At 42.7% G+C, this 288,358-nt stretch overlaps 2 protein-coding genes across 2 annotated transcripts; one reads left to right on the plus strand and one right to left on the minus strand.

Annotated features, from left to right (window-relative positions):
• Positions 1 to 4,618: 4,618 nt before the first annotated feature.
• Positions 4,619 to 178,081, minus strand: sec24d (SEC24 homolog D, COPII coat complex component). The gene is made up of 23 exons (XM_078213821.1): positions 177,952 to 178,081; positions 155,942 to 156,142; positions 154,123 to 154,225; positions 153,527 to 153,675; positions 149,706 to 149,990; positions 147,270 to 147,403; positions 135,944 to 136,055; positions 133,152 to 133,279; positions 91,485 to 91,623; positions 83,159 to 83,274; positions 75,015 to 75,139; positions 72,980 to 73,171; positions 70,681 to 70,774; positions 66,462 to 66,578; positions 64,858 to 65,028; positions 63,496 to 63,592; positions 47,189 to 47,334; positions 44,324 to 44,462; positions 36,737 to 36,855; positions 18,167 to 18,346; positions 16,547 to 16,738; positions 14,977 to 15,066; positions 4,619 to 8,405 (listed from the first exon to the last, which is right to left on the minus strand). The coding sequence occupies exons 2-23, from the start codon at positions 156,090 to 156,092 to the stop codon at positions 8,265 to 8,267; spliced, it is 3,120 nt and encodes a 1,039-aa protein (XP_078069947.1). The 5' UTR covers positions 156,093 to 156,142; positions 177,952 to 178,081; the 3' UTR covers positions 4,619 to 8,264.
• Positions 178,082 to 206,661: 28,580 nt separating this feature from the next.
• LOC144494304 (synaptopodin-2-like) lies at positions 206,662 to 279,247 on the plus strand. The gene is made up of 4 exons (XM_078213818.1): positions 206,662 to 206,815; positions 260,490 to 260,641; positions 272,540 to 273,369; positions 275,184 to 279,247. Exons 1-4 carry the CDS (start codon positions 206,711 to 206,713, stop codon positions 277,394 to 277,396), a joined length of 3,300 nt encoding a protein of 1,099 aa, XP_078069944.1. The 5' UTR covers positions 206,662 to 206,710; the 3' UTR covers positions 277,397 to 279,247.
• The last annotated feature ends 9,111 nt before the right edge of the window (positions 279,248 to 288,358 follow it).

Raw genomic sequence — 288,358 nt, forward strand, 5'->3', positions numbered from 1 at the left:
AGTCCACAGATCCTTGAAGGTGATGTCACAGGTGGAGAAGGTGGTGAAGAAGGCATATGGCATGCTTGTCTTTATAGGACGGGGCATAGAGTATAAAAGTTGGGGTCTGATGTTGCAGATGTATAGAACGTTGGTTCGGCCGCATTTGGAATACTGCGTCCAGTTCTGGTCGCCACACTACCAGAATGACGTGGAGGCTTTGGAGAGAGTACAGAGGAGGTTTACCAGGATGTTGCCTGGTATGGAGGGGCTTAGTTATGAGGAGAGATTGGGTAAACTGGGGTTGTTCTCCCTGGAAAGACGGAGGATGAGGGGAGACTTAATAGAGGAGTATAAAATTATGAAAGGCATAGATAGGGTGAACGGTGGGAAGCTTTTCCCCAGGTCGGTGGTGACGTTCACGAGGGGTCATAGGTTCAAGGTGAAGTGGGGGGGAGGTTTAACACAGATATCAGAAGGACATATTTTACACAGAGGGTGGTGGGGGCCTGGAATGCGCTGCCAGGCAAGGTGGTGGAGGCGGACACACTGGGAACGTTTAAGACTTATCTAGACAGCCATATGAACGGAGTGAGAATGGAGGGATACAAAAGAATGGTCTAGTTTGGACCAGGGAGCGGCACGGGCTTGGAAGGCCGAAGGGCCTGTTCCTGTGCTGTACTGTTCTTTGTTTTGTTCTTTGTTTTTGTTTTGTTTATGAGTCTGGTGGCAGCAGTAAGTTTTCCAGGTTCTTCTTTAGATTCCAATATGGTTAACACAGTGGTTAGCACTGCTGCCTCACAGCACCAGGGTTCGATTCCTAGCTTGGGTAACGGTCTATGTGGAGTTTGCATGTTCTCCACATGTCTGTGTGGGTTTCCTCCGGGTTCCTCCCACAGTCCGAAAGAGGTGCTGGTTAGGTGCATTGGCTATGTTAAATTCTCCCTCAGTGTACCCGAACAGGCGCTGGAGTGTGGCGACTAGGGGGTTTTCACAGTAACTTCATTGCAGTGTTAATGTAAGCCTACTTGTGACACCAATAAAAAAAAATCAGAGCTTGAACTTCGGTGTTGTGTTGAAGTTCAAGTAAAACACTTACAATTACCAGAGATAATTTCATTTTGAAAATGTAATCAATTTTTTTCAAAAGAGAACGGAGCTCTTTACTGCTCCATTGGCAGCTTTTCCACACAACTTCACTTAACAGCTTTCCTGCTGTGTTCAAGCAATCCCAAAATGGTTACTCCAGTTACATGACCTCTCTCTCCCCCCATTATGTTTTCAGAAGGGGTTTGTTTATCAGATGCCCAAACCAACGGTTTGTTTCAGGGTCAGAGATTATTAGATTATGCAATTTCTCAGTCGTTAATCCCTGAATGGTCATTATAGACCTTGATGAGTTAGGAAGATATATTTCCATGCAAGCACTGCCCTTGTAGACATTCTAGCCAGGATTTTACCATCGCGTTGCACCCATTCGATGCAGTCATAAACTGGGGAATAAAGCGATTGGCGGCATTTTATTTCCGGCGCGGTCAGCCTCTTGCTGGAAATGGGTGAGAAGCAGGTTAATTTATTGAAATGTATTTAAGTAAGCATTTACATGTCATTAGCGAATCCAGCACTCAATCGTCCCGGGCTCGCCTGCCTTTATGACCTCGCCGGGAAATGTTCTCGCTGGCAAGGAATAGACATTCTCCTCATGAATGGGGAGCAGTCGACTTGGCTTCACCAGTGGAACCGGAGGCCATTGAGGCCCCTCAAGGAGGCCTAGGGCAAGGGGGGGGGGGTGCCCCTTGGGCAGTGCCAGACTCTGAGCCACACTGGCACCTGGGCAATGCCCACTGGGCAGTGCCAGGGGGTGGGGCTAATTGGGAGGGGCCAGTAGGAGGAGGGGGCCCACTGCCCCTCTGCAGCAATTGGAGGGGGGAAGGAGGGAGAGGAGGCCCGCTGCCACTCTGCAGTGATCAGTGGAGGGAGGGCAGTAGGGCCATGATCAATGGGGGAGGGAGGGCATCTGCAATCGATCAGCGATGGCTGCATTTATGGCCGCAGGCCCCCACAGTTGCAGTGGAGGGGGAGCTGCTTCAGGCTGCCCGCCCTAGCAGAGGCCTGACAGCTCTCTCTTTGTCTGTCAGGCTCTTGCTACTGTTAAAGACATATGCAGCATCAGAGGCCTGCATATGCGCACTACCTCCTTCTGCAGGCTTTCAGGCATGTTAAGCCCCGCCCACAGACTTCTGCAGCGACCAACAGGCAGAATTTTGCAGCCAGAGTGTGTACGGGCGGGGGCCTGAAAACACGCCCAAAAGACAGATCCGAAACTCTCCCAGTTTCAAGTCCGCCCAGCACTTAGACAAAAAAATGATAAAATACTGCCCTCTGTATCTGCCAGAGGTAGCCTTACAGGAATACAAACGTAAATCCAGAACATTTTTCAGTAAATCCTTTTGAAGTAGTTCATGACATTCTGAGGTGTGAAATACCAGAGAAGGACCTGCTGTGACCCACCTCCTGAATTGTATGCCAAATCAGAACCTTCCAGAAAAGTGGTCAACTGCAATACTGTTATGGTCCTGGACCAGAATCCCAAATAATATTATGAAGCCAGACTAGACCCTAACAATTTTTCTATTTTGACATAAAGGTGAGGGTATGATGGTTCACTCCAGGAGTAATTCTGCTGACAAATTAGGGATCTCTTATAGTCAGCCAAACTTTATTTAATAACACATTTTAAGTAGAACTCTAACAAAATGAAACGGCTTAACTCTTAACAGTTGAACAATAGTTAAAATAAATGAAAGGAAACAACTATAATTTCTAACTTATCACTGTTTCAGTTCCACATCGGCAACATTCTCTGACATACTTAAAATTTCATTTTAAATACAGTTGGCAACCATTAATATACTTGCTCTAAGGGGTGCAGATAGTCTTGAAGCCTCGAGAGATTTTGGGAGCAATCTTACCAAAAAGTTCCAAGTGGCGAACAAGCGTGAAAACGGAAGAGAATTATACCCATTTTTTTGGCAAGCTTTCAGATACGATGCCACTGAGCGCAAAAAGAGAGGCAAAGTGTGATTCATGCCAGTAGGGGATTGGACAGAGTGTATCAAGCTGAAAAGCTGGCTGCTCTGCACATGCGCCAATCTCTCAGTATTCTATATAAAGCACACATAGAACACTGAAGATCTGTCAGTCCCCCACCCCCCTGGATATCACCCCCCCCCCCCCCAGTTATTACCCCCCCGATTGCTGACCTCCCCAGCCAATTGCCACCCGATACCCCCCTGCCCCAACCGATTGTACCCTGGCCAATCCCTGATGTAGAGTGTACAGCCCCCTGCCTCCCCATAGGCTAAACCATTGCAGGTGCTTTTTTCAGATGAGATGTTAAACTAAAGGCCTATGCACCCACTTGGGTACACAGAAAAGACCCCTGCTACTAGTCAGGGAAACATGGGCGTTCTCCTGTTATTCTTCCTGATATTTAGCACTCCCCTAACAGATGAACCTTTAATTCATCACATTGTTGCTTCTGGGATCTTTCTGTGTGAAAATTGACTTATGGTTATCTAAACTTCAACTATGATCATACGCCAAGGTAATTCATTAGTCCTAATTTTAACAACCCTTTGGGGAAGTGGGAAAGTGTCATAGGAGGGCCACCTGCCACCTTCCTGTCGCCAAGCCACTTTACCAGCGGCAGGTAAGTTGACAAGATTTGCCACTGCTGGGAGCACAACTGAGCCACTTAAATGGCTAATTAATAGAAACATGGTCACAATCCACCTTTATGGGCATTCTGTCCAAGTCAGGGTAGCCCACTGCCATGTGGGGAGACCGCTTGGTGAAAACTAGCAGATTCCCGAAGTGTTCTGGTGCTGGTGTTAGTGATGGGAGAGAGGTGGTAGTTGTGTAGGGTGGTGGCCATCCTTTTTGGGCACTCCATAGCACTGCTGAGACTGCCGGCCCTCACATTGGGTCAACAGCTCCTGAGGGGGAATTGCCATCCTTTGTTGGACAGCATCCCAGATCACTTAATAGGCCCCTGCCAGGTATGTCAGGTATATGTGGTAGGTAGGGGAGGCAATGGCCTAGTGGTATTATCGCTAGACTATTAATCTAGAAAATCAGTTAATGCTCTAGGGACCCGGGTTCAAATCCTGCCATGGCAAACGGTGGAATTTGAATTCAGTGAAAATATCTGGAATTAAGTCTACTGTTGACCATGAAGCAATTGTCGATTGTTGGAAAAACCCATCTGGTTCACTGATATCCTTTAGTGGAGGAAATCTGAAGTCCTTACCTGGTCTGGCCTACATGTGACTCCAGAGCCACAGCAATGTGGTTGACTCTCAACTGCCCTTGGCAACTAGGGATGGGCAACAAATGCTGGTCAGCCAGCGATGCCCATGTCCCACGAATGAATAAAAAAGTCATTCTCCAGGGGGTCCCACTGCCAGTTGAACTGGAGTTGTTTCCCACTTATGGCCTAGCAGTGAGAATTCTGTCCCAATAAAATTCAACCCACTATCCATAAACTGCTTTGGGTCATCTGAGGAAGGCATTGCATTAATACAAAATATTTTGTTATTGCGTTTATGACAAAACCAGGTGAACACTGTTTCAGTACAAGGCACTCACTTTTATTTGCAATTTTTCTATTAACAATTAAGAACAGGGTAAAAAATTGCATAATAAAAAACATGACAGAAAAGTCACGTTATTGTTTGAATTACAAGTACTTTATTGTTTCACGCATACCTCATTTTGCTCCTGGTTGTAAAAATACCGTTATCTTCAGGGCTTCTTTAATGATGGACATTTGCAGGACACTGAAGAGTAAACACTATTTATTAAATAGATTAACAAAGCTAAAAATTGATTTTATTTAGATTGTATAATTTGTCTTGTGTGTGTAAATGGGAAATGTAACCCTTATGATTCTAGATGACTGCAACTAAATCAGCAAAATAAAAGCTGACATCTCCCTATCTAAGGATTTCATAACTGAATGTATATGCATATGATAACTCAAAATGACACAAGTTGAATATATTAAATGTATTAAAGGCTTCCACTGTCATTTTATATAACAATATTTTAAATCATTGGCCACTTTAATGGTGGTTGTGAAATGAATATGTGCTGGTCGCTAAGAATTAGAAGCATGATATTTCATTTGAGTGCCTAACCTTTTCACAAATTACATGAAAAATGACTAAGCGTCCATATTAATCCACATGTTTTCTGTGCTGTGTACCATCATAGGGCAAATTGCCTTTAACAGCATAAACCTGATTGAAACAATCACTCAGATAAATAAAAGTATTGGTCAGTGAATTAGATGAACCATTTGCCTTCATTTCCCTCTCTGCCAACTACACACCATCAAAGGTTGTTTAACCTGGTGACAGATTTTCAAAGTTGCAGGCTTGGCATCCATTTTTGTACTTGCTTGCTCTAATCCAACACTCCCCAAAATAAATGTAATTATTACATTGCTTTTTACGTACTAAACATGAAAAATAGAGCATCCTTAATTTAGCTATTCAACGTTCCTGTCCAGGCGTGTCTTGAGGCTTGGTTAGCTTTGTTGGCTGGGCAGTTGGCTTGTGATACAGCGTGACACCAATAACGTGGGTTCAATTCCCATACCGGCTGAGGTTATTCATGAAGGCCCTGCCTTCTCGACCTTGTTCCTCGCCCGAGGTGTGGTGATCCACATTTTAAATCATCACCAGCCAGCTCTCTCTCTTGCAAAAAAGGGAGAGAGCAGGCTCTGGGACTTTGGTGACTTTCATGTTTCAACCTTTCATTGTAGTTTGCATTTGTTACATATATTTAACTAAGTTAATGTTTCCCGATGTATTGAGAGAAATGTACAGGTTTAAGTGTGCAAAATTCTTACGGCAAAAATGAGAAGGTTCTCTGTTCATTAAAACCAAGCATGGGCGGGAGATAAGGCTGCACAAGAGTGTCAATGCTGAACTCTGCACTTGCGAGGTTCCTCTGTCCTACTTGTTTTTACAAAACATTTTTAACAATTTGTTTAAATCTGTGAGTAGCTATTTTCATGTATTATGTTAGTTGGCGATGAAATTCCTTGGGGATTCCATTGATCTCCTGTTGTAACTCCAGTGAGAGACTGGTGGAACTCCCACATAAATGATGGAGACTGCTGGAGCCGATTCTCTGACTTTTCTGTTTGCTCCTTGGGCAGAGCAAATTTTAGAAGGGGTGGGGGAGGGTGGGGTGTACTGAGACAAAAGCCTTGAAATTGGATCAGGCAGTATTGGTTTTGGGTGACAAATGCGAGCTGAAGCATCCAATATGTGCATGCTATTTGCTTTCATTTCATATTACCATGCACAGCACATCACATTTGCTAAGGTGCAATGGAGTGATTCAGGGTGCCAACTTGAAATGGGCGTTGAATCTACTGCCTAAACAATCAGACCCGTTTCAAGCACCGTCCCAAAATTAGATCAAGACTGGCCACAACATGCATCCAAACAAATGTGGCATGCAATCAGATTTTAAGCAAACAGCCAAGTAGGCAGGTACTAGACCTTTTTTCTGCACTGGGATAGAGGTGTGCCTTTATTAGCAGAGGTACCTGCCAGTCCCACATAGATTAGGTTCCTTCCTGCTGACCCCACATACTCCAGAGAACACAAACCTAAAGCAAGTGTTAGGATCATGACCACTCCTTTCACCCTTTCTTTCAACTGTATTGTAATTGAGCCCTCATGACACACTTCTTGCTAATGATTAGTTCTAAGCTAATCGCTTTTCACCACAAACCCCACCATCAACATTGACCCCCCCCCCAACACAGTTGACCGCCCCTTTGATTATACTTTGAAAGTTGCAATGATTGTAGATTTTGAAAGTCATCTGTGCAGTACTATCATCCCTGCAAGCAGATGATGTTGTCATAACAAATGCTAATTTTATACTTTGATGAGAGATTATTTGGAATGTTGTTCCTTATCACTTAATACTGTGCTTAGGAAAGGTCAAACACTGTGCCACATGACAAGATAGTGTTGTCCCGTAAGAAAAGCAGCAATGACAATTAGGAATGGAAACACAATGTATAAAACGAGTGTGACTGCGAATAACAACAGCACACAATGCTGTGAAGTAAACTCAGTACACTCTGCATTATCGATGCTTAAGAAATGCAGCATAAGGATCCTGTAAAGAGAAAAATGCACAAGGAGAAGAGGACTAAGACTTTTGGCCTTTGCACAAAAAATACAAGATCATTTTAGTTGAATTACTCAATAATATGAAAGAAAGGAATAGGTTATAGCTTTGCACATTGTTCTAACTCTACTCGGATAAACATATTATTAAAAAAAATACAGAAAATCATTTTAGCGAATGATACATAATAGAAAAAGTGTGTGTACCCTGACATGACAAGGTTTTTCAGTACTCTATCCTATTAATGTTCTATTGCAGCAACAACCTCAGGGGATTTGATATTAGGGATCAACGACTAGAAGAATGCAACTTAATTATTTCTTAATCGCTTGTAGGAATGGCTAGAGAGGTGATGGATTTGACCCATTATTTTCAAAAATAACCCACCTGAAATTAAGACTTGCAGCTAATGCTCAGTTCTAGGTTAGTTTCCTTTAGTTGCCCTTAACTTCACCACCTTGCAATTGCAGGTTTCATACATCATGAAGAACATCTGCAACAACTGCTGGCAACTGGCATCATATAAAAACTTTGTCCTATTTCACTGTAGTTTTGCTTTGGTGTGCAAATGACCAAACTGCTCCTCTTTCTCTTCCCCGAACATCCAGCTGATCAGAACCAAACACTCAGCTACAGGGTGGACTGTTTAAAATAAAAATTACCTGACAGATTGATCACCATGTGGCAAACTTGTTACTGCCAATTGTTCTGACAACGCAATGAAGGAGTCACAGTTTTAAATCAACCAAGGCATAACTACATACACAGATGAGAGTACTGATACCGTCAATTGTACACGTGTGCATATATATCTCATATATATGTATTAACATCAACTATGTTTTTATAGTGAATTTTGATTCTGACAATTGATTTGTTATAAAATAGTAAATACTAGGTTGCTGGCAAGTTCAAAACAGGTTTCTCCTTAAGAAAAGTCAAGACCTGACAACAAAAGTCATGAAAAAAATACAATGGTGTAAATTTTAAACGGGTGTAGTTTGCACTGTCCCTTTTTCCTGCGAGGCTGAATAAAAAGATGTTCTTGTAACGGATTGAGGGCTTTAGGTGAGGAGTTGGCGGATCTCTTTGTGTACATGGCAGAGGAAATCCACATAAGAAGCTCCTCCATGCAAGCCTTTGTCTTCCACCAGGAACTGCCTGAAGATTCCCTCTGATTTATCTTTTTGCTTTAATATTATCAGCTGCAGATAGAAAGAAAAGATAGTCAGGGTTAAACTCCAGGTCACACAATTTGTTGCAAACACTCCTTCAGTTTGAAAGAATTCCTGGTGATCGTGCTTGAATACTTCATTCTAACAGCATTTTCCTGGTTTAAACAGCACATTTTTCCCCTTACAATGAAGGATTATGTGTCGTTGGGTTTACAAACTCAAAATAAATTTAATTTTCAACATATAACTCAGAATCGCCAGAAACGGAAAAGAAATTTCAATAGATGTTGATCCTCAAAGTGGGCAGCAGGAGTTAGGAAAATGCTCTTAAGCGTGTGAACTTCAACATGGGGTGTTGCGGTGGGGAACGCGGGGATGAGTCTGAGCTGCAGTTGGACCAGCTGACACAGGAAAAAAATTGGAGGCAGCCCTAGGGATTGCAGGTGTCAAGGCAAGCTGTTTAAAAAGCGCACCTTGGTGCTGTGGGACCTGCACGCAATTAAACCAGAACTGGAAAGGACTTCCAGCCCTCATCCACTCATACCCCCCCCACCCACCCTCTATGGTCCCTCATTGAAGCTATGTCGCCTCTCAAACAACCCATATGGCTGCTCATGCCTCCCCCAATCTCCACAATCCCCATGCCAAGATATAGTCCCATGCCTATTCGCCCACTGTACGAACCCTATGAACCCTACAGTGACATTGGGATCTGTAAGAAACAAAGCTTTAAATTATGTTATTCATTAAAATAGCTATTACTACAGGCCAATATATGTGTCAATCATCCAGACCCTTTAAAGTTTTAATAGCACAAACTGCAAGCACTTGAAACCACTTTATCTTGTGTAAATAAATACGCGAAATTCACAAAGTGATCAGAGAGACAAAGATGTCAATCAAGCAATGTTTCTCTGTTGCCTGGGCTGGAGCATTTCAGCTATGATTTAAGATACAATCTAAGGAGGTCCATCAAAGATGCCAAAAGACAATACCGGATCAAGCTAGCCACACTGACCCCCACCGACTATGGCAAGGTCCGCAAGACATAACAGGTTACAAGATGAAGGAATGTAAAATCGCCGGCTCCAACGCACCCCTCGCTGATGAGCTCAATGCATTCTACGTCCGTTTTGAGCAAGAGGTCAGCGAGAGCATGCCCTCCACCTTGGAAAAACCTGTATCTGGGGTCACCATTCCAGATGTCAGAGCAGCTTTCTTGAAGGTCAACCCACAGAAAGCAACTGGCCTGGATGGGGTACTCGGACGTGCACTCAGATCCTGCGCGGATCAGCTGGCGGAGGTATTCACAGACATCTTCAACCTCTCTTTACAACTATCTGAGGTCCCTATCTGCTTCAAGAAGATGACCATCATCCCAATACCAAAGAAAAACCAAGCAGCGTGCCTTAATGATTATCGGCCGGTGGCTCTGACATCCATCATTACGAAGTGCTTCGAAACGTTAGTCATGGCACGAATCAATTCCAGCCTCCCGGGCTATCTGAATCCACTACAGTTTGCCTACCGTCGCAACAAGTCCACAGTAGACGCCATTTCCCTGGCCCTGCACTCAACCCTGGAACACCTAGATAACAAGGACACCTTATGTCAGACTCCTATTTATTGACTACAGTTCAGCCTTCAACACTATTATTCTCACGAAACTCATCTCCAAACTCCGTGGCCTGGGCCTCGGCACCTCCCTCTGTGACTGGATCCTGAACTTCCTAACTCACAGATCACAATCAGTAAGGATAGGCAAAAACACCTCCTCCACGATCATCCTCAACACCAGTGCCCCACAAGGCTGTGTTCTCAGCCCCCTACTATACTCCTTATACATTTATGACTGCGTGGCCAAATTCCCCTTCAATTCAATTTTCAGGTTTGCTGATGACACCACCATAGTGGGTTGGATCTCAAACAATGACGAGACAGAGTACAGGAATGAGATAGAGAATCCGGTAAACTGGTGCGGCAACAATAATCTCTCCCTCAATGTCAACAAAACGAAGGAGATTGTCATCGACTTCAGGAAGTCGAAAGGAGAACATGCCTCTGTCTACATCAATGGGGACGAAGTAGAAAGGGTCGAGAGCTTCAAGATTTTAGGCGTCCAAATCACCAACAACCTGTCCTGGTCCCTCCATGCTGACACTATAGTTAAGAAAGCCCACCAACGCCTCTACTTTCTCAGGAGACTAAGGAAATTTGGCATGTCAGCTACGACTCTCACCAACCTTTACAGATGCACCATAGAAAGCATTCTTTCTGGTTGTATCACAGCTTGGTATGGCTCCTGCTCTGCCCAAGACTGCAAGGAACTACAAAAGGTCGTGAATGTAGCCCAATCCATCACACAAACCAGCCTCCCATCCATTGACTCTGTCTACACTTCCCGCTGCCACGGCAAAGCAGCCAGCATAATTAAGGACCCCACGCACCCTGGACATTCTCTCTTCCATCTTCTTTCTTCGGGAAAAAGATGGAAAAGTCTGAGGTCACGTACCAATCGACTCAAGAACAGCTTCTTCCCTGCTGTTGTCAGACCTTTGAATGGACTTACCTTGAATTAAGTTGATCTTTCTCTACACCCTAGCTATGACTGTAACACTACATTCTGCACTGTCTCGTTTCCTTCTCTATGAACGGTATGTTTTGTCTGTATAGCGTGCAAGAAACAATACTTTTCACTGTATGTTAATACATGTGACAATAATAAATCAAATCATATCAAAATGAAGACAGGTAGGTTAGGTTGGGGTTGTTTAGTTTAGAGCAGAGAAGGCTGAGGGGGGCCCTGATCAAAGTGTCCAAAATTACGAGTGACATAGATACGGTATATAGGAAGGAACATTTATTTTTAGTACAGGGATCAATAACCAGGGGGCATAGATTTAAGGGGCAGGAAATTTAGAGGGGATTTGAGGAAAAGCTTTTTCACTCAAAGGATGGTGGGAATCTGGAATTCACTGCTTGAAAGTGTGATAGAAGCAGGAACCCTCACAACATTTAAGAGACATTTAGATGCGCACTTGAAATCCATAGCATACAAGGCTTCAGACAAAGTACTGGAAATGGGATTAGAATAGAGAGATTGGTGCTTGATAACTGACACAGACACGATGGGCCAAAGGGCCTCTTTTATGTGATGTAAATTTCTATGACACTAGGACTCAGGTGTTTTAGTACTCTAATGGATTTCTGGGCTCTCAAATAAGAATACATAATGAAGCATGGCAGAGAGCCCAGAAATCCATTAGCCTGTTTTATGGGGCAGCAGTAAAAGCTATTTTAGAATAATGACCTATTTCTTTAAAGCTTTTCTTACTGCTCTGCAGTCACTATACTCTTCATTGGTTCTATATAGTTTATCGTGGCTGAATAGGGATGGAAGTACCATAGCTTGGCATGAGTGGAGGCGGGGGGGGGGGGCTTAGGTGTTGTTTTGGAGAGTAACAGCTTGGTATGGGGGAGCCATACGAGTTATTTTGGGGGCATGGCTTGGCATTGGGTACATGAGGAGGACCTTACCTTCCAAACATGTCTTTCAAAAAAGGTCCCTCATGCAGACTATAGTTCATAGAACCTCTGAAGTGCCATGAAACATGACTCCTAGAAATGCTGGCTAGACTGCATGAAAATTGTGGAGGACTAAGACATGTCTATCCCCGCGATGGAACCGAATTGGGAGTGCAGTCTACGGGCTTTTGACCCAAACCAGCCCTCACCCTTAAAAGGCATTCCTCAATATCAGAAACCCTGGTAATGGGATTAGGGAATCCGAAATCGGGACCTGCCCACCATTTTTAAAGGGCTCGCAAATCATCCTGAATCTGTAAAAATTCAGGTCAGCATTTCAGCAAGATTTTGAAATATGCAACATTTGAGCCAGATATGGACAATTTTGAATGCTGACCAATTCAAATTCAACTTAATTGTGACCACAGGCTCCCATCAAAGATGCTCAAGCAGGCTGCTCGGAACTGTATAAAAAGTCCATATGACATTCCTGCCAATTTTTCCTCCTCTGCTATGGGAAAGTGCCAAGTGTTGTCTCAGCGTCTCTCCAACAGTGTGCAGCTGAAATCAATAACCCAGCAGTGGAGGCAAGGCGTGGGGGTGGGGGCTGAGGGGGGGGGATAGGGGTCACAAGTAGAAAGAATGTCCACAACCCAGCAGCTGTAAATATTCAGTTACAGCATTCATGCTTTACTTTGAGTACGAAAATATCCTTCACTTTATTGGAACTCCTTTCTCACGCCATTTCTCTTCTATTATCGTACAAATGATTCAACGGGACATGCGCTGTTCTCTGCTCAATTCATATGCTGTGATACCATCTTCCAGCCTTGGGGACATTTTCTGCACATTGTAAAATGAGTTTATAAACTGGGTGAATGTAACTGGAGTTTTCTTTCAACATTTCCATGATGTCCTTTACTTACCAAGCTTAGCACCAGGTTTTGAATTAATCAGTGAAACAGTGATGATCACAATTTAACACATTAGGTGGAATATGAGCCTCTTGACTTACTGAAGCACTTTTAAAAAATTCATTTGTGGGACATAGGCAGTGCTGGCTGGCCAGCATTTATTGCTCATTCCTAGTTGCACTTGGAAGGTAGTTGAGAGTCAACCACATTGCTGTGGCTCTGGAGTCACATGTGGGCCAGACCAGGAAAGGACGGCAGATTTCCTTCCCTAAAGGACATTAGTGAACCAGATGGATTTTTCTGACAATCACTAATGGTTTCATGGTCATCAGTAGATTCTTAATTCCAGATATTTTTTATTAAAATCAAATTCCAACATCTGGTAGAATTTGAACCTGGGTCCCCAGAACATTAGCTGAGTTTCTGGATTAATAGTCTAGTGATGATACCACAAGGCCATTGCCAGTGACTTTCATGTTTTCAGTGCAGAGGCGGCCACACTTTCTGAGATCCTTACATTTACATATGGCTGACGTGCTCCTAATGTGATTTATGTTATCTGTTAGGAAGAGTTATGTGGAAATTACCCCTCAAATTCTACAGTTATATAAAGTCACTTTCCACCAATAGTCCAGATAGCAAAATAAAAGGGCACAAGGGTATATTACCAAAGGCACATACTCACCATTAGAGAATAAATATAAAGCTGAATGGGGGGCAAGAAATATCTGAGCCCAGAAATTAATAGGGACCTGGGGAGCATGGTATAATGCAGGGAAAACCTATGAAAGCTAGGGATATTGGGGAAGCATTAAATATCCTACTGTAGTCTTCCTGCCCGATAACCAGTCAGACTGACAGCTTAGCTTGTGGGTGGGAATACAAATATGCAGCAGGGGACTCATGGTAGTTAGTGGGAAGGAAGGCTCAATGCCACACATGGAAGGTGAGTGGCGTAACAGGTTGCGAGATAAGGACTGTGATTGAGTGGGGGGATGTCTGACCACAATTAGCCCGTGCAAGGGAGGTACAACTCTTCCTTGTATGGTCAGGAGGAGCATGCCTGCTCCTCCCAGCTCACAAGGCAATCTGAAAAGTTAATTTAACACTTTTGGGTCTCTTTTGGCCCAGGAATCAGCTCCCCTCAGATTTTACCAGAGAAGCAAACACTGATCTCTGTTAAGGCCTAAGGTAAACAGAATCTGATCTGCATATTTAAAACAGGATGCTGTCCTGTGGGTATAACTGTTCAAAGGAAGAGGTTAATATGGGGACATTGCAGAAAGAGACAGCCATTCAGTGGAGGCAAATAATGCTCCGCATTTCTGGGCATGTTTCACTCATGGAAAGTAGGCTGAAAATTTGTTGCTATTGGGAAAACCCGTCGATGGTGGCAGGATCTCCCAATGGCAAACCGCCTCCACTGCCACAAAACATGCCGTGAGGGAGTGGCGGAAAATCCTGCCCATAACTTTTGTGGGCCTGATTTTAACTCTCAGCAGGTTTCCAGCAAGGGAAACCAAGGGAAAACAGTTAATTTCCCACCCCTGCAACCCCAGCAATTTACTCACCTTATTAGAATGCTCCTGATTGAATTGCAGAGGTTATTGGGGGGCAGGGGAGGGTTGCTGCTGGTTTGTGGAAAATCAGGCAGCCCTTTGTTGCCTGCGGACAATTAAGTGGGCTAGTGCAGAGACGATCTAAACTATATTCCTGTTTCTCAAGGCCCCAAAAAAGAACGCAAAAAACATATCTTGAGCAGCCTCTCCTGCATCCAATCCTCTAATAACAGATGTTAACCTGGTGGGAAAGACACAGCAGCTTCCCTACTCAGGGATGATTTAAAATTGCAATTGGGGCCCAGTCGGATCCAAGTTCCTTGGTTAAAGTAGGACTCCGCTGGTTTTGGAGGGGAAGTTTCACCACCTGGTATTGCAAACTGTAATTGTGATCCTATATCTTACTATCTTATGTTTCTAGGACAGAGTGCAGACATAAACTAAGAGATCATCAAGTAGGCTCATGTTTAATACAGCCAATTAATAAATCTCAAATGACATCTGTTGTTACGACACGGCAACTAAATCCGCAATTAAATAAAGAACGTAATAGGACAAGACCTCTCAAAATGAAACCTGATAATTGTTAACACTTCTGCTTACCTTCATGGAATAAGGGCTCTGGTTTCTTACGTTGGCAATGATGGACCGAATCTTCTTTGAATACGGGTTGTCCAGTTCAGGTAATGATGTCTGTAACAGTGTGAAATAACAGTGCCTTATTCAAAGGTCAAAGTGTTGAGTCGTATTCTCTAGTGATTACCTCCCACTTGTTTGTCATATTAGGCTTAAGTCCAGTGTATAATTTTATCAGGTGCACCTGTCACCTCTCAAAAGTGCTAATGTAATTTATGTACGTTTTACATAAATAATGAGAGGACTGGCAATAATCATAATCTGATTCCAATTTTCCAATTTGAAAAAAAAAGCAATGTTAAGGGCAACTCGTAGCTTCTTCTTACACCTCTCCAGAATCTCAAATACCTGGACTTCTGTTTTCAGATACGGACAGTACTTTGAACGTTTGTATTTTTTCAAAGAACTGTCCTCAAGTTTCAGTATTAGGATGGGTTCCCCACTGTGTCTCTGTGACAGAAAAATGGTATAAATTTGTCACTTGCACAGATTTCCTAGCACACTGGCATTGCTTTAAGTGCTAAATATCTGAATACTGGGGCCGGAATTTTAGGCCCCAATGGGGATGTGTGCGCAGATGGGCTGGTGCGGAATGTTACACTACTTGCAGACCTGTTAGTTTGTTGGCACCATCTTGGCCTAGGCCATTTTTCCAGAGATATGAGGGTTGGGTGGCAGGACTATCCACTGAATTAAGGACAGTTAAAGGCCTAATAAGGCCGATTGTCAGAGGCCAATCAGAATTGGCCAACTTGAAATTAAAGCCTCTCTCTACCCATTTCAGAATGCATTCATCTCTCAATATTTTAGCAATAATCCATAATGCAATAATCCACCTCTCTTACCCCTACCCCTTCAAAAAAATATTCTTAAAACTCAGCTTTCCTCCCAAGCTTTCAATCACTTTCCCTAACTCTGTGTTTCCATTCCTCATCGTTCATATTCTGTCAAGTACTTTGGAACATTCTGCATGTTAAAATCACTATATTCAAGTTGTGAATCATCAGCAATGCTGCATTCCACTGCAGGAATAGTTGAGGGGAGAGGTTTCACACACAGTGATTAGCGGGAGCTCTACTTCTCAGCAATGATCTCTGGAGATTCCCACACAATATCAAACTGCGGGTCAGATGAACAATAAAATCAGCAAAGGAACTTGTTCTTTAGAACGCAATTTTCTCAGAACTGCTCCTACTCTCTCACCATAAGGCTACTGGAAATGCATCAGAAAATCATGTTTACGCAGGTAAATGGAGTTTCCATACATTTCTTGATGAGGATTTGGCAGTGGGGAAAAAGCAGCTCTGAGGAAATTCTGAGCTATCTTGTTCGATGTGAATAAAATTATAAATTAGGTAGTGAATACAAACATTTTGGTCAATTGCTACAAATAATTTATTGCACTTTGCATATCAATACTCTTGTAACCCCCCTTGCCCCAAGAATATAATTTAAGTTAGTTTATGGGGGAGGGGAGCAAGATTACTTATAGCAATTTCAAATTTGAATGATTAAAAAGTTTTCACACTTGACTCACCAGGTCTGTGTTGATATGTGCAAAGGAGGGGACATTAAAGATGCCTTGAATTAGCTCAGGCTGAGAGTTCAGTCCAAGCCACAGGAACATATTTATTCCATTCTCCAACAAAAATATTCCTCCGTCAGCTAAACGTTCCTCTGAGCAACGGACAGCAGCAGGAAGTTCCTCGCTGTTTACATCCATCTTGTGCTGTTGTAAAACAGATAAGTGTTCAGCTGTGTCAGTAGTTGAAGGGTACGTATTATCCAAGAAATGTGGGAACAGGAACAGGTGTTTTACCCTCTCGAGGCTGTTCCACGGTTCAATTAGATAATAGTTGATCTGTACCTATACCCATGTTGTTTCGATATTCCATAATGCTATCGTCTAACAAACAAAATCTATCAATCTCATCTTTGAAATTTTTACTTGACCTAGCAACATTGATGCAATTCGTATATTCAAATATTAACTGATGATTAACAACATCGCCAACAGCATGTGATTCCTCTAGGAGTCGCACAGATTTAATCTTTGGACACATTAATGAATCAACCATAATGCAGGAACTTGGATGTAATAGAATTGAAACAGAAATAATGGGGAGGATTTTGAGCCCACACTCTCTGTCTGCGGGAATGGCAGCGCACAGTCGAAATCCAGAAAGCGAGATTCGCGCTGGCAAGTTTCTGAGTTCCGATCTTCCCGGTCCTCCCCAGCAGAGTGGCGTGAAACACACCATGGGACCACAGAAAACTAATTTGATTACATTAGCAAGCACTCTCTCCAGGACTTCTCCACTCATTGGATATTCAGCGAGCACCAGCGTGACGTCTCGCCAGCGCCATTTATAACAGATTCACCTTGACATGAACCGGTCATGGGGATCTCCCCGGGGAGGCAATAAGGTTAGTATAGCCCCCAGGGGAGAGGGACATGCCCATGCGGGTGTGTAGCTGGGATTTGCCAGTTTTTTGAGGCCCCGCACCCATATTTCACGACAGCATGAAATGTGCCCCCTTGATTTTTTTCTAGGCAGTGCGTTGTAAGATCTGGAGAGGAAAACCGCCATGTTTCTCTGGAGCAAAACACTAGTTTTCCCGTCAGAAACAGCACCCTGCCATTCTTTTTAGTAAGATCCTCCTAGCGCTATTATTGGATGACTTAATGTGAGAACTAGTGTATTTTGACAGGGCTTCTGCCTTACTTCAAATCCTTCAAGAATTAAAAAATGACAACTGCAGTTTAACCGGTTTCAACCTTGTTATGTGCAGTCAGAAAACAAAAGCTGAGGAAACGGAGACATAATTTAATAAGAAAGAGCATTTCTTTAGCAGCTGAAATAATTTGATATAGTAAGGAAATAGTCTTATTTTATCCCTGTCGATCTAATTAAAAGTGCCTAACATCACAAAAATGATGGAAGATTTCTCTGGCCTCCATGGACACCAATATCATAATTGCTATTTTAAAGCTCTCTTGATGGGCAATGTTCCACAGATTTACATCTAGGGAACTCTCAGCTCTCAGTGGAAGGCAGAGAAAAAAGATCTAGAAATTTAACACAGCCTCTATGTTGTTCAGAAACTTCCCGGAAAACCCCCAAATGGAAGACCGAAAGGCACCTCTTTCACTTACGATGGGTAAAAGCCGTGGGTAGAAGAAGGATTGTGTGCCAACCACATCCATAAATGTGACCAGGAGCCGTTGGAAAGCTCTCTCATCCGTAGGAAGGTCAGGGCTCCCCAGTAAAACGTAACTCTTCAAGAGACAGTTCATGTAGACTGGCAGCAACTTCATGGCCTCCGGCAGGATGAGCTGGCGGACAAAGCAAAAACATGCTTCACTAATAACAAGCATCCTATACACACAACAGGACAGGCTTTTATTTCTGCTTAATCAAGTGAAAATTGCCTCACAGTGTGAGATTAATGTATCTGTACATTCTATATGAGAAATAACATGATCTCTGCTTGCCAATTGTGTTTTTAAATGTTCTGCATTAGTAATGATAGTGTTTTGAAGTCTGTCCAACACAATCCAGTACATGATTTCAAAGCAGTCAGCTGACATACTGTGGATCAAGGGCAGGAAATCTGAAAAGCGCCTTCATGTCTGGCTATCCCCATTTAAGGTTTCAATCTATCTGTCCATTAGGGGAGATGATAGATTGTTTTAATGAAGCTGAACAAAATCCAATGTTCATTTTGGGCTACCAAAGTATAGATATATTTTCTCAAATGCAGAGGTGTCAGCCAGAATACAACATAAACGCTCAACAATACCATACTGTTTACGGATGCCGTTTTTCAATATAAAATTTCAACATTCTGTTGTGTTGTATAACTAGACAAACAGCGCTTCTAACAATAAAATGCACAAAGGTTAAGACCCTACATGTGTTGCATGCAATAAAACATAGGCATAAACAAACGTATTACATTTGTATAACACTGGGCCTAAGAAAATTAACTACAGTAGCCGAGTGGTCATGTGACTGAACTAGTGCTCCGGAGGCCAGAGACATCGGTCTGATTTTAACTCTCTGCAACTGGGTGGGTTTTGACAGAATTAAAATCTTGCCCATGAATTCAAATTTCACCTGGGCAGCTGGAATCAATCTGGAATAAAAGCTGGTATCAGTAATAGTGATTATGAAACTACCCACCAATTGGAAAAACCCATCCTGTTCACTAATGCCTCTTAGAAGGAAACTTGCTGATCTTATCCCTACAGGTGACATCAGATGCACAACAATGTAGTTGACCGTTAGCTGCTCTCTGAAATTGCCGAGTAAACCACTAAGTTGTGTCAAACCACAAGAAGAATAAAACCAGTGGACATGAGACACCGCAGACATGGCACGGCGACACAGTGGTTAGCACTACTGCCTCACAGCGCCAGGGACACGGGTTCAATTCCAGCCTCGAGTGACTGTCTGTGTGGAGTTTGCACATTCTCACCGTGCCTGCATGGGTTTCCTCCAGGTACTCCGGTTTCCTCCCACAGTCCAAAGATGTTGATTGACCATGGTAAATTGCCCCTTGGTGTTAGGGGGACTAGCAGGATAAATATGTAGGGCTACGTGGGATTGTGGTCGGTGCAGACTCAATGGGCCAAATGGCCTCCTTCTGCACTGTAGGGATTATCTGATTCTATGTCAAAGGAACACACACTCCTAGTCAAATCTGCAAAGTCCTCCTCACTAACATGTGGGGATTTGTGCCAAAATTGGGGGAGTCGTCCCTCAGACAAATCAAGCAACAGTCTGACTCAGTCGCACTCTCAGAACTACATGTTACAGCCAATGTCCCAAACTCTGTCACAACCATCCTTGGAAATGTCCTGTTTTACCAGTAGGTCAGAACCATTAGAGGTGCCGGCATGGTGGGGTATAAACAAAGGGAGAGGCCCGAGAGTCCACAGCTCTGACTTCAGAGTCCATGAAACTCATGGTATCAGGCCAACCATGGGCAAGGAACCTGCTACTGATTATCACCCACGGCCTTCCCTCAACTGATGTTTTGGTACACTATCACGTTAAATACTACTTGAGAGAAACATTGAAGGTAGTAAGGACACAGAATTACTTTGGGTGTCCATTATTAGGTGTGGTTCAGTAGCACCACTACGGACAGATCTGGCTAAATCCTGGAGGATCTGCCAGACTGGGGTGGGTAGTGAGAGAACCAACAAGAAGGAAAACTCGACTTGACCTCGCCCTCACCAATCTACCTGTCACAAATGGATCTGTCCATGGCAGTTATGAGACAGTCCTGGTGGAGACAATCTTCAAATTGAGGAGACAGGTTTCAATCTATCTGTCCAATAATGGAGATGATAAGTTATTTCAATGAAACTGGACAAAAACCATTGCCAGCAACCATCAAAATATAGATTTATTTTCTCAGTTATCAGGGGGCAGCCAGAATACTATGTAAACACTTAAAATGGAATAAATTCAGAACAGATCTGACAGCTCAAAACTGGGCATTCATGAGGCACTTTGGGTCAAAGCAGCAGCAGAATTGTATTCTACCACACTATGTAATGTCATGGTCTGGCACTTCACTCACCCTACCATTACCATCAAGCCAGAGACAAACTCTGGCTCAATGAGGAGTGCCTAAGGGCATAATACTAGGAATAGGGGTGTGAGGCATATCTAAAAAAATGAGCTGGCAGGCTGCAGAAACTAAAACATGCATGCTGAACAGCAAAAGCAGCAATTAAATCGTCACAACTAAGCAATTCCACAATAAACATATCACAATCAATCATTGTTGTCTCTTCACATCCAGTCATGTATGATAGTGGGCAATTTACTAACTTAAAGGATGAGGAGGAAGCTCCATGAACATTTCCATCCTCAATGACAGCCAAGTGCAGCATGTGAACGCAAAATGCAAGACTGAAGCGTTTTCAATCACCTCCGACCAGATGTGCCAAGTGGATGATCTACTTAAATCTCCTTCCGAGGTCCTCACCATCACAAATGCCAATATAGCTGACTCAATTCACTCCACATCATATCAAGAAACTCCAGAGTGCACTTGATACAGCAAAGGCTATGGGCCCAGACAACATCCTGAATGTAACTCTGAAGACTTGTGCTCCAGAACTTGCTGTTGCTCTGTCCAAGCCATTTAAATACAGTGACAACACTGGCATGTAGCCTGAAAATAGAAAATGATCCAGATATGCCCTGATCACAAAGAACAAATCGAGTCAAGCCAGTTGCCCGGTCATACTCCCATCAGGAAACTGATGGAAGGGGGTCATTGGTAGTGCTTTCAAACAGCATTTATCAATAATTTGGTCACTGATGTCCAGTTTTGTTTCAGCCAGAACCATTTCTAACAGCTTTTGTTCAAAGATAGGAATTGCAGCTGGATTTCAGGGGTGAAGTGAGAGTGACTGCCCTTACTGGCAAGGTACAATTTGACTGAGCGTGACATCAAGCAGCCATGGTACAATTGAAGGCAGTGGTAAGCAGGAGTAAAATTCATCACATAGAGTCATGTCTAGCACAAAAGAAGAAAGCTGTGGTTGTTGGAGGCCAATCATCTCAGCTCTAGGACATCACTACTGGAATTCTTTTAAAATGCCCTAGGCCCAATCATTTTCATTTGCTTTGTCAGGGGAATTTCACAGCAACGTCATTGAAGTGTTAATGTAAGCCTTACTTGTGACACTAATAAATAAAGTCTAACTTTAAAACTTTAACTTTAAACTTTGACTTTCCTTCCAGCATAAGATAAGATGCAGGGATGTTTGATGATTGCACAGTATTCAGTATCATTTGCAACTCCTCAGATAATGAAGCAGTCTGTGCCTGTATGTAGCAAGGCCTGGACAACCATTAGGCTAGGACTGATAGGTGGCAAGTAACCTTAGTGCCACTGAAGTACAAGGTAATTAGCATCTCCACCAATCTAACCACCTAATCTCGACATTCAATAGTATTACCATCAACTGGTAACTGGGTCCATATCCCAAGGCTCCCTAGCTAACAGTGTTGCGAGAGCACCTACAGCACACAGACTACAGTGACTCTGGAAGGCAGCTCATCACCAGCTTCTCAAGGGCAGTTAGGAAAGGGCAATGAATGTTGGCAATGCCAACAACACTCACATTCTGTGAATGATTGAAATTACATTATGAAATAGATGAAGGAAATTCTGAAATAAAGTCAATCGCTACACTAATGCTAATGAATTACAGTTGTAAATGCACTTCTTATGGAATCATGGAATCTGACACTGCAGAAGGAGGCCATTCAGCCCATCAAGTCTCCACTGACCACAATCCTGCCCACGCCCTACCCCCATAACCCCATGCGGTTACCTTAGCTAGTACCCCTGACACTAAGGGGTAATTTAGCATGGACAATCCACCTAACCCACACATCTTTGGACTGTGGGAGGGAACCGGAGCACCCAGAGGAAACCACGCAGACACAGGGAGAAGGTGCAAATTCCACACTGACAGTGACCCAAACCGAGAATAGAACCCGGGTCCCTGGCACTGTAAGGCGACAGTGCTAACCACTGTGCCACCGTGCCATTTGGTGGTACAAAATATCTGGTGAAATGCAACCTGGTCAATCAGTTAAGCAGCAGCATAATCTGTCAGCACTTGTGAAGACTTTAACTTGTGATGTGACACTAAGATGTATCGGCTGTGCTCAGCTCAATAGAATGTAATTAACTGGCAGCAATTCTGCTCCATTTGAAATGGTGCACTTCAAATAGACTCAGCGAACCATCATAAACAGTGTACACTTTATTGCAAATAATAATGCATGTCAAAAGGAATTGAATCCGAGCTGGGTGTTCCAAAAACATTTCCAAACTTTCTGAGCTTCTTGGCTGAGTTTGCAAAGTTGGAATCCAAACGAGATGTTTGAAAAATGTTTCTAAGCCACTTGAGTTTCTTTCACGATTTAGGACATTAAATGAAACCACTTGACTGGATTATAGTCTTAAAACTCTTCATGGTTGTTTTACCATCTACCATGGTGGGATTCGAGCTGGAGATCCCAGAGCATTACTGTAGGCTTGTGGCTTACCCGCTCAGTGGCCTAGCCCAGTAGGCCGCAGGAGGAGCCTATGAAACATTTTTTTTTAAAACTACCACTAATTTTAGTAGCTGATGTGCTAATAATTCAGTAAACATTCATTAAAAACCTTCCTCATCACAACTGAAATTTGAGTGAGTTTTGACATTTTACAGCCAGTTCAGTAGATAGGAAACTTTCCCTGGCATTTGATACTGTTCAATTTGTCCATGAGCCACACATCCTATGTATTAGACAAAATTGGCACTGCTGCTGGTAACGGGAATGTTGAGTTCACAGATTCCTCCTCCCAGCTGCAGAACATTTTGCTGTATGATCCTTTCCCCCCCCACTGGTCATCAATAATTCAGTTGGAGTGAATTGTTGGCTGTAGAGAAGTTTTAGATTTAAGAGTGCTGCGGGGCTACACACTTGTTGGATACAGTATTTTGTTACTCATTTTCAAATGCCTCAATGTTGGTCTGCTGTAATGTTTAAGTTACAGAACCACTTCTAATAGAATAAATAATCCTGTTTCCATACTTTGGTTCTGACTGTTCTACACTGCAAAATAAAGCAAAAAGGCTCCGCTGGTCTTTATCTTATTAGGGCTGAAATACAAAGGGAATGAAGCGATGCCTCATTTGTAAAAGCCTTTATCAGACCCCATGTGGAGTACTGCATTCAGTTTTGGGTGCTGCACCTCAGGAAAAATGTATTAGCCTTCCAAGGGGTGCAGTGCAGATTCACTGGAATGATTCCCTGGGTTTAGAGGGTTAAATTATGGGAACAGGTTTCATAAACATGGCTTGCACTGCCATCAGAGAACTAGAGAATAATACAACACAGGCTGTCTCTTGGCCCATTATACCTGTGCTCATTCTTTGGGAGACTAAGTATTAGACTAGTTCCACCTTCCCTGCTCTTTGCCGATCACCTTTATTATTTTTTCTCTCTGCTTCAGGTTTTTAGCTAGGCACCTAGCTAGTCAGTGTCAGGATCCTGCATGGCAGGTGTCCTAGCCCCAAGAACTGCCAGCTCTTCAATGTCAGCAGTACCACTGATAAACTAAATGATACAATTTTAAGGTGGGTTCAGGAAGAGAGAGACTTGGGGGTACAAATACACAAATCTTTCAAAGTGGTAGCACAGATTGGGAAGGCTGTTATGAGGTGATATGCAATCCCTTGCTTTAATAATGGATGCATAAAGTACATGAGTGAGGAAGTTAAACTAAACATTTATGAACATTGTTTTGGCCTCAGCAGAATTGTCAGCCTGGACTTTTTTTGCTCCCAAGTTGGGTAGCAGATGCCGGAAAATTACCTGGCTTGTGTACTCACCTCAGGAAAAAGTACCCCGAATGACAGGATCATCATTCCTGGGGGTGAGTGCGGAGTGGTGGAGCTGGAAACAGATTGGAGGCACCCACAGTGGCTGTCGAATGCTGAGGCAGGCAATTTAAAAGGCCTGCCTCAATTGCCTGGGACTTCATTCTAGTTGTTTTCTTAAACATGGACCCTTCTGGCCCTCACACCTCCAACCCAATTCCCAAGCCCAAATATCCCAATGCATGTCCCGCACCCACCCCCAATAGCTCCTCATAGCCTTCATGCAAATCCATAACCACAATTCATTTAATAAGATCATAGCTGATCTGATTGTGGCCTCAACTCCACTTTCCTTCCTACCTCTATACCATTCGACTCTTTTGTCAATTAAGAACTTATCTACCCTCGCCTTAAAAAATATTCAATGACCCTGCCTCCACCACTCTCCAGCGAAAATAATTTTATAAACTCACGATCTTCCTCAGACAAAAAAAAATTTCCTCATCTCTGTTATACATGGGAGATCCCTTATTTCTAAACTATGTCCCCTTGTTCAAGACTCTACTACAAGAGGAAATATCTCCTCAGCATCCACCCTGTTGAGTTCGGGATTTTATATGTTTCAATAAGATAACACTCGTTCTTCTGAACTCCAATAGATACAAATCCAACCTTTCCTCATAAGATAACTCCCTCCTCCCAGGAATCAGTCAAGTCAACCTTCTCTGAACTGCTTCAATTTCAATTTTGTCCTTTTAAGGAGACCAACTTCTACACCGTATTCTACATGTGGTCTCACCAATTCCATATATAACTGTAGCAAAATATCCCAACTTTTATATTCCATTCCCCTTTCAGTAAACAACCACATTCCGGATCAATTGCTGTACCTGCATGCTAACTGTTGGTGCTAATCTATTCTCATTCTCTCTTTTTGTCCTTCCTTCAACCTACTCTCTACTTTCTCTATTCAGCTTGGTTCTTTCCTCCATTAGGTACCTTACATTGACATTAACCTCCTTTTCCTGTCTCATTTTGATTTCTGAATTATTTGATATTCAGGGAACTGTAGCTTTGCAAGACCTTCCTTTCCTCCAGGTGGAAAAGTATATGAAGTTTATTTATTAGTCACAAGTAGGCTTACATTAACACTGCAATGAAGTTACTGTAAAAATGCCCTAGTCGCCACACTTCAGCGCCTGTTCGGGTATACTGAGAGAATTTAGCATGGCCAATGCACCTAACCAACACATCTTTCGGACTGTGGGAGGAAACTGGAGCACCCGGAGGAAACCCACACAGATACGGGGAGAACTTACTGACTCCGCACAGACAGTGACCCAAGCTGGGTATCGAATCTGGGTCCCTGGCGCTGTGAGGCAGCAGTGCTAACCACAGTGCCACTATGTCACCCTGTAGTATATACTCTATAGCTGAACCACCCCTTCTTTAAAGACCATTGATTTAATTTTTTGCCTACCAATTTCTGATTCCAATCTGCCTAGTTCACATGCCCACATGTTTGTCCTAGGCCTGCTGCAATGCTCCAGTGATACCCAACGCAAACTGGAAGAACAATATCTCATATTCCGATTAGGTATGTTACAACCTTCTGGTTTCAACATAGAGTTCAACAATTCTAGATAGTAAATATTCCCTTCCATCTTAACCCGACCCCACCACGCTTTTTGTAGCTTGCTGTCAGTTGTTATTCAGCTCCCTGGCCTGCCCCAAAACAGTCCCACTCCCCTCCCTCTTACTTGGTCACCTGCCCTGGCTGTTCAGTTGCTCCCATTAAAACATTCTGCTATCGTACTGTTTACCACTATTAGCATGCTTCATCCCTCAATGGCACTATTAACACTCTCCTTTGTCTCATGTCCGTGACAAATCTGTCAATATCTCCTTTTTCCCCAAGCTATCTGTTGAGTCTGTGTGTGGTTTGCTTCATTTGCGCAAAGACTTCATTTCAAGATATTTCTGCCTATGTGATTACATTTATATGCTATATTGTAGGGGTTAACCAACTCTACTTGACTACATTTTAAAACTCAGAAGGCGTGCTGGGTTAGCTAGAAATTGACTGCATTTTTGAAAAGTACAATGCAAGCAAAACAGGCTTTTCATAAGCCAAACAAAGTTTTTCATAAACTACATCTGCGAGGCTGGTTTCTCCAAGTCAGAGACAGCATGTGCCAAACAATTTCGATAACAAGATAACAAATCACATATATTGTAGTTTCAGCTCTATGTTTTCAGTTCAACATTGTTTTTGAGTTCTGTTTTGATCAGTACAGGACTGGCAGAAGTGATCTCTCGCTCTAGCTTTTCGCTTTCATAATGATTGCATTTTATGTTCTGTTCAATGAAAGAAATTCATTTAAACTCCATAATAGTGCTGTCTTCATCTATTCTAATGAATGAATAGACTCTGGTCTTATATTTTGTCCCATCTTCTCTGTTCCCTTTCCAAATATATAATTTTGGAATTTCTGCTTTTCTTCAATCAAGGATCACTTGGATCCAAATGTTAATTCTGTTTCTCTCCACTGATGCTGCCAGACCTGCTGAGTTTATCCAGCATTTTCTGTTTTTAGGCCAGATCCCTTTTCAACATACTGGAGTTAGCCCTCCTCTATTTAGGTATTTTTATGTGTGACTGTTCCTTGTCCTTACTGTTCTAAACCTTCTGTGGTAGACGGAGAAACTATTTCCTTTGGTGGGGACATCAAGAGCGATATCAGAGCTAGTTCACAGAAGTAAACTCAGGAAGCACTCCTTCACAAAAAAGGCAGTGTGTAGAATGCTCTCCCCCATATAAAGCTTGGACGTTAGGACAACTGCAGCTTTTAAGACTGTGAAAGCGAGGTTCTTTGTTAGATAAGGGTATCAAAGGATACTGAGCAGATCAGCCATGATCTAACTGGATGATGGAGCTGGCTTGAAGTGCTGAATACCATATTTCTGTTCTTAAAACTCCAATGTTGATTTCAGTAACAATGGATAACTACATATGTGTCAGATTGACGAATTCAGTTAGTGTACAGCTGCATTCATGACTTTGCCTATTTGGCTAGGATCTTCTCGGATATTAGAAGATGATTTCTGGAGGTCAACAAAGCCAAATTCACCAGCAAAGTCAGCTGATAAAAAACAAGAGTTATAACAATTGCCACTGCTGTCCAAAAAGAAATACTGGTCTCATTTTAATAAATTTACTAAAACTATCTGCAATGGTGTTCTGAGTTGCTGGAGACACTCTGCAAAGTAGATGAAGTATTAATTAGCATGTTTGCAATTGGCAAAAAATTCTGTTACTCTTGTTGAGGTGCATTAATATTTGCTAATCAGCCTGTTGTTTAAGCTAACAAGCCATCTATGGGTAGATGCTAATTACTAATTCATTCTGCTCTGCTTGAGCTACAGAAAAATTAGCAGGTTCATTATGAGGATTCAGTTATACTCTGTTTCAAGTGAAAAATGAGCTTTGGATTTTGGCTGCTGGCTCTGTTGAATCAGGCACGAGCTTGGAACATTCTGAACTCAACCATTCCCAGAACATTTAATTGGCCCAGATCCAGTTCAAGCTGAAGACTGCAGTTCAGATGAATTTGGATTCCTGGTGGCTACTTTTGTTTGTGATTTCAACTATCCCTCTTACACACCTAAAAAATGGCGACTGATTCCCTGAAACACTTTTGTAACAGTACAGCTGGCAAAACACCCAGCGCGTCATTCCCTTCTTAAAAACAGTAAGCTAAGTGGAATTGGTTCTTTGGTCCTCTCTACCTGCTAGCTCTAAAAATCATCTCTCAGTTAAGGTGGGAACTTCTTCAAATTGATAAAAACAGATTCTAGAATATAGTACATGCAAATTCCTCTAAAGCTGATTTTCACTAAGCGTACTGAATGATGTGCGTGTGTGTACTTGCATTTTTGAGCTACACATTTAAGAACATTGTTGTGACTGGTGTTGCAATTTGAGTCATCACTACCAATTACAAAATATCCTTATCTATGGACAGCCACATTACAGAGTGGTACCAAGAAACTTATTAGATGTCCAAGCTTAACTTTTTCTGGTTTTGGCATTTTTGCCCTGAGATTAAAGCTGCAGTAGATTAACTTGGCAAATGTTTGCAGTGCCTGCTACTCTATCATTTTACTTTATGCAAAAATACATCATTTTGAAATGTCAAGGGTGCGTTCACATGGTGATTAGCATGTTTCAGCTTTAAATTAGTTAACTGAAACTACTATAAATTCCAAATGAATTGAATTCTCTAGAAAAATTGGAGAAGTAACTCAGCTCAATAACATACTTGGAAGTTTACAGGTAATTGACAAAAAACAATTAAATTGCATACAGTAATTATTGGTTAGTAGTGCTTTTGTGTTAAAAGAGTCTTAAGTAGAAAATGTAATTTCTTGTTGCAAGATTTTAATGAGTACTTCAGTGTAATTGTGAAACACTGACTGGATTTATGTGGTTTGCAAGAATGGGATCGAAGATGGTGGGGTGTGTCAGGGGGTGGTGGGAGTGTGAAAAATAGGGAGGTAGGACAGGTCTGTCACCTTCTTGCTGCCATGGCGTTTTACCAACAGTGAAGGTGGCCATAATCGGCACTCCAGCCCAAAGGTCAATTGATTCACTTAAGCAGCTAAGTAAAAGCCTCTCCCCACAGTGGCTTGTGGGCCTTTCGGTCTTTCTGCAGGCTCGGACTTGGTGGGGAGGAGTGGGGTTGCCCCTGATCGGGCTCTCTGTAGGCCACAGAGGGTTCCCCAGCTACCCCCCCACCCCCACCCCCCAGTGCCCCCAGTGGCATTGCTGGGACTGATTTAGTGATTTATATAAATGATCTGGAAGAAGGAGTAACTGGGGTGATCAGTAAGTTTGCGGACGACACAAAACTGGCAGGACTTGCAGATAGTGAGGAACATTGTCAGAGGCTACAGAAGGATATAGATAGGCTGGAAATTTGGGCAAAGAAATGGCAGATGGAGTTCAATCCTGATAAATGCGAAGTGATGCATTTTGGTGGGAATAATGTAGGGAGGAGCTACACGATAAATGGAAGAACCATAAAGGGTGTAGAGACGCAGAGGGACCTGGGTGTGCAAGTCCACAGATCTTTGAAGGTGACGTCACAGGTGGAGAAGGTGGTGAAGAAGGCATATGGCATGCTTGCCTTTATAGGACGGGGCATAGAGTATAAAAGTTGGGGTCTGATGTTGCAGATGTATAGAACGTTGGTTCGGCCGCATTTGGAATACTGCGTCCAGTTCTGGTCGCCACACTACCAGAAGGACGTGGAGGCTTTGGAGAGAGTACAGAAGAGGTTTACCAGGATGTTGCCTGGTATGGAGGGGCTTGGTTATGAGGAGAGATTGGGGAAACTGGGGTTGTTCTCCTTGGAAAGATGGAGGATGAGGGGAGACTTAATAGAGGTGTATAAAATTATGAAAGGCATAGATAGGGTGAACAGTGGGAAGCTTTTCCCCGGGTCGGTGGTGACGTTCACGAGGGGTCATAGGTTCAAGGTGAAGGGGGGGGAGGTTTAACACAGATATCAGAAGGACATATTTTACACAGAGGGTGGTGGGGGCCTGGAATGTGTTGCCGGGCAAGGTGGTGGAGGCGGACACACTGGGAACGTTTAAGACTTATCTAGACAGCTATATGAACGGAGTGGGAATGGAGGGATACAAAAGAGTGGTCTAGTTTGGACCAGGGAGCGGCGCGGGCTAATTGTTCTTTGTTTCTCGTTTCAAGGCTTCATTCTATGATCATCTTGCTGGTGCCAGTACAGAGCGAGACTGCGGATAGTTGGGAACCTGTCTCGGGGGCAGGGAATTCAGATGGTGTTCGTAAAGCAGAAGTGGAAATGACTAGGGTTGGGAAGCATTTTCTGATCAGGGCCAGTGTGATCTCCTGGACTCGTTTCGATCGCCTCAGGGGGTCGGAGAGGAATTTCCCAGATTTTCTTTTTCCCCATATTGGCCCTGGGGTTTTCACTCTGGGTTTTCGCCTCTCCCTGGAGATCACATGGTCTGGAATGGGGGGGTGGGGGTGAGTTAATAGGTTGTGATGAACAAAGCATCGTAGCTGTGAGGGACAGCTCGGTGGATAGGATATTAGGATGTAGATAGGCTGGAAAATTGGGCGGGGATCCTGGATTCAGGATTCAATCCTGGACCGGGGAGCGGCGCGGGCTTGGAGGGCCGAAGGGCCTGTTCCTGTGCTGTATTGTTCTTTGTTCTTTGAAGAGCTGCCAGTCCTCTGATAGGCTGGCAGTTCTTGGAGGAGGACCTCAATATCACTTACAGGGATGGGAGCCCCAAAGCAGCTCAAGAAGGACTTAACATCTAGTCATGGATGCCTTAAATGGCTGAAGTGGGGTTACTCCCAGTTTTTTGGTCTGTCATTGGGACCACTGCTGTCCTTGACAAAATCCCAGCCATTGCTTTTGATAGCCTATGTAGAATCTGTTGATTTGTTAAGTGTATATAAATGCTAAAAACTGGGCTTGGATTTTCAACGGGCACATGGTCAAGGTGCAGGCGGGCTTTGAAAATTGTGCTCCCTGAGGTCTTGCTTGGCCTCTAGGACAGTTCTAAATTTTCAATAGGCAACCAGTGAGGAAAGAGCATGGAAGCCCCTTGCTTCCAATTAACAACCCTTTAAGCTCCAAGAGGAGCTGGTTAAGGAATCTGCCCAAAATGGAATTAAATTTTGACAATTTTTCCTGGTGAGCCCAAACTGGCTTGTGCACATCACTGCACAGCTGTCGTGCTTTGGAGATGGTTTTGAGAGGAATCCATGGATCCTACAAGTGCCAGAAAAGCACTGGCTCTTATGTTGTCGTGCAGGACCACTGTTCACCTCATTCTTCACCTCTGAGCAGATGCCTGGTCAAATCAGAAAGGCAGCGGAAGCCCCCAGAATGTCTCCCACCTGCCTTTTCCACTGGCACCAGGCAGACAAGTCCCGCCTCCTGCTTGCTTCCTGGACAATTAGGCCATCTGCATTTAAAGATGCAGCACGGGGTCAAGATCTGAAATTCACCCAGGTGCCGGGGTTCTGAATGAAAATACAGCCCTGGGTTTATTTATAATATCCTATGGATTATCTTATCTGCTGATTAAAATCAGTTATATTACACATTACTTTAGCAAGTAAATATGTTGGCAGCAAGCCAACTCCCAAGATGACATTTATTCTGCCTTGTTCAATAGGATTTAAAACATTATTTTGTAAAGCTTTGTTCTTATAAACTCCTTAAGCAATCAGTAAAGATTAATCCAATGTAATATAACATTTCAATCAAAGCTCATCAATAGTGGAATGCGCAAGGTTGTCCCTTTTGATTATTTCAGCTGACGTAAGCATGTTAGTTTTAAGATCATATTTCTACGGTCCATATTCATCTTCCTTCCAATGTTAAACTAATCATTCTGTATATGGAACAGGACAACTGCAGTTCCAACACCCTGCATAAGTTACCAATTATGTGCCCTTATAAGGATAGAGCTTTGCAAGGGTTCACCTAAAATCATCACAGCATTTTTTTTGCAGATGAAAAACAAGACAAATGAGTTAAGTTTACTTTGGTAGACTACAAGATTATTTTACAAACAAAAATAATTAAATCCATTTGCTGCAGTTACAGTTTCTCAGCTGTTTCTCATCTTCACATTTGCCATTACCATAATTTTGCATGAACCACATTTGTTTGCAAGTTGATGCAACAGGGTGAGTACAACCAAAGAAAATCTTATTCCAAGATCCAAGATAAAAACATTTGGTATGTGGATCATTCCTTAAAAATTCTGTAACCTCCGTCTATTTAAGTGCTAAAATAATACAGGTAGAAATTCTTAGAAAACCTCAGCAGGCCTGGCAGCATCTGTGGAGGGAGGAACAGAGTTAAAGTTTTGAGTTCAATATGATTCTTCTTCGGAACAGGATTGAGTTGCATAGGGAAAGACCTGCCTGTCATTGACAACTCTTCTGTTTTATGTACGCTATCAAAGTCCCATGAGCATTGTGTGCATAAGGATAACCAAAAGCAAAATCTGAAATAAAAAACAGAAGATGTTGCAAATATTAAAGTTGGGCAGTATCGAGAGTTGGGCAAGTTGGGCAGTATCGAGAGAGAGTGAGAGAGAAACAGAGTTAACAGGCTGCATTTTAGATGATGGAGGTGAGGGGGGTTTAAGTTTGGAGAGCAAGCAGGTAGGAAGGAAGGAATGTATATCTTTGGGCATTGCCCCGATGCAAAAAGAGCACCTCCCAAAGGTAGTCCCCATTTCCTTCCTGCCATTTTAAAAATCTCTGAAAAAAAAAGATCTGCTTACTCCCACCCACTTGCCCATGCAGACTGTATTATGGTGTGGGCAACCTATTATTGGGGTCAATGGGCAAGCTCAATTGACCTTTATTATTTTTTGTAAACATGGCGGGCAGGCTGCTAATTTGGGCACCTGCCCACATATCACGATATGGAGGTGAGCATTTGGTTGAATGCCAACTTGGTGGTGTAGGAACCCAATCTATTTTACTGCAATGCTTCACCCACCCCATCTCCAACACCAAAAACATACCTTACAGGGGTATGTAAAATCCAGCCCAACGTTTTATGTCTGCAGTGACTGCCAGACCTGCTGAATATTTTCAGCATTGTCTGCTTTTATGCTTAATAAGGAAGTTGAATTCATAATGTTTCCCCCGTCAAATAAGTTACATGAAAACTTCTGTGCTAAATGCAAGTGGTTAAGTGTTTTAAGCAGTTGGAATAGCTGCTAGAGGAAGTTCCAATTACCATCCCAACCAAAAGGTGGACATCATCCAGGGCAAGTTTTAAAAATTGTTGACAATTTCTCATGTGATAATTACATGCTGTTTGACCAGTTATGCTTTTATTTCAGATTTTATGGGTGGCACAGTGGTTAGCATTACTGCCTCACAGTGCCAGGGATCCAGGTTAATTCTGGCCTTGGGTCACTGTGTGTGTGGAGTTTGCACGTCCTCCCTATGTCTGTGTGGGTTTCCTCTGGGTGCTCCGGTTTCCTCCCACAGTCCAAAGATGTGCAGGTTAGGTAGGTTGGCCATGCTAAATTGCCTCTTAGTGTCCCAATATGTGTATGTTAGGGGGATTAGCCATGGTAAATGTGTGGGGTTATGGGGATAGGACCTGGGTAAGAGTCAGTGCAAACCTGATTGACCAAACGGCCTCCTTCTGCACTGTAGGGATTCTATGATTTTCAGCATCTGCAGTATTTTGTTTTTGGTTATTGGGCATCCTTACGCACACACTGCTTAAGGTATGACATTTGCACTTTGATAGACTACATAAATCAGAAATGCAGAGATTGATGATCTGGCTTTGATATTAAATCATAGGTAACGATTAACTTGATCAGCATTGTGAAAGTATTCAAATGCATTAGAGTAATTTATCTCATGGACAAAATGCTTTTCTGCATTGAATAGCATTGAGATTCAATTTTATGGGTCAATTCAACCTTGTGCCTGGATTTTTATCTTTGATTGACAGGTCAGCCACGTTTTCAGCTTTTGAAAAAGGGGAAAAGATGGCAGTCTGTTCCATTCTTTTAAAGGCTTATATGTATTCAGCTCTGGGGTTTTGTTGACATGGTTATGCAATGCAAACACATTTGGCGGAATTTTCCCCCAAAAATTCTAAGTGTCACAAAAGTCTGAAAACCGGAGTGTTTCACTTTGGTTTTTCCAGTGAGTTACCACAGGCAATTTTCCCACACTCAGTCAAATCTTTTGGCAGTCAAGAGTTTCACACCAGTAAAGGGGTGGGGGGGCTGAGCCTAAGCTTGCTGGGGAAGCCAGCTGCAGATGGTTAGGCACATGTCCTGATCTCCTATATACCACGTACAAAGTATATGGGAGATCGGTCAATTCCATCCCTGTCCCCCGGACATTGCCCCCATCAACTCCACCCTATGGACTCCCCTTCCCCAATCGCCACCCGCCCCACAGGCCCCCCCTCAGTCGCCACGTTCCCCACAAAACCCTCTCCCAACCAGCGGCCTCAACCCCCGATCGACGGCCCCACCACCAGCCCCCACCCCCAATGCAGGGTTCCCTCCTAGCCTTCCCTCCTACTGACCTCCCCCCTCCTCCTTGTCTGGCTCCACCTCCATCTGGCTCTGCCCCCATCAGATCCCTCCAACGTGAGGCCCTGCCCCCTCAGGCACTACCTGGTGGGCAGTACAAGGGTGCCTGCTGGGCACTGCCAGAGTGCAAGGCTGGCAGTACCAGGATGCCAGGCTGGCAGTGCCAGGTTATCACTGCCCACCCGGGGGGTTTCAATGGCCTCCGGTCCCACTGGCAAGGCCATTACATCCAGTCCGCGTTGGTGGGGACCAACTGTGATCCTCACTGGTGAGGACCTCCACCGGCGAGGTCGGAAAGGTAAGTGAGCCCAGACTATTACGTCCCAGGCTCACCAATGATATTAAAATTAACTAATGCATATTTAAATCAGCCTCGTGCTCTTCCCAGGCAAAAAGTTGATTATGTCGTCAAATGTTGGCTGGGAGGATTGCAAATGGCCCAACACTGGGCACAATGAGAGTTTTTGGCCTCCCGTTTAAATTTCCCGCCCCGCTACTCTAATTGACCAGCACAGCAGGGTGGAATAATCGTGCTCATTAGGAATGCTTGTTGAGCTCCAAACACAAATAATGGACTGAGGTCAGCAGTATTTGTAGATATAACTACCAAGGGGACTGTGGGCTTTGTTTTGGTTGACAGTTATGAGCTTCTAAGAGGATTATATTTTTCTGAAGACGTTTTTGAGTGCCCATTTATTTATTTTGATAGTCTTATAAAAAAATTAATGCTTTTTAAAGTGGAGTTTGAAATGCTGTGTGTTTCATTAATTGTTCATGAATAAAGGTTTTTTGAAGTAATTGTTGAATGGTCGTTCATTTATTTTGACAGTTTCATGCGCATCTAAAAGGTTTTCTAGTGTTATTATAGGGCTCATAAGTTTTGTACACAGTGTATACTCAAGTGAATGGATGGGGGGCTTTGAAGGGCCAAGGAGATTATGGAGGAAAGCATGGGGGTCTTGATGAGGCATGCAGGTTGATGGGGGTGGCTGGATTTTTGGGGGAGGGGGGCAGTGGTGTGCAAGGGAAATGGGCTAAGGTCTCTAACATTTATGTATGGCACTGGGCCATTGCTCCAGTAAATGGAGGTGGGTCTTTTAACCTGCCTACCTTAGCATCTGTCCAACTCCTACTGACATCAGGGCTGCTTTGGGTGGTGATAGTCTGGAGTTTGGGCTGTCTCCAATATCCTGTGATGAAAATAGTGTGGGCTTGACAACTCTACAGGAGGTATGATTGCAACATTGGAAAACCTCCCAACGTGTGATTCCCAGCTCAAAGAGGAAGATCTGGCTCTAAGCTTCAACAAAAATTAAGTTTGGCGTTCAACATCAGTCAGAAGCCCGTTGATCTACTTGTGTAAGAATGGAATATTTTAGATTTCAGATCAGATGGAGATAAGCAAGCTTCATTCTGACAGCAAAGTTTGTGCTTCCTCAAAAATCAAAGAGACATGTGGATGTTGATTTAAAGCCAGCAGGCAAAATTGCAAGTCACACGTGTTACTCCAGATTTCACGACTGGTATATTTTAACTCCCAGACTAGATTTAAATTTGACTAGCTTCTTTCCTCTCTGCTCCCTGATCATGTCAAGAACCGGACGCTCACCCACTTCTTGGGCATCATTTCCAGCAGACTTCCAGAAACCTAAATAAAAGGAGGTTGCATTCACTTTGTTGACATTGGCTTTAACTGTTGCAAGATGTAAGGTTATCAAAAGGAAGGTCCCAGACTCTCTATAACCATTCCGGAAGTGATGAAGTGGAGTTGTTATCCGTGGAGGTTCAGGTCCATGATATTTAGGTTTTCCAAGTAATTAAACTGAACAAAACATGGTTTGAATTTCTAGGATGAAATCAAATCTTCCCTTGAAAAAAATACTCAGGTTTCAGACAAAGCTAATCTGATGGCCACATTGGGTTGCAATATTTATATTCACACTGTTTGTTAATGTTTTTGTGACAAATTGCAATCATAATTTACACTGCAACCAAAGTAAACCAGAGAAAAAAGTAATAATGGCATTGTTTAATTTAAATTTAGGAAAGGTACCACTATAATTGGCAAAAAATTAAAAATAAAACTATCCATCATTTCTTAGATAATAGATAAATGTATTGTATTATACACTTCTGATTTGGTTTGAGGATGGTTAATGTACTCACCTGGCCAGCTGATGAGGGGCTGGCACAATTCTTCCTGTAACAAGCCAATATGTGGGCAGTTTGGTTAACCAGTATCTCTCTAACAGTCTTCAGTGGCTGGTTTAGAATGGCTCTGTATGCTGTATAGAATAAGCAAAATAAAAAATTTAAGACCTGCTCCCTATGCAAGGAAATCCTGGCCTAATGTGGCCAAGTAAAATAACCAGCATCATTATGGAAAACATTAATTATATTTAAATAGATTGAGAATAACTTAAGTAAATTTTAAAAGATTGCTGAAGGGAAGTTCAGAAAAATTGTATTTTTCAATCTGCCTATGAAGTGCTGCAATTGGGAAACAGCAGAGGACTTTTAAAGTGATTGTTCACAGTGCTCAGCAAAAGTATATACCAGTGATAAGGAAGGACTGTAGAAAAAGGGATAACCATGGATATCTAAGGAACTAAAGAAGGGTACCAAATTGAAAGAAAATGCATACAAAGTGGCAAAGATTAGTAGGAATCTAGAAAATTGGGAAATCTTTAAAGGTTAACAGAAAGCCACGAGAAAAGCTATAAATAAAAGAAAGATGGATTATGAGAGTAAACTAACTCAGAATATAAAAACAGATAGCAAAAGTTTCTTCAAATATATAAAATGAAAAAGATTGGCTAAAGTAAACATTGGTCCTTTAGAGGATGAGAAGGGGATGTAATAACTGGAAATGAGAAAATAGCTGAAGCATTGAACAGGTATTTTGTGTCGGTCTTCACAGTGGAAGACACAAATAACATGCCAAAAATTGACAGGAAGGCTATGGCAGGTGAGGACCTAGAAACTATCATTATCACGGAAGAAGTAATGTTGGGCAAGCTAATGGGACTAAAGGTAGACAAGTCTCCTGGCCCTGATGAAATGTATCCCAGGGTACTAAAAGAGTTGGCGGGGGAAATAGCAAACGCACTAGTGGTAATTTACGAAAATTCACTGGACTCTGGGGTGGTTCCCGAAGATTGGAAAATAGCAAATGTGACGCCACTGTTTCAAAAAGGAGGTAGACAAAAAGGCGGGTAACTATAGGCTGGTTAGCTTAACTTCTGTAGTAGGGAAAATGCTTGAATCTATCATCAAGGAAGAAATAGCGAGACACCTGGATATAAATTGTCCCATTGGTAAGACGCAGCATAGGTTCATGAAGAGCAGGTCAGGTTTGACGAATTTGGTGGAATTCTTTGAGAACATTACATGCGCAGTGGACAATGGGGAACCTGTGGATGTGGTGTATCTGGATTTTCAGAAGGCATTTGACAAGGTGCCGCACCAAACACTGCTACATAAGATAAAGGTGCACGATGTTACAGAAATGTATTAGCATGGATAGAGGATTTGTTAACTAACAGAAAGCAAAGAGTGGGGGTAAGTGGGTGTTTTTCTGGTTGGCGATCAGTGACTAGTGATGTGCCTCAGAGATCAGTGTTGGGACCACAATTGTTTACGATTTACATAGATGATTTGGAGTTGGGGACCAAGTGTACACATGACACTAAGAAGAGTGGCATAGCAAAGTGTGCAGAGGATGCTGAAAGTCTGCAAAGGGATATAGATAGTCTAAGTAAGTGGGCAAGGGTCTGGCAGATGGAGTACAATGTTGGTAAATGTGAGGTCATCCATTTTGGTAGGAATAACAGCAAAATGGACCATTATTTAAATGGTAAAAAATTGCAGCATGCTGCCGTACAGAGGAACCTGGGTGTCCTTGTGCAAGAATCACAAGGAGTTGGTTTTCAGGTGCAGCAGGTAATTAAGAAGGCAAATGGAATGTTGTCCTTTGTTGATAGAGGGATGGAATTTAAAAACAGCGAGGTTATGTTGCAGCTGTATAATGTGCTGGTGAAGCCACACCTGGAGTATTGTGTACAGTTTTGGTCTCCTTACTTGAAAAAGGATATACTGGCACTGGAGGGGGTGCAGAGAAGATTCACTAGGTGATTCCGGAGTTGAGAGGGTTGGCTTATGTGGAGAGACTGAGTAGGCTGGAGCTATACTCATTGGAATTCAGAAGAATGAGGGGAGATCTGATAGAAACATAAAAGATTATGAAGGGAATAGATAAGATCAAAGCAGGGAAGTTGTTTCCACTGGCAGGTGAAACCAGAGTTGAGGAGGAACTTCTTCTCCCAGAGGGTAGTGAATCTTTGGAATTCTCTGCCCAATGAAGCAGTAGAGGCTACCTCGTTAAATGTGTTTAAGTCACAGATAGATAGATTTTTAACCATTAAGGGAATTAAGGGTTATGGCGAGCGGGCGGGTAAGTGGAACTGAACCCACTGTCAGATCAGCCATGATCTTATTGAATGGCGGAGTAGGCTTGAGGGGCTAGATGGCCTACTCCTGCTCCTATTTCTTATGTTCTTATGTTTTTATGAACTAGGGGGAGCAGATTTAGGACTGAGTTGAGGAGGAACTTCTTCACACAAAGGGCTGTGAATCCGTGGAATTCCAGTGAAGCAGTTGAGGTTACCTCATTGAGTGTTTTTGAGGCAGGGATAGATACATTTTTGAACAGTAAAGAATTAAGGGTTATGGTGAGTGGACAGGTAAGTGGCGCTGAGTCCACAAAAAGATCAGCCATGATCTTATTGAATGGAGGAGCAGGCTCAAGGGACCAGATGGCCTACTCCTGCTCCTAGTTCTTATCTTCTTAATTCTTGGATCCTCTGACGAGCACTTGTTAATCAAAATGTTTGCACTCCTCAAGTAAGGAATGTACTTATTGTCATAAGGTTATGGATAATTGCAAATGAAGTGTGATGCTTAAGGAATACTTGATGCCAAGTACAGAACTCTTTCACTTTAACAGAGAATTTAATATGTCACAATAATTTGGTGCACACTGTCCTTCCATTTTGTATTTTTTATGAGGTGTAACATCAGAAGTGAAGAAATGTTTCCAGCCCCAGCAGTCCCTGCATCTTGATAAGAGCATGTTTTGACCCATGCAGGGAAATAAAGAAGTTAATTTCTAAAAAAACTGTTTGGCAATTGAACATGTTTTGTACCCATAAGCTTCTGACTCAGACAAAAATGCTACCAGCAGAACCAAATTTACACTGACCAATGCAATTAATTTTGCCAGATTTCAATAATCAATATTAAGAATATGAAAAATAGTGGAATGAAGTAGTCATTATGCCATCTATGATAACTGGATTGTTGTTAGAAAATGTTATTAGGAATGAGCATCTGTAGTTGCTGCTTCCACTAAAAATCCCCCATCAACATAGGTAATTTCACCTTGGATTGTTTTAATGTTCCTGACCTCCCAATTTCATCTTCTGCTGTGCCATATAAAGCTTAGAATGATGAAAGAATGTGTGCACAATACTTCAGATGGCAGTTCCCAGATACTGAGGTAATTCCCAACTGAGATTTATGCCATGTGTGATGTTAGTGTACCTTTAAGAGTTTTTTAAAAATTCATGCTCACAGTGTTAAGTGATGTCATTGTTGGGAAAGAAAAAAGCCTGTGTTCAGGTGACAGGGATTTCATTTTCAGTTTCAGTTTGGAGCTGCAGGTTGGAGTTGAGTTTTAGAAGGGACAGCAAGCTCCCTCCCTCCCTGTTGTTTTGAAAATTCTGTTGGCTGAAGGGTGAAAATCTGTTGTTGTTGGGGGCTGGACCGGAGCCTCTCTGGTGCTTTGGGAAGCTGTCTTGTCTTCAAACCATTGAGAGAATCCAGAGAACTGCAGACTTCAACCAACAGACTCAAATTCCATTAGTCATTGGAGCATTAGTCTGAGCATTAAACCTGTGAAAAGGGTCTATTGTCTATGGGAGGTTTTGGTTTTGATTGGGACAACTTATGTATATTCATTAAGGGCTATAAATTATAGTGGTTGTTTTGTTTCTTGTTTGTATTGATAAAAGTTCTTGCTAATTTTCTTTCCATACCTGTTAACTTTATTCTTAAATAAACTTTGTTTGATAAAAGCTCCATAGTGGATGTTTTGAATCATTCCTGAAGTGAAACATTTCATGCTTATCCTAGCCAAATTCAAAATGCAAATCTTATGATTCAGGCAGGCTTTATAAAACACTTTGGAGTTTCTAACCTGAACCATAACACATGTCTCATCAGAAATTGAAAAATAAGTGGTATTTAGCACCCATCTTCAGCTTTCTCCTAATACCAGCAAAGCACTTCTTCAACTGGATTCAGATACAAGGGAATTTTCTGACTACATTGACTGGTTGGTGACTTCAACTGTTCCATTGTGCTTTTACTGGGGGATGGCCTTCAGCCCCAGGGATCATCGTCCTGGCTTGCTAAGCAGGGCCTTCAATCCCTCTGAGTCAATCTTAGCCAAAATACCCACATGCCTCCATAGGATAGCCACTGCCAGAGGCCATTAATGCTAGACTCTGTTGTGATGCACAGGAATGATGCCTTCACGTACAGAGAATCATCTGGTTTGAGATGGAAAATGTCCAATTGCAACTAGGTGAGAGAGTAAAGATAATACTGGGGTTTGGGGTGGGGGGGGGGGCGGGGGGGGAAGGTGGTGTGTGTGTTTGTGTGCGTGTGGTGGGGGGGAGGGGGCTGACTGTTGGCATGTTCCAAGTTAGCACTGGAGCAAACTTGTTTCACCTTTATACCAATACTAAAATCATGGATTGAGATTCTATTATTGCTGCCCTAATACAACAGTTAGAAATATAATCTTAAATGAACAAATATAGTATTCACAAAGGAACATGCTGATGTAATGTACCATTTTGAGATTATGGTGATATAGTGCCATAATTACAGCCGTTTGCAAAGAAAACAACTGCTTTGACTGCCTGATGACATGTGATATCAATATGACTAGAATTCTATTTGGATTAATCATTGGGAAATGAGTCACTTATATTTATTAAGGCACACATTTTACACTGAACGAAAAAGGGTTTCTTTTTGTAGGTAGATAAAAATCAGGCCAGCTAATACAAGACTAACTTAACGGAGTTGCAGTTCACCTACAGTGCAAAGGCTTCTCTGTATATTCACAAACACAAACATTCGAACTGTAATAATCCTTCATAATGTCAGCTGTGGCACTTAAAAAAGTGTTCCCAAGCTGATAATGTACTTTGCGTATTTATAGCAGCAGAACAAAGCTCAGTCAAGCAGGCACATTCCAATGCTATTGAATGAGTGCAGACCTTGCTCCAAGTTTGGGAGAGCTTTGCTATACTGTATAAATTCACTGCTATAAAGCAGTTTAAAGTTTGTTGATCTAAAAAATCAAAACACGTTAAAATAAGAACTGTTAATTATTCAACGTTAAAGTTTTATATTGCTGTCTTTATCAAATGGGGTATCCAATTTATTCGTGATATAGAATGTTGTTGATTTTTCAAATAAAATATTGGCGATGATAGAAATTCATTGGACATATGTGGCAAGTCAGGAGCAGTGTTAATACCTGTATATCCAAACACTAACTCAGTAGAGGGAGGACGTCATGTGTACCAAATGAATAGGACACACTGGACTGTCAGAGAAATTATAAATGCTGCTGTGGGCTGCATGTTAGAGCACAAGGTGGGTAAATTCAACTAGTGCCCAAAACAGGCAGCAATTCAGTCAGCATTTGCTATATATACTATTCCATGTCAGGCTGAAGCCAAAGCCAAGTTCTCTTATTACAAACAGATTAATTATGTGGAAGGAGGAACATTTGTCTGGACGGTCCCGTTGCATATTCTCGCAGTCTATCCCTAGATGGTCAACTGAGGCAAGATAGCGCAAGGTAATCTATGTGCGGATCCACAAGAGATGGGTGAGATCCCAAATGAATATTTCTCATCAGTATTTACTGTTGAGAAAAGCATGGATGTTAGGGAACTTGGGGAATTAAATATTGATGTCTTGAGGAGTGTACATATTACAGAGAAGGAGGTGCTGGAAGTCTTAAAGCGCATCAAGGTAGATAAATCTGCGGGACCTGATGAGGTATATCCCAGGACGTTGTGGGAGGCTAGGGAGGAAATTGCGGGTCCCCGAGCCGAGATATTTGAATCATCGATAGTCACGGGTGAGGTGCCTGAAGATTGGAGAGTGGCAAATGTTGTGCCTTTGTTTAAAAAGGGCTGCAGGGAAAAGCCTGGGAACTACAGGCCAGTTAGCCTCACATCTGTGATGGGTAAATTGTTGGAAGGTATTTTGAGAGACAGGATCTACAGGCATTTAGTGATGCAAGGACTGATTAGGGACAGTCAGCATGGCTTTGTGTGTGGAAAATCATGTCTCACAAATTTGATTGAGTTTTTTGAAGGGGTAACCAAGAAAGTAGAGGAGGGCAGTGCAGTTGATGTTGTCTACATGGATTTTAGCAAGGTCTTTGACAAGGTACCGCATGGTAGGTTGCTGCATAAAGTTAAATCTCTCAGGATCCAGGTTGAGGTATCTAAATGGATACAAAATTGGCTTCTTGACAGAAGCCAGAGGGTTTTTCAAACTGGAGGCCTGTGACCAGCGGTGTGCCTCAGGGATCAGTGCTGGGCCCACTGTTATTTGTCATTTATATTAATGATTTGGATGAGAATATAGGGGGCATGGTTAGTAAGTTTGCAGATGACACCAAGATTGGTGGCATGGTGGACAGTGAGGAAGGTTATCTCCAATTGCAGCGGGATCTTGATCAATTGGACCAGTGGGCTGACGAATGGCAGATGGAGTTTAATTTAGACAAATGTGAGGTAATGCATTTTGATAGATTGAACCAGGGCAGGACTTACTCAGTTAATGGTAGGGCACTGGGGAGAGTTACAGAACAAAGAGATCTGGAGGTACAAGTTCATAGCTCCTTGAAAGTGGAGTCACAGGTGAACAGAGTGGTGAAGAAGGCATTCGGCATGCTTGGTTTCATCGGTCAGAACATTGAATACAGGAGTTGGGATGTCTTGTTGAAGTTGTACAAGACATTGGTAAGGCCACACTTGGAATACTGTGTGCAATTCTGGTCACCCTATTATAGAAAAGATATCATTAAACTTGAAAGAGTGCAGAAGTGATTCACTAGGATGCTACCGGGACCTGATGGATTGAGTTATAAGGAGAGGCTGAATAGACTGGGACTTTTTTCTCTGGAGCGTAGGAGACTGAGGGGTGATCTTATAGAGGTCTATAAAATAATGAGGGGCACAGATCAGCTAGATAGTCAATATCTTTTCCCAAAGGTAGGGGAGTCTAAAACTAGAGGGCATAGGTTTAAGGTGAGAGGGGAGAGATACAAAAGTGTCCAGAGGGGCAATTTTTTCACACAGAGGGTGGTGAGTGTCTGGAACAAGCTGCCAGAGGTAGCAGTAGAGGCGGGTACAATTTTATCTTTTAAAAAGCATTTAGATAGTTACATGGGTACGATGGGTATAGAGGGATATGGGCCAAATGCGGGCAACTGAGATTAGTTTAGGGGTTTAAAAAAAAACGCGGCATGGACAAGTTGGGCCGAAGGGCCTGTTTCCATGCTGTAAACCTCTATGACTCTAAGTGGGATGGAGGGAGGGAAAAACCAAGGGAAGAACTGAGGGGAATTAAAACCATTTTAAATGACAAATTACTTACCTGACTTGGCAAAGAAATTGATAAGTGCATCTGTCTCACAGCTCTTGTACAAATCAGCATGCTGGGAACTGCAGTTCAGAGCCAGATTGTGGATGCGCAGACGCCTGTGACCAGCAACATTAGTATACAGCAAGGCACACTGGGGGAAAAAAAAACAAAGCACATGATATGTATTCCTTGTGCTTCTAGTTCATAAGCTATAGCTTTTAATCCATTTCAACCACCTACTTAGTTAAATATGAAAAATATACTGCATTAATGCAAGAAACGAATAACAATCAAGAAAGACGAACAATGATTAGAAAATTTTGGCACGGTAATACTTGTGAATAGAGTGACCTGGTGACGTCTTTAGGATAAAGATTATGAACTTGCACCTGATATGGAGTTTCATGTGCAGACCATGCAAATTGGGAACTTAAAGAATTTTGCCCTGCAAAATTTTCACCTGTTATGGATACAGTTAGAAATTCCTGCTTCCCACGGCATCTTCAATTCCTGCCATGTGCAGCCAAGTACGAGGAGTACAAACTTGAACCACTTCGACTTTAGGAGCTACACCTGCATCTTGAATTGCCTTCTTTCCAATAAAGCTGGGGTAAAATTTTTCACTGCAACACTATGGATTGCACTCCCTATCAGCATCAAACAATCCATCGCAGCAACATGACAATCCATATATGGTCACCTACTGTCAAAGTATTCCTGTAACTCTAAGTAGTGCAGCATCATTCACTGTGATGTTCTTTTGACGTTGTTCCCTGTTAAGAACATAAGAAATAGGAGCAGGAGTAGGCCATCTAGCCCCTCGAGCCTGCCCCACCATTCAATAAGATCATGGCTGATCTCAACACTACTTTACTGCAACTTGTTTTGTTTAGGAGTTGCTTACAAAATTATCAGTTTCATCGTGAGCTGGTTAATTGATTCTTAGGTAAATTGGATGGTTTCAGTTATGTTAAGAAAGAAATAACTATAAATCTGAAAGAAAAATGTAATACAAACATGCTCTAAATCTTGTTCTGCTTTTGTTTAATAAGTGCTAAATTTAGTCCAAAAGAGAATTTTACTTTCCGTTTTCCATTGCATCGTTTGTCCTGAAGTCTTCAAACTTTCCACACTTCTATTAGTTTAAAAGTTAAGGTGGAATCTGAGTGTAATATTATAAGATTGAAATGTTTCAGTTTATACAGAAGTGATGTGTTCACTTATACAGAAACTGCAGCACCATTGGGTAGCTTGTTTGCACACTTTTGGTATTGTGTAACTTTATCTGTAATACTCCAGTGGAATATGATTAAGTACTTTGCCTTAACATTTAAAATATTATTTATTATTATTAAGGTGTCAGCCTTGCCTCAGTGTTAACACTGTCACCTCCGAGTCAGAACATTGTGGATTCAAGTCCCACACCAGAGGTTCAAAGCATAATCTAGGCTGACACTTCAATGGTGACTGCACTTCAAAAGGTACTTAATTGGCTGTTTACGTACTTTATGAAGTCCTGAAGTCATGATAAATGCCAAATAAGTGCAAGTACCTTTTAAAAAACTCATTATTTTCTTCTCCTCCATTCCTTTGGCTCCAAGCCAACCAAATAAGATTATGAGAAAGCTATTTGCTCTGAAGTTTCTACCATTAATGCTATTTTAGTATTTATTGCTAATTCTTAATTACCCTTGAGCACTGATCATAAGCCACTTCTTGAACCGCTGCAGTTCATCTGATGTGGGTAGACCCACAGTGGTGTTAGTGAGGACTTTCCAAGATTTTGACCCAGTGACATTGAAAAAATAACAATATACTTCCAAGTCAGGGTGGTGCATGACTTAGAAATGGATGTATTCCCATGTGTCTGCTGCTCTTGTCCTTCTAGAGGGCTGAGACCATGGGTTTGGAAAGTGCTGTCAAAGGAGCCTTGGCAATTTGTTGCAGTGCATCTTGTAGATGGTACAGACTGCTGATCTACACTGGTAGTGGATGGGATGCCAAGCAAGCAGGCTGCTTTGCCCTAGAAGCTATTGAGCTTTTTCAACGTTGTTGGAGCTGACCACATCTAAGCAAGTGGAGAGTATTCCATCACACTCCTGACTTGTGGCTTGTGAACAGCTTTAGTGAGACAGGAGGTGAGTTGACATATTAGAGGGTTAAAGATGGCATTTTTCTGTAGCTTATTGCATTCTTCATTTGAGCAGCATCTTGATCACACTCAATGACAGAATGGTTAATATTGAAAGCCTACCATCCTGAACCAAGGGGAAAAAGGAGCGAAAGAAAGACAAATAGAAAGAAAGAGGAAAGAAAGAACTAGCATGTATCCATTCCCCATCCCCAGGCGTGTTTTATAGTGGCCTTAGCAGTCTGCCATTGACTAGCGATGGGATCTTCTGACCCTGTTGCTGTCAATCGGTTTTTCCATTGTTCTGATGCTCCGTGTTGGGGAACCCGTGGTAGGAGGTTGCCATCAGCAAAACCAGGAGAGTCCGCTGGCGGGAATGGCCGGAAAACTGACTATTTTGTAGTGTCTCTCTTGACCTTTATCAAATTATTATTTTTGAAGTGTAGTTGTTATGCACAATCAATTTATACAGTAAGGTGCTGCATATGACAGCAAGATGCATGACTAATTAAACTGTTATTGGCAATGCTGGTTGAAGGACTCAGGGGGTATTCTTTTGCTCATTGTGTCCTACCATTCCATGCCACTGCCTCTTTTACCACTGCATTCCTGGCCGCTATCAACTTTTAACCTAAATGTAACTTCGCAGAGTTGACTGCCATTTTGTAAAACAATCCGACAAGTGTTGTGTTTTGGAAACTCTTTTTGTATTTTGTGGAGAGTTCAGTTGTATTGATGCACTATACCTGGATTAAGGCTCCATTCTCTTCATTGAGTTTATCATCATGCTTGAATTCTACGGTGATTGCCTTATCACAGTCAATGGCAGCCACTTCCACATCTGTTGTGTTGTTCATATACATGGAACCCAAGAAGTCAGTTGCTCTGAAACCTTGATAGATAAAATATTTTTTAAAATAATATACAGAATGTACAGAGAACACAAAAAAGATGCTAAGAAACAGTTGCATGCATCACTGGTTCCCTCATCTGTAAAGGGCAGCTGTTCAACACTTGTAAACATTAGTGCCGAAACCTCCGAACTCGTCCGAGGCTGGGATTCTCCGGTACCAGTGCAGCGAATGGAGTCTTGGCTGAGCACCAAATTCTCCATTGTCGTTGGCAATGGGACAGCAATGGATGAGATCTTGCCCTGGGCATTTAATGAGAGATTATAATCCTTTATCATTATAAAAAGTAATACAAATACATAATTTTGCCATTTTTGTCTTGTATCGATCATTCATAATGCATCAAAACAATAGCCGATATCTCCGGTTCCCCAGGAGGTTGTACCCCATAAAATACACTGGGGGAACCCACTGGTAATCTCTACGCAAGGACGACATGGAAATCGCCCGGGAAGTTTTAGTTTCTGTTGGGCAATTAGCCTACATCTGGAACATTTCAAAAGTACTTTTTAAATCGGAGACTTTGGATGGTTCCTACATTCTCATCAGAATAGTAACCCAGAAAACGTTAGAAAGGCTAAAACCACTTCCAATTACTGGATAACTGTACTACTGTTCATCCCACCCACTCCCCCAGCCCCCTCTGGGCCACCCATTTCCACACAATCCCCCCCACCATACACCCGACTATTCCCAACTTTTTCAAAACCCGGCTACCCCTCACACCTCAAACCCTGACTAGCATCCACACTTCAAACTCTGATTACATAGAACATAGAACATAGAACATTACAGCGCAGAACAGGCCCTTCGGCCCACGATGTTGCACCGACCAGTTAAAAAAAAAACTGTGACCCTCCAACCTAAACCAATTTCTTTTCGTCCATGAACCTATCTACGGATCTCTTAAACGCCCCCAAACTAGGCGCATTTACTACTGATGCTGGCAGGGCATTCCAATCCCTCACCACCCTCTGGGTAAAGAACCTACCCCTGACATCGGTTCTATAACTACCCCCCCTCAATTTAAAGCCATGCCCCCTCGTGCTGGATTTCTCCATCAGAGGAAAAAGGCTAACACTATCCACCCTATCTAAACCTCTAATCATCTTATATGTTTCAATAAGATCCCCTCTTAGCCGCCGCCTTTCCAGCGAAAACAATCCCAAATCCCTCAGCCTCTCCTCATAGGATCTCCCCTCCATACCAGGCAACATCCTGGTAAACCTCCTCTGCACCCTCTCCAAAGCCTCCACATCCTTCCTGTAATGTGGGGACCAGAACTGCACACAGTACTCCAAGTGCGGCCGCACCAGAGTTGTGTACAGTTGCAACATAACGCTACGACTCCTAAATTCAATCCCCCTACCAATAAACGCCAAGACACCATATGCCTTCTTAACAACCTTATCTACTTGATTCCCAACTTTCAGGGATCTATGCACACATACACCTAGATCCCTCTGCTCCTCCACACTATTCAAAGTCCTCCCGTTAGCCCTATACTCAACACATCTGTTATTCCTACCAAAGTGAATTACCTCACACTTCTCCGCATTAAACTCCATCCGCCACCTCTCGGCCCAACTTTGCAACCTGTCTAAGTCTTCCTGCAAACTACGACACCCTTCCTCACTGTCTACCACACCACCGACTTTGGTGTCATCAGCAAATTTGCTAATCCACCCAACTATACCCTCATCCAGATCATTAATAAATATTACAAATATTACCCAACATTCCAACCCCTGACTCTTCCTCATCCCTTCCTGACGATTCATGCCCCTACATCCCTGATTAACCCCATCTTCCACCTCCAAACTACCCCCACCCCCTTTTCACCAAAACCTCTCAACACCCAACTCGATCACCCCCCGACTTCCTGACTACTCTCCCAAGCCCCTAATCCCACAACACTCGACTACCCTCCTGAACTCTTGACTAAACCCCACCATCCCTCACGCCGACTACCCCCACTACCTCAGCCACTAACTACCCACATCCTCCGTGATCTCTCCTGATCCCCCATACCTGCAGCTAACTTCCACCACCCCCACCCCATGATTCCCCATCCAACTCTCCCAGCCCCGACTACCCTCCACCCCGAATAAACCCCCATTCTCTGACTAAACTTCCTTCACCCCCCCAAACTAACCCACTTACCCCCCCACTAACCACACAATACCACCGTTTACTGATTTATAGCAGCATATCCCCTACCCCCCCCCCCCCCCAAGTACCCTCTCCACTCCCACCCCCCACTACCCTCTTCATCCCACTGCCTACATCCTACTCACACTAAACACCCGATAGCCCCACTTACTGGTTTATGGTAGCTGGTGTTGTTAAAAGGGTAGTAAAGGGGCATAGCTTCATTTCTCTAACTCTGCTGCACTACACAGAAAGGACTCCAGAAGTAGCTCTGCTGGACATTCCTCAGTAGGCCCGGATCAGAAGTCCAGAGAGTTTTGTGCAACTTCAGACTTGGTTAAGTAAAAATGAGTGGAATGGCAATGCGACCACTCCATGGAAGATTCTGCTCAACGTCATGGGCAAATTTTCTGTCCTCATTATTGTTTACTTCACATAAATTAAAGCACACCAATTTTAATCCAAAATTGTTGTGTTATCTATAAAACTTCTGAAAACCGCGTAACCATTTTAACCACTGTTGTGGAATAATAATGTTATTTAAATTTAGGTTAATCAATGTACAATATAATCCTGTACAATATAATCAAATCAGTGAACTTCTGCACCGCTAAGGCCTTTTTTTGCGACAATAAGTCTCCACTGTGCATTTTTCAAATATAATTTATGTTTTTTGGATTATCTTGTTTTTAATTGCAAGAGTTTTTAATGCAATATTTTGCTAAATATTTAAAATAATAAATGACATCACAGGAAGAAAGGATTGTGCCCATTGCACCCAATTCTAGCTCTTTGTCTGAAGCTGCCTATTTTACGAATATTTTAGATTTTTCTGATCTTTTCTGTGTACTTTTACATTTTTCCTTGTCAAATAATTATTCCGTCCCCTTTAGTGCAGCAAAATGTGGAGCTGACAGACTCTTTATTTTAAATGCTGCTCGTTATGGCCTAAACTTAATAAAATATTTTTGGCTTCTTAATGACATTCTTTGACAAGTACTAAGCAGTGTAATGAAATCCATTTGTAAGCCATGCAAATATAATCAAGTTGATGTGCAATACATGAGTGATGCAAGAATGTGGAGTGCTTTGTGCTTGCTGTGGAATTGAGGAACAATGGGACATTTTCACTGATGATTATGAAACCACGAGCTAGAAATTACTTCTGACACACATTTGGAGTTAATTGTGGATTACGGAAGGTTTCTGGGAAAATTCCTGCCTTCTCATTAATCCTTTTAATTCTTTATTTCAGCAGCACATGGATGCTGTGTTATTATAGCAGGCTTGCAAATGGAGCACAGAGGCCAATTAGACACTTGAGCAGCATTTAAATTGACTCAGCTAAGGATAAAAAAGAACGTTGGAGACAGAAGGCCGAGGGATATTTACTGCAACATTTCTGTGAAATGGAGGTCAAACTGAGTGAGAACCCTCACCGGTTGATGACCATGTGCAGGAAGTCCTCGTCCACAAAATCTGGGCAACAATGGACATTTCTCTTTTTCAGCCTTCCTCATTGCTCTCCTAGTTTTGTATCATCTACAAATCCAACAGTTTTGTACTGAGATTTGAAATCAAGGCAATTTACAAACAGTCATGATCCCAAGATCAAGCCCCGAAATGCTCTATTCCACTTCTTCCCACGCTGACATAATTCAAGAATAACTTGCAGTTCCATAGTGCTGAAAAACATTTTGTTTCTGGACGCTGGTCAAACAAGCAATGTGCCAATTGAGAAACAGTGGAGGAGTCAAGAAAGGTGGTGGTGAAGTAGAGTGGGTGTTGTCCACAGGTGTGGGAAAACTGACAAAGATTGCTTGGGTAATTTTGCTAAGGGGGATGAAGTAGATAAGAAACAAAAAAGAGAGGCAAGGATAGATCCTTGGGGGATACCACAGGTAAGAGTGCCAGGTCAGAAAAAAAAAATGCGGATGATTCCTCCACTTAGATGGCACCACTAAAATGCTATACTACGTTAATACTGCATTGGAGTGACCTTAAGTGATTTTTGTCCTCAAGTCCAGTAGTGGGACCTGAACCAACAACTTAATGATTCAGAGACAAGAGTGCTCAATTGAACCATTCAATTACTTTGGAGAGAAGGAGGAGGTTGGAAATGGAGTGGTATTTTGCAAAGTCACTAGCGGCGAGGGTGGTCAAGGGTGGTTTTATGAGGATGGTTAATGACTGGAGATTTGAAGGAGAGTGGAAAAGATCTGAGGAAAGGAAACCATTAACAATATCAACATACACGGAGACCAGGAAAGAAAGTTGGGTGGTTAGCAGATTGGTGGGAAATAGGATCCAGGGAGATGGGGATGGATCTCATAAACAAGATGAGCTTGAAGAACATGACAGGAAATAGAAGAGAAATGAGAGAACAATGCGAGTTCTGCCCAGGGGATACCTTAGGAGGAATCTGGTGTGATGGGCAGTGGCAGAGCTGAATGCTCCACCCTGACTCTGTAATCTTCTCCAAAACTACAACCCCCTAAGATAGCTGTGCTCTTCCAATTCTACCCTCTTGAGCATCTTTGATTTTAACTGAAGCACCAGACATACCAAAAAAATGAGGTGCCAACCTGTTGAGGCTACAACCCAGAAATACTTGGGTGCCAAACAGTTGTAGCAGCACGTGGTAGATATTTAAACAAAACACTGCAGATGTTGGAGATCAGAAATAAGAACAGAAAATGTTAGAAAAATTCAGATGGTCAGGTAGTGTCGTTGGAGAGAGAAACACAGTTAACATTTTGAACCCTGTATGACTTATTGGCGCAGGATAGCTAGGTGATCCCGCAACCAACAGATCATCAGATCTGAGCTCTGCAGACCTGCCACATCCAGTCGTGAATGGTGGTGGACAATCAAACAATGAACAGGAGCAGATGCCTCCACAAAAATCACCATCCTCAATGATGGAAAGCCCAGCACCCAAGCGTGAAAGATAAGGCTGAAGCATTTGCAACCATCTTCAGCCAGAAGCACAAAATGGATGATCCATCCCGGCCCCCTCTTGAGGTCCTCAGCATCACAGATGGCAGCCTTCAGACAATTTAACTAATTCCATGTGATATCAAAAAACAGCTGAAGACACTAGATACTGCAAAAGCTATGGGCCCAGACAATATTCTGGCAATATTACTGCTCAGAACTAGCTTCATCCCTAGCCAAGCTGTTCCAGCAAAGCTACAACACTGGCAACGTGGAAAATGTGTCTCCGCAGTTATGCTGAAGCTATCTTGCTGAATTCCTACCTTACCTGTAATGATCCCAGTAAGCCTCTTTTGCTCTCCTTTCATGATTAGTACAAGAATGTTTTCTTTTAATCTCACTTTTAATTTGTTAATTATTTTTGGTTCATATTTTCTTAATCTGAGACTATTAGATGTATATTTGTTCAGTATCTTTAGTATTCTTAAGTGTTGTTTAACATTCCCCTTCAATCCAATTGCTTTAGATCCCTTAATTTAGTGTTTTCAAGTTATATGCCTTGCTCCTACCTTGGTTACATCTGAATCACAGATCATTCTAAAAATAATCACCCTGTGGCTGCTGATCTTCGGGCTACGATGACTTCTACTTCCTCGATATTATCTCAGTCATTGATAGATATTAGGTGAGCATTACCTCTCAATGATCCTGATGCACTTGGGTTATGAGGCCAATTGCACTTATCAATTTGGGCTTTAAAGTGCTTTATATTTATTTGGTTGAGGGCTACTATTCCAATTACTTTCCCAATGTTACACAACATTCTTGTTTTCTGTTAGATCTTTTCTGGTTGACTTGTTGATCTTTAATGTATCCTAATGATAGTTTGGATTTTTTAAAAATCAGATGTAACGAACTAGAGTAATTTATTTCCATTTTCTTTCTGTTAATCGTGGTGTTTTTAAATGCTCTATACATTCAAATGTTACATTCCTTCCCATCTTACAATTTGCTACAATAACTTCCAGTATATCATTTCTGATATTTTCAATATTCATGAATATATAGTTTATTGTAGATTTACTGCATTTCATGATTCCTCAAGTCTGCGTTTATCTAATCTCTTGTGTCTTCTGTGTCCCTGTGGCTATCTTAAGCTGAATATTTATCTAATCTGGGGTTTCGCTTATAAGTTTTAAATGAATTTGATTGCTATTCAATGTTCCATCAAAACATAGAAGTTCACACAGGATAGGACATTTGGCCTATTGTGTCTGTGCTGGCTCTTTGCAATCTTAAATGAATGCTCAAGCCTTCCTCCCTTCCCAATATCTTGTATTTTCTTCTATTTACATACTTATGCAATTTCCCTTGGATATATTCAAAGTTCTCAGTTTCAATCATGCCTGTGGTGAAGAATTCCATGCTTAAACAACCCTTCCTATGAAGAAATTTCACCTAAACATCTCTCCAACTTTCTTATGCGGTAACTTAATGGTTGCACTTGCTGTCACTGCAATAACAGAGGGTGCACTCATCACACATTCAAGCCGGAATTCTCCAATCTTGCCCACGACTGGGATTCTCCGATCCCGCTGCTGTGAACGGAAATTTGGCTGAGCGCCATATACTCCGTTCTCACTGGCAGCAGTAGTGGGTCATGCAAGACTGGAGAATTCCGGCCATAGTTGCAGTGCCCGTGACGTCACGGCCAGTGACACCGGCATTAAAGAACAGTTAGGGATGCCTCCTGATCAATGTCCGCCTCCTTGCCACCTCACCTGCTGCCTCTCCCCTAACCTCACAGACATGCTTGCCGCACAGTTTCCACTTTTGCTGGCTGTTTAGCTCTTGGAGCATGGCAGTGAGCAGGTGGTGTGGATGCAAAGTGGCAGCCAGAGAGCCGACAAGAGGCAGCAAGTAGCAGCAGCGGTGGGGTGTGCAGTGAGCTGGGCAGCGAGGGGACAGTGAGTTGTGCAGCAAGGGGGTAGTGAAACATTGGTAGCACTTACTTCCTGTTCCAGTGTGGTGACAGGAAATACAGTGTAATTTGACAACGATGATTCCTACTCACTGACTCTTGATAAATAGCCTTTCTTGATAAAATAGTCTTTCTATGTCCATTCTCACAAAATCTTATAAACTTTTACTAAATCACAGTAGTCTCTTCAGCTCCAGTGGAAACTGCAGATAATTGATGTGATTTCACCATTTCCTGTTTTTATTTCTGATGCTGCAATCAGGAAGGGAAACAAAAAAAAATGCTTGAAGCTATTAAACATAACGGCTCAGATTTTGCTGTAAAAATTATGGCTAAAGAGTGAACGGACTGCAAATTCTGATGACCGCACGCAAACACAAAAATCAGGAGGCTGCTGCCCAAGTTAACCGATTCCTCTGGAAACGTTGCTATACCAGAATCTCAATATTCACATTAAATTAGGATGTGAGGTTGTGGTAGACTCACCAGAAAAAGTTCTGGGTTTGTCCAATTTAAATGGTGTGTTAGGTTTTAACTGCTGCCAAAAATCTCTCTAGAATTTAAATTTTACTTTTCTAAATGTGAAGTCTTATTCCTTCAGATTTTAATTAATCAATTTTTAAAACATTTTCTTCTTGGCTCCTTTATCCCTCTCTTTCTCTCAATCTTGTGTTTCTTTCCCTTGATATTTTGCTTTCTCTACTTGATTCAACGTTAAATATTTTAACTTAAGTTTCCGGTTCAGACTCGGCATGCCACCGCAAGGGTTCTTTAATCTGTATAGATATGCAGTTGCTGGTCCTGTTCACATGGGTTCTCGATTCTCTGAGATGGGCAGTGCACTGAAATAGATTTCTAATCATTGCAAGTTCCAGTGCAAAAGCCTATGAAAGGTTTGTGGACAAATGTATGCGTATCAAATGGTTGCTGCTGGTCTTTTGCTGTTGGCCACTGAATCCAGGCCAATCCCATTTCTGTTTGAATCACATGATGACCTGGGACCCGCTGCTCACGAGGTTGGGGGTACCAGCAGATATGATGGACGATTTCAAAAGGAAATTGGATTGGCACTTGATGGAAATAAACTTCCAGCACTACTGGAATACAACAGGAAAATTGGAGTGATTGGATTGCTCTACAGAATGTCAGGAGAGATTCAATGAACCAGATGGCCTCCTTCTCTGCAATAATGACTATGACTGATTCTCTCATTCTGTCACAGGCTTACTTCCACAAAATAGTGATTTCAATTGCACTATTTTGTGAAAAAATTAACATTGAAAAAAAAACAGTTGTTTTATGCCCATTACATTTTAATGTTCTGTTTATGTTCACAAAAAAATGAGGAAAGACTTGCATTTATTTAGCACTTTTCATGACCACTGGATCTCTCAAAGTGCTTCCAGCCAACGAGGTAATTTGGAAGCGTAGCTATGATTGTAAAGTAGGATATGCAGCAAACAATTTACACAAAGCAAAGTCCCACCAACCGACATGTGATAATGACCAGATAATCTGTTTCTGTGGTATTGACTGGGGGTTAAATATTGGCCAGGACAATGGAAAAACTCCCCAGCTGCATAATTGAAATAGTGCCATGGGATTGTTTACATCCACTTCAGTAGGCAGAATGGGCCTTGGTTTAAAACCTCATGCAAATACAGTACCTCTGGCGTTGCAGCACTCCTTCAGGACTGCACTGGACTTTCAGCTTAGAATTGTATGCTCAAGCCCTGGGAATGGGACTTGCACAAGGAATCTTGTGACTCAAGAGGCAAAAGTGCTACCAACTGAGCCATGGCTGACATCTTCACTTCACTGTCATAGATCCAAATTTTTGTGCAGGTGAGAGCCTCTCCATCTTAACAAAAATGGTGATGGAGGCCCAGATCCAGAAGTCCTGACCCCAAACCCAGCCTCTGCCATGTTCAAGGTGTGAAGGGTGGGGGCAGGTTCTATATGCATGTTGCATAGAAACTACTGCACATATTAAACTGCAGCTGCCACAGTCAGATCTGATTTTGGCAATTGATATATCGCTCACGTCCTGCTGCTGCTGTAAACGAGGATGGAGAACTTGGCGCTCAGCCAAATCTCTGGAACACAGATGCTCATTTTCAAAAGGGGGTTAAGGGAAGTTAAATGTACTTATTTTTTTTAAATCAATGAGTGTGTGGTTTTCGAATTAATTCATCAATAGACACTTAAGAGCTATATTTAATCTCAGCATGGGTCCTGAGGTCTGGCCATGGTAGATACTAAGTGAGCTGGCATGGGTGAAGTAAGGGCAAAGACTAATGGGCACGAGTTGGCATGAATTGGTACTAAGAGCTATAATGGGCCATGGGACGCGGGGGCACAAGTTGGCACGGGGTTATGAGGGGAGTGCGGGAGGGTGTGTGTGGGAGTGTGTGTGTGTGTGTGTGTGGGAGTGGTGTGTGTGTGTGTGTGTGTGTGTGTGTGTGTGTGTGTGTGTGTGTGTGTGAGAGTGTGTGTGTGTGTGTGTGGGAGAGTGTGTGTGTGTGTGGGAGAGTGAGTGTGGGAGAGTGAGTGTGGGAGAGTGAGTGTGTGTGGGAGAGTGTGTGTGTGTGGGAGAGTGTGTGTGTGTGGGAGAGTGTGTGTGTGTGGGAGAGTGTGTGTGTGTGGGAGAGTGTGTGTGTGTGGGAGAGTGTGTGTGTGTGGGAGAGTGTGTGTGTGTGTGGGAGAGTGTGTGTGTGTGTGGGAGAGTGTGTGTGTGTGTGGGAGAGTGTGTGTGTGTGGGAGAGTGTGTGTGTGTGTGGGAGAGTGTGTGTGTGTGGGAGAGTGTGTGTGTGTGGGAGAGTGTGTGTGTGTGGGAGAGTGTGTGTGTGTGGGAGAGTGTGTGTGTGTGGGAGAGTGTGTGTGTGTGGGAGTGTGTGGGAGTGTATGTGTGTGTGTGTGTGGGAGTGTGTGTGTGTGGGAGTGTGTGTGTGTGGGAGTGTGTGTGTGTGGGAGTGTGTGTGTGTGTGGGAGTGTGTGTGTGTGTGGGAGTGTGTGTGTGTGGGAGTGTGTGTGTGTGGGAGTGTGTGTGTGTGGGAGTGTGTGTGTGTGGGAGTGTGTGTGTGTGTGGGAGTGTGTGTGTGATGGAGTGTGTGTGTGATGGAGGGTGTGTGTGATGGAGGGTGTGTGTGTGGGAGGGTGTGTGTGTGGGAGGGTGTGTGTGATGGAGGGTGTGTGTGATGGAGGGTGTGTGTGTGGGAGGGTGTGTGTGTGGGAGGGTGTGTGTGTGGGAGGGTGTGTGTGTGGGAGGGTGTGTGTGTGGGAGGGTGTGTGTGATGGAGGGTGTGTGTGATGGAGGGTGTGTGTGATGGAGGGTGTGTGTGATGGAGGGTGTGTGTGTGGGAGGGTGTGTGTGTGGGAGGGTGTGTGTGTGGGAGGGTGTGTGTGTGGGAGGGTGTGTGTGTGGGAGGGTGTGTGTGTGGGAGGGTGTGTGTGTGGGAGGGTGTGTGTGTGGGAGGGTGTGTGTGTGGGAGGGTGTGTGTGTGGGAGGGTGTGTGTGTGGGAGGGTGTGTGTGTGGGAGGGTGTGTGTGTGGGAGGGTGTGTGTGTGGGAGGGTGTGTGTGTGGGAGGGTGTGTGTGTGGGAGGGTGTGTGTGGGGGAGGGTGTGTGTGGGGGAGGGTGTGTGTGTGGGAGGGTGTGTGTGTGGGAGGGTGTGTGTGTGGGAGGGTGTGTGTGTGGGAGGGTGTGTGTGTGGGAGGGTGTGTGTGTGGGAGGGTGTGTGTGTGGGAGGGTGTGTGTGTGGGAGGGTGTGTGTGTGGGAGGGTGTGTGTGTGGGAGGGTGTGTGTGTGGGAGGGTGTGTGTGTGGGAGGGTGTGTGTGTGGGAGGGTGTGTGTGTGGGAGGGTGTGTGTGTGGGAGGGTGTGTGTGTGGGAGGGTGTGTGTGTGGGAGGGTGTGTGTGTGGGAGGGTGTGTGTGTGTGGGAGGGTGTGTGTGTGTGGGAGGGTGTGTGTGTGAGTGTGTGTGTGTGTGAGTGTGTGTGTGTGTGAGTGTGTGTGTGTGTGTGTGGGAGAGTGTGTGTGTGTGTGTGGGAGAGTGTGTGTGTGTGTGGGAGAGTGAGTGTGGGAGAGTGAGTGTGTGTGGGAGAGTGAGTGTGTGTGGGAGAGTGTGTGTGTGTGGGAGGGTGTGTGTGTGTGGGAGGGTGTGTGTGTGTGGGAGGGTGTGTGTGTGTGGGAGGGTGTGTGTGTGTGGGAGGGTGTGTGTGTGTGGGAGGGTGTGTGTGTGTGGGAGGGTGTGTGTGTGTGGGAGGGTGTGTGTGTGTGGGAGGGTGTGTGTGTGTGGGAGGGTGTGTGTGTGTGGGAGGGTGTGTGTGTGTGGGAGGGTGTGTGTGTGTGGGAGGGTGTGTGTGTGTGGGAGGGTGTGTGTGTGTGGGAGGGTGTGTGTGTGTGGGAGGGTGTGTGTGTGGGAGGGTGTGTGTGTGTGGGAGGGTGTGTGTGTGTGGGAGGGTGTGTGTGTGTGGGAGGGTGTGTGTGTGTGGGAGGGTGTGTGTGTGTGGGAGGGTGTGTGTGTGTGGGAGGGTGTGTGTGTGTGGGAGGGTGTGTGTGTGTGGGAGAGTGTGTGTGTGTGGGAGAGTGTGTGTGTGTGGGAGTGTGTGTGTGTGTGGGAGTGTGTGTGTGTGTGTGTGTGGGGGAGTGTGTGGGAGTGTGTGTGGGGGGGTGTGTGTGTGGGTGTGTGTGTGTGGGTGGGTGTGTGTGTGTGTGGGTGTGTGTGTGTGTGGGAGGGTGTGTGTGTGGGAGAGTGTGTGTGTGGGAGAGTGTGTGTGTGGGAGGGTGTGTGTGTGGGAGGGTGTGTGTGTGGGAGGGTGTGTGTGTGGGAGGGTGTGTGTGTGGGAGGGTGTGTGTGTGGGAGGGTGTGTATGTGGGAGGGTGTGTGTGTGGGAGGGTGTGTGTGTGGGAGGGTGTGTGTGTGGGAGGGTGTGTGTGTGGGAGGGTGTGTGTGGGAGGGTGTGTGTGTGGGAGGGTGTGTGTGTGGGAGGGTGTGTGTGTGGGAGGGTGTGTGTGTGGGAGGGTGTGTGTGTGGGAGGGTGTGTGTGTGGGAGGGTGTGTGTGTGGAAGGGTGTGTGTGTGGGAGGGTGTGTGTGTGTGTGGGAGGGTGTGTGTGTGTGTGGGAGGGTGTGTGTGTGTGTGGGAGGGTGTGTGTGTGTGTGGGAGGGTGTGTGTGTGTGTGGGAGGGTGTGTGTGTGTGTGGGAGGGTGTGTGTGTGTGTGGGAGGGTGTGTGTGTGTGTGGGAGGGTGTGTGTGTGTGTGGGAGGGTGTGTGTGTGTGTGTGGGAGGGTGTGTGTGTGTGTGTGGGAGGGTGTGTGTGTGTGTGTGGGAGGGTGTGTGTGTGTGTGTGGGAGGGTGTGTGTGTGTGTGGGAGGGTGTGTGTGTGGGATGGTGTGTGTGTGTGTGGGAGGGTGTGTGTGTGTGTGGGAGTGTGTGTGTGTGTGGGGGAGGGTGTGTGTGTGTGTGTGTGGGAGGGTGTGTGTGTGTGTGGGAGGGTGTGTGTGTGTGTGGGAGGGTGTGTGTGTGTGTGGGAGGGTGTGTGTGTGTGTGTGGGAGGGTGTGTGTGTGTGTGTGGGAGGGTGTGTGTGTGTGGGGGAGGGTGTGTGTGTGTGGGGGAGGGTGTGTGTGTGTGGGGGAGGGTGTGTGTGTGTGGGGGAGGGTGTGTGTGTGTGGGGGAGGGTGTGTGTGTGTGGGGGAGGGTGTGTGTGTGTGTGTGGGAGGGTGTGTGTGTGTGGGAGGGTGTGTGTGTGTGTGTGTGTGGGAGCGTGTGTGTGGGAGGGTGTGTATGTGTGTGGGAGGGTGTGTGTGTGTGTGGGAGGGTGTGTCTGTGTGTGGGAGGGTGTGTGTGTGTGTGGGAGGGTGTGTGTGTGTGTGTGTGGGAGGGTGTGTGTGTGTGGGTGGGAGGGTGTGTGTGTGTGTGGGAGGGTGTGTGTGTGTGTGTGGGAGGGTGTGTGTGTGTGTGTGTGTGTGGGAGGGTGTGTGTGTGTGTGTGTGGGAGGGTGTGTGTGTGTGTGTGGGAGGGTGTGTGTGTGTGTGTGGGAGGGTGTGTGTGTGTGTGTGTGTGTGTGGGAGGGTATGTGTGCGCGCGTATGCATGTGTGTTATATACACATATAAAACAGGTGAGGCCTGTATTTTGTTTCATTATTCCCAACAGTGTGGGACCCACGGCTTCCATACACACAACCACAATTCGATTATGTTTACCTTAGCAATGGAAAGGAATAGGTATATACCAAAGGGCAAGAGTTATAGCTGGGGGAAAGGAAATTATGATGCGATTAGGCGAGATTTAGGTGGCATAGGTTGGGGAAGGAAACTGCAGGGGATGGGCACAATTGTAATGTGGAGCTTGTTCAAGGAACAGCTACTACGCGTCCTCGATAAATATGTATCTGTCAGGCAGGGAGGAAGCAGTCGTGTGAGGCAACCATGGTTTACTAAGGAGGTTGAATCTCTTGTGAAGAGGAAGGAGACTTATGTTACCGGGCGGCACGGTAGCACAGTGGTTAGCATTGCTGCTTCACAGCTCCAGGGTCCTGGGTTCGATTCCTGGCTTGGGTCACTGTCTGTGTAGAGTTTGCACATTCTCCTCAAATCTGCGTGGGTTTCCTCCGGGTGTCCGGTTTCCTCCCACAGTCCAAAGATGTGCGGGTTAGGTTGATTGGCCAGGTTAAAAATTGCCCCTTAGAGTCCTGAGATGCGTAGGTTAGAGGGATTAGTGGGTAAAATATGCGGGGTAGGGCCTGGGTGGGATTGTGGTCGGTGCAGACTCGATGGGCCGGATGGCCTCCTTCTGCACTGTAGGGTTTCTATGATTCTATGATTTCTAAGATGAGACGTGAAGGCTCAGTTAGGGCGCTTGAGAGTTACAAGTTAGCCAAGAAGGACCTAAAGAAAGAGTTAAGAAGAGCCAGGAGGGGACATGAGAAGTCTTTGGCAGGTAGGATCAAGGAAAACCCTAAAGCTTTCTATAGGTATGTCAGGAGTAAAAGAATGACTAGGGTAAGATTAGGGCCAGTCAAGGACAGTAGTGGGAAGTTGTGCGTGGAGTCTGAAGAGATAGGAGAGGCACTAAATGAATATTTTTCGTCAGTATTCACACAGGAGAGGGACAGTGTTGTCGAGGGGAGTACTGAGATGCAGGCTGTTGGACTGGACGGGATTGAGGTTCATAAGGAGGAGGTGTTAGCAATTCTGGAAAGGGTAAAAATAGATCAAGTCCCCTGGGCCGGATGGGATTTATCCGAGGATTCTCTGGGAGGCTACAGAGGAGATTGCAGGGCCTTTGGCTTTGATCTTTGTGTCGTCATTGTCTACAGGAACAGTGCCAGAAGATTGGACGATAGCAAATGTTGTCCCCTTGTTCAAGAAGGGGAGTAGGGACAACCCTGGTAATTATAGACCGGTGAACCTTACTTCTGTTGTGGGCAAAGATTGGGAAAGGATTATAAGAGATAGGATTTATAATCACCTGGAAAGGAATAATTTGATTAGGGATAGTCAGCATGGTTTTGTGAAGGGTAGGTCGTGCCTCACAGACCTTATTGAGTTCTTTGAGAAGGTGACCAAAGAGGTGGATGAGGTAAAGCGGTTGATATGGTGTATATGGATTTCAGCAAAGCATTTGATAAGGTTCCCCATGGTAAGCTTTTGCAGAAAATACGGACACATGGGATTGAGGGTGATTTAGTGGTTTGGATCAGGAATTGGCTAGCTGTAAGAAAACAGAGGGTGGTGGTTGATGGGAAATATTCATCCTGGAGTTCAGTTACTAGTAGTGTACAGCAAGGATCTGTTTTGGGGCCACTGCTGTTTGTTATTTTTATTAATGACCTGGATGAGGACGTAGAAGGATGGATTAATAAATTTGCAGATGACACTAAAGTTGGTGGAGTTGTAGACAGTGCGGAGGGAAGTGGCAGGTTACAGAGGGACATAGATAAGCTACAGAGCTGGGCTGAGAGGTGGCAAATGGAGTTTAAGGTGGAAAAGTGTGAGGTGATTCACTTTGGAAGGAGTAACAGGAATAGAGAGTACTGGGCTAATGGTAAGATACTTGGTAGTGTGGATGAACAGAGGGATCTGGGTGTCCATGTGCATAGATCCCTGAAAGTTGGCACCCAGGTTGATAGGGTTGTTAAGAAGGCGTACGGTGTGTTAGCTTTTATTGGTAGAGGGATTGAGTTTCGGAGCCAGGAGGTCATGCTGCAACTGTACAAAACTCTGGTGTGGCCGCATTTGGAGTATTGCGTACAGTTTTGGTTGCCGCATTATAGGAAAGATGTGGAAGTGTTGGAAAGGGTGCAGAGGAGATTTACCAGGATGTTGCCTGGTATGGTGGGAAAATCGTATGAGGAAAGGCTGAGGGACTTGAGGTTGTTTTCGTTAGAGAGAAGAAGGCTAAGAGGTGACTTAATAGAGGCAGACAAGATGATCAGAGGATTAGATAGGGTGGATAGTGAGAGCCTTTTTCCTCGGATGGTGATGGCTAACACGAGGGGACATAGCTTTAAATTGAGGGGTGAGAGATATAGGACAGATGTTAGAGGTAGGTTCTTTACTCAGAGTAGTAAGGGCGTGGAATGTCCTGCCTGCAGCAGTAGTGGACCCGTCAACATTGAGAGCATTCAAATGGTTATTGGATAAACATATGGATGATATTGGAATAGTGTAGATTAGAGGGGCTTTAGATTGGTTTCACTGGTCGGTGCAAGATGGAGGGCCGAAGGGCCTGTACTGCGCTGTAATGTTCCATGTTCTATGCTCTAACAGTGTTGGTGCACCAAGGCTGGCCGTTCACCCATCTTGCCTCCACATCCAGCAGCCTCTAACTTCTTTCCGGGGTTGCCCACCATAACTCCCATTTTCACCTGGACTTAAAATCCAACCTACCTGGCACATTTCCTGGGTCGGGCTTGCATAGCTGGGAATTGTCTTGAATCTGCACTCCCTCCAGCCTGGGACTGAAAATTCAGGCCATAGTGACTAAAGCTCTCAATGTGCTCCAGTTTTGTAACACCCCCTTTATTCTTACTTGAACATATGTTACTATATGATATAGTGCAGTCTCACCTGTGTTTGTCCTGACTCTCATGATAGCATCAAATCCTATTGGTTTCTGTACATCCTTTCTTAGGTTGTTCAAGAAATGTTCAGCATCAGTCTGTATCTACACCAAGAACAATGATATGAGAAAAAGCTTGAGCTGCCCAGTTATCACCAGCGGATGGCACTATAGTTACTATTTGCAACACACCATGACTTACAGCTAAGAATATTAAATAGATCTTTGTCAAGACAGCAATTTATAAATATAATGAACTATTGTTACATGGAGATAAGAATATTATATCACCTTTAAATCAACAGTTTTGTGTTATGTATCATGCTATTATATATTAGAAGAGTGTTCTGATTAAATATTATGCTGATTGCTAGATTACCATTGATGGATCCACCTCCAACACTCTGGGGGTCACCATTGACCAGAAACCTAATTGGACTGTGGCTACAAGAGCCAGCCAAGAGCTGAGAATTCTGTGACAAGTAATTCACCTACTAACTCCACAAAGCCTTTCCACATCTAATGGCATATGCCAGGAGTGCAACAGAATACACTCCACAGTCTGGATGAATACAACTCTAATAACACAAAAACATCTCAACATTGTCGAGGACAAAGCAACCAATTTAGCATCTCGTCCACCACCATCATAGTGTGGCTGCATTGTACAGAATTGACAGGATCCACTGCAGCAACTTGTCAAGGGTTCTTCAATGGCATGTTTCTAATTCCTACCTCTGCTGCCTAGAAGTACAAGGGCAGCAGGTGGATGGGAACACCAACACCTGTAAGTAATCCCTCTAAGCCACTCATCATCTTAACTACGAACTATATTACAGTTAATTTTTGATAGGGTCGAAATCCTGGACTTCCCTTCCAGCAATTCAGTGTGTGCACCTACACAACACGGTCTGCAGCAGTTCAAGAAGGTGGCTCATCACTCAAGTTAGAGAATGGCAATACATGTTGGTCTTGTCAACAATTACCCACAGCCATGCATAAATGTGATCTATTAGAGAGTAATGACCAGACTTCTGCTGAACTGTAAAATCAGAAGGCATTTGTGTGTTTCTCCCCGAATAAGTATACAGGCATTCATGTATTTCTTTATTTTACGGAAAGATTTTTTACAAGTAAATTAGCTTGAAGAAGTTCACCTGCAAAACCACAAGGCTATTAGTAACAAACTTCAATATTGTGTATTGTTTTACACTTGTATCATTCTAGATTCTACATCTATCAACTAACAGCCTATCTCATCCACAATACGCATGTTGTTAAGAGATGGAACAAGACTTGATGAATGAGGTGAATGGGAACACAGAACAGCCAAGCATGTTAGAAATCAAGAACACCAAGCAAACCATTACCTGAAAATTATTGTATTTGTATAAACTGCCACCAGTAGACATTGGCACAATTCCCATGGTTGCTACATCCACATACTGGTTTGGAAACAGGAACACATCCACACAGCAGCTATTGGCTACACACTCCTTTGCCAGGGTCTCATAGAAATGTGACTGTGGTTGAAAAAGTATCTGTAGGAATTTAAAACACGTTGTTTAACACAAGCAATGTTCTCTTTCTTATAAAGACAGACCTTTTGAGTGTCCATCAACTAAAGGCTGCCGATTAATTGTTCAGCCAACATAATGTAACGTAATGTTGCAATAGAAAATGGCAAAAGAAAATTTCATTTTCACAAATAAAGAGAATGACCAGTATTTTACCGCCCAGCCCATCACAGGAATCGGGCGAGAGGCGGAACATGGAAAGGTCCATTGACCTCGGACGGGATTTTACCGTTTCGGGACGAGCGAGGCCGTAAAATTCGGTCTAATGTCTTTATATCGTTTAAAGATTACTCCATTATAAGGCTGTCTTACTGTGGGTCCACCCACAGCACGTGGACTGCAGTGTTTCAAGAAGACAGCTCACCACCCCCTTCTCAAGGGCAACTAGGAATGGGTAATAAATGCTGGCCAACCAGCAACGCCCATGTCCCATGGATGAATTTAAAAAAATATTCTAAAAGCACTACCTTATTTAAAATGCTTGATGTCTAAAAAAATGAATTTGTTGTAATTGGATCAGTTGCTCAGTTTTACTGATATCACATGCTCCCATAAATGATCTACTTTAATAGGTATTGACTGTCTTCAGTCTGCATGATAGCATTAATCAAGGTTATAACAGTGCCCCCTGTGACCTGAAATAGATAACTGGGGCAACAGTACTGAGGGAGTGCTGCACTGTCAGAGGTGGCATCTTTCGAATGAGGTATCATACAGAAGCTCCATCTTCCCTCTCCAGTGAGTGCAAAGAGCAAGAGAGTTCTCCCAATGTTCTGGCCAATCTTTATCCGTCAACAGCCATCAGTACAACACTTTAAGCTGATCTTTTTTACATTAGGAGTTACCCTTATAGGACAGAGATAAGAAAGAAAGAATTCTCTCAGAGGCATGTGCAACTTTGGAACTCTCTGCCTCAGAAGGTGGTGGAAGTGGGGTCACTGAATATTTTTAAGGCAGAGGTAGATAGAGTCTTGTTAGTCAAGGGAATCAAAGGTTATCAGGGATAGATGGGAATGTGGAACTTAAAACACAAACATATCAATCATTATCTTATTGAATGACAGAGCAGGCTAAAGGGGCCAAAAAGTTTACTTCTGCTCCTATTTTATATGCTCATGTTATGACATTGCTGATTGTGGGGCCTTGTTGGGCATGCTTGCTACATTCCAACTACTTCAAAACATACTTCATTGGCCGGAAGATGCTCGGAGATATAATGAAAAGCAAGTCGTTCTCTCTTTTTCTGCTACCTCTAGTATGTTTTTGCGGATGAGTAGCTAACAGTACAGATTGCCTGATGATTACACATCTGGTGTATAAGTAAACTTAAAATATGAAACTAAGTCAGCAAGAACACACAAGTGTTCTATCAACACATGCTTTCCCAGCTACTGTACCTTTTCTTTCTCTGTATTCACCAGCTTTCTGTCATCTCTGTTTTTCAGTTTACCTGGTGCTTCAGCTGTTGGCAGGGATGAGTGGAATATAAATAACTTCCCAGAACATTCTGCAGCCTGTTGTAAATAAAAGTACTCATTATACCTGGTATTGAGCTGTCTGTTGAAGTGTGTGTTACAGTATCTTGCTCACAATTTTCTTTGTTCTCCATAACTTTCATTAGATATTCTACAAGAAATAATTCTATTTATCCAACGGTCAGCTCGTTAAGACAATTAGCAGTTGAATCATACAGAGAAGAAACAGCCCATGTTAAATCCATGCTTTGCTGACTTCAGTGGACTTGGTGATAGGAATGTTATAGTTAACCTCACCACTATTTAAAGAGATAGGGAAAAATTGGTCTGAGTTGTCACTCCTGTTTGTATTTCCAGAAAATACTGGAAACACTCAGTCGGTCACGCTGCATTCTTGGACTGAGAAAGAAAGTTAATGCTACAGGCTGATGACCTTCTGTCAAAACTGTAATAGATTTTAGGCAAGTGCAGAGGCAGAAGAAGGGGGGGGCGGGGGGAAGGAGGGGGGGGGGGGCGGGGGGAGTCTGGCAAAAGAACAAAAGGGAAAGTCTGCAATAGGGTGGAAGGCAGGAGAGATCATGTTACAAAAGGGATGATAGTTAATCTCTCCATCACAGAACTCCCTTCTTGCTGCTCTCCCTCTTTTTGTTTAAAGCTTGTTACGTTTCTAACTTTTTCCAGATCTGATGAATGATCATCGAATTAAAAGTTAACTGCTCCTGCTGTCAGTTAGGAACTTTATTCCACTGGGGCTCCTGGAGATCGGGTTAGTGAGGGCACTGCCAGATTTTGCAGTGTATGACGGTGTATGCTGTTCACATTTAATTCTGACTAATGTCATTTGGAAATGGGTGAAAATTGGCAAGAAAACTTTTTTTTGATAAAAGATTCAAGTACATATTTATGAAATATTAATTTATTTATCTTTCAACAAAATGCATCAAATGATCCATGAGAAGATCATCTTCATAGCAGTATGTTAGATGTCATAAAGTATTAAATTTTGAAAAGGTTGTCCCCTCTGGAATAAATTCTTGGTAGATGTGCTTCTTTAAGAAGAATCTGCAAGTTGGGGAGGGCAGAGGCATTGTGGCACATTGGGGTTGTGGCATTTCATTGTCAGTGAGATCTGACAAGTATTTCCCAGCGTTTATCCTGAAATTTGCCATTGGATTTTTGTCTGTGTTGCTACCCACTGTAACTATCTATTTGAATCTACTAAAGAAATAATTAAATAATTTTGAAACCCAAAATCACATTTCTTGTTCTTAATATTTCCTCATGATTTACATCATATTACACAGAAATAGTTCATTTGCCCTGACAGGTTCACGCAATCATAATGCCCCAGACAAATTTCCTTCCGCAAATACACAAGTCTTATTCTCTCCCTTTAGATTTCCTTGAATAATCTCTTATCTTATGTCAGCTCCAAAATGTCTCATCAAAGTGGCCTTGGTCAAATTAACAAACTAGCATCTGGCCACCTTTTGTCACTTCCTTCGATAGCACGCCAATGAATGATACCTGCATATGTTATGTGAAATGCCAGATATGTATTTCGAATGCGAGTACAAATCCTATTAGTTTGTTGCACAGTGGACATCAATGAGCCACACCAGCGTGCCAGTTTTCAACAGCTGCCCAGATTAGGCAGATGGTAGGCTGACGAATTGCACCACTGGCCTGATACCAGTGGCGCCAGGTTTGAACCATTTTTGAATTTGGGTCTCGTCATGTGAAAATACAGGGAGAACTATTCAGTGACTGTTTTGTGCATTGCCTGCAGTGACTCCTTTAATGACCACTGGTCATGCTGATCATGCCCCAGTGCCAATAAGCAGGCTCTGTCCTTTGGATTTGAAATTGCAAATGGAGTCCTATTACCGGTTTAGGACCCTAATCTGCATATTTAAGTCACATATTTTAGGTGGGTGGGATGCTGATTGATCTCCTGTTTGAAACCTCAGCTGAAAAACGCAATGGGCAGCCATATTTTTTAAACTCATCTGTCGAACATCCTGTTTTGCAGCATTAACTATAGACTGGTGGCAGTCGGAAACTGGCCGCATGAACTTCTGCAAAATTCACTGCGCTGTCAACAATTGACTGTGTGCAGATCTGCAAATTCCAAAAAAGGGGTTAATTTTAATCTAGTAAGAAAGTGCTTGTGTTTTTTTCATTTCAAATTCCAGCTGTGCATATCTCGAGTTCTCAGTCAAAACACTTGGCTGCTGTGATCTAAAAAAAAATTAGAATCGATGACGAAAAAGAAAGTCTGTCTACTGAGAACAAGGAAAACAGCAATCAGATCTATCCACTTACTTAAAAGGTTATGTTGTTTATATTTGCCTTCAGAGAGTTGGTACTGCCTACTTTAACAAGGCAGTTGTGAATAATTTTTCCAAGTGTGTAATTATTAAGGAGTATTGGCACAATATATTCCCTTTCAGTTCTGACAACAGAGGTCTTGCTTTGAGGTTAAGGACAGAGAACCATAAAATGGGGCTGCTCAAGTCGAATAAATCCAGTGGGATAAACTAAAAATAAATAAGTATTTTGTTCAATGTTAGACATTTTGAGATAAGCTAATATTCTTTGCAGTTACAAAGCCGACAGAAAGAGTGAAGTAATTCAACATATTTGTAATTTGCAGCATCTTTCTTTGCTACCATAATCTTCTTGTATTGAACGATTGGTAATGCAGAAACCCACTGGACTCTACAGTGATGAACTCCAGCATAAAATAAACCTGAAAGTTCCTACAAATCTGAAATAGCTCTGGAGACATTATTATGGGATTCATGATTAGTGTGTGCCTTTACATTAGTGCTTCCTGTACAAAAACAATTAGCTGTACATCAACTGAATCCTCGAGTAGACTGCCTTTACTTAATAAGCAAAATTGAATTTTACAGACTGATAAGTTTGCCAGAACAATATTTGCACAGTGAATTGGATAAAAGTTGGTAGAAAATAATTTTAAGGGAAGAATGGTCTCTTACCAGTGTTGCTATATAAGTTTGTAATTTGAATTTCATTCAGTGTGCAAATGGTATCGCAAATTTTGTTCATTATATTTTTTCTCAAAGATAAATGCTGGAATTCTCAGAACTTGCCTGCGACAGGAATTCTCCGGTCCCGCTGCAGTGAACGGAAATTTGGTTGAGCGCCAAATTCTCTGTTCTCACTGGCAGCGGTAGAGGGGTGAGTGAGACTGAAGAATTCTGGACATATATGCAATTGATGTGGCAAGGCCAAGAAATCAAAAGCATAAGTGATTTATGTTTGTAATTTACATTTCTAATATTCTACCAGATTAATCAACATAATTCCTCCCTGCGCTGTGGATGTCTTAACTCAATGACAGTGATTAGACTAGACTCTAGGAGCCAAAGACAGGATAAATGAATCAGTGGCAGGCATACTAGGTCTAACTTATTTTGATATAACGATTGATCCAATCTAGTTAGTAATACGGCAATCTTCATAAACTGGATCTTCAGCCAAAGGTTTTGGCAGTTCTCACCTCCAAATTGGTAGGATTTAACTTCATTTGCCTAGAGGAAACCATGGGCTAGGCAGGTGGGGGGGTTTCGTTAAACTTGGCCAGGTAACTTACCCTCTGACTGTCCCCACCCTGGACCCAGTCAATTTTGACCTTCCCTTCTGAACAGATGATTCAGGGGCTTCTCCCTGAACTAAAACAACCCAGGGTTATTATTGCTGCATCCTGGGTTTTACCACCATCTTCTCCATCGCAGTCCTCGTAACTGGGACAGAGATGGAGGCTATCTACCATTAGTACTGGGTCCCATGCGCCTGCCAACCTGTCACTGGTATGGGGTATACAGGGAAGGTGCAGCAGCTGTGTCCCCAGTGGGGAGTGGTTTTTCCATCAATTTAAAACAGGATTGAAGGGGATAATCCCACATTATAAATTGGTTCCAGGGTGGAATCATCCAAGTTACTTTCAGATTAACTATTGATGTTAAATTATGACTTTACTCATTGAGAAGATCTTAAAACATCATCAAACAGAAGTAAAACTAACAAGATAAGATCCTGAATTTAGTTGTTTTTGTACAAGATCAGCTATACATATTAAATACTGCCAGAATCACAAAGAAAAATATCAAACCTTCACAGCTTCTAGACCAGCCTGGATAACTGGGGCAAAGACAGTTTCACTCTCACTGGTGTCAGCAAACATTTCAGGGATCTGATCCAATAGGCTTTAGGAATAAAACAAGGCTAAAATTAATATTTAGTGGTTTGATTTACATTCACCCCACCCTTTGCTTTCCATGTTTCCTCTTAGGCTTGAGTCTTCATTGGATTTTTAAAAAAGTTTTCTTGTAACCCAGGAATGCTACCACAGACTGTTATTTGTGAAGACCATTCTTTGTTTAATTACACACCTAGTTATTTCAGTACTCTACTCCAGGGTGCATTTCTGCTTTTCACCAGTCTCAGTTACTTAATAGTGTGACATTGCATCATAATTGCATCAGTGAAAGGTGCCCCTGATGTTAACTCTTTAATCCACATTGTCCATTTCACCCCACTTCAATAACATGGATATGATCTTATTGGGGAACTTACAGACAATTTCAGTTGCAGGAAGAATTAGGTACACCTTGTTCTGAAAATTCAGTATTCTTATTGCAGTATTGCCCTACCAGCAACAGGTTGCATAATAAACCTTGGTTATTCTGGTACAATTCTGCTATGACTTATTTGCCTGACCCAGTGGGACCCAGATTCACTTTTGTGCAGATCAGAATGTATCTCCTTACTCAGTGTCCTGCATCTCCCGCCCCCGTAATATAACAGATCCCAATTCAAAGCATTCTAAGTGTGGGGAAATCCTGCCACTGGCTCTGTGTTTGAACTGTCCTTTTTCAAAGCAATCAGGAAACTTGCTGAAAATAGCTAAGACCTCAAGGTAATTGTTTTACAGCCCCTCTGGCATATCTGAAGGCGAGTGCATGTAAAATAACATGATTGGATAGCCCAGCCCCAAGCTGTTGACCACTTCATGTTGTCCCCCATATTATGGTTGGGGGCAGGGGGAGAGAAGGGAGGAGAAGGTGTCAACTTGCCCATGTGCTCCACGGCCTATTGAGGCCCTCAAGTTGCCAATTAAAGACCACTTACGGGTCTGTTTCCACCTCCACTGCTATAATCTGATGAGTGGGGAAGGTGGAAGGGGAGTGGCCAGCCCGCTACTTTCCTTACTTGGTGTAAAAGGCAGTGGGGAGTCTCCTCTGCCCTTTTGGCACATGATGATACCCCTCGTTTTTGTTTTCTTCAAGACTCTAGAACCAGATCTCCCACTGCTATCCACCCCTCGCTGGGTTCCCAATCACTCACCGACCAGAAACTCTGGACCTACTGTAAGTTGGGCAACCATGATCTATGCGTTTTTTATCTATTCATTTTCAGATGTAGATAATCAGAGGCTTCACCAAATGTTGTCCCTTACTTGCAGATGCTCAATCTCACCTTTTTAGTTAATATATTTGCCAGTTTGTCTTTCTCTGATCAAGTTCATCTATTTGTTTGGATTGTTGAAGGGCTCAAATTGTGTCATTTCAAAGGATTGGCAAAACAGTAATAACAGACATTATTTGCCATTAAACATAGCAGAATCAAAACAAAAAAAAACACACCACTGCTCATCAGTCTATTATTCTTGATTTTGGCTATATGAATTGGCTCAATTTCCTGAAAGCAACCATCAGTTTTAAAAAAAAAAATAACAAGCTCAAAAGCATACAAAAACACTGGAGTTATCTAATCACAACAGTAAAAGTAAATATGAGCACATACTTATTTGGCTTCAGAGGAGAATGGGAATCATTTGACCAATTAAAGAGATTAGCTAATCTCCATTTCTTTCTGTTGCAAAATATTTAGATAATAGACCCAAAATGCCAAAACGGTTGCCCCCATCTTGTGTTATAACTTTTGGAAAACTCGCAGAACTCCATTGAAAAACAACATAATGACCGAAGATGGTGATTTATGTTGTTTTCCCACAGAATTCTGCTGTTCTCCAAAGTAGCAGCAGCAGACCCTGCAACATTCCAGTAGCAGAATACTTCTAGAAAATGTATCACAACAAAAACTCACCTTTGCATTTGTTTTCCCTTCAAGCAAATGTAGAGCCATTTCTACCACTCAAAATACAAATTTCTAACAGAACTAAGTAGCAATTATTAATCATTTACTATTATGCCCTTGGAATAATGTGATTCATTTGTCAAATTGCAGGGCTAAGATGAAGTGTTTTAACACATATCCAAAGTAGGACATAATTTTATGGCATTTTCTATCAGCGTTCATTTTCTACAAATAATAACATGGGTAAATAAACAAAAAAAGAAATAATGACAAATTCAACAAGTACAAATGATTATTACAATTTTTCTTACTTGTTAATAACGGGTCGTGATTCTTGGACATTGACAAGGAAGCCATCTAGAAGTGGAACAAACATCTCTCCAACGTCTGACACTACCAACATCTGAGGCTGTGCAAGGCTGCTCTTCAAATTGTAGAAATGGAGAACCTTGTTGTAAGTGACAAAACCAACTCTAATGGCAGAGGCCTCTGCTTGATCTTCCCTGTAAAATGGTTTGGAAGTGAAAGAGAAGATTGGTAATAGTTAGCAAATTAAAAAGTCAGCTAATAACAGGATGGTTGGTTGACATAAGCTTCACACTTCCGCTTAATGGGAAGCAAAATTGCAGATTAAAATTACATTGGTGCTGCCATAATATTGGCTGACTAGAATAAGGAGGGAAGTAGGAAGAGCGAATTCTACAACAACTTGAATTTATATAATGGTTTTATTTCTTTGTTAGCATGGTGCCTCACAGCGTCAGGGACCCAGGATCGATTCCTGCCTTGGGTGACTGTGTGGAGTTTGCGTGTTCTCCCCATGTCTGTGTGGGTTTCCTCCCAGTGTACTGGTTTCTTCCCACAGTCCAAAGAAGTGCAGATTAGGTAGATTAGCCATGGTAAATGCACGGGGTTAAGGGGATAGTGCGAAGGGGAGGGGCTGGATAAGGTGCTCTTTCGGAGAGTCATTGCAGACTTGATAGGCCGAATGGCTTCCTTCTCCACTATAGGGATTCTATGATTCTATTACATTAACACGTCCTGAGGCACTGAGCTGTCGACAGTGGAACAGGGAATAGTACTGGCATATTTCTCAGCTTCTACTGGGAAATAGAATTAACGTCAATTTGACTTAAAATTTACTTTAAATATGAAAGAGAATAATTGCAGATTTGAGACTGGAAAAAGATACCAATACTGTAAACCTTTGATGTCAGCCAAATCTCCATTCACTGTAGTGGGACTGGGGAATCCCGGCTGCAGGTGAGGTCGGAGAATTCAGCCCATATAGCTGTTACAGTTAACTGTAGCTGAGCAACCGATTCTAAAAGTAACAGACCTCAAGGTAGATAAGTACTTGAGACCTGTTGACATACAGACTATGGTTACTGAAGGAAGTCAAAAGACAAGAGGCTCCACCTGTAGTTTTTAATACTCAAAAATACACATTGGACAATGGGACTGGAAGTAGACAATGGCTGAAATTCTCCGACTTTGCCCGCAGTTGGGCTTCTTCAGTTCCGCTGTAGTGAATGGGGGATTTGGCTGAGCACCAAATTCTCCGTTCTTGCTGGCAGCAGTAGCAGGACATGCGCGATCGGAGAAATCTGGCCAATGTATCAGCTTTAATCAAGGAGGAAGAGGTGGACAATCTTGTTAATTATGGACCAGTTGTTCTAATGTCAGTTGTGAGCAAACTCTTAAAATGCTTATAGTTCAAGGTAAAATGAGTGAGCATATAGAAAGGCATGGGTTAATGAAGGCGAGCCAATAAGGATTTGTTAAAGACAAGCTGTTATAGGGTTCAGGCACCATAACAAATATAGCATCATAGATGGACAAATATTTCATCTATGATTGATTGCAGTAGATGCTATGTTTAGGGATTCTCAGAAAGCTTTTAATAAGATGCCTTGCAAGAGATGTATGAATTTAAGGGGAAGTTGGTTGAGGAAGGAAGCGACAGAAGATTTTGCTGGCAGGGTTAGATGCAAAAGGAACTCGGTTAGAGCATAAACACCAGCAGAGACCACCTGGGTTGAATGGTCTGTTTCCATGCTGTAATTACTTTGTAATTCTATGTAATAACAATGCATAGCTAATTGAGAATACCATTATAGCAATTATCATCCGGGCTTTGGCTGAACTGCTGTATTAGGCTTTTTTCTAACATGAGCTGAAAAACTTTCATTGACACAACAGTAGTTATTGAAAACTCATCATAAAAATGCTACTGAAAGTGATGGTTAACACACACATAGCTAGCTGGCATAGTTAAATACAATAATTAATCAACATATGTTGCCTGGAGTGCATCATGGTTTTCCAATATGTTTACATTCTTACCTTGGTAAATTATCGAGCAGGGTCTTAAGCTCCTCACATATTAATTTGACACATCCAATTTTGATATTGCAATATGACACATCAATCATGAAGATGAAAGCTGGTGGATTAGGAGGCTTGCTGTTCTGTAAAGGAAAATAGATTTGCGAACAAGGAGAAAAGAAAGAAACATAATCTTTTAAAAATTAGCTGATACTTAGATGATAACGTGCAGGTTGCCGTTAAACATTTGAGGCAGAGTTTTCCCATCCCACCTGCCACTGGAATCATAGCAGGTGGGACAGGACCATGCAAAGATCCGTTGACCTTGGGCGGGATTTTCCTGTCTTGGGGCGAGCGTGGCAGGAAAGGCCCGCCCTTGGGGTGGGGTTTTTTGGCTCTTCCTGCCAGCAGGACCTTCCAGTCCTGCCGAAGGCAACCCCCACATGGCGTGTTCCCCAGCAATGGGGCAGGTGAGCCATACAAAACGCCGTAGACATCGACAGGACCAGAAGATCCTGCTGGTGGCCAATGACAAGCTGCCTCCCTGCCAGAAAATCCCGCCCATCAGATTTTGAAATTCCAGAGGGATCTCCAGATCCCCGCTGAAGTTAATGGCAAAAGGAAGTTGAATATTCCTACCATCAATAATAATTAAGGAATACTACTTCTCTTCAATCAAACACTGAGAAAACAGTTCAACTGGTCATTTGTCTTGCTTGTATTTTTCATGTTGCATTGCTGGGTACAAATTGGCTGTTGTGCTTGTCTACATAGCAACAGTGATTTAGCTTCAAATTTCATTTGAAACAGGTTGGCGCATCCAGGGTAGGTGATGAAACACTTTATTTATGCAAGGGCTTCCTTTTTTTAAAGTCTTGTGTTAGTTACCAGCTTATGACCTATAAATGCAAACCTCTTCAGTAATAAATCTCATGTTGCAGTCTATTATTTACATGTCTGGCTCTTTCACACCAGTTCCACCTGAATTAGATCTTTCAATGGGTCAGCCTTTAATTGCTGTAATAAGTGGCATACACTTTAGTTGACCTGTATTCATTTACTTAGGATGTAATTTTGGAAATAGTTTATAATATCACTTACATAAATAAATTATGTACCCCAAAACAAAGATATAAAGACAGAACCAAATACTCAGATGACTGAAGGTCGTATAATAATCAATTAATAAAACTCCTAAAAAAACACCGACATCTTCAGTTAATCTCAGAGATAGCTTTATGTTGGCAGTCTGGTAAAACTGGTATTAAACAAAACTTACTGCACTGTACCAGACATGGGCTATAAAGTGGCAAAATTACTCCAAAGATGTGCGGGTTAGGTTGATTGGCCAGGTTAAAAATTGCCCCTTAGAGTCCTGAGATGCGTAGGTTAGTGGGATTAGTGGTTAAATATGTGGGGGTGGGGCCTGGGTGGGATTGTGGTCGGTGCAGACTCGATGGGCCGAATGGCCTCCTTCTGCACTGTAGGGTTTCTATGATTTCTATGATTATTGTCTCGATACCTCTGGTGCACAAATCTCTGCCCTGGGGGCATTTAAAATGCAATTTTATCCCAAATTATCCTGGTGTCTTATGACTAAATATGTTTCATGCACCAAGTTAAAACAGTTTATGGTCCCGGAATTCCACAGAGGTTTTTGTCCAGTTTTCTACCATAACTTAACCAGGATATTTGCAGAACCCCAAAGGAAATGGCTTAAATAGCTGAAGAGAGATTTTTGTACTACTTTTCTGGGGAATCTGTCAGCCTCTCTTTGGAGTTAATGGGGGCGATTCTCCCAAAAAGGCTCCAAGTGCTGAATTTGTGGGAAAACTGGAGTAAATCACGATTGTTTTTCACTGGGAGTTCACACATGAATCTCCCACACTGTGCAATGCAGCGGTCACAATCGTGAATATCATTAAAAGCTCGGGGGGGGGGGGGGGCGAGGGCCTATTCACGCCAAAGTCTGACAGTTCCGGAACTCCGCGCATACGCAGTGGCCCCAATCTATCAGCCTGCACTTTGCTGGCCAGCGATTGAGCTGGCCAGCCCTGGATCACCTCAGTTCTGTCCCCCTAAACTCCTCCACAGCCCGATCGCGGCCCCCACGACCATTCCCGAGCCAGCCCCGATAACCCCCGTCCAAGAGTGCCCTGATCTCCAACACCCTCCCCCCCACCCCCCCGCCCCCCCAGCAGCGACGACACCTCCCCACCCATCCCGGCAGACCCCTGCCCTCCCTGGGAGACAGACCCCTCCCACCCCGGCAGACCACCATTCACCCAGCCCGCCCCGATCGCTGGCCTCCCTCCAGCCCCGAACAATCCCGATGGCAGACTGGCAGCAGGACCACCCACCCCCACCGATCGTCCCTAGGCCCCACTCCCACCAGGCCCTGCCCTCTAGGCCCCGCCCCCTTGGCACTGCCCAATGCCTGCTGGGCAGTGCCAAGGTGCCCCCTGGAAATGGGCACTTTGCACCTCGGACAGTGTCAGGGGGCACAGGCTGGCACTACCAGGGTGCCCATGCCCAGGAGATACCATTCCCCCACTGCCTGACTCCCTGGGGGGCCCCGATTGCCCTTTCACTCCAGCAGGGTCTCCCACTACTTCCCCGAAAGTGGGGAGCTACTCTAAACCCCACCGGAGTGAAATCGTACGGTGGGATGGGAGATGCTATCGGACCCAGAGAATTCAGTCCTGGTCCGATAATGAAATTTAAATTACATTAAAATAAGATTAAAATAAACATCTGCTGCTCCCGTCAGTTTCCAGCGTGGTCCCAACCGCGCCAGATAATTGGCGCTCGGAGATGTGCGCATGTCGGAACGTATGCGCGAGTCGGCGCACACTCAATTCTCCCGGCCCAACTCGCTAAAACATTAGCACGTCGGGATGGGAGAATTGTCCCCAAGATGAGAGACCAGGAGAACCTCTGCAGATTTTCAGGGTCTATTCAATTAAAATACTTGTAAATTATTTTAAAAGGTATTAATGTTTGCAAATCATTTTAAATGCTAATTGTTTTATTTTAAACGTTGTCATATCTTAATGTTTATCTGCTTGAAGAAATATTGAATTTATTTAGGCAGCATAATAGTTTGTTTGAATTTTAGAAGATACTTGTTTCATTCTGGATATTTATTATAAAGCTAAGATTTTACCAATTTGTTTATTATAACAAAGCAGCCAGGCCAGAATTCTTTACCGCTAACACAATTAATTTTGGAAATGAATTGACATAACATCTGAAAAAGATCACATTTTCTAATTAATAAATGATACATAAATTGGATCAGCAAGTTTGCTGATGATACAAAGATTGGAGGTGTAGTGGATAGTGAAGAAGGTTTTCAAAGCTTGCAGAGGGATTTGGACCAACTAGAAAAATGGGCTGAAAAATGGCAAATGGAATTTAACGCAGACAAGTGTGAGATATTGCACATTGGAAGGACAAACCAAAGTAGAACGTACAGGGTAAATGGTCGGACTCTGAAGAGTGCAGTTGAACAGAGGGATCTGGGAATACTGGTACAGAATTCCCTAAAAGTGACGTCACAGGTGGATAGGGTCGTAGAGATTGCCTTTGGTACATTGCCCTTTATAAATCGGAGTGTTATGGTAAGGTTATAGAAGGCATTGGTGAGGCCGAATTTGGAGTATTGTGTACAGTTGCACAATGTACAGTATTGTGTACCTAGTTACAGGAAGGATGTAAATAAGGTTGAAAGAGTGCAGAGAAGGTTCACAAGGATGTTGCCGGGACTTGAGAAGCTGAGTTACAGAGAGAGATTGAATAGGTTGGGACTTTATTCCCTGGAGCGTAGAAGATTGAGGGGAGATTTGATAGAGGTGTATAAGATTTTGATGGGTATAGATAGAGTGAATGCAAGCAGGCTTTTTCCGCTGAGGCTAGGGGAGAAAAAAACCAGAGGGCATGGGTTAAGGGTGAAAGGAGAAAAGTTTAAAGGGAATATTAGGGGGGGCTTCTTCACGCAGAGAGTGGTGGGAGTGTGGAATGAGCTGCCAGATAAAGTGGTAAATGCGGGGTCACTTTTAACATTTAAGAAAAACTTGGACGGGTTCATGGATGAGAGGGGTGTGGAGGGATATGGTCCAAGTGCAGGTCAGTGGGACTAGGCAAAAATGGTTCGGCACAGACAAGAAGGGCCAAAAGGCCTGTTTCTGAGCTGTAATTTTCTATGGTTCTATATATAAAAACATGCACTTGGCAGAATTGGAAACATTTTTATCCTGATGGTCAAAGGGTAAAAATTAACATTACATTTACATGTTGTTCTTTAACATGTTCTTACATGAGAGCAGATGAAGAATTGCACTGCGGTGAAGGTGACTCTGGCAATGAGCTTTTATACATCTGACATCTTCCAGGCTAGATCTGGAGATATTTGGAACATTACACTTTGCCATCCATTGTTACATAATGGAGGCCATTAACACACTCTAATCAAAGAAAGGTAACTTCAGCTGTGGTTCAGTTCATAGCACTCCCACCTCTGAGCCACAAAGTTCTGGTTCAAGTACCCTCCGGGGCTTGAAAACAAAAATCAAGGCAAACACTCCAGTGCAGTACTGAAGATCCAGCTTCATGGTGCTACAGGCTGTGCTATCTCAGCATGCGAATCAGCAGCCTGGGCTGGCTGACAGAAAATAGCAAGGGAACAGGTGGCATGGAGTTGGGAAGATGAATGCATTCATCCTGACATGCCATTGCAGGCCTTTTCTCTATGGAGCCACTGCCACTCTCCCAGGGTGGTGCCTCAGCAATCTTACTGGTCTATCAGAGGACAGACTGCTGCACTGCATGACATCTTATAAGTCCTTTGAGCACTAGAATTTTCAGCCATGATGCAGCCATGTTGCCTGAGAGCAGTCTGAGCTTGCATAGCAGCTAGTTAACTATGCAGAGTTTCAGCCTGAAGTCCATTAAAGCAATCAAACCTTTGGGGAAACTGCTTATGCTGCAATGAAAGCTGATACATTTGCCATCATGCTGCATCATGGTGGGTTGATTGAGTTGGCCACCAGTTCTATGTTGGCAAAGATAGGTTCCAAGTTCTGTGCAAAGGCCTGTGCCAAGTTGGTGCCAGACTCTTCCATGCTCCATGACATTGAATGCTATCTTCCTGGCAGACTTATGCGCAACTTGGCGCTTCGGCAAGCTGACACTTGTGCTAGCCTGCCCCCTGCCCTGAATGCAGCACACTTGTGCCCAGAGTCCCAACACATGCTGATTTGACCTCTGTGCTGTCTTTTATGACAAAGGTTCTCAATCACTGTTTTGTGGTCCTCCCACAGTCCAAGAGATGGTTTTTAGGGGGGTCTGTCCAAAACAGCCAGAAAATGTGCTGAAAAAAATACAACTTTTACAAATCAACTGCTTACTCCCTGGAAGAAATACGTACATTTGTCGGAGTGAGTTTTCCTATTTGTGAAGAATTTCAAAACATCTAGACGAGATGAAAACACATCTAATACCATGAAAGGCATTTGTATCTCAACATGAGTTTAATTGGCTGGAAAATGACATGTGACAAATTAACCATGATGGAGAGCGCTGAAGGTATTGGCAATGAGGATGTCGGTCACCTCATATAGTTTCTTGGAGCTGGCTCTGCCTCATTGTGGCAGTCAGATGTGATTTAACTCAGTTAAGATTGCCTGAATGTGTTTAATTCCAACACCACACAAGAATCCCAACAGAATCCAGGACAAAGCATCCGGCTTGATGGACACCCCACCCACCAGCTTAAACGTTCATTCTCTCCACATACAGATGCACAGTGGCAGCAGTGTGTACCACATACAAGATTTTCTGCAGCAACCTGCCTCAGCTCCTTCATCAGCACTTTCCAAAACCACAAACTATACCACCTAGAAAAGAAAGGAAAGCCAATATGTGGAAACACCACCAGCTGCAAATTCCTCTCCAAGCTACACACCATCCTGACTTGGAACTATATCACCGTTCTTTGGAACTCCCTTCCTTACAGCACCGTGAACAATGATTCATGAAGGCGGCTTACCATTACTCTCTCAAAGACAATTGGGAATGAGCAACAAATGCTGGCCTGATCACTGCTGTATTGTAGGAAGCATGGCAGCAAATTTGCACACAACAGCAATGTGATAATGATCTGTTTTTATAGAGTCAATTGAGGGATAAATACTGGCTAGGACACCAGGGATACCTCCCGGGCTCTTCTAAGTGGTGCCATGGAATGTTTTACATCCATCTGAGCAGCCCGATGGGGCCTTGATTTAATGTTGCATGTAAAAAAATGGCATCTCTGACAGTGCAGCACTGCCTCAGTAACTGTTGTAAATCTTGCCAGGGCCAGGCTCCAGCAAGGGGCCAGCATCTTGGGGTTTTGGGGGGGGGGGGGTCCTCCATCTGGCACAGAATTCCTGAAAAGGTAAGGGAATTAAGGGTTCTGGGGACAAGGCGGGAAAGTGGAGTTAAGCATTATTGTATCAGATCACCCATGATCTGACTGAATTGCAGAGCAGACCTGGTGGGCTGAATGACCTACTTCTGCTACTACATCTTATGGTCACACCAGTCACCAGTCTATCAGGTTTCATTTGGTAGATTGGACACTTGGTAACAGCACTCCCCCATCACGGGTAAATACCAACATTGACGCGAGTGGCTCTTTGGCCATTTACTGGTCTCAGTTGATCAAAGGGCAGGGAGGCCAACCAACACTTCCCGTGCCAGTGGAATTACTGCAGGGCCCGGCAGCTGCGGCAAGACAGTGGGCATGGTGTTTCTGCCATGGCTCGAAACCTTATACATATTACTGCCTCTCACTGGGGCGTCGTAAAATTTCAGCCGATCTATCTTAGGGTCTTTTCCCTACTTCGTGGATACAGGACACCTCCTTCTCTTTCTACTGCCTCCAATATCCCCATTGTAGCATCAGAAAATCTGGGTGCCTGCTCTTCCCCAAGCTCAACCATTCTTCCCACTTTTGCAGGCCACCTTCAACTCACAAAGGACTTCTAGACCTGCTCCAGCCACAATGCTCCACCCTTTTGCCTGGTGCAGGCTAGCTTTAAGCAGTGCAGCTTAACTTGAAATTGTGCTGGGCAGTAACGATGTTCAGTCCTCTGCTAATGCATGCAGCCAATCAACAGCATGGTCAGTGCTGACTGCACAGAGAAATCAAGGCCATGAGCAGGCAGCACTAAGATGCTGAGTTGCCTGTGTTACACCAGGATGATTACACATCATGACCAGTGCATCCATTTCCAGGAACTATCCAATTTAACCCCCAAAATATTGAATTTAACAGGAAAATTATGGCATTGACATTTTAATAATAATAGCATGCTTACAATTACAATAAATTTGCCTTTATTGCCTACATTACTTCAACAAATCACTGCCGTACCATTTAATATCTTGTAACACAGAATGAGCCAGCAGATATTGCTGTTGGATTCGGCTGGGTAGGGGATGCCAAGCTAAGGAAATTAAGCTTCCATTGTTTCTTCATAAACATGCAAGCAAAACATCAAGCCAAAATAAATGCATAATTAAGAGCTTAGCAATTTATATCCAATACATGCTCCCCAAAACATCTTGCTCAATATGAAAGTCAGGGAGGAATTTCTGGTTAAAAGCAGTGTATGCTCAGTTTAGTAAGCGAAGCAATACCAAACAAGTAAGGCCAATGAAGGATACTAAAAATAAGTAATCAGGTTTAACAAATGGCAGGAGGACACCAAACTGCAACCATTGGGTGTATAACATTATTATGTATAGTTGCTCATTAATCACTAGAAACCTTTTAATCCTGGTTCAAAAAATATATTTAAATAAATTTTATATTCATCCAGCATACCAGAAAAATCTATATTCATTGGAATAGAAATACGCAGGGATATTCAGAAAAGCAGTAGGATATTGAACCCTTTGGCCTGCCTTGTATTCAGTTACATCATGGTTGATCTGCACTTAGTCATGTTAATTGCAAAAAACAATGCTTTCAGTCTGGAAAAAACCGTAGAGGAAGCTATTGATTAGTTACTGGGGGAAAAAAATACTGTTTGAACATATTGAGGGAAAGTGAGTGTCATGCTGCAGAGGGATTATCAATGTAGGAGGATGGCTCACATGCCAGAAATACTTACCTTGCAGTAATCTAAAGTAGCCATAAATTCATAGGACCCAAGAGACAACTCTGGCCTGTCATAGTGATCCAACCTTCTACCCATGTGGTCCAAATGTTGAAAGTAGAACGGAGGCACTAAAGAGAGAAAAAAGATATCCAAAATAGTATTAAAAATATCTTTAAAAAAACACATCAAGAGTAGGAGGTTAACGTTTAGCTGTCAGATCGCATTGTGATAGCTGTGATACATCTGGAAGGGATGCTTTTTATGGTACATCTGAGAGAGTTGTCCTGGACATGCTAAATTTCCTTAGCATATTCCTGGCATATCGGCTAATTTTCCATCGAGGGGTGGGAGGAGCGGGCACAGTCCATCCAGACCTTCTATTTCTGACACATCGTCTGCTTTGCACTGCAGGAAGATATATCATGGGTCAGGTTTAGTGATAAACTATTCCAGTCAGAAGCAACTGAAACTTTGCTACTTCAAATGCGTGTATCGTTTCCCCAAAGAAAAGAAGTCTGAAGGCATCGTGAGACCGCGGGTGACACAGTGGTTAGCACTGCTGCCTCACAGCGCTAGGGACCCAGGTTCGATTCCCAGCTTGGGTCATTGTCTGTGTGGAATTTACACGGTCTCCCAGTGTCTGTGTGGATTTCCTCCGGGTTCTCTGGTTTCCTCCCACAGTCCGAAAGACGTGCTGGCTAGGTGCATTGGCCATGCTAAATTCTCCCTCAGTGTATCTAAACAGCGTCAAAGTGAGGCAACTAGGGGTTTTCACACTAACTTCATTGCAGTGTTAATGTATGCCTATTTGTGACTAATAAATAAGCTTAATTTAAATAAATACTATGGCTACCAGAGCAGGTCAAAGGCTAGGAATCTGGCTGTGAGAACTCACCTCCTGACTCCCCAAAGTCTGTCCACCATCTGCAAGGCACGAGTCAGCAGTTTGCTGGAATACTCTCTATTTGCCTGGATGAGTGCAGCTCCAACAACACTCAAGCAACCCGTTTGATTGCTACCCCTTCCCCAAATGTTCAATCCCTCCACCACTGAGAAACAATGGCAGCAGGTTGTACCATTTGCAAGCCGCACTGCAGGAACTCGCCAAGGTTCCTTAGGCAGAACCTTCCAAACTCACAACCACTACCAACTAGAATGACAAGAGCAGCAAATACCTGGGAGCACCACCACTTGGGATGTTCCCCTCCAAGTCATTCACCATCCTGACTTGGGAATATATCACCATTCCTTCACTGTCGTTGGATCAAAATGCTGGAATTCCCTCCAATACAGCACTGTGGGTGTACCCAGAACTCAGGGACTGCAGAGTTCAAGAAGGCAGCTCACCACCACTTCTCAAGGGCAACTAGGGATGGGCAATAAATATAGGCATAGCCACCAATGCCCACATTCCATGAATGAATAAAAAAAAATTAATGTGTGGAATGGCTTTTGGCTGTGTTGAGAATCTTTACAGTTCTTTGATAAGATAAACCATGATGGACAGCACGTGAAGAATTGTTGAACAATGTCGCACAGAATGGTGGAACACATATTCAGATCCATGTTATGAGTTTCTGATGTTAGTTATGTTATCATGCAGGGGCCCTATGAAGGAAAGGAAAATTGGTGGGCTTGTTATACTATCATACATCTGGTAACAGTACCCAAATAACAGATTTCCAGACTATCTTCCTAATGAGGTAAGGAATTTGACACTGGCAAAAGGGAAAATAAGAAAAATGACAAAGGTTTAAAAAAGTTGCAAAACACGAATGAGAACCAGAAACAGGCAGAACTACGAATAAAGATGCAGCAGCAATTAGAAATATAGACAGAGTGCTGAAGCTGCGCGAGAAATATGAAAATACTTGGAGTTGGCAGATATCAGTAGGAATTAGAAATGCAATGAGGATGAAATTGCAGAAAAGTGAGGTAGTTGAATGCCACGTGAAGGAAATCTGTTGAGAAATCTAGATAGTTGCTACCAGATGGCAAAAGAATGGTTGGAATAATACAACAAAATATTCAATCCACCTCAGTGATACATGGAAACTTATTTGATGCATTTTGTGTTTTTATGGTGTAAATAATTGATGCAAACCTGCATCCCACCACACAGTGCCACAACATTCCCTGTCAGAACATTTTGACATCTATTGTATTCAAAGGTGTTCATACCATACCAATCATTTATCATCATTTACATTCAAGAGATATCATTTTGTCATCATTTAGCATCCCAGGGAATCAAATTGCAATGAACTGATATCATTGGTGATCAATCGACATTAAATTAAATTAAATCATACAAAGCTTAAACAATATCATTTAGCATTATTTAACTGCCTTCAAAATGCTCAGAAGCATTCAACTAACATCAAAAGTGATGACAGAGTTTGTTCGTGAGAAAAAATTCTAAGTTATGGCAATGATGACAAAACTTGAGTAAGGGTGGGATTTTCCAGCCCTGCCTGCTGGCAGGATCTTCCAGCCCCGCTGAAGTCAATGGACATTCAACTGGTTGGCTGCTTCTGTTGTGGCAGGACCAGCCATGCCAAGGCCAGTGTAAATCCTACATTTCAAATATCAGTTGGCATCAACAATATTGTGCCATGTATTGTTCGAATTCCCAGCTGGTGCAGTAAGTTATGCATGCATTGTTTAACATAGTCAGTGCACAAATCATTAATGGAGATGTAAACGTATCTCCCTTTTCCCCTGCACGTGATGATTTTATGTAACTTCTTTCCAGTAGAATGATCCATGTTTGCTAAGAAGGCTTGACCAATCATATCTCTAAAGCACCACTGGACACCTGGGAAAGCCATTTCAGAAAACCATTTCACAAGGGAAAGCCACTTCACATCCATCTTTTTTCAGAATGACACTGGTTCCACTGAGTCTAACAGACATGCAAGCATTTAAGCTTTTAGGTATAAATAATGTGTATCGAGGGGACGCAGATTTAACATTAATTTTTAAAAAAAATTATCTTGGTGGGTTGGATATCGAGCCTGGTAAGTAAAACAGTAGTATATTATGTAAAGTAAATTTTCCAATTCCTGTATATAATGAGCATATAGCTCATGTAGCTTATAACACCCCATTCCATTTCACACAGAGAAAAATGAAAGGAAATAAAATAGTTATGTACTGACAACTACATGTTCCATGTTTTAAATTTTTTATTAGAAACAGTTTGATTTGGCATTGAAAAATATCCCCAAAAGTCCCCCCCCCGCCGTGGCTCTGGAGTCACATGTAGGCCAGACCAGGTAAGGATGGCAGATTTCCCTCCCTAAAGGAGATTAGTGAACCAGATGGATTTTTCTGACAATCGACAATGGTTTCATAGTCATCGATAGATTCTTAATTCCAGGTTTTTTTTTTATTGAATTCAAATTCCACCATGATTACTTCAGAAATGTAATAGTCACTTCCACAAATTTACTGAAGCTTTTGAGCACGTTGATGACCCCTGAGCGATCAATACAATTCACAATGATGTTAAGAATGGCAATGGAACACTACCGATGACAAATGACTGCTTCTGCCATAAAATTAATTCCAAATTACATCTTTGGTGTAGGAAGCGTGGAGTTATGCACTTTGAACCATAGAACCCCTACAGTGGGAATCATAGAACCCCTACAGTGGGAAGAATAAAGGAGCTGAATATTATTTAAATGGAGAAACTCTGCAGAAAGCTGCAGCACAGAGAGATTTGGGGGTCCTTGTGTATAAATCACAAAAAGCTAGCATGCAAGTTCGGCAGGTAATAGGGAAGGCAAAATGAATGTTGATCTTTATTTCAAAGAGAATGGAACATAAAAATAGGGAAATCTTGCTAAAACTATACAAGGCACTAGTTAGACCACACAAGGAATATGGTGGACAGTTTTGGTCCCTATAAGGAAAAACATGCGAGCATTGGAGGCAGTCCAGTGATGGTTCACTAGGTTGATGGAGCGATTTTCTTTTAAGGAGAGATCGAGTAGATTGGCCTTGTATTCATTGGAGTTCAGATGAATGAGAGGTGACCTTATTGAGACATAGAGGATTCTCAGAGGGCTTGAGAGGATAGATGCGGAGAGGTTATTTCCCCTTGTGGGGCATAATATCAGATTAAGGGGTCACCCATTTAAGACAGAGATGAGGAGGAATTTATTTTCTCAGTGGGTAGCAAATCTATGAAATTCTTTACCGCAGAGGGCTGTAGAGACTGGGTCGTTAAGTATGTTCAATGCTGAGATAAACAGATTTTTAATAAGTAAGGGAATCAAGGGTTATGGGGATAAGGCAGGAATTGAGGATTATCGTATCAGTAATGATCTCATTAAATAGTAGAGCAGACTTAGAATCATAGAATCCTACAGTGCAGAAGGAGGCCATTTGGCCCATCGAGTGTGCACCAACCACAATCCCACCCAGGCCCTAACCCCATAACCCCATGCATTTACCCTAGCTAGTCCCTCTCACACGGAGGGGCAATTGAGCATGGCCAATCCACCTAACCCGCACATCTTTGGACTGTGGGGAAACCGGAGCACTTGGAGGAAGCCCACGCAGACACGGGGAGAAAGTGCAAACTCCACGCAGACAGTGACCCAAGCCGGGAATTAAACCCGGGTCCCTGATGCTGTGAGGCAGCAGTGCTAACCACTGTGCCGCCCCATCATGAGCCGAATGGCCTATTTCTGTTCCTACGTCTTATGGCCTTAAATTATGTTACTAAATGATTTGAGGACATTTATATGTAAAATTATGCCTAAATAATATGGTAGGGGAGTGGTCTGATTGAATTTGGCACACACACTTAGATTTTGACTAACCAGCAGTTTTTGAAAATTTACAGTAAAGCTTCATTGTCCAAGTAAAAATGTAAGTTATGTTTCCTATTCTGCATAGTCCACAAGATGCAACCTCGCAGCTGAATGGGCATTCCTGCCAGATTCAGGTGGGAGTCCAATTTAAAATTTGTCCAGGTCTCAGCATGAAGGTTTTAGCTTGGCCTGTCCCCTTGCTGCACCACACACTGAACCTGCCCTGTGATAAAATCGAGGCCACAGCACTAAGTTGCAAGTTTGATGAATACACACCATGAAACTCAAACGTCTACAGTCCAATATGTCTGTTATTAAATTAATACCCTTATTGCATCTTAGTTCTGTTGGAAACTCGTTCTGTGGGCTCACTTTCACAAGTGACAATAATTCAAGTTGTAAATTGCATACAGAAAGTGTTCCTTGCTCAGAATGGTATGTATGTGCAGTTATAAAAGAGCTATAGAGCTACATGGGTCCCATCAAAGTAACTACACGGGTCCCATCAAAGTACAGAGTCCCAACAAATGTAACTGGCTGAGAGAAACCTTTTACACTCTGCTTATCTACCTAACATAGGGAGGTGCCAGCTGGCCTTAAGTTGCCAGATATTTACTTCCAGGTCCTCTTAATGATGGAGACTGTGCTCATCCTTTGTGCCAAATCCTCCTGTCAGGACTGTGCCGTTGAGACCCAAAAGACACAACCTTCCTTTCCTGGGCTTGCAAAAAAGCATCACCATAGGAAGGTATTCTATGACATCCTTCAGCCATTTAGACTTGCCCCATCAATATTTTATGGTCAGCCTGAAATTCAGTGCTGTTGAAATTTCATGGTGTTCAATAGTCCTGTCATAATCATTCCAAGAGATTAGCAAAAACCCCTCTAACCTGGGATTTTTAAAAAATGGGATGTGGGCTATACTGACTAGCCCAGTTTTTTAATTTCCCATTCCAAATTACCCTTGAGAAGGTGGTGGTAAGCTGCCTTCTTGAACCACTGCAGTCCATATTGCGAAAGTACACCCACAGTGCTGTTAGGGGGATGCTCCAGGATTTTGACTCAGTGTCAGTAAAGGAATGGCGCTATAGTTCCAAGTCAGGATGGTGTGTGGCTTGGAGGGGAATTTGCAGGTAGTGTTCCCTTGCATCTGCTGTCCTGTTCTTCTAGGTGATAGAGGTCACAGGTTTTAGAGGTGCTGTCAATAGCATCTAAGTGACACAAAAGTTCTTAAAAAATGGCTTCAGCCATTCAAGGGCTGCAGCTGCACTTAAGTTTCCAATATCCATTTACACAAAGCTCCCACTAGCTTTTTACAAAGCAACCAGCTTCGTCAAGGTTGGGAGTTCCTGGGAAACTGGCAAATACAAAGCTTGTTGTGCTCCAGTTCTACCAGCACTGAAATTGGGAAATATACTCGGCCTGAAATATCACTGGGGTGTTCCAGGAATCCCCCTGAGAATTGCACAAGCAGCTGTAAACAGCTGACCAAGAGGAGCTTTCTACAACAGCAGCTTAAATACAAAGCAAACATTCTCATTCATACATGGATTGTGATTTTATAGAAAATAAAAGTCATACTAATCCTATCACTGCATAGCTGGTAAAAAACAGTCACTAACTTTAGTTATATCACAGCATAAACCATAATAATCTCCTGCATCTTGGCACCAATGACTTTGTACTTCATATCCAATGATTTTTAAAAGCATCAGTAGTTTCACTGATTACCACAAATGGAACAAATGTATTTGCCCTCGAACTTGTGGGGAGGCAGCAGGAAGAAAGATTCTAAGAGCCAGTGTTAACAAGCTTACTTTATAAGGGAAAGGGTTATTATGATCCAACTGAATAAAATCCAACTTAAGTAAAATGTTCCAGTCAAACAGCTCTGGCAACATACTTGGAAAATAGCCAACCACTTAATCCCAGCTTGCACATGCTGCTGATCTTTCTTTGAACAAATATGGCTTGATTTCATCTGAGGGAATGCAGCAACGTTAGTGGAGAAAGTGACGGGAAATTTAGCTTTCAAATCAAACAAGGCAACTTAAAGTCAGCTCTATGTACCCGACTGGTTTGTGTAAACTAACACAAGCAATTTCTTTTCAAGAAAATACAACTTAAAATTAGTTTCTAAATATATCTGAAAATAGGTTTCATGGTGACCTTTTAGCCTCAACTCTCAGGGGGATACACAAACCCAATTCAATCTTTTAGAAAAGTAACAGATCCCCTATGGTGCTGCACATGGAAAATCGAATGGAGAAATATTCAATCAAGGTTGAAGCATCAAACCATGCAATTACAATATATTACTAACTACTAACAAAAAAACTGTTCCATTTAAGGACAAAGTGCTGTTAAGTAAATGTAGGGTAAAGTTAACCAGCATTTAACACCAAAATTTTAAGTTCTCCTCCATGCCCCAAAACACTCTGAGGTCCCCTCACCACTCTGAATTACCCCAATCCTGTTCTCGTCCCCATTTTTAAATATTTACCGGAGGATCATTGTTGATCAGGCAGCCAATCAAATGAGTCCAGATCAAGCTGGCGAGCTGCTTCAGGATGCTGGAATTGACATTTGCGGCTTGCTGGAAATATTCTGATGAGGCCCGAGCACTTCAGGTGTCACCCACAGTGCACCAAATACCCTGCACCTGAAAATGGACCTAAACAAGTGTTTAGGCCATGCATTCCACGATAATGCCTTTTGAGAGCTGCACAAAACTATTGAAGTTTCATAAGAACATAAGAAATAGGAGCAGGAGTAGGCCATCTGGCCCTTCGAGCCTGCCCCGCCATTCAACAAGATCATGGCTGATCTGAAGCGAATCAGTTCCACTTACCCGCCTGCTCCCCATATCCCCTAATTTCCTTATCGATCAGAAAACTATCTACCCGTGATTTAAACATATTCAACGAGGAAGCCTCCACCACTTTAATGGGCAGAGAATTCCAGAGATTCACTACCCTCTGAGAGAAGAAGTTCCCCCTCAACTCTGTTCTGAACCGGCCCCCCCTTATTTTGAGGCTGTGCCCTCTAGTTCTGGTTTCCCTTCTAAGTGGAAAGAATCTCTCCACCTCTACCCTATCCAGCCCCTTCATCATCTTATATGTCTCTGTAAGATCACCCCTCATCCTTCTAAACTCCAACGAGTACAGACCCAATCTGTTTAATCTCTCCTCATGAGCTACACCCCTCATCTCCGGCATCAACCTGGTGAACCTTCTCTGCACTCCCTCCAATGCCAATATATCCTTTCGCAAATAAGGGGACCAAAACTGCACACAGTACTCCAGTTGCGGCCTCACCAGTGCCTTGTACAGTTGCAGCAAGAGGTATCGTTCTGTGAGCCAAGGTGGCCCTCCAATACCCAGATCTGGCCATTTATGCATAACAATAGGCATTTTCTCTATTTAATTTATTTTATTTGAGGTGCCGCTGTCTGAACTGATTAATGCCTGGGAGGTTTCTGATATCAAGAGACAATAAAATGAAATAGTAACCTTCATTGACACAATTGCAGAATCCACATTGGTACCGCCGCCCGCCTTCAATGAACTGCATCAATGGACACATGTAGGCTTTACACCTGTTGCAGCGAATAGGTCCACTCTCTCCATGGCTTACAACACAAAGCGGTGCCTGTTAAAACGAAAAGCATTAATAAATCGGAAATGTGTAAATCAAACAGATGATTACAGAGATGCCCTCTGACATCTTTTTACGGTGTAATAATCAACCTATTCTTTATAAATGTTTTACCATTTCATAACACTATTCATAGGAAATATTCCCCTATATGAACAGATTTCTTTTCTTCAGATTATTGTCAAGCTATTAGTATTAGCAGTCCTCACATCACACTAAAACACAGGCGTGCCCACTTTAAAATACTCACTTGTATTACAATATAAAACAGATGGGATTTATAATAAAACAATTCAATGCACGTACAAACCATTGCTCTATTTGTGCTATTTATTTCATTTGTTTAACATTCTTTAGCTTTCTTCTTCTGATGCCATTAACTCTTTGCTGAGGTATCGTTCTGTGAGCCAAGGTGGCCCTCCAATACCCAGATCTGGCCATTTATGCATAATAGGCAGTAAATGTTAGACAATTCATCTGCAGGGGCCATCATAGCTGAGCCAATCCTATCTTCACACAATGTATGCACATATGTATCTGTGGCAGAGCTTTCTGAATAATGATCATCACTGGACTCCAAGCTGAATTTCTACTCTTTCATTTGATGACACAGGCTAATTGCACTGTCCTCATTGCCGAGATTGGTCTGTTTAACAGCATGGATAACACAGGGACGGTAAGCAAAGTCAGCATCTTTTGCAGATTGCTCATAAGCACTTATGTGTGTGTGTGTACATGTACTCAATGATGACGCATCAACCTTCTGGGGTAGAAAATCCCAAGGATTCACAACCCTCAGAAGGAATTTCTCCTCATCTCAGTCCTAAATAATTGACCCCTTATCCTGAGACTGTGCCCTTATGTTCTAGGTTTCCCCAGTAAGGGGAAACAACTTCTCAGAGTATACCTTGTCAATCCTTTCAGAATCTTGCATGTTTCAATAAGATCACCTTACGTTCTTCCAAACTCAAAACGGTATATTTACTTGGCCTCTCATCATTTGGCAACACTCTCATCCCAGAAACCAATCTTGTGAATATCTACTGGAGGACATAAGTGCCATGGGAAATGGTCGATTTCCGATTGTCAATTACTGCATCACATTGCAACTAACCTTTCAGTCTAACTGGAGGATACGGGTTTAGCAAATACTAAACTGAGGGACAATGTACAGAATTGTCAGCGATTCTCCAAAACGGGTTAGTTATGCTGAATCTTGGCAAGGCTCCACTGCAACCACTGCTGACTGAAATGTCTGCAGATGTAGCTGGCCTGATAAATGTTTCAAGGTCAAAACAGATTTCAAAAATCTTGAAAATGTTATTACATTGTCCCAAACTGACAACCAAAACACCTTCGCAACAGAGTATTTTATCTTTTTAGCTGATTTCTAGTTTGCAACAGATAGTTTATAATGAGTGCATTAAAATGCATTATTTTTTATAATTAAGGGGCTGCATTTGAAGCAGAATGAATGTAGACGGCACAGATATCCAGACAGTGGATCTTCTGTTTGCTGTTTTTTTTTAAAGAGCATATCATGCATAGTCATCGACCACCAGGGTCATAGTCAGTCTGAGGACTGGATGACTCACAGAACTCAAGTGATCAGGAACATGTGGTGGTGGCAGTGGGGGAATAGAATCTTGCTTATGCGGGTCTGTTTCCATCCTTCCTCCATTGCACAGAGGAATGTGGGCCTCGCTACGTCTACATTTGAGATGGCCCAAAATCTCTTCTAAAATCTGATAGCGACTATCAAAAAGTCAATTTCCTATGGACAGGATTTTTCCTGCAGGCATCAGGATCCAGGCTTTACACAGGGGTCAGAACCCTGCAACGTGAGAGAAAGTCACTCATCTGTCATCTTCTCCGAGTTGACAATTAAGTTACGAGAGTGGGCTTGCTGTTCAATTAAGCATGGTGTGTGGATTCGCAGAGCAGAAATAACCAGGAAAAGAGTAGGGCCCATTTGGGAGGAAGGGGGGAATGTGTGTGTGGAGCTGGAGGACATGGTAAGGTGCTAAACTAGTGCTTCATATCTGTCTTCACTCAGGAGGAGGGTGATGCAGATACAGAATTCGGGGAGCAGAACTGTAAGGTTCTTGAACAATATGACATAGTGAGGAGATAATGGAGGTTTTGGCAGGCTTAAAAGTGGACAAATCCCCAAGTGTGAATGGGTTGTATCCCAGGCAACAAGGGAGGAAATTACAGGGGCTCTGACCCATTTTTAAAAATTCCTCTATGACCACAAGGGAGGTGCCAGAGGATTGGAGGACAGCTAATGTGGTTCCACTTTTCAAGAAGAATGGTAGAGACAAATCAGGGAATTACAGACCAGAGAGTTTCACATCAGTAGTAGGGAAACTTTTGGAGAAAATTCTGAAGACGACAATTAATTTCCACTTGGAGAGCCAATGTTTGATTAGGGATAGTTGGCATGGCTTTCTCAGAGGGACCTCATGCCTAACAATTTTGATCGAATTTTTCGAGGAAGTGATTGAATGTGTAGATAAGGGTAGTGCAGTTGATGTAGTTTATATGGATTTCAACAAAGCCTTTGACTGATAAAGAAGTTCAAAGCACATGGAATTCAGGGTAATGTAGCAAGTTGGATCCAAACTGGCTTAGTAGTAGGAGAGGGTGGAGGTAGAAGGCTGCTTGTGTGACTGGAGGCCAGTGTTCAGTGGCATACCACAGGGATCAGGGCTTATTCACAGAATCATAGAATCCCTAAAGTGCAGAAGGGCATATGGCCCATCAAGCCTTCATCAACTCTCCGACAGAGCATCATACCCGGGCCCACCCCATCTCTATAACCCAACATTACACTGCTAATCCCCCTAACCTACACAACTTTGAATACTAAGGGGCAATTTAGCATAGCCAATCCACCTGATCTGCATATCTTTGGATTATGGGAGGAAACAGGAGTACCTCGAGGAAATCCACCCAGATACGGTGAGAACATGCAAACTCCACACAGATAGTCACCCAAGGCTGGAATCAAACCTGGGTCCCTGGTACTGAGGCAGCAGTGCTAACCACTGTACCACCATGCCTAATATATATATGAACGATATGGATGAGAATATGGGAGGAATGGTAAGTTTGCAGATGACACAAAGATTGGCAGGGTGGTTAATGGTAAGGAAGGTGGTCTTAGATTTCAGGAAGATATAGACGGGTTGGGCAGATGGGCAGATCTGGAGCAGATGGAATTTAACCTTGACAAGTGCAAGTGATGCACTTTGGAAGAAGAAACAATACAAAGAAGTACTCAATGAATGGCAGACTAGGAAGCTCAGAAGAACAGAAGGATCATGGGGTGCTTGTCCACAGATCCCTAAAGGCAGCAGGACAGATTAATAGGACAGTGAGGAAGGCCTATGGGACACTTATCTTTAATAGTTATGGCATAGATTATAAAAGCAGGGAGATTATGATAGAGCTACACAAACTTTGGTTAGGTCACAGCTGGAGTACTGTGCATAGTTCTGGTCGCCTCACTACAGGAAGTATGTGATTGCACTGGAGAGGGTGCAGAGGAGATTCATAGGATGAGGCCTGGAATGGAGGATTTGAACTATGAAGAGAAGCAAAAAGGAAGTATGCCCAAATGGAGAAAGAAGGTTTGGCCTTAGTGAAGAAATTCCACCAATACGTCTATAGTTGGCATTTCACCATAGTGATGGATCACAAACCTCTGTTGGGCCTCTTCGCAGAAAGCAAAGCACCCTTCCCCCCCCACCCCTGCCTGGACCCCACCCCCCCGCCGCCGCCCCCACCACCCACTGCCCCTTAAGAGTAGTAGAGGTGGGAAATCTCACAACCTTAAAAACCACTCGTAATGTTATAACATTCAAGGCTATAGGCGAAGTGCTGGAAAGTGGGATTAGATGTAGATTTAATGTAGTTTTGTTTGTGCAGACTTGATGGGCCGAGGGGTCTCTTCTGTACTGTTTGACTCGATGAGGGGAATCTTACCAAAAAATGGCAGTGTGTCGTTTCTGGTGAGAAAACCAACATGTTTCTCTCCAGCAGCGATGGAACAGAGTGCTCAATCGCGTATGCTTCAACAACCCTGGCGGATGCAAAAAGGAAGTATGCCCTAATGGAGAAAGAAGGTTTGGCCATTGTATTGGTGGTGAAGAAATTCCACCAATACGTCTATGGTTGGCATTTCACCATAGTGATGGATCACAAACCTCTGTTGGGCCTCTTCGTAGAAAGTAAAGCACTGTGCCCCCTCCCTCCCCCATCCAACAGCATCAGCTCAGGTCTCATGCTGGGCGCTGCTGTTAGGCGCCTATGAGTACACCTTAGAACATCGCCAGCACAGATGCTTTGAGCCTCGTACCACTACCCACCAGCCTACCCTCACCTCCAAAAATGAATGAAGTCATCATGATGTTGAACCTTATAGACATTCTGCCAGTATCCGTCAAACAAATTCAGGCTTGGATCCAAAAGTGCCCCACGTTAGCAAAACATTATGTTGTCCCAAGTAGTGGACCACAAGGATGACCTGCAGAGGATATAAAACCTTATACTTCCTAATATCCAGAGTTGAGCACTGAGGATGGTATCATCTTGTGGGGAGTCCAGGTGGTTGTCCTACATCTAGGCCAGTGACCAATACTTTACAAGTTGTATGATGGTCACCCAGGGATTTCTGAAATGAAAATGCTTGCACAAAGCAACATCTGGTGGCTTGGTACAGACAAGGACATTGAAAACCTGGTTAAGTGGTGCAACACCTGCCAGGGAAACTAGAAGGTCCCACCAGCAGCCTCGTTGCACCCCCTGGGAATGGCTGGGGATCCTGGGTGCAAGTATACGCAGAATTCACAGGGCCATTTATGGGCTCTATGTTCTTAATCCTGATTGATGTCCATTCAAAATGGATCGCGTGCACCGGATGGTCTTGATAACCTCTTACAGCACCATAGAAAACTCTGGCAATCGTTCTGCACACGTGGTACACCTGACATCCTTGTAATGGACAACGGGAGCCTATTTCACCTGCAGGGAGTTTCAGACTTTCATGAACACAAATGGAGTGAGGTACATCTGTATGGCACCCTATCACCAGTTGTCAAATGATCCAGCTGAGCGAGCATCCCAGGTATTCAAAAACAACATGAAAAAACAAATGATGGCTCCCTAGAAATGAAGCTGGTACGTTTCTTCTTCACTTATAGGACAACACCACACATGACAATGAGAATAGCCCTGGCAGACCTGATGAGCCAATGCCTTCAGACTAGGCTTAGTCTCACTTTCCCAAACCTGGGCAACAAAATTGAAGGACAACAAAAAGCCCCAAAATGGGGCCACGATGGATGCAAGCCTGACAGGACCTTCAAACTGGCAGACACTCTCCATGTACGGAATTTCAGAGGTGGCTCCCCGTGGATCCCAGGAGTTGTACTCTCAAAAATAGGACTAGTGTCTTACATGGTAAAGATTGGGGATAAGACTATTAAAAAAATGTTGATCACTCCCACCGGCCTGCCGACAGGAAATTCCACCCACAGAACGTCTAAGAGAAGTCTACGAGGATTCAGCCTCAGAAATGGAGACGGAGGCAGTGGAATCGCAGTCAGAGATCACCACCAAGGGTGAACCCCCTGCAGTGGCTCTTCAACTTTCCACGAGGAAAAGACGTTTGCCTAATCAGTATATGCCCCCGAACAGACTGTGCAAACAGAAACAAGGTCACGGGCCAAGCGACAAAAACAGCCTCATCATCATAGTAGGGGGAACCCGTTACCTAAGCTGTTTATAAAGCAGACACCGGGAACGGTTTGCTGAACTTGAGGGGACACAAGTTGAAAGTGAAGGGTGGGAGGTTTTGGGGGGGATTTGAGGAAAAATGTTTTTACCCAGAGGGTGGTGATGGTCCGGAATGCACTGTCTGGGAGGGTGGCGTAGGCAGGATGTCTCACATCCATTAAAAAGTACCTGGAAGAGTACTTGGCACACCATAACATTCAAGGCTACAGGCCAAGTGCTGGCAAGTGGGATTAGGTGCGTAGGTCAGAGCCTTTCATGGGTCAGTGCCGACGCGATGGGCCAAAGGGCCTCTTCTGCACTGTAGTATTCTATGATCCTGTGAATTACTATGCCGTTTGGGACTAATGCATGGAGTAGTGGCTTTACTTTGTGTTCAACAATAAATACTGTTCCTTTCCATTCGGGATTACTGAGTTATTGCAGGATGCTAAATAACTTAATAACATACTTACTAATACATCAAAAAACAACTGATTTGTTTGGAAAGGTCAGCATTAGTTGCCAAAGGTCTGTGAGCTACGAGAAGACAGACATGGGATGTTTCACAGAACCCATAAACTGATTATCGAATATGCATAATTGAGTGGTGGAAAACATAATGGTTTCACAAGGTTTAAATTCCCTCTAACTAAACTTCAAAAGCTATCCTTTTTATGTTGCCATGGTTATTGCTATAGATACCCAACAATTAAGGTCATTATTTAACTGGTATGGGATTGCTATGTTGAATGATCGGTCTAATATTCCAAGCACTGCTTTAATGTCTAGCACAATTTGATAAAAGGATCTTGCAACTTGTTTCTTTCTGCTTAATCTCAGCAATGTGTCAATTTACTTTTTCTTCTTCAATAAAAACCACAATTGCACATTTTTCAGGCAATTTCAAGATATTGTTACTTATACCCAATGGGGGCGATCTTGAGCCAGCATTCGCCATCTGTGCAAATGTCGGTGGAGGCTGAGGATCCGATCTTCCCCGTCCCTCGCCAGCGACATTTTAATATCATTAACCCACTCCCTCATCAGATATTGACCCCCCTACTGTATATTGAAGCCGCAGCGACGGTTTCCAACAGGTTCACCTGGACGTGAACCTGCCCTCAAGGTCTCCCCGGAGGACGTAAAGGTAAGCATAGTCCCCGAGGGAGAGGGACGTGGCTAAACAGTGGCCTGTAATGCCCCCAGTACTGCCCGTTGGCACAGGTTTGGCACTGCCAGGCAAACCTGTGCCAAGGGGCGGTCGCCTTGTGGGAGCTTCCTGGGGGAGGGGGGCATTCAGTTATATATGCTGGTGGCTGGAGCGGACGGAAGAGCAAGGGATGCCGGCGATGGGGAGGGGAGTCCCTAACACCTCCGTGGTGTGTGTGTGTGTTCGTTCCTCAGGGCACCCTTTAAAGGTGGCACCCCGATCTCTGTGTAGCCGGATTTGCTGGTGTGTTGAGGCCAAACCGCCCCACCCCCTGCATGAAACATGCCCCCATGGTTTTTTTTGTCAAGGTACCATAAGATCTGGAGAGAAAACTGGTGCATTTCTCTCAACACTGCCATTTTTTGTAAGACTCCCCCCACAATTAATAGGCTAAATAAATCTGATCTATAAAGTATATTAATAAAAAAGTTTACTTCTGAAAGGAACACTGGAGATTAAAAATACTGAGCACGGTATATTCCTACCATCATCTACTATTTTTTTCTAATTCAATCCATAAATTCACCTTTCCTCACATTACTACCAAACAAGTACACTGATTAATAGTGGGCCCTTTTAAGGGCAAAGAGAGTTTCAAAATAGATTCCTTGAAGACACTAAAGATTTTTGAAATATATTCAAGCACATACATTTTATGGGCAAGAAATTTCTGTTTCTTTTTACAGCTCTCGTGCTAAGAAACTACAGCCTGGACATTTGTCTTGGCCATTTTCAGTCACAGAATGGTTTGTGTGCTGGCAACAGTGCCTAACTGTTAGTGGGTTTGAAATATTAAAGATGTGCCTCATGATCTAGTAGAAAACAGGGCAAAAAAGTACATTTTTATTGCCTATATCATTCTTTGATTAAGTTGTGCTTCGGATTTAATCATGCATGCAAGTTACATTTTGGACTCACAAATCCTCTCAGGACCCATGAGAAAGATCAATTCCATTAACATTGATCATTGCCGGTCATAAGACTATCAGTCCCACTAAGGCAATGATATGTATACACTGGATCAATTTGTAACATTTGCGATGGCAGGGCAACTCACGTATTACTACAGTTACCGAAAACTAGGGCCAAAAATTAAAACAGGTGCCTTTAAATAAGAAAATGGCATAAGGTACGTCAAAGAAACATCAGATTTAAAAGAATAAACTTACAAGTCGAAGAGTAATATATTAGGATGGATGACTAATAGCTTGGCCAAAGAGGTAGGCTTAAAGCGGAGTGGCAAAGGAGGACAGCTTTGAGGAGGCAATTCTGAAGCTTAGCTCGGAATTAAATGGTTGAAGGCATAGTTGTGAATGGAGGGGAGAAAGCAAGGGATTGCATGAGCAAATTGAAAGGCATCTTCAATCATTGAGGCTTTTAATAATTATTGTGATTCCACAACCCTCTCCTTGCTTATAATCAGTAGTGTGAAGTTACTCTGCTTTAATTTAGTAAAGTAAAAGTTTTGCCACTGAAAGTCAATGGACTTTTGGCAGGGCCACTGAATGTCCCACAGTGGCTCCCGCCACAATGGGGTTGGAAAATCCCACCCCTGGATTTTTGGGTCCTGGCTGATTTTTATTCCACTCCAGGTATCTTGTTCCATTTGCAGCCTCTTCCTCTAATGCATTCAGGCCCCAAGGAAAATCAAAATATAAAATGCTGGAAAAACTCAACAGGTCAGGCAGCATCTGTGGAGCTTCAGGTCATTTCATCAACCTGAAGCACTGGACATGAATTTACCAGCAACTTTGGGGAGAGGCAAGATGGTGCAGAAGGTAGTGGTTGGTGTGCCGGTTTTCTTCCCACGACCGTGCACTGGGAAATCCCAGTAGCCTTCAGAGGTGTTCTCCATTTTGTGCACTCAGAGGCCCACTAGTGGCAATGGCCATTCCAACAGCAATGCTGCCATCTGCCCTCACCAATCCTACCTTAACGGTCCTAGCACTCCAGAACCCATTTGTCTGGCTCTGAGGATGCATGGCCATCAACATGCCTTTCTCTTTCAGAGGCAGCCCCAACAAAAGCCACCACTAGTGGTGGTGCAGCTCTTCGGGGCAGGAGGTCATCCTTCATAGGGACAGTGCCGGGGTATACTTTCCCGTGTCTTGCTTTCTATCACTCCCTGCTTTCAGCCACAGGGAAAAGATCCCTACAACCACCATTAAATCCAGCCTGTTTTTTCTCCACAAATATTGTGTGTGACATGCTGTGTATTTTCAGCATTTAATGTTTATATTTCAGATTGCCTCCATCATAGGGTGCAATTATCCAAAGCCTCCACCAGCAGGATCAGTAGTGGAGCGGTGGGAGAATTCAGAGGGAGACCCAAAAATCGGATTTACGCAAGCGTGAAATTACACTGTGATCATCCGATGCTGCCTCCAATGGTTGATTGGGAATTCCACTAGAGGCGGGAATAAAACCAATTTGCATCCTTCTAAAGAGATGCAGATGAAGGCATGACCGGAACTTTCTTCCCATGTCCAATTCTCCATGATGCCAACAGGAAATAATGTAGGTCCAGAACACATCTGGACCAATGTGGCATTCAAAAGTTGGGACTAAGCTGTCCTTTAAGGAAATCTGCCATCCTTACCTGGTCTGGTCTATATGTGACTCCAGAGCCACAGCAATGTGGTTGACTCTCAACTGCCCTCTGAAATGGCCTAGTGAGCCACTCAGTTGTATCAATCGCTATAAAATCTCATCAAAAAAAATGAAACCAGTGTACCTGGCATTGACCTAGGCAGCGGAAAAGACAACAGCAAAACATGCAGCCCTGTGGACGCTGCAAAGTCCTCCTTACTAACATCTGAAGGCTAGTGCCAAAATTGGGAGAACTGTCTCACAGACTAGTCAAGCAACAGCCTGACATTGTCATTCTCACAGAATCATACCTTACAGATAACACACCAGACACCACCATTACCATTCCTGGATACATCCTGTCCCACCTGCATAACAGACCCAGAAGAGATGGCACAGTTGCATACAGTCAGGCAGGAGTTGCCCTGGGAGTCCTTAACATCAACTTCGGACCCCATAAAGTCTCATAACTTCAGGTCACACATGGGCAAGGAAACCTCTTACTGGTTACCACATACTGTCCTCCTTTGACTGATGAATCAGTACTCCTCCATGTTGAACAACACTTGGAGGAAGCACTGAGGGTGGCAAGGGCGCAAAATGTACTCTGGGCAATTTCAATGTCCACCACCAAGAGTAGCTCGGCAGCAGCACTACTGATCAATCTGGTCGGGTCCTGAAGGATACAACTGCTAGACTGGGTTTGCAACAGGTGGTGAAGGAAACAACAAGAGGGAAAAACATGCTTGACCTCATCCTTACCAATCTGCTGGCTGTAAATTCATCTGTCCATGACAGGATTGGTAAGAATGACCACCGCACAGTCCTTGTGGCGATCAAGTCCCACCTTCACATTGAGAATAACCTTCATCGTGTTGTGTAGCACAATCACTGTGCTAAATGGGACAGACTTTGAACAAATCTAGCAACTCAAGACTGAGCATCCATGAGGTGCTTGGGCCATCAATAGCAGTGGAACTGTACTCCAGCACAATCCGCAGCCTCATGGCCCGGCATATCCCCCACTCAACCATCATCATCAAGCCAGGGGATCAACCCTGGTTCAATGGAGAGTGCAGGAGGGCATGCCAGGTGCAGCACCAGGCATACCTAAAATTGAGGTGTCAACCTGGTGAAGCCACCAAACAGGAGGACATTTGCCAAACAGCAAATGATAGACAGAGCTAAGCGATCCCACAATCAATGGATCAGATCTAAGCTCTGCAGTCCTGTCACATCCAGTCGTGAATGGTGGTGGACAATTAAACAACTCACTGGAGGAGGAGGCTCCACATATATTCCCATCCTCAATCAAGGAGCAGCCCAGCACATCAGTGCACAAGATAAGGCTGAAGCATTTGCAACACTTCTGGCTGAAGATTGTTGAGTGGATGATCCATCTCAGCCTCCTCCAGTAGTCTCCAGCATCTCAGATGTCAGTATCCAGCCAATTCCAAGTGAGATCAAGAAATGGTTGGAGGCACTGTATTCTGCAAAGGCAATGGGCCCTGATAATATTCCGGCAATAGTACTGAAGACTTGTGCTCCAGAACTTGCCACTCCCCTAGCCAAGCTCTTCCAGTACAGTTACAACATTGGTGTTTACCCAACAACGTGGAAAATTGCCCAGATATATCCTGCACACAAAAAACAGGACAAATCCAACCCGGCCAATTACCACTCAGTCTACTTTTGATCATCAGTAAAGTGATGGAGGGGGTAATCAACAGTGCTGTCAAGCTCAGCAATAACCTGCTCAGTGAAGCCCAGTCTGGGTTTCGCCAGGGTCACTCAGCTCATGAACTCATTACAGCCTTGGTTCAAACATGGATGAAAGACTGAATTCCAGAAGTGAGGGGAGAGTGATAGCCCTTGACATCAAGGCCTCATTCAACAGAGTGTGGCATCAAGGAGCCCGAGCAAAACTGGAATCAATAGGTATCAGGGGGCAAACTCTACGCTGGTTGGAGTCATACCTGGTACATAGGAAGATGGTTGTAGTTGTGGTTGGTCAGTCATCTCTGCTCCAAGAGTCCCTCAGGGTTGTGTCCTAGGCTCAACCATCTTCAGCTGTTCCATCAATGACCTTCCCTCCGTCATAAGGTCAGAAGTGGGGATGTTCGCCAATGATTACATAATGTTCAGCACCATTCGCAACTCCTCAGATACTGAAGCAGTCCATGTTCAAATGCAACAAGATCTGGACAATATCCAGGCTTGGGCTGACAAGTGGCAAGTAACATTCGCGCCACACAAATGCCAGGAAGTGACCATCACTAATCAGAGACACTCTAACCACTGACCCTGGACATTTAATGGTGTTACAATCACTGAATCCTGCACTGTCAACATCCTTGGGGTTACCATTGACCAGAAACTCAACTGGACTTGTCACATAAACACAGTGGCTACAAGAACAGGTCAGAGACTAGGAATACTGCGGCGAGTAACTCACCTCCTGACTCCCCAAAGCCTATCTACTATTCAGAGGGCACAAGTCAGCAGTGTGATGGAATACTCCTCACTTGCCTGGATGGGTGCAGCTCCAACAACACTCAAGGAGCTTGACACCATCCAGGACAAAGCAGCCCGCTTAATTGGCACCACATCCACAAACATCCACTCCCTCCACCACTGACGCTCAGCAGCAGCAGTATGTACTGCAAGATGCACTGCAGAAATTCACCAAAGATTCTTAGACAGCACCTTCCAAACCCAAGACCACTCCCATCTAGAAGGACAAGGGCAGCAGATACATGGGAAAACCACCACCTGCAAGTTGCCCTCCAAGCCATTCACCGTCCTGACTTGGAAATACATTGTCGTTCCTTCGCAATCGCTGGGTCAAGATTCTAGAATTCCCTCCCTAATGGCATTGTGGGTTAACCCACAGCATTGGGACTGCAGCAATGCAAGGATGCAGCTCATCACCACCTTCTCAATGGCAATAAATACTGGCCAGCCAGCGACACCCTGACTTCCTGTTCCTGTCACAGACCTTAGTCCCAGATGGGAGAATTCCACCCACAGTGTTCTGCTTCTGTCATAACAACTGCAGCAAGTTTCATTTATAACGCCTTTGAGGTAACAAAAGAATTTCATTGGAGCATTATAAAGTAAGGTATGGCAACAAACCACAGCAGAAGATATTTCGTCAAAGCAGCAGGTTTTAAGGCATTTCCTGAAAGTGTAAAAAGGGTATTCGAGATTTCAACCATCAAATGATGGACCAATTAAAATCAAAGATACTCGAGATCTAATCGGAGGACCGCAGTCATGTCAAAGAAAGTAAATTCTATTTGAAGAATACAGCAATACCCATAAAATGACAAAATGCAAGCCTAAAAAGGACTTTATGCTATGGTATATCAAACTTGGTTCTTCCATTATGCTCTGCAATATCTGTCTCTGCTTTGTCAGAGTTTATACATATAAATTTCAAACTGTGAAGAACACACACACAAATTTTAGGTATATGCTCCTGAAAGGTGAGGGTGTCCATCAACTCTACAATTTCTTGAAATTAGCCCTGTAGGACAGACATTTTTTTTGGTGGATCTAAACATGCAGTACCATATTACTACCATCATTCATTACCTGAGGGAATCATGCATATTTACTTTTCTAACTTTGTTGAATTGCTTCTGATAATTTATTTTCATTTGAAAGGAAACTTGTTTGCTATAGTTAACACAATTTACATTTTCAGGTACTCACAGAATCAATCTAAATGGAAATTAACCATTTTTAGCTTCTCTGATATTTCTCTTCCTTGTATATTTCAAGGTTAACTTCTGTCAGATAGTTCATTATGGAATCCTTATTTAGATTCCATAATGAACTATCAATGAAACTCCCCATCCATCCAAATTCATATTCAAATGGAACAAAACCTAGCCATCTGTGAATAAATCCTCTCAGAGTTATGAGCCAAGCACTAATTCTAACATCTCAGCATCCCAGGTTCTCACCATGGCACCACTGCCAAGTCATAAAAGCGAGTTTCAAACCTCTTTCTAAAAGTTAACTGTTGAGTCCAAAAATAGTTAGAAAACCTTATATTTACTGGTCCATGCTGATCACAAAAAACATTTAATTTATTGATAATTGCTTTTGTATGGACATTAAGTATGCAGCAGTTGAATTTCAGACTTGAATCTTTGATTTCATTAAAAAATGCCACTGAAATGTAGAAATAACCCTTGCAGAGAAAGGATAAATTTTAAAAACAACTTGAGGATGAATGCCAAAAGGAAGCTCTGCATCTTAAAAGCAAATTATTTGAAATTTCGACTGATGGCAGATGTCTCTGGTGTTATAAAACATTAAAGCAACACTTACTTTTCTTTTAAGTGTAAAGTATCTCAATGCTACTGCAGGTCCATGCTGTTCTCTATGTAATTTAATCTTTATCAATGTTAAACACAGGGGCTTTAGGAACATGGTAAATATTCCTCCTTAAAACGAGATGCGGCATGCTCAGTAGTTTCACTGAATGCCATTTGAAATTCTGGATTTTAGATTTATGTGGTACTTAAGGAAAATGTCTTTGATATATTAAATAAAGAAACACATGCAAATATATTTAAATAGTCGGTTATCCAAACATTATGTCCCTCTGTGCAAAGTGCAACAGAGTCCTCTCCTGTCCTGCAATCCTGTCTATTTCAATAGAGCTTCCTGGAACAGTCATCCTATCAGCAAAGGGATAATAAAAGAATACTTGTAATAAAAATACAATCGCAATCTTCACTATTACAAATTTGCAAAAATGTCAAGCAGCTCATATCACCATAGGGAAGAGGAAAGAGCTTCACGGAAGCTGGGGTAGCTTTTGAACTTTGATCTCTTACCAAGAACTGCTGAAGTAAATTGATACTCTTTTACCACCCCCTCACTTTTTCATGTTTGTAAATGCATTGAAATCACATTCAAATTCTGATGCATTGTCCGCTTCCTGCAAATGTTGACACAATTACAGTTGTGTAAAGAATTATAAAAGAGTAAAATTCAACACAAATGGCATTTTGGGGCCTTCTGATCACATACAGAAGTTCAGTTGAAAGAGATTTGTGTGTAATTTTCTGCAGGTTTTTTATGTTGAATATCACAAAGGAGGCAAAGAAGCTATATTGACTGGTGAAGTAATTTTACACAGTCCAATTTCTCTAAACAGCCAAATCCTTTATCCTCATATATCATTCCGTACCCATTTGAAAACTATAACTGCTTTAACATTCATTCCACTCATGGAAAAGCATTCCACATTCTGTTAACTCTGTACGTATAAGTTCACCTAATCCCCCTCTTCTTATATCTAAAGTTTATCTTGAGATCATGACCTCTTGGGTCTTTGACTTTTCTACCATTGGAAATAATCCATGTTTATCTTGTCTATTCTTTTTATCACTCAACACCTTAAACAAACCCCTGTTGGTCTGCTAAAATAATGCATTCCTAGTTGCTCCAGAGCTTTTAGCTCAGGCACCTCAAACCTGAAATTAGCCTGGTTAAGCTACGTTATGATGTGGAGATGCCGGCGTTGGACTGGGGTAAACACAGTAAGAAGTCTAACAACACCAGGTTAAAGTCCAACAGGTTTATTTGGTAGCGAAAGCCACGAGCTGCCAAAGCTCGTGGCTTTTGCTACCAAATAAACCTGCTGGACTTTAACCTGGTGTTGTTAGACTTCTTACTAAGCTACGTTACACATTCTCCAGGGTTATTATATCTCTCCTGTAGTGAGGAGTCCAAAACTACATACACTATTCCGGATGCAATTGAACAACAATTTTGTACTTTCCTCGCCTGTTAATAGTCCTTCTGCAGCAGCCATTCTGCATCGGGTGTGCTCCTCAGAAAATTATGGACCTGGCATCTTCTACATCTCTGCTTATCAATTTAAATGGACAGAAAACCAGGGTTTGGGCCTCTGATTTCCCAACTAGTTCTCCCTGCGAGGATCCCTCTTCATCAAGAATACCAGACTGAGGCATCACTTTCGTATATAGACCTGAATTTTTCATCTGTCGGACTGTGTACTTGGTGGCCCTGGAGCGGGCACAAAACACACTTCCAGCTGCGGTCGCTCCCGGAACATAATTTCATGGTGGCTGGCCAATTAATGGGCTGACCCAATGAGGGCTTGAGACACCTATATGTGCCCAATGTTGGAGTCCCAACCTGAGAACCAAAATTCAGTCCCAGACTTGTATTATATAGCATCTTTTGTCTGAATGTATGTTACAGATATTTGGAGTACAGCCACTGTTGCAATGTGAGAAACATAGCAGCCAATTTGAAAACAGTAAAGTCCTACAAACTGCAATGCGTTAACTGACTAGACTTCCGGAATTTTACCAGCACCCCCACCCCAAGGCTCGCAGAATGGCATTCTCCGTTGGTCTCGGGTGGGATCTTACAAACCTTGGGCAGGCAAAGTGGTAAAATTCTGGTAGACAAGTGACTTGTGTTGAAGGATAAATGTTGGTCCACCCAGAACACCAAGTGATGAAAATGTTTATATGAAGGGTTAAAAAAAATGCAGCACACTATCAGAATGGTAATTTGATTCCATCTGAGACTTTGAGTCCAGTGGGTGTCAAGGAGAAGAACACCACCCTGGCTCTTAACGTTCACCTGAGAGGGTAGATGAGACTTCAGCTTAACATCTCAGATCTCCAAAAGTGCCAGCCTAGAAAATATGCTTAGGACTCTGAAGTGCGATCTGAACCTACAACCTTCTGACAGAGAAGTAAGAGTGCTATTACAGAGCCATGGTTGATGATTTGCACCTTATGCTGAGACTTATTTTGGCTGATAGCAGAGATTGGCTTGAAAGTGCTGAACATAAGAGTTTGAGAAACATTTCATTGCACATCAACAAACTCTGGGCTAAATATTGCACTCCGACTATCCAAATTGTTTTTATTTATAAGTTGCGTGAAACAGCACATTAGAATCATATTCCACATATCAAATGAGTATCTTTGTATTTATTTGAGCGAATCCGCACTTTGAAATGTGAAGTATCAATTGTGATTATTTCTTAAAAGGATAGAAAGGAAAATCTTCACCTTGACTGCTTACTGACATGATAAAACAAAATGCAATAAAAATGAGGCAGGGTTCTGCCATGGGCAGATGATCCACTCCACCTAGGGGGTCAAGTTGAAATTTTACCTTCATCTCCAAGTTTTATAAAGGAACCTTGGTCAGCCTCAATCCAGTGCCCACCAGTTCCAGTTCCACAGCACAAAGAAATTCCTCCAATCTGCCAATTTTCTTCTGAAACATCACTTACTTTGGGGTGTTGTACTCAATTAAAGTCACACTGATCCTAGTTGAATGTAACCCTTCATCTCTGACACTCATGGGGCTCAAGTCCCAGATGATATCAAATTACCATCCTGATAGCTGTGCTATATTTTGACCCCTTGGACAGAAGACAAATGCTTTCCATCAGTTCAAACCCAAATTACTTTAAATAAAAATTAGTCTTTACCATCAAGCTGACATCAAGGCAATACAGCTAGTTAAAATAATTATGTTTTGGATTGTCATTGGAAGGCATGACTTCAAATTTTCATCACATTGATGCATTTTTTCAAGGGATTTCATAAGCTTTTAAATCAAATCAACCCAAATATTTTTATAGGATTTAACTGAGCATTTAAAACTAAAATTCTTCACAACATCTTTGTAATTATTTGACAAACATCCAATATTTTAAGTTGACCAATTGCAAACTGCTTAATTAAACAGAGCCATTACAATTTATGTACCCCGTAAAACATTTTTATTTACTTGCCAACTTGATTACCAGTTACGTTAGTTACTGCTCATATTTTAATCTTAATCTTAGTTCCTACAACAGTTTTCTTTTTCCGCTTTGGCTACTGGAATAGGCACATTGAGTTTACGGAATATTCTGCTCCTTGAGGTTAACATCTCCAAGAACTTCCCAGCAAAGCAATAAATAACCTGAGTAAAATTATTTATTCTCGAAATGCAGAGCCAAGGCTGATATTTATTGCCCATGTCTTGCTGCATTCGGGAGGTGATGGTACGTGGGTTGTCTGCTTGAACCACTCCAATGCAATTGTTTCATACAACTGAGTAGTTTGCTGGGACACTTCAGCGTCAGAGTCAACCAGTTTTAACCAGTGTTAAAGGGACCACATATCTTTTAAACTGAATCAAATTCTCAATGAGCCATAGTGTGTTTTGATTTCTCACGCTCTATTATTACTCCACACTTCTGGATTATTAGTCCAATAACAAAATCACTATACGATCACTGTAATTAAATAAAAATGACAACAATAATTGTTGCAATTGTTCTACATGAAAATAAACTCTGTGTAAAAGAAAATTTGCATAGTTGATCTTGGAGGGGTGCATGCAAGTTGCCGATTTATTTCAAAATTCATTTGCATAATGATGTCAGAACAAACCAAGGAACATTAAGGTGACTTTTCTATGGCTGTAGAATGGTAGGTTGCCTTCCTGGTGCCAGGGTCAAGAATGTCGCATAGCAGCTGCAAGGACATTATTCTGGTAGAATGTAAACAGCAAGAGCTCATGGTCCAAATTACTACCAATGACTCAGAAGGGAGATGCAGTCCTGCAGTCAGAATTTTGGAAGCGAAGTAGAATAATAGCAAACAAGGCCTCAAATGCAGTAATCTCTGATTATTCCCAGTGTCACATGCATAAAATACAGAAATAGGAGGATAAGGCTGGAACTCGTGGCTGGAAAAATAATGCAGGCGGGAGAGCTTTAAATTCCTGGGACACCGGGAGTGCTCTGGGGGGATGGCCCAGAGGATTCAAGGACAGAATCAATTTGGTTGGAGCTAAGGAACAAAAAGAGTGCAATTACATTGCTCAGTGTAGTCTATAGGCCATCAACTAGTGAGAAGGATGTAGTGGATCAGATCTGCAGGGAAATTACAGAGAGGTGCAAACATCAGGGCAGCATGGTGGCACAGTGTGGTTAGCACCGCTGCCTCACAACACCAGGGACCCAGGTTTGATTCCAGCCTTAGGTGACCGTGTGGAATTTGCACATTCTCGCTGTGTATGCGTGGGTTTACTCCTGATGCTCCGGTTTCCTCCGACAGTCCAAAGAAGTGCAGGGTAGGTGAACTAGCCATGCTAAATTGCCCCTTAGTGTCAAGGTGTGCAGGTTAGGGGTGATAAGCGGGGTAATACGTGGAGTTATGGGGATAGGACAGGGGGTTGGCTTGGGTGGGATGTTCTATCGGAGAGTCCTCCTTCTGCACCATAGGGATTCTATGATTATAGAGTAGGCATAAGCCATGGGGACCAAATTTGCACCTCAATATGCCAACATCTTCATGCACAGGTTCGAACAAGACCTCTTCACCGCACAGGATCTTCAACCGATGCTATCCACTAGATACATCGATGACATTTTCTTCCTTTGGACTCATGGTGAACAATCATTGAAACAACGATATGATGACATCAACAAGTTCCATCTCACCATCAGACTCACCATGGACTACTCTCCGGAATCGGTTGCATTCTTGGACACACGCATCTCCATCAAGGACGGTCACCTTAGCACTTCACTGTACCGCAAGCCCACGGATAACCTCACAATGCTCCACTTATCCAGCTTCCACCCTAAACACGTTAAAGAATCCATCCCCTGCGGACAAACCCTCCGTATACACAGGATCTGCTCAGATGAGGAGGATCGCAACAGACACCTCCAGACGCTGAAAGATGCCCTCATAAGAACAGGGTATGACGCTTGACTCATCAATCGACAGTTCCAACGCGCCACAGCGAAAAACTGCACCATCCTCCTCAGAAGACAAACACGGCAGACAGAGTACCCTTCGTCGTCCAGTACTTCCTCGGAGCGGAGAAGCTACGACGTCTTCTCCGGAGCCTTCAACATGTCATTGATGAAGATGAACATCTCGCCAAGGCCATCCCCACACCCCCACTTCTTGCCTTCAAACAATGCACAACCTCAAACAGACCACTGTCAGCAGCCTTTGGGAGAACAGTGACCACGACACCACACAACCCTGCCACAGCAACCTCTGCAAGACATGCCGGATCATCGACACGGATGCCATCATCTCACGTGAGAACACCATCCACCAGGTACATGGTACATACACTTGCAACTCGACCAACGTTGTCTACATGATACACTGCAGGAAAGGATGTCCCGAGGCATGGTACATTGGGGAGACCATGCAGACGCTACGACAACAGATGAATGAACAAGGCTGGACAACCACCAGGCAAGAGTGTTCTCTTCCTGTTGGAGAACACTTCAGCAGTCACGGGCACTCAGCCTCTGATCTTCAGGTAAGCGTTCTCCAAGGCGGCCTTCATAGAACCATAGAAAATTACAGCTCAGAAACAGGCCTTTTGGCCCTTCTTGTCTGTGCCGAACCATTTTATGCCTAGTCCCACTGACCTGCACTTGGACCATATCCCTCCACACCCCTCTCATCCATGAACCCGTCCAAGTTTTTCTTAAATGTTAAAAGTGACCCCGCATTTACCACTTTATCCGGCAGCTCATTCCACACTCCCACCACTCTCTGCGTGAAGAAGCCCCCCGTAATATTCCCTTTAAACTTTTCTCCTTTCACCCTTAACCCATGCCCTCTGGTTTTTTTCTCCCCTAGCCTCAGCGGAAAAAGCCTGCTTGCATTCACTCTATCTATACCCATGACACATGACAACATAGAATCGCTGAGCAAAAACTGATAGCCAAGTTCCGCACACATGAGGACGGCCTCAACCAGGATCTTGGGTTCATATCACACTATCTGTAACCGCCACGACTTGCCTGGGCTTGCAAAATCTCACTAACTGTCCTGGCTGGAGACAATACACATCTCTTTAACCTGTGCTTAACCCTCTCTCCACTCACATTGCCTGTACCTTTGAGACTTGATTACCTGTAAAGACTCGCATTCCAACCATTATTTTGTAAATTGAGTTTGTGTCTTTATATGCCCTGTTTGTGAACTGAAATCCCACTCACCTGATGAAGGAGCAGCGCTCCGAAAGCTAGTGGCTTTTGCTACCAAATAAACCTGTTGGGCTTTAACCTGGTGTTGTGAGACTTCTTACTTAATAATAGGGCACAGAGTACAAGAGCAAGGAAATTATACAAGACATTACTTAGACCTCAGCTGAAGTATAGTGTGGAGTTCTGAATGCATTGGAGAGGCTGCAGAAGAGGTTTATAAGAATGGTCCCAAGGATGAGAAACTACAGTTAAGAAGAGATTGGAGAACTCTCGCAGAGTTAAAATCGGAACCCATGTGGCTCAAATGAGTATCCTACTGCCATGTGAGGAACTTGCCACAGCTATCCTAACTGCCACATCCCATTCTTTCCCCACCTATTTTACCTGCAAGGGACCAATCTTAGAGGACAGTGCAAGAGAAGAACACTGGAACAGACAGTCAGCAGCACCTGGAGCTGGAGTAGAGGCTACAAGGGAGAGAGCTGATTGAGACACAGTGAGTAACTTGTTTGCTCCAATTTAAAGCTATGTTAAGGAAAAGTAAGAGTTCTATTGTTTTAAACGAAGTAATTCTTCCAGTTGGAATAAATTTAATAGAAGTCCTCAATTTAAAAGGATAACTGGGAGTTCAGTCCAGTGTTTTGCATGGCCTGCAGCATGTGAAAATTCCTTGACATGCCTTGCAGCCTGGATGACCACATTTGCAGGAAGTGCCACTGGTTTGACCAGCTTGAGAGCCAGGTTTCAGAGATTGAGCATCGGCTGGAGGATCCAATGCATCCAAGAGGCTGAGAGGCTTGTAGACAGCTTGTCTGTAGACATGGTCACCTCACAGCTTAATGAAGTGCAGTCAGAGAGGGGAATAGGTGACCACCAGTCGGAAGAAGTGGGGGGCAGGCTTCAGAGTGCATCTCACTCAAGAATTGCTTTTCTGTGTTGGAATGAAGGTTCCCCTGGGGAGCGCAGTCACAGCCAAATTCATGGCACTGTGGGTGGCTGAGCTGCACAACGGGTGAGGAGTAGGAGTGGAAGAGCATTAGTGACAGGAGACTCAATATAAGGGTGCACACAGGTGTTTCTCCAGCCGAAGACGTGACTCCAGGGTGGTGTGTTGCCTCCCTGGTGCCAGGGTCAAGGATGTCAGGGAACAGCTGCAGAATATATGAAAGAGGAGTTGACATCGCAATATTGGTCAAGAAATCAATTACTGCAGTGAGGAGGGATGATATCTTAGTAGGCTCCTTAATTCAAGGCCATATGGTTAGAACTTTAAAAATGGGTAATCACAGTGTAGGGAGTATACTATAGGCCATCAAACAGTCAGGGAGAGATAGAAGAGCAAATCTCAGAAGTGTAAAAAAAAAGTAATAATAGTGGGGGATTTCAACTTCCCCAATTGGAATAGGAAGTGTGTGAAAGACGTAGAGGGGGCGGCACGGTAGCAGAGTGGGTAGCACTGTGGCTTCACAGCGCCAGGGACTCGGGTTCGATTCCCGGCTTGGGTCACTGTCTGTGTGGAGTTTACACGTTCTCCCAGTGTCTGCGTGGGTTACCTCCGGGTGCTCCGGTTTCCTCCCACAGTCCAAAGATGTGTGGGTTAGGTTGATTGGCCATGCTAAAATTGCCCCTTAGTGTCCTGAGATGCGTAGGTTAGAGGGATTCGCGGGTAAATGTGTAGGGATAAGGGGGTAGGGCCTGGGTGGGATTGTGGTCAGTGCAGACTCGATGGGCCAAATGGCCTCTTTCTGCACCGTAGGGTTTCTAATTCTTCAAATGCATCCAGGAGAGCCTTTGAACCAGCACATAGAAGGTCCTACAAGAGCTACTTGACCTAGTTTTAGGAAACTAAGCCAGGCAGGTGGTAGAAGTATCAGCGGGGGAGCATTTTGGTGATAATGACCATAACTCAGTAAAATTTAAGGTAGTTATGGAAAAGGACGAAGGTGGACCAGAAATAAAGACTCTGAAAGGGGAAGGCTGATTTAATAGGATAAGACAGCATCTAGCCAAAGTGAACTGGGAGCACATACTTGTAGGAAAATCCACATCAGAACAGTAAGAGTCATTCAAAAAGGAAATAGAGAGAATACAAAGGCCATCATGTTTTTGTAAAAGGTGGGACCAAAAAATACAGAGAGCCATGGATGTCAAGGTACTTACAGGAGTGGATAGGGCAAAAAAGGAAGGCTTATGGCAAATACAGGGGGCTGAAAATAGTGAATGCCTAAAGAGTATAGAAAGTGCAGGGGGATACTTAAAAAATAAATCAGGAGAGCAAAGAGGGGACATGAAAATACACTGGCAGGCAAAACAAAAGAAAATCCCAAGGTGTTTTGTAAGTATATTAAGGGCAAGATGGTAACCAGGAAAAGAACAGGGCCAATTAGAGACCAAAGTAACAACTTGTGTGTGGAGTGGAAAAACATAGGTGAGGTATTAAATTAGTATTTTGCAGCTGTGTTCGCTGTGGGGAAGGATGATGTAGGTATAGAGAACAGACTGTAATTAAATTGAACAGATTAGAATCGAGCGGGAGGTGGTGTGCAGGTTTAATGGACTTAAAGTGGATAAATCATAGAATCCCTACAGTACAGAAGGAGGCCATTCAGCCCATCAAGCCTGCACCGTCACCAATCCCATCCAGGTCCTGTCCCTGTAACCCCGCGTACTTACCCTGCTAATCTGACGAAAGGTCAATTTAGCATGGCCAATGAACATAACCTGCACAGCTTTAGAGTGTGGGAGGAAACTGGAGCAGACACGGGGAGAATGTACAAACTCCACACAGTCACCCAAGGCTGGAATTGAACCTGCCTCCATGGCGCTGTGAGGCAGCAGTGCTAACCACTGTGCCCCTGTGGTCCCCAGATCCAGATGAGATGTATCGTAGGCTGCTATATGAGGCAAGGAAGGAGATTGCAGGGGTTCTGACATTAATTTTTAAATCCTCTCTGGCCATAGGTGAGATGATAGCGGCCTGGAGGACAGCTAACAACCATTATTCAAGAAGGAAAGTAGGGAAAGAAACAGGCCAGTGAGTCAGTGGTATGGGAATTATTGGAAATAAATCTGAGGGACAGAATTAATCCCCATTTAGAGAGGCAAGGAATATTTAATCAAGATAGTCAGCATGACTTTGTCAAGGAGAGATTATGTCTAACAAATTTGATTGAATTTTTCAAGGGAGGGATTGGTGCTGGGTCCCTTGCTGTTTGCAGTGTACATTAATGATCTAGATGGGAATGTGGGGATGATCAGTAAGTTGACAGATAACATGAAAATTGGCGGTGTGGTAAATAGCAAGGATGAAAGCCTTAGATTACAGGATGATATAGACGAGCTGGTCAGATGGGTAGAACATTTGCAAATGGAATTTAACCCTGGAAAGCGTGAGATGATGCATTTTGGGAGGACTAACAAGGTGAGGGAATATACAATGAACAGTAGGACGCTAGGAAGTACAGAGGACCAAGGAACCTTGAGATGCATAACCAAAGATCCCTGAAGGCAGCAGAATAGGTAGATGAGGTGGTTAAAAATGCATATGGGATACTTGCAGTTATTAGCCGAGGCATAGAACATAAGAGCAGGGAGATTATGGTGGTGCTGTATAAAATGTTTGTTAGGCCACAGCTAGAGTATTGTGTGCTGTTCTGGTTGCCACACTACAGGAAGGATGTGATTGCACCAGAAAGCATGCAGAGGAGATTCACCAGGATGTTGCCTGAGCTGCAGCGTTTCAGCTATCAAGAGAGACTGCATAGGCTGGGGCTGTTCTCCTTAGAGCAGAGAAGGTTGAGGGGGGACCTGATTGAGGTGCACAAAATTATGAAGGGCATAGGTATGAAGAAACGTTTCCCCTTAGTTGAGGGATCAATAACCAGGGGGCATAGATCTTAAGTAATGGACAGGAGATTTAGAGGGGATTTGACGAAAACCTTTTTTACCCAGAGGGTGGTGGAAATCTGGAACTCTCTGCCTGAAAGGGTGGTAAATGCAGGAACCCTCACAACATTTAAGAAGCATTTAGATGAGCACTTGAAACACTATAGCATACAAGGCTATGGGCCAAGTGCTGGAAAATGGCATTAGAATAGATGCATGTTTGATGGCTGGGGCAGACACCATAGGCCAAAAGGTCTCCTTTTGCAGTGTATGACTCAAAATTGGGCCTGTTCTCCTTAGAGAGGAGACAGCTAACAGGTGATTTAACAGAGGTTTTCAGAATCATGAGGGGGCTGGACAGAGCAGATAGGAAGAAAGAAGCAAGTGCGACATGAGAAAAACATTTTCACACAGTGAATGGTCCAGGTCTGGAGTGCACTGCCTGGAAACATGGTGGAAGCAGGTTCAATCGAGGCATTCAAGAGGACATTGGATGGTTATTTGAATAGAGGCAAGGGCACAGGGAAAAGGCAGGAGAATGGTACAATATCATAATGCTCATTTGGAGAGTTGGTGCAGACATGATGGGCTGAATGGTCTCCATTGCCCCATAACAATTCTGCAAATCACAATTTTCTTGAAGCATTCTTTCTGCCAACAAAAACACGCCTTGAGATCACTTGAAGTTGCAATGCAAGTCACTAACAACATGGTAGATAAATTTATTGGCATGTAAGATGTTGTCATTTGATAAGTTATTACTTGAATTGCTTGTCTGAAATACGGCTGAGTTCTGAAAAATACTTGTATTCACTCGGACGAATCAAAATGGGAACAATAGCAAGATTAAAGCATAAGCACATTTAAGAAAACTTCCCACTACAATTGGTTGTACTTATAGATTTGTTCAATGTGGATATTAATGCATTTAAACAGAACGTGAGACGGATTCTCTCAGAGTTACTAAACTGTAACAGAATGAAGAACATCAAAACACAAGTCAGACACTGGTGAGCTGGATTCTCGATTCTGTTCCCCTGCTGACCAATTGGATATGAGTTAGGTAGAACAAACTCAAAATATTCTCTGCTGCAAATTACTTTTAACTACCTGCATTGCTGGGTTCAGGGGATTTTAGTAAACTGTTATGATCTCCAACTTGAGTTGGACTCTGCTTCTGGAATCAATGAAAGTTGATTGTAACTACAGGCTAAGAAGCCTGTTGCAGTGATGATTGCCACTGGTCTTAATGTCTTCATCAGAGTGCAGAAGTTAAAAAGATTACTTACCCACTTTCAGTCTTCAGATGCCTATTTTTTGCCCCTGTGTTGATCTCAGTGGGGCTGCGCACAATGCTCAAAGCCTTACAGTTGTCACACTTTACTTTGGGCATCCAGTCAGCAAAGATCCAGGGTTATTAAACAGGACAGGCCATCATTCCCACCTCATTAGAATGGGATTTCAATGTGCACACGTGCTAAATCCAAACACTCAGGATCCCTCAGGTAACTCCCAAGAAATAACTTGCAAATTAAGTAGCGCCCCAGCATCAACGTGTAGAGTTTTGCCTTCACCATCTGGGCAGTGACCTGATGGAACCAATCATCTTCCTTTTATAATCATGATCTAACATAATCATGATCATTTATGGGTTGCATAAATGGTGGGGTGGTCCAATCTGCCAGATTACCACTCAGATAGTAATTTAAAAATCCACCAGCAAGAGTCTACATTCATTTTATGTTTGCTTTGTGCCTGAAATATAAGCATTTCTAAGACAAAATAACAGTGGAAAAATTACCATCTTTACTGTTACTGGTATCTTTTGCTCCTGACCTTATGCCTCTTTTGAGTTTACAAACTGTTGGCCAGCAGCAAAGACTTCAAGCAGAATCCCCTCTTGAGTTACATCATGAACAAGAATCAGAGAGGGTTTTCTATTCATGATCCTGAAGAGGAAACTCCACAAAAATTGCCCATTTTCTGGCTTCCTCTACCTACTTGATGCTTGAAGGTTCAGAGCGTAGGAATATGGGAGGAGAACAGTTGGGATTATATAACAATTTATCACAGCACATTTGCTTTTTTGATTTACCAAAGCAACCTCAAATACAATGAGAAATGTAGGAGTTTTTTTAACAACCCAATTAATATCGGGTATTCAATATAATATAGGGTATTCACTTTGTAAGAGAGTGAAAAGAGCATACAATCTTGACCATGAAATTACAGGAAGCACATTCTGCCACCAGCCCAGCTGCCAGTCTGGCCCAGCTTTGACCTTACCCCAAATCCGAGAGACTAGGTTATTTTCATAAAGGAGGTGGGCATGAATGCCATATGCCATACTCCCTGGGGATGCATCCTACAAGGGACTGAATTACTCGAGTGGCATCTTGCCACAAAAGAAGAACTGACCAATGCTATCAGCTCTGGCATCAGCTTGAAGGGAGCCACATGCACAAGAAGTGCCCAATCCCTCTAATCATTGCAATTTTAGTTCAAAGGAAAAAGTGGTGAGGAGTCCTTTCTGCTTCCCCATGCCTTCATCCCACATAAGCCTCGGTACAACCTTCCCAGGTCCAGGAATTTGGGAGCCTGTGTATTTTCTGGCATTCTAATATCAAAATAAGTTCTACAATTTTCTTGCATTCATTAACTTTCCCATAAATGGATTATATGTTGAACCTCCAACTCTGCTAGTTGCAGTGTTTATCTATGTGATATATACCCTCCTTCTGGATTTGGTCTTATATGGATGAATACTTGCTCCCCACTCACAAGGAGGCACATATACATTTGAAATAAGCCCACACCACTCATTATATTCTATTTATGTTTTTACAGTTATGGTTTGAAAAAGATGGTCAGGCCAGCTGTAACATTCTTGTACCTAATAAAGCAGTAGTTATAGCCTTGAACTGAATAAAAATACAATAAACAGTCTGAAACTGTGGGAGTTCCGGACTTCCTGCTATATTTGTCTGTTTACTTCTTCTGTTAAAATACTGCATCTTACTTCTTTACTGAGATGCTTGATAATTTACAGTAATGGAAGACATCTGGTTCAACTTCTCGAAAACAGATGCCAAGACATTAACACTTCATCGGCTGATTTTTAAAAAGCATTTCACCACAGTGCTACAGATTCAAAATGAAATCATTGAAAAATCATTTGCGATATTTATCATTTCCTGCCAATTGCCACAGACAAATAAAAATTGACTACACTCTAAGGGATAACTCTCAAGGAAACTTTTTGTACTGTGTGCATATGTATGGGCTTTTTTGGCAAATAACGTGGAAAAATGTGCAATGTGCCAGTTTTGGGCTCTTGTTTACATGCTGCAGAATTTCACTCACCAGCCCAGAGTCAGAGCATCGAATAATTTATGAGCACATGGCAACTTGTTCTTTGCTACAGCAAAGGTCAGTGCTGCCTACCTAAAGAAGTCTGGATAATAAAAAAGCTGTCCTTAAAAGTTAAGCCTTTTTTCCATTTGTCATTGATCATAAGTCATACTTTTAAGCAGTAATCTGTACTTCAAAATTTTCCCCATTGCTGCCTTTCAGTTTAAAGTGCGCTGTGCTAACAATTTAAAAATACAGCAATTGAAAAAATGTATTGCTGTTTAAACAAAAATAGAATGCAAGAAATTTTACAGTTTCCCTATAAGGGAACCAAACTATGAGAAAATATGCCTACAGCTAGCATTTTAAAAAGCATAAGAAAATGCAACAGTAAATTAACATAACTATGAAATTGAATGGGGTGAAATTGCTTAGAGCAGTGGTTCCCAAAGGGTGCGGCGCGCACACTGGTGCGGCGAGAGAGGATGGCAAGTGTGGCGGGAAGATTAAAGGACAATCAAAGATACATTTAAACATGGATTAGATATTTTTCCAAAGTGATTGTTTTATACTTTCCGGATGTCCCATGATCATATTATAAAGTAGTTGTGTTCTATGTTATGAATTAAGCACTGCTAGGTGTTGTTTTTTTTGTTTTTGAATGTATTTCTTATCAGTAAAAAATTCGGTGTGGCGTGAGCAAATTTTTATTCAGAAAGTGCGGCCCAGTGAAAAAAGTTTGGGAACCACTGGCTTAGAGGTTCTCCCATAACTTTGACAGAAAAGCTACAGAAACAGAAATGGGCTGAATTTTCCCAAACCCGGGGTTGCAGGTTGGGAAGTGGAGGCAGCCGGGAAAATAACAGAGGCAAATAGGGATGGCTTCCCAACACATTCCTACCATTGGGAGAGTTTCACATGGGCAGGTCAACATATGAATTGGGGCTGGGCAGCCAATAGTGATAATAATAAGCTGCAAAAATGCACTGCAGGAACTCACCAAAGCTCCTTGTGCAGTGCCGTCCAAACTCATGATCACTACCACCTAAAAGGACAAGGACAGCAAATGTTTGGGAATACCACCATCTGGAAGTACCCCTCCAAGACACTCACCATTCTGACTTGGAAATATATTGCCATTCCTTCAATGTCACTGGGTCAAATGCTGGAACTCCCTCCCCAACAGCACTGTGGGTGTACCTACACCATATGGACTGCAGTGTTTCAAGAAAGCCACTCACCGCCACCTTCTCAAGGACAATTAGGGATGGGCAATTAAAAAAAAAACCTACCAGCTTGGTTCCACTAATTTATTAACAATTTAATGGATCTGAGGGCACCAACATTTACTGGTGGGGCTGCCGAGACTCAAGAATTAGAACCACAGAATCCCCATTGTGCAGAAGGAGGCCATTCAGCCCATCCAAAGAGCATCTTACCCAAGCCCCACCACAGCTAATCCACATAGCCCGCACATCCTTGGATACTAAGCGGCAATGTAGCATGGCCAAACCACTCAACCTGCACAGCTTTGGACTGAGGGAGGAAACCAGAGCACCCGGAGTGAACCCATGCAGACATGGGGAGAACGTGCATACTTCATACAGTCACCCAAGGCAGGAATTAAACCTAGGTCCCTGGAGCTGTGAAACAGCAGTGCTGGCAACTGTACAATCATGCCAGCCCCCTGGCTGGCCCCCTTATTGGAATGACAGCATCTAAATCCTGCACACCATGTTTAAAAGGACAATGATTTCAGAGTCCTCTGGGAACTTTGCTGAGCTGATCTTGCTATCGCAAGTGAAGATTCGGGATCTCATTTCATCCCAGCATCAGAGTCCCAAGACCCAACATTATATTCTGCTCAGTATTTCCATAATTTGACTGATATGCAGTGGGCAATAGGGAAAACCCATGTATGAATTCAACACCACCGTGCCAGCACCAATTCAATGGTAATTATGTACTGGTGCCAACAGTGGCTCACTTGGTCGCTCATTTGCCTCCAAACAGAGGATTACTGATTCAGACTCCACCTTCATGAGTTGAGCACAAAATTAAATGCAGTATGGAGGGAGTGCTACACTGTTGGGTGTGCTGGCTATTGGATGAGAAGTTACACCAAGGCCCTGACTGCTCTTTCAGGTGGATGTAAAAGATCTCATGGCACTATTCCAAAAAAACAGTAGGAGGGTTATCAGCAGCATCCAGCCCATTATCTAACTCTCAATCAACATCAGAAAAATAGATTATCCATTCATTATCACATTGCTGTTTGCGGGAGTTTGCTGTCCCCAAGCTGGCTGACACTTCTCCACTGTAACAACAGTGACAACACTTCAAGAGCACTCAATCAGCTTTGGGAAATCTGGTGATCATGAAAGACACTATACAAACGCAAATAATTCTTTTTAGCTGATTAAACAGATGTTAATTTAAATGAAAAATATAAGAAAATTATTTGTTATTTGCAAATCTGATTTTGAGAGGTACATTTCTCTGGAAACATGACTCATGTTGAATGTTAGAGTTAAATGATTTTTATGTGGATTTGGAAGGCTTTGCAAGAGATAAGCATGCAGAGAGTCTCTTGTTGACTATAGAATCAAAAAAAATCAACCCTGAGCATATTTAACAAATGTTATTGTTGGTTTTACTCTCTAGGTGGAAATCTGCAATCTGGGACTACGTCCCGTGCTGAGGACGGAGTGTGTTTCCTGCTGTAGACCCCCTATTTCCCATCTAAATGCTGACCCACAGTGGCATCATCTGAAAACACAATATCAGGTATCTCATGTACACTGACAACACCCAGTTCAACCTCACTACTAACTCTCTCAACCCCGCCACTCTCCCTAATTTGTCACATAGTTTGTCTGATATTCAGTGATGGATGAGGAGAAACTACCTCCAATTAAATATTTGGAAGACTGAAATCCTCATCTGCAGACCTCACCTCAAAATCCATTCCCCACTCCACCCCTCTCCCTGGCATCTGTTGGAGGCTGAACTAGACTATTCACAACCTTGACATCATATTTGATCCCAAAATGAGTTTTCCAATCACTTTTCCACATCATCACCAAAGCGGCCTACTTCAATGCCCATAACATCCCCTAAATTCATCTTTCCTGTTGGTCATCTGCTGCTGGAACCATTATCCATGCCTTTGGCACATCTGGATTTGACTATTCCTACATTTGGTTGGCCAAATGCCCAGAATTAATAAATGACTCCTTGATGTGATTGCACAATCCCCTTTGAATGATTGGCGTCTTTATATCATTATTAACTCATGTGACAGTGACCACGTCAGTAATTGAAAAAAAGAAAATCAGCCGCTCAAAATGATTCCCCAAAAGAAGAAAAGCAGTGAAACAACTTTAATAATTAGTTCCAGTGATTAATTTAAAAATGCAGCCAAGTTTAGGAACAACAATCAAAGAGGGTCAGTGACAGCAGCGGATATCAGCAAATGCCTGAAAACTCCATTACTGCAACAGAAGTTTAAATAATTCATGCAAACCTCCTAAAAGCTTAAAACAGCTATGGATTCTGTATTCACCTTGCCAGACTTATTTGGACACATGGAAGGGTTAGATCAGACGCTGAATTGTGCACTTTGGAGAAGAGATTCTTAAGATTCAGAATTGTATCTGGATTAAACAATAAGCCAGAGGGGTGGGAAGGTGGTGGAGGCAGAGTATTTTAACATTTTTAAGGCAGAGGTAGATAGATTAATAATTAAGATGAAAGGTTATAGGGGGTAGGCAGAAATATAAAGAAATCAGTCATGATCTTACTGAATGGCGAAGTAGACTCAAGGGGCTGAATGCTCCTAATTTGTATGCCTGCATGCTTGTATTATTGTACTCTACTAGAGCAATTAATGACAACGTGAAAGAAAGACAAGGCATTGATGAAACATCAGGCATGTTCAAGAGGTCTTACAAAAGTGTTTGCTACTTATTTTAACCAATTAAGTAACAAGCAATTAGAAAGAACCAAGGGTCCAGAAACGTAGTGAACCCATCATTAGCTTCATCAATGACCTGAATTGACTGGCTGCAAGTTGTAAATATGGTGATCTGAAGCCAAAGTTGATACAAGGCTGCATTGTAGTTGGGGTAACCAATGACATCCTTTCTGACATAATCCAAAAACGATTTTGGACAAGGCAATCACAGGTCCATCAGCAGAATGCAGCCTCACTAACAATGGTTCAGAAAACCCACAATGACGGTACATATTATTAAACAAATTCATAACAAAGACACTCCAGGCCAAAAACAAAACACCTTATGTAATGAAAGTTCAAGGTGCTGGTGCTGTGGTGGCCAAAATGCCTCAAAAGTGTGAACAGTTCCTTGCAAGCACTGCTTTCATTGTGAAAGGTTTGGATACTTTAGAAAGAGGTGCAGAATCAAGTCCTCTAGATACACAGAAGATGCCAAATAAATATTCACACAAAATGCCATCAATGCAATCCTCTGACCAAAAAGAGGAATATCAAATGATCAAAGATTCAAGATATACTTCCTGGAATGCAGACATTTGTGTCAATGGACGCAACACTAATTTCAAATTGGTAACAGGAGCAAGCGTAACAATCCTGTCAAATAAAGAACCATGACAAGCAAACTTACAGCCAAAAACAACTAAACCACCATTGTATGGTGCAGGAGGAATCAAACAACTAGTCATAGACATCTTACAAGCAATATTCCAATACAGGAACAAACAGATACCAGAAACATGATACTTGCTTCACAACCAGGAGTTCTCTCTTCTGAATCGTAAAGCCTGTGTTGATCTCAACCTCATCCAAAAGATCAAGGAGATCAACAAGCAAGGATCTGGGTCGGACATCAAAAAGGATTTTTCAAAACTATTTATCGGGCTGGGCAACTGAAGAATGAATACAGCATACTGCTGCAAAAAGGTGTTAAACTTGAGTGTCTTTTCAGACCGAGGAAGATACTGCATCCACTTGTGAAACAGATCCAACCACAACTTGACAAGATAACCAAGATAGGAGAGAATGATGCTCCAGAATGGTTCTGGTGCCTAGACCAAACGGGTCCCTTCGTATAAACCTGACTCAACTCAGCAAGGCTTTGGCGAAGGAAATTCACCCGATATCCTCGGTGGGCGATTGCTTGACCAAGCTCTCCAACAGTACAGTGTTCCTCAATGCCAACATCAGCTTTTGGCAGGTACCGTTAGATGAAAGATCTAAATTATAGACATCCCCATATGGCAGATTTTACTTTAATCATTTGCCATTTGGAATAACCTCGGCACCTGAAAACCTTCAGCAAATAAGGTCAACTATTTTGCAAGGCCTGACAGGTATAATCTGCCATATGGATGACATCCTTGTTGATGGAGTAACAGCTGAAGAATATGGCCCAAGATTTAAAGTCCTCCTGAATCTCTTGCAGAAAGCAGGACTGGCATTTAACGGCAAGTGTGAATTATCTAAAATGCCCATTTGACTTTTAGGCCACATCATGAACAGCAAAAGCATAATGGTGGACCCACAAAAAAAAAAGGGCTGTCAGTGAATTTCTGATCCCTTTATCCATTCTGAGCTTCAATGATTCCTGGGTATGCTGAACCTAGCACAGAACACTTGAGACACCTATTGAAGAAGGCCCAAGTATGGTGTTGGGATGTACACCAGGAGCAAATGTTCCAACAGATTAAAGACATGCTGCTCTCACCAGATATGTTGACTCACTACAACCCATCCCTACTGAGCACAATTGCAACTGATGCCTCACCTACAGGACTAGGGATCAACAACAAAATCTATTATGCATCTCAAGCCCTATCTGAAACAGAAATGAGGGGTGCAGCTGTAGAAAAGGAGGCTCTATTCGTCATGTGAGCTTGTGTGAAATTATCCGACTATATTATAAGGCTGAAAGTAGCCAATGAGAAGATCACAAATCATTAGTCTCATTACTGGAAGAAAAGGAACTCAGCAGTTAGCCACTGGGAATCCAGAGATTCCATTTGTGACTAATGTGCTTCACCTACAGTGAAGACAACGTATGTCCAGAACAAGCCACAATTGATCGGGAACACATTGTTCAGGGCCAAACAGTCAACCATACCACAACACAGAATATTAACCTGGTCAATGAGGTAGTGTCTTACTCCCAGTTCAAAAAGCAACAGCCAGGCAACAATTGAGGTCTACAACATGGAGCACTCCTTTGGAAGGAGGAAGTCAGCTAAAGTACTCTCGTCTGTTCGCTAACTGGTACTGCTAAGAATGCTACAAGGAGAACAGAATCAGACTGCTGTAATCCAATCACCTGCCAATGCTCACCACCTAGTTCAGTCTGAGAAAAAAGGCTAGTATAAGTCAAATAGAAAGTTACCAGAGAATCATACTCCAGAAATTGTCAGTGACTTTGGAAGAGATGGCAAGAAAGAAAGCAAGCAAAGGAATTACAAATTGTATCATTAGTTACTTTGGTTTCCAAGGAAGTAAATATTTTGCATCTGGAAAATGCAAGTGCTTTTTTTAAAACATAATCACTTTCATATAAGGAATATTTAAGACATTTATGAGAGGTAAAAATACACACTGTATGCAAGATTCAAGCAACGCATAACTTTTGAAATTTGTTGACAGTTGAAACATTTCAAGTGGATAACAAGGCTCCACAAAGACCTACAAAGGCTATGGAGATATAAATAAAATCCACTGTTTACGTCTCCTTGGAAATTCAGTTTAACTATGACACACTGGTGCCAGAACGACACCCTCCTGTCATCTGGGTCAGATAGTAACGCTTATCACACAATTGTTTTTAAAACCCTGTTAAATTGAAGACAATAAGGTGAAATCTTTCAAGTTTAAGTTCTAAAAAGTATTCGATTTTTCGAAGAGTTAAAGGACGTTTCAGCTTTGTACTTTTTTTAAACTACTGGCCCATACTTAGAATGGTAAAATGATATAGAAAAACGACTTCTTTTTATAACAAAGTCCATTTCAACAAGCAGCATTGGTAGTAGTGTAATGGCAACCAGAGCATATGTTATTGGAACCTGCATTGTAATATTGAATATTGTCAGCATGGCTTCAAAAATTGGATTTTTGTTCCCCAAATAAATCACCCTCTTACATTTATTTTTTTTTAAAAAAACAGGCTTCAAAGAAATGGTCAAAACAACAAACAAAAAGTTGAATATTTGAGGAAAAACAGGTTACATATAAATAGTACCTGCTGTCCAGGACACCAGGCAGAGTTGAATCAGTGACAGACCGAATGTGACCGCTTGCTGCCTTGGAGACTTAGGAGGCCGTTTAACATTTGAAGAATGGGTACTGTGTGGTTGGCTTTCTAATTTAATACATACACCTTATGGTTCAGGAAGTTATCCATGCATTTCCATATGCATTTAAAGTTAATTTACCATCTCTCTAGTGTTTTAGCAATTACAGGTGTGGCCTTATTGGTATGCCATGAAGGGGAGGTGAAAATTGTAATGGAAAACTACAAAAGGAAATATCAAAGGCAGGACTTTACACAGTATCACCTTACTGAGTTATCTAATACAAAGAGAATGATTGGAACTCATTTCTGAGCCAGAGTTGTAATTTTACCGACATTTCCTCGTCAAAACAACTGAGTAGATCTCTGTGTCTTGAGAAAACAAGAAAAATCCTTTGATATTAAAGAAAATGAGGAACTTTAGCATTTGCTACAACTCCAGATGTCGATCAGAATCCCTGCATCATTTACTATGCAACTCCCACATAGGCACATTAAGCCATCTGCAAGTTAAAGAAAGTTCCTCCTTGCCTTGCAAAAAATCATAGAACCATTCAGTGATTGGTACATTAGATACTTGCAAAATTGCAACATCTTTTTTCTAACTTTAATATCTACTTCTGACATTGCATATATTTCATTTAACGTAACCCCACATAACCCTGCCAATCCCCCTAAGCTATACATCTTGGGACACTAAAGGGCAATTTAGTATGGCCAATCAAGCCAACGTGCACATCTTTGGTCCGTGGGAGGAAACCGGAGCTAGAGGAAACCTAGGGAGAATGTGCAACTCTACCCAGACAGTCACCAAGGTTGGAATCGAACCAGAGTCCCTGGCGCTGTGAGGTGGCAGTGCTAGCCACTGTGCTACTGTGCCGCACATTCTGGTACAATAAGGTACATTTTTCATCATTAACCTTAAAAGCATTTCCTCAAATTATTTAGTTGAGTAACTTAGTTGCTTTGTTGTATTTAAGTATATTTAGAGACAGTGGGCAGAATTTTCCCAAAGTTGCAGTGTTGGATCAGGTGAGAAAAGCTGTGTGAAACTCACTGGCTTCACAGTCACCTTTTCTCACCTGATCAAACAGCACTCTGTGCAATTACAGTGCTGAGGTAGATCACACAGCCAGCTGAAGGGGCAGGGCTTAAACATTCCAACATAGCTGCGATTCAGAAATTGGGGCACCCAATCTCAAAGTAAAGTTAAAAAGCAACCCCCATCCTCCACCAACTGACATTGGGGCCCCCCCCGGTGGATGTGGGAATGCCTCAACCCTCACACAGTGAGGGCAACCACCCCTTCACCACTCAAAGGTCAGGGCAGCTCCCTCCCACACCACACAAGCATCAAGGTGACCTCACCCTACCACACCCCTCCCCACCAATGGGGCTCTCTGGAGGACCCGCCCCTGGCAGTGCCAACCTGGGGCTATATTCACCTCCATGCTCCCGGTGTGGTTATATTTCCACCGACTTGATGTCATGCCGGCAAAGGGGAGCATTTAATGAGGCCAGATGCAATGGTGTAACACCTTTTAATGATATTCAAAACGTATTTAAATTGATAGAAATCTCAAACCGAGATCTCGCTGATGTAAATCCCATTATGGCCCTCTCATGAGATTTAGCGACCATAACAGGATTTGAGCCTGTGGTGAACTAAATTTTGCCTTCATATTTCTGGTCATGTTTTTATGTTTAGATTGAGGGATGTTGATACAGATAGATAAAGATGCAAGTTAATTAATCATTATCTGTACTACACACTATATAGTTTATGATTCCTGGAGCTTAGAATATTTGTTGCAAACACATTTTGACTCTGAACCTGAACTTAAGCACGGTCATATAACTTTTCAATGTGTTGAATAAATTTCTTAGGAAAAAACTTGGAAGAAAAAATCTCCAAATCATTTCTGTACAAAATATTTAAAATCAAAGCAAAAGGTTTCAGCAGGAAAAGCATCTTAACTGAAATATATCTCATTAAAGTACATACACCACAGACTTCAAGTTTGTTGGTAAATTTTACCCTTTTAATGAACTCTCACTATCGTTAAGTTTTTAATTTGTTTAGAACAATGAATTGGAAATGGTAAACATGTCCAACAAATTTAATGATTAATTTCTTTGAAGTGATTAACAATATACTTTCCTGGAAGTAAATCACAGTTTGCCAATTTTTTTTTAAAAACAGTCTGAGTTTTGATAAGTTTATTTGAATATACCTTTGTGCTTGCTTTTGCAGTCACAGTTAATGGTGATTCCAACAAAAATAATTGGAGTTGGGAATGAACTTTAAGTAGGTCATCTCTCACTTCATACTTCTTCGAGCTGGCTATTTTCAAGTCTCAGTGATCTATGAGGGTTATTACTTCCCCAAGCTGGGGGAAGGGCAGCAAAAGGCGAAACTAATAGCAATGCTGAAAAAGCTGCTGTGTCCTCCTCAACATTTTGCAGCTTCTATAACTTTCATTGTATCAATAGGGTAACTTTAATCCCTCAAAAATGACGAGATTGTGTCGAGTGCTCCTGAGTTCTCCAAGCAAGTTTGTTAGCTTATGCAGTACTCAGAGTCCCCACCCCACCACAATCTGATACCCTCGCAAAGTTCTTCTGATCTTAAATCTCCTCCCAGCTTCTCCTAATGTCCTCCATTCCATCTGCCACCGCAGGATTTCCACTGCAATCTTCTCTCCTTCCTAATTTCTCCAGTCCCTCCCATCAATGTCCTGCCGTTTCCTCATCCCCTCAGACTGCAACTCCCCCACCCCGCAAATCGATGTTCCCCCAATCCCTAATCTCTCTGTACTCCCTCCCATTGAAGTCCCTTCCCAACTTGCCACTTCTCCCTCCCTTCCACTAATGTACCCTTGAGCTACTGGGCGAGTTTTTATAGGACCCGAGGGAAAACCCAGTCTACTGGGTTTCATGAATTTAAAACTGCCTCCCTGCCACTCCCCTACCCGCCTCTCTTAAATAGCAGGGTGAATGTATCTGCCTGTTGTAAGTATGGGAGGGGGTGGGTGGTGTGTAGTTATCCCTCCTTCAAGGGCACTCGGTGCCTGATTGAGGGACCCGGCATTAGGAAGGTGGAGCCCACTGAGAGCCAACCCGTGCCTTTGCTACTGACCCCTTCTACACATCCAACCTCATAACCTTCACCCAGCAAAGGCCCTCCAGTCATTACTTAACTATAGCCTGAGTTGCTCTGTTATCCTCTAGTGGTTGTTTCTCAACAGCAGGCACTACCTGCTAAGCTCCAGGCTCTGAGTGGTCAGCGGTTCTCGATATCCCCAGGGTTTGATCCCAGGGAAAGGCCAGTCAGTGGTCTTTCAGCTGCTTGATTGGCTCATGATTCAGTGGGCCTTCTCCAGAGGAGCCAACGTGGGTCATTTGCCAGCTTTCCAGCCGACAGGCAAGACTTCCCCATCGTCTCTATAAGTTTCTGTCCGTAGTTACTGTCACCATAACTGAAACAAACCATCATTTGATGCAGGTTTATCCATTCAAAAATAGTCCTGAAGCCTGGGTTCTCCCACATTTTTTTTATTCATTCATGGGACATGGGCGTTGCTGGCTGGCCAGCATTTAGTGCCCATCCCTAGTTGCCCTTGAGAAGGTGGTGAACTGCCTTCTTGAATCGCTGCAGTCCATGTTCTGTGGGTTAACCCACAATGCCGTTAGGGAGGGAACTCCAGGATTTTGACACAGCGACTGCGAAGGAATGGCGATATATTTCCAAGTCAGGATGGTGAGTGACTTGGAGGGGAACTTGCAGGTGGTGGTGTTCCCATTTATTTACTGCCCTTGTCCTTCTAGATAGAAGTGGTCATGGATTTGGAAGGTGCCGCCTAAGAATCTTTGGTGAATTGCTGCAGTGCATCTTGTAGAGAGTACACACTGCTGCTACTGAGGGTCGGTGGTGGGGGGATTGAATATTTGTAGATGTGGTGCCAATCAAGTGGGCTGCTTTGTCCTGGATGGTGTCAAGCTGCTTGAGTGCTGTTAGAACGGCACCCACCCAGGCAAGGGGGGAGTATTCCATCACACTCCTGACTTGTGCCTTGTAGATGATGGATAGGCTCTGGGGAGTCAGGAGGTGAGTTACTCGCTGCAGTATTCCTAGCCTCTGACCTGCTCTTGTAGCCACTGTGTTTATGTGGTGAGTCCAGTTGAGTTTCCAGTTAATGGTAACCCCAAGAATGTTAACAGTGGGGGAATCGGTGATGGTTACACCATTGAATTTAAGGGTTGGTGATTAGAGTGTCTCTTGCTGGTGATGGTCATTGCCTGGCAATGCTGTGGAACGCTTTAATTCCACAGTGTGTGTCTTCTGTCCTCCACACATTTCCTGCCAACATATCAGTCTGATTGATGGGCTTGGCTTGCAGTCAGATAGGAAGGACTCTGGAGCAGGCTGCAGGAAGCAGTAAGTTCGATCCTGGACTTTTGGGAGAGGGGTGGTGCGGGTATGCGGGGGGGGTGGGGGTTGTTAGATCCATGACCCTGGGGAAGAGTGTCTGAAAAGTAGAGTGTTTAAAAGGCTGATTGAGAGCACTGCTGCACCTCCTGACCTATATGCAGTGTTATTAAGGCCTTCTCCATAAAAGCTGTAAGACAGTCCAAAGTGTGGAGAACTTAGACAGCCACTGTTAAACCTGCAAAGCAACTTAAATCAGGGACTCGTTATCATATTTAACTTATGGGTTGGCTGCTTGCCCTCTGTGCAACCTCTGTTGAGCTTGTAAGTGGAAGAGTTGGTGAGGTCAAGTTTTAGATTTATTACGTTTTACCATCTGCTTCAACCCCCACTCACTTATGTTAGGGTGTTAAAATTCACCCCAGTAAACTAGTTCTACACAAAAAAAATCCAGATACAATCTTGGATTCTACTTTGGTGTTTAATTTTATAAGAGTATCCAGATGTGATCCACTTAGTATTTTGTGCAGCTCAGCACATAGTTTCACACTAGTTCTTTGACTAGATTTTATACCAGCTCTAAATTAAATATACAGCCCACAGCAGGAGGAACGAGAAACTGTGGCATGATTATTACTTCAAATTAGGTGAGTGTGATTTGAATCACAGGTTTGGTATAGATAATCTTTTTCTCCAGTTTTCCATTTTTACGAGTAATATGTTGAAACTTGCTTTGTAATGTGAAAGAGAAATAATGTTATAAATAACAAAGTGGATTATGAGCCCTTCAAAAATTGCTTCAAACCATGAAGTTATAGCATGTGTTTGACATTTGACCCAGAAGCTGTAATTTCTTTAAAATGTCTATGGAATCTGTAATAGGTTTTAAGGATGTTTGAAAATGACTCAAGAGTTTGCATTAATTGGAAATTTCTTCACGAATAAGAAATGCTGGTCTATGCGATCAGACAACCCTTCACCTGGAAGCAGTATCTGGAAGGAAGTCAACATATGAAAGTTGTATGGTCAGACACAAAGGGGAAATACAGACAAAGTAGAGCTGCAGCAGGGGGAAGAACAGACAAGGCACATTTACAAGAAGCTGTGTATGTAATAGTTACACAGGACAAAAAAGCTGAAGATAGGGCCAGAGCAGGGATTATGAACTGAATGATTTTACTGCCACAGCCACAGTTTTGCCAGAGCCAAGCAGACTGATTAACATGGTATATTAAAGGGGTGAATAAAAGAGTCTCTGGCTGGGAATCTGTCCTTTCGAGACTGTTGTGAACTTAGCTTAAGGATATTCTACAGGTCTGTGTTGTTCGAATGACAATCATCTCCAGGGACCTCAGATGGAATAAAGCGGCTGGTGAATGTTAGTCAAGGACTGAATTGTTAGAGTGGGAAAGAGAGAGATACTGCCAATTGAGTCTGAGTTAGAGAACGTTGGAACTGCACACAGTGCCACATATGTGCGGGGAATGATGCGAGTGCTTGTGGTTGTGTAAGGCATACGCTTGTTGTATTGATAATTTAAAATGAAATGTACCTTTTTATTTGCAGTACCATTTGCTTATTAATTTATGTTTAATTTACATTGATTCTGATTCATATTGAAATCAAAGCTACAAAAAGTGAAATACTGTTAGTAATTTCTTCATTTGGAGGTTGTTTGGTAACTTTGGTTATTTTGATTTAGACTTCCCCCATAGGGATTGTAGCAACCAGTTAGCTACATTTTCATGATCTTGTTGGCTAGATTTACTAATCTTCATAAGTACCAAACCAATATTTTACATGCCAGAGCCAACAAGCCATGATGAATTTTGATTTAAATACTTAGATGAATTAACTGGAGAAATCTTTAACAGCACCACTGCATCAAAGCAGATTGACTTGTCCCCTTTGATACCACGTCTTCCCAGGACATTCAGCCAGTTCTGATCTTACCTCATTTGGTGGTAATGTTGCAAAAGGCTTGATGACAGCTGCTAAAGGGATCTGGGACTGTTTGGCCATGTCTGCTGTGCTTGGGAAGCTGTAAGTTGTACAACGTATAAAACGAGGACTTGCATTTCCTTTAAAAGATAAATAAAAGCTAAGCATTAATTACATTCCTGGGCAAAAACTTAAGAAACCATTAATCAGCAAATTCGACAGTTGTAGATTGTTCCCAAAACATTAAAAAGCTACTAGAGTGTTCAAAATTGCAGATAATTTTATGGAACAATACAGGGTCACATGCAATCCTGTAGCTGGACAGGGCTTGATAGATCTGTTGCACTTCTGGCATCATAATTTAAACTCAGTGAAGGGGTAAACACTACCTTTCTCCAAAGGTTCACAAAAGGGGGTAATTAGAAGCTTTATCACGTCTGTTCACTTCAGCAAATCAAAGTGGCAGATAGTTGTGATTAAGTTGAATAGTCATCAAAAACATTACTCTATCTTATCGTCCGAGAGAGATGAGCTAACAAATATACAGTCAAAAGGACAAGACATGACGGTGTTTAATTGATCCAGCTGCTTTTAACCACCATTGTATGAACAGGAAGATATAGGGTACATTCTGTTGGTGTGAGTATCTCTGACTGAACACAACTGTGGGGATTACTTGCTTGAGGTGCACCACTTTAGAAAAAACAAACTCTTTTATGCTACTGGCCTGCATTTTAATAGTGATATGACAACATCTCTATTAATGTCAGGGGCAGCAAAACCAATGGAAATGTAATTGAGCATAACTCCAAAATAATACATGCTCTTTGGTTCAAATTTTTTTAATTAAAAATTTTAGACTTAAAAATGCAATGGTGCCCAAAATCTGGCAACCGAATGAGGGTACGCACCGCATATGTGCTGGTTTCAATTTACTCAGGCAGCACACAATAGGTGTATTGTTTCATTACTTTATTCACACATGCATGTAACTAATGCCACTATCTTACCCATTGACAGCACACCTGTAAATGGGCGATGGAGGTGCAGATATTAGGAATTTGACTTTGGCTGCAGACAACAGGGAAACATTTCTGCAAGGTGAATGGCCAGTCTGTAATATCAGGACCTGAATGGAGTTAAAGCAGCATAGAGGATTGCTGCAAGATGAAATCAACAATTTTGTTGCTGCAGGCACTGACCTGCGTGATGGATTGCAACGCAGCTGCAAGTTGAGGGAGTGGAATCCAGTTTGATTGATAAAAATTCCAAGCTGGTGATAGGAAGCATGTTAGTCAATATATATGCAGTGTATACCTTGCGCTTATGGGAAGTCGCCCATTTCCGCAAAGCCTATTGCTCTCTCATACTGCTTTGTTCAGTCTATACTTGCTCCTCTGGTGTATAGACTCAACAATTAGCTTTATACTTGGCTGTGCTGTGGACTGTGAGATGTTGCTGATGTCACCTGGTACAGCTTAAAGAAGTCAAAACTATTTGAGGACCATGATGAGCTTGACAGCCATCGGCAATGCTGCCCCTGACAGGTGAGAGGTGACTGTTCTGGCTACAGCTGGCAACATATCCTGATGGCAGCCTGCTTCGTGATGCAAAAACATTAGCAACTTTACTGTTGAGGACGTTTAAGGTCAAGAAGTGCTACCTAAATACACCGGATGGAAATGGCCTCCTTTGCTGTTCTCCTTCATCCGCTTCTGGTAGGTGCTTCTGCTCTCTTTCAATGAAGTATTCTTCCCTTTAAAGAATTCCAATGTGCATACATAATGCCAGCAAATCCACCTGTTCCAAAATGGCGGGTAATGGACTTTTGGCTGGAATGTGCGTGCACTTCCTGCGCACAACGCTAGGACTTCAGTAGACTGATTACTACCTGAAAAGGGGCATTGTGTGGCCGAACTTCTAAAACATATGTATAAAATGGCATGTATTGCAACTTCCTGGTACACTATTGACTGACATTACTCATACCATGGGATAGCAAAATGTTTGCTGGTTCTTAAGCCTTATATAATTTGTTTCCTAAAATACCATTAAAGCTACTTGAACTGCAACTTAAGCAGGGGCGGGTGGGGTGGGGTGGGTGGCAAACAGTTCTCTGGCCTCCCCGCTGCTTGTTTCAATGGGAGTTCCCATTGACTGCAACCCACGCCGCCGGGAAACCCACAGTGGGGGTGCGCCATCAGCAGCACCAGAAAATCCTGCCAGCATGAACAGCCTGAAAATTCCAGCCATGGTGTAAGGTTACATTCATTTTGGAGCATCCTTCTGGGCTTTAGTACAATACTGCTCAACAATGTTCAAATCTTTCTTCAAATCTTATTTTTGTTGTCTGTCTGAAAAACATTTTCCAGTATACTTGGATTTAATGAGGATTCAGCTTAGAATTCACACTTGGAATGAGATCCAAGACTTCTTGACTAACAGATTGTCCTTAAAATACAGGTCCTTTTCAGGAGAGTTTCAAACATTCTAGTTCCCAAATTTACAAAATTTACGAGAATATGAATCCAGAAAATATAAGATTACAAGCCAGAAAGTTTGTTCTGCATTATATCAAAATACAAATACTTAGCTTAAGATAAGGATAAATGTGTTCTTATCAGGTTGCACTTGGCTGTAAGATGACAGCAAGCTATGGTTGAGGGTTAGTTATAAAGTGTACCAATAATGGAGAATGGTGATTTTGTAGTACTCCACTATGTTATGCCCTGTTATGACTTATTATACCTCTTTTATTCAATATTTTATCACCAATTTAACAATAATAAATCAAATTACATTACCTTGATCCTGTACCACACAGTTGGTGGTAACAAGTGGAGGAACTTGGCCTTTGGTGTTTGTCACAAAAAGTTGTCCCGCTCTTCGAATTTTATCTTCTTCTATGACCTGGGTCTGAAAGAAATAATATGCGCACTAATGTACATTTTCAAATAAAAGTAACAATACTCCCAATATAGCACTTATTGGGCATGCTAATGTTTTGCCGCTTTTTCTCATTCAAAACTTGATAATGTAGTTACAATGAACTTATCCGGGGATCACCTTACATTAAAGGGGAAAGGCAATACAGTCTTTTCCAATTAATTGGCAAAAAATATGATTTTATCAATATTCTAAAGTAACAATTTAAATGTTCCTCTTCAAATTACTGAAATAGACATCATTCCTCTGCCGCACAGGAAAAATCAGAGTAGAGAGAGAGTTGGGCAATGGAGGGGCACAGCGGGGTAGACATCTGAAGGTAAAATGAAATGGGAGATGCAGAGAGAGGGAAGTAAAATAGGCTATGTAGAAGAGAGAGAGAGAGATAGGAGAGATAAGGACAGATGGAGAGCTGAAGAGAGAAAGCGAGACATATAAGGAAAAAACCAGGCAGATAAAGAAAGCCAAGAGATTTCAGAGAGATGACAAGAGAAAGAAAGATTAATCTTTGAGAAGACAGCAACTAAATTATTGGACAGAGTGCAATATCAGAAGGGACAGTGAAGCAAGACAGACCACCTCAAAAAATAGCCAAAAAGGACATATACATCCGAAGAGATGCAGAGAGTGCCATAAAAAAAAATTTGAGAGGGGAAGAAAAGAAACTAAGTTTTAAGTTTTGAAACAGAAACACAGAATTGTTAGTGTAGAAAGGAGCCATTTGACCCAATGTGTCTGCACCTGCTCTCCGAATGACATAAAGTGAATTGTTCATTCTCCCGCCTTCTCATAGTGCTGCAAATTCTAATTCAATTTTGAATGCTGCAATTAAACCTGCCTTAACCACACTCTCAGGCAGTGCTGTGGTGTTTCAGTCTCCATGCTGAACACTGGAGGCAGCCCCAGGTCTTCTTCAGCTAAGTCCCAACTTCTGTGCGCCACATGGTCCAGATCCGTTCTGGACCAGCATGTTTCCGACTGGCATCGTGGAGAATCGGACATGGAGGGAAGATTCTGGTGCACCCTTCATTTGCATCCAACACCGGCCTCCATTGGGATTCCCAATCCATCATGGGAAGATCCCACTTCAATTTCAAGCCGGGGTGAAACCCAATTTTTGGCTTGGTTTGGTTTCCCATCAAATCCCCCCACCGCCCCCTCCAAATGATCCCACTGGTGAGGACATAAGAGAATTCCATGCACTATCAGTCTTTCACCAAAGTTAAACTGACGGCCTGTAGTTGTTGGGCTTTATCTCTACACTGTTATTTGAACACTTGAAGCATTTGCAGTTCTCCAGTCCTCCGGCACTACCCAAGTGTAGGAAAGTCACAAGAATTATGACCAGCTCCTGCACAATTTCCACTCTCATTTTCCTCCGTATCCTTGAATGTATCTCATCCGGTCCTGATACTTTATCAACTTTAACTACAAACAGCCTATCCAATACCACCTCCTAATCAATTTTAAATCCTTACTAGTGTCAAAATTACTGCCTCTTTCACCATGACCTGGGCAAAATCTTCATCCTTGGTAAAGGCTATTCATTTAACAGCTATTAAACTATTCATTTAATATCTCAGCTAAGACCCAGGCCTCCATGCGTAAATCCCATTTTTGGTCCCTAATCGGTCCCATTTCTCCTTTTACCACCCTTTCACTAAAAGTCGCCATTGTCCCAGATGACCATAAGAGGGACTGGTGGCGATTTAACCTGAGGTTCACCATACCTCAGGCGAGCAACAAGGTTGAGAAAGTGGGCCTTCATGAATAACCTCAGTGGGTATGGGAATTGAACCCAAGCTGTTGGTGTCACTCTGCATCACAAACCAGCCATCTAGCCAATGACCCACCCTTTCACTACTTATATGCTTATGGGATTCCCTTTCATGTTAGCTGCCAGTCTCTTTCCATACTCTCTCTTTGTTTCTCTTACTTGCACATCAAGGGACAGAAAGAGAAAGAGCAATCAATGAAGAAAGGTGTGAGCAACATCTCAGAAGGACATAATGTGGATGAATTTCCTTAGAGCTTTTGTTACCCTGTTGTCATAACTTTGAAGGGTCTATGGCAGAATCTGGTTTATACCCATGAATGGGGGGGGGGGGGTTCTGCTATACTTTAAATGAAGTCACAGTCACAGAATATGAGAAGCTGTAAGGAAATTCACCATTCACCCCCAATGAGAAAAACACAAAGCTTAAGAGCCCGATTTTACCATCACGTTGCGCCCGTTTTCGGGCGTGAAAACTTGGTAAAGTCAGGCGTGAGGCGAGTAGCACGATCTGCGCCCAGCTCCGTGCCCATTCCCCCCTTTATATATCGCTGAAATCGGCCGCTGTCTGGACCGCGCCTGAAACAGGCGCGACGTCAATTCAAATGCATTTGCATGCATTTAAATTTACTTAATGGGCTGCACGCCCAAACTTACCGGCATTTTTTCCCTTTACCACCGCGTTCGCCCGTCCAGATTCTGCATGAAACAGACCTGGTCCGCAAAGGTCCAGCTTCTGAGGAAGTAAGTTCAGAGTTTCCGGCGGCTCTCTGATTCAGATTGGTGGGGGGAGGCAGGTCAGATGGCTCTCTGGTGGGGGGAGGAGGGAGGTGGGTCAGATGGCTCTCTGGTGGATGGGAGGGAGGCGGGTCAGATGGCTCTCTGGTGGAGGGGAGGGAGGCGGGTCAGATGGTTCTCTGTTGGAGGGGAGGGAGGTGGGTCAGATGGCTCTCTGGTGGAGGGGAGGGAGGGAGGGGGGAGGGGAGGCAGGGGGGTCTGCTGCCACTCTGCGTGCGATCGGTGGGGGTGGGGGGAAGGGGGCTGCGATCAGTCTGGATAGCGGGGAAGTGGGGGAAATAAAGGGGTCAGTTATGTTGTGGGAGTGGGGCAATGTATGTGGGGGCCGGGGGGAGGCTTTATCCGGAACGGGAGCAATGTGGCAGGGGAGCGTTTTCTATTTTTTTTTAAACTGCACATGCGCAGTTGAAGGCTCCAATTTAAGCTGCAATGTTTCGGTGCAATAAGCCCCGCCCACAAGCTTTTGCAGCACAATTCAGGATCAATGATTTTTTTTCAGGCAGAGTGTGTATGGGGGTGCCTGAATAGGTCTAAAAGTCGGATCTGAAACACTCCCAGTTTCAGCACTTAGGGCCCGATTTTACCATTTTGATTCTAAGTATCAGAGCACTCAAGTATCAGTTCACAAGAGGTCGACTCGTATATATCAAATGATAAAGGACACTGATTTACACTAATTGGTTAAGTCAGATTCTGTTTTCATTATCTGGAATTCCAGCATTTTTAACCTCTGTTTTAGAAGTAAATTTTGTGCCGCCATCTGTTTTTAACGAGGGCCAGCGTGGATTGGGAATAAGTCAAATACCATTTTTATTGCATTGTATTCTGATTATTTTGAACTGTTAACCATATATTAGGAATCAAATTCTTCCATTCCACCCTCTCGCTCTCCCCACCTGATTAGTGAAAGGTAGACAGGAACTCCAAAGAGATTTGTCAATAGGGTTTCTGCCAATCTTCCATTAGATTTACAGCAGCCAATTGCTATTAAATTCGCAATGAAATTCCCAGTGACAAAATGGAGTTATGTTTTCTACTTCTGTCAGCCAATCTGAATATATCCCAGACAGATGCACAAAGGTTATAAAACACGGCCTCTTGCAGTTACATGACACTAGGCAACATGGAAAAACCTCACTAAAGTTGTGGCAGAAATAGGAGATATTTCGCGATCAGCAAAGTCCACCAAAAAATACGGAGGCCTGCGTACCATTTTAGACAGACATCAACCCACTTAAAATAAACACATTGAACATTTGATACACATGCTCTGTGGATTGGAAAATTAATTATGTTAAGGCCAGCAGACAAACGTGCAATGAGCTGTCATTCATTAGGAGAGACATGCATTTATTTTGATTCATAAATGTAATCTATTTTCACATGCATCATCCCAAAAATAAACACAGCCCCATGTATCAATTAAACTGTATTCTAATGGATACAATCAGCAAGAGTGCACTCCTGATAGACTCTCACTGGGTAGAACTGGCGGTCACAGACAGGGCAGGTAATAACAAGGATTATTTTTTTTGAATAGTAATGCTCCTGGGAGGGCAGCCTCAATGTATTTACCCTTAAGCCACTTCACCCTATTATAGACACAATTCCCAATGTTTCTGAAACGTTGGCACTTCTGAAGTAAGTCCTGAAGGATAGAACATAAAATTTGCATATATCTACAGCCCTAAAACCAATCTCTAAAAACATTTTCAAAACTGCAACAAATGCAGAGTTTGGATTAAAGCTTCAACTTTCATTCTCATGATATATGATATTAAAGCAATTGCTTGGGTTTTGTCATATACAGTCAGCTATGCTTTATCCATCAGGCAAGTGTACATTAATAATGGAGGGAAAATTCCATACAAGTACTTCTGGCCAAAGTAATGAATCTTATCATATTGTGATAAATCAGGGGAGCACAAAGAGTTAAAAGACTTATAGCAGCCTAAACTTGTGAGGTGCTGCATGACAGAATACAGAAACTGCATTCTGAAATGTTTTATCAGTTAAGAATGCAAATGGGAATTGGCTGTACTTCAGGGGGAAAAAAAGCCTATTAACATTTTACAGTATTTCAAGACTGTTATCAAATATGTAGACTAAATTTTGTGTCTGCACCAATTAAGTTAAGCTTTCTGATCAGTCACTGAGTGCACAACTGAGTGTATTCATTGTAATTCAAGGCACTTCCAATAATATCCAGCTTGTAACAAATACAGCGAAAGAGTTCAATTTTGTACTTGCCACAATTTTCGGCTATTTTATGAGTATATTCCGGAGCAAACAGCAGGACCGATTGATAATCACTTTTCAAGTGACCTATTACCACCCATCAAATTGGTGCTAGAACATTCTTCTCTGGAATTTCTACTGAAGTTTCTCTAATCTCCCAACATAACTTTGATGGAAGATCAGCAGAAACTCCAAGAGTGATTGTAAACAATTGTTTATATTGGCCCAGATCTTCTGGTCAGCGTCAGAGATGGTGTGCTATTGTGCGAGTTGTTTTGAAAGAGAGCCATCAACCCCAGTGCACAACCTTCCCTCACTGACACTGCTAAACCCCCAGTCCCCAACAGTGTTCACATCCGCAAACCCTGACAATGCTCAGCACCCCGACTACATTTACCCCACTCATCCCCAACAATGTTCAACTCCCTCTCACCAGATATAAATTGCTCAACCTCACCCCCACCCCACCTAGGGATCACCTTTGGCGGGGCTAGAAGATTCCATTGGAGGGAAGGGTTGGAAAATCCCCGCTCAGGGAATCCAGAAGGCGAGAAGGAGTTAGGGGAGGAGTTGGGCACGGTCCAGGGTTCAGGTGGGACGCTGTGCAGGAGTTGAACATTGCCGTGACGGTGGCTGACCATTGTTGTGGGGAGGTGCACACTGTCAGGGGAGAGGGGGAGGTGAACATTGTCAGGGTGGACTGAACAATACCAGGGGTGGCAAGGTGGGGAAGAATGAACAATACAATTCAAGTTGTGGGACTGAGACTTCCGAAGGAAGTTACGGGTTCTGAGGCCAATGTGAAATTCTGTTCGAACAGGGGTCAATTTCGATGGGAGAGTTTCTTTTTGGTCTGACTGCATCATCCTATAAATTGAGAATGCCTTTTGTGTTGTGTGAAACGGTTAGTTTCACCTGTTACTCCAGTTTTTGAGTCACCTTACTTACGCTTCCAGTGCAATCTGAGGTATATTGGGCATTTTTCAGGACCGAAAGAGTCTTAGGCCCATTCATGAGTTTGTGTGATACACAGCAAGCAATGGTCTGATCGGGTAGCCATTATGCTGTAGGATGGCTTTGATATGTAGCATATATGTATTTCCAAAAGGCATTTAACAAGTTGTCAAGATTGTCCTACAAGGAGAGGTTGAGTGGAATAAGTCTACACTTTGTGTCATTTGGAAGAATGTGAATTGAAACATTGAAACGTAAGTTTCTGAGGGCTTAATAGGGTAAACGTTGCAAGGTTGTTTCCCCTGGCTAGATATTCTAAACATAGGGACATTGCCTCAGGATAGTGGCCTTATCATTTAAGACTGAGATAAGGGGGAATTTCTTCACTCAGATGGTTGTGAGTCTTTAGAACTCAGAGGGTTCTAAATGCTCAGTCCCTGCACATATTCAAAGCTATGATGGATAGGTTTTTGGACTCCAAGGAAATTATAGACACAGGGATCAAGTGGAAAAGTAAATAGAGTAGAGGTTAAGAATAGCCATGATTATATTTAATGGCAGAGCAGGCTGTAGGGGCCATATGGCCTACTCCTGTTCCTATTTCTTACATTACATTCAGTAATTGTTGGATAACAATAGAACTATGGCAACATCCAGGTGGCATGCATTCATAATGCAGAATGCTGTGCCCAGCACCATTCGTAAGATACAGTGAAAACCTTTCCCTTTGATCAAGCATTCAGTCATGGTCATTAATACCTTCATTGATACCCTGGAGTGGTATTTTACAGGCATTTCCCACTCTACCCCATGACTTGGATCAGCAGAAACCCCAAAGAAATAACCTTAATGTCCATTTACATGATTCTTTCAGAATTTTAACATTCTTTCATTCATGATAAAGCAGAAAATTGCAGGATTTCTCAGCTATTTCAGCAGCTTGCAATTAGTGAAATCTTGTTACTCAACTGCAATTCCAATAATCAGTCTTGACTTGGTTGGTCCATGAAGAAGATGGGTGTATCAACTGTATTTTGCCTTAATGGTGAACTGGGCTCTGCACATAAATCCACCCTATAGTGAGCATTGCAGCTCTCTCTTCCCGCTCCAGGAATATCAGGCTCTGATTCTAAAATATGATTCTCTTCAACTATCCTGATGGACTACTGAACAGGAAACCTAGAACAGCTTCCCCTCTAATGGTATGCCTTATATCTTTGTGAAGAAACAATTTCTAACTGTCTGAGCAAATTTGTTTATATTTTACCCCTCTCTCTCTTTGATCTGTCTATTCACACAGGACTTTGAAATCTCACAAAACATGTACAAATGCACTAATAATAATGATCTCCATGTGCATCATAAATAAGGATAGATTTTCAGGGTCTCATCAGTGGGCAGGTAGAATTTATGCCATCTCTTAAAATGGGAAAATTGACATAATCTCAAACTGTACAACTGGTCCATAAGTAGGCACACACAAAATATAAACAATTCTTTCCTTTCCATCCTACCTGATATGTATTTCCAGAATTTTATTAAGTTTTATTAAATGTTCTCATTTTCAGTGATCCTCACTTATAAGAAAATTACTTTTAGCACACTAACTAGCTAGAATTGCATATTATCATCCATCACACAATATGTAACATTGCAATTCAGCGTTAGTTTATTTCAGTTTTGTGTTTATTCAGCTGGAAAATGCAAAACGAGGGAAAGAACTGTTATTGAGTATTATAGTGAGCACCTTCCTATCTGAATGTGTGTACTGCTGTCTTTAGCGAGTATGAGCATGCCCAAGTAACATATCAGTAGTGCAGGCTTTCATGGTCTTACCAGAGGGACCTGTGTAACAAGCTGCCTCCAGTTCTGAGTCTATTCTATACTGTATTTCAATATTTTTAAAATATGGAGATCCGGCGTTGGATTGGGGTGGGCACAGTAAGAAGTCTCACAACACCAGGTTAAAGCACACCTAGTTTATTTGGAATCAATGCGCTCCGAAAGCTCGTGATTCCAAATAAATCTATTAGACTTTAATTTGGTGTTGTGAGACTTCTTAATATTGTTATAAGAAGATTGAGTAGCATAACGTATTTGACCAACTTTTTGTGGCCAAATTATCACAGAAAGTTTCACCTGACTTAAGTATTTTCAATTATTACTTTTATCATGTTGCAAATGTGACAATGAAAACTATTGCTGATCAAAATAATTTAAGAGCAATGTTTAAATTGTATCAAATAATTACTGATTTTGCTTTGTTCCTAGATTTATCAGCTGTTTTGGCATACACAATCCAGGTGTTCTCACAGCTGTCTTCCCAGGTCAGGATGAGTGAGAGATATGATTATTTGCTCAATTTACCTCTGTGGGATGTGTAGCTTTGGAACTAACTCAGCTGTTAGACAGGAAGGCACAACAGCAAATCATATTTAGCCAGACTAAAGGAAATCACTGTAGATGTTGGAAATACACAGCAGGTCTGGTAGCATTTGTGGAGAAAGAAACAAAGTTGACATTTCAGGTCAACGATTTTTCTTCAAACTCACATTTCATTGGGAAAAGGGGGCAGCAAGGAGTTAGAAATGGAAATGAAAGGGGCAAGGTCCGAAAAAGGAACAGAGGGGATAGTCAAAGAGATTAAATGGCAAGAGGATTGGTGATGCAAAGGAAGTCATAATGGGACAAGTAACGAAACAAAAGCTGTGACTGGATGACATATAACTAGCGCAATTGTGAATAGCTACCATCCGACATCAAAGTAGAGAAAAGTACAAGAGAGTAAAGCCAAAACGTGCAAAGAGAAAGGAAACAAAATGGGGGTAGAAGTTACTGCCTGAAATTGTTGAATTCAATGTTCAGTCCTGAAGGCTGTATTGAAAGATGAGGCATTGTTCCTGAGGCTTACATTAAGCTTCAAATGGGACATTGCAGGAGACTGAGGACAGAGGCCAGAGAGAAAGCAAAGTGGAGAGTTTGGATGACAGGAAATTTGGAGTCATGCTTGGAGCCATCCAATTGGTCTTTGCTCTTCCCAGTGGAGAGAAGGCTACATTGGGAGCAGTTCTGATGAAAGAGTTTACTTTTCAGGTTGATTACCTATTTCTCCCTCCACAGGCAATGCCAAGCTTGCACTTTGTTTCATTACTATTCTCTCAGTCTGGTCACAGTGAAAATAGTGGACAGAATTTTCCAACAAATCCCAAGGCAGAGCGAGACTTGGAGTGTTTCCCTGTTGTGGAGGTCGGCAGGAAAACACACCAAATTTTCCAACCCTGACCCCACAAATTATGCAATCGGATCTTTTGCACCTTATTCAACGGCAGGGAAGATCTCATGGTGCATAGCATGCCATCCAATCCACTGCCATATTGAAAAGGTGCCTAAAATCACTGACTCAATATTAAAGATAGAAGATGAACTTTCAGGAACGTTCCGAAGTTGGAAGAAGGACCCCCTCCAGGACACTGGATCTGAAAGATCCACCAGTAGATGCTCCCCCCACCCACTGCTGTGGTGTTACAGAGTCCACGGTTGCCATTGGTCCCCAAGCTGAACTCCAGAGGCAGCCTTGGGCAGTGTTCAGGTGAGTCCTGACATCTACACGCCACATTGTTCAAAATATGTTTCACACCGGCGTGTTTTCCTGCTGGCACTGTGAAGAATCAGGCATGGGTGGTCAGACCTTCACCTGCATCCCAGGAGCATGTTAGTTTCACATTGGCCTCCAGCGGATTTCCCAATTTGACATGGCAGGCACTGATGGAAGATCTCACGATCCCCCCTGCCAAATTCTCTGGTACCTCCCCCACTCCACCCCCCAGGTCAAAATCAGGTAAGGGGTGTACCTGATTTTGAAATTAATACAAAGTAGAAAAAGGGCCAGATTCTGTGGCCTTCCCACAGCGTGTTTCTCAGTGGCAGGAGACAGCCCACCATTGGCCGGTAACGGGATCTTCTGGTCCCACTGCTATTATTGAGATTTCCCATTGAATCCACCTCCTGCTGCCTGGAAACCCACAGGGGTGCCCTGTCAGTAGGACTGGAAGGTCACCCTGAAATGAACAGCTGGAAGATCTTGCCCAGAGTTTTATCCTAAGCCGTGCTACTCCTGATGTGGCAGTTTCTGATATTGGTCCCTCCTCTTGCCAGATGCACAGGAAGATTCAAGAGTGCCTTTTTGGAAATGCTAGAAATTTGATAGTACAATAATTAAGATATAAAAATAATTACTTCCAAAACTCCTTTGATCCTCAGAAGATAGTGTCATCTCATACAACTTGCCACAAATTAAATCTGCATGGTATTCAATTTAATAAGTGGATTAAGAGACAATGGACACCTGAAGGCAACTATCTTCAATTATGAATATCACACTTGCAATAAAAAGGTATACATATATTCACACCCCTTACACACCCTATATTTTAAGTCCTCTCTCGAGGGCTCTGACCCAATCAATTACCCGATATGCCTGAAAAGAATGGACTGATAAAAAGCAACTCTCAACTCTATCCAGTTCCTAGGCCATCAATATTAGTTGACAAAATGAAATATCGTTGTTTTGTTTTAGACTTTTAAGTTGGACAGAATTCAGGTTCGGTGATTCATGTCTGATCTGAAGGCGAGGTTTTCCTTTCCTTAGCTCGCTCTCTAAGGAACAGGATAAGACATGCACTGCAGAGGAAATTATTCTATGCACTGGACTGCAAATCCTTTGGAAGTATTGCATCTAACAGTGAGGCAGTTATCAAGGTATGAGATTTGGCTATTGGAAGTGCATTTGTTGGGATCCAGCATATATTCCTACCAAACATGGCAAATACTCAGAATAGCCTCTACAAGGAGCCACTGACTGGCAACAGTTATGGAAACATCATCATACAAATCCATAGGAAATTCCTGAGACGTTAACCCTTCTGGCACTGAATGTAGACAGGCAGGTGAACAAGGCTGAAAAAGTTCAATACACAACCAGCAAATGAATCTTCCCCAATTTGCTAACTTCCAATTTGTATTCAAGGTAGCAAAAGCATAGGATTGTGAATGAAATAAAATTGTGGGACTGTGCATGAAATGATTTGTTGAAATATTGCTAGTTGATGTCTGCTATATAACCGGAAAGCCCCAAAGTGAGGAAAAATGAAGTTTGAAATGGGAATACCTAATATTTTTCATATTGAAATGAATTATTGGAATAGAAACAACTACATAAATACTTTCTTCTGTGATAAAAGTAGATTTTTCCCTACATTGCTCTTGCTATTTGAATGTTCCTCTAAGTCCAAATAGAACACAGGACTAGTTAAGAATGACAAAAAATTAGAATTAAATTATACAGGCTCATAAATGCAGTCCAAAAAAAAAAAGAGAAAACAATAATTTATCAAGTCTATTGTGTACTGTACTTTACTTACTGGGCTAGGGATAGAGTCAGGATCAAGTTTCTTCTGTTGAGGTCCAGCAAGCTGTGCACCAGTTGCAGGGGCCCCTGGATAAGCACCAGGATAATTTGGCTGAAGCCCTCTTTGCTGCCCTCCATACATACCTCCTGGAAAGAAAAATCACAAAGACTGGAACAACAGCTTATTGTCCTACACAGAATTGAATCATTTTTGTTTGCATCGATCAGAAAAACAGTAGCATTTATTTTAAACAATCCAATGATAGTTGACAGTTTAGCATAAACAGACTCCACTTTTAACTCAAAAAAAAATGTTTAAATGTATTCTGCTCTATAATAACTACAGATATGTACAAAATTGTTTTATTTTGGTTAATAATAGAGTGTACCTTGCTTGGAAATTAAATTAAAAACAGCAATCAGCCTACTGGTGTTGTAGGTATTACTGATTCTACTGCACATCAGTGTGAAAGGATTACAACATTCCATAATTTATGTACATTTCTGACTGATTGGACTCAACACGAGCTAGAACTGACACTCTGGTAGAAAAGAACCCATTAGTGTGTTTCCTCAAATACAGTCTTAATAGGTCTGGTTGTGTTTGGCAGTATAGCTTGCCTAAACAGTTTGGGTGTCTAGTGTGTGTGGAAGTTGTTCACATATAGATATATCTTGAGAGAAGGGGAGCCATCCCTCCCTGCTTCATCAAATATTTTTAAGTTCCTTCAAGCTGGAAAATAAAGAGCAGTTGTACACTCTGACTGTTGTGGTGTCCTGGGCACAAATTTCAATGGTTGCACTTTGTTAATCACAAAACACATATTACAGTTATAATCAACCTTTAAAGAAAAAAACCAATGCAACAGAAATTTAAAATCACTGACTTGTATACCTAATCGTAACTTCCTCTATTGGCCAGTTCCATTAGTGAATCCATGGGGGTGAATTTCTGTAGTGCTTTTCCTAATGTTAATCTCAACCTCACATAAATAAAAGGAAAGGTGCAAGTTGATTTGGCAATCGAACTTAAGTAGCTGAATCAATGCAGTGAACTTTAGGAAACACTACCTGGAATTCCTGTGGGTGCTCTCTTCTGCTACTGGAGTTTTGGATGAGCATCTGCAGAAACCCCAGAGAAATAACATAAAAGATATATTACATGATTTCTCCATGGTTTCTGGATTATCCACAGAAGTTATGGCAGCAGATTGGGAGAACCCCTGTAGAAACTCTGGGTGTTCATTCTAAAATGGAATACATCAGCTCTCTAAATGTTATAAATATATATATATTATGTGAAGAATACTTTCCCTTGAACCCAACAGATTCCAGAACCACATAACCAATCACCAGGGCTTCTCCCAAGCTCTCTGCAATCATCAGGGCTTCGCCTGAACTCTCTTTAATCACCAGCGTTTTTCTGGCCCCTCTTCACTTAAAAGTATGCCATTCGCATCCTTTCACCTGCTTTTTAAACTAAAATAGGACAGGTTCTCGTCCATTGTCTGGGACTTTTCCTCTGGGACCGCTCCCAACAATTACCAGCAATGTCAGCTCACCATGTGGCTTAGGCCTTTGTGCCATTTTCCATCTCTGTACTGGGCCTGAACTTGGCCCAAAGAACTCACACTGCTGAATTGCATTTGAGTAGCCCTCTCCTGATCTGCACCTGCATGGAAAGGCCAAGGTTTGTCAGGACTTGAATTTCCCAACCCCTGCTCTTGCCCTAAAAGTGAGCTGACTTCTATCAGAGAGTTGACTTATCAACCAATCAGCACCCTTTTCTCCTATAGTACAGATTGATGGGGTTGTTTGAAATTTGGCATGTGTGTGTTTGCCCAGGTATGTTCAAGATGAAAAGCTTTGGCAAAATGTCTCTCTCTTCAGCAATATTAACGTTCTGTGCCCACCAAGCAACTGTCGGTGAGAAATATTAAAATCCTCAGGATAGTTTAGCCCTACGTGAAGTGAGAACAAACCTTGCTGCAGTAGCCTTTTTCCTAGATTGGCCAACACCACTAAAACCAGAATAACTGGCCAATTATTTCAATAATTATTTGTGGGATCTAACTGTGTACATCTTTGCCTGCAATGACTGCTTTCAAAAGTAATTATTTGGACATGAAATGCTGTGAGATACTTAATGGGACAGTACGTATAAGTTTTTCTTTCAGTATAATTTGGCAATTTTCTAATAATGCAGTCTGCATTCCACATTTCACAATAGCCAACTACAGCACCAGATTTGTCTGATTAAAATGTGCACCTATTCTTTTCAGAATTGATCTTGTCTAATTTTGATTGCACATGATTATAGTAGCATCTGAATACTTTTTAATTTGCATTACATATGATCCTTAAAAAGACAGCTGTACCATTTCGGCTGAATTCAAGACAGCAGAACTTTCAGACCACAATTAATGTAATGCAAAAGGAAAATACTTACCCTGCTGTGGTGAATACCCAGTCATTGGAGGCTGGCCTTGAACTTGTTGATAGCCAATGTTGCCTTGATTGGGTCCAGCAAGCCCCACGTGCATGCCCACACGGGGAGGAGGTGGCATTCCAGGGGGCACTGCAGCTGCTGGGGCAGCAGGTGCAACAGGCAGACCGTGGGATGTAGGAGATGAAAGAGGAGGTAAATGTTGTTGTGGTTGAGATCCTTGGAATGAAGGCCGGAGTGGTGGGCCAGATAGCGATGGAGTGTTTTGTGGGTGCGCTTGAGAAGAACCTAATTGTAACAAAAAAAGAAAAGCAGCCTGTAGCACTATAAAATGTGTAACATTTCTACAAGACTAAGCATAAAATTAGAAAATTGATGTGTGCTAAACACCACGATAAATATTCTGCATGTGCTCAGTGACATACCTAAGCAGTAACTAACAAACTGCATCGACCTTAACATAGACTGATAAAAGTAACACATTTTTATTTAATTCGATAAAATATACAAGGGAAGGCTCAAAATACGCAATTTTTGAAATCATCATTGAAATTGCTCTATGATCTGTCTTAAATGGGTAATTTGCAAGTGAATGAAAGTGATACAGATTTAAATATAATAATTGCCAAGGCATCTGTAGAATTGGCATTCCTATCAGACCTATAGCAAATTAAGGGAAAAGTGCAGCATATTGCAAGGCTCAGGTGACAAAAGTGTAATGCATTTATAACGAGCATGCAGAGTAGGCATTGAGGCACAGCCAACATCTATATATCTTAAATGGCTAATGAACAGTTACATTCAGTAGAGCATCAAGAAAATGAAATCTGTCAAATATTGGTAAAAATAAAGTTGTCATTCAGTCATCCCTCAAAATAATCTTGGGTCAGGAAGACCAATGAGATCCATAACAAGCTGTCAGAATTACAAGGTCAGCAGACCTAACAAGATTTTGACAAGGTCCCTCATGGCAGACAAGTGCAAAAGAATAAATCTCATGGGATTAGGGGTGAACTAGCTACATGGATTCAGAACTGGTTTGGCCATAGAAGACAGAGGGTAGCGGTGGAAGGGTGTTTTTCTGAATGGAGGTCTGTAACTAGTGGTGTTCCACAGGGATCAGTGCTGGGACCTCTGCTGTTTGTAATATGTATAAATGACTTGGAAGAAAACGTAGCTGGTCTGATTAGCAAGTTTGCGGATGATATGAAGATTGGCAGAGTTGCGGATAGTGATGAAGATTGTCAGAGAATACAGCAGGATAGAGATAGGCTGGAAAATAGGGCAGAGAAATGGCAGATGGAATTTAATCTGGACAAATTGATGCATTTTGGGAGATTCAATTCAGGTGGAGCTATAAAATAAATGTCAGAACTATCAGGAGCACAGACACACAGAGATTTGGGAGTACAGGTCCACAGATCCTTAAAAGTGGCAGAACAGGTGGAAAAGGTGGTGAAGAAAGCATATGGTATGCTTGCCTTCATTGGATGGGGCATAGAGTATAAAAGTTGGCAAATTATGTTACAGTTATATAAAACGTTGGCTAGGCCACATTTGGAAAACTGTCTCCAATTCTGGTTACCACACTACCAGAAGGATGTGAAGGATTTGGAGTGAGTACAGAAAAGGTTTACCAGGATGTTGCCTGATATGGAGGGTATTAGCTATGAGGGGAGATTGAATAAACTGGGACTGTTCTCCTTGGAAAGACGGAGGCTGAGAGGCAATCTGACAGAAGTTTATAAAATTATGAGGGGTATAGATAGGGTGAACAATTCGAAGCTTTTTCCCCCCCAAGGCAGAAATGACAATTACAAGGGGGCACAAGTTTAGGATAAGGGGGGAAAAGGTTCAGTGGAGATGTGTGGGTGAAGTTTTTTTTTAAATGCAGAAGATGGTGGGGGCCTGGGATGCACTGCCAAGTGAGGTGGGTTGAGGTAGATATGTTCACGACATTTAAGACTTATCTGGATAGACACATGAACAGACGGGGAATAGAGGGTTATAAGCGGTTGGTTTAGATAGGACAACATGATCAGCCCAGGCTTGGAGGGCCAAAGGGCTTGTTCCTGTTCTTTGATTTTCCATTGTTTCACCATGGGACTCTCAAGATTTGAGAGCGCAGGCCAGGGTGGAAGGCCAGAATGATATGGAGGTTAACTTTTATGAGAGTTAAACCTTCAATATAGTTAAATAGGAGTTAAATGTAGATGAATGCTGGAAAATCTTCCTAATGTTCATTAAAGTCATTTGAATAATTTGCAATGGAGTTCCTCTGAATAAAAGAAGATAACGGGTAAATGACCACTTGTCTTTAAAGCCTAACCACCTTCAGGTAAAGAGACCAAAGCTGTACACAGTGCACCAAGCGTGATCACATCAAGATCCTATACAACTGCATTACGACCTGATCTTCACTCTTACACTCCAAGCCCTTTGTAACAAAAGGCTAGTATACCTTTTGCTTTTTCTAATTGCTTGCTGTATCTGAATGTCAACATTGTGGTTCACATGCAAGGACATCCAAGTCTCTCTCAACATCAACCTTTCCCAGTTTCCTCCTTGTCACTATTCAATGAGTGTTGGCAGCTTGCCAACATTATTCTAATGCAGTTAAACCCTGGAAGTTGGTCAGATTTTACACGAATTCCATCAAGGCAGATAGATGATCCACTTCCTGCCTGATGGAATGAGATCAATCAACCCAAAGGGGGCCAACAATACTATTTGTATTTAGACTGGAGAGACCTAAAATGTTGTAGAATTAAGCATACAAACAATTAACGTGTTCCGCTGAAATTCTCTTCTCCAGCAATGTAATCTGGTGTTAGCCCGCTATTTCAAATTGTGGAGGGTTAATTTCAGAACAATACATTAAACTCTCATACACTAATGTCTCATGGCATATGTTCAGGACCAAGATCTTTCTGGGTGAAATCACAAACATTTTTACAAAATAAATAAATGAAATAAATATTGAATCAATTTTCCATGAATCCATAATTTTGCAAGTTTTAAATTAGAAAACATTAGCCCCGTGTTTCAATACCGATTTTGTTGAATTTCCTTGCGTACAAGAGTCACTTTCTCTGAAATAAGCTGCTCTGGCAGTATCTGTGGGGAGAGGAATCTTTGAATCCAATATTATTCTTCTACCTAAGGAGGAAAGTTTGTTTTCATTTCAGATCTCCAGTATCTGCAGCATTTTGCTTTCAGCTCCTCTGAAATTCTATTTTCAGCAACTTTATTCATTTGTATGTTACCAGGGGAATTACAATGTAAAATATGTTTAAATTGCACGAATTCCAGAGGAGTAAATTATCTGTTTCACCCACAAAGCTAAAACAAAGACCAGTGATCAAATAGATTCTGAGCTTTTGACATGGCGTTAACAAAATGTTCAACATGTTTTATTAAGAGCTCAAACATCCCAGGATCACCACAGGAGTCTTAAGATGAGTTTGCCTTTGATTTTTTTTAAAGCAGCAAGACATAATTAAATTCATCAAAGCATTTACGTCCCTCAGGAAATCTTACATTTCACATGGATGTGAGGTTACATGCAGTTTAAAAATGTCAATTTCTTCAAGCTCCACTCTAATGCCCTTTTGGCCTCATGGTTCAAAAGAATGAAGAAATTGTAAGATGAGAGCATCAACAAGGACAACTGCAGAGAAACCAACTAGAACCTGAAACCTTTTGGAACATATGAGCAAGTTTCCTCTCTCTCTCTATCCCACACCAACCCCCTCCCCCCCCACCCCCCTCCTTATATGCCTAATTATTCAACTGGCTTAACTTTCTTCACTAAAAACACTTACCATGGTCACCTATTTGCATCGCATCGAGCTGACTGGTGACTTGTTGTGTGAATAAAGGCGGTGCAGTATTCCGGTAATTCGCCTGTGAATTGGAACCATGGGATTGAAGGGGAGATGCCTGACCACTGCATGGAGAAGGAGCTGCATAGCTGGAAGTAAACAAATAAACAAACAATCAGATAATAACTACTAAGGCATCTCCAACTTTTATGTTTTGATAAGTGGTACACTTTTCAATAAAATGGAACCCACTGCAGCAACAAGTCCTTATTCTGCAAGACATAATGCAGTTTAGGGCCAGGAGGGGGGTGGGTGGAGGTGGGGCAGAGAGATGGCATTGAAGGTAATTAATTGTGTCATAAAGCATCTACAAATGTGTCTAATCAGTGAGGAAAACCCAAGTGTACTTGCACTTCTAATCTACCATCAGTACGCATGAAAACTGATGGTGCAAATTTAAAAGTAATGCAGCAGGCTGAGGCCACTCTCTTATGACATATGCTGGGTTTATTCGGTTTTATAAAACCAAAGCAACAACTGTCTGCAAGTGTAAAATGGTATTTTGCACATATTGCATTGCTTGTTGCAGCAAATACCTTGGCATCTGGTTTCCAGGATTATATACTCCATTCTGGAGGTTAGTTTGGCCAAACTGGTTTGGAGCAGGTGGTGGATGACCATGAGGTGGTTTTAAAAGCCCTGAAAAGAAAATACATATATTAACCATAAGCCTAGATTTAGATAATTAAACACTTTTGATGACAGTAGCAACATACAGAAATAAATGCATGTTAAAAGTCTACAACATAAAACATATCCCCACAAATATGAAAAATTGGAAAGGTTCTCTGTTCATATATTCTTTCAATTCTACAGTACAATCTACTCATGACATTTCAAATTCATTATTGAACTGCAAAGAATTGAAGGATCTAACAATTTGAATTAGGTAACTTTGTTTCGGAGTATGTGCTAACATTTAACATTTAAAAAATTTAACACTTCTGGTCAAATTACATTGATTTTCTGACAGAATTTCACTGCATTGGAACCATCCCATTCTACTGAAGTAGTTCTTATGAAGTGTTCTCATTATGAACACTTGGCTGAGAATGTAAACTCAAAAAGATTATCTCAGCAGGAGTTTCTGTTTTAATAACGGGAGAGAACTGTTGACTTTGCTTGATTGACATCTTTAAGCTGTATCTCTTTTGTCAATGTCTCAATCCTTATTTGCACAAGACTAAGAATTTTGAAGTGTTTGAAGCTTCTGTTATTGATTTTTTAACGGTATTTGGATAATACTTTTAAAGGATTATGGAAACAACATATTTTGTTCAAAAGAAGATTCATGAGTGGGTGATTTCCTTGAACAGTTCCATACATGCCATTGTTACTATATGACTCATTGATTTTATAAAAAGTGTGCGTACCAGTTTGAATGGGCATGGAAGGGACAGTATGAAGAGCATGGGGCATGAATTGGCACTGAATTGGAATGGAGATTCCCAAATCCAGACTACAGTTTACAACTTCTCTGAGAAACTATGAACTACATGTCACCCAAAAAACTGGCCCAACTACACAAAAAGCTGGGGAGCTGAGGTGCGGATGGCTACCTCTGCAAGGAGATGACCAGGTCAGGAGTGCAGTGTTCAAGATCATTTTCCCACACCAGCTAAAACTGAAGGTGCAGGAAATGAAGACAGAAATCCTAGAATCAGATCCTACTTGCTATTTTTAACTGGCTCCCGAGTCAACCCAACGCAAAAATCCAGGCCTTGGTGCATAATCTAGATGGCCAAATATGATGTACTTTAGATAAAGCCCTGAATAAATAATAAATTCTAAAATGCCAATTCTACTGCCCTAGGACTCATTGTTTAGGTCTTCTTCATCAGGGGAACAACAGATATAGCCTTCACATGAGACGTAATACTAAATGGCAATAACATGTATGGAGATCTTTTTAGATTCTGGATATAGTCAGGGCAACAGCTAAGTTCTAAAGACAGCAAAAACCTTTAATATTAATGAGCTAAAATTGCAGATTCTGAATTTCCTTTTGGTAAGCTGAAGCAAATGGTAAAGACGAAACTGGTGGTATTTTTGGTAAGAGTTTCCCACCTCTTTCAATTACCTAACAGAGGAGGTGGAAGAATTGCCAAATTCCTCCTATTCGACTTTCTCAAACGAACAAAACAGGTGCAGAACTCCTGCTTAACTAGATCCCTCCCAAAATTCTGGTCTCCTTCTCCTGCACCTCTCCCACCCAACCCTTCAGACTTAAATCTTCCTCGCGCCATGTGTGTTACATTGTTGATAACTTGTCTCTCGGATGCTATGGTGCCAGGGGTGGTGGTGGAGGAAGGAATCATTTAAAGTTTATTCTCAAGATTTCTCCAAATGCATTACCTGTTTGAGCTGCAGAATATGGTTGACCTGCTCCACCATAGTGGGCATAATGAGGCTGTGAAGTTGTTGAACCAAAGCCAGTTGAATATCCTCCCATTCCAGGTTTAGCTTGAGAATAAGGTGGTGTTGCAACATATCCTTGTTGACTCATTTTTGATTAGAATATGTTCATTCCTCAGATAACCAAGATCCTTGAGAAACCTAGTTGGGAGTGTAGGTGGAAAAGTACAAAATTATATTCACAGATTAAAGGTCCTATCACTTTTGCTTTCACAGATGCAGAATTGCAATGCCCTCGGCCTACGAATGATGTAAATTACAACTGGCTCCATTCACCTCAATACCTTTCCTTACACAAAGGGCTTGATGACGGTTTTCAAACTGGGTTGTGGTGGCCTACAAAATTAAACCTGATTCTTCCTTTGCCATGTTTGGGTTAGCAAAATGCATGTCAACATTAAAAAAAATTCAAATCCAAATGATTGATACAAAATACAGATTTCCACCATGTCTTCTGTCAATCTCGATGACAAAAATGCCAACCCATTAAACTAGATGTTAAACTAATGTAATGGATTTTCTTATAACTAAAATAATGCGCAGAAGTAAAAAGACGTAGGTACAGCTCCACAAAGTATTCTACATACTTGACAGAACTGATACCAGCTTACAAGCAGTTAATAACACTCAGCAACAAACTTAGATTAGCAACTGTAACAACAAATATAGAATTTTTAGCATGTAAAAGTACCCAATGGTGCATCACAATGGCATAATTAGACAAATGGACACCATGACATAGAACATATGAATTAGAAACAGGGGTAGGCTAATTGGCTCCTCAAGCCTGCTCCACCATTCAGTAAGATTGTGGCTAGTCTTACTGTGGCCTCAACTCCACATTCCACCCACCCCAATGACCTTCGACTTCCTTGTTAATCAAGAATTTATCTACTCTGCCTTAAAAATGCTAAATGACCTTACTGCTAACGCCCTTTGGGGAAAGGAGTTCCAAAGATTCATGACCTTCAGAAAATATTTCTTTTTAGCTCCATCTTAATTGGAAGACTTCAAACTGTGTCCCCCCACATTCTAGTTTTTTTTCACATAGGGAAAGCATCCTTTCAGCATCCACCCTGTCAGGTCCCCCTCTACATTTTAATATCACCTTTCAATCTTGGTCTCACCAACTGTACAACTGTAGCAAAACATCACTACTTTTATATGCCATTCCCTTTGCAATGAATGAGAACATTCCATTTGCAAGGAGTTAGGAGGTGTGACTAAATGCTTGAACAAAGAAATCCCTAAAAACAGAGAGGTGATGAGATGAAAGAGATTAGGAACAGAGTCAAGAGCTTGGAGGGAGGGTTGTTCTATAAAAAGGTCAAGAAGTAGAGAGATGTGTGTTGGAAATGGGGGGTGGTGGTGGTTAAGTTACAGAGATACAGAAGAGTGACAGCCAGAAGGATTGTAATCAAGAAATTGAATGCTCAAAAGCCAATATAAGCCTACAAGGATATGGTGACATGGTGTAGGATACGATACAGGCAACAGAATTTTGGATGAGCTGAGGTTTACAGAGAGTGATGAATTATAGGCCAGCTAGGAATGCTTTAAAGCGATCTAGTCTGGAAGGTACTAAGGTATAAATGAGATTTTCAGTGGCAGCAGAGCTCAAGACAGGGACAAAGGCTGGTGATGCTACTGACATGAAAATAAGCGGATCTTTGCAATGGAGAATATATAGATCAGAATATCTGCTCAGGGTTGAATGGACTAGAGATTGTGATTTATCTTGTTCAATCATAGCGTGACTGTAGAGTATAGGATAGTGCACCATGGCTCGGCATTCGTAAAGAGCTTGATGGGATAGTTAACATATAAAGTGAAGGAACAAAGTGAGTATGTGCAATGGGGCGCAAAGAACGAGGTGAACTTGGCTGACAGCAAAATTAAGTTAAAACAAACAAGGACAGCTTGTTGCAGTGCATCTTGTAGATGGTACATACTGAGGAGGCAAACACACTGTAGCGTGGACCTTAACCCACAGCGTGGGAGTAATTAAATTTTTGGAGTGTCATAAATTCTCTTGAGGGGCAAATAAGGTCTTTAGAACTGTCATGATGTAAAGTTACATAAATCACCAGCCCTTTAGTTTAAAAGGGCTGCCTGTGTCAGTGACAGTTGAAGAAAATCTGTTCTATCAGTTACAATAGCTGTTTGTTGATGTTGGCCCTAGGGATATTATGTTATTATTATTACTTGGTCGCTTTCCAAGATTAGTATGGGACTCTAAATTTGCCATTTGATTGACAGCTCAAAGAGGTTATTAAAGGATTTACTATTTTTGTGGCCTTATGAATACAAACCTGTTTTTATACGGGATTAAGTATGTTGGGGGATTTAAATGTCTAGAATGGGTTTTCCTGAACATGACTTCTTTTTTACTCTAATTAATGATGTAATAGATATTTAGACATTTATTTTATCTCAACGTGGCTCCTAAGGCCGGCCCATGAATTTGCATGGAAGATGCTAGGGGAAAGCGTGCTGGCCGTCAAATCCTCTGACCTCACTGCAGTGAAACTGTGGCATGAATAGCAGGTAAGATCATGCCCTACCGTAATTACAAACAAAGTTGGGACAAATACAGTTTGGAATAACTGGCATCCCTTAATGTGTCATGAGAGTTCACTTGTGGCAAGACAGAATCAGGCTGTTATGGAAAAGTGCAATAGTTTTTCAAGAGTATCGAGGCTGATGACATTGGCAAATAAACTGGTTTTATCTTGCCAGTCTGCTTTTGCAAAGTACTGTCATACATTGGATGTCTTAACATCCTGGTTCAACCAGCAACTCTTCTGCCACTGCATGAGGTCACTGCTTTTCTTCATAATACATGGCAAAGACTATTTGCAGCACTGTTATATAAAGGAGCAACAAGCCAAAATAATTGGGGAAATTTAGCCTGTGCTGAAAGGCAAGGTCCCTCTGATGGTTTCAAGTCTCTGAGCCTTTGTTTCAGCAATCCAAAGGTCCGCTGTGCCAAGACGCTGGTAGCTGTAATCTCGAGAAAAACGAGATACAAAGCAGCTCAAGTCTTAAGGTAATGAATGCAATAGAGTATACCCAGGTCAGCTTTCTGAACCAATTAGCACCAACAAGGGAACAGTGCCTACTAGATTTAGTAATGAGTAATGAGACAGAGTTAATTTATACTCTAACAATGTGGGAAACAGAGGCTATACCAGGATAGAATTTGACATCAAGTTTGAGAAGGAAAAAAGATCCTACCTAAACCAATGTTTTAAACTTTAGTAAGGCTGACTTTGAAGAAATTAGATAGAAACTGGCACTTTGAATTCATCTGAGCTATTAACTCAGATGAATTTAGAAGCATTTAGCACAATGCAAGAACAATGCACAGCTCACAGGTGGAGAGGTTTCACTTGTACAGCTTACCAACTATAATCAGCACATCAGGTAAAATGAAATATAGGGGACAAATTTTCCAAAACAATTCTAAGTGTTGAATTTGCGTACAAACTGGAGTAAATCATGCTGATTTTTTCAGCGGGAACTTGAAAATAAATCTCCCACACTCTGTCCACTGCAGAGTGCACTAGCGTGAATCCCGTTGAATATCAGGGTGGCAGGGCCTATTCCCGCTGGTGATGCCGGCAGCATAGCGTTGAGCGGGCCACTGCGCATGCGCCAATCTGTCAGCACTGAGAACAGCACATGTGCAGTCATCCCCATACTGCTGGCCTCCAAGCGCTGGCCAGGCCCACGACCCTCACATCGCCGGCCATGCGACGCCCCCCCATGGCCCGATTGCTGACCCCCCGGATGTGTCCGGGCCAGCCTCGCGCCCCGCCTCGATCTCCACACCCCCCCACCCCCGTTCTTCAAATCCCCCCACCAGCATCCCCAAGCCCCCCCCTCCACTGCAGCCCCGAACCCCCCAGCAGGCTGACACCCCCTCCCGCAACCCAGGTGCCCCTTGGGCATTGGCACTTTGCCCCTTGGGCAGCACAGGGTCCAGGCTGGCACTGCCCAGGGGGTATCCTCCCAGCACCCAACCGTCTGGGAGGCCTCAACTGCTCCCTCTTCACTCCAAAGTTCTCCGTAAGTGGGGGTTTATAGTAAACCCTGCTGGAGTGAACCACCCTTGGGGAATGGGGAGACACTAGCGGGCCCGGAGATTTCAGTCGAAGGCCCACTAATCAAATGTAAAGTAGATGTAAATGGGCATTAGCATAAATTAAACAGCTCCATGCCGACTTCTGGCGCGGAGTTGACGGTGCCAGAAATCTGGCTGTTGGAGACTGGCGGAGGCCATGGCGCCCAGCAGGAGGCCGTGAAACAGCCTCCGCTTGAGTCTCCCGGCCCGCTGCGCTGCTTTTGTAGCACAGCGGGCCGGGAGAATCGCCCCCATAATGTTTGAGGAAATGGCTTACACAGATGCCAAGACAAATGGTATTTCAGTGGACTGGGAGAAATCTAGAGAACAAAGGAAAATTCAGGAGGGAGAAAGGAAATACAAAAAAAAACTCCAAGTCATAAACGGTTTACTAGTAAAAGTTTGTGAAGATGTATTAAGAATAAGAGAGCGTTGAAAAGTAGATTCATTGGCTGGTACTGTAATATTCAAGCAGGTAATTACAAATTTGCTAAATTAGTACAGGTACAGTGCCCAGAATTCTCTAACCTCACCCGCGGATGGGATCATCCAATCCCGCTGCTGTGAGCAGAGATTTGGCTGAGCACCAAATTCTTCATTCTCATTGGCAACAGTAACGGGGTGTGCGAGATTGAAGAATTCTGGCCTGTTTCTCAAATCCGGCAACCCCAAACTGAGTGTAAGCCAGATTTCCGATCTTGACAGTTTTCAGAGAAAATAAATTGGAACCGGAATTCAATGAATAGGCCAAGCCTGGTCAGGTGGAGTCAAGAGTCAATCAGATCACTCAGAATTTGGGAAAAGACAGGCGTGCAAGGTCAATAAATAGTCAGCACACCACAGCGCCAATGTAGCACCGAGCTGAACAGGCAAGTCCTTTACTCAACTGATAAGAATGAAAACTCGTATGTGGCAACTTAAAAGAAAATCTGTTTTCAGACAGCTGGATAGAGGCACTGTATCTGTACTTTGTATCTCATTTTGCAGTGGAAGAGGACAGTATGCAACAACAGAAAGGAAATTAAAAATAAATCCAAGGATGCAATTTGTTGGTTCCAATACAAGTATTAAAATACGTTAGAGAAAATAATGGGATGTAGGATCGATAAACCTGGAGGATTATAAGTAGTAGGCGAGGAGGAGTCACTGTTTAAAAGTAAGGGGTCGCCCATTTACAAAAGAGACGAGGCATTTTTCTTACTATTACACCTGCCAGGAAAAGCCCAAAATCAAGGGAACACAATATTAAAATTAGAGCCAAGCCATTCAGGAGCAAAAGGAAGAGGCACAAGGGTAACAGAAGTGTGGAACTCTCTTCCAAAGGGTTGTGAGTGTTAAGTTGATAGGTACTTTCAAGTGTGAGACTTTCAGGTTTTGTTTTCTAATGATATCAAGAGACATGAAGGAAAATTGGACAAATGGAGCGGAGGTGCAAATTGTGGGTTGACTGGCCCCTTCCTTTATGTTCTTATATTTTATTGAATAGCAAAAAAAGTATTAATGAACAGAAAATTCAAATCCAGGATTGTAATGTTGGAGTCAGAAGGCTCACCCAGCTCCATATTCAAGTAGGTTTTCAAAACTTGCCTTTGTTTTTCATATGTTATCTTTAGCAGTCCATTTAAGGATTGCTTGCTGGGTCATGTGGAAACACAAAAATTGCTGCAAATGGTACAGCAAAACTCCAATAGGCCTTTACACAGCACGGTAGAAGGGCCCTGCAGAACCCTTCTTTCCATACTTTACATTAGGCCAACATCACTTTCAAGTGGCTACGAGGGACACGTAGCTACTCAGGACACCTGAAAGCAACGCAGTCCAATAATAGTGTTGGCCATGTCACTGCTGCATGATATTGTATCCTTCACCACCTGTTTTCATCCCACAAGTGGGTGCTGAACAATCCAATTTCGAGGCTCCTATTTCTGAATATTGGACAGTGTCAACACTCTTCTGCACTGCCAACAATTTTCAATCGTGTATCTCAGCCGCGTCCCTCTTTGAAGCCGCAATGAAATTCTCCACACCTTTTCATCCAGGTAATGCAGAATTTATTCAGAACTACTCTGAAAATATTAGCTTCACCCACACTCCATATTGTTTGGATAATCTTTCACCACCTCAAGCCTCTTATTTTTCAAGTTATTCAAAAGAAATCCTACAGATTACTACCTACATAACTGATACAGTTGTTTCAATAATTCTTCCAGCATCACACCTTTCATACTTTTTTGATCAACACGTCTAGCTGCTTGTCTGTCATCTTTCTTGTATTTACCTGCAAGGAAGTAATGTATATGTGTCAGCTATGGCTCAGTCAGTAGCACTTTTGCCTCTGTGGTAGGTGGTTGTGGGTTCAAATTCAAATTCAAGAACTGGAGCCCAAAACAAACACTCTAATGCAGAAAGGAAGGAGTGCTGCATTGGTGGAGATGTAACCTTTTGGATGAAACTGTGACCCATGGCTCTGCCTGACTCTCAGGTAGACACTAAAAAACCAGAGCACCATTGTGAAGAACAATGGGATTCTCCCTGGATCCAAACCAATATTTATCCCTCAATCAATATATTAAAAAAACAGATTATCTGGTCTTTATCACATTGCTGTTTATTGTTCAAAGTGGTGCAGGACAGAGGGAGAGATTCTCAGCAGGAGTACTGAGGGTGAGTAAAGTGCTGTGATTTATTTATTTAATCCATTTTTTTTCGCGGGCTTTTTTCAAGGGTTTAAACTCTGAGGAAGTGGGAGTAGGCTGCAGGGGATTCTGGGAGATTGTGTTTTTTAGTATAAAAGTCACTCTATACAGCGGGCAGCGTCGGGAGCAGGCAGTGGAGTGAGTGGGAAGCTGAATGAAAGCTGTCAGGGCTTTGGCTCACAGGGCTTAGGCAGGGTAAGTTATTTTTATCCAAACCTATATAGGATAAGGGTAACTATGAATGATAGGCCAGTTCGGTGCTTCCGGTGTGGGATGTGGGAGTTCCTGGAAACACCTCGCTTCCCAGAGGACCACATTTGCACCAGGTGCGTGGAACTGCAGCTCCTGAGGGACCGCGTCACGGAACTGGAGCTGCAGATTGCTGACCTTGGTCTAGAATGAGAGAATAATTGACATGAGTTATAGGGAACTAGTTACACCGGGGCATCGGGAGGAAGACACGTGGGTCACAGTTAGGAGGAGTAAAGGTCAGAAGGGTAACGTACCAGAGAGTATTCCAGTGGCTGTCTCTCATAATAGGAAGGGCTCGGCGACAGATGTGAGAGGGGAGGGGAGTGAGCAATTAGTGGAGGGGTCACCTGTGGTTGTCCCACTCCAAAACAAGTATATTGTTTTGGATAGTGTGGATGAGGATGACTCTCCAGGGGTAAGCCACAGTGACCAGGTCACTGGCACAGAGTCAGGCTCTGTGGCCCGGAAAGGAAAGAGGGGGGTTAGGAGAGCAATAGTGGGGGGGGTTGCGTCGGTTAGAGGCACGGACAGGCGATTCTGTGGGTGCGAACGGGACTCCAGGATGGTAGTCTGCCTACCTGGTGCTGGGGTAATGGATGTCTCCAAGCGGATAGGAGGCATCTTAAAAGGGGAAGATAAAGAAACGGATGTCATTGTACACATTGGTGCAAATGGCGTAGATAGGAAGAGCAGGGGGATCCTACGAGAGCAATTCAGGGAGTTGGGAAATAGACTAAAAAGTAGGGCCTCCAGGGTGGCCATCTCTGGGCTGCTCCCAATGCCTCATGCCAGTGAGGCTAAGAATAGGGAGTTAGCACAATTGAATGCTTGGCTAAAGGACTGGTCCAGGAGGGAGGGCTTCATTTTCCTAGATCAATGGGAAGTTTTCAGGAGAGGATGGCACCTGTACACGAAGGACGGGTCACAACTAAGTTGGAAGGGCACGAATATCCTGGCTGGGAGTTTTGCTAGTGCAGTTCGGGGGGGTTTAAACTAGTATGGCAGGGGGGTGGGGACCAAAATATTAGGTCTACAAGTGTAGAGGCTGGGGACGAGCTTGGGGCTGGGACAAGGCTGGCAAAGAAGAGCACTCTGGGGGAGGATGACCTCACTGGGCCTGGAGGTCTGGAGTGCTTATACTTCAATGCAAGGAGCGTAGCAGGTAAGACAGACGAACTTAGGGCCTTAATGCTCACGAGGAATTTGGATGTGGTTGCGGTGGCAGAGACTTGGTTGAAAGAGGGACAGGACTGGCAGCTGAATATTCCGGGGTACAAGTGTTTTAGGTGAGACAGAGGAGGGGCCAAAAGAGGTGGGGGAGTAGCAGTATTAGTTGGAGAGCATTTTACAGCAGTGCAGAGGGAGGACAATTCAGAGGGGTCGTGTAACGAGTCACTCTGGGTGGAGCTTAGAAACAGGAAGGGCGCAGTCACTATGTTGGGGGTGTACTACAGGCCCCCCAACAGCCCAAGGGAAGTGGAAGAACGGATATGTCAGGAGATACTGGATAGGTGCAGGAAAAATAGGGTTGTTGGAGTGGGAGACTTCAATTTCCCTGGTATAGACTGGAAAACGCTGAGAGCTGGGACTCTGAATGGGGAGGAATTTGTAAAATGCGTACAGGAGGGTTCTTTGGAACGATATGTAGATAGCCCGACTAGAGAGGGGGCTATACTGGACCTAGTACTGGGGAATGAGCCCGGTCAGGTCTTCAAAGTTTCGGTAGGGGAACATGTGGCAAATAGTGACCACAATTCTGTTAGCTTTAGGATAGTGATGGAAAAGGATGAGTGGTGTCCCAAGGGTAAGGTGTTGGATTGGGGGAAGGCTAACTTTAGTGGGATTCGGCAGAAATTGGCAGCTCTTGATTGGGAGAGGCTGTTTGAGGGTAAATCCACATCTGGCATGTGGGAGTCTTTTAAGGAACAGTTGTTAGGGCTACAGGACAGGCATGTGCCTGTAAAAAAGGATAGGACGGGTAGGATTCGAGAACCGTGGATAACCAGGCAAATTGAGGGACTGGTCAAAAAGAAAAGAGAGGCGTATGTTAGGTCCAGGCAGCTAAAAACAGAGGGAGCTCTGGAGGAGTACAAAGAAAGTAGGAAAGAACTCAAACGGGGAATTAGAAGGGCAAAAAGGGGTCACGAAATGTCCTTGGCAGACAGGATTAAGGAGAATCCCAAGGCATTTTATTCATACGTTAGGAACAACAAGGTTGTCAGGGAAAAAAAAATCGGACCTCTCAGGGACAAAAGTGGGGAATTATGCTTGGAACCCAAAGAAGTAGGGGAGATCCTAAATGAATACTTTGCGTCGGTATTCACAAAGGAGAGGGATGTGTTGACTGGGAGTATCTCGGAGGGGGGTGTTGAACCGTTGGAGAAAATCTCCATTACAAGGGAGGAACTGTTAGGTTTGACTGACAAATCCCCAGGGCCTGATGGAATCTATCCAAGGCTGCTCAGGGAGACGAGAGATGAAATCGCTGGGCCTCTGACGCAAATCTTTGTCTCGTCACTGGACACAGGTGAGGTCCCAGAGGATTGGAGGATAGCTAATGTGGTCCCGTTATTTAAGAAGGGTAGGAAGGATAACCCGGGTAATTATAGGCCGGTGAGCTTGACGTCCGTGGTGGGGAAGTTGTTGGAGAAGATTCTTAGAGATAGGATGTATGCGCATTTAGAAAGGAATAAACTCATTAACGATAGTCAGCATGGTTTTGAGAGAGGGAGGTCATGCCTCACTAACCTGGTGGAGTTTTTTGAAGAAGTGACTAGAATGGTTGACGAGGGAAGGGCCGTGGATGTCGTCTATATGGACTTTAGTAAAGTGTTTGACAAAGTCCCTCATGGTAGGCTGGTGAAAAAGGTTGGATCTCATGGGATAAAGGGGGAGGTGGCTAGATGGGTGGAGAACTGGCTTGGTCACAGAAGACAGAGGGTGGTAGTGGAAGGGTCTTTTTCCGGCTGGAGGCCTGTGACTAGTGGTGTTCCGCAGGGTTCTGTATTGGGACCTCTGCTGTTTGTGATTTATATAAACGATCTGCAAGAAGGTGTAACTGGGGTGATCAGTAAGTTTGCGGATGACACAAAATTGGCAGGACTTGCAGATAGTGAGGAGCATTGTCAGAGGCTACAGAAGGATATAGATAGGCTGGAAATGTGGGCAAAGAAATGGCAGATGGAGTTCAATCCTGATAAATGCGAAGTGATGCATTTTGGTAGAAATAATGTAGGGAGGAGCTATACGATAAATGGCAGAACCATAAAGGGTGTAGATACGCAGAGGGACCTGGGTGTGCAAGTCCACAGATCCTTGAAGGTGACGTCACAGGTGGAGAAGGTGGTGAAGAAGGCATATGGCATGCTTGCCTTTATAGGACGGGGCATAGAGTATAAAAGTTGGGGTCTGATGTTGCAGATGTATAGAACGTTGGTTCAGCCGCATTTGGAATACTGCATCCAGTTCTGGTCGCCACACTACCAGAAAGACGTGGAGGCTTTGGAGAGAGTACAGAGGAGGTTTACCAGGATGTTGCCTGGTATGGAGGGGCTTAGTTATGAGGAGAGATTGGGTAAACTGGGGTTGTTCTCCCTGGAAAGACGGAGGATGAGGGGAGACTTAATAGAGGTGTATAAAATTATGAAAGGCATAGATAGGGTGAACGGTGGGAAGCTTTTCCCCAGGTCGGTGGTGACGTTCACGAGGGGTCATAGGTTCAAGGTGAAGTGGGGGGGAGGTTTAACACAGATATCAGAAGGACATATTTTACACAGAGGGTGGTGGGGGCCTGGAATGCGCTGCCAGGCAAGGTGGTGGAGGCGGACACACTGGGAACGTTTAAGACTTATCTAGATAGCCACATGAACGGAGTGGGAATGGAGGGATACAAAAGAATGGTCTAGTTTGGACCAGGGAGTGGCACGGGCTTGGAGGGCCGAAGGGCCTGTTCCTGTGCTGTATTGTTCTTTGTTCTTGGAGCGTGCTGTGCACAAATTGACTCATGTGTTTCTTATATTACAACAGTGATTACACTTTGAAAAGCACTTACAGATGTCCTGAGATTGTGAAAAATATGTGTTTCATATGCTGATTATCTAAAGAGCCTGTAGTCTTAACTGTGGTAGTTACTTCAAACTTGTTTATTCGCACTATATAATCGGATATTGACATTGTTGACGCTTTCCAGTTTGCCACCTCTTCAGGTACGCTTTTCGATTTTTAGATGCTTTCCTGGAAATTCTCGCTGATGGCACCAAACCATCATTACATTTGAGTCATCACTGCTGCCACCATGTTTCATATGCTGATTGCATGGCCAATCTTATCTGGAGAGACTATAGTCTTACTCCAGTAGTTACCTCAAACTGATTTATTACCACTATGTACAGGATAGGTTACAGAGTAGGTATGTCTCTCATGAGTACAGACAAGTGTCTAGCACATAACTGCTGATATCATTATCTTGATCACTCATTACCATAAGAATCCTATTAACCCATTATACTGCACGATATAAATACAACTCTTTCTTTCTGCAATGAATAGCTGATAGTTTCTGTTTCTTAAGTTCCTGAACTAGTGCAGATAATTACAGAAGATATTTCCTCCTCCTTGTTCTTTACTTCTTCAATTACCTTTCACTCCATTTTCTATCATGGGCATTTATAATGCCAAAGTTTCTTGCTCTCAACGGTGAGGCTCTCATGAAAGATGATTTATCTCGATGCCCTCATTGTCCCAACATGTTAGAGGATAAGAGGTAAACCTTTTAGGACTGAGGCGAGAAGAAATTTCTTCACTAGAGAGTGGCGAGTGTGTGGAATTCACTACCACAGAAAGTAGTTGAGGCCAAAACATTGTGTGATTTCAAGAAGAAATTAGATATAGCTCTTGGGACTTCAGGATCAAGGGATATAAGGGGAAGACAGGGTCAGGGTATTGAATTTGATGATCAGCCATGATCAAAATAATGGCAGAGCAGGCTCAAAGGGCCGAATGGCCTACTCCTGCTTCTATTTTCTATGTTTCTATGACCAGTTTACCTTTTCTATTTCTGTCATTTTGCTGATAGAGGTATCTACCTTACCATAATACATTTTATTTCATTTGAGATCGTAGTCTTTAAAAGTGTAAGGGAATGGCAAAGTTGAATAAAGGATCTTGAATATAATGTTGCCAGTCGCATGAAATCCTAGGTTACTACCATGATAATGGCTAAGGGAGAAGTCACACAACACCAGGTTAAAGTCCAACAGGTTTATTTGGTAGCAAAAGCCACTAGCTTTCGGAGCGCTGCCCCTTCATCAGGCGAGTGGGAGTTCTGTTCACAAACAGGGCATATAAAGACACAAACTCAATTTACAAAATAATGATTGGAATGTGAGTCTTTACAGGTAATCAAGTCTCAAAGTTACAGACAATGTGAGTGGAGAGAGGGTTAAGCACAGGTTAAAGAGACGTGTATTGTCTCCAGACAGGACAGTTAATGAGATTTTGCAAGTCCAAGCAAGTCGTGGGGGGTTACAGATAGTGTGACATGAACCCAAGATCCCGGTTGAGGCCGTCCTCATGCGTGCGGAACTTGGCTATCAGTCTCTGCTCAGCGACTCTGCGCTGTCGTGTGTCGTGAAGGCCGCCTTGGAGAACGCTTACCCGAAGACCAGAGGCCGAATGCCCGTGACAGCTGAAGTGTTCCCCAACAGGAAGAGAACACTCTTGCCTGGTGATTGTCGAGCGGTGTTCATTCATCCGTTATCGTAGCGTCTGCATGGTCTCCCCAATGTACCATGCCTCGGGACATCCTTTCCTGCAGCGTATCAGGTGGCAACGTTGGCCGAGTTGCAAGAGTATGTACCATGTACCTAGTGGATGGTGCTCCCACGTGAGATTATGCCATCCGTGTCGATGATCCAGCATGTCTTGCAGAGGTTGCTGTGGCAGGGTTGTGTGGTGTCGTGGTCACTGTTCTCCCAAAGGCTGGGTAGTTTGCTGCGGACAATGGTCTGTTTGAGGTTGTGCGGTTGTTTGAAGGCAAGAAGTGGAGGTGTGGGGATGGCCTTGGCGAGATGTTCGTCTTCATCAGTGATATTTGAATGCTCCGGAGAAGATGTCGTAGCTTCTCCGCTCTGGGGAAGTACTGGACGACGAAGGGTACTCTGTCCACCGTGTCCCGTGTTTGTCTTCGGAGGTCGATATGGCTTTTCGCTGTGGCGCGTCAGAACTGTCGATCGATGAGTCAAGCGCCATATCCTGTTCTTATGAGGGCATCTTTCAGCGTCTGGAGGTGTCTGTTGCGATCCTCTTCATGTGAGCAGATCCTGTGTATATGGAGGGCTTGTCCATAGGGGATGGCTTCTTTAACGTGTTTAGGATGGAAGCTGGAGAAGTGGAGCATCGTGAGGTTATCCGTGGGCTTGCGGTACAGTGAAGTGCTAAGGTGACCGTCCTTAATGGAGATGCGTGTGTCCAAGAATGCAACCGATTCCGGAGAGTAGTCCATGGTGAGTCTGATGGTGGGATGGAACTTGATGATGTCAACATATCGTTGTTTCAGTGATAGTTCGCCATGAGTCCAAAGGAAGAAAATGTCATAGATGTATCTAGTGTATAGCATCGGTTGAGGGTCCTGTGCGGTGAAGAGGTCTTGTTCGAACCTCTGCATGAAGATGTTGGCATATTGAGGTGCGAATTTGGTCCCCATGGCTGTTCAGTGTGTCTGGAACCTCCGTATACACAGGATCTGCTCAGATGAGGAGGATCACAACAGACACCTCCAGACGCTGAAAGATGCCCTCATAAGAACAGGTTATGGTGCCTGACTCATCAATCGACAGTTCTGACACGCCACAGCAAAAAACCGCACCGGCCTCCTCAGAAGACAAACGTCGGCCAATGTTATCTACCTGATACGCTGCAGGAAAAGATATCCCGAGGCATGGTACATTGGGGAGACCATGCAGATGCTACGACAACAGATGAATGAACACCGCTCGACAATCACCAGACAAGAGTGTTCTATTCCTGTTGGGGAACACTTCAGCGGTCACGGGCATTCGGCCTCTGATCTTCAGGTAAGCGTTCTCCAAGGCGGCCTTCACGACACATGACAGCGCAGAGTCGCTGAGCAGAGACTGGTAGCCAAGTTCCTCACACGAGGACGGCCTCAACCGGAATCTTGGGTTCATGTCACACTGTCTGTAACCCCCACGACTTGCCTGGGCTTGCAAAATCTCACTAACTGTCCTGTCTGGAGACAATACACATCTCTTCAACCTGTGGTTAACCCTCTCTCCACTCACATTGTCTGTACCTTTCAGACTTGATTACCTGTAAAGACTCGCATTCCAATCATTATTTTGTAAATTGAGTTTGTATCTATATATGCCCTGTTTGTGAATAGAACTCCCACTTATATCCCTTGATCCTTAAGTCCCAAGAGCTATATCTAATTTCTTCTTGAAATCACAATGTTTTGGCCTCAACTACTTTCTGTGGTAGTGAATTCCACACACTCACCACTCTCTAGTGAAGAAATTTCTTCTCACCTCAGTCCTAAAAGGTTTACCCCTTATCCTCATTTCAAATGTCCTTCTAGATTAGTTTCAAATCATTCATTATTGTTGACCAATGCGCTGTACAGAAGTTAATGCATTGGCAATCACTGGCATTCCTGGAAAACAGCCTTGATGTTCTATGAAATACAAATTGCATAATGCTCTTGAGACAACTGTTTATCTAACTTAACCTCATAACAACGGTGGTTAGATGCTCTGTTGTCTGCTCTGAGATGCACAATATGTTCATGTTGTCATTACAGGAGCACAAGTGTACCAGATGGCACATGGGTGAATTTAGTACAATAACTTACTATAGATATAATCTGGGACTTCAGTGGTGATTTCACAACATGGGTATGACAAAATAACATAGCCGCTGAATAGTAGACTAAGTGTGACACACTTCCCAATAGTAAGGTTAAAGATTCCATTCTGAATAAGAGCCATCAATTTTTCCAACATGCCTGTTCCAGTCAGGTTGATTTAGTCAATCTTCAACCAAAATTGAGCATTGCATTGAAAAAAGACATTCCATCTTGGGAAAACGGATGGGACAAGCTGACTTGTCAATTTTTCTGACTAGTTCCAAAAGTGCAGAGGATAATCAAGAATATAGATGAAAAAAGTTTGCCTGTTAGTGCCCACCTTAGTAAAAATGCCTTTCAAGCTCCAAAATGGAATCTGGGCATACTCACTTCCAGGTGAATCACACCAGATGCCATATTGGTGCAGACATTACTGCATGCAACGAATGGCAGCAGGAAGTATGCAGAGCAAGCAGATCGATGTGCAATGGTGATTTGATGCTACTCTTCAAATACCTCTCAAAGTTAAACACATGTTCAGTAGCAGGAAGGATTCGGCACCAGGGCTATTTAGCGGAATCATCACTACTTCAAAGGTCGATTCCTTCTGCTGCTGTGCTTCTACAAGCTATTGCGCTTCCTATAGTTGTTGCAATTTACAAAGTCTACAGCGGTTGAAGTATTTTTGATTTGATTTTTGTCACATGTATTAACATACAGTGAAATGTATTGTTTCTTGCATGCTATACAGACAAGACATACCGTTCATAGAGAAGGAAACAAGACAGTGCAGAATGTAGTGTTATAGTCATAGCTAGGGTGTAGAGAAAGATCAACTTAATGCAAGGTAAGTCCATTCAAAAGTCTGACAGCAGCAGGGAAGAAGCTGTCCTTGAGTCGGTTGGTACATGACCTCAGACTTTTGTATCTTTTTCCTGAAGGAAGAAAGTGGAAGAGAGAATGTCCGTGGTGCATGAGGTCTTTAATTATGCTGGCTGCTTTGCCGAGGCAGTGGGAAGTGTAGACAGAGTCAACGGATGGGAGGCTGGTTTTCGTGATGGATTAGGCTACATTCACGACCTTTTGTAGTTCCTTGCGGCCATGGGCAGAGCAGGAGCCATACCAAGCTGTGATACAACCAGAAAGAATGCTTTCTGTGGTGCATCTGTAAAAGTTGGTGAGAGTCATGGCTGACATGGGGGGGGACCAGGACAGGTTGTTGGTGATCTGGACATCGAAAAACTTGAAGCTCTCGATCCTTTCTACTTCGTCCCCATTGATGTAGACAGGGACATGTTCTCCTTTACGCTTCCTGAAGTCGATGACAATCTCCTTCGTTTTGTTGACATTGAGGGAGAGATTATTGTTGCCGCACCAGTTCACCAGATTCTCGGATCTCATTCCTGTACTCTGTCTCGTCATTGTTTGAGATCTGATCCATTACGGTGGTGTCATCAGCAAACTTGAAAATCGAACTGGAGGGGAATTTGGCCACACAGTCATAGGTGTATAAGGAGTATAGTAGGGGGCTGAGAACACAGCCTTGTGGGGCACCGGTGTTGAGGATGATCATGGAGGAGGTGTTGTTGCCTATCCTTACTGACTGTGGTCTTTGAGTTAGGAAGTTCAGGATCCAGTCACAGAGGGAGGTGCCAAGGCCCAGGCCATGGAGTTCGGAGACGGGTTTCGTGGGAATGATAGTGTTGAAGACTGAGCTGTAGTCAATAAATAGGAGTCTAACATAGGTGTCCTTGTTATCTAGGTGTTCCAGGGTTCAGTGCAGGGCCAGGGAGATGGCGTCTGCTGTGGACCTGTTGCGGCGGTAGACAAACTGTAGTGAATCCAGGTAGCCCGGGAGGCTGGAACTGATTCATGCCATGACTAGCCTTTTGAAGCACTTCATAATGATGGATGTCAGAACCACCTGCCGATAGGCATTTAGGCACGCTGCTTGGTTTTTCTTAGGTTTTTGCTGGCTTCAAGGTGTCTGCACAAACTAACTGCAACTAGACATGGTGGCTATACTGGTACTTTTGGTCTGCAACATGACAGTGGCGAGGCAGAGTAAAAGTAAAGTAAAGTTTATTTATTAGTCACAGGTAGGCTTACATTCACACTGCAATGAAGTTACTGTGAAAATCTCCTAGTCGCCACACTCCAGCACCTATTCGGGTACACCGAGGGAGAATTTAGCATGGCCAATTCACCTAACCTGCACATCTTTGGACTGTGGAGGAAACCGGAGCAGCCAGAGGAAACCCATGCAGACACGAGGAGAACGTGCAAACTCCACACAGACAGCAACCCAAGCCAGGAATCGAACCTGGGTCCTTGGCACTGTGAGGCGCAGTGGTAACCACTGTGCCACCATGCCGTGTAGGTTCCGATATATTCCTGGCTAGTCTGCCACATTCTACCCTCCGTAAACTGAAGGTTATTGAAAACTTTGCTGCCCATGTCTTAATGTACAGCAAGTCCTACTTACGCCTGTGCTACATTAGCCCCTGGTCAAACAAGGTCTTGATTTTAAAAGTTCCATCCTTGTTTTCAAATGCTTCCCTGCCTTGTCCCTTCATATCTCTGTAATTGCCTCCAGTCCCACAACACTGACATACTCTAATTTTGAACTCCTGAACATGCCAACAATTGTAATCACTGTTCATGGCCATGCCTTCTGTTGCCTAGGCCCTATGCCCTAGAATACCCTTCCCAAGCCCCTCTTTTTCATTGTTCTCCTTGAAGACACTCGTAAAAACATAGTTCTGTGACTAAGCTTTTGACCATCTGGTCCAGTCTTCTATGTGGCGCGGTGTCATATTTGATTTTATAATGCTCTTGTGAAGTGCCTGGAGACATTTTATACTGTTAACAGTACCTATCTAAATATCAGGTATTGTTTTTGTTGACTAGGTGCGAGATGAAGAAGGAACAGGATAGAAGAGCTCTCAGCAGGAGACCTTATCTGCCCAGGGTGTTCAGAGGGCACTACTCCTATCTGAGTCACATTAGGAACAATGCATGAGACATCAAGACATTGCGGCACAGTGGTTAACACTGCTGCCTTACAGCACCAGGGACCCAGGTTCAATTCCCGGTTTGGGTCACTGTCTGTGAGGAGTTTGCACATTCTCCCCCTGTCTGCGTGGGTTTCTTCCGGGTACTCTGGTTTCCTCCCACAGTCCAAAGACGTGCGGGTTAGGTTGATTGGCCATGCTAAAATTGACCCTAGTGTCAGGGGGATTGTAGGGTGAATGTGTGGGGTTACAGGAACAGGGCCTGGGTGGGATTGTGGTTGGTACAGACTTGATAGACCAAATGGCCTCCTTCTGTGCTGTAGGGTTTCTACGATTCTATGATCTATGCTTCAGCAGAGCCAGCCTCACTGAAATATGTCATAACTGCAACCTTTGAGAAGGGGGCCAAGTCTGCATTGCCGGCGGCTGTGACAGTGACCAGGGTGATAATATTTGTTCGTCTGCTTCCTTTTAGATGTGCAGATTAGGTTGATAGGAGAAATTTAGCATGGCCATAGTGTCAGGGAGACTAGCAGGGTAAATACATGGGGTTATGAGGATAGAGTCTAGATGGGATTGTTGTGGGTGCAAGCTCGATGGGCCGAATGGCCTCCTTCTGCACTGTAGGGATTCTATGATCTTTTAGGCAGGAGCTGGAGATATCTGCAACACCTTCCAGTTTTTATAGAATCCCTACAGTGCAGAAGGAGGCCTTTCAGCCCATCAAGTCTGCATCGATTCTCTGACAGAACATTTTACCCAGGCCGTCTCCCCCGTCCTATCCCCATAATCCCACAGATATACCATGGCTAATCCATCTAACCTACACATTTTTGGACTGTGGGAAGAAAAGGAGCACTTGGAGGCACTCTACGCAGACACGGGGAGAATGTGCAAACTCCACACAGACAGTCACCCTAGGCCGGAATTGAACCTGGGTCCCTGACGTTGTGAGGTAGCAGTGCTAACCACTCTGCTGCCCAATTTTCTGACCCTGGTGCTCTCTATTCAACTCTATATTTAATTCTGTTCTGCTAGAGACAAGCAGACAGAGTGAGCTCTCAGCTTTGTTAGGATTGCAGACTTCCCCATGGTGCAAGGTGGCATTGACTGCACACACATCACTATGGTGGATCTTCATAGAATCCTACAGTGCAGAAAGAGGCAATTCGGCCCATCGAGTCTGCACCGACCACAATCCCACCCAGGCCCTACCCTCAAAACCCCATGCATTTACCCTAGCTAGTCCCCCTGACACTAAACAGCAATTTAGCATGGCCAATCAACCTAACGCGCACATCTTTGGACTGTGGGAGGAAACCGGAGCACCCGGAGGAAACCCACGCAGACACGGAGAGAGCGTGCAAACTCCACACAGACAGTGACCCAAGCCAGGACCCGGGTCCCTGGCGCTGTGAGGCAGCTGTGCTAACCACTATGCCACTGTGCCGATTCTACTCCTTCAATATCCAATTGGTGTGTGAACAAAGCGGCGATTCTGCAGGTCAATGGCTAGTATCGTGGCAGCTGTCATATTGCCTTCAGTCTGTAGCAATCTGCTGTGCCAGCTGCCAGAGCCATCACACAAAACCATAGGCTGTTTCCTGGGCAACAAGAGATATCAACTGCAGACCTGGCTGATGGCTCTGGTGCACAACTCATGCAGACTTACTGCAGCATGCATACAATGAAAGTCAGGCCACCACAAATATTTAATAGAACAAATTGGTGTGTTGAAACATTTGTTGCCTGAAGCACACTGGAAGAGCCCTGCAGTACTCAGAATGGGAGGTCATGGTTAAAAAGAATTTGACATGTAGAAAGAGAAGTATACTAGCAAAGTCTCCAAAGTTTGTGATTACTGCACTGGAGATCTTTTACCAGTATTTTTCGGCTCATTGAGTTTGCACCAATTCTTCTACCAGTAGTGCCCTTGCTGTCACCAAACCAGTCTCGGCCAACTGTCTGACAGGTGTCAGCAAGGGCACTGGCAGACAGCAAAGGGTAGGAGGATGAATGCTGTCTTCAAGAGAGAGGGCAACTGGTTCATGCTTCATGAAGCTTCTGTTGACAGCCTGCAAGCTACTCAGCACACCGTAATCCAGAATCATGATGGCAGCTGTCCCAACTTGCAAGATAGACAGCTGACCTTATATGATGGCACCGAGCTTCCACAGTAGCACTTGGACATTGGGTGGTTGTTACTTGTGCTGCAATGGAAGTCGAGATATCAACCAGAATCTGCATCACGATGGGATGGACACTCGCACCACCCCTCTACTCAACCCCCAAAAGCTGCTTGACCATAGATCCCTACAGTGCAGGAGGCAGCCACTCAGCCGACCGAGTCTGCACCAACTCTCCAAAAGAGTATCTATCCAAGCCCACCCCTGAGTCTAGTGATAATGTGGCTATCATGGATGAATAACTATCAATGTATACACTGCCTGTGTGATGTGGGTAAGTGGCTTACAGCAGTACTAAGTATGTGAGGGTGAGGTCAAATGTATGAATGTGAGGCACGGGGACTCATTGATAAAGGTTATTGATAGGTGAGTGATGGGGTGTGCTGAACTGAGCACTGTCTGAGGATAGCAAAACAGTTTATAGGATATAGCATTTGAAGATGCATTCACTGACATTCACTACTCATGTGAGGTCATATTCTTGCGACACTGTATCAAGGGCCTCAGGCCAGACTTCTAGCATTGACATCTACAGAGATCTGTTCCCATTGTTTGTGGCAATATATCTGGATGGCCCCCTTCACTCCTGCTGATAGAGGACATTGCTCATACTTCTTACCTCCTCCATCACAACAAACACTGGTTTGTGCAACGATCACAAACCTTGGAGCCTCCACTAGTATGCCATTCTTCACTCTTTTTGCATGTCAAACCTATCTCCCTTTAAGAAGTGCAGGCTAGTTTTAAACACTGTTTTTGGGGATGCTTGCCACACCTATTGATACATACAGTCAATGAACAGTGTCATTAACATCAATTTGATACAGAAATTATCAAAAAGGCAGCATGAAGTTGGTGCACTACAATCAATAGGCATGGTTTGACAGTGCATTGCGATCCATGTGGCCGTTTTGATGGGAATTGTTTTTCTGTCAGAGAATTAAGAGTCTTTGGAACTGTCCTCTCCAGAGCATAGCAGAGGCTGGGTAATTATAATTGTAAGGCAAATTAACAAGGGAGTTAAAAAGTATAGGGATTGGGCAGGAAAATGGCAGAGGCCACAATCAGATCAGCCAAGATCTTACTGAATGGCGGAGTAGATTTGAGGAACCAAATGGCCTACTCCTGCTCCCAATTTTAATGTCTGGATGCATGTTTACAGGGGCTATCCATTTCAACCCTGATGTTTATTGCAAAGTGTGAAATCCAAACAATTCTTCCAGCTTGAAATTTTCATTTCATAAAGACAAACATCCTGAAAGGGGGGATAAACATGAAAACAAATCTTTTAAATACACATTGCAAAAGCAAACATACAGACCATATCGATCAGGGTAGTTTAATATTTGACTTTTAGTGCAGCAATTAATGTAAATGTACTTTGTATTTACATAAGTAGCTGGAGATGATGCAAGGCCTCATGTTTCCTAAGCATTTTTTTTCAAATGACAAGAGAATGAAAATAATACAAGAGCCTAAAACATGCATTTGTCGAAATGCTGCATTGTCCTGTGTCAAATGATAGCTGAAATGTTACTTTCCCTTTGAAGTGACACCTCAGACCAGTTATCAAGTCCTGACAGTGAATGAATTGCCACGTCAAACTACCCACAAATACAAGGCTGATGCATTGCAACCCCTTTACTCCAAAGAAACATTCAATTGGTAAGAAAATGTTGAGCGTGGCAAGATTTGCCACCGTTTGTTGACAGAATGATGGCAACAAAAGAAACATTGTAAACAGCACACTTTAAAATGAATTATCACACGAGCGAAATGTGAAATCATGAAAAGAGAGAGCTGCTATTTTACCTGGTGGGTGGGTGACTGGCTGGTGCTGAGTGCTGGCTGCTAACCGGTGCCCGGTAAGAGCCGGTCCCGCTGAGATTGTTGTCCGCTGTTACTCTGTATCCACCAGCTGAGGAAGTGCCACGTCAAGAGGTGGCCGCCGGCACTCGCGCGCACTCCCAGCGCAGGGCAGGCGGCGATGTGCGCATGCGCGGGTCTCGGGACACTGGGAGGCACACGTCAGCGCTGCAGGACAATTGGAATCCCGGCAGCTGAGAGAAACAATGGGAAACCATAGCAACGGGGGCTGGGCGGAGGGAGACAATCAGATGGGCGAGGGTTTGCACCGGGGGGGGGGAGGGGGGGAGAAAGGCGACAGAGGAAACCATGGCAACGGGAGGGAAGCGTTCAGCAACATTCCGCGACCTGTGGCCACCAAAGAGACTGGGAGCACCTACAGGGGCACCTTCACTCAACTTGATACGTGTCCTTCTGGGTTTGACTTAGTTCATTGGTGGAGCCCCTTTAAAAAGGATGCACACTCCCTGCCAACTCTGAAAAGTCACTGCCATTGTCATCCATGTGGAAAAGGAGAAGGTGGGGACCATGGAAACCAGAAAGCAGCCATGGAAATTGAGGAAGGGAAACAAAGTTAAACTTTATTTATTAGTGTCACAAGTAGGCTTACATTGCCACTGCAATGAAGTTACTGTGAAAATCCCCGAGTAGCCACACTCCGGCACCTGTTCGGGTACACTGAGGGAGAATTTAGCATGGCCAATGCACCTAGCCAGCATGTCTTTCAGACTGTGGGTGGAAACCGGAGCACCCGGAGGAAATACGCGCAGACACAGGGAGAATGTGCAGATTCCACATAGACAGTGACCCAAGGCGGGAATTGAACCCGGGTCCCTGGCACTGTGAGGCCACGGGCAGTCAGGGGCATTCAGCCTCTGATCTTCAGGTAAGCGTTCTCCAAGGCGGCCTTCACGACACACGACAGCGCAGAGTCGCTGAGCAGAAACTGATAGCCAAGTTCCGCACACATGAGGACGGCCTAAACCGGGATGTTGGATTTATGTCACATTATCAGTAACCCCCACAGCTTGCCTCCTGGACTTGCAGGCTGTCCTGTCTGGAGACAATACACATCTCTTTAACCTGTGCTTAATGCTCCCTCCACCCACATTGTCTGTATCTTTAAGATCTGGCTGGTTGTAGGGATTTGCATTCTAATCAGTATTCTGTAACTTGATTTCTGTGTCTCTGTGCCCTGTTTGAGAGCACATTTCCACTCCATCTGACGCAGGAGCAGCGCTCCGAAAGCTAATGGTATTTGCTACCAAATAAACCTGTTGGACTTTAACCTGGTGTTGTTAAAACTCTTACTGTGAGGCAGCAGGGCTAACCACTGTGCCCCCCGTGCTGCCATTATAAGACTACAGATCCACATACTGAAGGACTCTTGACACCAATTTTAGGATTCCACTGCCAGAATTGGCAGTAAATGTAAAGCTTCCAAATTTGGTTATTCAACCCTAATTGGTGTATTCATGGAGGTTTTTATCATGTGACACTTGATCATGTGATATTCAAAAACCCACATGGACCTCTAGAATTTGCAAACTTTATTCACTTTGATTAACAAAGTATTCTCAGTGGAGAAGAAAGCAGCTTGTTCTCTATGACAGGCTTGTTGGACAGAAGATAAGGAGGTTTTCTCCATTGTAAATCGAGGAAAGTAATGTTCACAGGCACAGGGAATTTCTTTGTCATGGGTACCAGGGAAACAGTCTCTTACTCCTGGATCATTCTATGTTTTGCAGAGGATAGGTTTTTGCTTTCAGTAGGTATTCTTTTCTCTCCTTCAATATCAAGTTGTTTTGTTGAGAAGCATGTAACTGAGGATATTAGTTCATTATTTTGCATGCAGAGAAAGATTAAATTATTTTATATTAATTCATTCCTTCAACAATATTTATATGGCTTTAAAATGATATTTTTCTCCAAGTGAAGGTAGGGAATTAATTTTAATTGAGAATGCACTGTAATATTTTCAAGTTTGAACAAAAAGTTTACATACTTGAAATGTAGTAATTAATCTGCACCATTACTGTCTGATCTGATGCCCTTTATTTTAACTCCTGAGTGGGAACAGATCTCACTAATCTGCTTTTTGCTCATTTCTGACCAAAGCAGCCAAGAATTGGTGAGAAATGGCTAATTTTAATTGCTCCATCATTGGTGGCCAGGTCTTTAGCTCCTAGGTTGTAAGCACTGGACATCTCTCCTTAATCTTTGCCTCCCTTTCCACCTTTAGGACCCTCCTTAAAACCTGTGTCCAAGTCTTTGGTCATCTGCTCTAATATCTCCTTACGTAGCTCAATGTCAGATTTTGTTCTGTGATGATCCTGTGAAGCATTTTGCATGTTTTGATATGTTAAAGGGACTATGAGTTAAAATAATGTGGCAGGAGACTGATGACAGGGACTAGAGTATAATCCTTGCCACAAATATTCCAGGAGAATGGTTACTGTCTGGGGCTGGGCATCAGCCCAAGATAGAGTAAGCCCTTGATTTCCCTGGGTGGACCTAGTTAAAAGTGTATGCCAGGCCCCGTTCCTGTAATCAAAGCATAAACTACATATTTAAAGAGAATCTTGGAGTGGGTGTCTAGATCACTAGCAATTTAGAATTGCAATTGGCAGATCGGGACAGAATCGGAGTGGGTAAACACTTCAAAATATTTTAACTGCCATCTCACCATCCATACATCCAGCAGAAAACACCCCTAATAGAGTTATAATATCAAAATACTCTGGACACTGAAAATCTGAAAAAGAAACATAAATGGAAATAATTAGCAGCTCTGGTACCACCTGTGGAGAGGAAAATAGAGTTAGCCATCCAGGGCTGTGACCTTTCCTTTAAATTCTAATAGAGTCAGAAAGTCCTAGAGTCATTTACAGCAGAGAAGGAGGCCTCCTCAAAATTCCCATTTGAATTTAAACTTTCATCATGCCCTGAGGTAGACACAATTCTGATGACAAGCTATTTGGACATACCAGAGGCTTGAGAATCTTGGGCCTTATCAAAATAAATGTAAGAAACTAAATGCCAAGAGTGATGTAAAATAGGGTGTTGACTCACTATTGCCTATTATATTGCAAAATCTGGAAGTGAAATCCCTATTTGTCACTCAGGGATTGCTTAAAGAAAGGTTTTACAAATCTCTCCTTGATCCTAGGTTCACCCCATCTTGCACAATCTTGTTTAAAATTGAGCAGAAGTTTGTCACACTGAGGGGCTAAAGTTTCTCTGGGGGTGTGGATCCTGATCATCCATTATAACTTTGACACAAAAACATCAATGTAAATACATGAGAAATAGCATGAAGGGCTTTTACCATAACTGACCTTGATAGGAACCCAATCCTATGACTTTAATGCTTCTAGAAATGATTTCTAGATCAGTCTACTCCTGATCATCAGTAAAATGGAAGGGGTAATCAAAGGTCTATCAAGTGGCACTTGCTCAGCAATAACCTGCTCACGGACACTCAAGTCGGAATTTGACCACCTCGCTTGCCCTAGAATCGAGGCAGGCGAGGCTCGCAGAACGGCATCCTTCGTTGGCCTTATGCGGGATCTTATGAGTCTTGGGTGGGCAAAGCGGTAAATGTCCGCCCTCAGTTTGCGTTCCACCAGAGTGACTCAGCTCCTGCTCCAGTTTTGATCGGTTTCCTTGTTCAAATGCTGCCTTGATGTCAAAGGCAGTTAATCTCACCTCAACCTCTGGTATTCAGCTTTTTTGTCCATAGAATGATAGAATCCCTACAGTGCAGGAGGAGGCCATTCGGCCCATCGAGTCTGCAACGACAATCAGCCAACCCGGGCCCTATCCTCTTAACCCCACATATTTACCTTTCTAATCCCCTAAGGGACAACTTAGCATAGCCAGTACACCTAACCTGCACATCTTTGGACTGTGGGAGGAAAGCCATGCAGCCATGGAGAAAGTACAAACTCCACACAGTCACCCGATGCTGGAATTGAACCCAAGTCCCTGGTGCTGTGAGGTAGCAGTGCTAATCACTGTGCCACCGTGCTGCCCATGTTTGAACCAAGGCTGGAGCTAAGTTTATTTATTCATTACAATTTTCCACTTAATTTTCCTATTTCTCTCACATCTCAAGTAACAACTAGATTTTCAAAAAAGTCTATTTATACATTTGTTTCGTACAAATGTAATGAAACATCATATGGAACCTGGGGATAGGCTGCAAATTGACAATATGCAGCACAATTTGTATGACAACTTCTGGGGAAGGGATAATAATCCAATTCTTGAGGAAGGCTGTGCTGAATTTTTGTAAGAGTTTTAACAACACCAGGTTAACAACACCTGAATTTTTGTACCATGGATTATTCTCTGAAAAATTCAGATCAATTCAAATGACGTTTTTCCTGAGCTGTTGACAAATACTTATATATCTGACAAATCCTGGGGATGATGTCATTAGTGTAAAACACGCAGATACCATTCATGGTATATTGTGGGTTGGCATTAGAGAAGTCAGAATGGTAAGATTGTATTAGCTACAGAGTTGAATTGTTTTGTAAATGTTGTGATTTTTTTTGTAGCCACTTCCTAACATCAGTTGTTTGCTCTGTGATTAGTTATCCTTAGAGAATCATCATTGCTGCAGTCACTCTGCCTACTGCATGCTTGTGCAATGAAAGAAAGACAAAATCTACATTTTTACAGCACCTTTCATCTTGTTCCAAATCCCCTTACAACCAGTTTAATACTTCGGCATTGTAGTCACTGGTATAATATAGGCAATGTTATTAAATTACTTGAGGGGCTAAACAGCTCACTTTATGTTCCTAATGCGTATGTTTGTATATCATTCTGGATGGATGAGATGAGCTTGGCTGTTTCGCCTTTGTCATCCATAATTACCTTGTGAATAGAGGGTGGAATTTTGACTGAGTGTTTATTTTGCTGCAAATGAAAGTTTGTTGTGAGCAGACTTGTCGGTGAAATTGCCAGGACATAAGTACATTATTGGTTCATAGTGAATCAGTAACCTACTTTACACTGCAGATGATACGCAAGAGTCTTTTTCATTGACTTCAATATTGTCCTTTTATCTACTCACCTATTACCCAACTCTATCTTGGTGCTTTCATGAGTTGTTTGAGGAATGAAATCTTGTGATAAAGTTGTGTTGTACAGTAGTTGGGAGAAGCAGCAATCTGCGGAGTCTTCATCCACACTGAGCAATAAAACACAGATATAATTGTGAACCATTCTATCTTTGTCCTCTGAACTCTTAATGGAGGGCTCCAATGCTTCTCACTGATGGTGAAGACCTATGTAGTTCACTCATTCCATTTTGTTGCTTAGGAGTCATTTGATCTTTCTACCTTGTGAGGTTACTGGTAAAATAAAATGTAATTACTTGTATGAAATAATTATATTGAATAATATCATGCACTCTTTAAGGAGAAAGTCTTTTAATTCTTCTACAGAACAGAAAAGATCTTGTGCAGTTTATATAACAAAGAACAAAGAACAGTACAGCACAGGAAACAGGCCCTTCAGCCCTCCAAGCCTGTGCCGCTCCTTGGTCCAACTAGACCAATCGTTTGTATCCCTCCATTCCCAGGCTGCTCATGTAACTATCCAGGTAAGTCTTAAACGATGTCAGCGTGCCTGCCTCCACCACCCTACTTGGCAGCGCATTCCAGGCCCCCACCACCCTCTGTGTAAAAAACGTCCCTCTGATGTCTGAGTTATACTTCGCCCCTCTCAGCTTGAGCCCGTGACCCCTCGTGATCGTCACCTCCGACCTGGGAAAAAGCTTCCCACTGTTCACCCTATCTATACCCTTCATAATCTTGTATACCTCTATTAGATCTCCCCTCATTCTCCGTCTTTCCAAGGAGAACAACCCCAGTCTACCCAATCTCTCCTCATCGCTAAGACCCTCCATACCAGGCAACATCCTGGTAAACCTTCTCTGCACTCTCTCCAATGCCTCCACGTCCTTCTGGTAGTGCGGCGACCAGAACTGGACGCAGTACTCCAGGGTGCAAGTGTTGAATAATTTCCTCCAAAAATTAATTTACTGTCACCGTGTTCATATGGTGCAATGTGCAGAATGTTAATGGGAGTTACCTAAAGTAGTGACTGAAATCAGTGTTATCGTCAGCACAGTGTTAAAAATAACAAATGGGATATTTTTCTGTTAAACTAACAATATCGCACAGTGCTGCTAAACTAAAATTTGTACTCTCTGGTTTGTTTAGTAGTGATGGTGGGATCACTTATAGGGCGGACAATTGAAAATAGTGCTTGGCCTGAGTTTGGGGAAGCCACGAGTACACAGATTAACACTGCATTATATTGTTTCTGCTCTTAATATTAATGGCTCATGCTGCATATATATTGGACGACATTTGTAACCAATTGCCAACAATGGCTATTATTTTGTTAGCACCTTTCTGTGATTGTCTGGCGAATTGATTAGTAAACCCTGAAAGGGTGACAATATCATGCATGATTGAGGGCCAAGGTCAGGATGGGGGGGGAGTAAAAGATTCTCTCCCTGGCCCTGGTCTTGTCAGGGTGGATGCCAAGAGGATGTTTTCCCTCACGAGGAATCCAGAATTATGGGGCATAGTTTAAAATTAAGGGGCCTTCCATTTAAGACAGAGTCAAAGAGGATTTTTTTTCTCAGAGCGTGATTAATCTTTGGAATTCTTTTCCACAGGGAGCAGTGGAGATTGGGTCATTGAACATATTGAAGGCTGAGTTAAACAGATATCTGATCTACAAGGGGGACAGGAAGGAAAGTGGATTTAAGATCACAATCAAAGCGCTCATCATAATTGAATGCCAGAGTAGGTTTGATGGCCGAATGGCCAATCATGCTCCTATTTCTTATGATCTAATAACCTTATTGAACACACTTCTGATTAACTCCTTTGTGTGCTTTAGAAGACAAGTAGTAACAGTTTGAAACCATGCATCTTAAAGGATGACAAAGATATCTAATTACAAGTATGTTAGATATTTGTCCAGAAAGGCTTTCAGTCAGGAAATGTAATGCAAACAAACCAGGAAAATCAGGAAATACATATTAATGAAAAAATTCATGAAAATCAGATATGGCAAAGTATATAATCAAAGAAAATCAAGAAACCTGTAGCAAAGCACAAGTTCAATCTGAAACTTGCATTTGAATTTTTTTGTCATGTTGACACCTTAAAGATGATTTGCAGTTTATTTCTCTAACCTACCTATTGCACAGAACACTCATGCGCAGAATGGACTGCGGATGTGCACTTGGTTATCACTGTATTTGCTCTTGAAGTTGCCAACATCTCAAGACCACTTTTCTCCCTGCAGACAAGAGGAAATGTTAAGCTTGTGTCCGTTCAAATAATGGATGTCATGGAGTATGAAAATTTAGAGGAGATGGAGGAGGGTAAAGCTAGTGGCTTCCTCAGATTCAGGCTCAGCACCATTCAAATTTCCATCGGTGCTCTTGCAATTGTCTACCACTTAGTGGTCAGCATTGTAACATATGTTTCTCATCTGTTTGTGTAGGCAGAGACCAGCAATTCCTATGAGGCAGAGGGGCCAGCTCCTCACAACAATCTAAAACATTCTCAACATCTGACTCGGGCATCAACACAACTGCATCCACCCAAAAGGGTGTAGTTAGTGAGCCAAGGAGTTTGCAAACAACAAATGTGGTGATGAGAGTGTGGTGCTTGATGCGCGATAAATCACACGGGAGGCTGGTTGTACCCGGGAAATAAAGGCTTTTATTGCCAACAATAACGGAGCTACTATATACAATATACAATCCCAGACTAAAGGGTCACCAGGCAGAGCAGTGACCTTTATACCTCTCCCGGAAGGCGGAGCCAACTGGAGTGTACCATAGGACTATATTAACAGGTAGAACAGCCCAACCCTAACCCCAACAGTAACATATCTACAGACTCATAGTGCTGGCCAAACCATGGCTCAGCACTCCTGGTGGTAACCAACAATGGTTCACCACAGTGCTTGCAGTGGATAGTGGGGCTTAATAGCAGCGGACTTCCTTAGTTGAAGAGCCAAAAGATTTCGACATCAAAATATCCTCCTTGTAAAAGGAGATTGCTCACTGCTGATGGACAAAATATGAGCTCCAAACTCCCAGCAGCTCCATGCCTGTTTCAACATGATCAGAAACCAGGCTGTGAAGAACATGTGACAAGGATTCACAGACCCTGTTCCTGCCTACAATCTTAGTTGAGGGAGTGCTCAACAGCGGAGGATGCCTCATGGAAACATAGAAAATTCAAAACACAGAAGGAAGCCATTCAGCTCACTATGTCTGTGCCCGGTGAAAAAGAGCTCCCAGCCTAATCCTACTTTCCAGCTCTTTGTAGCTTATGGGACCCCAGATGCATATCCAAGTATTTTTTAAATGCGATGAGGGTTTCTGCCTCTAACACCGTTTCAGGCAGTGACCTCCGGGCCCCCAACAATCTCTAAGCCTCTCTACTTCGTGCAACATCCAGCCCCTCTACACAGGTGGCTCTAGATGTATCTGAAGCTGGACAAGCTGCCACAACATCAGTGGAGGTAATTGCAGTGCCATTATAAGAGCTAGTATAAAGAGCCACACGGTCACCTGAAAGCAAAGCAGCTGCCAGGAATACTCAGTGGCCAACCAGCACCTTTACTCTCACAACTGGGGAAATCACTTATGTCATCGGCCTGGTGTTAGAGGTCATACATAAAGCATTAAATTGACTGTAAGGCCTTTATGTCAAGTGAACTTGGGCAGTGTTGACTCAGTGGCCAATGAGCATCCGCCAACTACAGAAAATCGCTCAGAATTTAGTTCAAGTCCAAGATACAATCGGGAAGTTGGTGTTGGATTTGTTGAACTTCACCCTGCTGCAGTAAGAAGCTTAAGCACAATACTGGGGATGTTAGAGGAGTTTTTGCACCACAGTCAATATGTATTGTGCCAGACATGGGCACCTGAATGCTGAAGATTCAGAGTGAGAAATGTTTACCCAGTGTATGAATTCATCAACTTGTCTGTTTGTTTTCATTTAACAAATTAAATAAATCATACCTGAAAAAAGAAAAATCACTGGCAAAACATTTCTAATATCCATCAGAATAAATTAGCTGCATTGGATTTTTCCAGATAATGTATTTTCTAACTGTGTAGAAACAGCAAAAGGTGCACATTGATGTCAATTGAAAGGAGGTATCCTGTAGTTCTGCCTAATTTGCCTTGGGGTAGGGAGTTAGCAGGAGCCCATGCATTGTTATTCCTCAGGAAATGAACAGTAAACCTTGGAGATAAAGAATGAGTTTAGCGTCAATTTTATAAAATTGTGATTCAAGCATGGACCCTCATCTGCAAAATATGCATATTAGGAACTGGGAATTCCCAATGATTTCCATCCAATGTAGATGGATAATACTAACAGGCGCAGGCCATTTAGCCCCTCGAACCTGTTCCACAATTCAGTGGAATTATGGATGACCTGTGACCTAATTCCACATGCCTACCTTTGTCCCATATCCCTTAATACCTTTGGTTAACAATAACTTATCAGTCTCAGATTTAAAATTAACAGTTGACTGAACTATTTGTGGAAGAGAGTTACAAACTTCTACCACACATTGCATATAAGTGCTTCCTAATTTCACTTCTGAAAGGTCTGCCTCTAATTTTCAAACCATGCCCCGGCCCTTGACTCAGGAACTAGTGAAAATACTTTCTATCGACCCTAAATGTTTCCCTTAATATCTTGAAAGCTTCTGTCACCCCTTAACCTTGTAAATTCCTTTTAATCCTGTGAAGTATGCCCCTGAATTACCAGTGTGTACTCGAGTAGGCGAGGCTTTCCATCAGGAGGCAATTTTGTAAAATTGTCTACTTTTGTGTAATTTTTGTATTTCTAAAGTAGCAAATCCATCCTGCTTTAATAGGAAATTTGGCTTATAATTGCTAGTTTCGGGTATGTCAACACCAAGCAGAACGGAAAGTTGAAATTCCTTGTTGAGAAACATGACACTGGCCCACCCAGGTAAAGAATTCTCAGAGCTCATGCGGATGACCTCTTGGTGTGCTGACATTGTCTAAATCCTGGTGTATTATTCCTCCTGTAGATTGTGAGTATTCAAAGGCTCTTGTTGGTGGTTCCAAAACACTGTTTGAGGTTTGTGCTGATGATTTTTGTATGGATGCTCCTAAGGCTTTTATAAATAACGTAATGCACATTTAAATTATCCTTCGTAAATTTCAATGTACATATATTGAAAATCAAAAAAACAAAGTGGCAAAGTTCTTCCAAGGTTAAATCCAATCCAAAAATTGATGGATTTTAGATTTGCACTAATGGGTTGTTACTTTTAAAACACAGCAAATTATTTCTAAGGGCATACATTACTAGTGATACAACATCAGTTCTTACATTGATCATGTTATCATACCTTGATACACAAATCTGAGAATGTTTGATTTATCTATTTTTTGGTTGCGATTTCTGTTGGTTAGCTTCGCTTGTCCTGTATTTCCAAAAATACCGACCAACCACTAGCATACCCCGAACCAAACAGGAGGGGGAGAAATTACAAATTGCATAACACAGGGAAATACCCGAATATGCAACAATTCTACAAGAAAAGTAGTCTTCATAATTCAGGAAAACACAACTGTTGTCAAATTGAAATGAAAATGGCATTACAGTCTCAGAACAAGCAAGATAGATGGTGGAAAAAGTAGTTTAAACCAATTTCACCTCATTACGAGAATTTAAAGTAATTGAAATTTTCTCATACTGGCCAAAAGAAGGATTAAATAACCTGGGGTGAAGTTCACTGAAGTCAATGGAAAAGGAAATTATACAGGGAGTACAACTGCGACAGAAGCCCCAGGCCTAACTGACCTTGGGAGTCAAAGTGGAAATCGTAGCAAGAGAAAGGCCATGTTCTTTAGGAATAGGGCCAACCATTTTGTTTGTCCCCTTCGTCAGGTCAATCTACCTGAAGGAGCTGGGGATATGGTGCAGAGGTGCCAGAACTAGGAGGAGTGAATAGCCAAGTTCAAACAGAAACTAGATATGAGAAGCGGCACTCCCTCTCCAGTAAGTTAAGAACACAGACATCAGGTGCAGAGGGCTGTCGGTGTTGCTGTGCATGATGTAATATGTTTTGATTTATTCCTTCACAGGATGTGGCTATCACTGGCATTTATTGTCCATGCCTAATTGCCCTTGAGAAGATGGTGATGGATTGATTTCTTGAACAGGTGCTGTCCATGTGGCATAGGTATTCCCACAGTGCTCTTAGGAAAGAGTTTGCAAGATTTTGACCCAGGGACAGTGAAGGAACTGTGATACAAATCCAAGTCAGGATGGTGTGTGACTTGAAAGGATACTTGCAAGTGGTGGCATCCCCATGAATTTACTATCCTTGCCCTTCAAGGTGTTGAGGTCACATGTTTCAAAGGTTCTGTCCAAGGAGTCATTGTGAGTTGCTGCAGTGCGCTTTGTAGCTGGTACACACTGCTGGCACTGTGCATAGTGGATCGAGTGAATGTTTAAGGTGGTGGATGGGATACCAATCAAGTGTGCTGCTTTTTCTTGGATGGTGTCCATCTGCTTGAATGTCATTGGAGCTGAAATGGTTCATCCACTCAACACATCTGGTTGAAGATTGTTGCTAAGAATCAGCCTTGTCTTTTGCACTCACGTGCTGGGCTCCCATATCATTGAGTTTGGTGATACTTGTAGAGCCTCCTCCTCCAGTTAGTTGTTTAAATGTCCAGGCAAGTCAGGGGATGAGTTACTCACCCCAGCATTCCCAATCTCTGACCTGCTCTTGTAGCCACAGTATTTATATAGCTGGCCGAGTTATTTTTCTGGTCAGTGATAACCCCCAAGATGTTGATAATGAGAGATTCAGCAATAGTAATGATGTTGAGTGCCAAGGGGTTATGGTTAGATTCTCTCTTATTATGGATGGTGATTGTCTGGCACGCATGTTACTTGCCACTTATCAGCCCAAACCTGAATATTGTCCAGGTCTTGCTGTATATGGGCACAGATTGTTTCAGTATCTAAGGAGTCACAAATGGTCCTGAACAATATGCAATTATCAGCAAATATCCCCACTTCCAACCTTATGATGGAGGAAAGATCATTGATGAAGCAGCTGAAGATGGTTGGGCCTGGACACTATCCTGAGGAGCCCTTCCAATAATGTCACCCTCACCTCACCTTGTGAATTCAGCTCTTTTGTCCATGAAGGTCAGGAGCTGAATGGTCCTAGTGGAACCCAAATTCACATCAGTGAGCAGGTTATTGCTTAGTAAGTGCCACCATATTGCACTATCAGCGACACTTTCCACCATTTTACTGATGATTGAGAGGAGACTAATGGGTGGTAACTGGCCTGGTTGGATTTATCCTGCTTTTTGTGGACCAGACATAACAGGGCAATTCTTGGGCATTGCTGGGTAGATGCCAGTGTTGTAGCTGTGCAGGAATAACTTTGCTAGGGTGTTTTAGTTTTTGAGAACAAGTTTGCAGTCCTTTTATCACAATGTTGCTCAGGCCCAGTGCCTTCAGCCATTGTTTGTTATCACATGAAGTGAATCGAATAGGCTGAAGACTGGCACCTGTGATGCAAGGGACCTCAGGTGGAGGCTGAGATGGTTCATCCACTCAACACGTCTGGTTGAAGATTGGTGCTAAGAATCAGCCTTGTCTTTTGCACTCACGTGCTGGGCTCCCATATCATTGAGTTTGGTGATACTTGTAGAGCCTCCTCCACCAGTTAGTTGTTTAAATGTCCACCACTACTCACACCCACATGCAGCAGGACTGTAGAGCTTAGAGCTGATTCATTGGCTGTGGGAGCACTTAGCTATGTCTATCACATGTTGTTTCCACTGTTTGGCATGCAAGCAAACCTGTGTTGTAGCTTCACCAGGTTGACACCTAATGTTTAGGTAAACTGGTGTTGCTCCTGTCAAGCCCTCATGCACCCTTCATTGCACCAGGTTTGATCCTCTGATTTGATGGTAATGGTAGAGTGAGAAAATGCCAGGCCATGAGATTACAGATTGTGGTTGTGTACAGTTCTGTTACTGCTGATGGTCCATAGCGCCTCATAGATATCCAGTTTTGAGTTGCGACATATGTATGAAATCTATCCTATTTAGCATGGTGGTAGTGCCACAAAACATGAAAAGTATCTTCATTGTGAAGATGGAACTTTGTCTCCACCAGAACCGTGCAGTGGTCACTTCGACCAATATTGCCATAGGTAGATACTGCTGCAACATGTAAATCGGTGAGGTCGAGATCAAGTAGTTTTTTCTCTCTTGTTGATTCCCTCACAACCTCCCACAAACCCAATATAGCAGCTACATCCTTTAGGACACAGCCAGCTTAGTCAGTAGGAGTGTTACCAAGTCACTGTGGTGGACATTGTCGGGCCCATACCCAGCTCCTACACCACAAAGGTCTGAATGGACCATGTCTGCAGGAACATCATGTACAAGTCTCATAATAAAAGAGGAAGCATACCGACATGCTTGCATCCTGTTGGCCACCTTTGTGTGCAGCTGCAATAAGCTGAATAAATTCTCAGTACGCAAACACCAAGTGTTGCTCAGTGCTGAGAATCTATCTGTTCCTGGTGTTGCAAAGGATGAGTCTGGTCACTTTTCTGTGGAAAATGTCATTCATTTGGATCATGTCCTACCACCTGTCCTTCATGGAAAACCACCTTTGACCAGGATGTCCATCAGTTTGTTATTCGTACATAACTTTCCTGACACTCTGCGGGACAAGGAGATGATCAAACTATCAAGGTTATTTGATAAAATGCCTGATTGCCAGAACTTTCACACAAACACAACACATCCTGCATCACTCCCAATCAAATGACTTCATGCACATCTGGAGTCTCAACTCCACCATTCACTGGCTTCAAGGGGAAGGAACTATTTTCCACCTCCTTTGCTCTTCTATCAATGGTTCACTCCCCAAATTGATGGTCCTCCACCAGCAGTTGATGCTTGTTGTGTGCATCCCTGGAATGGTCCAAAGAATCCTATGTTACGGAATTGCTCGTGATAACCTCCTTCTGTACTCCTTTGTAAAAGAGGTTTGGAAAGAGAAGTGTGTTTTTTGTTAAGCTTCATTCTTCTCTTACTGCTGGTAAATGCACTGCTTTAGTGCTACTGCTTTACCCTTAGGATCATGTAGAATTCTATTGTCTGTTTTGAAATGTCCATTTCTTCCTTTTTGATTTTCTTAATAAATGACCAGAAGCTCTGAGGATTCCTTTTAATAGAATAAGATACTCAGAAACATAATCTTACCTTGCTGTGTTGAGAACTTTCTTTACTTTCCACTGGCAAGATTTGAATTCGTTCCAATCCTCCTCTTCCTGAACTTCTTAGCCTTGTTGTAAAGATGTTGTATCTTGCTGCATAGTCCACAGTGTTCTATACCAAACCTGCTGGATGATAACTTGGATGGTACATATGTGTGCATGGCTTCTGTCAAGGCATTTTGCAATTTGCCCCCTTTTTCTTGCACTGACCATGAATCTAAATGAATAAATTAACAATTGCTAAAATTCTGAAGTTTTTTAATTCTTTTCTTGTTGGCTTTTTTCCTAATGAAAATTTTCCTCTTGACCTTTTTCTTATATTTACATAAGAGATGTAGGTCAGATGCAGTGACTGAGTGATCACTGATCCCTGGTTAGCGAGTCACCCTTACGAACAAACTTGTCATGTCGGTGAACACAAGACTCAGGAAGGTAATTCCTCTTGTTGGTTCTTCAAGCAGCTGTTCCTTTCCATTATCTACAATCCATATCTAAAAGATATTTTACAGAGATATTTGGGATAGTGTCTTCTGTACTCCAGTTAACACTGGACTTATTAATGACTCCTATTATATGGAGTGTGATGCATATGGAGTGTGATTTTGGATCCTTTTCAGTGCTTTGTTGAGCTCCTCAACTGTATCTTTATCATTATGTTTGGGTTTACAGACTGTTCCTATGATAACTGTACATCTTTTGATTTTTAGTTGACTCTATTTCAATACTCTTAATACTACTAAGGTCATGACAAGTTTAGTCCTACAAGCTAGTAGGACTTCCTCCATGGTGATCTGTTTGCTTGCCTTTCTGAAAAATTGTGTAGCCTGGTTAAGGGAATATGGGCTGAATGGCCTACCTCTGCTCCTACGTCCTATGGCCTATGGCAAAATTTGGTTGTAGTCATGTTTCTGATCCTTGAATAATATCTGGACCATGTAGCTTTATTAATATCCAACAGGTTATTCCCAGAGAAGCATTCCATGGACAAGGATCAACTGCTGGATGACCATCAATTCGGGAAGTAAACTAGTATTACTGGGACATGCTATATGGCAGGGGACATAAGGCTGAAAGCTACTGAAAGAGGTTTGGGCATAGCTGTGGAGGCATGTTTAGGATACAAAATTGCTAAAATTATTGGCCACTTGAGGGACTCAACTGGGGTAAGGACAGGCTTCCCATTTGACGTCTTGCTCACCCTAACGTAAAATCCCTGTGTAGTCAGGGCGGGCGAGAACCCAGAGGGAATCCCATCGCTTGAATTTCATGTTGCCCTAAAGTCATCCTCGTTTATGTAAGTGATAGATTATTTGCCCAGCTATGCCACCGACCACTCGAGGGTTTCAATGACCTCCGAATGCCCCGGTGTGGCAATCACACCTGGTCTCAGCTATTAGTGACCAGTACTGACTCACGCTCTTGTGACGTTTCCAGAGAGGCGGGAACATTCCGGGAGCGGGGGGGACAATCGTGTGCCGAACTCGCTAATGAGATTGAAATCAAATCAATCTCATACCAGTTGGCCTTGTGCCCTTTCTGGGCGAGATCCGGTTTGCATCAGTCGGAAGGGGCCGGAATGATTGCAAACCATTTGGCACTGGATGCGGAATTAAGTTTTAAACCCGCACACTATTTTCTGGGATTGGCGCAATCTGCACCAGGCATGGAGAGGTCAGGAAATACCCGCCCCCCCACACACATGTTCTATATGGTGAGGGTCTATGGCAGTCCCAAGTAGCAAAACATTTATCAACACAAACAGAAGGAGTGGACGAGATAACAACATGTAAATTAATGCTAAATTGCAATTCTGATCCCTAACCAAGTTACAGGAATTTGAGAGAATAAATCTGAGGCAAGCACAAAACCCTAACTGTGACATCATATTTATCAGTTGTTTCTGAAAGGAAAAATAACTTTTTTTGGAGTAAAAGTCAGGTATGATTGTTCAAAAAGAGCATGTAATCTTGCTGAAGAAAAACTCCATCAATGATTTTAACCGCTTGCATTTATTTACTAGATATCAAAATGGCAAAATAATTCCAATATTCCCTTATTTTCAAGTGTGTTTAGAGTTGCTAAAAATATCAAATGAAAACCACAGAACTGTCCAAGTTGCACAAGATTATGTGCATATTTTTTGAGAAAATGCATCAAGATTTGGGAGACTTCAAGTCAATAGACATATTTACCTTTCATCAATCTCACTCCATCAACTTTACATTTATGGTTTCAAGCATGCAATAGAAACATAGAAACATAGTAAAACTACAGCACAAAACAGGCCCTTCAGCCCCACAAGTTGTGCCGAACATATTCCTACCTTTTAGGCCTACCTATAACCCTCCATCCTATTAAGTCCCATGTACTCGTCCAGGAGTCTCTTAAAAGACCCAATTGAGTTTGCCTCCACCACCACTGACAGCAGCCGATTCCACTCGCCCACCACTCTCTGTGTGAAAAGCTTCCCCCTAACATTTCCCCTGTACCTACCCCCCAGCACCTTAAACCTGTGTCCTCTCGTAGCAGCCATTTCCACCCTGGGAAAAAGCCTTTGAGAGTCCACCCAATCTATGCCTCTCAACATCTTATATACCTCTATCAGGTCTCCTCTCATCCTACGTCTCTCCAAGGAGAAAAGACCGAGCTCCCTCAGCCTATCCTCATAAGGCATGCCACTCAATCCAGGCAACATCCTTGTAAATCTCCTCTGCACCCTTTCAATCTTTTCCACATCCTTCCTGTAATGAGGCGACCAGAACTGAGCACAGTGCTCCAAGTGGGGTCTGACGAGGGTCTTATATAGCTGCATCATTATCCCCAGACTCCTAAACTCAATCCCTCGATTGATAAAGGCCAGCACACCATACGCCTTCTTAACCACCTCCTCCACCTGCGGGGCCGATTTTAGAGTCCTATGGACCCGGACCCCAAGGTCCTTCTGATCCTCTACAGTACTAAGAGTCTTTCCCTTTATATTGTACTCCTTCATCCTATTTGACCTGCCAAAATGGACTACTACGCATTTATCTGGGTTGAAGTCCATCTGCCACTTCTCCGCCCAGTCTTGCATCCATCTATGTCCCTCTGTAACTTCTGACATCCCTCCAGACTATCCACAACCCCACCAACCTTCGTGTCGTCGGCAAACTTACCAACCCATCCCTCCACTTCCTCATCCAGGTCATTTATGAAAATGACAAACAGCAAGGGTCCCAGAACAGATCCCTGGGGCACACCACTGGTGACCGACCTCCATTTAGAAAAAGACCCATCTATACCCACTCTCTGCCTCCTTTGGGCAAGCCAGTTCTGGATCCACAGGGCAGCAGCCCCTTGGATCCCATGCCCTCGCACTTTTTCCAGAAGCCTTGCATGGGGGACCTTATCGAACGCCTTGCTAAAATCCATATAAACCACATCTACCGCTTTCCCTTCGTCAATGTGTTTAGTCACATTTTCGAAGAACTCCACCAGGCTCGTAAGGCACGATCTGCCTTTGACAAAGCCATGCTGAGTATTCTTGAGCATACTAAACCTCTCTAAATTGCGTCATTGCGTCTTGGAAGTGCAGCAGAGAGGGAGAGATTCGCGAGAGGAGTGCTGCGGGTAAGCGCTGTTATTTTTAACTTACTTTTTCGCGGGTTTTTTCTTTAAAAATATCTAAACCCGGAAGTGGTCGCGCAGGGAGGTCTGGGAGAGAGAGATTTTTTTTTCCCCAATAAATTGGAACAGAGAGGAATCCCGATACTCTACACTTGTAGAGTATCCCACCCTCCCTCCTCCTCTAACCTAAAAAAAAAGGACCCAGTGAGAGCAGGGCTTTGGAGAAAACAGGAGGAGGAAAGGTAAGTTTAAAATTTTCATTCACTTTTTTTTTCCCTGTGTGTTTAAAGGGGCAATTATGAGTGTGAGGCCAGTATGTTGTTCCCAATGTAGGATGTGGGAGGTCCTGGGGGCTCCTAGCCTCCCGGAGGACCATATCTGTGCTGGGTGTGTTGAGCTGCGGTTCCTAAGGGACCATGTTAGGGAACTGGAATTGCAGCTCGAGGACCTTCGCCGGGTTAGGGATAGTGAGGAGGTCATTGACAGGAGCTATCGGCAGGTGGTCACACCGGGACCACGGGAGGAGGGTAACTGGGTAACAGTGAGGAAGGAGAAAACTCAGTTGATGGTGAGCACCCCGGTGGATGTGCCCCTTAATAATAAGTACTCCTGTCTGAGTACTACTGGGGTGGACAGCCCACCTGGGGGAAGCAGCGGTGGCAGTGTCTCTGGAGCTGAGCCTGGCCCAGTAGTGCAAAAGGGTAAGGAAAGGAGGGTAGTGCTAATTGGGGACTCTACGGTGAGGGGGTCAGATAGGCGTTTTTGCGGACAAAGACGGGACTCTCGGATGGTGGTTTGCCTCCCTGGTGCAGGGGTCCGGGATGTCTCTGGTCGAGTCCCAGAAATCCTGAAGGGGGAGGGAGAGGAGCCGAAGGTCGTGATGCATATAGGTACTGCTGACATAGGTAGGAAGAGGGAAGGGGTCATGAAAAGAGAATATAGGGAGTTAGGTAGACAGCTGAGAAAGAGGAATGCAAAGGTAGTAATCTCGGGATTGCTGCCTGTGCCGCGGGAGAGTGAGAACAGGAATCGGTGGAGAATGAATGCGTGGCTGAGGGACTGGAGCAAGGGACAAGGATTTGGGTACTTGGATCATTGGGACCTCTTTTGGGGCAGGTGTGACCTGTTTAAAAAAGACGGGTGGCACTTGAATCCCAGGGGGACCAATATCCTGGCGGGAAGGTTGGCTAAGGCTACTGGAGAGACTTTAAACTAGAAAGGTTGGGGGGAGGGAATCGAAATGAGGGGACTGAGAGTGAGGAGGTTAGCTCGCAAATAGATAAGGAATGTAAACAGGGTAAGAGGGAGGTTAGACGAGTGATGGAGAAGGGAAGTGCTCAGGCTGAAGGTCTGAGATGTGTCTATTTTAATGCCAGGAGTGTAGTGAATAAAGTGGATGAGCTTAGAGCGTGGATTGCTGCTTCGAATTGTGATGTGGTGGCCATTACGGAGACTTGGATGTCTCAGGGACAGGACTGGGTGCTTCAGGTGCCGGGTTTTAGATGTTTCAGGAAGGACAGGGAGGGAGGCAAGAGAGGGGGGGGAGTGGCACTGTTGATCAGGGATAGTGTCACGGCTGTAGAGAAGGTGGACGCCGTGGAGGGATTGACTACGGAGTCTCTGTGGGTGGAGGTTAGGAACAGGAAGGGGTCGGTAACGTTGCTGGGTGTTTTCTATAGGCCGCCCAATAGTAACAGAGATGTTGAGGAGCAGATGGGGAAACAGATCCTGGAGAGATGTAGGAATAACAGAGTTGTCGTGATGGGAGATTTTAATTTCCCAAACATAGATTGGAATATCCCTAGGGCTAGGGGTTTGGATGGAGAGGAGTTTGTTAGGTGTGTCCAGGAGAGTTTCCTGACACAGTATGTGGATAAGCCTACTAGAGGAGAGGCTGTACTTGATCTGGTGCTGGCTAATGAACCTGGACAGGTGGAGGATCTCTCGGTGGGTGAGCATCTTGGGGATAGCGATCATAATTCTATCTCCTTCACGATAGCATTGGAAAGAGATAGGATCAGGCAGGCTAGGAAAGTGTTTCTCTGGAGTAAAGGGAAATACAGTGTCATCAGGGAGGAAATTAGACGGGTAAATTGGAAGGAGGCATTCTTGGGGAAAAGTACCGAAGGAAAGTGGAGGATTTTTAAGGAATGTTTGTCTGGAGCTCTGCATGACAACGTTCCGATGAGACAGGGGGGTGTTGGTAGGGTACGGGAACCGTGGTGCACGAAGGTTGTGATGAACCTGGTGAATAAGAAAAGAGAGGCGTACAGAAGGTTCAGAGAGCTAGGAGGTGTTAAGGATTTAGAGGAGTATACGGGATGTAGGAAGGAGCTTAAGAAGGAAATTAGGAGAGCGAGAAGGGGTCATGAGAAGGCCTTGGCGGGTAAGATTAAGGAGAACCCCAAGGCTTTCTACAAATATGTCAAGAGTAAAAGGATGAGATGTGAAGGCATAGGACCCTTAAAAGGTGAAGGGGGAAAAGTTTGTGCGGAACCGTTAGAAATGGCGGAGCTGCTTAATGAATACTTTACCTCGGTATTCACGGTGGAAAGGGATCTGGGTGGTTGTACTGCTGGTTTGCGGTGGACAGAAAGGATCGAGCATGTGGACATAAAGAAAGAGGATGTGTTGGAACTATTGAATGGCATCAAGGTTGGTAAGTCGCCGGGACCGGATGGGATGTACCCCAGGTTACTGTGGGAGGCGAGGGAGGAGATTGCGGAGCCTTTGGCGATGATCTTTGCATCGTCGATGGAGACGGGAGAGGTTCCGGAGGATTGGAGGATTGCAGATGTGGTCCCTATATTCAAGAAAGGGAACAGGGACAGCCCGGGAAATTACCGACCGGTGAGTCTAACCTCAGTGGTTGGTAAGTTGATGGAGAGGATCCTGAGAGACAGGATTTATGATCATCTAGAGAAGTTTAGTATGATCAAAAGTAGTCAGCACGGCTTTGTCAAGGGCAGGTCGTGCCTTACGAGCCTGGTTGAGTTCTTTGAAAATGTGACCAAACACATTGACGAAGGAAGAGCGGTGGATGTGGTCTATATGGACTTCAGCAAGGCGTTCGATAAGGTCCCCCATGCAAGACTTCTTGAGAAAGTGAGAGGGCATGGGATCCAAGGGGCTGTTGCCTTGTGGATCCAGAACTGGCTTGCCTGCAGAAGGCAGAGAGTGGCTGTGGAGGGGTCTTTCTCTGCATGGAGGTCAGTGACCAGTGGAGTGCCCCAGGGATCTGTTCTGGGACCCTTGCTGTTTGTCATTTTCATAAATGACCTGGATGAGGAAGTGGAGGGATGGGTTGGTAAGTTTGCTGACGACACCAAGGTAGGTGGTGTTGTGGATAGTTTGGAGGGATGTCAGAAGTTGCAGCGAGACATAGATAGAATGCAAGACTGGGCGGAGAAGTGGCAGATGGACTTCAACCCGGATAAGTGTGTGGTGATCCATTTTGGCAGATCCAATGGGATGAAGCAGCAATATAATATGAAGGGTACCATTCTTAGCAGTGTAGAGGATCAGAAGGACCTTGGGGTCCGGGTCCATAGGACTCTTAAATCGGCCTCGCAGGTGGAGGATGCGGTCAAGAAGGCGTACGGCGTACTGGCCTTCATTAATCGAGGGATTGAGTTTAGGAGTCGGGAGATAATGCTGCAGCTTTATAGGACCCTGGTTAGACCCCACTTGGAGTACTGCGCGCAGTTCTGGTCACCTCATTACAGGAAAGATGTTGAAGCCATTGAAAGGGTGCAGAGGAGATTTACAAGGATGTTGCCTGGATTGGGGGGCATGCCTTATGAGGATAGGTTGAGGGAGCTTGGTCTCTTCTCCCTGGAGAGACGAAGGATGAGAGGTGACCTGATAGAGGTTTACAAGATGTTGAGAGGTCTGGATAGGGTAGACTCTCAGAGGCTATTTCCAAGGGCTGAAATGGTTGCTACGAGAGGACACAGGTTTAAGGTGCTGGGGGGTAGGTACAGAGGAGATGTCAGGGGTAAGTTTTTCACTCAGAGGGTGGTGGGTGAGTGGAATCGGCTGACGTCGGTGGTGGTGGAGGCAAACTCGTTGGGGTCTTTTAAGAGACTTCTGGATGAGTACATGGGATTTAATGGGATTGAGGGCTATAGATAGGCCTAGAGGTGGGGATGTGATCGGCGCAACCTGTGGGCCGAAGGGCCTGTTTGTGCTGTGGCTTTCTATGTTCTATGTACTATGTTCTAAATGCTCATAAATCCTGTCCCTCAGGATCTTCGCCATCAGCTTACCAACCACTGAGGTTAGACTCACCGGTCGGTAATTTCCTGGGCTATCCCTATTCCCCTTCTTGAAAATAGGAACCACATCCGCAATCCTCCAATCCTCCGGCACCTCTCCCGTCTCCATCGACGACGCAAAGATCATCGCCAGAGGCTCTGCAATCTCTTCCCTCGCCGCCCACAGTAACCTGGGGTACATCCCATCCGGACCCGGCGACTTATCTATCTTGATGCCATTCAAAGATTCCAGCACAACCTCTTTGTTAAAGTCCACATACTCAATCTTTTCAGTCTACCGCAAGCCCACAGTACATCCACCCAGGTCCTTCTCCTCTGTGAAAACCGAGACAAAATACTCATTAAGCACCTCTGCCATTTCCACTGGTTCCGTACAGATGTTTTAAAAGAAAATTTATGTAACCCCTTTCATGACATCAGGATATCCAAAATTGTTTTACAGCCAATGAAGTATTTTGGTGAAGTACAGTAACAGTTGCAACGCCAGGAAATATAGGGGGCGATTCTCCCAAAAGTGCTGAATTGGTGGGAAAACTGTTCTAAATCCCAACTGTTCTGTCAGTTCAGCTTCTCACCTGAATCTCCGCACTCTGTGCACTGCAGAGGTCCCAGTCATGAATCTCATTTAAAATCCAGGGCTTATTTGCGCTGGAGTTTGACAGTTCTGGAACTCTGCACATGCACAGTTGTCCCAATCTGTCAAATTCCCTGTTTGCTGGCCAGCTCAGTCGCTGGCCAGCCCGGGACCCCCGCAGTACTGCCCCTCCAGCGCCCCCCCCCTCCCACGGCCTGATCGCGGCCCCCACAACAATTCCAGGGCCAGCCCTGACCCCCTGTCCCAGAGCACCCTGATGCACAGCTCCCCCCCCCCCCCCCCCCCTCCCCGGCAGTGGCGATTTTCTCCCACCCCCTCACCCCGGCAGGCCCCCCCCACCCCAGCCCACCCCAAACGCTGCCTTCCCTTCATTCCAGACCGATCCTGTCTGCAGAGTGGCAGCGGGACCCCCACCGATCACCATTAGGCCCCGCCTAAATAGGCCCTGCCCCCTTGGCACTGCCTGATGCCTGGTGGGCACTGCCAAGATGCCCTCTGGGCATGGGCAGTTTGGCCCTTGGGCAGTGTCAGGGGTCTCAGGCTGGCACTGCCAGGCTGCCCATGCCCAGGGGGCACCATCCCCCCGCCACCTGACCCCCAGAGGGGCCCCAATTACCCCCCCCCCCCCTTCACTCTGGCGGGGATTCCCACTAGTTCCCTAAACATGGGAATGAAGTACTCCTGGTGGGGTGGGAGATTCAATTGGGAGCTGAAAGGTCCCGATAATTAACTAATAAACATATTTAAAACATATTAAAAATAGATTTAAATTACTTACCTGCCTTTCCACCGGTTTCCAGTGTGGTCTGACCGGCGACTGTTCGCCAGCTCTGGGAGATGTGCATGCATTCTCGGTGCATGCACAAATCCTGGTTCAAGGCCGGTGACACACATCTCCCACCCAGACGCGACAGAAAAGTTGTGGGTCGCGATGGGAGAATCACAGCCATAGCAGCCAATCTGCACATAGTAAGATTCCACAAATAGCAATGAGATAATGAGCAGGAAAATGAGGACTAAAACTGAGACTCCATCCATTCGTATTAGTGTTAGGATTAGCAAGCTTGTTAACCTGAAGTTATTTAGTGTGTGAATAGACTACGTGATGTCAATGGACGATACAAACCAGACAAATCTCATTACCTGGTCTATTCTGGGTCAGCAGTTATTAACCCCATAGTAACAGTGAGATATTATTATTCATTTTACTCTCAGCTCCAAGTATATTTGTGCATACTAAATGCGAGAAGATTTTAGCTTGAATACACCAGTACTCAACTCCCCCAGCTCATTCATTATAAATATTTAAGTGAGATAACAGAAAGCCAGATGTCCTACTTGCCTTCAGAAAAAGAGTGAGGACAAAAATGAAACAAAGTTGGAGAAGGAATTAATTTAACAATTCTGAGCAATGGTCCAATAGGCCATTTGATCTACTATCTTTACTATTATCTTTGATCAATAATCATTACTTTCCACCCTTGGTCAGGAAAACCAAGATAGTTTAAGTGATTTATATTTGTGTTGTTAAATATTGGAAAAATAGGTATAGATTTAAGTGAGTTTAATTTAGTGTTTCTCTGTAAGAAAAGCAAAGCTCTAGTTGGACTCATGTTGGACAAAGGCATTGGCTTGTATGGGGGTTTTGGTTTCAGTTCAAAGTTTCTGTTATGCTCAGAGAGTTTACGGCATGCAAAGTAAACAAAAGCTTGGAGAAGGAATAAATCGTTGCTTAGCAACCAGGAACACCTTCAGGGTAGGAAGGTGATTTGTGATTGTGTTAACTGAATTCATAGTAGTTACTGCCAGGAAGCTAAAGGTTGAGCAGCTCTCAGCTTTAGAAGAAAAGGCATATGATGGAGTAATGATTGAGAAAACCAGTGCCAGAAATCTAAAAGAAGGCTAGTTAAGGAAACTAGAGAAATGAAGAGAAAGCCTGAAGTTAAAGGAACAAAGGAAATTGAAACTAGAACAGGATACTGTCCATTGAAGTCACAGACCAAGCTGAGAAGGGGTTGGTTAATGGAAAGCCAGAAAGGTATCTGAAGTGATTCTAAACTTTGTAAGATCTTACTACTGATTGTGCAGTGATAGGTGAAATAATTGTGGAGCAATTGGTGGCTGGATCTGAGTTTGTGCAAAAGCATTTAAGATAAAGGTATACTGAAAGGAGAGTTGGAAAACCGAGAAGCGAATCCTGGCTAAAACAGCTGTGGGAATGCCTTGTTTGAAGGAATAGTTGGAAATGGCTATAAATTGGGAGAGGAGAATGTGCAGCGGACCTGGGTGTCCTTGTGCACCAATCACTGAAGGTAAGCATGCAGGTGCAGCAGGCGGTAAAGAAGGCAAATGGCATTTTGGCCTACATTGCAAGAGGTTTTGAGTACAGGAGCAGGGATGTGTTGCAATTATATAGGGCCTTGGTGAGGCCACATCTAGAGTATTGCATGCAGTTTTGGTCTCCTTTTCTTGCTCTCGAGGGAGTGCAACGAAGGTTTACCAGGCTGATTCCAGGGATGGTGGGACTGATGTACGAGGAGAGATTGACTGGGTTAGGATTGTTTTCACTGGAGTTCAGACGAATGAGGGGGGATCTTATAGAGACTTACAAAATTCTAACAGGACTAGACAGGGTAGATGCAGGGAAGATGTTCCCGATGGTGGGGGAGTCCAGAACCAGGGGTCACAGTCTGAGGATTCAGGGTAGACCATTTAGGACGGAGGTAAGGAGACATTTCTTCACCCAAAGAGTGGTGAGCCTGTGGAATTCATTACCACAGGAAGTAGTTGATGCCAAAACATTGAATGTATTCAAGATGTGGCTATTTATAGCACTAGGGGCAAATGGGATCAAAGGCGATGGGGATTAGGCTATTGAGTTGGATGATTAGCCATGATTGTAATGAGTGGCGGAGCAGGCTCGAAGGGCCAAATGGCCTCCTCCTGCACCTTTCTTCTATGTTTCTATGAAAACCTGGAGGTGGATCATTGATGAAAACAGCTGAGAGAAAGCACTGATTTTGAAGAAAAATTTAAAGCGTGTCTTCTTGAGAGTGCAATTGGAAAACACTCACATGACAATCATCTGGGGTGAATTTGAGGAAAATGCACGGAAGATTGATTAAGTGGCATCTGCTATTTGATTGCAGAGTAGGTTGTTGTCTGATCACAGTCAGTGTGTAGGGTTAAACGGACTGTGAGTTGACTGAAAACCTTGTAGAATGAGATATTTTGCACACCTATGTTATATTTAAAATTTGTGTACCTTTGTGAAGATAAGTGGGAGTGAAGGAGTATTGTATTATAGTCAAACCTTTCATGTTTAATAATTGTTTTGTTGTTAAAAGCTAATTGTTAGTCCTGTGACTCAATTACTCACATTTTCTAAAAAAAGTAGAAGTTATGATCTTTGGAGTCAGGATTCCATTTTGGGACCTTCCTGTTCAGTAGGCCATAAAACGCAGGAGCAGAAGTAGGCCATGCGGCCCATTGAGTCTGCTCTGTCAACACTGCCCATTTTACTTGAGTATTGCAAGATATCTGGGAATAGTGATCCATTGGAATTCACTACTCTTTCTTGATTTAAAGGAAAATAATATGCAGTGTTTAATTCACTGAGGTTTATATTTCTCTCCTCAGGTACCGCAGGTTCATAAAGTTGTCCTTATTTTATGTCCTTCATAGTTTTGGTACTCTGACTTTATTTCAGCTATTAAACCGTTTCCCCTTTTTCTTGATATGTGGAAGATACTGGTCAGTCATCTAAAAGGCCTCTTCCACTTCATTTCTCCTTAATGTAGCAATATCTGTAGCTGATTGGAAAAATATGTCCTGTCCAGACTGTTGGAGCTGTGGACATTTGTCTTTCTCCGTCTCAGGCTTTAGTGAAGAGTTTTCCAGGCCATCACTCTTGGGAAGTTAATTACACAAAAAAGTAAATTGTGTTCTCACCTTCTGCCCTTGGAACAGATGCAATATATTTTTCCATTGTCCCTGATTATCTTTTGTATCAGTTTTGAGGAATAATGAGTTCCTCGCTGATGCTTTCCTTCTGTTCAGAATTGCCACAATTTACAAACAACTTTCTATCTCTCCAGCAATGACACACTCTGAACTATTTTCCATACCTAGAATTCAATCACTGCAGATTTGCTGTCCATGTTTAGTACTAACTTGATTGCCTGATCCATTTTTGTATTTAGGAAATGAGTCAGTTTGGCAAGTGAATGTCCCTGGACAGACTGACTGCCAGCTAATTTCACTTTTCTATTTTGCACTGACTTTACAAAGGCCAATTTTATAAATGCTTATTTTGATTTCACCTTTTCTAACTCAGAATAATACTCCCAAACATTTGCTTTCGGTTGTTTTGAATTGGTTTTAAGTGTTCTTTTGTAGCAACGAGAAGTTAATGGGATAAATTTTCCAGTCCCGTCTGCCGTGTGAATTGTCATGGACAGGACCGGAAGATTTGATGGACCGTTTCAAGTTCCATTGACCTCAGGTGGAACTTTACGGTCTTGGGGTGGGCACGACCAGAAAATCTCACACAATGTTTCAGTATTTTGCTTCGAGTCTACAAAGCTCTATCATTCTCTGCAAATGCTGTATTAGCACCAACAGCTCTTCAGCTGATTTGATCTCCTCCCTTTTCTCCCATTCTCCTCACTTGAAGATGTTGCCTGCACCAGCAAACATTTTCACAAGTGGTACCTGCCATCAGGTACCTCAAGTAATTGGTCATTCTTCATAAATAAGCCTACACTGTGAGAGTTATCAGGCTATTTAACTGGGCATCACATTTGAGCTACTGTTCTTACCCAATGCCCAAGGTGCCTGATTTCCAGCAGGGATCATTGAAATATGGAATAACTGCCGGCTAATGTGGCTAATTTTTCCACTTTCTAGCCTAGAAGGTCTGGGATCAGTAATGCCCCCTTTTGCTGCTAAGATCAAGTAGCTCAGCAGGAATCAGAAACTTTAGTGTCTTACACCAGTACTGGATAATACAATGCACAGAGGCATTTACCTCCCTCAGTGTACCCGAGCAGGCGCTGGGATGTGGCAACTAGGGGATTTTCAAAGTATCTTCATTGCAGTGTTAATGTAAGCCTACTTGTGACACGAATAAATAAACTTAAAACTTATGTATCAGGGTTTTGACTTGACATTTATAAAGATGTCAAAACTCCCCAAGATTTGACTCACCTGATACTCCACGCAAGGGAAAAATCCCCCAAACAACAACAGCCCTAATCAATACTTCTCAATATATCTTTGTAGCTAGCCACATTTTTGAAATTGCTGCAGATTACAATTCCTTTCAAGTCAGCTCCTTTCTCCTCACTGTGCAGTCTTTGTAGGTTCTGTTTTGCTGACTGTTAAGGTTTCCGAATTTCCCTAATATCTGTTTGCTATGTTACTTTCTGGATTCTTTCCCAGCTGAACTGCTTTTTGTGTTTTTACATGAGATGGGAGGAGTTTCTTTTTGAATAGGCAGGCTGCCTGCCCTCTGTTTTGGAATAGCGACCGCTCTCAGTTTGGAAATAATAACTGCTCTCTGTTTTTTTTCCCCCTTACATTTCCTCTTGTTTATCTTGAGCTAGTCACTGGTGTGTTGCAGTTTGTCTCTTGTGTGCTCCACTTTCTGGATAACTTTGTTTGGATGGGGCTGAGCTGCTTCCTCTGACGTACATTATATTGTGGTGCTGTAAGTGGTTGGTAACTGTGTTGAGTGACTGCCTTTTTTCTCAGACAAACTGAGCTGTATCTCCTAACTAGAAAGCAGTTTCAGTCTGACACACACTCCATCTTAGAGGTTCACCCGTTCCACAGAGAGGAAGCTGTATACAAATTCACCTCCATGGGCATTGGGGATTATGTCTGTGTCACAATCGGTGGTGGAGCACCTTGGGGATTCAGACTGCAAGGTGGCAAAGAGCACAAGCAGCCTTTACAGGTTACAAAGGTAAGCAGAACAATTTAATTATGATGGTCACCAAAGGTAGAATATTCCAAAGTAACACCCTGGAACTCCTTCAATATAGTTGCTCAAATTAGTTAATTTTAAGACTGCATATTTATCACCCACTTTTCTTAAAATTGGTGGGATTCATGGAATTAAAATTATTTATTTTGGAATTTTTTGCAAAGTTTTTCAAAGTGTAATTGTTAGCCATTTTTTGGCATTCAATGATGATCTGTTCCTGTTTCCTCCAGTTAACACAAAATCATATATTTTAAAATTCCTCCGATGAGCCGATACTACATAAAAATCTGATAGTGACCATGGTGAAATTAAAGTTAACTGTGAGGTGAAAATAGTATTATCAGTGATAATCTTAAAAGAACTTCCTGTTGCATATGATTATGGAAGAGATTATGGTCTGCGGGTTGTTCTTGTTGTTTTTTTGCTGTAGGTAAATGAATATTGAATCTTACACCGGGCAATTGCAGGGATCTGCTTTTGATTAAACCACACCAGTTAAGTAGCATGAAAAGCATTACTGAACATTAATTGACAGCACATAATTCAACTTCAGGGGAAAATTCCTGCTTTCAAGAGGGTGGGAGTAGTATTTATGTTCACTAGTCTATATTTAAACTTTTGCTTAATAGAAAGATTTCTGTTCAAAAGAGACAAAAAATACTACGCAAAACTCATTCTCCCCGATAAGATAATGCATCACAGATGGCCAAAAAAATAATGCACTAAATGGCTGTTTCTACCGGATTGGATTTAAGATTTGAAGTTTTATATTATTGATAAATAATATTTTACTATGTTATATTGTAATTATTTTTTTGAAACTTTTACAAGGCTTGAACAGTTCCATTGTTGTAAAACATGTGGTTTGCTGCACTGTCCTCAAGTCGATTATTTGAAAGATACGATCATAAAAATGAAAATTTACTTGATTTTAGCCCAGCATGTTGACTAGTGCTGTTGTACATGTTTTGCCCTGTCGCTTTTGTATGAGATAAAGTATAGTGAAATACTTCATGCTTTACAATCTGTTAATAAAAACTTGAAATTCAAGTGTATCTACCTTTAAGAACAACGTTTGAATTACTGTTAAATCAGAAGGAAACATTAACAAATCTCTTATTTATAATTTGTAGCCTGTAGCATTATTTTAGATTTAGTCATAAGCTGATTTATTATCCAATGCCAGTGTGAGTATTGTCTTCTTTTGTAAGAAATCTGGTTCAATAGCTTAACGAGTAATGAAAAAAAATTGGAAATAGTTACCGAACGACATCGAAAAGTGGGAAAGAACAACAGTTTAGAAAGTCTGACACCTAGTGAATCTTTTGGGCAGTTGCAAAATTTTTTAAAAACCCTTGCAGGGTGAGAGACCAATTTAGCCATATGTCTGGGCTTCATGAGTGCACAGCAGGATTTAGTATTCCCCAAAACAACTTTCACTCTACAAATTTACAAAACTGAAAGAAAAGTAAAAGAAAAAATGCACATATCATGATTACCATCTTCATTACAATGTATTTGGTTCACCTTTTTTATTTGTTTATAAATGCACAATGTTAAAACGCATAAAAACACATTATTGAAACATTTCATTGTCTCATTTACACAAATGTGCACACATTACCATGATGAAAGCAACACGTGATACTTCATAATCCCCAAAACAGAAAATAGTTTTGCCAAATACTTTCTAATCAAAACTTTGACCTAATAAGTAATTGTGATGAGATGTTAAACAAATGATTCAGCTGTAAGGATTTATGCAGGCTATTTTAAAAAGGTTTGCTGCCTGATAAAGTTATTCTAATTATTAACAGACCAGTTATCCTCTACAGTTTACATTGTCCTTGATTTTGGATACAAAAACACAGCACAAGACCCTCACACAATATTCTCACACAATTTCAATGTTTTACCAGTTGAGGTGCAAAGAAACATTCGGCTGGTATTTGATCAATCTGCCCCTCAGCCTCACATTTTGTAGACTTGGAAGGGATAGAATTTTACAGGGAAGGTTAACCATTACTTCTCAGAATTGATTGTCATTTTTGACAAATACCTCCCATCATAATCATTAAACTATGCAGAAAACATTCTTCCATTATTATAATCCAGTCATTAAAAATTAAGAATTAGTTTGCATTAAATTACCACTTTCATAAGTAAAGTACAATCTGTCATCCCTGTTATGAATAGAACCCATATTGCTTTGGTAAAGAAAGGTTTTGGGTCACAACCATGGGACGACATTGGTTTAGGCCTGTTTTTGGGTGCAAGATGATCAGTGAGCTCTAAGCATCACCAAGAGCCAGAAGTCTGAGGCTTGTCCAAAATTGGGTCTCACCTGAATAATCCTAATGAGTGCTAAGTGCCAACTGGATATCCAATTTTAGTTCTCCAGTTTTCTGAAGACCAATTTGGACCATCTGTGACCCAGCTCAGGTCCTGTGTGAGATAGGTATGGTGGTAGGGGAAAGGTGTGTAAGAAATTGCGATTGAAGAAGAGAGAGCTTGAAGCATTGCTGTGGAGGTCGGGTGGGGGAACAAAACTGTGCCTTCTGGCTCCTTGTTAAGGTAGGATAAAAATTTAAAACTTAATGGCCAGAATCTTATCACTGTTCATGCCAGCGGGTTTTTCTCATCCTGCTGCAGTGAATGCAGATTTGGCTGGCCACCAAATTCTCCGACCTCGCTGCAGCAGGAGTGTGGCGTGAACGGCAGATAAGATTGCACCCAGCATGTGGTTAACAACCTCCAGAAGATGCTTACTGAGTCCTGATCAGGCCACAGAAGACATCGACAATTAAACAGAACTTGTCTGATGCATCCTCTGATCAGTTTTAATAAAATTTTGAAGAAGGCCCTTAAATATGCATTACACCTTTCATTAACAATAGTGTTGGGTTCCTTCAACATGGGAAGAAATTCGACACCATATGTTAAAACTTTATCCTTATTGCTAATTTGGAATAGATGGCTGTTACAAGTCACATGACCATGGGAATGACCCTTTGTCTGTGAATTACACCCCTGCCCCCCCCCCCCTCCGACCCCCACCCCCACAGGGGCCTCAAGAGCAGAATAATTATTTTCTCTGCTTTTTGAATCTCACACCTCAGTGTACAGATTCCTGGTAATCACAAAACCCTGCCTGCAAATCTGCTGTAAGAGTTTTAACAACATCAGGTTAAAGTCCTTTGAGAACTGAGAAAGCATCAGTCTGCTGTTTTAACATTCAATTGGTAAGCCACCAAGAAGCAGGCCTCTCCAGCAGAGCAGCAGCCTGCACATCAAGCCAATCTCTGCTGGAAGATTACTTGCTATCACACACCGAACCAACCCCATCTCTGTACATTTACTTCATCTTGTGTTATCAGCATCAACTGAAAGTGGATGCTACAACTCCGGACTTTAGCCAGCTGAACACAAATGTCTATGTGAAAGAATTCCTCATTGGACTCTGACTTCGGATTCTGAAAACACATGAACTAATACTTATTTCTCTGTTTTTATTTCTATCCCTCCGTGTGTGTGTGTGTGTGTGAATTTGTGTGTATGTATTTGTGTGGATGTGTCTATGGAGTGCGGAGTTGCTAACACTCCTCCCCTGGGTTTTGAATGTGAAAATAAATGAAACCTTGTGAGTTAATCCTAACTCAAGTTTGCTGTGGATTATCGTACATTGGGGATGTTGGGAGTGGGGAGGGGTGAAATCAGATACCGGAATGGTGGCGGGTTGGGTCAGGTCAGGGAATCAAAATTGTTGGGGGGAGGGGGGGGGCAGCTGGATCGGGGGGTGGGGTTGGCTTGGGCAGATCCAGGTGTTGAACACTGGGGGTGGGTCAGACACTGGGTGAAGAGGTCAGACTCGGGTGGGGAGGTTGGGTCGGAAGGGGAGGTACAACATGGTCATGAAGGGTCGGGTTGTGTGGGGTACAGTTGTGTCAGAACAGAGGCTCAGGTCATTTCGGGTGGCATGGGGGGATCCAGCCAGGCAAAGGGATTGGGTTGGGTCTGGGGTTGATGGGAGCTCTGTGCTGGGATCAGTCTGGGTGTTTAAAATAGTTGCACAGAGGTGAAAAGAGGTTTTATTTCTTTGAACATTTTCTGCTCAACTATTAGTGTAATCCTGGGGTACCATCCAAAGTTAGCGATTTAAGTCATTTGGGGTTTCCGCCAAATCCAGTGCTAGGGAGTCCAGATGTTATGGCTCAATAATTCAAAACTTCTGCTTATAGACAAGTGGTTGGAGAAAATCGATAAAGTTTGCTGGTCTGTAACAATTAGCCAATGCAAAAGCTAAGATGTGGTGGTCAGGGATGCCTGAATATCACCCACAACAATATGGCATTGACTGGATTTCAGCCCACCTGTGGACATGCCTTATGTAAATATGTCTTTTTTTTGTCCTGTTTCATGATCAAGAAACAAGGCTATTTAGCTCTTTTTTTGTGACCCTACTGAAAGCCATATTGTAATTAGAAATTTCAAATGGAATCCCCTCATTAAGAAGAATTGTTAATTGTAAGCTTATAGAAGGCTTATGGGCCCTGTACTGTCTCAAGAGCCCGGCAATGCATCAGAGATGACCACACAGCAAGTGGTTAGGCGGTCAGAAGCATTCTTGTAGAGGAATCCTCCTCCACACTGGTGACGATAGCAGCTGAGGCCATCATTTTTATGAATCACACTGAAGCCTTTTAACAGAACTCCCACATTGAGGTGCCCTCGCCCATACCATCTGCCTCAGCAACACTCACATCTCCCAGGGGGCTGCTGGCCATGCATTATTGTGGGCTCTCCATTAGATTTCACACATCCGTGTCCCACACATCATCGCTAATTGTTCACCTCCTGTTGGATCACACCACAGGGTGCATCTCTAACATGAATGAGGTCGGAGTCGGCAATTGGTCTTGACACTTGACGATCTTTAAAGTGGAGGTGATTCCTCCCATGGTGAGAAAGGATTTTTGCCACCTTAATACAATGCTCATAGGACTAAAGCTTTTGTATAGCTCCCACAAAAAGAAATTCCCCATTGTAGCCCTCACGCCCATCTCCCCACTTGGATTGTTCCCTCACTCATGAACTCAACAATGTATAATCTCAGTGTCCTCTGAGCATAGATTTAGGCCTCATTTTGACTAATGTGAAAATTGCTGTGTTTTACTTTATATGACATTAGACAGAGTCATTTGATTTAAAGATGGCTTCAGTCAGCTATGACTTTGGGACCATTCTATTGTTTTGTGGCAGTATTGGATGGAACCTACTTCACCCAATCAGACCCACTTAATGGCTGCTGCCTGTAAAATTAGGAAATAAGGTTGCCGGTCTCCCAAGCGTGCTACAACACGCATTTCCTGCCAGTGTCAGGCTGTCCATCTAACAGGCAAAATTCAATCCAATAAATATATTTCTTTTTTAATTTAAATGGTTTTGTTCAGAAGGTAATGAAGCCAAATGTCCTGGGTGGCGAGAAGAGTTAAAAGTATTGTTGATATGTGGATTGACAGATGAAGGCACTGACCTTTCCAATCTCACTCATTGCTGAGCTATTAAGGCAAACCTGGAAAGAAAATGATGAGAATCCAGACACCAATGGCTCACCTTATAAGGTGTAAGATCCATTACACACTCAGTCCATCTGTTTGTTTATGTTGCGGGAACGGTAGTAACAGAAAAGACATTCCATGGTATAAATCACAGCTTCATGCCTGCCCAGATATCTGAACTCTGGGTGAACTGAAATTCAAACTGTTTATCTACAGCATCACTTCTTGAGGATCTACCAAGAGACTGACAAGGTGTTCATCCAAAAGTCCCTGCACTTATCGTAATCGAAGAAACATGGGGGTGATATTGATCTTCACCAGTTGTGCATGACAGCCTCATCCCTCAGCAGTTGGTTTTACAGTGTACGTAGTTTTCTTCTTCATTGACTTCAACGGAGAAGGAAATCAGGCATTGCGTAACACAGGCCGCTAATTCACTATGAGCCCATCTTACTCTATGGCAAAGGCAGATTTCACTCCCACATTCAAGGAAAAGGTACTTTACATCTTTGTGGGTTGTACCTCTTTTTATTGCCTTGCTGTATTGCCTGGCTTACACAAACTTTTCAAGTCATAAGTAAACATAACCAGATCATTTGGGGCAGCATGGTGGCACAGTGGTTAGCACTGTTGCCTCACAGCGCCAGGGACCCGGGTTCGATTCCCGGCTTGGGTCACGGTCTGTGTGGAGTTTGCACATTCTCCCCGTGTCTGCGTGGGTTTCCTCCGGGTACTCTGGTTTCCTCCCACACTCCAAAGATGTGTGGGTTAGGTGGATTGGCCATACTAAATTGCCCCTTAGTGTCAGGGGGGGCTAGTTAGGGTAAATGCATGTGGTTATGTGCATAGGACTTGAGTGGGATTGTGGTTGGTGCAGGCTCGAGGGGCTGAGTGGCCTCCTTCTGCACTGCATGATTCTATTTTAGCCTGTTATGGTATACATGGATGTATCCCGTAGCATCCCCTGAAGGGATACACAGTATTTAAAGATCAATTGTAAATCTGGACATGATAAATCCAGGTGCAGGCTTCAGATCAAAGGAGACTCAGTGATGGAATGGATCTCAGAGAACACTGGATCTATTTCATTGTCAAATATATCACATCTTAAGATGTCCCAGAGTAATTAACACCCAGTGATTTGTTATGGCAGACCACTTTCTTTGATATTTACATCATTCTCCCACAGCAGTGCTATGGTTCCTTCTAGTTGCTTAGAAATATATAGTACTAAAGGACAGTGTCAGCTATCTCGGAGAAAAGGATGTGAATTAGAAAGGGACTACAGCACTGCATTGGGAGAAAGTGAGATGAAATAATTTCAGTACCTTTTTGCCAGCATTCTTTAAGAAAATAGGTCAAGTTGGACAACAAAGGCTCATGGGGATGTTGATGGGCTTTTTAGCAAAAGAAAATAGGTCAAGTTGGACAACAAAGGCTCATGGGGATGTTGATGGGCTTTTTAGCAACAATCTTTTGCCAATGCAACAACTAGGAAACTGTAACTACAACAATTTAAGGAGAAAAAAAGGGAGGTTTAGCTGTTAGGTTCATCCATTTAAAGTTGAAGTTTATTTATTAGTCACAAGTAAGGCTTACGTTAACACTGCAATGAAGTTACTGTCATTAAGTGAAACATCTTGTGAAGGTGCAGAGATTATAAGCATCTCTTGTCCTGCTGGGTAAGATAATTATACCTCCAAACTCAGTATATAGAATGTTTGCATTAAGATAAGAATTAGGTCAAATATATTTCCAACATTGAATAGTACTGCAGATGGCCATGACATGCACAATTGTGCAAAATGTACAGAAAAACCAAATATGAGGAAAGCTGAGCTTTCAGTTAAGTTGCACTCTCTGAGTGAATTGTATCACCAGTGTCATTGGTAGAGGAAGATTGTTCACCATTGCATCTGAAGCATAGATGATGAGGTTATTGTAACATCCTTAAGTAAGCAGCCACAAAGATACTGGATGCATTGGTTGTAATTTTCTAAAATTCCTGGATTCCAGAAAGTTCCATCAGATTGGAAAATAGCAAATGTAACAGGATGCAACTGAAAGCAGGTGTGTACAGGTCAATTAGCCTAACATTTGTCATCGGGAAAATACTGGTATCTATTATTAAGGATGTTTTAGTTGGGCACCTAAAAATAATATTAATGCAATCAGATAGAATCGCCATTGTGAAAGAGAAACAATGTTTGAATAATTTATTAAAGTTCTTTGAAGTAACAAGTGACGTGCATAAAAGGGAACCTGCAAATGTGGTGTACTTGGATTTCCAAAAGGCCATGTCAAAGATTACTGCACAAAATAAGAGCACATGGTGTAGGGACGACATATCATCCTGGATGGAGGATTATTAGCTAACGAGAAGCAGAGAATAGAGATTAAATGGGCCATTTTCCAACTGGCAAGCTGTAACTAGTTGAATTCCCCAGGGGTCACTGCTCAGGCCTCAACTATTTATAATCTCTATCAATGATTTGGATGAAGGGACTGAATGTATTGTTACTAAGTTAGCAGATGATACAAAGATAGGTAGGAAAGTAAATTGTGAGGAGGACGCAAGAAATCTGCAAAGGGATTTAGATAGGTTAAGTGAGTGGGCAAAAAATTGATAGATGAAGTATATGGTGTGAACCTGTCCAATTTAGCAGGAAGAATAAAAAGTAGTAAATTATTTAAATGGAGAGAGATTGCAGGACTCTAGGATACAGACTGATCTGGATATCCTGGTACTTGAATCACAAAAAGTTAGTATGCAGGTAAAGCAAGTGATTAGGAAAACAAATGGAATTTTGTTATTTATTGCAAGGGGAATGGAATATGAAAGTAGGGAGACTATAATTGTATAGGATATTGGTGAGACCATATCCAGAGTACTGTATGTAGTTCTAGTCTCCTTACTTAAGAAAGGACATAATTACTTTAGAAACAGTTCAGAGACTGATTCCTGGGATGAAGGGTTTATCTTATGAGGAAAGATTGGAAAGGTTGGACCTGTATCCTTTGGGGTTTAGAAGAATGAGAGGTGATCGTATTGAAGCACATAAATTCCTAAGGAGACTTGATAGGGTGGATGCTGAGAGGATGTTTCTCCTTTTGAAAGAGACTAAACTAGGGGACACAGTTTAAAAATAAGGAGTCTCCCATTTAAGAAGGAGATAAGGAGAAATATTTTTTCTCTCAGGGTTGTCAGTCTTTGGTATTCTCATCCATAGAGAGCATTGGAAGCAATGTCATTGATTATGTTTAAGGCTGAGTTAGATAGATTCTTGATTGACAAGGGAGTCAAAGGGTATAAGGGGTAGATACAAAAGTGGAGTTGAGGCCACAGTCAGACCAGCCATGGTCTTATCAAACAGCAGAGCAGGCACAAGGTTTCCAATGTTATAATGCTGGAAATATTCAGCATCTGTATAGAGAGAAATGGAGTTGATGTTTTGTCACAATTTCATCAGTGCTGTGTCTTCCTTTCTGTGGTGGGAAAGAGAGAATGGTGGAATAGAGCATACAAAATAGGAACAAAATTAAACTATATGGCCTGTCTATCCTGTTCTGCCATTCAATACAATCGTGGCTGATTTTCGGGCTCAATTCTACTTTCCCATCTGCCCTCCTTATCGCTTCAGAGACTAAATCTGCCCACTTGAGCCTTAAATCTGTTCCATGATGCAGCTTTCACAATCTTCTAGGGTAAAGAATTCCAAAGATTCACAACTATATAGGTGAATAATTTTTTTCCTCATTTCAGTCCAAATGATTGACCCCATAATCTGAGACTATGCCCCTGTGTTCTAGATTCCTCGGCCAGTAGAAACAACCTCAGTTTCTACCCTGTCATGTCCCTTCAGAATCATATATAATCTAATGGGATCACTCCTCATCCTTTTACATTCCAGGGAATATGGGCCCAATTTACTCGGCACTGAAATAACTCCTCCGAGGCCAGTGTCCCTTCACCAAATTCAGATTTATTTACCTAGTAAGCTGCACTCAGACAGGTCTTTCCTCATACAGAGTATAAAGCTGAAATGCCAGTAACTCTGACACTCCACATTATGTGCATTTGTGGGGCTCCAGATTGGACAAGTCATTACTGCCTTAATCAGGGAGCTCGTATTTGAAGAGGTCCACATTGTGGGCCTCATTAAAGTCATCACAGGCACCTCATCATTAACACTCTCTCATCCCAGGAACAAATCTATTGAAACTTTGCCATATTGCCTGCAAGACAAATATATCCTTCCTTAGACATGCACCAGGATGATCCAGTGGCAGTGGTGGCTTGCTATTAGCCAGCAGGTTCCCGTTGGTGAGGCTGGCAAGGCATGGAAAATACCATTGCTTTTGGCGGAACCAGAAGATCCCACTGCTAGCCAGTGCCGAGCTACCTCCACCACTGGAAAATCCACTGCGAAGGGACTGGAAAACCCCAGCCATGGAGACTAAAACTGTGCACAGTAGTCCAGGTGTGGTCTCACCAAAGCACCATAGAATTAGAGTAAGATTTCCTTACTCTGTACTCCAATCCATTGCAATAAAGGTCAAGATCCCATTTGATTTTCCAATTGCTTGCTGTAGCTTCATACTAACTTCCCATGTTCCTCGTAATGTGTACCCAGGTCCCTGTAAACATCAACATTTACAAGATTCAAGCCTTTCATTAACATTTCCAAGTTTCACAAACTCAGATAACTGTTAGCAGCTTTTATCTTGAGAATTTTTTCCACATTCGTAAGACTGCAGAGATCAAATTACGTGATCATATTCATGGAAATTCCCTATTAGCTCTGTCATATGTATCAAATTAAATCACACATTTTATCTAGCAATTTTCTATCTAGCATATCTGTGTGTGTGCAGACCAGAAAATTGAGTGACCACCGTATTTTTTTCTGACTTTAAGTGCAAATGTATCCTCCAGTGAATTCCTTATGAGGTTCATACTCATGTTATTCACACATTTATTTTGAGGGGAGAGTCTAATTATATCTGTATTTAGTACGATTGCAGTCATTAGCAGCTCTGCTTACATTCCTAATGTTGATGTGGAGATGCTGGCGTTGGACTGGGGTGGGCACAGTAAGAAGTCTCACAATACCAGGTTAAAGTCCAACGCCGGAGGATGAAGGGGCAGCCTGATGAAGGAGCAGCGCTCCGAAAGCTTGTGCTACCAAATATACCTGTTGGACTTTAACCTGGTATTGTGAGACTTCTGATTATTCCTAATGTTTGGATGGGTGGTCAGAATCAGTGATATTTTCATCTGGTACAAAAGGACATTAGAGAGAAATTGGCTAAAGTTCCAATTTAATGGGATAGAAAGAAACAGTCTGATTTTTAAAAATATATTCATATGGGCCCAAACACCCATGAAGTGGCACATCCCAAAAAGTGCCAAGATCAGCCTTCTGGAGAGCTGGATCTCTGTTTTCACCAAAGTTCATTGGGTTGGGTAATACGGGTTTAAAACGCTTTGTTCCCCCGAATTGAAGAGTCCTGAGCTGGGGTGGTGGCAATTCCCCACCTAGAAAATAACTACATGTCCTGGACCACATTCCTATGCTTAACGAACAACAGAGGAACTGTACTGTCAGTGGTAGGCAACAGCCCTGCCATACTTCTCCTCCTTCCTTTCTGTGGATATCATTACGCACTATCTGTCACCATCATACATCTGCCCACAGATGTATGGAATAGAATCCTCCCCCACCCCTGAGTTTCCAAACTTCACTCCCAAAAACAAGCTTAAAAATCTTCTCTCATAATCATTTCCCTTAGTGGTTTGCATTCCGAAATCCAGTCTAGGTTTTTCAAATGATACTTTTAAACAAAACATCCGCTCCACTTTTAATAGTGAATCCAGTCCAAGATTTTCAATTCCTCCTTTAGGATTTCTTTTTATTAATTGTACAAACTGTTCACAATTGCTTTAACACTTGATTCCCAGACTCCAGTACAGTGGCATCAAACATTTAATTTACCTCTGAAGTCTGCTGTCCTACTTTAAATCTGGTTACTGCAATTGTCTCTTTAACTCAGAACACTTTGTTTACTGTTCCTTGAATTCTTCTGATAAATACTTTTGGCTCTATTCTCCTAACTCCAATAATCGTAAATGTTCTTTCTGTCCCAATTCCCTAGTTATCTGCACAGTAACGTGTCCCTTAGAAAGCCTGCATCTTTGCAAACTCCCTTGTCCCATCCAGTTTAGAATCATAGAACTATAGAATTCCTACAGTGCAGAAAGAGGTCATTCAGCCTATCAAATCTGCACCAACAACAATTATACACAGGTACTATCCCCATAACCCCATGTATTAAGAACATAAGAAATAGGAGCAGGAGTAGGCCATCTAGCCCCTCGAGCCTGCCCCGCCATTCAATAAGATCGTGGCTGATCTGATAGTGGTTTAATTCCATTTACCCACCCACTCCCCATAACCCTTAATTCCCTTATTGATCAGAAATCTATCTACCTGTGACTTAAACATATTTAATGAGGTAGCCTCCACTGCTTCAATGGACAGATAATTCCAGAGATTCACTACCCTCTGAGAGAAGAAGTTCCTCCTCAACTCTGTTCTAAACTGATTCCCCCTTATTTTGAGGCTGTGTCCTCTAGTTCTTGTTTCCTTTCTAAGTGGAAAGAATCTCTCTGCCTCTACCCTGTCTTGCCCCTTCATTATCTTATATGTCTCTATAAGATCTCCCCTCAGCCTTCTAAACGCCAACGACTACAGGCCCAATCTACTCAATCTCTCCTCATAAGCTAACCCCTTCATCTCCGGTATCAACCTGGTGAACCTTCTCTGTACTCCCTCCAAGGCCAATATATCCTTCCGCAAATAAGGGGACCAAAATTGCACACAGTACTCTCGTTGCAGCCTCACCAGTACCTTGTACAATTGCAACAAGACCTCCCTGCTTTTATACTCCATTCCCTTCGCAATAAAGGCCAACATTCCATTTGCCTTCTTGATCACCTGCTGCACCTGCAAACTGAGTTTTTGTGATTCATGCACAAGGACCCCCAGGTCCCTCTGCACAGTAGCATGTTGTAATTTTTCACCATTTAAATAATAGTCCATTTTACTATTATTCCTTCCAAAGTGGATAACCTCACACTTGTCAACGTTATACTCCATCTGTTAGATCCTCGCCCACTCACTTAGCCTAGCCAAATCTCTCTGCAGACTTTCCGCATCCTCCACGCAATTCGCTTTCCCACTCATCTTTGTGTCATCCGCAAACTTTGTTACCCTACACTCGGTCCCCTCCTCCAGATCGCCTATGTATATGGTAAACAGTTGAGGCCCCAGCACCGATCCCTGCGGCACGCCACTCGTCACCAACTGCCAACCAGAAAAGCACCCATTTATTCCAACTCTCTGCTTCCTGTTAGATCGCCAATCCTCAATCCACGCTAACACTTTACCCCCAACTCCATGTACCTTAATCTTCTATTTACCCTGTTAATCTCCTTGACACTATGGGGCAACTTAGCATGTCCAATTAAACACTTAGATTTTACAAGCTTTAATAAAGGATGAATAGAATATAGAACTTTGGAGTGTGTGAGGAAACTGGAGCACCTCGAGGAAACACATGCAGACACGGGGAGAATGTGCAAACTCCACACAGACAGTCACCCAAGGCCAGAATTGAAGCTGGGTCCCTGGCACCGTGAGACAGCAGTGCTAACTACTGTGCCACAATACCACCCGCTCCTCCTGGCAGGGTTGAAAGATGTTCACTCCCTGGTATCCTGTGTCCAGCTGCAATCTATCCAGCTAGAAGTAAAACTTCAAAGCTTTTTTACAAGGGCCTCCAGTTGCTAAGCAATGCCCACAGACTTTTGCTGGTCTATTTATTCTTCATGCCATAGCCCACTCTAAGCACAATAGAAATACAGTTGGAAATTAACCAACCCCCACACAAACAAACATCTTTGTCCAGCATGGATATAACTATAGGTTTTACCCTTCCAGGCATAGAAAGTTTAAATTAAACACAATTAGAACTATACCTTATTTCTAATGTTTACCAAAACAAATATTAATCCTGAAAACTACCTTTGTTTTCCTAACACGCAATGTTTTACAAAGTGTACATTCTACCAGCCAGGTTTCTCTGGTGTCCTAAAGTGACAAATAGAGCAATGTTGTCAAACTCATCTCATGCAAAGGCACATCCACCTCACCTGCCATCAAACAGAAGTTTTGGATGATGGAGATTATGCATTGATTTGATTTGTAATTTTATTTTGGCAGCTAATGTGTTGTTTTATTCATCCTTCATTAAAGCTTGTAAAATCTAAGTGTTTAAGTATTGTTCGTCAAATTTTAGTAACAATTGTTTTCATTAATACAACCTCCATTTTTATCCCCATATAAATGGCTACTTAAAAGTAAATGGTCATACACCTTTTAGTATTCACAAGCAATACTCACCTTGCATACTGGCCCCACTGGCACAACAAGCTCCATTTCTTAACATGGGAGGAGTGTCCTTCTGCGGATTTCAACCATTTTTCAACCTATCATGAGACCCTAGTGAAGCTGTTATTCATCAAAAGTGACAGGCATAATGATAAAAAAAACTCTTGAAATACCCCCGTTGGACCAGTCATAAAGCCAGTCTGCAATAAAACAAAATCTTGGTCATGCAAAGCACATCCATCAGCAGTTGAAATAGAAGATTGATTAATATTTAACGAAGAGATGGAGAACAGAAAAGGGAAGGTAGACAAATCTCTTTATTGAACCAACCAATACAAAGAGAGGTGGGAGGAATAACAGAGGTCATCACTTAAATATATCTAGAGAATAATATAGGAGTCTGTGATTCTATAAAAGACCCTGTAGCACTGTTTTGAAGAAGAGCAGGCAAGTTCTTGTCAATGACTTGCTCAACATTTGTCCTTCAGTTAAACATCATTAAAACAGATTATCTGGTCAGTATCATATTACTGTTTGGGGGACCTTGTTGTGGGCAAATTTCCTACATTACAACAGTGACTACAATCCAGTATTTGTACGAATGTATTTCAGTTGCTGCAAGGTACTTTGGGATGGCCTGAGATTTAAAAAAGCATTAAATAAATGTAAATTATTTATTTTACGATGTATTATATTGTAAGAGTTATATTGCTTTTGAAAATGAAATAGCTGAATAACTTAAATCATAACATTTAATAGAAAGGGACTACTCCTGTTGACACACCTCGCCAAAAAGTGTTCCTGAGACTGCTCTATCACACAGCAAACCCTTTGCATAATGATGGCAGTTTGATTTCAATTTTATCTCCTTTTGGCAAAAGCACAATTAAAAGAGATCCAAAATTAAAAGACGATGAAGAATTTGTGGCAAATATTGGATTGACAGTTCACTGGAAGAAATCATTAAACCTTTACACCAAACAATGATGGCGACTTTGTAATATTCTGTGCTATCAGCATGTGCAGCTCCAATAACTCTCAAGAAGCTTGACACCATCCAGGACAAAGCAGCCCTCTTGATTGGCACCACGTCCACAAACATCCACTCCCTCCTCGCCGATGCTCAGTAGCAGCAGTGTGTATTATCGACAAGCTGCACTGCAGCAATTCACCAAAGAGTCTTAGACAGCACCTTCCAAACCCATGACCACTTCCATCAAGAAGGGAAAGGGCAGCAGATACATGGGAACACCACAATCTGCAAGCTCCCCTCCAAGACACTCACAGTCCTGACTTGGAAATATATCGCCGTTCCTTTGCAGTCGCTGGGGCAAACTCCTGGAATTCCCTCCCTAATGGCATTGTGGATCAACTCACAGCATGTGGACTGACTGCAGCGATTCAAGCAGGCAGCTCACCACCACCTTCTTGAAGGCAACTAGGGATGGGCAATAAATACAGGCCAGCCAGTGGCGCCCATGTCCCATGAATGAATAAAAAAATTAACTGAACAGTTTCTATCACTTCATCAGTTTGTTTATATTTCTTGTGGTCTTTTACCTTCATGTTGGTGAAACATGTTGAAAAAAAGTACAAATGCATCAAATAATTCAAGAATGGTGCAGCCCAAATGTTCAAAATACTGAATCTGAAATGTATGTACATATGGTGGGTAGAGAAGATATTGAAATAGCTATTAACACTGCTACTTTGACATTCTGCCTTCTATTGGTTTGCAGACAGGCAACTTTCAATATAAATAGTTGTATTTATTTAGCATTAAGTAACACAATTCTCTTTGGTGCTTGAGTTCTTTCTCTGGTCAGCATCTACAGATGTGAATATGAGAACAAGTTTAATTCAACTGCAGGGATTGATTCCCTTATATGGAAGTTGCTTCTAACTGTGTGCTTCTCCAAAGAACTGGCTGCAAACTAGGAATTATTATCTTATGACTCACAAAACAATGGCACAAGTCCATAGTGCCAATGTAAAACAATATTTTTATAGAGTCCTTCAGCCTTATAATCCCAAAGATCAACAATTAAAAAGCTTTAACCTAACACAAGCAATCAAAGAGTCCCCTTAATGCTTTGCATAAACTGAGTTTAACATTAAACATCACAGACATGTTGAAAGCTTTACTGCAGTTTCTCTATGTGTGTTCTAATTTAGCCATCTCCAAAAACTAGGGTAACATAATAAGCAGCTATGCATTAAATGGCAGTAATTCAATTAACATTAATAAAACTTTTTAACATTTTTTGGATGACATCAGATTCCTGAAATTAAATTACACTGTTATTAAATACAAGTTCGAGTGGCATGTAAAATATATAATTTGTCATTATTTCTCCCCTCAAATTTGCCTTCCTTTTAAAGTTGTTTTACTAACATCTCCCTTACCTGTTCAGTGTGGTAGCGGTGACATGAGATGAGCGAATGGATCATTAAAGCAACAGTAAATAAAATTAGAGCTAAAACATAGGGTTGATTCCTGTTTGCAATTAATGTATCATATGAAAGCTCATGGGCATTCAGCCTCTCATTTTCACACATTAAAATAAATTGTGGCATTGTGGCACAATGGTTAGCATTGCTGCATCATAGCACCATGGACTTGGGTTCGATTCCACCCTTGGGTGACTGCCTGTGTGAAGTTTGCATCTTCTCCCTATGTCTGCATTAGTTTCCTCTGGGTGCTCTGGTTTCCTCTCACCGTCCAAAAATATGCAGGTTCGGTGGATTGGCCATGCTAAATTGCCCCTTAGTGTCCAAAGATGTGTAGATTGCGTGGATTAGCCATGGTAAATGCACAGGGGTTATGGGGATAGGGCAGAGAGGATGGCCTGAGTAGGATGCCCTTTTGAGGCAGTGCAGACTTGATGGGCCAAATGGCCTCAAGAGTTTGCACGTTCTCCAGCACTGTCGGGATTCTATGGTTCTATCCTGCGGTTCAAGCTCAATTTTACACCAGCGACAAAATTTAGCTTCTGGCATCCATTGTTTGGATGCAACAGATGCTGTTTTGATTGAAAGTATGACTTACAACTTTTGTGCAAGTGGTTTTGTAATACGCCTTGAAGAAATATCAGCATGACATCACTAGAAGGGAATTGCGTCATGTGATCCAGTCTTAGTTTCACTTTTGCTTTGAGCAGAATACAGCACATAGCTCTGATATCACCAAGCTGTATACCAATGTATAACTGTTCTCATGTGCCTAGTTTTAATAAACAAACTCATAATATGTTTGCCCAATCCCTTACGAGCAATTGGTGGCTTGTGTCCTATACAGTAAATAAGCCCAAGGTACTATATCATTATAATAACATAACAGAGATGCTAGTGTTAAACTCAGTGAGAGCATTAGCTCTGACAAATGGAGTGTGTGCCAGAAGTTTGCAGATTCGGCAGATGATGACATCAGTTAGCTTGCAATGTTGATTTGATGCCAGGGTGCTATTTTGGAGTATAACCCCCCAATTAATGCTCTTTCTCAAAATTGCATTCAGCAGCAGGAAAGATCGCTAATTAGAAGAGAATATCAACCACTTTCCGGTTAGTTGATGATTGATTTGTTACTGACTGTTGCTGAGTTTGTAGAAGTGTTTAGTGGTTTGTAAAACTATTTAAAACATGTGGTGATGTGGCAAGTGCTGCAGAGCTTTTACACAAGTAAAATATTGCAAATGCTGGAAATCTGAAATGAAAATATAAAATGCTGGAAAATACCGGCACAGTGACACAGTGATGCCAGAGACCCGGGTTCGATTCCGGCCTTGGGTGACTGTCTGTGTGGAGCATGCACTTTCCCCCCATGTCTGTGTGGGTTTCCTCTGGCCGCTCCGGTTTCCTCCCACAGTCCAAAGCTGTCTAGGTTAGATGGATTAGCCATGGTTACGAGGATAGGGCAGGAGGGTGGGTCTGGATAAGATGCCCCTCCAGAGAGTCGGTGAAGACTTGATGGGCCAAATGGCCTCCTTCTACTCTGTCGGGATTCTATAATCAGTAGGTCAGGCAGTATCTGTGGAGATGGACAGAATTGTGATCTTTCTTCAGGAGCGAGCAAGTGAAGATTGCACACTTAATGATAGCGTAGGACATCATTAACTGCATGCATTTCACTCTGAAAGGCCAGCATTTGTCGCCCATCTCTAATTGCCCTTGAACTGAGTTGCTTGCAAGGCAAGGACATGAGAACCCTGCTGGATGCTAACTCAGTCATGACCATATTCTTGTCCCACCCAATGAAAATGTCTGGAATGAACTTCATATTCTATCCTTTAAATTCCGGGGAAGGAATGCTATCGCAAAAGTTCACACAGATACAATAGTAGCACTAATTTATTAACTAGTCAAATTACCTGATAATATGCATTGTCAAGCGTGCTGGTTAGCTCAGTTAGCTTGATGGCTAGCGTGTCGATCAGATTAACACAAAAGCTTGAGGTTTGATCCCTTTTCCGGCCTGCCTCCCTGTTCTACTCATAGTATAAAATCACAGCACTTTGCCAAAGTTGACCAAGGATCTGCCTTTAGGCAGAGAATGCATGAAGAATGGATTGTTAATATAATATTTCATATATCTTGATTTTATAATTTTTATTATTTTAGCAACTTAACTAGCCATAACAATACAAATACAATTAAGATAAAAATCAATTGGATAATTTTAAACTGTAAATTCACATGAATACTTTTTAGTTTATTAATAACAGCTTATAAAAGATATAAAAAAGACAAAAAAAATCACTTGATCCATCAAGCCAACACTAAACATGATGAAGCCATTTATATGATCAACAACCTATTCATCATTTACCCGCCCACCTCCCTGCCACCCATCCCCACTCCTCCAACAACTCAATCACACAGTATCCAAGGAGAGGCAACTAAACCTGTAGTCAATTTAGGAAAGGTTCCAAGGAATTCTTCTCCAGCTCCCTGAGGCAATTATGCAGGCTCCGGGAGATCATATTTACATATGATGGAGTCAAGAAGATGTGTGCTTTTTGTTTTAGCTCTGAATGAAATAGACAATAACCCAGTCAATCTCCTGTAAGGTTGCATTCCAACTTTTATATTCCAAACTGAAGGATAAAATGTTCGGAGTTATCCTCGTCTTTTCAAAACTGAAATAAAAGTTAGGGTTTTAGGTAGAAGCCTGGATAGAATCTCCCATCATCCATAATAAATGAGAGGAAAGTCCTGACTGTTCAGTTGTTCCATTATGTATGTTTGTGCATTTATGTGTGTGTGTGCCCATGTGTGTACCCATGTGTGTGCCCATGTGTATGTGTGCCCATGTGTGTGTGTGTCTGTGCCCATATGTGTGTGTGTGTGTCTGTGCATTCCTGTGTGTGTGTGCGCCCGTACATTTGTGTGTGCCCGTGCATGTGAATATGTAAAAATTAAAGAAACTACGGGAGATTAATTTTTACTTTTCCTTTCCAAACCCTGTATTGATCTGTCAGATGATCATGTAAATGTTGCAATGTACTGGGCAAAAATACAGCTTGGATTTACCAAAATAGTTTATCATGATGTCTGATGTAGGCCCCCACGTAAAAAGTTTCAACCTTAAAATTTAACAGCCCTGTTTGGCAATCTTATGTTCAAGTATAACAGGCAAATTTGGCTGCACTTTCTGAATTTTTTTGTGACTGGCTCATAAATATTACAAGACTATATGTTTCTACTGAAAGTGCTGATAATCAGGAAAATCTGATTTATAATTAGCTCATTGAATTTCCAGTTAGATATGGCTTACTGAGAGTGAGATAAGGCCAGGGTTATTAATCAAATCAACCAACAACTATCCTTGTGAGACTTGTTGACATTGGGCAGAACTTTACAAGACCCTATTTTACAAGCAGGTCTTTATGGATGGCTTATTGTAAATTATGTGTACGCAGCATGCAAATTTTGGTACATTGATGTCAATGGACTAAAAACTGTGGACAGTCCATCTGCAGTTTTCTGATATAACACACACTTCCCATGAGGCTTAATCAGTAAGTAGGTCTTGAGAAAGTTCCTCCCAATGTTTCCAAAGATGAATGTTCCAGATGTTTGAGTTCAAATAGTTCTGTGAGATATCAGCAGCAAAAATATTCAGGCATTTCTATGAAACTTTCTTGTTTTGCTCTTTTAACAAAGGCATGGACCTGTTTAACACTCTCAATAACGTAGTGGCCAGGGCAATTTCATAAGATGATGGGCAGAAAGTGTCAACTCAGGTGGGAAAAGTGAGATGTAGCCTGCCGGCTGCACTGCTGGCTTTTCCAGTCAAAAAACTCCTGGATAAAGGCAAAATACCGGGGATGCTGAATTGTGCACCAAAAACAGAAAATGCTGGAAAATCTCAGCAGGTCTGACAGTATCTGTGGAGAGCGAATAGAGTCAATGTTTTTGAGTGAGGATTAAGGGTCAGAGATAATAAAGAGGCCTGGAGGTATGCGGTGCTGGTGGAAGTCAAACTGAGCATCAATAAGCTAGCTATTGGTGAGTGGGTGTTGTTGATAGCACAGTCGATAATACCTTTCATCACTGCACTGATGATTGGGAATAGCTTGATATGGCGGTCATTAACCAGGTTGCATTTTTCTGCATTTTGCGGACAGAACACACCTGGGTAATTTCCCACTTTTTAGGTAGATGACAGTTTTGCAGCTGTACTGGAACAGCTTATAATGGCTAATTCTGGAGCACACCTTCAGCACCACACCGGCGGTGTCAATAGGCTTCATAGTCTCTGCTGTGTCCAGTGCACTTAGCCTCTTTCTCAATCCCATGTGGTAAGAATAGTATTGACTGAAAAATGGCATATGTGATGGTAGAACATCAGGAGGAGTTTGAGAAGAATTCCGATATTGTTGTCTTTTGAATTCACATGTTGACCCCACTGTCATTGAAAATGGTAATGTTTATGGAGCCACGTTCTCATGTTAGTTGATTGCACACCACCATTCATGACTGCATGTTGTAGGACTCTAGAGATTGGATCGAATTTGCTTGCTGGGGAATTGTTCAGCTCTGTCTGCAGCAGGCTGCCTTTGCTGTTCAGTATGCGTGTAGCTTAGTTAGGATGCTGGGAACTGGTGCTGGAGAAGGTTACAGATTGTGGTGACATTCAATTCTACGATTTCTCAGAACCCACAGCATCTCATGGACTACCAATTGTGAGTTACTTGATCTGGTCTTAATCTATTCCACCTATGCAATATGATTGGTAACAATTTTGGCCCTACATATTTATTAAATCTGATGACACAAATAGGAGAGGCAGTGGTATTGCCACTGGACTAGAGACCCAGAGCAAGATCTGGGGACCTGGGTACAAATCCTGCCACGGTAGATGGTGAAATTTCAATTCAATAAAGATCTGGAATTAAAAGACTAATGATGACCATGAAACCATTGTTGATTGTGATAAAAATCAACTAGTTCACTAATGTCCTTTGGGAAGACAATTTGTCATACTCTCATATGCCCTCTGAAATTGAGGGCAATTAGGGATGGGCAATAAATGCTGGCCCAGCTAGTGATGCTTACATCACGTAAAATGAATTTTAAAAAAATATGCACTGTGCTTGTATATGGTAATGTGGAGTTGATGGTTTCAGAATGGATTCATGATATTGGGCACCAAGGTTAGCTAACTCCAGGTCCTAAATATTCTGCCTTTTGTTATGGTCCAGGTTAGAAACTCCAAAGTGTTTTATGAAGCCTGCCCGAATCATAAATTTAGCATTTTGAATTTGGCTAGGATAAGTATGAAATGGTTCACTTCAGGTGTGATTCAAAAGATCCACAAGGGAGCTTTGATCAAACAAAATTTATTTAAGAATATAGTTAACATGTATAATAAAAAAATTAGCAAGAACTTTTATCAATTACAAACAAGAAACAAAACAACTATAATGTATAACCCTTAATGAATATATATAAGCTGTCCCAATCAAAACCGAAAGCTCCCATAAACAAAAGACCCTTTTCACAGGTTTAACACAGCACAGACTGACGCTCACGTGACTAATGGAAGTTTGAGTCCCTTGGTTGAAGTCTGCAGTTCTCTGGATTCGCTCCAAACAGTTTGAAGACAAGACAGCTTCCCAAAGCACCAGAGACACTGGTCCAACCCTCCCAGAACAACAGATTTTCACCCTTCAGGAAACCAACAGAATTTTCAAAACAACAGGGAGGGAGGGAAAACACGTCTTTTTAGCTTGCTGTCCCTTCTAAAACTCAAACTCCAACCTGCAGCTCCAAACTGAAACTGAAAATGAAATCCCTGTCACCTGAGCGGCGCACAGTTTTTTTTCTCTTCCCAACAATGACATCACCTAAGGCTGTGAGCATGAAATTTTAAAAAACTTTTAGAGGTACACTAACATCACACCTTTGAGCTTTCATTCACTAATTCACATTCTGGATTAAGGTGTTTATTATTTAAATCGTAATAAAATATTTATCAAGGTGTGAGATGAAACTTTCCAACACATATTTGGAAAGTAAGCTTAGACATCCTTTCAGACAATGCCTTATCTTTGTAACTCAAAGAGCATTTAGAGACATATTAATCTATGTGAGTGGTATTGATTGGTTACTATGATCTCTATTAAGTAAGATATAATATTTGAGTTTAAGAGCCATGTCTTGGAAACTGAGGAGAATCTGCCCAAGTAAAGATCAATATTTGAACAGCAAAGTTCATGTATCAGTTTGACTAGCTTAAGTTTCAGTTCACTTTCGCAGTATAATTAAGTTAAACTTTCAAAATCCTGAAGAAAATTAGTCCTATTTATTTTGGAAGCGAGTTTCACGCCACTGATTCCAGACATTATAACAGGGTAGAGTTTCTAATTGATTGCACAATCAGAATGGAGGAATCAAAAAACTGAAGGTTAAATTAGGAATAATTTGCATTCAATACTCTGTTCATGATTTTTGAACAAGTTGCATTTTGTTTGTGAGAATACTGCTTACATTTCATGCCATAGCTTCATTTAGGCCGAAGAATATATGAACAAATATTTTGTTGATCCAACAAAACTTTTGTGCATATTCTTTTCATTGTTCATTTTGAATGTATGCCATGTATACAGAGCGGTGCTTAAAGAGGAAGAAGCTTTATATATATATACATATAATTGCTTTGCTCTCAATAATTTTTTAATGCCTTGGTGCTTTATTAGCCACTACTCCTGTTATTTCTGTACACGTAAGCCACCCCTTCCCCACTTCCTGGTGCCAGGTCCCTCAATCAGAGACTGTCTCTTTAAATGAGAGGCTCCTCACAATTAACAGCTTAGAGGTTTGTTTGTCACATTCCCCACATGGTGAACCTTGCAACCACTGCTGAGTTTGTGGCAGGGTAGGAAGGCTATTCACAGACGTGAAGGTGTTGGAGTCTTCACCCACCACCTTCTTGCCTGATTGAATGCCCACACCACCATCAAACTCACCATGGGCGAGGGCACAAGATGATGCCCTATCAATCTTATGTAACAATCTATTTAGCACAATTTTATTTATTCTTAGAAGGCTGTGCGCCTTGGACAATTACTGCCAAAGATAAGAGAGCCAGTGGAAACACTCAATATTTCTTCTTTGAGCTATTGCTACAAATTCCTCTGCATCTCATCCTCCCCACCCGGGTCAGCTCCACCTTCGACCTTGATGCACTATCAATCAAGCAAAGACTAGTTTGTATGCAAGAACAAATAGGCTTTTATTAGCAAAACACTTGGAGCATTGGAGCACACCCATGCCGATGAACTGGTCCAGAGACTGAGGCGGGGGGTGGGGAGCAGTCATCTTTATACCTGGACCGGGGGGGGAGGAGTCCCAGGCAGGGCCAGCAGGGGCATGTCCAGGCATGTCACACACACACAGGCAATAAGCTAACAGTGGTTTACCACAGACCTTGTTTACCACTTTGCCAGTCATCCCACTCCCCCCCCCCCCCACCCTCCCCCTCCCGTCCTGATGGTTTCTGCTTAGCTAGCAAGCTTTTAGTTGCTCTCCTCAGCTCACTGTCTCAATGGAAATGAGGCCCAATATCAGAGTGCCCAGGGCCTGACCATTCCACACTAACACTCCTTCCTTCTCATAAATATATAAACACCAGTGCAAACTTACTGTGTGAGAGTGAAGTTATTGAAATATTTCTAAGTGCTGTAGTCTAGTGCATTCCCAACATCTGCTGATTTGATGGGAGCAGCTGCCGCGGTCTCTGTCCCATAACCTTTGATGATCATGATGGTCATCATCTGGCAGTCCGAGGCCTGGGTGGGCCAGGGTATATAAGATTACACTCTCTGTGGCACTGCCACTGAAGGTCATTGGCAGAGAGGCTGTGAAACTCCTGACAATACTTGGAGTGCCTTCATGAAGTAAGAAGATTATAACAACATTTTCTGAAAACAAGGTTTCAATGTGGTCGAAGAATTTCATAGAATCCCTCCAGTGCAGAAGGAGGCCATTTGGCCCATTGAGTCTACACTGACTCTTTGACAGTGCATCTAACCCAGGCCCTATCCCTGTGACCCCATGTATTTACCCCTCTAATTCCCCTACACATAGTGGGACACTAAGGGGCAATCGTGTCAGAAAGTACTATCTGGGTAACATGGCACCATCCTGCTTTAGAAGCATAGGCCATTGTTCTGTGGCATAGGCTTGATGTGATTCTCTGGAATAAACGACTGAAGAGTTTTATAGAATTAGTGATAACTTCATGGAACTGAAAAGGACACGGGCGACATGATGGCACAGTGGTTAACACTGCTGCCTCACAGCGCCAGGGACTTGGGTCAATTCCTACCTCGGGACACTGTCTGTGTGGAGTTTGCATGTTCTCCCTGTGTCTGCGTGGGTTTTCCCCGGGTGCTCTGGTTTCCTTCCAAAATCCAAAGATGTGCAGTTTAAGTTGATTGGCCATATTATGTGTAGGGGAATTAGTGGGGTAAATACATGGGGTTACAGGGATCGGACCTGGGTCGGATGCCCTGTCAGAGAGTTGGTGCAGACTCGATGGACCGAATGGCCTCCTTCTGCACTGGAGGGATTCCATGAAATTCTTCGAACACATTGAAACTTTGTTTTCAGAAAATGTTGTCACAACCTTCTTACTTCATGAGCTAAAGTGCACTATAATCTGACCACAGAAATTGTAACTGAAACTTCTAAAAGCTGTAAACACAATTATAACTTTCCACCATTTTATTTCACTCTTCAGAGTCTTGACTCATGCTGGGGTACAGCCCATAGGCACCAACACACAGCTGGCATCTCAATTATTCCTCAAATATGAGTCTAGACGGTGAATGTTGGCATGTTATGCATACATAGAGGGTATCACAGCTGAGCTTGATACTCAATTCACGCAGTGTCCATTCCCATACTCTTTCCAGCAGATGACGCACAGTACTGGTCAGATTACTGCTGATTTTCCATAAAACATAGGAACAGAAGCAAGCCATTCGGCCCGATGAGCTTGTTCCGCTATTCAATGAGAACATGACTGATTAGCTATGATAATCCTCAACTCCACTTTTCCATCTTATCCCCATAACCCTCAATTCCCTTACTGATTAAAAATCTTTCTAGCTCAGCTTGAACATACTTAACGACAGCTCTTTGCAGTAAAGGGTTCCACAGATTCACCCTCTGAGAGAAGAAATTCCTCCTCAACTCTCTCTTAAATGGGTGACCCCTTACTCAGAGATTATGCCCTCTGGTCTGAGACTCTCACACAAGGGGAAACGCCCTCTCAGCATTACCTGTCAAACTTCCTGAGGATCCTGTATGTCTCAGCAAGATCACATTCTTCTCAACTCCAATGTGTACAGGCCCAACCAACTTAACCTCTCCTCATAAGAAAATCCCTCCGTACTCAGGATCAACCTAATGAACCTTCTCTGAACTACCTCCAATGACAGTATACCTTTTCTTAGATAAGAGGACCAAAACTGCTTCACAGTACTCCTGGTGTGGTCTAACTAGTGCATTGTATAGTTTTAACACGACTTCTCCATTTTTGTTCTCCATTCCAAAGACCAAAGAACAATACAGCACAGGGACAGATCCTTCGGCCCTCCAAGCCTGCGCCGATCATGATGCCTGCCTAAATTGAAACCATATGCACTTAGGGGGTCCATATCCTTCCATTCCTAGCCTATTTATGTATTCATCTAAATGCCCCTTAAATGCAGCTATCATACCTGCTCCCACCACCTCCCCGGGAACGCATTCCAGACAACATTTCCCTTTGAAATAAAGGCCAACATTCCATTTGCCTTCCCAATTACCTGCTGAACTTGCATATTGGCTGTTCAGCCAAACACCAGTTCCCTTCACCAACACCCTTTATTGTGGACTAAAGGAAAGAGACTGCTCTTGCGGCTTACAGTCAGGTAGTCTTCACCTCAAGACCTCCAACACTGGTCCAGATAAAGTCACAAGCTTAAAAACCCCGGTTGGCTGCTTCTCATTGGGTGAGCCTCCGCTCACTCAGTATGGCGGAGTACTCCACAAAGCACACAGGTAGATCTATTGATAATCCCTCTGTGGCCTTCATGGTCATCATAATGTCCCTCCCCACTTAGGTCTATGTCTCTCTCAGCATCCCCCCTGCGAGGAGGTACTTCCTATTGCTTGACGCTCGGGCAAAGGTCCATTGAAGACAAGGCTGGGTCAGGCGGTGCAGACGGAACAGGGGACTTTCTCTTTCAGGAGCAGCGCTGCAAGGTTACTGAAGCAGGTTCCTCCTTAGGTTCTGCTTCTGTCCAGAGGCCCACTTCTTCAGCCTCCAACTCCAAGTCTGTACCTTGGCTCTTCATAGGGATAAGTGCAGAGTCAACTTGAAACTGAGGACTGACATTGTCTATTTGCATGGCCAGCAGTGGGGCAGCTCGAGTAAGGACTCCCTGGCCTTGAGGTGGTCTAAGTGCTTCTCTAGGGTTTTACCCTGAAATTTGACCTTGTAACTTACTGGTTCTGTTTTCTTCATAATGATCTGGGGACTCATCTGGGACTATCCCCAAAGTTCTTTACATAAACCAAATCACCCGTTGTAAAAGTTCTTTCTGTCCTCAAAGAATCAAGGTTTCATTTTTGCTTTTCCAGTTGGGACTCCATCTTCCCCGCCAAGTTTGGGAATAATAAGCTCAATCTGGTACAAAGCTGACGTCCCATCCACAGCTCTGCTTGAGCAACACCTGTCGTGGTGTGTGGTGTGGTTCTATAATTGAACAAAAATCCTGTCAGTTTAGTCTCCATGGACGCTGCCAGTTGTTTTTTCGTGCCATTTTTGAAGGTTTGAACCACCCGTTCTGCCAATCCATTTGACAATGGGTGATAAGTTTCAGTTCGGATACCATTGGAGAGCACAAAGTTCTGGAAATCACCGATAGTAAAGGCCATGCTGTTATCGGAAACCAAGACCTCCGGTATTCCGTGTGTGCTGAAGCTTTGCTGCAATTTCTTGATTGTGGCCTGAGTAGCTGTGGAGATTGTGCGATGCACCTCCAAACACTTGGACTGTGCACCCACCATGATTAAAAAACATAGAACACGTAAAGGGACCCAAGCGGGTTTCCTCCGGGTGCTCCAGTTTCCTCCCACACTCCAAAGGTGTGCAGGTTAGGTTGATTGGCCATGCTAAATTGCTCTGTAGTGTCAGGGGGATTAGCAGGGTAAATATGTGGGGTCACAGGGATAGGGCCCAGGTGGGATTGTTGACGGTGTAGACTTGATGGGCTGAATGGCGTCTTCTGCAGTGTTCTATGATTCTATGACATGTACACACTCCCATGGGGGGGGGGGGGTTGAGGGTGGCAGTTTTTGATTTTCCTGGCACAGGTTACATGACTTCACCAAGTCTATGATGTCAGAATCAAAACTGGACCACAAGATGTAACTCCTGGCCAGCATCTTCATTTTTGATACTCCCAGATGGCCATTATGTAGTTCTGTTAATGTTGGATGTCGTCCTTGGAGTGGAACAATTACTCGGGACCCCCAAAGAATGATCCCATCCCCAACACTAAGTTCAGATTTCTTAATGAGGTAGGGTTTAATTTCTTCAGAGAGTCATCCCTGGAGTTTACTGTGTAAAATCATGTGCCTAATTTTGGATAAGGTTGGGTCTTTTTGGATCCAGGCTTTAATCTGCCTTGTTGCAACATTTCCAAAAGAGTTCAGGTTCATCACAGCCTCTTCTACTGCTGGTAAAGGAGCCAGGCTTGTGGGCAAAGGGAGGTGACTCAATGAATCCGCATTAGCTATCCAGGTGCTTGGGCGATGTACCGGAATATATTCATAAGCTGCCAATCACAAGGCCCAGCACTGTATCCAAATTGAGGTGATGGAGGGAATTGCTTTGTCCTCTTTGAAGAGGCCCAATATGAGTTTATGGTCGGTTACAGGGTATCTACTGATAACTTTGTACAGGCCCCCCATGCCTAGCCTGAAAATCTCTAATCAGTTGAGCTGAATCTGCTGGAGTCAATCTGTCCCCTTACGGTTTGACCCGTGCTCCCATACAACGAGTGGAAGACGAGCTGATTGCTGTCTATAAGTTACCGGGGCCATTGTGGTGTCTTATATTAATAAAGGTCCCCCCATGTAGGTGGCTAGCCTGGCTTTCATATCTTCCAGCCTCATGAGTTGAATGCCGATTGGAGGTGCTTATAGATCTTTTCTTCTATAATGAGCTTTCTCCCCAGGCAGCACACATTTTGCCTTTTCCTGAAATATCACTGTGGCTTTCACAGTCCTTGCAATAATCTGTCAACTGTAAACTGCACCTTTCTGGAGTATATTCTTTAACACACTTGGAGTCAGCACTGCCATTCCTTGACTGTCTGGTGGTGAACATTAGGGTTCTTAAATCAAATGGGGCTCATTAATACCTGATTTACATTCTCCATTGAGGACTGGTTGCATGACGTCCCCCCCTCCCCCGGCCCCAGTTGGACGACATTGCTGCCCGATGCCCCTTGTAGCTCCTGAGCCCCTTTCTCTGCATTCTCAAATGACAAGGCTATCTCAGTGGCTTTTGTAAAGTCCAAATTGGGTTCTGCCAACAGCTTCTTTTGGATGGTTAGGTCATTTACACCACATACCAATCCATCCCCCAACTGTTCATTAAGAGGAGTTCCAAATTCACAATGTTCAGCTAGTTTCTGTAACCTAGCCAAGAATTGAGCGACAGTTTCTTCCAGGCATGTTGAAACAATATCCCTGGAGAATTACTGGGGGCTTCAAGTGTAGTGTGTTTTACCAGTTCTACCAGTTCATTATAGGTTTTTGAGTCAGGGGCATGCGGATAGGTCAGACCTGTTATTACACTGAATGTTGGTGCTTTACGTGCTGTTAGCAATATCACATTTTGTTTCTCGTCTTCTTCAATGTTGTTAGCACGGAAGAAGTAACAGCATGCGTCAGACTTCTTATCAAACTGAAAGTTGGGGCCCCACAGGCTGTCAGCAATATCATTTTTTGCTTTTTGTCTCCTTTAATATTGTTAGCACAGAAGTAATGCATGCACTCAGTATATTGGGCCCAGTCTTCCCCACTGGCACCACAGGGCTCGGGTTTGCTGAAAAGAGTCATAATGGCTTTTTCTTACTGGAGAAATTCTTGATATTTGGAAGTTGTGTGGAGGGAAAGATGGAGGAAATTTTATTTTCCCTCATTGCCAATGAGGTAATTCAGCCAAACACCAGTTCCCATCACCAACATCCTTTTTGTGCACCAAAGGAAAGAGGCGGCTCCTGTGACTTACAATCAAGTAGACTTCAGTACAGATAAAGTTAAAGATTTAAAAAGCCCCGTTGGCTGCTTCCCACTTGGTGAGCATCTGCTTGCTCAATACGGCAGCTTGTACTCCATGAAGCTCACAATTGATTTATTGATGATCCCCTGTGGCCTTCGTGGTCATTCATATCACTCGTTCTTGTGATTTACGCACAAGGACCCAAACCCAGCTGTGCTGTAGTTTTCTGCAGTCTTTCTCCATTTAAGTAATATTCAGCTCCTGTATTCTTCATACTGAGGCACATAACTTCACATTTTCCGACATTATACTCCATCTGCCACGCTTTTGCCACTTCAGTCGGAACTTTCTGGATGTTCATGCTGGCAGGTCTTCCGGTCCTGTCGATGGCACCTCCCCGCCGTGGGTTTCCCAATGGTGTCATAGATAATCATAGAGGTTTACAGCATGGAAACAGAGACCCTTGGGCCTAACTGTGTGGTGGATTAATTGGGAAATGCCATTGACAGTGGCGGGACCAGAAGTTCCTGTCACTGGCGAATGGTGTGCTGCCTCCCGGTATGAGAAACACATGGCGGGGAGGCCAGAAAATCTTGTCCTTTGTGTAACCCACACCACTCGAATCAAATTCCTAATTATGGCTTCTGTAATTATGGCTACAGTGCACCATCCCTCCTTGTCCTTCTCAATCTCTCTTTAGCCTTTGACACAGTGGACCACACAATCCTGCTCCAATGTCTCTTTGACCCAGGTTTTGGCCATCTAATCCCTTAGCTCCTTTTTGTCTGATTTCACTGCTGTTAAATATATTGGGATTTCTTTTCACATCAAAGATGCTTCATTGCTGCAAGTTCCTGTGTTGCTCATCTGTTAAAATAATTAGGAAACAATCGTACTCAGTTGTAAACAAGTGATGTGTTCCGATGACACAGTTGGACTTATAAATCATAGTGCTCTGCATTAAATAATTAGAGAAAAGATTGCTAAAAGAAGTTAAATATGTAAATTTTTATCGTGACTGAATAAGTCAAATTCCACCTGGAATTCCAAACAGAGATCTCATTCTGCACACAATTCTGCCTGTTTAAAAGTAGGTTGTAGTGAAGGGGCAAGTCAAGTTAAATTTTATGCCATGGTATTTTTCCGAAGTTTAACCAGTGTTGTAAGGACTGTGTGTTTCAAATCCATTCCTTTTTTGTAAAATAAAAAGCAACAAAACATTTGCCTTGAATATCCATCATGCAAACCAGAGGCATAGCTCATACAACAGCAGAAAGCAGGTCCATACATGGTATGATATAAGGGCACTGTTGGATTAAAACTTTCAGACCAAGATTTGCCTGACCATTCCAGGAACTGATATTGTTTGAAAACTCTCCAAAACAGGTGATGATTTCTATAAGGTCCAAACATTTTATCATGCCGGGTTTATGGACCTGGTTTATTTATTTATTATTTCATTTATTTATGCGTGCCACAAGTAGACTTACATTAACACTGCAATGAAGTTACTGTGAAAATCCTCCAGTTGCCACACTCCGGTACCTGTTCGGGTACACTGAGGGAGAATTTAGCACGGCCAACGCACCCAACCAGCACGTCTTTCAGACTGCGGGAGGAAACTGGAGCATCTGGAGGAAACCCACGCAGACACGGGGAGAATGTGCAAACTCTGCACAGACAGTGACCCAAACCAGGAATCGAACCCAGGTCCCTGGCACTGTGAGGCAGCAGTGCTAACCATTGTTTCCTGAAACAGATGTGCCAACGTGCCGCCCCATGTCAGTCAGGGTTCAGCTAGTGCTTAACATCGTAATATGTTTCAAAAGAGGAGGAGGAAACATTTTGCTGTTATTGAAGATTTTGATGTACATGATCTTGAAGGGTGATGTCACTAAAACAAGCAAATCTTTTGCAATATAAAATAATGAGAGAGATACCTAAAATCAGTTAGGGAAATGTACTGCAGTAACTGCATTTGTCAACTGATGCCTTTGCAGATCAAAAGAAATACCTGCCAGTGTTTTCACTGAAGACTAGGCCACAACAGGCATAGAAAAATAAGTTTTAAGTTGCCTGGTTATTTAAAAAAAAAGTAGTGGATAAGATGAACCACTGTTGCTTTTGGAACCTGAAAATACCAATTAACTTGAAGTTTTCATTGATTTCATCATCTGAGTATGGACATACAACAACCCTGTGTGTTGTTTGAACTGCCTACATCATACTTGGGTTCCAGTAACTCAATCAAAATGAGGGGGAGATCATATAACAATTGGCTACATTGGGTGCAGGATAGATGAGTCATTACTAAACCAGATTGTGCCGCTATTTATTGGATCAGGTCATTTTGCGGCCTGTTCATTTTGTCAGACTTTTTCCTGCACCCAAGAATTCAAAGATGCTTCGTCCTGTAAATTGTTGGATGTATGAGCCAACAAGGGCAACCAGGCAGCTGGGACCTTGGTGAACAACCAATTAAATTGAAAGATTGAGAACCAAACAGCGGTAGTAGGACTGAGAAGGAGGTTGAAATAAATTACATTACCTTACAGAATCAATTTTCTGAATTCATGCTGCTCTCACCATATTAAATTGAGGGAAAATTCTGGCCAGTGCAGTGCAATTTCCTGACATGTGCAGCTGGTGGCTTCTGGCCAAGAGCACAAACCCAGCAAATTGCCCCATGCTTGTGGGTAAGCTGCAAGTCAGAGCAGGTGTCTTTTTAATGGCAATGATGCGCCTTTAAAAAAATCCCATATGACAATTGGGATGTGATCAATTCAGGTGAAGCAGCACGGACTTGTCCACACCTGGAACCCACCATTCCTCCCCCTCCCCAAAGCATTCCACTAATTTTCTGTCCATTATCAAATTCCCAGTATGCAGACCTAATGTGCAAAGTTTTGCATCAGGAGCATTGAGGATAAAAAAACAATTTTTATCTCCAAAAGTCTGGATCAAATTCAGTCCAAATTGACGTAATGTTTCCCTGCTCACTATATGAGCTGTAATTGAAATATGCTCAGACAATTTAAGTTTGCACATGTCCTGTGTTAGATTGAAGTGCAGAGAAGGCTTTCTGCATGACTGCACAAGATGCAGATAGTAGATTTGTTCACGCTCCTATCCAGTACTTAAGAGTACTAGATAAGTTCAAATTACTATTGTAGATAACAACTTGTCTTAATATAGTGCCTTTAGCATAGAAAAAAACTCTCAAGAGGACAAACTTGATGCACTGCCAGACGATGAGAAATTCAGAGAGCAAAAAGGTTTTAAAGCAAGTCTAAATAGGAGGAGAGGGAAGTGGAGAAGTGGAAGGGTTTAAGGAGGTAATTCAGGACTGTGGGGCCTAGGCAACTGACAGCAAAGCTACCAATTGTTATAAGACACTATCTTATGGTACTTAGGAAAAAAAGAGGCAAAGTGTGATTCTTGCCAGTAGGGGAGTAAATGGAGTCTATTCATGCCAGTAAGCCAGCTACAGACTGCTAGATGACATTACTGCGCATGCACCCCAATCTCCCAGTGCACTGTGCACAAGTGCGCCCCCCCCCCACCGATCGCGACTCCCCCCCACCTGATCGCTGCCCTTGATTCTGTCCACCAGCCGATCGCCGCCCTGATTCCCCCTCACACCAGGCGATTGCGCCTCCGAATCCCCCCCGATTTCCCATTCCCTCCCCCTGATTGCCCATTCCCTCCACCCCAACCGACTGATCGCCACCCCAGTGATATATGGTAGGTCCATTCAAAGGTTTGATGGCAGCAAGGAAGAAGCTGTTCTTGAGTCAGTTGCTACGTGTTTTCAGACTTTTGTATCATTTCCCGATGGAAGCAAGTGGAAGAGAGTATGTCCAGGGTGCATGGGGTCCTTGATTATGCTGGCTGCTTTTCTGAGACAGTGGAGTCAATGGATGGGAGACTGGTTTTCATTATTGGCTATGCTATGCTCACAATCCTTTATAATTTTTTGCGGTCTTGGTCAGACTTGTCACACTGGTCAATCGGTGTGATGAGCCAGTAAAGTCATCCCCTGAATGTTTTGTTTTTAATAATATCAAAGAAATCTTAACAGTGCAATAAAACTCTGATTTTGTACCCAATATCAAACCCATTTGGGAATAATCATATTCATAAAACGCCACAACCGCTGAAACTTATCACACTGTTTCTGAGTGAGTGTTGACAATAAATGGAATTTGGTGAAAGTTAGTTACTATTGGCACAGTAGCTCTTGAGTTGGAAGTAGATTCAAGGTCATTCTAAAGATTTGAGCACACAAACTCACTTGAACTCTAGCACAGTACAGAGGGAGTGCTGCACTGTCAGACACGATGTTAAACCAAGGCTCTATTTGCCCTCTTGAGGAATGAAAAAGATGTCATGACACTACTTAAAGAATTGCAGGGAAGGTATTCCTCAACTAACACCCACGGCAGATAATCGGCTCATTCATATCATTGCTGTGCACAAATTGGCTGCTGCATTCCCTCTATTACAAAATGAACTGCACTTCAAAATATTTAATTGACTGTACATGCTTTGGGACCTCCTGAATGATATAAATGCAAGTTCTTCCTCTTTTATACCTTTTTAAGTGCTTTAGTGGTGGTGCTGTGTCTGACCCTGTTGTTAATAAATCAGTTACTAAGGGATCTAAGATGATATTGATGGGATAAGATGTTTTTTGTTAAACTGAAGGACCGAGCTAACAGTCGCAGTCCATGGCCGTGAAACATTGAGAGACATGTAGAAAGGCTGCTCAGCAATGTACTACGTTTGACAGATAACGCTCTGCATGCCCAGCTGTCATTAATCAACTTGATCGTTATTCAACCATTCTTTCTAGCCAGTCCATAACTGGTGATAGCGCTCTTCACTCCCACCAGAGAACAAGACACAATTCTGAATGTTTTTTGCTGTTACACTGTATTACTAGTGAAGATTCTGATTTCGCTTTTTGTGGAACTGGGCCACGATCAAATTAACCATATCGTTGCTGAATCAGTTTTGCTAGTTAATCCAGGAGCTGTCGCCATCTGGCAAAAAGCATAACAATGAAAGCCACAAGTTGTTTTAAGGGGGAGGGAGAACATAATATGTTACAGCCAAAGGCAATTGTTCTAAGGAAAAATGTCTCCCAAATTTGATCCACATGTTTCCTTGGGGCAATGAATAATCTGCGGATATAGTACAAACAGGCAATTGAGAAAATCCTGCTTTTGGCAAGTAATTAACTGCACTGAAATGATTGCACTGAGGAATCAGACTCATGGCAGCAACCTTATATAGAAGAGAATTCCACAAGCATCACGTATAGTGGGTGAAGATTCATTGGTGGTACTCAGTGCTGATTTTTGCACTGAATAATAATAAGGTGTAAGCATAGCAGTTCCTTTGTCCCTGATATTGATATGTGAGTCTGTTTAAAGTATTAATCATAACCTTTAGAAACTAGTCAGCCCTGACACACCTGTTGAGGCAGGCAGTCTTTCAGGTGCAGTACACAGTCGTGGTGATGGACTGAGTGTAAAGTTTGAAGCTGTGCTCCAGGAAAGAGTTTCAGCTGGAAGCCAGATAGGCTGCTTTTTATCTTGCTGGTGTTGATTTCCAAAAGGTTTGTCCACAATATGATGATGCCTGTGAGGCAGTCGGACATTGTGGTGGGGAAGGCAAACCTGGATATCTTTGCCTTACATGCTGAGAAACAATTCCAATGGGCAACATAAAGTTGCGAGGGCGAGAGCAGAGATTGAAACCTTGCAGGACATTGTAGGTGACTGTATACACAGTAAGAGTTTTAACAACACCAGGTTAAAGTCCAACAGGTTTATTTGGTAGCAAATGCCATTAGCTTTCGGAGCGCTGCTCCTTCGTCAGATGGAGTGGATATCTGCTCTCAAACAGGGCATACAGAGACACAAAATCAAGTTACAGAATACTGATTAGAATGCGAATCTCTACAGCCAACCAGGTCTTAAAGATACAGACAATGTGAGTGGAGGATACGTTGTCTGTATCTTTAAGACCTGGTTGGCTGTAGATATTCGCATTCTAATCAGTATTCTGTAACTTGATTTTGTGTCTCTGTATGCCCTGTTTAAGAGCAGATATCCACTCCATCTGACGAAGGAGCAGCGCTCCGAAAGCTAATGGCATTTGCTACCAAATAAACCTGTTGGACTTTAACCTGGTGTTGTTAAAACTCTTACTGTGTTTACCCTAGTCCAATGCCGGCATCTCCACATGGTGACTGTATAAGCAGAGGAGCAGGAAATCTGCTGATGCTAAACAGGAATAAAATCATGTGTGGAATATGAGGAAATGATGAGAACTATTATTTTATTGATTAGTGTCACAAGTAGGCTTACATTAACACTGCAATGAAGTTACTGTGAAAATCCCCTAGTCACCACACTCCGGCGCCTGTTCGGGTACACTGAGGGAGAATTTAGCATGGCCAATGCACCTAACCATCAAATGCTCTCTTTCTTCAGGCTATGTTCCCCCACCAATTCAACTCCACTGAAATCTCCCCATGCCTTCAGCTGCCTTTCTTTTACCCCTTTTGCCTCCTCAATGACAATCTATCTCCAATCTTTCCTTACACACCAGTGACATCCTGCAGGCACTAGAAATCTCAAATACGAACAGAATGTTCTGGAAATGCTCAGCAGGTCAGCAGCTGGAGGGAGAAACCATTAATGTTTCAGGTCGATGAAATTTCATCAGATATGCTTTCCACGTCCTTCAAGGTTCTAGAATAAATTGCTCCAACCGAATGACTTCTCCATCTTTCCCACAACTTTGTTTGAATTCCCTCAGTCTGGATGTTGTCCCTTGTATCACCCGGAGATGTCCTGGTCAAAGTAATAAACAATATGCTGTGTGACTATCATTATGGCGTGTTAGCGGCACGGTGGCACAATGGCACTGCTGCCTCACAGTGCCAGGGACCCACATTCGATTCCCAGCTTGGATCACTGTTTGTGCGGAGTCTGCACATTCTCCTCTTCCGGGTGCTCCATTTTCCTCCCACAGTCCGAAAGATTGTGATATGGTTTTTTGAGCTTGAAACTGTGTTTACAAGTTAGATTGTATATGTATATTTTGCAAATAGTATCGTGAGCAACAATAACTTACATTTATGTAGTGCCTCCATTGTGGGAAAACATTCCAAGGCACAGCATTGAAATGTAGCCAATAAAAATAAAAACTCTAACCCTAATGGATTTTGAGCCATGGAAGGAGATATAGGGAAGAATGAATAAAAGTTTGGTGAAAAGAGTGGGTTTTATGAATGGTTTTAAAACAGCGGAGGGTAGTAGAGAAGCAGAGCAATTTAGGGAGGGAATTCCAGAACTTGGAGCTGAGGTGAATGAAAGGAAATCTGTCATTGGTGGAACAAAGAGAAAGGGAGATGCAAAGAGGTCAGAGTCAAAAATGAATCTATAGGACTGTAGGGGGTTATGGAGATAGTGAGGCGCAAAATGCTTTCACATTCTTCCTCTATTACCTATGAGTACAAATATTCATTCCAGTCACATGGTGCAGAGCCTCAAGCATTAAGAGCAGTTATTGGGAATTTTGTCCAATATGCATCCTTCTGTGATTTTCCATCCATTAGTTTTAATGGGCAGAAAATTAGGTGGACCATAAATTGGAAAAATTCCTAAAATTTCTTTCTGTGCGATTATGGCAATCAAAGCTCTATATCTGGGGCAATATGGACTAAATATACCTCATATCTGAAAGTAAGTAGTTCATACTTCGGTTACCACAGCAGCAACAGCAACTGATTGTTTTAAATCATCCATGCATTTAAGGAATTTTGCATATACCCTTTTTTCACATATTTTTACTTGCCGAGTCACACACACCCTCAGTGCATGTCAGGCATGGAGGGCAGTGCATTGCATCAGAATTATTGTCTAGTGCCTTGATACCTAAAATTTGCAAATCATATTCACAATATATTGAATTCTGCATCAGCAATGCAAAATCTATCCTGGAGAATCTTAAGGCTCATTGCATTTAAGCTGAAAATGTTTTATATGTTTATAAAATTAATAGTCATGGTGTTCCTTTTAAGCCACTAGATTTCAAAAGGCGTTTCCAGTTTTATATTTGTGTTTGATAACCTTGGCTGGAATTCTCCGGTCTCGCACATCCTGCTATCAGCCAGAATGGAGAATTTGGCGATCAGCCAAATCTCCGTTCACTGCAGCGGGACTGGAGAATCCTAGCCGCAGGCGAGGTCAGAGAATTCCAGCCCTTATATAGAATCATTGAAATAGAATATAGTGAAAGAAAACAAAAACTAAGTCAAGAGGGGAAATGCCAAAGAAAGGAATGAAATGACAAGATTGCATACCACATAAAATGCCCTAAAGCTCTGTAATCCTCACCATCCCTTGCTGAATGAAGAGGGAGTATCTCCCCCTCCCCCACTTGTCTCTCAGGATGACATTTTCTTAACCTTGAACAGGTGTTTGCATTTATGGAGCAATACCACTTATTTACATACCAACCAACTCCAATTCAGTAAAGACCATATTCAACTGTATAACATGCATTCGAGAACCATTGTAAACTATTGCCTGAAATCTGCCGGTGCTTCTGTTCATTGCAAAGGAAACACAAAGATATGGAACTGAAGCCCTTAGAAAACAAGATGAAATTAAGCTTCCCTGATAAGTTAATTTGATGACGCATTACTGAGGCTACAGACCACACTGGTCCTGGGTATGATCCCTGGTGAGAACGCTGAGATTGAGAATGAGCCAGACAAATGCTCTCCCCTCCCTCTCACACCTCCCTCTTCCACACTCACCCCTCTGTCTCTCACACACATACACACACGCACATGGCTATGCTGCCGGCCTCTCCAGTGGGAATAGGCCCCGCCCATAGCTTTTCAACTGGATTTACGCTGAGGCACTCTGCAGTGCACAGAGTGTGGGAGATTCATTTTAAACTCCCGCTGAAAAAAGCAGCGTGATTTACTCCAGTTTTTTTCACAAATTCGACACTTAGAATTTTTTGGGGAGAATCGCCCCCACTGTTTTTCCCTTAATGGAATAATGGGGAAGGATTCACAAGCTGATTATCATCAATTGAACCGCATTATAAATACTCCTTCTGTGGCCAACAAATCTTGGCATTAGACTTGAAATATACAATGAGATGAAAGATTCATTCACCAACTGAAAATAATTCACTTCATTACATAATCACTTAAATATAGTGGACGTTTTTAAAATTAAGAATCGGATATCACCTAACATCACCTGTGGTCTCATTTACCGCATCTTTTTCACCTGAGATGTCAATGTCAGAATTGGATTCAATGCTTTTGAATGATTTTTTTTCAGTGCTTTGAAGAATGATGCATTTCATGTGATGATTTGTGAACCAGGAATACGAGTGATGATTGATTCTTTTGTGTTGGTCACAGAAAATGGATGGGTATCAGAGAGGCTTTTTGCTCTCCAACGTGACTCCAAAAAGAGACTATCTACTGACCTTAATGGTGTAGTTCTAGGTTGCATATTGCGCTCCTGGTTGATCCTTTCATTCACAATTACGTTCGTGTATATGTTGTGTCATTGGCTCTGTGAGGTAGCTCTGGAAGACATGTGGATTTAGAATGTGCAAGGATGAGTGTAGTGAAGCCTTTCCAGTAGTAAAATGAGGAGTCGCTCTGTAATTGTGAGGAAAGCAAGACAGCTCTTTTTCCCATGATTTGCTCTCATCTTTAGTTGTACAGTATTTGTGACTTTTTTCAAGATAGAGATAAATCGCTCAACTTTTCCATTGGCTCCTGGCCAACGGGTGTGATTTTTCAATGAGCATGTCACCACTGATATTCTGCTTGCCTTCAAGTCCTTGTGGTACAGACTGAATAATGTGCCAAGACACCTCAGCTGCTGAATTGACTCCAGAGTTGAGTGTCTTGTATCAAAAAAATCAAATCTGAGTGGAGAATACTGTAAGATACCTCAATTTTTCTGCAAGTTCAATTTAATGGTATCCTGAACTGAGGTCAAGTTTAGCAAAATGCTTAACAACATACACTTTATTTATGATGTCATCAATTGTTAGTGTCCAGTATCCTTCTCATTGTATAACTTGGTTGTACATCAACACAGATTCCAATCTGGTTCTCAGACTTGGCTTCCTTGATGACTTGTATGGGTGACACCCAAGGGGTAGACCCATGCCCAATTTTCTCAACGATATCAAAGTCAAGTAGGTGCTTAGGTTTCTTCTCAGTCTGCTTCCTGATATGAAATGGTATTCGTCACTGTTGATGCACTATGTGGAGCATATCAGGGTTTACACGTGACTTGCATATAACAACTTTCAGTTTGCGGATATCAGTGAAGCAGTTAGCATACAATTCAAGAATGTTGTTGGCGTGTGTAGGAATCGTGTATGTGATTGTAATTATGTGCAGATCCGTTGTTCTGTGGAAACTGATAAGCATGTCACATTCTCCAGATATGATATAACATACAGCCTTCAGTCTGATGACTTTGAATGAGATTGGCGTTCCAAAAGGCCTGAGAATTTTTGACAGTTTGTCACTGTTGGAAGAGAAAATGTTCATATTCCCTGATTTGAGGAGAATGGGACAATCCTGAAGTTTATTGCCTCCCATGACATTGACAGATGCCACTCTGTGGGAGCACCTATGTCTGAGCAGCAAATGGTCTTTCTCAAGTTGGAGGGCAGTAACCAGTGGAGTGCCACAGTGATTAGTGCTGGGACCACTTCACAATATATATTAATGATTTGGAAAAAGGAACAGAGTGTACTGTGCTGTGGCCAGATATGCAGATGATATGAGTACGGGAGGGAAGGCAGGTTGTAAGGAGAATATAAATAGTTTACGGCAAGATATTGAAGGTTAAGTAAATGGGCAGAAATTTGGTAAATGAAATTCAATGTGGGAAAATGCGAGATTGTTCATTTTTGAAGAAAGAATGAGAAGGTGGATTATTATTAAAATGGAGGGAGATTGAAGAAAGCTGTAGCACAAAGGGATTTGTCCATGAAACCCAGAAAGCTAGCATACAAGTACAGAAGGTAACAAGGGAAGGAAAATGGAATGCTAGTTTTATTTCAAAGGGGGATGGAGTTTAAAAGTAAAGAGGTGTTGTTGCAACTGTACAAGGTACTAGTAAGGCCACATTTAGAATAGTGTGTACTGTTTTGGTCCCCTTATTTAAGGCAAGATATATTGCTATTGGAGTCAGTACAGAGGAGGCTTTGTAGAATGAGCCCAGAAATGGAAGGACTGCCATATGAGAAAAGATTAAATAGGCTGGGTCTGTACTCGTTGGAGTGAAGAAGAATCAGAGGTGATATGCTTGAACATATAGAATTATTAGGGGCTAGGCAGGCTAAATGTTGGGAGGATGGTTCCTCTCAGGGGAGAGTGTAGGACCAGAGGGCATAGTATAAGGGAGTGCTCATTTAAGACAGTTTTGAGGAAGAATATTTTCTCAAAAAGTTGTGTATCTTTGGAATTCTTTACCCACGGAAGCTCTGGGGGCCAAGTCCTTGAACATTTTGAAGACTGAGATTGATAGGTTTTTAATCAGTACGGGAATTAAGGATAATGGAGAGAAGGCAAAAAAGTGGATTAGTGAATGCTAGATCATTAAATGGCGGAGCAGGCTCCAAGTATTGAATGACCTAGTTCCTATTTCCTAGGGTTATATGTTATACGTCATCCGCCTCTACTTTGGCTACCATCTTTTGCCCTTTTGCTGTGTATGCATACATGGCACCCTTCTGTTGGGATTGTTCTGAGTAGTTGATTTTGCACTGTTTACTGATAGCATGACGCTGCTCGGTGTTGGGTATGCACTACTACATTGGAAAGATTGAACATATCGTGGCCCTGATTGTGAGACTGCTGCTGTTGGTTTCCTGGCACATGGGCAATGAATAGTATTTACAGGAGTTCAACGTGGAATGTGGTAGTTACTATTAGCAGCCTCAACTTCAGTAGCTCGGGACTCTCTGAAAGTGATAACGATTTTGCTAACTTCAACAACTGTGACAGCTTTCTGCCTTTCTCAGTAATTTTTGCATAGTTGACAGGAGAGACATCCTTTGATTATTTGTGTCTCCATTTCCCTTTCAACGGATTCAATGTCACCAAAGTTGCCTCAAACATGTGTAATATTGGTTAATTGTTTGTTTGCTTCTTGCTTCATGCATCAGAAGATGATTTTCCTTATATTGTTTTTTTTTCCCTGGGCATGAAGTAGATTGTTAATGCATTTATCGCTGATTCTAGTCATTTTGCTCAAGGTTTCAAAAGTATCTTCCAATTCTTCACCACCATAATGGAGTAAAGCCATTTCCTTTTCGCTCTCTGTGACAGTAAATCTGGCCTCACACCTCAAAATATTGCCGCTACTTTTGCCAGTGTGGGAATAGAGATGATGGCTCCAGATACACAAGGAAAGGTAATAGATTGGGCATAGATAAAAGTATATTCACCAGTAATAGTAATGAAACTTATCAGTAAAAGTTTTCCTGATTTCTTGTTGCTGCACGCTTAACATAGCCCAACTGTGCATCTATATCCACAACTTAAAATGCTGTCTGCAACTTAAATGCTGTTTCCTCTGCAGAAAAAAGGAAAAAACCCTTCAAAAAGATTGATACCTGGAAGGAATGTTTTGTTATTTTTCGTCGTCCTTATTGCCAGTATGAAGTTCTTGGGACATACTCAAAATCAAAGTTGCATAAGCAAACAATACCTTCCTTCATTAAACTGCTTCTGCAGGTTCTAGCAAACTCCCTCTGCTGGCATAAATGTGTATAGTAGTTTCAAGTGAACAAAATTAACATTGCGTTTTTCAAAAGACGACAGTGTGGTCTCACCAAGGACTTCGGCAGTGTAGAAACAGTTCCCTACTTTCATACTGCATCTCTTTTGTAATTAAGATCAACATTCTATTAGCTTTCCGAATTACTTGCTGTACCTGTATGCTGACCTTTTGTGATTCACATGCAAGGATACCCAGGTCCCTCTGTATTGCAGTATTCTGTAGTCTCTCCACATTTAAATCTTCCAATTCTTTGGAGACACTTCATGCTTTCCTAACTAACTTTGCATCATCAGTAGATTTGACTACAATACACTCTGTCCCTTCATCCAAGTCACTAACATAGATTGTAAATAGTTGAGGCTCCAGATTGCCAAACTGAAAATGTATCCCTCCATAACAACACTGCGGTGATAGCTATACCACATGGACTGCAGTAGTTTAAGAAGTCAGCTCACCACGGCATTTGCAAGGATAATTAGCAATAGCTAACAGATGCTGCCTTATTAATAATGCTCACATCTCACACACACGCGCACACACATACACTCACACACACACTCACACACACACACACAATCAACTTGGCAGCAACACAATTTCTAGGCCAATTTTGGCAAGGTAAGGGATGGTAGTGACAGTTTGCATTGAATTTTAATTCAGACATATTTTTAATTTATATTGGCCCAAATCATCCAGCCATCTGGATTATCTGGATTAAAATGGAAGATGCACATGAGGATTCTGCGGAGCTCCTGATGTGGGGACATAAGTGGGAATTTCCTGAGAAGTTTAAACATCCAATGGGAAATATCCTGCAGTCTAGGATCCTCTACAAAAGTCTTTGACTCTGTGCTAGATCTGTGCAACTTACCTTGATAGTTACCCAGGGAATGGTAGACAGTTTAAAACCTGATCTAACTGCGGGTAAGCACACAACTGACCGCCACAATCACTCCTTCCTACCACCCATTTAACCCCTGACTGCCTGACTATCTCCCAACCTGACTCGAATATCACACCTGACTATCGACAACCACCCGACCATTCAACCATCCTCTCTGACCACCCAATTAGCCCTCTAACCCAACACAATTCCCTGCCCCAGCCAACCACCATCTTGACCCAACCCAATCCATCAACTATCAGTAACTTACCATTTCACCACTCTTCCACTTACCCATTCATTCATTAACTCATACATACATGAAAAGATTGGACTTTTGAATACGTACCAGAATACAGCAGCCAAATAAAAAGTGTTGTGTCCTCACCTTTCCCTGACTCTATTTTGCTTGCTGAACTAACATGGGAGATGCTGCAGTGTACATTTCTTCTTCAACCTGGAGCAGAGGATCCTGGAAAAGATGGACAGTAGTGTCAGGTTGAGAAAATCTTCATGGGCAGCAGCAAGTTACAGAGTATTGCTGCTGTGATGATAGTAGTGAAATTGATAGGAGTATATAACATATATATATGTGTGTGTGTGTATTTGTGTAGAAGGGGAATGTTTAAAAATTCAGTTTTATGCTACAGGCAGTCAGTATGTCTGGTGGGAATGCAACTCGGATGCTGGGAGAACTCATTCTGTTCTTGGAAGTGGTTGTGTTAAGTGAAGTTAAAGGAATTTTGTTTACTTAAGTTCCTCTGGGATTTCTGGTTAGACTGATTGACATGGCCATATTATGATGTGGTTTATGTGCAGTCATAAGTCTGTGGCAGAGAAAAAAGCTTTTGTAGAAAGTAGTTTAGTTTGCAGCTGAAGCCTGTTGAAGTTAGAAGGATTCTGGAACTCCATCTATCTCTGAAAGCTCAAGACTGTTAACAAATGTTAAAGCAAGTCTTCTCGGGTTTGTTAACTATATTTATTTTAAAGTAGATTTGATTTATGCATGAATGGGGTATATTTGGACCTGGAACAGTCATAAGTAGAAAATAAAGATGCTTCCTTTCATTTTAAAATACTGTTTAACTGTTAATGGTTAAGCTGCTTCATTTGTCAGAGTTATATTTAACTGTGTTATTAAATAAAGTTTGTTTCACAATTTTTTAAAAATCCCTATTTTGTATGTGGAATCATTCCTGGAAGGAAGTATCCTTTCCTTACATTTATATCAAAAATAGTCGCCACACTCCCATTTGTGCCTATTTGTGTACACTGAGGGAGAATTTAGCATGGCCAATCCACCTAACCAGCACGTCTTTCAGATTGTGGGAGGAAACCGGAGCACCTGGAGGAAACACGCGCTGACATGGGGAGAACGTGCAGACTCTGCACAGACAGTGACCCAAGCTGGGAAAGGAACAAAGGTCTCTGGCGCTGTGAGGCAGCAGTGCTAACCACTGTGCCACCATGCCACCCCTTTAGTTCCCTCAATGTCACATTGCTTCAGTTTTGACTTTAATTCCATCCTATCAATTCATTATATCAACTACGTCACTCTTACACAGAAACAAGTGAAAACTGTTTGAGAAATTATAATTATATAGGTATGACACTGTAATACTTTTGGTATTGTTGTACTAACAGAAAATATTCACAGAATCTGCTAAAGAAAACACTAACTTTATTTAGAAAAATCTTACAATGGCTTCATCTTGCCATAGGGTCTACAAGATAGAGACATTGCATCACTTCCTGTAATTATGTCTATAATGCTTTATTAGCATATCACACTGTTAGAATTAACCCATTATTCTACATTTGCCCCCCAAAGTCCCTTCCAATTCTTATTATAGAGACTACCTTGACTGAGTGTGGGTCAAGGAGCCCCAGCAAAACTAGAGTCGATGGGAATCAGGGGGAAAACCCTGGAGTAATACTGAGCACAAAGGAAAATGGTTGTACTGGTTGGAGGCCAATCATCTCAGTTCCAGAACAATACAGCAGGAGTTCCTCAGGGTTGTGTCCTCAGCCCAACTACCTTCAGCTGTTTCATCAATTACCTTCCTTCCATCCTAAGGTCAAAAGTGGGGATTTTGCTGATGATTGCACAATGTTCAGCATCATTTGCGACTCCTCAGATACTAAAGTAGTCGATGTCCAAATGCAGCAAGACCTGGACAATATCCAGGCTTGGGTTGACAAGTGGCAAGTAACATTCAGGCCACACAAATCTCCAACAAGAGGCATTCTAACCATTGCCTCTTGGCAATCAATGGTATTACCTTCATTGAATTCCCCCAATATTAATATCCAGAGTGGTAACCATTGTCCAGAAACTGGACTGGACTAATCAAATAAATACTGTGGCTACAAGAACAGGTCAGTGGTTAGGAATCCTGTGTTAAGTAAGTCACGTCCTGACTCCCCAAAGCCTGTCCACCATCTACAAGGCACAAGTCAGGAATATGGTAGAATGCTCTCCACTTGCCTGGATGAGTGCAGCTCCAATAGCACTCAAGAACCTCAACACTATCCAAGCAGAGTAGCCCACTTGATTACGAACCTTTCCACAAACATTCCTTTCCTTCACCACCGATGAACAGAGGCAGCAGTGTGTATCATCTACAAGCAGGACCTCACCAAGGCTCCTTAGGCAGCACCTTCCAAGCTCACGACCACTACCATCCAGAAGAACAAAGTCAGCAAACACATGGGAACACCACCATGTCATAGCTCTGGCAAATTAGGTAAGCAACAGCGACCTCTGCTGACCAGTAATCAATATTACACTGACATCTAAGATTGTGTATATTATGGGCTGAATTTTACAATTTTGATTTGTTTGATTTATTATTGTCACATGTATTAGTATACAGTGAAAAGCATTGTTTCTTGCACACTATGCAGACAAAGCATGCCGTTCATAGAGAAGGAAAGGAGAGAGTGGAGAATGTAGTTACAGTCATAGCTAGGGTGCAGAGAAAGATCAACTTAATGCGAGGTAGGTCCATTCAAAAGACTGATGGCAGCAGGGAAGAAGCTGTTCTTGAGTCGGTTAATACATGTCCTCAGACTTTTTTATCTTTTTCCCGACGGAAGAAGGTGGAAGAGAGAATGTCCGGGGTGTGTGGGGTCCTCTGATGGCAGTGGGAAATGGTAGATAGTGACAATGGATGGGATGCTGGTTTGCGTGATGGATTGGGCTACATTCATGACGCTTTGTAGTTTCTTGCAGTCTTGGACACCAAGCTGTGATACAACCAGAAAGAATGCTTTCTATGGTGCATCTGTAGAAGTTGGTGAGAGTTGTAGCGGACATGCCAAATTTCAAGGTATCAGATTCCCCAAACGTTGGCTAAAGAGTTGGGGTGGGAGTCTGCCTCGGAGAGCACCCGCAGCCCTGCAACCATTCAATGATCAATTGGCCATTAATAGGCTGGAGGCAGGATTTCCACAGCTCAGGAACAGGAAATCCTGCCTCGGAGAATTGCTGGTTAATCAGAGGTCAGCTCTTTGGCATTTCAGGACAGAGGCTTACGACATTAGATTTGGATTTTTTTAATTGTTTGGGGGTCTCACCCTGTGTCCAGCTGACAGGCCCTGGCGAGGGGGGTAGGAGAAGCCGAGGGGGTGGGTGAGAGGCCAATGAGGAATGGTAGGGAATTTGTAAGACCTTGGGGGTCCCTCCTATGGATCCAAGGTACCAGATAAGAATGGGTTCCTCCCTTGCCTGCCACCAGCCCACACTTGGAAACCTGCCAGGCTAGCCGTATTCCCCTGCTGCTGCTTAAGTTCCTGCAGCGATGGGATGAGGCCCTTACGTGGTAAGTAATTACCAGCCTAAGGGTCTCAATTTGCCCACCAGAGGGAGGGCCACCCATGCCATCCCAACAGTTGGCATAATTGCAGTGTGGGCAGGGGTGGATAGATGGCGGGGGAGGGCGGAGTCCAAAGATGTGCAGGTTAGGTTGATTGGCCATGCTAAATTGACCCTTAGTGTCAGGGGGATGAGCAGGGTAAATATGTGGGGTTACGGGGATAAGGCCTGGGTGGGATTGTTGTTAGTGCAGTCTCGATGGGCCAAATGGCCTTCTCCAGCACTGTAGGGAATTCTATGAATCTATTCTATGATTCTGAAGTGAGTAACTCACCTCCTGACTCCCTGGTCACTATATACAAGTCGCAAGTTAGGAGTGTGATGAAATAGTCTCCATTTGGCTGAGTGAATGAAGCTCCAACAATACTCAAGAAGCTCAGCACCATCCAGGATAAAGCAGAGCACTTGATTGGCTCCCCAACTGTTATCTTAAATATTCATTTCCTCCAATATTGGTGCACGATAACAAATGTATACAAGTCTCTAAGATGTAATGTAGCATCTCACCAAACTTCCTTCACTTTCCAAACCTGCAATCTTCACCACTTAGATGAATGAGGGTAGCAGGTGCATGGGAACATCACGAACTGTAAATTCCCCTCCAAGTTACACAGCATTCTGACTTGGAACTGTATCACTGTTTCTTCAAGGCCACTGCATCAAAATCCTGGAATTCCCTTTCCAACAGTACTATAGGATGTAGGAGTAGAAGTAGGCCATTTGGCCCATTGAGTCTGCTCTGTGTCATCCTCTGTGGATGCACTACAACCATCTGAGGTGCCTCACCATCACCTTCTCGAGAGCAATTAGTGATATGCAATAAGCAATGCCTATATCCCATGAGCAAATAAAAAAAGACAAGTATCTAACTTTAATTTATGAAAACCATCTCTAACTCTAGGCTGGCCCAGTGGGTTCTCACTGCATTTAGAACAGAAGCAAGAGATTAATCATAATTCAGGAACACATAGGCACAACAGTTAAATTTCATTTGGCCTCAGCAGGATAAGTGATGGATCAGTGACAGGGCTGCCTAAAAATGAATCAATACAGCAGCAACCTCGGTCTTTCAGGATTTGTCATCTATTTCCATCTGTGGGATAATTTTGGTCCACTGAAATAATAATAAAGCTCTTGGTTCATAGGGAAGCCCTCAATTTATACAGCAGGTTTAACAAGTATAAGGATTAAGCAATTATGGAAATAATCTGTATTAAGGTAGCATCTTAGGATGTGCCAAAACATTTTACAAGAAATGGGTTAGTTTTGAAGTGTAGACATTCTGAGGGAAACGGTGATAAAATGCAATAAGACATTTATAATCTTGCAGATTGGGCATGCAATTAACGAATTAATTTCAATATTGAAAAGTGTGTGATGGTGCATCATTTTGGTAGGAAGAATAAGGTGAGTGCATGGTCCTGGGAAAATAAGAATGCAAATGTAATGGAGGAGCAAAGGGGTTTAGGATTATAGATGCATAAATCACTAAAAGATGCAGTTGATAAGTTGACAAAAGCCACAAAAGATGCACTGGGATTCATTTCTAGAAAGATGGAATTGAATAACGGAGAAGTTATGTTAAACTTTTATTGAACTTTGGTTAGACCATAGTTGTATCAATTCTAATCTTTATCTTACAGAATGGGTATAGAAACACTGGAGACATTACAATAAAGATTTACGAGGCTTTCGCTCTCAGGAGTGATTCAATGGGGTGGAAGACTTAGGCTGGCCTGATAAGGTTATGAAAGGGTTCAATAAGCGTAGATCAATAGAAGATGTTTCCACTTCTGGATGAGACAAAAACTAGTGTTCATAAATGCAAGATATTAATAAATCCAATAGGGGATCCTTTACCCGGAGCGCAGTTAGAAAGTGGAATTTACTACTACAAGGAGAAGTTGAGGCAAATAGCATAGATGAATTTAAGGAAGAGTAAGTAAACATGAAGGAAAAAGGAATGGAATAGTATGCAACGAGGTTTAGATGAAGTAGAGTGGGAGTTCATGTGGAGCATAAACACCTATATCAACTAGTTGGGTTGACTGGCTTGTTCTATGCCATACATTCTATATCATGCTTTGTACTGACCCCTGATAGAGGCATGTCAACCAAATCACCCTGTTCTTCTTCAAATAACGCTGTGAGATCTGTTACATTCACCTGAATTGGCAGACGGCACCTCAGTTACATTAGTCATTTGAAAGGTAACATCCACAAAAAATGAAGCATTCCCCAGTAGTGCACTGAAATAGCAACCGAGATTCTGTGCTCAAATCTGCTGTGAGACTAGTTCACAACTTTTTGACTTAGCATCAAGTGTGCTATCAATGGAGCTAAATATTACATACAGTACATGAGAAAAGCAACTAACTCTATTTGAGTGGCATCCTTACAGAAACATCAGACAATTAATGTTTGAGAAACTTCTGCTGTATTCAATGGGAATCGAAAGCTTCTTTGGATGGGAACATTTTTAAGGTCATATGAATGTACTGTATTTAGATCAGATTATGGAACATAAAACACAACTTCCATTATATAGAAGCTATTTTTAGATCGAGCTGGGAACTTTCATGTTTGGCTCAACCAGAACTTGCACATAAATGGCAAAGATTGGACTGCATGATACTGAAGAGCGAGGTCACTAATTAACAGTGATTGAATAATTTCCTGATCATCGATTTTTACTGGTATTTTAGGTTGTATTATTAATCCCAATATGTGAAAGATTTGCGTGAGAATGGATGATAAGCAATGTAAAACAGAAGAGCAAAATGGTATTAATTTGAATTTGGATTAGCCTGTTGTGTTGGCTTCCCCTACTCTTTCCTTGCTTTTATAGAATGGGGGTGGGGTGGGGGAGGATGGGGGGGGGCTGTGATTTGAACATTGCCCAGTTGAAACTTGAATTATGTGCCAGTTATTGTGCATTGTGCAAACTGGACTCAAGATGCTTTAAGTTGAAGGAATCCATCCAAAGGGGCAGAATAATGCCCACTCTATAGGTCAGCCTTACAATGTTCCCTCTAATTTCTCTACAGTGCGTACGTTCCATTTGTTACACTGCACAGTTCCTTTAAGATTGCAGCACTGCCAAGCATGCAAACATCTTAAAGGAGATACATCTTGTGGGCAGCCTATTATTCCCCTACATAAGAACAAAGAAAAAAGAACAAAGAAAATTACAGCACAGGAACAGGCCCTTTGGCCCTCCAAGCCTGCACCGACCATGCTGCCCGACTTAACTAAAACCCCCTACCCTCTGGGGACCATATCCCTCTATTCCCATCCTATACGTGTACTTGTCAAGACGCCCCTTAAAAGTCACTGCTGTATCCGCTTCCACTACCTCCCCCGGCAACGAGTTCCAGGCACCCACGACTCTCTGCGTAAAAAATCTGCCTCATACATCTCCTTTAAACCTTGCCCCTCGCACCTTAAACCTATGCCCCCTAGTAATTGACACTTCCATCCTGGGAAAAAGCTTCTGACTATCCACTCTGTCCATGCCTCTCATAATCTTGTAGACTTCTATCAGGTCTCCCCTCAACCTCCGTCGCTCCAGTGAGAACAAACCAAGTTTCTCCATATATGGAGGGATATATGCATGTTAAGATTTGGACTGCTGCATGACTATGGAACTGTGCAACTCAGAGAGAACGTTGCAACCTGGGCGCTATCCATTTAAATCATTTTACAATGACTTGAGGTGTAATGTCCCTGGAAAAAAATAAGCTTTTAATTGTACCTTGCACCCAGAATCTTTTCCCTGCTAGGGTATGAGTATGAACGAGATTAAATAAAAAGCAACAAGTATGTGTGAGGGACATGGCATGCGCCAACAGTAAATGTGAACCAGTTGACGAAGAATACATTTTCTGACTTTAATGCAGCATTTATTTCCTTTCTCCGACACTGGGCAGAATTTTACATCAAAAGTTTGGATTGACCCAGAAGTACACCAAATTTTGTGAGAAGAATTCAGGTGTGCATCCTAACATGATTGTGCACTCATAATCCAGTTGGCGGCACGAACCGTGGGTCGGATGTGTGCCCACGCCAATTAAGAAGGCAATTTAAATGATTTGAACACCAATTAACCTGGATTTTACTTCACCCATTAAAAAGCTGGCTGATGAAGCCACTCAGGCACCCAAGGACAGAGGCAGAGGAAAGATACAATCGCTGTCATGCCTCCACAAGGGTGGTGGCAGACAGGACATTAGGTCTGCTGAAAATTATGTTCCAATTGCTGTACTGCTCGGGGGGCATCCTGCAATATCTGCAGGGTAAGCGCCGCTCATCATTGTTGTCTGTTGTGCTCTGCATAATCTTGCTCTTTCAACCACTCGACCAGGAGGACACTGAGGCAGGTGCACTCACCCGAGTGGAGGAATCCAATGATGACTCAGTTGTGGAGCCCAGACAGGCACATGGTGAGGACAAGGAGCCAGACATGAGGACAAAGCTTTGACAAATAAGAATGCAAAGCATTCTGCTTTGACAAAGGGTCGTCTGGACTCGAAACATCAGCTCTTTTCTCTCCTTTCGGATGCTGCCAGTTCTCTTTTGGTTTCGGACATGAGGAAGCTTCAGGGATGCAGGGGCACCAACAAGGCATTGATTCAGCATTCCTCCAGCTAGGTTTCCAAGGCTTGCCTTCTGTCTGAACCCAGGGACACTGCCTCCCTCTCAAACATTTCACACAAGACCTTGCCGTGAAGCCAATGTCACATCACAGCCTCTGTAATAAAATTTGCTGTCTCAATTGTCTTTCACCAGGCACGGGAGAGGCCAAAACCTGTTGAATACACAGAATACTCAGGGCTTGTGAGCAAAGTAGTCATTTATCTTTATGACATTTAAGAAGTGAAATAAAAAGAAACACAACCTTAACTGATAACTGCACATGTGATATTGAACAAACCAGATTTAGCGGTGGAAATCAAGAACAGCCAAAACAGCTTCTTTAGATACTTAGACTATTTCTCTGGGCATTCCAGCAAAAGTGTACCTGAAGAACAGGAGAAACTCCCAGGCACATTTTCCTTCCAGATTACTGGACATAAAGTAATTTATTAAAAAATAAACACCAAAGCACTGTGAAATAATAGCATGGAAGGGTGCTGTACGACACCATTAGGAGTTCTAAATAAGATAAATGAACACAAAGATCTTACCAGAAACATACGACTCTGATAATAGATGCCACTGCCATCTATTATTATGTTGAGATAATTAGCTGGAAATATTTGGGCCTTCTCTTGATCTCCCAGGTAATGTGGTAAGAAGTTGGCAGAGCCCCAGGATAGACAATGTAAATGACCAAATGTGGCCATTTACAGTGTTTCTTGTTTCTGCTCACTTTACATTAGAATTGCAATGGGAGATTGGAAAATTAGAAACATCTTCGTCGAAATTTTCCCCCACTTTTCTTTTCTACTCATTGTTTCTCATTTTTACCTGGCTTTCCCTTGGTAAGTCAGACATGTACCTCATCTAACGAAGCACAGTATGTTTTCCATATTACTGATGGGACACCAGGGTACAGAAATTTCTTCACCCAGAGGGTGGTGAATGTGTGGAATTCACTACCACAGAATGTACTTGAGGCCAAAACGTCATCTGATTGCAAGAAGAAATTAGACATAGCTCTTGGGGCTAAAGGGATAAGGGGGGAAAGGGGGGTTCAGGATATTAAATTTGATGATCAGCCATGATCAAAATGAATGGTGGAGCAGGCTCGAAGGGCCCAATGGCCTACTCCTGCTTCTAGTTTCTATGTTTCTACAGCTGTATTGTTACATTAATATTATTTAGTGAATTATCTTGCTAGGACACAATTGCCTAGATATATCACTTAGTGAGATTACTCCGGTCTAACTCCAGGGTTTGAGCATCTGCTCACTCACCATAGTCTTCATGGAAGAGCTGACAAATATCCTGGAAAAATGGCAAAAGCTCCAGAGCAGAGAATTTAGCAGAGATTTACACGAATAATGTGGCCACACACTTCTATATTCAACGATCCTTATATGATTTATTGCTACTCAGTAAAAAGATTTATACGCTACAAAACATTTCCAGAATTATATTATAAGTGACAATACGTGTAGAAATCTACCTTTATCCTTTTGATTAGGTCTTTAGTGCGTTTATTCCTATGTACCATTCAAATTGTACATTTTTCCAGCTGGATCTGCTTTGTGTGTGTCCATTATATTTCTAGGTTCGGAAGAAGAGTAAAGCCTGCAAAGCTGGATTGTGTGAGGGAGATGAACTTATTTCGATCAACAGTGAACCTTGTTCAGAATTAACCCATTCCAAAGCCATGCAACTCATAGACGGGGCCAGTGAAACTCTGCAAATCCTCATTAAAAGGTAGAGTCATTTTTGCTGAAAATTAAAACGGTCTGTTTATTTATTTTTTATTCATTGGACATGGGCGTCACTGGCTGGCCAGCATTTATTGCCCATCCCTAGTTGCCCTTGGAGGGCAGTTGAGAGTCAACCACATTGCGGTGGCCCTGGAGTCACATGTAGGCCAGACCAGGTAAGGACGGAAGATTTCCTTCCCCAAAGGACATTAGTGAACCAGATAGGATTTTCCAAAAATTGACAGTGGTCTCGTGGTCATCAATTGATTCTTAATTCCAGACGTTTTTTTTATTGAATTCAAATGCTACTATCTGCCATGGTGGGATTTGAACCCAGATCCCCAGAACGTTAGCTGAGTTTCTGGATTAATGGTCTAGAGATAATACCACTAGGCCATCGCCTCCCTTATATTTATTGATTAACACTTACATTACTTGCACTCTACAATGTTAGAACCTAATATTAAAATAAGGAAGTGAAACAAAGGAAACTGGGCCTTACAGTAGTGTCATTTAAACTAGTGGTTCCCAATCAGTGTGCTGTGAAAAAAGATTCAAAATTATTCAAAATTCATGTAATTAAACTAAAACTAACCTTGGCCTTCAGCTCTGTGGTCAGCATCTCCAAGACCCGACAAGTCTTGGGCCTCACTCGCATGTGCCGGCTGGGAAAGGGCTGCACTCGTGTGGTTTAGATATTTTATGTTGGTCAGGCCCATGCACATGACTAACGGATTTGGAGCTGAAGACAAAAGCCCCATGCATTGGCACAAAAGACAAAAACTCAAAAAGGACACATAAACCCTGGGAGAAGCGAGAGAGACAGGGAGAAGTTAAAAATGAAGTTCCCAGGAAGGAAAGAAGAGAGAGAAAATGGGAGGTGATTCTCAAAATTTTTTCATAGTATAAAGGTGTGCCATGACAGATAAAAGATTGGGAGCCACTGATTTAAAGAACCGTGCATTCTGGTGACTGGTTAGGTGACTTGCCCACATAAAGACTGCACCACATATGGGGACAATAGCATCAGTGCCTCCAGGTCTGCAGCAAAATACGGTGATGGAGCAGAAGCTAGGGAGAATCATCCACAGCATTCCAGTTGCCGAGTGGGATTCAAACTCCTCCATGCTCTTTATCAGTCACAGGAGGCTATCTGGCAACCAGACAAAGCATCCAGCATTTTGGTATTCATGCCCATTCAGCACACTCCTAAATGCCCAACAAGGTCCTTATCTGAGTCTTCACAGCAGGATTTGTTACAATCATGGGGTTTTTAAGAAAGGTACTGCTATAATTGTGGGAGATTTTAATCTGCACATAGATTGGATAAATAAAATTGGCAAAGATAGCTTGGAGGATGGGTTCATGGAGAATATTCAGGACAGTTTCTAAGAACAACATGTTCTTAGAATAGGGAACAGGCTATTTTTGTCCCAGTAATGTGCAATGAGACAAGATTAATTAGTTAACCCATAGTTAAGAATCCCCCTTGTAAAAATGATCATAGCATAAGAGAATTTCACATTCAGTTTGAGGGTGGGAAATGAAAAGTAAAGTTTATTAGCCAAAAGTAGGCTTACATTAACACTGCAATGAAGTTATTGTGAAAATTCCCTTGTCGCCACACTCTGGCGCTTGTTCATGTACACTTCATAGAGAGCACCGGAGGCTGGGTTATTGAATAGATTCGAGGCTGAGTTAGACAGATTTTTGATCTACAAAGATGTCAAGGATTATGGGAGCAGGGTGGAAAGTGATGTTGCGGCTACAATCAGATCAACCATGAATGATGGGCGGGCTCGATGAATCGAATGGCTGACTGCTGCTCCTGTTTTCATCCTATAAGATGAATTTACATCATCCTCCATTAAAGTGGCAATTGAAGCATTCCTCACCCCGGAGTGGCTGCAGCCCTCTCATTCTCAAATCACTCACTACATTGTTGATCCCAAATCTACATGAGCCTCCGAGGTACATGCAGTGCCAAATTTGGAGTTGGTGGCGGCGGATGTTCGAACAAGTGATGGGTCTTCTTCATCAATGGTTTGTTCTTGCTCTCTGTTCTCCTGCTTGGACTCATGTAGCTGGTCAGACAGCAGTTCTTAGCTGTCTGAAAGCAGGAACTCATAGAGGAAGGTTGAAGTGAGATAAATGGAGTTGGGTGTAACGTAAGTACATAAGAACTAGGAGCAGGAGTAGGCCATCTGGCCCCTCAAGCCTGCTCCGCCATTTAATAAGATCATGACTGATCTTTTCGTGGACTCAGCTCCACTTACCCATCCACTCACCATAACCCTTCATTTCTTTACTGTTCAAAAATTTATCTGTCCTTGCCTTAAAAATATTCAATGAGGTAGCCTCAACTGCTTCACTGGGCAGGGAATTCCACAGATTCACAACCCTTTGTGTGAAGAAGTTCCTCCTCGACTCAGTCCTAAATCGGCTCCCCCTTATTTTGAGGCCATGCCCCCAGTTCTAGTTTCACCCGCCAGTGGAAACAACCTCCCTGCTTCTATCTTATCTAACCCCTTCATAATCTTATATGTTTCAATAAGATATACTCTCATTCTTCTGAATTCCAATGAGTATAGAGGTCCTTGGTCACAGTCAACAGCTTGCTCATTGTGCTAGATAACATGATGAGGTTGTGTTGGGAATTGAAAAGGGGCAGAAAGCAGGGACATCATTCTCATTGTCTGCAGCATCATTGATGTCACAGGTCTCATCACAGCTCGTCCCATGATGCACAGAACCACCTCCTCCAAAGGCTCTAGCAATGCTGGTATCCTTGTCCTCCACTCATCCTGTTCTTTTCTCTTCTATTGTGTCCTGTGAGACGGCAGAATGTCAGTTGTTGTGAAGCATTGTGTTTGGGTGATATGTCTGTCACAACTGAATATTTGGAGTTGGGTGGAGGCAGTGAGGGGTGACTGTGCGGCTGATTATAGTAAGAAGTTTAACAACACCAGGTTAAAGTCCAACAGGTTTATTTGGTAGCAAAAGCCACACCTACTTTTGCTACCAAATAAACCTGTTGGACTTTAACCTGGTGTTGTTAAACTTCTTACTGTGTTTACCCCAGTTCAACGCCGGCATCTCCACATCAGGCTGATTATAGTCATAGGTTTCTGAGGCTGAGCATCTGGATATTAGGCATGGCTCCCAAATATTGGGACTGCCACTGTAGAGTGATGGGGATGTGGTGCATTGAACAGTGTGTGAGGATGGAGGTGAATTGGGTAGATGTCATTGAAGTTGCATTCACTAACCTTGAGCACTTGCAATGAGATCATTAGACTTCTTGTGGCAATGCTACCAAATCCTCAGTTCTGGTCTCCAGGAATTAATGATCCTGGCCACCTGCTCCTGTTCATATCTGAGGGTGGGCCTTGTCGGTGTCCTGCTCCCCAGTGGGATATGGCCCTTTTCCTCTTGCCTATCTGCACCACTAATGCCTCCAGTGCCACTTATATCACTAATGGGATCTTCTGAGCGCCCTGATGTTCACATTCCAAGAACTTACATTTTAGCAATCTTTTTGTGAAACTTCTCTTTAAGATACAGCCTGCCTTTAAGGAGAACGGGCTGATTGTACCGCATTGTCTGTAAAGAACACGTGCGGGGCATCCCGCAGTTTGTGAAGTTCGCCAGTAATATTCAGGGACTGACAGCAGCACTGGAGGTGCACCAGTTAGTGTTACAATAATGCAGATGCGGCTGGGTACATCTTGCCTACTTCAGTTGAAGTGGGCGCAAGCACTTCAATTGACCCATGCACCCAAAAACAGGGAATCCAATTACTCATCAATGAATGCAGCCTGCTTGTTTGCAAATCATTCACTTGCAGAGCTGTGGGAGCTTTTTCAGTTCATATCCGAGCCACTAGATGGAGAACCATGTGGAAACAAGACATTCCGACTCAGGCACAGGGAAGAAATGGCATCATTCAGCTCATCTGATTCGAATTACACTTCCTGGCACTCTATGACAAAGTTGCATTAATAGCAGTTAAATAATTTGTGGGCCAGATCATCTCACTCTCTGGGCTACAGAAGACCATGTGACAGTGAGTCAGTCATGATTGATAGTAGAAAATCGATGATGAAGGTAGATTAGAAAACTACGTTACACGTTTTAGAAGGAGTAGAGCTTTGCTGCTTGTCAATTTAAAAGGTGTCACGATTAGGAAAAAATATTTGATACTTTTCATACTCGGCATTAGCACCAAGCAGATTTGGGTCAGGTATAAAACAGTAAATAGAGGGAGGAAAGCTCCCCTATTTTCCTCCAAAAGAAAGCCCCAGGTGACTTTTATGTTTTTAATATCTGTCTTCCTTCCAACTTCCTCCTGTCATGGAGTTTTACGCAATGGGAGTACAGATCAGAATGCTTGATAGGGAGGTCAGTATGCTGGATTTGCAGTAAGTGGCCCGGACCTTCTAATGAATGTTGGGGGTGGCAGTCGGCGGCACGGTGGCACAGTGGTTAGCACCGCTGCCTCACAGTGCCAGGGACCCGGGTTCAATTCCCGGCTGGGGTCACTTGGGTCTGTGTGGAGTTTGCACATTCTGATCATGTCAGGGTGCTCTGGTTTCTTCCCACAGTCCAAAGTTGTGTGGGTTGGGTTGATCAGCCATGGTAAATTGCTCCTTAGTGTCAGGAGGATTAGCAGGGTCTACGGCGATAGGGATGGGTGGGATTGTGGTCTGTGCAGACTCGATGGGCTGAATGGCCTCCATCTGCACTGTAGGGATTCTATGATTCTATGATTCAGTGGGTGCTATGAATCAGGCATGTGGCTTCCTCGCCCAATTTTTCATGCCAGAAGCAGAGTCTTACACAATTATCCTAATATTTTCAATTAATATTCAGGCCAAGAGGTTAAAGACGTGTTACTTGACAATCTTCACAGTTACTAATTGTTGCTCTTACTTCCAGTTACTAGAGTTGTACAGCATTAAATAATTAGTGATTTAAATCATAATTGAATAGCCTGATAAGATGCATTAAGAAGCTGAAATGATATTTATTCTTTCTTCATGTCTGGCAGTAAGAAAGTTCAACAAATTCTGGATTAAATTTGCGCGCAATGTACTACTAGAATGTTTTGAATTGATTAAATGTCATGAAAGGTACCTTTGCATCATAAATTTGCAGAAATTTTTACTGTTATAGGAATATTAACTACTTAAAAATGAGTTGCAGTACTGGTTGTGCTAATGCCATAGAATTCCATTTCATTAACACATTAAGGGTTAACCTGTAATGTAATACACATTTATGTGGTACGTGTCACTTCCAAAGCATTTGTGATTGCTTATGCATTAACACTGTCAAAATGCCTTCAAAGATTAATTTAATGGTTGTGGGAGTTATAGATTTGACCTTTTAACATGCCTTTTTACAATTTAATTGACTTGTTGATTGCTTGCATTTTCTTTAACATTTAATTAACTTTGGTTTGGCTGGTGGAAAAAACGGCTGGAAATCTGAATGATGTCATCTGGAGCTTTTCATCTTTTTGAATGCCTGGCTCATTAGAATGCTTTACAGGTGCAATTTTAGCCCCCTGGTTTCGATATCTTCAATGTATATTTAGGTAATTAGATTAGAGACTCGTTACTTGATAGTTTGTACAGGCAACTGCTGATTGGTGCACTTCCTTTCTGTGTCACCAGTCTAAATACAATCTCCGACCATTGCATGATAAATTCTAACCTCAAAAAGTAACACATACTGATCGGAAACATATGCCAAGAAAGGTTTAAGCACAGTTATAGATTTTTATATTTTAAACATTTCCCAAGTACGACAAGGTTCTAAATCTTTAAATATTCTGACTATACACAGATTTAGCTCACAATGCCAACTATGAAAGATTAAATTAACAAGTTAAACCAAGTCTCTGCAGCTACAGAATCATTACATTTCAACAACATCCATCATGGTAAAATTCAATCGAAATTCTGTTGAACAGAATAGCTCAGAATTCAGGTACATTTTCTACTTGCAGCTCAAGTGGAAATTATAGAAATCCTTTGATTTTAATTTCCATTGAAATTAAGCTAAAATCCACCCAGTGGTTTTCCTTTGCTGCAATAGATGTTGGGTAAGAATTTGGGCTCAGCACCTTTTTAGGGTGCTATGGGTGCCCTCACAACTCCAAAATAGCATCCAGTCACATAATTATGGGATGAATCAGGCCAGACACCGTACTGGCAAAAAGCATTAGCATGATCACAAAGTGAATGGCCGCAGAGCAGGCAGATCGTGAGATTAATCAGCATCCAGCATTAATTGAACACTAACAATGCCACTTCAGAACTTAAAAGCTCCAGCGAATGGCCTTTTGTAATCTCCAGCTGAACACATAGTCAGCAGTAGGAAGGACCCTTCCTCTGCAATTTCTATTTAAAGCATTATCAACTAGTTAGAGGTTATTTGCTGGTTTGTTTCTTATGATTGTTTTTAGAAGTCTACACTGCTTTCAATATTTATTTCAACTTGTAGAAATCCACAGAGAGTGATGTGGCAGGTGTTGAAGGGCTTTTGTTGACCTCAAAGCTTTTACACAAATCAATTGCTCACAACCATAAGCGTATTGGTAGGCAGTCTCCTTGACATGGAGAATGAACAAAGGGCATGCAAGAGCATAAGGTTATAAGGTCAGAAGTGGGGATGTTCACCGATGATTGCACAATATTCAGCACCATTCGTGACTCCTCAGATACTGAAGCAATCCATGTTCAAATGCAACAAGATCTGGACAATATCCAGACTTGGGCTGACAAGTGCCAAGTAACATTCGCGCCACACAAATGCCAGGCAATCACCATCTCCAATAAGAGACACTCTAACCATTGCCCCTTGACATTCAATGGTGTTACCATCACTTAATCCCCCACTGTCAACATCCTTGGGACAGTAAGAAGTCTCAGAACACCAGGTTAAAGTCCAACAGGTTTGTTTGATAGCACGAACTTTCGGAGCGCTGTCCCTTCATCAGGTGATTATCCTGATGAAGGGGCAGCACTCCGAAAGCTCGTGCTTCCAAATAGACCTGCTGGATTTTAACCTGGAACTGTGAGATTTCTTACTGTGCCTACCCCAATCCAACACCGGCATCTCCGCATCACGTCCTTGGGGTTACCATTGACCAGAAACTCAACTAGACTCACCACATAAACACAGTAGCTACAAGAGCAGGTCAGACGCTCGGAATACTGCAGCGAGTAACTCACCTTCTAACTCCCCAAAGCCTGTCCACTATCTACAAGGCACAGGTCAGGAGTGTGATGGGATATTCCTCACTTGCTTGGATGAGTGCAGCTCCAACAACACTCTAGAAACTTGACACCATCTAGGACAAAGCAGCCCACTTGATTGGCACCACATCCACAAATATCCACTCCCTCTGCCACTGACGCTCAGTAGCAACAGTGTGTACTATCTACAAGATGCACTGCAGCAATTCACCAAAAATCCTTAGACAGCACCTTCCAAACCCATGACCACTTCCATCTAGAAGGACAAGAGCAGCAGATAAATGGGAACACCACCACCTGCAAGTTCCCCTCCAAGCTACTCACCATCCTGACTTGGACATATATCACCATTCTTTTGCAGTTGCTGGGTCAAAATCCTGGCATTCCCTCCCGAACGGCATTGTGGGTCAATCCACAGCATGTGGGCTGCAGCGATTCTAGAAGGCAGCTCACCACCACTTTCTCAAGGGCAACTAGGGATGGGCAATAAATGCTGGCCAGCCAGCGGCGCCTATGTCCCATGAATGAATAAAAGAAAAGGAAAAGTAGTGGGAGGGGAGAAAGTTTCTCAGCAAGAGATCATGTTTATCCATGGTGTTGATAAAGTAATTCTCCGACCTGGAGCTCAGTGAGGAACAACATGCGAGAAGTCCTCACTGAAATCTGCTACCTGTTGCAACCACATTTGCAACCTCAGAGCAGAAAGTACTTCATTGTCAGTGGCTGTAAAGGTGATTGTAGCAATTAACATTTATGCATCTGACTCCATCCTGACTGAAGCTGGAGATATTTGCAACTTTTCACAGTTTTGGTGGGTATGGGTGGTCACTGAGGTTGTCTATTCATTAAGAACTGATTAAGCAAGCGGACTGAACATAGGGCTTCACATAGAGTGAACATAGGTACTTCCCCGGAGCAGAGAAGCTACGACATCTTCTCCAGAGCCTTCAATATGTCATCGATAAAGACGAACATCTTGCCAAGGCCATCCCCACACCCCCACTTCTTGCCTTCAAACAACCTCAAACAGACCATTGTCCACAGCAAACTACCCAACCTTCAGGAGAATAGTGACCACGACACCACACAACCCTGCCACAGCAACCTCTGCAAGATGTGCCAGATCATCGACATGGATGCCATCATCTCACATGGGAACACCATCCACCAGTACTCTTGTGACTCGGCCAACATTGTCTACCTGATATACTGCAGGAAAGGATGTCCCGAGGCATGGTACATTGGGGAGGCCACGCAGACGCTACGACAATCGATGAATGAACACCGCTCGACAATCACCAGGCAGGAGTGTTCTCTTCCTGTCGGGGAACACTTCAGCAGTCACGGGCATTCAGCCTCTGATTTTCGGGTAAGTGTTCTCCAAGGCCACCTTCATGACACACGACAACGCAGAATCGCCAGGCAAAAACTGATAGCCAAGTTCCGCACGCATGAAGACGGCCTCAACCAGGATCTTGGGTTCATGTCACACTATCTGTAACCCCCACGACTTGCCTGGGCTTGCAAAATCTCACCAACTGTCCTGGCTGGAGACAATACACACCTCTTTAACCTGCGCTTAACGCTCTCTCCACTCACATTGTCTGTACCTTTAAGACTTGATTACCTGTAAAGACTCGCATTTCAACCATTATCTTGTAAATTGAGTTTGTGTCTATGTATGCCCTGTTTGTGAACACAATTCCCACTCACCTGAAGAAGGAGCAACACTCCGAAAGCTTGTGCTACCAAATAAACCTATTGGACTTTAACCTGGTGTTGTGAGACTTCTTACTGTGCTTACCCCAGTCCAACGCCGGCATCTCCACATCATACTGTAACCCACAGCCATGCTGGCGTCAATCTGATCTTGCATGTCAGCAGTCTGAACTTCCACTGAAACATTCTACCACTGGTAACTGTTGCTTGTACTGCAATGGAAGCTGTAACATTGTCCTTCAGATACTGCAACATGATGGAGTCTACAAGTCTGCAAAAGAAGTTAACCACCATTTCTGAGATGGAATAGATGTGGAATGGACTCCATGTTCCTTAACATCGACCACAGGCTTTCTGGTGAATTTTCTCAACATCCAGCCAGTGTGCGACCATAGGCCGTGAATTAAGGTCGAAGCTCAGCATCCTGGCATTATTCATGGTGCCTTCATTCTGCCCCAGTATGTTGCACCATCTACATTTGAGCCATCATGAAATACCAAAGTGTGGCACCTGGATGACAAGCGCAAGCAATGGATGCCATTGAATTTCTTGCATCTACTGCTTTACTCTTGCATTGACCTCAGGGCTATCTGCTCCCACTGCCTTTTGAATTTGTTTCGGGAGGGCCTTCAGATTGAGAACATATCTCCTTCTTTCCACCTCTTCCACTAAAACCACCAGTGCAGCGACTAACAGCCTTGGAGCATACTCTCTCCTATGTTATGCCAATGCACCGAGAATTTTATTGTGCATACCCATTGGTATTCTTCTGTACACTTCCCTATTAAGATGTTCATTTGAGTTCTTGGCAGCAGAACCCTCAACCCCCAGAGATCTGGCACCTGTGCTATCCTTCCCGCTGCCCTGGTTGCAGATTATTAGTGCCCAGTGACTTAACCTTCTGCAGATCCTACTTCTAATCTATTTGCAAAGGAATGCACAACATCAGAACCTGAAGAATACATGACAGTGCTATGTTTTCACCATCACTGTCTTCTTGTTGTTCCTCCACCACCTGGACAGATTGGGTACATGAAAGGTGCAAGGGTAAGGTAGTGGTGAGGGGAGGATGGGGAAAAGCAAGTACGTCTAAACCATCTGCAGTAAATCAGAAGAGAGTGTTGTATGAGAGGGAAGTAGGATGTGGGAAGGAGGAGTAAGTATGAGAATGTCATTACCTTTGAAGTTTTCAGTCCTCCTGCTGGCTATGGCCACAGCAATAAGCATCCTATTAATTGCCAGCATCAATTTCTCTAAAGCGCATGGGACATGCAGGTACTTCTGTCCTGCTCCAGTTAGCTCCTGCAACTTCTCCTTGTGCAACTCCTTGCCCTACAACAGAGAGGGAAGTGTGTTGGTGAGTGCCATGTAATATGTCAGCTTATGTGGTTGTGATGACTGAACTGGTAGCATGAAAACTGTGGGATGTGGATGTGAGGCTTACAGCAGTGAAAAGTGTGTGAGGGTGAGGTAATGCAGAAGAAGCTTATGTATGAGTCCTGATTGAAGGAGACTGTTGTGAAGTGAGTGATAGAATTGTGGTGATTCAGTTTAGTTGGTAGGATATGGCATTAACTGACCTAGAATGCTCATGTGAGCTCATTGAATTTCTTGCATCTACTGCTTTACTCTTGCATTGACCTCAGGGCTATCTGTTCCCACTGCTTTTTGTATTTGTGTCAGGAGGGCCTACAGATTGAGAAGATCTCTCCTACTTTACACCTCTGCCACTAAGACCTCCAGTGCAACGACTAACAACCTTGAAGTATACTCTCTCCTATGTTATGCCATTTTTCAATGTTTCCCAGATTAAATTCTCTTCAATAACAACTCCAAGCAACTGCTTAAGCAACAATTTACTTCCCATTTAAGCAATGTAGGTTAAGTGCAAGTAAAACTGGAAAATTAGAAATGTTGCTGCTTTGTACAACCAATAAACAGTGTGCTTATAGAATCATAGAATCCCTACAGTACAGAAAGAGACCATTAGGCCCATCGAGCCTGCACCGACACCAATCCTACCCAGAATCTCTCCCCATAACCCCACATATTTACCCCACTAATCCCTCTAACCTACGCATCCCAGGACACAAAGGGGCAAGTTAGCATGACCAATGCACTTAAACCACACATCCTTGAACTGTGGGAGGAAACCTGAGCAACCCGGAGGAAACCCACACAGATAATAGAGGCATACAAGATGATCAGAGGATTAGATAGGGTGGATAGTGAGAGCCTTTTTCCTCGGATGGTGATAGCTAGCACGAGGGGACATAGCTTTAAATTGAGGGGTGATAGATATAGGACAGATGTCAGAGGTAGGTTCTTCACTCAGTGGTAAGGGCGTGGAATGTCCTGCCTGCAGCAGTAGTGGACTCGCCAACATTAAGGGCATTTAAATGGTCACTGGATAAACATATGGATGATATTGTATTAGTGTAGTTTAGATGGCTTTAGATTGGTTTCACTGGTCGACGCAACATCGCAGGCCGAAGGGCCTGTACTGCGCTGTAATGTTCTATGTTCTATGGGAAGAACGTGCAAACTCCACACAGACAGTGACCCAAGCCAGAAATCGAACCTGGGTCCCTGGCGCTGTGAGGCAGCAATGCTAACCGCTATGATTAGTGCTATCTGCAGAACATTTAAATGATCAAGTAGCAGTATGTTAGCACGATGCCAATATTATACTAAATAGGCTAATCGCACATTGCGATTTCTGCACATTTTCAGGGGCCATCCAACTTAAACACCCATTGTGCCTGTTTTGTAGAAACCAAAGTTCAACAGACGCAGAACTAACATCAATGTGAGGAATCTAGAAATAAGACCTGGCAGCCTGGTGAATGAATGCAGTAGAATAGAGATGTGTATTTGTTTCTAATGAATTTGGGGGATTTTTTTTGCATTCTTTTTAGGCCCGTCAGTGAGAAAACTGATCAGCCAGATTACGAAGAATACGAAGGAACAGAGAGCAAGGAGACAGTGGAAACAACATTAGAAATTAGCGGCAGCAAAGCATCTTGCAAGCAATCCCTGCCTTTTGAACTTTACATCTCTGAGTCTCAGGACGAGGCTTACTACGGAGAGACAGAAAGTGACACAGATATTACAGGGAGGAAAGAAGAAAGACAGAGGCAGAAGAGCTCTAGGTTGTTTTTGAAAGAATGCACAAGCTCTGGAGAATCACTGCAGGACTCCAGCTGTAAAGAGAGAGAACCCCAACATATGGCCACGGTAGAATTCCAGTTGTCCCTTACTCAAGGGAAGCTTGGTGATCCAGAGGCAACTGCTGTAACCATCATTGGGGCAGAAAAAATCAATTCTGCAGACAGAGATCCAACTACACTGCACGAGAGCATCCAGAGAACTGAATCAGCAGCACCAGAGCCTAATGGAAATGTTGCAATCCAGACGGCCTCGACTACTATATCACTCCAGAGCAAGAGTGACAAGAAGGTCAAGCTGGTCGAAAGTGAGCTGCAAGGAGCAGAAGGGGATTCATATCAGTCCAGGGTGGAGCTGCTTTTGGATTCCTCTGACAGAGAGCAGAGTGGAAGGGAAGCCTCCACGTCCGAAGTTGGCAGTGGGTGTGCTGACTCTCTGACTGAAGAGGGACAGTCAAAAATACGTAGCACGCCTCCTTTCTCCGTTGGAATTTCATCAGAGGGAACAGAGCACGGATCAGAAGGGACACGCTCTGGGAAGGATTTGGCCAGAACCCACAAACACAGGGCCAGACAAGCCAGTGAGTACAACTCTTCTTGTAAACTTACACAAAAGGAAATGTGCTGTTAATTTTATTTCCCTATAAGATATCTACCAGAGATCCGAGAAGACAGTGTACTAATGTGCCATTTGTCACATTAAATGGCAACTAAAGGTTGCAGACTGATGATGCTTGCAGAACAGAGTTTGACAGACACAAGCAGTTGTAATCCTGGGAGTTATCTGATCCCTTGAAATAGCAAATCTTTGCTCCAGTGAAAAGTGAACTCAGAATCTTGCCTGCCTTGTAGTCGGGAGGTCAACCTTTGATACTGTAAGCATATTCAGATTTTTACCTCAGTCCATTTGGATTGAATGCTAGTAGTTGATTATTAAATGATGTTTTCAGTGTTTTCTACTGAAAGAGTAAATGGATGGTACTCAAACTAAGTTACGTTTGAAGGATTCATATAATTTACAACTACTTTATATATTGACCATGCAGTAAAAATTCTAGGACTCATGCATTAAGCACATGGAATAGGTAAACAAGATACATTACGTTATTAACATTGCTTTGAATGTTATTAAATTAGTGCATTATTCCTGTAAGTGTTTCAGTTTAGGAATTGTGAAGATCTTGAAGCCAATCTGGTTAAAATTATGTAAATTATTCAGGTTTAGGTTCAATGGTTAACCGATCAGTGGCTGAAGACCACTAATTAATTTACTTGACCTGCAGTTCCTCTTCAGAGATGCAAAGGATATACATATTTTGTGATTGTAGAAACAAAAGATTTTAGAGATTAAATGCATTTTAATTGAATCCATTCAAGATTTATTGTGTTAGCAGCAAGTAGTCTTATTGAAAGGATTGCCAAATTCTATAATTTCCCTGCTATACAAAAACAGTTTAAAATACATTTTAAAACTGAATAATATCAAGTAAGCATGAGTGTTAAATTCTAAATACGAATGTCTTGTTGATGAGAATTTTAAAGGTAAACGCTTCCCTGATAAGAATTTCCTTAGAATAATAGAGCATTTAACTATCCAACCATACTGTGGTGGTTTATATAGTATGTAATTAATACCAAAATGTTTGAGTCTATTGTGGTAATTTATGGAGTAAACACTGTAAAGTCTCTCCTACATACGTAGTAAACTATTGCCTGTGCTTTAAAAGGAAATGTCTTCTTGCAGACCATTTTTAATACCCAACTTCTGTATTTAAGACATAGGATTTGAAACATATGAAAATACAATATAAATCTGTTGACAGTTTAGAGATTTAAATGTTTATTCCAGTTCATAGGTACACAAATTATGATATTCACAACAAACGATTACAGTTCAAATGTGATATGTATAATAGACACATTCTCTGAGGTACTCAACAAGTCTTTTTTAAGGCTCCGATTTATTTAGCGAAGTATAAAATAAGCCAATTCAAAAACTGCAAGCGACTGGTTGAAATTCTATCTCCTGTACCATACATTCTGCAAAGTCTAATGAGTTATTTCATAATTAAGAAATTAAATCACAGTAAAATATTTATTTTTCCTTTAAAATTTATAGCTTACATTCTTATTGCTTTTCTGTAAAATCTTTACAAGTCAATAGATTTTTTAAAATGCTGGGGTATAATTTGAGAACATTGCTTTTATCACAGGGAAGAGTATTCAAGTGGATTAACTGACTCAAACATATTGGTATTAATTTATCTTAAAAGGTCAGATTATCATGTAGAAATTGCCTGTTTGACTTTCAAATTTATGTTCTTAATGGTGATATTTGATTGAACGAGTTATATGTGTTTTATTTTAAAACCCGAGTTTGATTTGCTCCCTACAGAGATCCGGCGGAGTGAAAGCCTGTCAGAAAAACAGGTTAAAGAGGCCAAGTCAAAGTGTAAAAGCATTGCCCTACTGTTGACAGCAACTCCTACCCCCAGCTCCAAGGGGGCGTTAATGTTTAAGAAGCGTCGCCAGAGGGCAAAAAAGTATACTTTGGTCAGCTACGGCACTGGCGAGTTTGATCCTGACGACGATCAAGAGGACTCCATAGAATTTACTCTGGTACCAACCAGCGACTCTGATCTTGACGAGGACTTTTGTGCCGATGTCAACACTGCCCAGGTTGTGACGTTTGATTGGGACACAGGTTTAGTGGAAGTCGAAAAGAAGGGGAAGATAGAGGACGAAATGCAGAGATTACCAGATACCAAGGGCAAAGGTGCCTTATTGTTTGCCAAGAGGAGGCAGAGGATTGATCAGTTTACAGCTGAACAAGAGGAAATGAGGAGAGCTGGAGTTAATGAAGCTTTCTCTGCTCACTCTGTAAAAACAGAAGGTTATTACCAAACAACAAAAGGCAATTTAAATGATTCATCAAACATAATGCAAAATCATGCCACTGAAAATTATATTGATGTAAGTAAGTTACATGGGATTGAAAATGTAAGTGGAGTGAAAGGGAGATCTGAAATGATTATCCAGAACTCGAAGTCTGCTGAAACCAGTAGAGCAGGTGCAACAAACAGAACAGCTACACCATTCCCTGGTGTGCAAAATCGAGCTGCCGCTCCTTTCTCGCCGACAAGAAATGTGCCAAGCTCCTTGTCAGATTTACCTCCCCCACCCACCTACTCTTCCATCAGCCCACAACCTGACAATGTCTACCGCATTACGTCTCCTCCTTTGGCTGCCATGGCTCAACCAGCCGTATGGTCACCAACAGGAATTGCAGGGGAGCAGATAGCATCCAGAGATGAGAGAATCTGTGTACCAGCAATAAAAACTGGTATCTTACAAGATGCAAGAAAACGGAACACCGCAAAGCCCATGTTTACTTTCGTTGACCGCCCTAAGGTAGCTCCAAATCCAGAACTCCTGTCCATGGTCAAAGGTAAGACAGACAGACGTAGAGGAGTAGATCAGCCTGGTGGAGGTTTTGAGTCAGGACCTGAAGAAGATTACCTTAGTTTAGGTGCAGAAGCATCAAACTTTTTGCAGACCCCAGCAGTAAAGCAGAAGACACCTCCTCCAGTTGCACCAAAGCCATCTGTTAAGAGCCCTCCTACTGGGGCAATCCCAACGTTACCGCCATTGTCACCCGCAGAAGTAACCAATCCTCAAGCTCCAGTCTATCCTTCTAAAAGCACTAACCAGATGCCAGTAAAGTCACATTCAGTTCAACCCGTTAATGCATGGTATCCGTCCCAAGGTGCTGCCAACCAGCCTGTATCTTCAGCAGGACCCCGGTCAGTAACATCAGCACATTCATATCCTTCAAAACCACCTTGCGCAACTCCCCTAGCAAATTCTGCACCAGCTGGAGGCATGGGTCCAGCCTATGAGATGCCAGCTTTGAAAGGTAAAGGAGCACAGTTATTTGCAAGGCGACAATCTCGAATGGAGAAATTCGTAGTAGACTCATCAACAGTCAAAGCCAGACAAGCACGGTCATCATCCCCCACCCCTTCCATGCCAGCATCTTGGAAGTATTCATCTAATATAAGAGCACCCCCCCCTATGGCTTACAACCCTATTCATTCACCATCTTATCCTCCTGGCATTTTGAAAGCACAAGCACAATCCTCATCTTCATCTAAGTCAAATAAAAGTGCCAAAGGTAAAGGCACTAAAAAACCTCTCAATGCTTTGGATGTCATGAAGCACCAACCATATCAGCTTAACTCATCTTTGTTCACCTTTTCATCCACTCCTGATGCTAAAGCACCTCTGTCCACAAGCTCATCACTTTCTAAGCAAGCTATAACATCTGATCCTGTTCCACTTCAACCAGTTAATGCTACATATCCTGTTTCTAAGAGTGTCTCATCTGTGCCAACAGGACCATCTTTCAATCAAGCTAATACAGCTTCTGCTGATGAAGAGTATGTCTATCCTTCTGGAAAGAATATCTTTGTAGCCCAAGGTTATGCATCATACCCAAAGAAAGAACCATCACCTCTGTCACTTGCCATGGCGCCAAGACCAAAGTTTTCAGCAAAGAAAGTTGGAGTTACAGCACAGGTGTGGAAACCCTCTACAATAGTAGAGTAATGTAATTGTTGGAAGACAACATTAATTTTTCTTTGTGCTATTTATATTTACTTTTGCTATGATGTAGAACTGGAGTTATTGGCAGTTTAAAGAGGTACACTATTCTCTACACCCCTCTCCAATAGATCTTTTACTTAATCTTTGTTTAAAGCTCTAATGTTCTGGGGGGTTTGAACAGTAGGCTACAACAAATGTACCTTCTCTCTTCTAAGTCATTTTAACTCACCTTTTCAAAAAAAAACTTATTTGCCAGTGAAGAGGTGGACAGAAAAATATTAATAATTCCAGAAGGATATTGCCTTAAAAAGCATGAGATAAAAGGAGAGGTGTATGATGGTGTGAAATTTCCTCACAATAGGCCTTGGGTGAATCTGTGCTGACCTAATGAAAATATTCAGGTCTTCAGCAGGTCAAGAGAAAGGATAACTAGAGAATAATCAATAAAAGTTCAACTACTTTGCCTAGAATCAAATAAAACTTGTGGATCAATTTTAATGCAGGAACTTAAATTACCTCTAAGATGTTACAGAAAATGTGCAGAGGTGGAATAGATTGTATGGAATTCAGTCAGGAAAGAAGGAGCCTGGGAAAGATGGCAATGTTTGGTGACGTGATACTGGGACAAGATTTCTGTCTACTTTTCAAACACTCGGGCTCCAAAATAACAAGAGCCTCCTAGACAAACACTAAAGGGGATGTAAGCCAATTTCAGGCCAATGATTTATTTTCTTGTATGCACAATGTATAAGGATGGAATAAATTATGCTTAGGACAAGGGCAACATGTAAAGTATGCCTTACCAGTGTCAAGGATGCTTTAAAACATCAGTTATGGCTCAGTGGGCAGCACTCTTACCTGAGAGTCAGAGGCTTGTGGGTTTAAGACTTGAGCACAAAAATGGTTGATGCTTTGAGCAATCCGAGGGAGTGCTGTACTGTTGGAAGTGTCCCTTTTGAATGAGATGTTAAACTGGAGCCCCATTGGTTCTCTGGGGTGGATTCAAGAGATCTTCCAGCACTATTTCGAAGAATAGCAGGGGAATTAGACCTAGGCCGGGATCTTCCGGCACTTCCTGCCGGCGGGATCCACCGGTCCTGACAAAGGCGCCCCCCGTGGCGGGTTCCCTGATGGTGTGGCTGGCGAGCAACGTGAATGGCCATTGACTTCAATGGGCAAGCTGCCCCCGCCAGCAGAAAGCCTGCCTCAAGGGGAGTGGGGGCTGCGGGTGGGGGAGGAGGGTGCAGAAAATCCCTGCCCTTGTGTCCTAGCTAATACTTATCGCCCAATCAGCATCACTAAAGACAGATTATTTGCTCATTATCAGGATTGTTTGTGGGAGCTTCCGGTGTACAATGTGGCCGTTGTGTTTCTAGATTACAACAGTGACTACAATTCAAATGTACTTCATTGGTTCTAAAGTGCTTTGAGATGTCCTGTGGTAATGAAAGGCACTATATAAATGCAAGTCTTTTCTTTATCAATTTAATAAATTCACTTCATCTTTCTGTTCTCAGACATCTTTGTGGTTTTAATGTGTTCTTATTATTCTTTCTTTGTTGTATTCGAGCTGCTTTCACTTCTGCTGTTTCTTAGAGATTGCGAAAGAGGTTGTAGTATCATCCAAATAAATAAGAACATAAATTGTGTTCTATCCTTCATTCTGCCAAAGAAAAACATCTTTAATTCCAGAAAAAAGTACACAGTTAATTACTTTACATTCACCTTTTTGCTGATGGATGATACTGGTATCCTCATGACTTGTGACTTTCTTTCATTTCTCAGTATAATTTATTCTTGCCTCTTGCTGTATTCTTCGCCATTGTCATTATTAAAATCCCTATTTTGTGTTTATATATTTACTTTATTTTCAAATCTATTTCTTTCCCCTTGTGGAATAAGCTTCGGTTTTATGAAGAAAGCACCAGCAAAATGTTACAGGAAGCAAGCATGCAATGGCAGCAAGAACCAGCTCACATTATGATCTTCAGACAGGATTTTATAAATAAGCCCAAACGCTGGCGTGGAGGCTGCAATAGGAATTGTAAATTGACAGAGCCGTTGCCTGCTGCAGCACGATCAGTCTGACAGTGAGCTCCCCTAATAGTGAATTGGCAGCATAGTCAGATAATGATACTGGGTGACAGCTGGATCCTGTCAAAGTCAGTCCGAAATGTGTTGAGCGACTCGTAACAACTATCTGTGTATGGAGAAGCAGAAAACAAGTGCGCTGAAAAAAACTGATCACGAGAAAATAGAAAAGAGTAATTAACTACATTTCTTCTTAGCTCAGTGTATTCAAATCTCAAAGGGCAGATCATTCGACATCTGAATTATTTGAAAAAAATTAGAAATTTTATCATTTTAAATCAGCTATTTAGCATTTAATTATTCAAGGTAGTCCGTACAGCACTTTCAATTGCTATGGTTTATTAGCATTAAACACATCCATCAAAACGACCACAATTACTACGTTGCATTCTAATATTCTATATATTTTTCAAAATTTGGGATTAGTTTTCGTCCACTTGCTTTTGAAAATAATGCTTTGAATGCTTTATCTTTTTATTTTATTTTCAGCAAGCTAAAGAGCTCCATAACTGGGTCATTATCAAACAATACAGCAACAGCTGACACCAGCTGAAAGAGTCAATTGTGTTTGGGTCCAAACACAAAACACCATGCCACTGTCTACTGATCTGTTCTTATCGGCTAAGGACAGTGTGAGATATATTCTACTGAGGCTGATACACTAAAGGTAGTCAATAATACATATAGGATAACTCATTTGAATTATTTGAAGCACAATTTATGTTATTTTCATTTTTGCCCTGCCAGAAATTGGTGGCTAGTTTGATTAACTCTAAATTAAACGCATTTGAAAATGTACAATTTGAAGCATTTCCTTCATTTTAAAATGGCACAACATTTTATAGAAGGATAATTGTTCCTCTTTGCATTCACAGCTCTTTGTCTCCTGTCCCTGCAGTTATGCTAGAATAAGGGACATGAGTGGTTCTTGTTTTCTACTTAGTTAGGAAGCATTGTGAGCTGGAGTGGAAAGAGGACACATCGAAATGACCAGTGGGGATAGTATCTGAGAACTTTCACTTTCAATGGAATCATTAATCCCGTTCCAGTGTCCAAACATTGCCGCTATCTTCATGAAGGAACGCAAGGGTGAAGAAATTGAGAGAGGAAAAACAAAGGAATGAAAGAAATCTGACAAGAAATTTCATTTTAAGTAATTACCAACTTACACATTTACAATAGCCCATCTGCTAATTGAACATATTGAATTGTGGTCATATAGTAATGTGAAATGTATACATTTCTCATGCCAGAATTGTATATCCAAATGAATTTTACAGCATGATTAGAAACCATGCAGAGTTTGGTGATTTATTAATGATTTATCAGGATAGTGCTTCCAGATAATTGGCTGACCAAATATGAGCTGACCAATTTGCTCACTAAAACCTTATGGAATGATTTTTATCTCCCGTGATTCCACTTCATTCTATTGCTTCATTCTACATGCTTTATTTTCTTCTTTACATCTCACATCCTGGAGCATAGTTATGAGTTATGTCCCAAGCTGTCTGATGTCTGCTTCTTTCCTCTGCCTATTCATACTAAATAAGACAAGATATTACGATGAACAGATTTCATTTCTGGGCACGCACATACAATCATGAGATGTCATTTGCTGCTGCGACATGAGTTCACTGATGTGTCATGAACTCCTTAATAGCAGGATTATTCTGAAACCTGGAGGCATACTCAGGTCTCTTTATTTTGATTATCCTAGAGCACATAAAATAACGGTTACTTGAGTTGTGCTACATTTTGCAATCGGGCAACCTTTATGGAGATTTTTTTAAATGAGTAAGCTAGAGACAATAGGTGAAACATCAGAATATAACTTCTGAGATGGTCTTGTTTTCACAAATTTTGATGAAAACAAATAAATCACAGGGTAATTTAGATTTTGTGTGATCTTATAAAATTGGTGATAGCAAATTGGCAGTACATTCAACTCTTGCATTTAATTCCTTTAAAGTTAAAGAAAATTGGGAGCAATGTAAACAGGTTGCTGATTCATTATCACAAATTTTATAATATCACAGTATTTACACTATATTGTCATTTTAATCTGTAACCATTAACTGTTGCATTGGGTACAATTCCCAGCAACGCTCTAAGTTATATCCCCAAAGCTGGCAGTGGACACAAGGAGGGAAATTCAAAGATCTGGCCCAGTTACGTGATCTTCTACCCATAGTCAGTTGTTAATACAGAACTTGAGTATTGATGAAAAAAAGAGACTTTTTTGTCAAAGTTTTGTGTCTTTCATGCATCAGAACAATTCACAAGAATACTAAATGTAAAAGGAACAACAATTTCTACTATAGGAGTTGGCCAACCCATGAATTTTAGCCCCTCAGCTTACTTCAGTTGGTATTCAACTCAAGCAAGAACTAATTATTACTGGAACATAAAATATCAAATAAATTGTAATTCTCTACAGTTTAACTCAATCAGCATTTCTAATGGACCTTTCCTTCAAATTACACTAATAAACTACCCCTTGGCATTTCCCACAATCAAATGATGAACGAAGTATTTTTAGATACAAAATGATGACTGATTTGGGAAAAAATAGTTCAGAAGCTGTGTGTAATTTTGACTTTTGGTGATAGTGTAAGATGAAATGGTTTCAAAGAGGTAAAAATGATAAGCTAGAAAACAGGCTACCAATTCACTGTCATACATTTTACACTATCCCATAAAGTCAATATGACCAATTTCGGTCTAACATTTTTCCAAGGAAGAAAACAAATGTGGAGAGGCTGCCCGCCCCAAAACGCAGACAGACAATTTGCATATGTAAAGGTTCATAAAGGGCCATGTTACAATGCCACTGGCATTTTGCTGAATACCGAAGGAGGAGTCACAGGCAGGGAAGGCCTTTATCCTAGTCACCTCCTCAGGAGGTTTCTCTTCAAACATGGCCCCGTGATTTTTTTTTCTTACCTTTAGGCTCGATGGTTCCTGTATACCTCAGCAGTAACCACCACTCCCAATGATGCTTCTGAAATTTTAGAGTTGCCTGCCCAGTGATTGAACTCCCAACATCAGGAGATAACATGCCATCCTTAATTAGATGGCAGGCCCACAGGCAGCCAATTAGAAGGGTGTTCTTGCTTGGCTACAGGAGTAGAGGCGACAAGAGAAAGAGTTGATTGATAAGTAGTGGGCAAAGTTGGGTAAGTATGTCTTACCCAAGACATACTTTATCTTATGGTTTGTAAGTTTTTTTTATAGTTAATAAGGGCTATATTCTGTAGTAATGAAAACCAGTGAGGAAGGGCCCCAGAGTAATTGATATTATATGATATTAAGTATCTTCCAAAAGATTTAATTTAAAGGGGCAAAGTCATGGCAGAAGAGCTCAAATCGGTGGTGTGCTACTCATGCTCCATGTGGGAAGCTGGGAACATTTCCAGTGCCTGGGGACAGCATGTGTGCAGGAAATGCCTCCAGTTTCAGCTCCTGGAAGCCCAGGCGTCAGAGCTGGAGTGGCAGCTGGGGACACTGTGGAGCTTCTACGAGGTGGGAGAGTGTCATGGATAGCACATATAGAGAGGTGGTCACACTGCAGGCTAAGATTCCCCAGGCAGGAAGAGAATGGGTGACCATCAGACAGAGCAAGAGGACTAGGCAGGCAGGGCAGGAATTTTCCGTGGCTATACTGCTGCAAAACAGATATACCACTTTGAGTACTGTTGAGGGGAATTACCTCTCAGGGGAAAGCAGCAACAGTCAAATTTGTTGCACCACGGTTGGCTCTGCTGCACAGGGGAGGAGTAAAAAGTGTGAGAATGCAATAGTTATAGGGGATTCAATTGTAAGGGGAATAGATAAGCATTTCTGTGGCCACAAATGAGACTCCAGGATGGTACGTTATCTCCCTGGTGCTCGGGTCAAGGATGTCTTGGAGCGGTCACAGGACATTCTGGAGGGGAGGATGAACAGACAGTTGTCATGGTACACATAGGTACCAATGATATAGGTAAAAAAAAAGGATGAGGTTCTTAAAGCAGAATATAGGGAGTTAGAAAGAAAGTTGAGAAGTCGGACCTCCAAGGTTTACTACCAGTGCACGTGCAAGTCAGAGTAGAAATAGCAGGATATATCAGATGAATAGAAGACTGAAGAAATAGTGTGGGGGGAGGGTTTCAGATTCCTGGGACATTAGGACCGGTTCTGGGGGAGGTGGGACCAGTACAAACAGATGGGTTACACTTGGGCAGGAGCAGAACTGATGTCCTAGGGGGAGTATCTGCTAGAGTGGTTTGGTAGGGTTTAAACTAAAATGGCAGAAGGATGGGAACCTATTCAAAGAGTCAGAGGAGGAGGAATCAAGGACAAAACCCCCAAAGACAGAAAAGGGGAATAAGAAAAGTGATAGGCAGAGAAACCAAGAGCCAGGTTTAAACAGGGCCTCAGTGCAAAATAGTGAGAACGGGGTTAGCAATGTTAAAAAGACGAGCTGAAAGGCTTTGTGCCTTAACGTGTGGAGCATTCGCAATAAAGTGGATGAATTAATCACGGCAATTAAATCTAACCAGGTATGATATAGTCGGGATTAGGGAGACATGGCTGCAGGGCGACCAGGGATAGGAACTGAACATCCAGGGATATTCAGTATTCAGGAAGGACAGACAAAAAGGAAAAGACAGTGGTGGTGCATTGCTGGTTAAAGAGAAAATTAACACCTTACTGAGAATGGATATTAACTCGGACAATGTGGAACCTATATGGGTAGAGCTAAGAAACAACAAGGGGCAGAAAATGTTAGTTGCAATTGTCAATACCCCCAAACTGTAGTGGTGATGTTGAGAATGACATTAAACAGGAAATTAAAGACACATGCGATAAAGGACCATCTGTAATTATGGGTGACTTTAATCTGTATATGGTTTGGGCAAATGAAATTCATCACAACACTGTTAAGGAGGAATTTCTGGAGTGTATATGATGTGATTTTCAGGACCAATACGTTGAGGAACCAACTAGAGAACAGGGTATTGTGTAATGAGAAAGGAATAATTGGCAGTCTAGTTGTGGGGGATCCCTTGTGGATATGCGTAATATGATAGAATTCTTCACCGAGCTGGAGACTGACGTAATGGATCTAAATAAAGAAAACTATCATGGTATGACGTTCAAGTTGGCTATGGTGGTTTGGGAAACATTATTTAAAAGGATGATAGTGGATAGGGAATAGCAAACATTCAAATAGCGCATTTGTGAACTGCAACAATTGTTCATTCCTGCCTAGCACAAAACTAAAACAGGAAAGTTGACCAAACCATTTCTTACAAGAGAAATTAGATATAGTATTAGATCCAAGGAGGAAGCATACAAATTGGCCAGAATGAACAACAAACCTGTGAATTGGGAGCAGTTTAGAACTTAGCAAAGGAGGATCATGGCAGTGATTAAAAAGGGGAAAATAAAGTATCAGAGTAAGCTTGCGGGGGACATAAAAACTGACTGTAAAAGTTTTTATAGGTATGTGAAGAGAAAAAGATTGGTGAAGACAAATGTAGGTCCCTTACAGTCAGAAACAGGGGAGTTTACAATGAGATACAAAGAAATGGCTGACCAACTAAATACATACTTTGGTTCTGTCTTCATAAAGGAGGATACAAATAACATACCAGAAATGTTGGGGAACACAGGATTTAGTGACAGGGAGGGACTGAAGGAAATCGGTATTAGTAGGGAAATAGTGTTGGGGAAATTGATAGGATTGAAAGCCAATAAATCCCCTTGTTGAGGCCACACCTGAAATATTATGTGCAGTTTTGTTCTCCTTATCTGAGGATGTTCTTGCCATTGAGGGAATGCTCCGAAGATTTACCATATGGATTCCTGGGATGACGGGCCTGAAGTATATGGGGAGATTGTGGCAGTTAGGATTATTTTTGCTGGAGTTCAGAAGAATGTGGTAGGATCTCATAGAAACCTACAAAATCCCAACAGGACTAGACCAGGTCGATACAGGAAGGATATTCCCGATGGTGGGGGTGTCCAGAAACAGGGGTCATAGTCTAAGAATACGGAGTAAACATTTTAGGACTGAGAAGAGGAGAAATTTCTTCCCTAGAGAGTGGTGAGCTTATGGAATTCAGTACCACAGAAAGGAATTGAGGTAAAATTTTGTGGCCAGGATTTTCCAGCCTCGCTCATTCCAAAACTGGAAAATCCTGCCCGAGGTCAACGGATCTTTCCATGATCCACACCACACCCGCCCCACTTCCCGTGGCGGGCGGAACGGTAAAATTCACTCATTATGTTTTCAAGAAGGAGTTTGATATAGCTCTTGGGGCGAATGGGATCAAAGGATATTGGGGGGAAATTGGGATCAGGCTATTGAGTTGGATGATCAGCCACGATCATAAAGAATGGCAGAGCAGGCTTGAAGGGCCAAATGGCCTACTCCTGCTCCTACTTTCTATGTTTCTATGTAAACTGCTGAGCCAGTCTCACTGATGGCAAGTGTGAGTTTGACAACATTACCCAATGTCGGGGTCCAGATGCCCCTCATAAAAATTCATTCTTTAGTCTTTCACAATCACAAATCTTTAAAAAATGGAAAGGTGTATTTATAAAGTTGTAATTATGGATATGGGATTTTAGGTTTTGTGAATAAGGTATAGAGTATAAAAAGAAAGAAGTAATTCTAAACCTATGCAAAACATTGATTAAGTAGCAGTTTGAATATTGAGGCATAAATTTGTAAGCAATGCACTATTTATTTGGGTGTAAAATTTATATCATTTATATATGTGTCAGTTTGAGTGGGGTGACATGTGCACAATTTACACAGGTATTGGACCCACTGTTCCGTTTAAACTGTGTGGGTGCAGGCACAAACAACAACCTGGAATAGCGCATTCTGGTCACCAATTGTCACCCCACCTTGCCTGAGACTCGATTGTTTAACTTTACATGAGGTCTGCTGAGATGCTAGCAACAGTTTGATTTTCAATTACAGTTTGCTAGGAGCTCGATGCAACTTATTGGTTCAATACAGGTCAGGCCAGATGTATACCAGAGACATCTCAGACATCATTTTTCAGGTACATGGATCAGACCCTGATCTCACATACTCTGAAATAACTAGACTCTAGTCTCCCACTGCTGTGACCTCTCTCCCTACTACCCATCCAAGATTCTCCTCCCCATACTTCCTCCATTCCCAGATTCTGGGAACCCCCATCTCAGTAGTCAGAATCTCCGAGACTAGATTAGGGTTAGACTAATGCAGTGTTCTCAGTTCATCAAACCATGTAAATACTCCATAAGCCTTGTACTTCTATTACCAATGATTTAGTTATAGAACTAGAGGGAATAGGGTCTAAATCTGAAGACAATACTAACTCAGAAGGAAAAGTTAATAACTCTGACCAGAATAAAATAAAGGGTCAATTATATAATGGTGGATTTGGAATTAAGTTTGCAGATGGAATATCTTGTCAGTTTGCGATGGTACTTTGTGGGTAAACAAAGAAAAAGCAAAACAGCGCCAGTGATCAGAGTTCAATTCCAGCCTTGGGTGACTGTGTGGAGTTTCCACAATCTCACCGTGTCTGCGTGGGTTTTCTCCAGGTGCTCTGTTTTCCTCCCACAGTCCAAACATTTGCAGGTTAGGTTGTTTGGCCAGAATTTCCCCTTCGTGTCCAAAGATGTGCAGGTTAGAAGGATTAGCAGGGTAATTGCGTGGAGTTACGGGGATAGGAGCTGGGTGGGATGCTTTGTTAGAGAGTCGGTGTAGACCTCATTGGCCGAATGGCCTCTTTCTGCACTGTAGGTATTTTATGGCTGGAATTTTACCAGCACGTCTGCCGCGATTCCGGGGCGAGGATCGGAGAGTGGCCTTCTCCATTGGCCTCAGGCAGGATCTCACGAACCTCAGGCAGACGTGCCGTTAAAATTCCACCCTATGATTCTAATTTGATTTGAATTGGGGAGGTTGGGTGGTGGAAGAACAGAGGGGTTGGGTTTCAGGTTCATAATATTAAATGCATTATTTCAAATGAATAAGGCTATAAATTCTGCTTTTTCTGACAAGTGGTATAACATTGTTAAAAACAATCTTTATAAAACTTTAGGAAGGCCACAGTTGCAGTTTTGGGCTCCTTACCATTGTGAAGGATGACCAGTGTAGAGTTACTGTGATGGTTCCAGATCAGAGGATAAACAAACACACAGAAGGATCTGAAATATTAGAACTATTTTTCTTGGTAAAGAAGATTTGATAAAGATTTTTAAACTCACGAAGGTTATAGTGGGTAGAACAGACTGTTTCCTGTGATTGAGGAGAATGAAACAAGCAGACATAGAGATAAGATTAAACATAGGATTTCTGGTTCAGACTCTATTACACAAATTGTTATGAGGCAATGCAATGCATTAGTGGAGTTAATGATTGAAGCAAAGATATTTTTAAACTTTGAAAAACAACTTTTAAAAATTGGTTAGATAAATGGTTGAATGAGAGGGAATGCCAGGAACATGGGAAAAGGGCGAATGTCAGAAAAAACAAAAAAAGCAGAGTACTTCTTAAATGGTGAGAGGCTGGGAATTGTTGATGTCCAAAGGGACCTGGGTGTCATTTTTCGTGAGTCACTAAAAGCTAGCAGGTGCTGCAAGCAATTAGGAAGGCAAATGGTATATTGGCCTTCATTGTAAGGGATTTGAGTATAGATGTCTTGCTGCAATTGTGTAGAGCCTTGGTGAAACTGCACTTGGAGTATTGTGTATAATTTTAGTCCTCTAAATCTAAGGAAGGGTATACTTGCCATAGAGGGAGTACAACGGAGGTTTATCACAATTCCTGGGCTGGCAGGACTGACTTATGAGAAGGGATTGTGGAAACTGGGCCTGTTA

Source organism: Mustelus asterias, chromosome 1, assembly GCF_964213995.1.
Source record: "Mustelus asterias chromosome 1, sMusAst1.hap1.1, whole genome shotgun sequence".
Lineage (NCBI taxonomy): Eukaryota > Metazoa > Chordata > Chondrichthyes > Carcharhiniformes > Triakidae > Mustelus > Mustelus asterias.

Excerpts from the sequence above, each read along its gene's own strand:
- sec24d (XM_078213821.1), bottom strand. The coding sequence starts at position 156,092 with ATGAGTCAACAAGGATATGTTGCAACACCACCTTATTCTCAAGCTAAA. Across the intron at positions 63,593-64,857 it reads ACAAATACAATAATTTTCAG|ATACAGACTGATGCTGAACA; the intron begins GTAATGGTTTGC and ends TTCTTGGTGTAG. Across the intron at positions 36,856-44,323 it reads CAATTTCTTTGCCAAGTCAG|CATACAGAGCCATTCTAAAC; the intron begins GTAAGTAATTTG and ends TATTCTATACAG.
- LOC144494304 (XM_078213818.1), top strand. The coding sequence starts at position 206,711 with ATGGGCATTGGGGATTATGTCTGTGTCACAATCGGTGGTGGAGCACCT. Across the intron at positions 206,816-260,489 it reads AGCCTTTACAGGTTACAAAG|GTTCGGAAGAAGAGTAAAGC; the intron begins GTAAGCAGAACA and ends TTATATTTCTAG. Across the intron at positions 260,642-272,539 it reads CTGCAAATCCTCATTAAAAG|GCCCGTCAGTGAGAAAACTG; the intron begins GTAGAGTCATTT and ends CATTCTTTTTAG.